Raw genomic sequence first — 234,448 nt, 5'->3', positions numbered from 1 at the left:
AGAAGTTAAAACATCAAACATAAGGATTTTTTAGGCTAGAGAACCTGCAGTTGGCAATGCTTTCTGGGAAAAATGTGATATAACATTCGTGGAACTATTTTAAAATTTAATCAAGGATTTCAGATCCCAAATTTTGGGGGAACTGACTCAATCTTGGAAGCGTTCTCTGCACTGATAGGAATTGAACTGGAGATCTGAGGACACTGGGGTCCAGTCCAACCCCAGGAAGAGTGCTGTGCAGAACCAAGAGGGGCGCATGGAAGTCAAAGTGAAGTTGCTCAGTCGTGTCTGACTCTTTGGGACCCCATGGGGGCTACCAGGCTCCTCTGTCTGTGGGACTTTCCAGGCAAGAGTACTGGAGTGGGTTGCCATTTCCTTCTCCAGGGGGTCTTCCTGACCCAGGGATTGAATCCTGGTCTCTTGCATTGCAGGCACATGGCCTCTGCCAAATACGACAGCCTTGACCCTGGAGCGCTGTCTGAAGGCAGGGGCCTGCCCTGTTAGGTGTGATCAGAACTGGGGAGAGGGGCTCTACGCAGAAAAGTTAACCTTTTGGGTGGAGGAGCAGCCAACACAGGGCTGGGGAGTGAGGAGCAGCAGGTGTGCTGGTACACGTTTAACAACTGCTCTCTAGAAAAATACATGTCTCTGTTTTGTCAATTTTACTGATAAAATGGATGTGTAGCACCCAGTTTACAAATAATACTAACATACACAATACTCGATTATATATTTCATATAGTCATCTGAGTCTCACAAAAGTTTTTGTTGTTTTTTGCCAAGTCCTTATATTCAGTCACCTGCAGTTGTAAGCCAACCATTTTTTGGTAAGTGGAGTTACATTCCAATCCACTATTTTTTCGATAAATTTATCGTCCTTAATTCTGACATGGGGTGTACCGTCAAACTCGCTCTGGTACAAGTTATATGCATGAAACAGAAGTCTCTTTCAGCTTCAGCACAAGATTACTTTGCCAGTTTGGCATTCGAGGGATCGGAATCTGAAAAATAATATAATGTTATACTAGTAAAATTCACGATAGAGGTTAATAGAAAAATCTTTGTAAGTAATTTCTTTATGTAATTTTAGAAATGAAATTAATTTTAAACTAAAACACTCGCCTTATTTTTCAGTTTATACCTCTGAATCAGCATGACTTGCTGTTTCTTCAAAGCCCACCATCAGTTTTAGAATTCTATCATCAACAACCATGTCACAAAGTCAGACTATGGCTAAATGCTTGGTTACTACTCAATTCAGCGAACGAGTTGCTCACATCACTGATGGATGAGTGTAATTCTAACATGAATGTTGGTTAATATTTTCATGTGCTTTGACATAAGATGAAAGTGAAACAATCAACACAGATACTAGAATTTCATTCATTTATCATGACATGAGTGACTTCCCTGCTGAATCAACTATTTCTGTTCCTGGGGAGGCTTCTGATAAACAGTAGGCTATTAGCAGTTAATTTTGAGGGAATCAAAAGTTACATGTGGGTTTTCCACTGCCCAGGAGTGGGCACCACTAACTCCTATGCTTTTCAAGGGTCAACTGTAGTTTGATTGGGGTAATTTCACAGTGTTCACTTTTTTTTTTAATGCGGACCATTTAAAAAGTCTTTTATTGAATCTGTTACAGTGTTGCTTCTGTTTTATGTTTTGATTTTTTGGCCATGAAGCAAGTAGGATCTCAGCTTCCCGATCAGGGATAGAAGCCATACCCCCTGCATTAGAAGGTGAAGTCTTAACCACTGGACCACTGAGGATATCCTTCACAATGTATACTTTCCTTTTCATAATTTTTGCAACTTTTTACTATTCTTTTAAATAATTTCCTATGTTTTTCAACCCTTCTACAATTACATGGATCATTTTAAAAATCATAAAAAATTTAAATGCCAATTTTCTTAACTTCTTTTTAAAATATTTTTATTGATATATAGTTGATTTACAATGTTATATTTCAAATGCTCATTTTGGCTTATCATTCTGAACAGAGAGTTTGTTAATTTAAGTATTGAAAGCATTTCTTCAAGGGAATGGTCCTCCAATTTTATAAAAAGAAGTAATAAAAGGAAAGATTCGGTTTATCAAAATTGACTTTACAGTCAAATTTGTAATGTGAACAAAAATAGTTATGCACAGAACTTTGCATTAGATACAGTAAAAATAGAGACTAATAGGAAACAGTTAAAATTACAAGTTTATAACTGGAATCCCATGAAAATTTTCTACAGGAGCCTTTTAAAATGTAAAAGAAGCTGATGCACCACGGAGGAAAGTTTACTCCTTTTGGTGGTGCCTTTGAAACAGGATAATCATCCGTTAGATCCATTCCTCCCGTAACCTGCTTTCACAGACCAAGCTTGTTTTCTGTAACTGTTGTGACAAAAACTTGCCTGCCCTCCAAGCAGCACAGAGCCTAAACAAGACGTTTGCCCAACAGGCACTTAAGACAGGTTAGGACCACTGACTCTCCACCTGGTCATGCACAAGTGTACCCTTGGTGACCGCTTGATGACACAGGACCAAAACCTCCTCACTCAAACCATCCCAGTGCCACCATTTTCTGAACCTGCATCCTGTGAAGAAGCCTGTAGTTTAGCCAAACTGCACAGAATGATTACCTCACTTTTTTCTTATTTCCAATCACCTTTCCCCACGCTCCCCATGCCTCAGACCACCCTGCTTCCTTGTCCCATAAAACCTCCAAGCCCCTGCCCTTCTGGGAAGTATTTCTGAGATTTCTTCTCCTGTCTCCTTGCTTGGCTGACTCATAAAACTTTTCTCTGCTGCAAACCTCCTTATCTCAGTGTTTGGCTTGCTGTGGGCTTCCCTAGTGGCTCAGTAGTAAAGAATCTGCCTGCAATGAAGGAGAAGCAGGAGACATGTTTGATCCCTGAGTTGGGAAGATCCCCTGGAAGAGGAAATGGCAACCCACTCCAGTATCCTTGCTGGGAAAGTCCCATAGACAGAGGAGCCTGGCGGGCTATGGTACATGGGATTGCAGAGTCACACACGACCGAGCACGCAGGAGCGCACATGCAGGGCAAGCGGGGCAGGCGAGCCTGCTCAGTAACAGCACCTTTCAAAGTACCAGCTGTCTAGATGGTGTTGAGGAATTCACTCTGTCACAGCGATTTTCCAGGTGATACTAGGAAGTGAGGTTCAGTATCTTAAGAGTAATGGCATCTTTGTTCTTTATTACATTTTCTGCCATTACAATCAATATTGATTGAGTCGTCTAAAAATAAGTGACATACTGCTAAGAACTGTGAGAATATTCAAAGAAAGATGTTTAGGAAAACAAACCAAGCCTGTCACGTGGCTTTCATAATTCATTACTTTCTTCTCATTTGGCTGGTTTTTGTTGCTCTGCCTTCACTCTCTCAAATCCTGATTTCATCCCAGTTCATTCTTTTCCGACCACCTTTGGTGCTCAGATTTTTTTCCCCACCCTATTTCAAGCTTGATTATGACCTGTCTCCAAGTATTCTCTAGAAAATGTTTTTTTTTTTTTTTTTTTTTTACCGTAATTTATATTTCAGCACCTCAAAAAAGTGCTGTATCACTGTTTACTTATAACACCTGCTCTTCACCCACCTCCATCTACCCCCGCCCCCAGGCACATGAACCAGAGTTGAGCAAAGAATTCACACTGGAAATATTTTTGGACTTGAACTTATTTGACTCTGCTTTTGCAGACTGATTTAGGATTATAAATTTCTCTCTAGCCTTAGGCAAGATAGGTAATATTCTGGGCTCAGAGGACCTGCCCAAAGTACCAGACCCTTCTACTATAACCCATGTCCTTTTCTCATCAAATTCAGACTGTTTACGACTCACAAGCCACATCTCAGGTAACTGACTCTTAGGCTTTATTTTTTCCCATTCAAAAAACCCCCTCTTAGCCCCTAAAAGGAATGTAAAGGAGGACCGCACCATGAATGATTCACCCATGTTGCTGCACACATTAGTAGCGCCTGTTTTCCTGTTGACAGACCCTTGGGTTGTTTCCAATTTTGAGCTATAACAAATTTAATTGCTGTGAATATTCTGGTACGTGGCATTGTGTGAGCCTGGGTTTTCATGTCTCTTGGGTACCTATGAGTGGAATAGTTGGGTCATAGGGTAGATATATGTTTAATTTTATAAGAGTGTAGCTAGTTTCCACAATGGTTGTACCATTTTTTGACTCTACCAGCAATGGACTCTTAATCTTCTGATAGTTATCACCAAATTCCTCCCCAGGATAACTTTACTAACACTCTCCAAAAGTGAATGAAGGTCTATTTCCCACACTCTCACCAACACTGTCGGTTATCAATCCTTTTTATCTTTGCCAATCTGATAATTAAAACAATGACTCATTGTTTGGATACGCACTCCTTTTCTGAAAGAGCACTCATAAAATGTCTACATTTGGCTGGTAATAAACTCATAAGCACTTGGCCTCAGGGGACTCTGGTCCACGCCAAGTAGGTCAGACCTGGGACCTGGCTTGGAGGTGGGGGACAGTTAGTAGGAGGAAATTGGTACAGAGAAATCACCAACAGCTGGAAAGAACAGAAATTCTATGGTCAGCATCCCAGGGTCCAGGCAGCAGAATTAGGAAACACGCGCCAGGGTTCTCAGCTAAGGAAGTGAGCGCAGAGGGGTCACAAAGCCTAAGATAGGAAGGTAGATTTTTGTGTGTGTGAAGAATAAATCTCAAAATGAGCTCGGTGTAAAAGACACTAAGGCAACAGTAACAGAATGGAACTTTGTACTTATAAAGGGCATTAAAACGGAGAACTTCCAGTTCATGAATAGGCTGTGTTGATGATGGCTTCAGTTCAGTTCAGTTCAGTCGCTCAGTCATGTCCAACTCTTTGCGACCCCATGAACTGCAGCACACCAGGCCTCCCTGTCCATCACCAACTCCCAGAGTTCACCCAGACTCATGTCCATTGAGTCAGTGATGCCATCCAGCCATCTCATCCTCTGTTGTCCCCTTCTCCTCCTGCCCCCAATCCCTCCCAGCATCAGAGTCTTTTCCAATGAGTCAAGTCTTCACATGAAGTAGCCAAAGTACTGGAGTTTCAGCTTTAACATCATCGTTCAAAAAATGCTGTGGATCTCATTTCCCCATTACACAGTGTTTTAACAAGAAATGAGGGTCCTGATCAATGCCTGATGCATGACAAAAAAACTAAATTATACTGCTGCTGCTGCTAAATTGCTTCAGTCTTGTCCGACTCTGTGCGACCCCAGAGACAGCAGCCCACCAGACCATAATTGACAAGTGGGACAGTCTGAGTTTCGTGGTGACAACAAGAATAAATCACCTCTGGCAAACTTAAGAAGGAAAAACAGTGCATTGACAGGATAACGAGTAACCCAGAGAATTGACGGGAACGTTGAGAAGCAAGGCTTGGGAAATGGGTTGGAACAAAAAAGAGCACTGGCAGCTGGGAACACCGCCAGACTCTGCTGCGAGGGACGGCCAGCCAGGAACCTGCCACTGCCATATGGCCCAGCACGCGGGACATTCACCACGGGCTGCTGGCCGCCCTGCGGCCTCACCTGGCGGTCATCTTCCACTGCATCTCTGCTTTACTGCTTGAGGGTGAGCATCCCAGGCCCCAGAACACAACTGGCTAAGCCTGGGCTCCATGCCCACACCCTTGTCACCAGCAGCAACAGGAGGGGCCGGCTGTCACTCTCCGTCTCCCATGGTGGGGAGCCAGCAACTCCTTTCCTGGGCTTCCCAGGTGGCGCCGGTGGTAAAGAATCCGCCTGCCAATGCAGGAGACATAAGGGATGTGGGTTCAATCCCTGGGTCGGGAAGATTCCCCTGGAGGAGGGCATGGCAGCCCACTCCAGTCTTCTTGCCTGAAGAATCCCATGGACAGAGGAGCCTGGTGGGCTATAGTCTCTGGCATCTCAAAGAGTCAGACACAACTGAAGCAACTTAGCATGCATGCATGTAACATTACTGCCAACCAGGAAGGGTATTCAGAGGCAACATAAAAAACAAATGAAGACAAAACAAAAAGGTCTTCTCCAAAGAAAACAAATCTGTTATCCTTGGTGTAGTAGCAAGCTTAAGGCAGAACAGTCCCCAAACACTGACATTATGCTTGGTATAAGGCATTTTTCAACTGCGCTGAGCAAATCGTATTCTGAAGCGATTCAACCGAGTCACATGTCCTGCTGCTGGCTGCTGCTGCTAAGTCGCTTCAGTCGTGTCCGACTCTGTGGGACCCCACAGACGGCAGCCCACCAGGCTCCCCCGTCCCTGGGATTCTCCAGGCAAGAACACTGGAGTGGGTCGCCATTTCCTTCTCCAATGCATGAAAGTGAAAAGTCAAAGTGAAGTCGCTCAGTCGTGTCCAACTCTTAGCGATCCCATGGACTGCAGCCTACCAGGCTCCTCTGTCCATGGGATTTTCCAGGCAAGAGTACTGGAGTGGGGTGCCATTGCCTTCTCCCACATGTCCTGCAGGTCTCCTTAAAAGCTGAGGATGATCACTGTCAACATGATGCTTTCTCCTTTTATCAATCATCTCGCAGTATTAACTACAGATGTGGCAGGAGAGTAATAAGATGGATTTTTTTTAAACACACACGTCAAATTGTTTACATCTAAATGTCTGTGATCTCCCTTTCCAGCTGCCATCTTGTGGATTGCATGCTTGTTCCAACAAGTTGGGCATTTGCTCAACACACTGCTCATAGACATGTGGTCCAGCAGTCACCATAAAATTGACTCCAATTTTTTTTTTAAATGTTGAATACCAGTTTTATAAAGACAAGGTAGGTTGCTGACTTGCATGAAACAGCAATGAATCACATCATAGAGCTGCAAGTATTGCATAACTGGACCTCAAAAATACAATGTTGGACTTTCCTGGTGGTGCAGTGGTTAAGACTCAGCACTTCCGCTCCAGAGGGCATGTGTTCGATCCCTGGTCGGTGAAGTTCCATATGCCATGTGGTATAGAAAGAAAAAAATTTTATGTTGATGAAAAGAATCAAGCTATAAAAGAAAATAAAAACAGAAGTTACAACTCCAGTCATGAAGAGGACAAATTCATGTACATTTAGACAATATATAGTTTAGTCAGATGTATATAAGTGGTCAAATTATGAAGAAAACTAAAGGAAGATTCACAAAAATATTTTTCTTTAATTGGGGGATGTCATCAGAGAGGCACAAAAGAGGGGGTTTAAATGATACAAGCATTATCACTCTACGATTTAATCTGAGATGTAAGACTGTAGACATTCATTACCATTCTTTAAACATATATATACATACAGTTACACGATCTTGATGTGCAGAGTACATCAAGAGAAACGCTGGACTGGAAGAGGCACAAGCTGGAATCAAGATTGAGGGGAGAAATATCAATAACCTCAGATATGCAGATGACACCACCCTTATGGCAGAAAGTGAAGAGGAACTAAAAAGCCTCTTGATGAAAGTGAAAGTGGAGAGTGAAAAAGTTGGCTTAAAGCTCAACATTCAGAAAACCAAGATCATGGCATCCGGGCCCATCACTTCATGGGAAATAGATGGGGAAACAGTGGAAATAGTGTCAGACTTTCTTTTTTGGGGCTCCAAAATCACTGCAGATGGTGATTACAGCCATGAAATTAAAAGACGCTTACTCCTTGGAAGGAAAGTTATGACCAACCTAGATAGCATATTCAAAAGCAGAGACATTACTTTGCCAACAAAGGTCCGTCTAGTCAAGGCTATGGTTTTTCCAGTGGTCATGTATGGTTGTGAGAGTTGGACTGTGAAGAAGGCTGAGCACCAAAGAATTGATGCTTTTGAACTGTGGTGTTGGAGAAGACTCTTGAGAGTCCCTTGGACTGCAAGGAGATCCAACCAGTCCATTCTGAAGGAGATCAGCCCTGGGAGTTCTTCGGAAGGAATGACGCTAAAGCTGAAACTCCAGTACTTTGGCCACCTCATGTGAAGAGTTGACTCATTGGAAAAGACTCTGATGCTGGGAGGGATTGTGGGCAGGAGGAGAAGGGGATGACAGAGGATGAGATGGCTGGATGGCATCACTGACTTGATGGACATGAGTCTGAGTGAACTCTGGGAGTTGATGATGGACAGGGAGGCCAAGGCGTGCTGCGATTCATGGGGTCACAAAGAGTTGGACACGACTGAGCGACTGAACTGAACTGAATTGACACGATCTTTTGATAGACTGATGACAAAGATTAAAAAAATTTATCTAAAGATAGCCTTCTTCCACAAAAAAAGAAAAAGAAAAAGATAAGGTGCGGGACTGTCTTATATTGTGCTGGGAATGCAAGGACCCTCATCACAATATTGTTAATAAATTGAAAAAAGTAGAAACAAATCTCCATATGTATGAGTATAGGAGATAAATTATTATGTGCTGGATAATAATATGCTGCTATTCAGGAAAGTCTTCTGAAAATCTTTAATTATGCAGGAAAATACTAATGCAGCAATACTAATTCATTGTTAAATGAAAAAGGCTGTACATAATCTTAGTTTTTACAGCAATAGATGTGATAGAGCATACGGTCAATAAAAGACTTGAAGGAAGTGGCATAATATTTACAATGACTGCAGCTGGATAGTGTTAGATTTATTTTCTTTGTTATGCTCTACAAATATTTTGGAAAACACAGATGAACATGAGTTCATTCTACAATGAGGGGAAACATCATTTTTACAGTGAAAAAAAAATCAGATCATTTTTAATTTTTCTTAAAGGTCCATGGTGTTGCTTTATGGTCCCAGGGCACTCCCCCCTCGCTCCTCCCTGCTTTAACTCTGTGTACCCAGGGTACCTCTAGTCCTGTCCTCCTGTGTGACTTCCAGAGCCAAGAGCAGAACGCTATCAGACCATGAAGAGCAGGCTGGGGTCTGGGGGTAGGGCCCAGACGGAAGCAGCACAGGGCATCCTGACCATCCGGACCATCAGCTGCTGCTCACGGTCTCTCCTGCCCAGCCCCACTGACTGGGTCCTGGGATTGGAGATGGTACCTGAGCTCTGTGAGCAGGCATCTGGCTGAATGTCGATGTCTTTCTTTGGAATGTGGATACATGGGACTTCCCTGGTGGTCCAGTGGCTGAGACTCCAAGTTCCCAATGCAGGGGGTCTGGGGTTCAATCTCTGATCAGGGAACTAGATCCCATGAGCTGCAACTAAGAGTTTGCATGCTGCAACTAAAAAAAAAACCCTCAGACTGCAACGAAGATTGAAATTTCTTTGTGCTGCAACTAAGATCCAAAGCAGCCAAATAAATAAATAAAATATTTGTTTAATGTGGATATGTTAGCTTCCTATGGCTGCTGTAACTAATTACCCAGCTCAAAGGCTTAATAGTCATGTATGGATGACTATTTTCCAGTCGTCATGTATGGATATGACAGTTGGACTATAAAGAAGGCCGAGTGCTGAAGAATTGATGCTTTTGAACTGTGGTGTTGGAGAAGACTCTTGAGAGTCCCTTGGACAGCAAGGAGATTCAGCCAGTCCATCCTAAAGGAGATCAGTCCTGAATATTCATTGGAAGGACTGATGCTGAAGCTGAAACTCCAATACTTTGGCCACCTGATGCAAAGAACTGACTCACTGGAAAAGACCCTGATGCTGGGAAAGATTGAAGGAGGGAGGAGAAGGGGATGACAGAGGATGAGACGGTTGGATGGCATCACCGACTCAATGGACATGAGTTTGGGTAAATTCCAGGAGTTGGTGATGGACAGGGAGGCCTGATATGCTGCAGTCCATGGGGTTGCAGAGTCGGACACGACTGAGTGACTGAGCTGAACTGAACTGAATGGCTTAATATAACAGAAATTCATTCTTTTGTTAGAGCAGGGCTCAGTTCTTTTTGGAGTCTCTAGGAGAGACTTTCTTGTCTTTTCCAGCTTCGTGAGGCTGCCCCCAGGCCAGCTGCACGGACCTTCAAAGCCAGCAATGCCATGTCTCTTTGGCTTTCCTCATGGTTACACCTACCTGACTGACCTCAACGAGAGAAGGTTCCCTTAAAGACTCAGATGAACCCAGCTGGATAATCAAGGAAAATCTCCACATGTCCAGGTCTCTACCTTTAATTCTATTTTCAAAGTCCTTTTTCCATGTTAGGTAAACACTTACAGGTTCTGAAGATTAGAATGTGGACACTGGAGCTTCCCTGGTGGTCCAACAGTTAAGAACCCACCTGCCAAAGCAGGGGACGTGGGTTAGATCTCTGATCAGGGAACCAGATCCAACGTGCCGTGGGGCAACTCAGCCTGCGCACTGCAACTACCAAAGCCCGCACACCCTACAGCCTGTGCTCCACAAGAGAAGCCACCTCAACGAGAAGCCCGCACACCACAGCTAGAGCCTCGCGCTGCTCACCACAACCAGAGAAAGCCCATGTGCAGCAACAAAGACCTCTCACAACCAAAAATTGATTAATTTTTAAAAATACATTATTTAAAAAGAGAATGTGGACACCTTCAGGGCACCGTTATTCTGCCTACCGTAGCAGGCTGTGGTGCCTTGCTTGCCTTAGGGTTGGTTATTTTTGTCACTTTCAACTTTACTCGTGATCCCAGGACCACAGGACAAGTCCCACTCAGCATCTCATCAAATGTTGCTCCTCCAGTAGAAGAGATTTTCCAATAAATGACATCAATTCCTTGGAGCTGTGATAGGAACACATGGCACTGTGCAAGCTAAAGGGCTCAGCACAAGGGCCTGGCACACAGGAAGGGCTCAACAAGTGTGCCAGCGTCGCCAGCAGGGTTTTTACATAGAAAGGCCGCCAGGGCCAGCTTCTTGGGTATATATAACCTGAGCATCCAACCAGTCCATCCTAAAGAAAATCAGTCCTAAATATTCACTGGAAGGACTGATGCTGAAGCTGAAACTCCAGTACTGTGGCCACCTGATGTGAAGAACTGACTCATTGGAAAAGACCCTGATGCTGGGAAAGATTGAAGCTGGGAGAAGGGGACGAGAGAGGATGAGATGGTTGGATGGCATCACTGAATCAATGGACATGAGTTTGAGTGAACTCCGGGAGTTGGTGATGGACAAGGAGGCCTGGTGTGCTGCAGTGTATGGGGTCGCAAAGAGTCAGACACAACTGAGCGACTGAACCAAAACCTGAACAGTCACAAAGGCCTCCTCTTAGAAGCCTCTACTGTTGGATTAATGCTCTGCTGCTTTTATCTTGAAATTCTTAGTAATATTTCAACAAAGGACCCCACATTTTCATTCTGCACTGAGCTCCATAAATTATAAAGATGTTCCTGAAGATCACTCCACATGGGAAATTCATTCATAGCCAATTTCCTAAATTTACAGCTCCTGCTGAACACGTTGTAAAGCTCTTTTCTTGTAGAGCATGGTCTTAGTTTGATTTCCCCAGAAAGAAGATCCTGAAATAAGGACTTGGGTGCAAAGTGTTTATTTGAGAAGCACCATGAGGGTGTAGGGCAGTGAGACAGGGTAAGAAGATAAAGAGTCCTTTCACAAGAGGGTCACTGGTGTGGGCTCAAGCCTGCTGGGGAGTCTCTGAGACACCAGGTCACAAAGACCTCAGAATTGTCCCTTCTGCCTGTTTCCATTCCTCACTGGTTAAGTGTTGCTCCTGAGATGTGAATCTACCATTTCTTCTGGCCTGTGCCAGGCATGGTCTGAAGCCCTGTGGCAAGAAGACCCAAGGCCTTGAGATAGAAGTCAGTGATGTGTGTCAAAATGGACCCCAACACATGTGGCCCTGGGTTTATGCTCACTTCAGAACACATCGATAAGACTTCCCTGGCAGTCCAGTCGTTAAGACTCTGTGCTTCCTCTGCAGGGAGGGCATGTTTGATCCCTGGTCGGGGAACAAAGATCCCGCAAGCTGTATGGTGTGGCTAAAAAAGAGAAAGAACCAAAGTGTCGGTTAAAAAAACAACTGGTAGTCCAGCGGTTAAGACTCCGTGCTTCTCCTGCACGGGGTTTGGATCCCACATGCCATGTGGTCCTGACAAAGAAAACAAACCGAAAGCACACACTGATTGTTGACATACTGTGGTCAGACAGCAGAGCCTCCAACCAGCAGGCCAGACGGCGGGTCTTAGATCCGATTTTGCCGTGTGCGCAGGCCAGGCCTCCCGGGGTCCGGGGCCTCTGGTGCCATCTGCGAAAGGAAGAGTTGGATAATATCAAAATTCCTTCTAGTCTCAACGTTCTATTCTAATTTGTCGCTGTAACCAAGAATTTTGAGCTTGCGGGAGAAAAAATGCCAATCTACCAAACAAGGAACTCATTAAAATAGAAGAGTCTCATTAATTTTTTTTTTTCTGGAGAACTGAATTCTTAAAAATAGTGAGGCATACTGAATAAAGAGCAGGAGCAGCTGTTCTGTTTTTCTCTGAGGATAGAATGAAAGGGCCTGGGCTTGAGCTGTGCCAAAAGGGATTTATTTAAATCAGACCTTAAAGAAGTTGTGAGACAATGCCACGTGTCGCCCGGGGAGATTTTTTGGAAGCTGCTATCTAGAGAAATGCTTCAAAGAAGGTGTTTTATTTTTGTCCCTTAACGTGTACATATATGTTTCCGTCTGGGCTTTTGTACTATATGTGTCTCATCATAAAATGAGAAAGGGTAGCCAAGTCTTTCTAAGAGGAAACAGCAAATAGAAGGCAGACTTTCCCCACAACCACGCCCCGCCCCATGGCAATGGCAGACATCACTAATCAATCACTGATCTCTTCCTGTCCCAGCCCACAGGAGACCTGGTAACTCATCTCAGCGGCAGGACCCAGGCAGCCACTACCAACCTCACAGCTGATCAGTGACTAGAAATCTATCTGCCTTTTCAGGTCTTCCATGATTCTGGGGTCTCCACCCATGAGGATGGTTACGATTATTACATTGACACTCACAGGTGACTAAAAAGAATTTGTGACAAACCTTTGAAAATACAGTGTTCCTGAGCTTCTTCAAATAGGCCAGTCATAGTCCTCCTGCCTGGGAACTTTTCAGCACTTAAGAGTTATTTCTTCTTATTAAGGACCAGATTCCAGGACCTTCCCCTCTACGCCCCACTGCTACCACCACCCCGCCCCCGCCCCAAAATTCTGATTATTACAAGAAGAGATTCAGATCTTTCATTTTCCCAAGTTGTTACCAACTTGGGTCTTTGGATTGTTTACTCAATAAAATTGATAAGAGGCCAGAGAAGAAATGCAAGCAAGGCTTTACTGGGACTCCTGCTTTAGCCCGGGGGAGTGAAAACAATTTAGCAGGTATCCCTGCTTACTCTCTGAGGGGGCAGGCTCATTCATTAAATGAGGTGAGGGTGGGGCAGACTGTAGACTGGGCTGGTGGGGTGGCTCAGGTGGTTCTGTGTGCAGGGATCAGGCTTGGTGCCCTGTTTTAGCTCCTAGCATCTCAGAAGCGGTGCTTGGCTTTCCATCTTTTTGTATTTTATTATTTGTAATTTGCCCCAGCTGCTTCACAGTGCAGTTATTTTTAGCGCCTTTTAGTTTCTTTGTATTCTGTTGCTCAAGGACTCAAAAAGACTACTTTGTTGAGAGTTTGTTTTAATTTTTATAAATGGAGGTTCAGTTTTGCCGCATGTCCATGAATGTTCACAGACGCGTTATTTATAAAAGCCCCAAAGCGAAAGTAACCTAAATGTCCATCAGTGGAGGAAGGGATAAGCAAATTATGATGTATCTCTACAGTGGAAAATTATTTAGTCATAAAAGGAAATGATACATTTTCAAGCTGAAATTATCATGCTAACTGAAATAAGAAAGTCACAAAAGGCCACATATCACATGATTCCATTTATATGCAATGTCCAGGATAAGTAAATCTGTAGATAAGGAAAGCAGGTTACTGGTTGGCAAGGGCATGGGGAAGAACTGCTGATGCTTGTGGTCTAGCGGGGAGAAATGATTAAAATCTCCTGTAATTACTCCCAACGGTTACACAATTGTTTGCTAAAACCCCACCAAACTGCACACCTTAAAAGAAGAAATTTTGTGGTATATGAAGTACATCTCAATGTAAGTACCATTTTTTTTTTAAAGAGAAAGAAATTATATTTACAGAATATACAGAATTACACTTTCAGATTTACAGAACCCTGTTTAGGGTGAAATAGCGAGGAACAGTTGCAGAAACTGCTGCAGAATTGGTCTACCAAAGTCATCCTGCCTTGGCCCCATGTGCTGGGGACCGCATGGCCCATGTGCTGGGGACCGCATGGCCCATGTGCTTGGACCGCATGGCCCATGTGCTTGGACCGCATGGCCCCATGTGCTTGGACCGCATGGCCCATGTGCTTGGACCGCATGGCCCCATGTGCTGGGGACCGCATGGCCCCATGTGCTGGGGGCCGCATGCCCCCATGTGCTGGGGGCCGCATGGCCCATGTGCTTGGACCGCATGGCCCCATGTGCTGGGGACCGCATGGCCCATGTGCTGGGGACCGCATGGCCCATGTGCTGGGGACCGCATGGCCCATGTGCTGGGGACCGCATGGCCCATGTGCTTGGACCGCATGGCCCCATGTGCTGGGGACCGCATGGCGCATGTGCTTGGACCGCATGGCCCCATGTGCTGGGGACCACATGGCCCATGTGCTGGGGACCGCATGGCCCCATGTGCTTGGACCGCATGGCCCCATGTGCTGGGGACCGCATGGCCCATGTGCTGGGGACCGCATGGCCCCATGTGCTGCGGACCGCATGGCCCATGTGCTTGGACCGCATGGCCCCATGTGCTTGGACCGCATGGCCCATGTGCTTGGACCGCATGGCCCCATGTGCTGGGGACCGCATGGCCCATGTGCTTGGACCGCATGGCCCCATGTGCTGGGGACCGCATGCCCCATGTGCTGGGGACCGCATGCCCCATGTGCTTGGACTGCATGGCCCCATGTGCTGGGGACCGCATGCCCCATGTGCTGGGGACCGCATGCCCCATGTGCTTGGACCGCATGGTACTGTGCCTTGAATGCACTGCCACCCTTGACCCAGAGAGTCCAACTTGCTGCCTTGAGTGTTCCCGATTCAAAGTCTTGGGTAGAATGTCTGATCAGAAAGTTCTAGGGCACGTGCAAGGAAGAACTATCGTTCCTTGATATGCAAGAGTGACTCAGTCTCTTCCGTGGTGGAAGCAAGACCACCAAACTCATGAGTGAGGACCCCCAAAGACAACAACATGGGCCAGTTGCTAAACTGCCGGAAGAGAATGCCAGTGGCGTCTACAGCGTTGCATTTATTTTGTGACTTTTCCTGAGCTTCTGCAGATGAGAACAAAACAATCTAAATCTAAATCACAGTTTCTGTCCTCTCCCAATTATGACTTCCTTGCCCCTCAGCTGTTCCCTGAGAATTGCCTATACTAAATCTCCATTTGCTGACAAGCTGTATTTCTATTGGCATAACCAAGACATTAGCTCTTAGGGTTTCATACTGTTCCAGGGTTATTTAATTGTAATAGGAAACTATTGAGAACAAAAAAGCTTTCAGGATAGGAAGTCTGAGCAGTATAGTGGAAACAGCAGGCCTGGGACAAGGACAGTCTTGAATATGAATTTCAACTCTGACCTCCGGTAAATTTCTTACATTCTGAGTCTCATCTTCTGTGTCTAACCATGAGGTTAATGTTTACCTTCCAGGGTCAGCCTGAGTACCAAAGGGGGTCATATTTGTAAAGTCCACAGTGCTTGGGCCGGCATCTAGTAGATACTCAGTAATGGATCTGGTGCAGGAGTGACAGCAAGATACTGTGAGGTAACAGCAGCTGCGGCCAGGATGTGCTTGGTCACTGCCCAGAGCAGGCACCTGGGGAAGAGTTAGACTAGACACCCCTGACAGAGCTTGGAGGCCAAGAGAGACCTAAAGGACACCCAGCGTGAGGCTGAGTCCATGTCTGAAGATGGTTATGCTGAGTGTGAACTCTCTTGCACAGTCTGCTGTTTTAGACTCAGATCAAGCCTCTGTTCTTACGTCTTCAGCTGGTAGTAAGACCCACCCCTCTATTTTCAGGACCCTACAGTTTCCACTTCAGTTAACTTCATTAAAAAAATAAAAAATCAACACCAGATTCTGTGAAGGAAGTTAAAGAATGTGCATTTCATGATGGCTCAGAGGGCAGAGTCGACAGATTCTGTCCCAAGAAATAGAAGATTAAGAATATTAAGAACCAGGTAGCTATAAAGATGGCCTTGGGAAGAAGGACCATCTGTACTAAAGGCTTCTCAATTATTCATTCATTCATTCTAACACATACATGAGGACTACTATGTACAACCGTGCTAAGTCCCCTCAGTCTGTCTGGCTTTTTTGCGACCCCACGGACTGTAGCCAGCCAGGCTCCTCTGTCCATGGGGCTTCCCAGGCAAGAATACTGGAGTGGGTTGCCATTTCCTCTTCCAGGGCCCAGGGATCGAATCTGCGTCTCTTGAGTCTCCAGCATCTGCAGGTGGGTTGTTTACCAACAGTCCCACCTGGGAAGCCCTGAAGACTACTTATAATACACGGGGCCAAAACGACTTCCCCTTTCACCTCACGTTTCTACCACATGGAAGGCAATGGGGTTCAGAAAACACCACCCCCAATATTACAAGCGGAAGGAATTTGAGGAATGACAGGTGCATTTCTGATCTTCCCTTTAAGCGGGCCATACATTTCTCTTGTGGAGGAAAGGAAGGAACAGTCTTATCTCAGAGACAAAGGGACACCAAGAAGAATCCAAACAGACCTTGCCAAATGTCCCCAGTTCACCGCACCTCCCTCCGACACTTTGTTCTGCCAAATTCCTCCAAGACTGTCCCCTCTCATCAAACCCAGCATAAAACCGTCAGGTTTAACCAGTTCTTCGGGTCTTCATTTGCTTAGGAAGGCTCCCACGTCGTATAAAACTTATGTTAAGTAAATCTATATGCTCTTCTCTCAATCTGTCTTTGACTGTTAAATTCTCAGACCCCATCTGAAAAGGTCAAGGAAAACTCCTCCTGTGCAAAGACAACCGTTGGTGTAACACCTGTGACTTTTCACTTAGACACACACCCGGACGCATACGCAGACACTCATGCATGACTGAGAGGGAGCCTCAGGCTGGGGGATGGAAGCTTTCCCCTTGTGTATCTGGGGTATTGATCTCTCCAGCTGCGGCCGTGAACTTGGCCTCAGCAGCTGAGTTTAATGGAAGACAGAAAATGCATGCGTGCCCAATGCCCGCCACCAGCATCTTGGGCCACGTCCCCAGGCGCCCTGGCCTGACGCTCACTTTCCACCCACGAGCCTCTTCGTGCTGGGGCTGCATACTGCTCTTTCCCGAATGGCCTGGGACTTCCTCTCTGGACTAGAGCCACTTCCTGCCTCCCTGGCCACATTTCCACTCTGAGAGCAGGAGGCTTCCTGCGTCTTGCCAGCTTGCAGAGTCTGTCTGGCCTGTGGACCATCCTTCTGGCCTGAACCCGCCTTCCCATGGGATCGAGGCACCTGATTCCCACCAATGCCCCCCACCCCTGGCTGGGGCAGCCCCTTCCCGGGTTACTGCCCCTCCCTGGGCTCTGCCCAGGAAACCCTGGAGCTACCCCCTCCTCCTCCTCTCCAGAGTCCTGGCAGATGAAACCGGGGCAAAGGGACTAAGCGGAAGGGTTAAGAACTGCAGGAGACAAAAGGAGCCTTTGCTGTCATTTGCCATCTCCTGCGGGCTCTGGCCTCTGACACCATCCTGTTAATGCTCACTCACTGATCCAGAGCACACGGTCTCCCCTTCCCACCATCTGCGCAGCGACTTAGCTGCCTGGCTGTGCATACCGCAGACTGTAAATAAACCAGGAGTCTCAACTTCTGAGGGAAAACCAAAGCGCAGAAATGATGGCAATTCCATTCCTAACCCATCGACATGCAGGCATTGATATGAATTGCGTTCCTGCTCCAGCTGTTTCATTGTCACAAATCATCCTGGGTGATAAAACCATCAGAATACATAACCAAACAACCCCCTTCCAGCTCCCACGCCTCCCCAGCTGCCAACACAGTCTCGTTTAAATACAGTAGAAAATCTGGTGAAGCGATGGGGGATTGAAGGTCTCCTCCCTCCGCCAGTGATTCACTGTCTAAAATGGATATGAACTGTGATGTTCCAAAGAAAATGTCAGAAATGATAAGCTATTGTGGCTGGATGGAGCTGGGGATTATTTCAGAACAACTTGGATCCCAGGCACTCAAGTTCTCCTGCTCACTAAGATCAATGCACGTCAGCTTCTAAGTGTTGGATCTTATACAATCGTTGAGCAGATGGGCTACAGCCATGATTTCGTGCAAATGTAAATTATCTCCTAAATGAAATGTGCTTGAAAGACATACAACAGGCTCAAATTTCCAAACACAGAGGGGGAAAAAGCAGCTCACCCAAGTCCCATTATTTACTCAGCTGGTTTTCCATGAGAGTTTCCGAGCCAATGTTTTGAAGAATCTACCCCACGGTCTGAGGAACAGGGAGCGGCAGGGTGCTCGGTGTGGGATTCTTTCTCTTTCCCAGACTTCAGCAGCAAGCCCACGCCAGAGACGGAGGAACCTGGCTATTCCCTGGGCAGAGTTCAGGAAGGTTCACATTCTAATTCTTTTTTTTTTTCCTTTAACATACTTTAAATTGAGGTTTAATTAATGTGCAATGAATGGGGACAGCCCTTAGATGTCCACAGGGATGAATTTTGACAATTGTCAAATACACATGGAACCAACAGCCAACACAAGATGAAGAACATACCCACCACACCAGAAAGGTTCCCTCCCTGTCCCCAGCCAGGCGACCACTGATTCGCTTTCTGTCTCTATAGAATTCGTTTTGTCTTGTCCAGAATGTCGTACAAGTAGAAGCGTGCAGTAAGAACTGTTTCATGCTTTTTAGATTCTTTCATTCAACACACTGTTTTTGAGTAATTCACTGAGGTTGTTGCATGTATTCACAGTTTTCACTTTAAAAAAAATTGCTGAGTTGTGTTCCATTAGAAGAATATATTATCAATTTATTATCATATATATTATCATTTACCCAGTTATCTCTCCGTGGACATTTGGATTGTTTCCAACTGTTGGCTCTAATTCAATGGAGAAAGGAAAATCTTTTTAACATTATCACTGGAACAACTGAATTCATGGGTAGGAAAAAAACTCAGTCATTCCAAATACGAAAACTAATTCATAATGGATCACAGACCATAACACCCACAGACGCAAAGCTGCTAGAATAAAGCATAATAACTTCATGACCTTGGGATGGGCAAAGAGGTCCTTAGCATATAAAAGGCACTAATCATTAAGACATAAGTTGGATGTCATCAAAATTTTTAATTACATTTAATTAAAATACACAAAAGGAATAGACAAATCACAGATGGTCTAAATATAACACATGTATCTGATAAAGGACTTATAACCAAACTATATAAAGAATGCTTACAAATCAACAGTGAAAAGACAACCCAATTAAAAATGGCAAAAGACTTCGATACTTCACAAGAGATGTGCAAAAGACAAACCAATTCACCAGAAAAGCGCTTAACACCTTGTCAACCAATTTTTAAAATTCTATGTGAAATTCTTCTGGTAGGCCCCCATTCCCCCTTTAACACTGGAAAACTGGATATAAAATGCTAAATGGAAATGAATCTTGCCTTCAAAGATTTAGTCTCTTAACCCTCCCAGACTCTCTGCTTAGTAATTACAAAGCACTTTTCAGAATTGCTGAGGTGAACAGGCCTGCAGCTGCCAGAGGCCTCTTTGTGTGGTTTGCTGTTGCAAAAGGAAAACATTCAGAGAGCTGGCAGCCTTGGGCCACACAGGGGAAAGGAAGCGGGTGGCTTGTGGGCTTTGGGAAGAGCAGGTGGGAGGGGCGGGAGGAGAGGTGTACAGGGGCTTCTACAGCAAAGGGCTGGGAGGTGGGGTGGGGTGGGCTCTGTTCAAGTTCAATGTCAAGTTCCGGCTTGGTGTCACTTTTGAAAGTAGAATAAGATAAAAATCTCCAAAAGGCTAAGTCATCGCCAAGCATTTAAAAGTGAATCCCCTATAGGCTCCAGGTTTCTTCCATGTGACTGGCCTTGGGCCAGTCATCCTAAAGAAGAACAGCGTTTATAATTCATCCAGTGCAACTTCTTCTTGCGCACCTACCACGTTTCAGCGTCTAAAACAAGCACGGTAAATGTATAGCTGCACAGCACATGTCATCAGGAAGCGCAACAGACTCTCAACAGGCAGTTTTTTCATCTCGTTAGTCAACTCTGCACTCGAGGTAGCCGAGGAAAGTGAACGTGATGGAAGTGCCCCTAGCTCGGGGCATTCAAAGCACTGGAACCCTCGGCTTGTTAGCTTGTTAGGTGTCTGTGTCACTCTCTGAGTCTGGGAAACTGCAAGGCAAAAGGCCAAGCATTTTATTTGGATCTTGACTAGAATCCAATTGAGATTAGATTAGATTTCAGGTGAAAACAGTCTGCTTTCTAAACACATTTTAAGGACTGTGGCAAAGTGGAGGGAAAAGGTACTAAGTGTGCTAAGAGGGAGGGAAGCGCTTGAGAACGGCGTTGACTCGAGGGTGTGGGACTTAACAGGGGCACAGTGACATCCAATCATGCATGGTTCACGTATGAGGGCTCCCACATAAATTCAGCAGACAACTGATTCTCATCTATTTCAAAAAGCAAGTGAATAAAATATAGCAGTATATTTTCTGTAACTCAAAAGACCCCAAATATCATTCCAATATATAAAGTGAAAGTGAAGTCACTCAGTTGTGTCCAACTTTGCGACCCCATGGACTGTAGCCTACCAGGCTCCTCCGTCCGTGGGATTCTCCAGGCAAGAATACTGGAGCGTGTTGCCATTTCCTTCTCCAGGGGATCTTCCCAACCCAGGGATCGAACCCGGGTCTCCCGAATTGCAGGCACACGCTTTACCATCTGAGCCACTATAACCAGCATGAAATTTACTACTGAGGCATTTTATGTCCTTTTTTTTCTTTTAATACTGGTCTTTTGCAATCAGATGTGTATTTTACACATAGGGCACTTCTCCATTTGGACTGCACCTCAAGTGCCCAAGAGCCACACACAGCTCATGGCCGCTGCCGTCCTGGACAGAACGGATGTTGGGTCTCACTGCTCAAGCTTGGTCTGGCGCTGCTTTTGCACACGCGCATTTTCTTCTCAAGAATGCAGCTCCTTAGGGACTAGCCTAGTGGTCCAGTGGAGAAGACTCCACACTCTCAATGCAGGGGGTCCAGGTTCCATCTGGACTGGGAGAACTAGATCCCCCAGGCTGCAACCAAGAGTCTTCATGCTGCAACTTAAGATCACACACGCGGCCACTAAGACCTGGCACAGTCAAATTAATAAATAGGTACTTTTTCAGGAAAGACTGCAGTTCCTTAAAGGCAGATGCTTAACCTTGTAACTTCCACAGTGCCCTGCCTAAAAGGGCTGTTTATCAAATACTGGTGAGCTAAACTTAATTGAATAAAAACATTGATGAATCAACTGTCTAATTTAGCCTCCTGAATTTTTACTCAAAATGTTACTATTCTTCATATTGTCATTTTGTGACTTAAAAATGTATGTTGCTCTCTGCTTAATTATCTTGGGTACATACCGATCTGTTTTCCTGCAGTGTATTTATCTGCTTTCTTTCCAGGCATCTTCTGTCTTTCCTGTAAATCAGGAATGAGGATGCGGTTCTACTCCACCTCCCTGTTCCTCCACATTCTGCCTCCCAGGAATGATCCCAGAGTGGGAGGGGACAGCGGGACACAACCAAAGACAGACGTGACTTGCGTTTCCCACACCTGCTGGGTAGAACCCCTGAAGTGCTTGTTAGAGACACAGATTATCAGTAAAGGAAAAAAAAAAAAAAACCACCGCCACCAACACAAAACCTTAATAATATTTATCATTTTACTTGGAAAAATTTCAGAGGTGAAATAACACATACCGTTTACAAAATATCTTTGAGCTTGACTTATTTTTGATCCTTAACACAACCCTAAGAAATCCAGAGGGTAAATGTTAGGTATGCCTCTTGACATGTAAAGAAACCTGACTGGCTGGCTTGGGTGGATTGCCTCAAGTCACACAGCTAGTAAGTGGTGGATATATTTTTGGACACAGGCATTCTGATTCCAAATGTCTTTCGAAAGTTTAAGCCCAACAGTGTTATGTCTTAGCATGTGTGCTAAGTCAATTCAGTTGTGTCTGACTCTGTTCGACCGTATGGACTACAGCCTGGCAGTCTCCTCTGTCCGTAGGATTCTCCAGGCAAGGATACTGGAGTGGATTGCCATGCCCTCCTTCAGAGGATCTTTCTGACCCAAGGATCAAACCCACATCTCTTATGTCTTCTGCATTGGCAGGCGGGTTCTTTACCACTAGCGCCACCTGGGAAACCCAATTAGACGTCATTTCCACCAAATAAATTATAGTGACTCCACTCCTGTCTTGCTAATTATTAGGAGTGAGCCCCCTTCCATGTGCCCTCCAGAGAGTTCTCTGAGCATCCCAATGCTACTTCCTACTTGCCCGGGAGCAGGTCCCCCCAACTTCTGCCTTGCCTGCCTTGGGATGTGACTCCACCCTGTGCTTCCAACCACCGTGGAGAGCTCGCTGCTCCCTCAGGCGCCTCTGCCCTCTGCTGGTGGTCGTGACTCATAGCACCTCTCTGGCCACCTTTGGGGCATTTTTCCAACGTGGAATCTGCCCTCCCTATTTTACCCAAAGCATGGCAGGGACCAAATGGCCACTCTCAACCAAACTCTACCAAAGTGCTGCTCATGGGACAGACGGAAAAGATTAAACAAAGAACATCCGAGAACTTCAAAAGTATACGTGGTTATGTCCTGAGCTTCCAGCCTGGGCCCATCCTCAGTTTTAAACACATTTGGTAGGTTCTCAACCTATGGCACCCCACTCCAGTACCCTTGCCTGGAAAATCCCATGGATGGAGGAGCCCGATGGGCTGCCGTCTATGGGGTCACACAGAGTCAGACACGACTGAAGTGACTTAGCAGCAGCAGCAACCTACCTCCAAATGTACGTGTCAGCTCCCAGACTGCTATATATGGAGGCCTAGAAAAAAATGACATGCAAGTGCAGAGAAAAAAGGGGCTTCCCGCTCCCTCTGTCTTGGACTTCACCTTTCAGGTTCTCATTTCCTGACCCAATGTGGAATAAGGGAATTGATGATGGGAATGACTACTCATCTCAGAAATTCCTCCTCCTCTGAGGTGTGGAGAAAAGGGAGCCCTCCTTCACTGTTGGTGGGAATGTAAATTGGTGCAGCCACTATGGAGAACCGTACGGACAGAGCTACCGTATGATCCAGCTGGAGAAGGAAATGGCAACCCTCTCCAGTATTCTTGCCTGGAAAATTCCATGGACAGAGGAGACTGGTGGGCTACGGTCCATGGGGCGCAAAGGGTCGGCCACGACTGAGCACATCAGCATCAGCACATGACCTGGCAACCCCACTCCTGAACACATATCCAGAAAAGTCATGGTTCAAAAGGACACTGCAGCCAGGACCGTCTATAACAGCCAAGACATGGAGGCGACCTCTCAGTCCACCAACGGATGGACAAAGATGTGACACATAGATACAGTGGAATGCTACTCAGCCATTGAAAAAAAATGAAATAATGCCATTTATGGCAACACGGATGGACCTAGAGATGATCATACCAAGTAAGTCAGACAAAGACAAATACCTCACGACACTGCTTTATGTGGGGATCTTGAAAAATGGCAGAAATAAACTTACAAACAGAGTCGCAGAATTACGGCTACCAAAGGGTGGAGGTGAAGGGGAGGGTAAGTTGGGAGCTTGGGATTGACATACACACACTGCTGAATTTAAAACAGACAACCAAAGAGACCTACTGTATCGCACAGGGAACCCTGCTCAGGACCTGTAATAACCTAAATGGGAAAAGAGTTTGAAAAAGAATAGATACATGTATGCGTATAACTGAGTCACTTTAATGTACACCGGACCCTGACACGACTTTGCTAATAAACTATACTCCAATATAAAAGTAAAACTTAAAAAGAGTAAGGACCTTCTCCTTCACAAGAATGTGCGCAGCCTTGGGCAGGACAAATACTACCCTGGAAAGTGGAAACCCAACATCCCTTCATTCTGGGGTCACATCACATCATCTAGTCACTCTGTCATGTCTGACTCTGCGACCCCACGGACTGTAGCCCGCCAGGCTCCCCTGCCCATGGGATTCTCCAGGCAAGAAGGCTGGAGTGGGCTGCCAGTTCCATTCTGGGGTGTCCAGATTCAAATGAGTCTATTCCCCCCACCCGCTTTCTGCAGGGTCAACCTTAAGTCTTCGAAGCCCTCCTATTGCCACAGACACTCAGACCTAGATCTCCTCCTTTTCCAGAATATACACAACTCTCAAGAACAGGCAATATCTTACAGACACAGAGCTATCTAACTCCCTGCTGAGAAAAAGGAAATCTCCCCTAAGCAAATAACAAATCTCTGCTTAAAAAAGACACTTGGTTTGTAAAATCAAGAAAAAGCTGACCTTTCTCAGTCTGAGAAATCTGTATCTGGACCACTAATCCAAGTCCAGATTTTCTCCCCAAAGAAGTCTCTGCACTATTAGTCTGAACTTTGGTTTACCCGAAACAAAGGGGCTTTCTCTGACCAAGGGACAGCCTGCCCCACTGAGACACTTAATATCCACCTCTTAGGAAGCAGCACCTCCTTCTAGCTTTAAAGTGATGCTTTTCCCAGCTACTAAACTCATTAAGATTTTCAAAAACAGATCATGCTTCTACTCAGGGGATGACGCAAGCCCAGCACTTTGCCTTGTATCCCTCTGGCCCCTGAAACTGTGTAGACAGAACAGAACTTCACCTTTGCAGAATGACTCAGCCAGCATTGTGAACATCAATTACTGCGCTGTTCTAATACCACAATGACTTCAGGGAAACTCCGCTGGGTGGGTCAGTTTGCCCCAGTATTATAAGGCCCCAGACAGCTCTCCTTGGAGTTCTGTCTCCTGCTTTTGCTGTCTCCTGTACTTTGCTTTCAAGCTGTCATATTTCTTATTCTTGCTGCTGTCGCTGAATCTGTTTCCGAGGCATGATCTTCCTTTCTCAGCCTCATTGTGCACTGACAATCCTGACATCTGAGCTCAGTGGGAACTGTTTCTAAATTAAGAGTGTTTATCTTCTAAGTGAGGATCTCAGGTCCTTCCATCTAAAAGCATGTTTAGCTCCTTAATGTGTTTCTTCTTTTTTTCATTTCAGTTCTGTTGCTGATACTTATTCATCCACCTATTCATTCAATACATATTTATGAAGTGGTTATGGAGAGGGCAATGGCAATCCAGTCCAATACTCTTGCCTGGAAAATCCCATGGACGGAGGAGCCTGGTAGGCTGCAGTCCCTGGGGTCGCGAAGAGTCAGACATGACTGAGCAACTTCACTTTCACTTCACTTCACTATGTGCTCAGCATTGGTTCAATGGCACTCAAGCTTGGCCACTGATGCAGTGGTATTTAACCTTGGCGGCACACTGGATTCATTGGAGAGATTGAAAACTCTCACAGCTGGGCTTCCATCTCCAGAAGATTCTGATGTGCTGATCGTGGGGTTGCCTCGGACACTAGAACTTTGAGAAACTTCCCAGGTGACTGCAATATTCAGACTGACATAAGAGCCCCAAAGACAACTCTGAAAACCAAGTGACCTCTCCAGAGGTCTGATGTGCCAAGCCCTGGGCAAAACCATCACCTTCCTCTCCTCTAGCACCTGACAGCCATTTCCACCTCCAGGAGGAGTTTTCAAAGCTTTACTTTAACCTGTTTTTGGCTACTTGGAATATTGGAGCCTTTAAGTATACTCTTTGGATATCTCTCTTTTGCATAATGTATCGAATATATGTTTAGAAAGATTAAACCCTTGGACCCGAGTCTGTTGTTATTGCAGAAAAAAAAAAATTCAGTGGTCACAGACTTGCAATCAGATCTTGATATCAAAGAAATTTGAGCCTCTTCCTGGAACAGAATTTCATCTTGAGCTATGGAGGACACGGCCTGTTCCAAACACTGCTTCTAGACTTGAAACTCGAGGTTCCTCTTCAGCTTGGGGATCTGATCTAGAAGCCCAAAGACTTGTAGTTCTAGTGTTTACTATTCCTTGCTGCGTGGCCTTGGGTAAGTCAGTTAACCACGCTGAGCTCATTTTAAGTTTTCAGCAATATGTGTCATAAACTTAATTTTATACTCAAAGGGATTTGTGCTCATTAGCTGAGGCTTGTTAGTGCATGTTTTTATAGCATTATCACAGGTAGAATGCTTATTGTAAACTGGTGTCGGACCTTTGCTTCTCTTTTGCACAAGTTGAACTCTAGTTTAAAACCAGATACACAGACTGACAAAACTTATTCTGAGTCTCTTAGAAGGAATGAACAGTATAATATTTAATATTGGTATAGAATTTCTTTTGTATTAAATATTTTGGCTTAGGACTGGGAAAGTGTGAGAAGGCACAATGTTTTAGGGGAGCAAGTCCAGCCTTCTGAATGGGAGGTAAAGATTTTCGGGAGCTGTGAGGGTCTAGACAGTCCTCTTTCTCTACCTGCTATACACAAGAGAAGAATCCCCGGCAGTGGGCGTGGTATTTCCCAAAGTTAAATGGCCGCAACAGAGTTTGTAATGCAACTCAGGTTGGTGATGCTGCCGCCTTTTAGAAAACGCGTGGTCCCAAAGTTCTATCTGTAGGAAAGACATAGCTCTTACAGGCCTGGGGAGGGCAAGGGGCAGAGGTTAACCCTTGTGGTGCCAGAGGAGCTGTTCATTTGCGTGTACCCAGGGCTGACAAAGGAAAATCAGGAAGAGAAAAGTGAACTGCCACTTTGAGGCAGGACTCCTTCCGAACTCTCAGCCTCAAGGCAACCCTCTCTCCCTCCACACAGCGTCTATGCCTCCCGGACACCTGGGTGGGGCCCAAAGATTCCCAGGCACAAGTGGGGGACGGGGCAATGGGAGAGGGGGATGGCCTGGGAGAGGGCCCCTAAGAAGAAGAGCGTCTAAGTGACCCACGCAGCGTGAGGAGGGGGAGATGGAAGTGGTGGGACCAAAGACACATACCTGGGAGAAGACACTGGCAGCTACACGTGTGCCTTGCTCTGAGCTCCCTGCATGGGCATCTTCTGATACCCCGCGCCCTCATACTGGCCCCCTCCCTCCTACCCCCCCAGCCAGCGACCGCACCGGCTGGGAGCGCCTGGCCATTCAGTGCCTGGCATGGGGCTCCCTGCATGCCTGGCTGCACCCCCTCGGCCCAGGAGCCCTCCCTTCCCTCTCTCCTCTCACACAGGTCAGACCAGATCCTCACCTACTCCTGGGTCCTTCCCTCTTGCTCTTTCATAGATGTGTCACCAGTAAATCTCTTGCCTGGTTCATTTCATTCTGGGGTCTGCTTCTCAAAGGACCCAGACTGACACAGCGCCTCTGGGAGGTCAATGTTAAGGCAGTGTCAGCAGCAGCTGTCCCCATGGCTGTCCCTCCCTTCTGCCCGTTTACAGTCGCCACGCTCCTATTCTGTGAAATAAAGTGACACCTCACCTGCATCCAGCATCTTACTGGGATCATGGCCCCAGAGGGTGTTAAAAATGTCCCAGATGCCAAGACAAAAGGATCATTTGAAATATCAGCATTTGGTTCATTTAATCAAGACACTCTTGTGGGGGGTGGGGAGAAAAGGGTCTCTGGTGGGTCTGATATTTAACAGATTAACAGGAAAAAAGCATAAGAAATTTAATATATGCTTTATGTGAGATGGGAACCTCCCTAAGGGAAAGAGGGCCCAAAGAAATGGTTAAACCTGAGTGTCTTTATGGTAGACCTGATGAAGAGCGGACAGTTGTGGAAGGACAGGCTGGGATGGAGAATGAGATAAGGGGCAGAAACTGTAGGAAACTTAGCAAGACCTGTCAGACTCTTCTCAGCAACCCTCTGTCTTAAAGAGAAAGATGCTTCTTCAGGCATAATAACCAAGGTGCCTCACACAGAGGGCCTTAAGACCTACTTCAGAGGAGACGAGGAAAATCAGAGTATTGTCTGCACCTGTTCTTCCTCAAATTCCTTCTGTTTAAAATATTCAGTATGCCAAGGTGTCATATTTTGGGGTGGTGCATCCTGAAACCCATCACTGCAAACCAGTTCATCCTTTCTGTTTGTTTTTTGCCACATGGTGCAGCTTGAGGGATCTTAGTTCTCTGACTAGGGAGCAAACCCTTGCCCCCTTGCAGTGGAAACGCAGAGACCTAATCACTGGACCACCAGAGAAGTCCCTGGTCCATTCTTAAATACATTTCTGTTAAGGCTCAAACCACGGCATTAGAAATGGAGTGTTTTCGCTCCGGTCATCATGTTCTTGTTTCACATCTATGAAGATGGGGACAGCAGAAGTGTTGACAATTTCCATTTAAGTATTTCAGAGGGTGGTCATGTGAATGCCCCTCCCAGACCTCCGAGGACGGGGAGCTCATCTGACTGAGGCCTCACTTACTGCTCTCAAGTCCATCGCCATGCTCCCACCGCTGTGCTCAGCCAACCACCGACGTGGCCAGGGTACCACATCAGTCCTGAGTTTCAGGGCTCCCCTGGTGGCCAGCGCTGGCCCCAGAGCCTCCGATGGCCTTGCTCTGATGGCCTACGAGGACTACTTGCATGGTCCTTCCTCAGTACCCCCGGGAGCCTTGGACACTTTCACCCTCCCCGTCCATGTGGTCTCAGACTCGCGTTGCAGCCCAAGAAGTCTCCCTGCAACTCTGCCAGCCTCTATTTTCTCCCATCCTTGTTTCCTCTAATAAAGTCTTAGCGTTTTAAGCCCATCTTGACATCTGTTTCTTAGAGAACCCAGACAGGCACAGCTCACTTCTTCCACCATGACTCATCCCTAACTTGACGGTCAAAGGCTCTCCTCCTGGATGGAGCCCTGTGATGACCTTGTTCACCCTCTGAGCCTTGTTCACTCAGGCTCCACATTCATGACGGGCTCTGTGCCTTAGGTCTGCATCCCTCCTACACTGAAGAGTTAGAAATACCATGGATGGCACACGTTAACAGGGTGATCTGAATTAAAAAATAAAGTTGGCCTTTTTCTAACATAAAGTAAGTCTAATTTGGCTGGTAGACTTGATGCTGAGCACATTTAGATTCCATGGTAGACATTTTCTGTATACTGAATGAGCTAAATTCACAGCTCCAAAATCTTGAAGAAAACTCTGCATGTTTAAGCGTGCAGTTTAAAAATTCCGTATTTTTAATCACATTGATAGGCAAGAATCGAGATTAATGATATTTCAGTTTTCCAAACCCTTCCTGAGTATATCAGGAATGAAAATAAGCTTCCAAAACAAGAGTAACTGGTAGCAGCATTATTTAAAATAACCAGCATACAAAAGCGTCCTAAGCTCCATCAACAGATGAATGGATAAAGATGTGTATATACACAGTGGAACATTGCTCAGCCACAAGAAAAAGTACGAAATCTTTGACTTCATGATTATGTGAGTCAAATCATCATGCTTTATGTTTTATACCGTGCTATAAGTCAATTGTATCTCAAATGAATAAAAAGCAAACTAAACCAAGTCATAGTAACTGGTATAATTGAGAGTCACTGGGTAAGTGACTTTTGGTGTACTTTTTGGTGCACTTCCTAAAGAGTATGAAAAATGAGCAACTCTAATATTGGATAACAAACCCTCTTGCATGTCAAATAGTTTCTAATTCTTTGTCTTGAGCAAAACTGAAGGAGTTCTTAATTGAGCAGTCCTCTGATAGGTGAAAAATATGATTTTTGGCACATGCCTTAGACGGAGCTCAAAGAACTGAGTGCTGCTCTAAGAGAATTCCTCTGTTTCTACCTACTTTCAATGTAAGCCAAGGTTTGCCAGCACTTGAATCTATGAAAACAAAGAATGAGAATACAATTGTTGCCAAACATGTCTCATGCATCCCCAAATATGTGAGTTCATTGGAAAAAACACAAAAGCACACACCTTCATCTACCTCACTGACATTTTCATTTCAAATGCAATTTTACTTTGCCTTTTCATTCCATCTCTGGTTTCCATCTTCATATTGCCTTCTCCTTGGTGGGCGTGTCAAATCTCCCTCTCTCTCCCTCCTTAAGGATAAAAGTGATTGCCTTTAGGGCACAGATAATGCAGGATAATATCCCTATCTCAAGATCCTTAGTATAATCATGGCTGCAAAGACCCTTTTTCCAAACTATGTGATACTGACAGGTTTCTGGGGTTAGGACCCGATATCTTCCAGAACCATAATTTGGCTAAACCTGATGAGGTGATGGTAGCCTGGTTGTAACAAGCAGCTCCTCAGTAACTGGGATGTATCCACCATGTGGGCGCTGGTCATGACATCATTTAGGGTTCCTTCCCAGTTGTGCAGGGTTACTTCCAGCTGCCAACAGCCCTCACTGCCCAGCAAACTCCAGGTGTCTGCCTGAGATAGAAATCTGGAGGAAAACACTTCAGAGCCTTGTTATGGGTGGGCGTGTGGATGGAAATAGGTCAGTGGGCTCCAGAACCTCGTTTGGGAGGGAATGGTATGAGTCCACAGAGGGAGAAAGGGAAGCCCACTCATCAAATACTGCTCTAAGCCAGGAATGTCACTTTACAATGGCCAGGGATTCCTGGACGCCTAGGTGGCCTCAGGGAGCTTCTGGCTGGAGGAAGGACAATTTTCTAGGCCAGTTGAGGTGGTCAGTCTGTAACCCTGTCTCCTAAACACACCCCCTGAATGGAGGTGAGAAAAGAGAGGAGAAGGGAACCCACAAGCAGAAGAGCATGAGAGTTCACGCCCTGCCTTGGATGCTGTTGTAGAAGAAAGCTGGACACTGAGGAGACAGGAGGCGAAGTCTCAGTGGAGACCCTCCATCTCTGTGGCGCTTCCAGTGGACAAATGAACTGGAGGTGCCACTATCCGATGTCTTCCAGGACAGCCACACAAATGGGCTGCTATTTTTGGAAACTCGTCTGTGAGGACCCAGCATGCGGTAAGTCCCCATTAAACATTTGTTGATGCCTTGGTGCTTCCATTCTGGAAAGAAGGGCCTTAGCCATGCAAAGCACTTTTTTTTTCACTTTGGGTAGATGATGAATCCTTTTTATTCTGTCCTGACATTTACCACGCTAAGAGCTCTGGGATTCTAATTCAGGCAGCCTCGCATTGTGTTTGGATCAGCACAGAGCTCTTCTTTTGAGCCAACACAGATGGTGGATAAAGGGTTTTCTTGGGGGTTTAAAAACATCATCTCTATCCATTTGTGGTGTTTAGTCCATTCTGAGTCGATGGGTTCAAATAAGTGACTCAACACTTTCCTCCTTTACTAATCTTTTTAGTTGTTTATCTTCTCAATGCTTCTATTTTGCTTTCCTAAATTATCAGCTCTTTCACACACACACACACACACAGCACGTGGTGTCCCTCGTAACTTGATCCCAGCTGCAATGTGACTAGTAGGCAATTACAGTTTCCTCTTGAGAATCAAGCGAATATTAAATATTAAGAGTCCTCTGATTAGGTTTGAGTGTTTGGGTAATGATCTTTTTTGTTGGCCAAGCCATAGGGCATGTGGGATTCTAGTCCCCCTTCCCCCACCAGGGACCATATCCACGCCCCCTGAAATGGAAGCACAGTCTTAACCACTGGACCACCAGGGAATTCCCTGGTAATGGTTTTAATCACTTTGAGGCTGAAAAGACAGCAACCTACTACAATCCTTCCAGAACAGAACCAACCCTGGGGCTCGTGACTATCCCAGGAGGCAAGGAGTCGAATTCCAGGTCTGGCTCTGTTGTTAATTTGCTACCTGGCTCCTCTGCCCTTGGGAGTTCTCTGCCTGGAGCTTTGTGCCCTGCCTTCTACCTGACTCTTCACCACAGAGTCTGAGATTCCTGCCTCCAAGCCATCCTTCAGGGCTGTCTTTCCTGCCCCAGAGTCTAGTGTAGATTCCTCTGCTATGTTCCCCACCCCCCCACCGCCCCCCCCCCCACCGCTCCCCGCCCCCGGCCCTGCAGACCCTAGGCACCCAGCACCCATTCACTTATCCATTCATTTGAATACCACGTCCCATTCAACTATGCCAGATGTTGGGCTCAAAGCATGACAAGGAGAAAGTGGCCCCTATGGAGTGAGGGGCCCTGGAGAAGGAAATGGCAACCCACTCCAGTATCCTTGCCTGGAGAATCCCACGGACAGAGGAGCCTGGCTGCTATAGTCCATGGGGTCCCAAAGAGTCAGATGCAACTTAGCCACTAAACAACAACATACAATTAAGATTAGGTTTTCATCATTTGGGAAATGATGTTTTAACAATCGATTATCCACTGTCCAAAAAAAAAAAAAGCATACCTAGACCTTACAAAGAAATATGAGACAATTGTACTTAGAAGCTCTAATTATGAAATAAACGGCAACCCACGCCAGTATTCTTGCCTGGAGAACCCCATGGACAGAGGAGCCTGGCAGGCTACAGTCCATGGGGTCGCAAGGGTCGGACACGACTTAGCAACTAAACCACCACCACCACGGAGTGCAGGGCACTGAAATGGGCGTCAGACACACAACTCTGCCCTTAATGGAGCCCAACCCTGGCAGGAGCACCAAAGGCAAAGAGCAGGGTACGTGGAAAAAATTCACCTAGGACGTAGAGGCGCAGCCCTCAGACCCCGGGTCCACCAGAAGCGGGGGCAGTCTGTGGCCCTTCCCCCCAGGGGCCTGCCCCACCCACGGCTGTCGCTCTCACCCTCCACAAAACGCGAGGCACAAGGCCTACTGAGCATCAGCACCTAACGCAACTCTGCTCCCAGCCCCGAGCATCGCCAATCCAAGGTGCTGTGCAGCCTGCAGTGGGCACAGGCTGCCCACTGTATTAAGATCGGGGGCTTCTAGGCGCTTTGATTACTTGACGGGGATCAACAGAAGGCACAATGACATTCATCACTGAGGAGGCAGTGGTGGGGAATCCAGGAATCCACCACGAAGCAGGAAGCCGCAGGAAGCACGGACCAGGTCTGTGTGCGGACGTCAACTCTGGCGGGTCGCTGGTTTCTCTTTGAATGAACGCTAGACAGACGGCGGCCAGTGGCGGTGGCCGTGCCATGCCACGCGGTCCACAGATGATGCAACTCCAGTGGAAGGGGACAAACACCCGACGGAGCTGGGCTAGAGTCTCAGTCTTGCAGCCGCAGCTGACGTGGCCAGAAGCGCGCCCATCCCACAGCAGAGTGCTGGGAAGGTTCCGGAAGGTTCCTCTCCAAAGTGGAGCCAGGGGGAGGGGCCAACAGTCAGGTGCCCAGAAGGGAGCTCCTCCAGAGGCAGGAGCGGAAAGGAGGAGAAAAGGGAGGCTGTGAAGAACAAGAAGCGCGGGAAAGAGAGAAAGGATGGGAGTCGGCGAGGTGGGAACAGAAGGAGAGAGGCAGGGAGAGAGACAGAGAGGCCATCCGGGGACCCGGAAACACATAAGCCAGGTAGTTTGGCCACGGTCAGGCACAGCGTGACAGAGACAAGTCTGGCTCCAGAGCCTACCGTCTAAGCCTCCAGCCCACCATATTGCCGCTGAACGTGGTGCCAACCACCTTGGTGCAGGTCCTTTACAGTCAGGGAGGAGGACGATCCTGGGTGCCCTGTTATGACTCCATTCCGCCACCAATTTTCTCCCCGGCAACTACTGAGAAACATTCGTTTCTCCATCAAAGCTTTAAGTCATTTGACCTCCACTGGCCTAGCATAGATGAAAAATGCAATTGCACACGCTGGCACTAAAATCATGTAAACCAGGGGTCAACAAACCATGACTCGTGGGCCGAAGCCCGCCTGCTGCCCGATTTTGTAACTAAAGTTTGATTGTGAGCACAGCACTGCTACTGCACTTGTGTCATCAGTGTGTCTGTGTCTGCTTTTGCACTCCGGTGCTGAGTTGGGCAGTAGAAACCACATGGCCCCCAAAGCCTCAAATGTTTACTGTCTGGCCCTTTATACAAAGAGTTAGATGATGCTCTATCTAGATGAAATACATTGTATTCATATTATCTTTATAGACTGTCATCAAAATGAGAACATATAATTTCTCATAAAACTCAGGGGATGTGGACATCAGCTAGAGAAATAGTTTAGAACTTAGTTAAGGGAGATGCAGGCTCTCGAGTATTTTAGGGACACTGAAAGGAGAGTAAAGCAAAGCATTCTTTCTTTCTTTCTTTTGTGAGGAATTCGTAAACTGAATGTGTTCATTACTCACTCTGAGGGTCCTCAGTTCAGTCAGTTCAGTTGCTCGGTCGTGTCCGACTCTTTGCGACCCCATGGACCACACACAGCATGCCAGGCTTCACTGTCCATCATCAACTCCCGGAGCTTACGCAAACTCATGTCCACTGAGTCGGTGATGCCATCCAGCCATCTTATCCTCTGTCGTCCCCTTCTCCTCCCACCTTCAATCTTTCCCAGCATCAGGGTCTCTTCAAATGAGTCAGTTCTTCGAATCAGGTGGCCACAGTATTGGAGTTTCAGCTTCAGAATCAGTCCTTCCAATGAACACCCAGGACTGATTTCCTTTAGGATGCACTGGTTTGATCTCCTTGCTGTCCAAGGGACTCTCAAGAGTCTTCTCCAACACCACAGTTCAAAAGCATCAATTCTTCGGTGCTTAGCTTTCTTTACAGTGCAGCTCTCACATCCATACATGACGACAGGAAAAACCATAGCTTTGACTAGCTGGACCTTTGTTGGCAAAGTAGCGTCCCTGCTTTTTAATACGCTATCTAGGTTGGTCATAACTTTTCTTCCAAGGAGCAAGTGTCTTTTAATTTCATGGCAGCAGTCACCATCTGTAGTGATTTTGGAACCCAAAATACTGAGTGTCCTCAGTAGGACCCTTACGGGAGGCACACTTCTGCATTTGGACTAGAACCTGTAATGCCACGTCCCCAGCACACCCAGGACTGTACTTCTCAACTCCCTTTGTTGGTTGCATGGGGCCATGTGACTCTTCCAGTCAAGGAGTCCTGAGCAGAAGTGATGTGTGCCTTTTTGAGCAGGTACATTTAATGATCAGTGCCAGACCCTCCTGAACTCTTTCTTTCCAACCCAGCAATTGGTGACATTCAAGATGGTGGCTGCTCTATGAGCCAGGGTTCCTAAGTGACCATCCTTAGCACAGCCTTCTTACCCCTGGGTGCTTAGCGTAGGTAGGGTGAGATTGCTAGGGCTGACATAACAAAGCAGCAGGTTGGCTGGCATCAAGCACAGGTGCTTGCTCACGGTGCTGCAGGTTAGAAGCGCCAGCACACAGCGCCGGCGCGGTGGCTCCTTCTGAGGCCGTGAGGGGGGAATCTGTCCCGAGTCTCCCGCCTTGGCTTCTAGATGATCATCTTCCCTTTTTACCTGCGTATCCTCTTCTCTCTGTGTGTTTGTGTGTCCAAATGTTCTCTTATAAAAAGCCCCATCCTACTGGATTAGAACCCATTTGAATGACCTTACTTTAAATTAATTACCTCTTGAAGACCCTCTCTCTGAACATGGTCACATTCTGAGAGATTGAGACCTGGGACTTCCACATATAAATTTCGGTGGGGGAGGGGAGGGACACAACCCATTACAACCTTTATTGTTTTACACTACTGAGATTTGGAGGTTGTCAGCCACCTCAGCACAACCCAGACTATCCTGACTAACAAAGGAACAATCACCCAGAGACTCAGAATGACAGCTTCTTTGAGTTGTCTGTGCATATTTACGGCCCTGGCTTCCCTGGTGGCTCAGTGGTAAAGAATGCGCCTGCCCATCCAGGAGATTCCTGCCAATGCAGGAGACTCGGGTTCCATCCCTGGGTTGGGAAGATTCCCTGGAGAAGTCTTCCTGCCTGGGAAATCCCATGCACAGGGGAGCCTGATGAGCTACAGTCCATGGGGTGGCAAAGAGTTACACATGACTGAACGACCAACAAAAATTTATGGCCCTATTAAAAATGGGCCTCTACTTGGGGGAGTTTACTTTTTAAAAAACTCACAGGCGTCACAGGCATGAACATAACCTTCAGCAGTAACTGAGCTGCAACTTTCTTTTTTTTCCCGTTTCAGGAATGGAAGCGAACTCTGGCAGACAGGGAAGTCCCTGCCCCAGGATGACTCCCAGTCACATGCAGATGCCCGCAGCGCAGCCTCCTTCCCGCCTGCCAGGAGCTGATGACCCCGCCAGTCACCCAGGCAGCAATCTCTCCCCTCAGGCCAGACCTGTCAGCGACTCCTCAGAGCCTGTCAGGCCTCCGTGGTGGTTCTGAACTCAGGATGCCGCTTGCTCACCGAGATGTTATCATCTGACTTCTGACAGAGTCATTCCTTAATCACCTGTTTGAGTTTTTCCAATTAACATTAAGCCTCACGTGCTACTTCCTCGTGGTTTTGAGGTGTTGAGAGCTTAGACGTGGTTCACTCCTCCTCCAGGAAGTGAGGTGGTCCTCCAGACTCTGAGAGGGACTCCTCAGGGAAGGAAAATACCCTCTGTGTTCCTTACCTGTAGCTGCTGTAGCAGTTATCACAAGCTTGGTGACTAGAAGCAAAGCAGACAGAAACGTGCTCTCTCACAGTTCTGGAGGCCGGAAGTCCGAGCTCAGGGTGTCCTCTGAAAGTTCCAGAGGAGCGTCCTTCCTGGCCTCTTCCAGCTGCTGGTGGCCCTGACGTTGCTCGGCTGTGTCACTCCGACCTTTGCTCTGTCTTCACAGGACCTCCTCCTCCCACGTCTCAAATCTCTCTCTGCTCGTCTCCTGTAAGGATGCGTGTCATTGGATTTAGGGCCCACCTGGATAATCCGGGAGGAGCTCCTCTCAGGACCCTTGGCCTATTTACATCTGCGAAGAACTTTTTTCCCGAGTAAGGTCGCAACTACAACTTGATCAGGACACGACAATGTCCTTTGCAGGGGGCGCCGTTTAACCCACTGTACTCTGTGTGAGATTTGTGGAAACGTCTTTCCAGGACAAATGTGGGATGTGAACGAAGTCTCTGGTCTGCCTGGCTGTCCCTTTCTTGACTGGTTTGTCTCCTCTTAGCCCCCTGGTTCTGCCTTTTCTGCACAGCCTCGGATACTCCTGTTCACTGCATTTTAAGGGATTCATATGTGGTTCCTCCACAGATATTTGCAGTTTAAACTTATATAATAGACAGGGTAATGCTAATGCCGGTGGGGAAATGTTCTTTAAAATTTTGGATGTTGAAGAGAAATATATTTCTGGAATAGAAGAGGAAAGTTAGTGGCAAAGTTCCTTCGAGTGAGCGAACACTCCGTGTACCAGGGTCTATCAGATTCTGTCACTATGTTAACTTCTGGGATAGACTCAGAAAGAACACTGGTTAAAAATGTGTCTAGGACTTCCCCTTTCAATGCAGGGGACATGGATTCAGTCGTTGGTCAGGGAAAATCCCACATGCTACACGCGTCCAGCTTGAGGCTGGAAAGCTCTGTGTGTGTGTAGCAGATGTGACAGACAGCTCAACCTCAACAGGCTAAATTGCTGAAATCTGGAAAATTAAACCTAACAAGGCTAATACGATATTATTGGTAATATTTAGTAACAATATTAATTAACAATATTGTCTTCTACTAATATTACTAAAAAATGGAATCATTTATTTAGTGCTGACAGCTGGCTAGGCACTATGCTAGTTTCTTAAAAATTTCCCCCTTTGACCTTCAAAATCAGTAATTCGTGTTCAGGACAAGGAAAACTTGCTTAAAAGTGGTTCCTTTGAAAAAAATTTAAAGGTGTCAGTTGACCACAAGCTTAGTCACTGAGTAGCATCCTCAGCATGTGTGGGTGCAAAAGAGGGGCACAAATTTAAGCCATTTTCATGACCCTGTGGTGCCCAAATTGAGGGTGATAAATAGAACATAGCAAGAGGACCCTTCTTGCGCCTCATTTTTGGTCTTTTTAAAAATATATGGTTGATTTACGATGTTGTGTTAGTTTCAGGGGCACAGCAAAGGGATTCAGTTAAATCCATTTTTTTCCAGATTATATTCCATTACAGGCTGTTATAAGACACCGAGTATACTTCCTTGTGCTATGTAGTAATCCTTGTGGCCTGTCTATGTTAGGTATACTAGTTCGTATCTGTTAATCCCATCCTACCCGTTTATCCCTCCTCCTTGCCTTTTGGTAACCATCAGTTTGCTTTCTGTGTCTGTTTTGTATATACACTTATTTGTAGTATTGTTCAGATTCCACAGATAAGTGATATCAAGATATTTGTCTTTGTGTGACTTTCAGTTCAGTCGCTCAGTTGTGTCCGACTCTTTGCGACCCCATGGATCCCAGCACGCCAGGCCTCCCTGTCCATCACCAACTCCCGGAGTTCACTCAGACTCACGTCCATCACATCAGTGATGCCATCCAGCCATCTCATCCTCTGTCATCCCCTTCTCCTCCTGCCCCCAATCCCTCCCAGCATCAGAGTCTTTTCCAATGAGTCAACTCTTCGCATGAGGTGGCCAAAGTACTGGAGTTTCAGCTTCAGCATCATTCCTTCCGAAGAAATCCCAGGGCTGATCTCCTTCACAATGGACTGGTTGGATCTCCTTGCAGTCCAAGGGACTCTCAAGAGTCTTCTCCAACACCACAGTTCAAAAGCATCAATTCTTCGGCACTCAGCCTTCACAGTCCAACTCTCACATCCATACATGACCACAGGAAAAACCATAGCCTTGACTAGATGGACCTGTGTTGGCAAAGTAATGTCTCTGCTTTTGAATATGCTATCTAGGTTGGTCATAACTTTCCTTCTAAGGAGTAAGCATCTTTTAATTTCATGGCTGCAATCACCATCTGCAGTGATTTTGGAGCCCAGAAAAACAAAGTCTGACACCGTTTCCACTGTTTCCCCATCTATTTCCCATGAAGTGATGGGACCAGATGCCATGATCTTCGTTTTCTGAATGTTGAGCTTTAAGCCAACATTTTCACTCTCCTCTTTCACTTTCATCAAGAGGCTTTTTAGTTCTTCTTCTATGAAGACCTACAAGACCTTTTAGAACTAACACCCAAAAAAGATGTCCTTTTCATTATAAGGGACTGGAATGCAAAAGTAGGAAGTCAAGAAACACCTGGGGTAACAGGCAAATTTGGCCTTGGAATATGGAATGAAGCAGGGCAAAGACTGATAGAGTTTTGCCAAGAAAATGCACTGGTCATAACAAACACCCTCTTCCAACAACACGAGAAGACTCTATACATGGACATCACCAGATGGTCAACACCGAAATCAGATTGATTATATGCTTTGCAGCCAAAGATGGAGAAGCTCTATACAGTCAACAAAAACAAGACCAGGAGCTGACTGTGGCTCAGACCATGAACTCCTTATTGCCAAATTCAGATTGAAATTGAAGAAAGTAGGGAAAACCACTAGACCATTCAGGTATGACCTAAATCAAATCCCTTATGATTATACAGTGGAAGTGAGAAATAGGTTTAAGGGCCTAGATCTGATAGATAGAGTGCCTGATGAACTATGGAATGAGGTTTGTGACATTGTACAGGAGACAGGGATCAAGACCATTCCCATAGAAAAGAAATGCAAAAAAGCAAAATGGCTGTCTGGGGAGGCCTTACAAATAGCTGTGCAAAGAAGAGAAGCAAAAAGCAAAGGAGAAAAGGAAAGATATAAACATCTGAATGCAGAGTTCCAAAGAATAGCAAGAAGAGATTAGAAAGCCTTCTTTCAGCCATCAATGCAAAGAAATAGAGGAAAACAACAGAATGGGGAAGACTAGGGATCTCTTCAAGAAAATCAGAGATACCAAAGGAACATTTCATGCAAAGATGGGCTCGATAAAGGACAGAAATGGTATGGGCCTAACAGAAGCAGAAGATATTAAGAAGAGATGGCAAGAATACACAGAAGAACTGTACAAAAAAGATCTTCATGACCCAGATAATCACGATGGTGTGATCACTGACCTAGAGCCAGACATCCTGGAATGTGAAGTCAAGTGAGCCTTAGAAAGCATCACTACGAACAAAGCTAGTGGAGGTGATGGAATTCCAGTTGAGCTATTCCAAATCCTGAAAGATGATGCTGTGAAAGTGCTGCACTCAATATGCCAGCAAATTTGGAAAACTCAGCAGTGGCCACGGGACTGGAAAAGGTCAGTTTTCATTCCAATCCCAAAGAAAGGCAATGCCAAAGAATACTCAAACTACTGCACAATTGCACTCATCTCACACGCTAGTAAAGTAATGCTCAAAATTCTCCAAGCCAGGCTTCAGCAATATGTGAACCGTGAACGTCCTGATATTCAAGCTGGTTTTAGAAAAGGCAGAGGAACCAGAGATCAAATTGCCAACATCCGCTGGATCATGGAAAAAGCAAGAGAGTTCCAGAAAAGCATCTATTTCTGCTTTATTGACTATGCCAAAGCCTTTGACTGTGTGGATCACAATAAACTGTGGAAAATTCTTCAAGAGATGGGAATACCAGACCACCTGACCTGCCTCTTGAGAAACCTATATGCAGGTCAGGAAGCAACAGTTAGAACTGGACACGGAACAACAGACTGGTTCCAAATAGGAAAAGGAGTATGTCAAGGCTGTATATTGTCACCCTGCTTATTTAACTTCTATGCAGAGTCCATCATGAGAAATGCTGGGCTGGAAGAAACAGAAGCGGGAATCAAGATCACCGGGAGAAATATCAATAACCTCAGATATGCAGATGACACCACCCTTATTGCAGAAAATGAAGAGGAACTAAAAAGCCTCTTGATGAAAATGAAAGTGGAGAGTGAAAAAGTTGGCTTAAAGCTCAACATTCAGAAAATGAAGATCATGGCATCTGGTCCCATCACTTCACAGGAAATAGATGGGGAAACAGTGGAAACAGTGTCAGACTTTGTTTTTTTGGGGCTCCAAAATCACTGCGCATGGTGACTGCAGCCATGAAATTAAAAGACGCTTACTCCTTGGAAGGAAAGTTATGACCAACCTAGATAGCATATTCAAAAGCAGAGACATTACTTTGCCAACAAAGGTCCATCTAGTCAAGGCTATGGTTTTTCCTGTGGTCATGTATGGATATGAGAGTTGGACTGTGAAGAAGGCTGAGCGCCGAAGAATTGATGCTTTTGAACTGTGGTGTTGGAGAAGACTCTTGAGAGTCCCTTGGATTGCAAGGAGATCCAAACCAGTCCATTCTGAAGGAGATCAGCCCTGGGATTTCTTTGGAAGGACTGATGCTAAAGCTGAAACTCCAGTACTTTGGCCACCTCATGCGAAGAGTTGACTCATTGGAAAAGACTCTGATGCTGGGAGGGATTGGGGGCAGGAGGAGAAGGGGATGACAGAGGATGAGATGGCTGGATGGCATCACTGATGTGATGGACGTGAGTCTGAGTGAACTCCGGGAGTTGGTGATGGACAGGGAGGCCTGGCGTGCTGGGATCCATGGGGTCGCAAAGAGTCGGACACGACTGAGCGACTGAACTGAACTGAACTGAATCAGAATATCTCCGTGGAATCCTAGCTGGCTTCCTTTTCCTTGGAGAAAGCTTGAAAGCTCTGGGAGAAAAGCTTGAATCTCCCACTTTAGCTTTCTCTCCCTCCATACACTACAGGCCTGGAGTAGCCACCTCTGAGCTCCAGGTCTTGACCCTGACTTTCTCCAGGGTCCTTCCACCCCAAAGACCTCCTCCCACCAAGAATGGCCCAGCTGCCCCAGGTTACAAATAACCCTTTGACTCCTACTCCAGGAGCCCACTGCAGCTCTTCTTCCTTGAGTCTCTCTGCATTGCAGTTCTCTCCAGGATGAAGACCAATGTGGGAAGGAGACATGAATCCTGATGATAAGCCTTGAAAGAGAAGCAAACAGAATGGGGTGGGAGCTGACCACCACGTCAGGTGGGAGCTGCTGGAGGAAATGGAGATTATTCAACTTAGAGAAGACTTTGGGGTCCCAAGAGCTGAACCCAAATAACAATCATTCTAATTGCCATCTCTTGGATAAATACTTGGGTCCAGGCTCTGTCTTCCATATTTTATGGACATCATGCTTATTTCCTTTATCTTTCACATGAACCTTCTGAAAATTCAAGGCCCCTCTTTTAAAGATAAATAAGTCAAGACAATGAGAGCTTAATCAACTGATCTGAGATCCAACAGCTAAGTTAATGTCAAAGCCAGCATTCTTCCCCGGAAAGGTCTAATTCCACTCCATCACCATCAAGAGGGAGAGAGCAAAGACGTGTATTATGTTTCAGCAGAAGATGAATGCAGAAACAATGGACCAGCATTCTGGGAAGCAGATTGTTGGCTTTGCTCAGGGGAGAATTCTGTAGCAGTTAAAGCTGCCTGGTAACCAGTGGGCGGCCTGTGGCTCCCTGAGGCCCCTGTCACGGAGCGTCCAAGCAGAAGTCGGCAACCATCTGCTGCGGATATATTAAGGAATTCCTCCCTGGCATGAAGGTTGGGCCAGGAAAACTTGATGAGAGGCTGTGTGTGCTTTGTTCAATGAAACACTAACTGATTCAAGGCAATTCTATAAAAACCTGGCATTCTCTGATTTCTAGAGCCCGATAAATTCCTTTGCAGCATACAACCCATAACAGTCAATGTCTCCTGAATCTTACCATTCAAACCAGAGAAAAGCAGCGTTTGACCATGGTCACTTCCTGGCTGCTTCTCTCTCCTGTAGGATTAACTCTACATTTGCTATATTTTCTTTTCTTTCATGCACCAGGGAACACTCGTGTACTTACACGCTCGTTAGAGCGTTCCTGAGACATGAATAAGGCCTGAATGCGCCATTCCTCTTGAATGAGTCCATGTGTACCAAGCATCAATTCATACACTTGATTCTACAATGAGGTTTTGGTTTCTCGGGCTGTGCGTTCTGAGCATCTGGTCTAAGAACTTCCTGGCATCCTCTGCTTCTTTCCGATTCCCCATTTTCCATGGTGTTGAATGTCTTCATTCTGAAGGCCGAAGAATGCCGACACAGGAAAGGGCTCTGCATCAGTGTACTTAAATCCACTTCAGTAGGTAAACTCATTTCATCTTCGCAACAGCCCCATCGTGGGTACTGTTCTAATTTTCCCATTTTAAAGATGAGGAAACAGACGCATAAGAACCTTAAGTAATTTGCACGGATTCAAATCCAGGTTGTTGTTGTTTAGTTGCTAAGTGGTATCCAAATCCTTACGACCCCAAGGACTATAGCCCACCAGGCATCTCTGTCCATGGGATTTCCCAGGCAAGAATACTGGAGTGGGTCGCCATTTCCTTCCCCGGGGGATCTTCTTGACCCAGGGGATCTTCTTGATCAAAGCTGTGTCTCCTGTATTGGCAGGCAGATTCTTTACCACCTAGCCATCTGGGAAGCCCAGATCCAGGTAACTGGTTCTCTTATTCCCACTCTGAATCCACTTTTTCCTGCCTTGAGCTGTGGGTTTGCTGATGATGGAGGGTTCCTGGGTGAGTTACCCACTTCCCTGGGCTGCGGCTTCCTCATCTGTCAAGACCTGCCTAGGTTCTCAGCCACCTCCAGCTCTGAGGTTCCAGGAAGCAGCAAGTTCCAGGCTATGACTCCGTGTCTTCACAAGGCTCTGCAGTATACCTGAGAGCCAGCCAAGGAGCCTCCAGTCAACCTAATAGGAAGGGCTCCCTAGTCTGTTTTTGGTGCTCTCCAGGCATGAAGCTGATCTCATTTGACTCAGAAATCCACTCCACGGTACGGCTCCCTTTTCCTGTGTCAACTTCAATTCATTTCCTGCTTGTACTTCCATGTGGAGCTGGAGAACCCGGGCTCAACAAGGTGATTAAAACACCTCTGGCTGCCGTGTGCTTCGTCACTCAGTTGTGTCTGACTCTTCGCGACCGCATGGACTGTAGCCCACCAGGCTCCTCTGTCCATGGGGATTCTCCAGGCAAGAATACTGGAGTGGGTTTCCATGCCCTTCTCCAAAAGATCTTCCCAACCTAGGGATCGAACCCAGGTCTCCCGCATTGCAGGCAAATTCTTTATCATCTGAGCCACCAGGGAAGTCCATGAATACTGGAGTGGGTAGTCTATCCCTTCTTGAGGCGATCTTCCCGACACAGGAATTGAACTGGGGTCTCCTGAATCGCAGGCAGATTCTTTACCAGCTGAGTTACCAGGGAATTAAAACACCTTTGACATCCTGAGCTATTTATGAGCACTTCCTAACCTCCTTTTGACAAAGTACATATGAAATTTTATATTTTAGATTCATTTCTGCCTTTGCCCAATGCATATTTCTTGACAGCCTCTCATGTGCCAGGTACTGGGATAAATTCTGTGTTTATATATTTACATTTTGCTGCAATCCAATTTGAGCAGCTGTATAAGGGTTTGCTAGTTGCAATAACCAAAAAAGAAGAAAAGAAAAAAATCTCCACATTTTAATGGCTTAACAGATAAAAGTTTATTTCTCATTCAGGTAACTGTAAAACTGGTTCTGCCCCAGGTTCTTTCCCTCTTGTGACTCCACCCTCCCCTGGGACATGGGAATCATTTACACTCAGCTGCCTGATGGGAAGTGAGCCAGAGCAGAGAAGCTGCACCTTTTCCATAATCACCTTTTCCCAGAGGTACACATCCCCTCCACTCATGTTGGTGATGATCTGGGGTCTGGGGTGAGTGGATGGAGGTGGGGTGCTGAGGAATGTCACCCCAGCTTGGCAGCCTCTTCTCAGAGGGCAGCTTCCCTCTTGGGTGGTGGCTAGCATGGCTGGTTTGTGGCCTGTGTACCAGAAGGTGCCCATCAGGGACTGCTGGACCCTCCTGTGGAGTTTCCCCAGGCAGGTGTGCCCTACTTCATTGATGCTGACATTGCTCAGCAGATCTTTGGCAACCCTTCTTTGGAAATTTTAAAGCAATTGGGGAACAAAAGATCTTTCTTGACAAACCCCGCAAAGGTGGAAATATGCATTCTTTGTGCACTGATTTAATTCTTGCAAATTAAGTGTGAGTCATTCAGAGCTGAGTCTGGAGTATCAAGCAGAGACTCAGTCATGCAGTTTTGAATCAAAGTCAAAATTATCAATAAAGTGAAGAGACTGATTCACTTGTGTGCCCTCTGAATCAGCTCTGAAAGTGGTTCTGTGAAAGGTGCTGAGCTTCCAGTGTTTCGAGTCAGGGAAGGACCGTTTGATGAGGGCAGAGGGAGGGAGAAAGCTGTTCTTCTTGGTGTCAGAGCATCCAAATATAAACATATAAGCAGGACACACCCGGGAACCTCCATGGGCCTCAGTTTCCTTTTCTGTAATTGAGGAGGGAGGGGGTAGATTACATCACTGCCTGCCTTCCTGGAAGCTCTGACATTTGCGATGCTAAGGACAGTTTCAAATACCATCTCTCGCCTGCACAGGTCGGTGCCAAGCATTTATTTTCAATATGGCCTCATAATAGCTAAACTCAGCCTTGTATTCCTGGCTATTTACACACTGGATGTTCCAGTTGAGAAGCTCATGTTGGAAGATCATCCATCAGGGTGCTTGTGGGTCATATGCAGCACTGGCCCAGCCTTGGAGCCTCCACTTCTTCAAATATAAACTGGACAAGTACTATTTCCTCCCTTTGGGCATAGTATAATAAGGGAAGGCAGTGTCTTAGCCCAATGAGTGGAACCAGAAAGCACCAATAGATCCTCAGTGTGGGGGCTGGGTTCTTTGGACCCTTGCCATCACCCAACTTCCTCCAGATCTCCCCTGTAACATCCCTGCTAGTGGTCTGTGGATGGGACCCCACGGCATGTCCCTTGGAAGAGGACTCTCTGCTTCACTCTTTGGATAGTGCTGTTTTTAAGACATATTTTATAAACGACGATGAAACCATGAAAGTGAAAGTGCTAGTCACTCAGGCCTGTCCGACTCTTTGCAACTCCGTGGACTGTAGCCACCAGGCTCCTCTGTCCATAGAATTATACAGTCAAGAACACTGGAGTGGGCTCCATCTCCTTCTCCAGGAGATCTTCCTGACCCAGGAATCGAACCCAGGTCTCCCACATTGCAGGCAAATTCTTTACCGTCTGAGCCACCAGGGAAGCCCTTATCATAAAAGAGGATAATAATAGCTAATACCTGCTGTTCCCTGTTTCAAGCACCTCTTCTTGGGACCCACCATAAATAGAAGGCTCTTCCAAGAGACGGTCTTACACCCTGATCTCCAGGTACAGACACCACAGTGTTTATCCAAAGTCTTCACATTTTTGCTTTCTCAATTATTTCTCTTAATAAAAATAAGTTATTGTTCTTCCACAATTCTGACTCCTCTGTGAACAGTAACCAGCTTGTCTTTACTTCCCTTAAACTGGACACATGGAGTGAAGTCATAGGTGTCATTGGGCCAGAAAGTGAAACTCGCTCAGTTGTGTCCAACTCTTTGGGGCCCCATGGACTAATTCTCCAGACCAGAACTGGAGTGGATAGCCTTTCCCTTCTCCAGGGGATCTTCCCAACCAAGGGATCGAACCCAGGTCTCCCACATTGCAGGCAGATTCTTTACCAGCGGAGCCACAAGGGAAGCCCAAGAATACTGGAGTGGGTAGCCTATCCCTTCTCCAGGGGACCTTCCCAACCCAGGAATCGAACTGGGGTCCCCTGGATTGCAGGTGGATTCTTTACCAGCTGATCTATCAGGGAAGCCTCACTGGGCCTGAACCCAACAGAGTAGCAACAGCTCAGGGTCTCACGTTGGGCGGTACATTGGGATCGCATGAGACTTTAAACATCCTGATGCTCAGGCTGCATCCCAGACCATTTTCACTGACTTTCTCGAGAATCTGACACCAGTGTTTTTATATCTTCCAGGCGGTTCCTGTGTGCTGCCAAGACTGCTAGGTGCCTGCTCCCTGTTAACATGGTCTGACGGTACAATCAGCATTTGCCGCTTCATTCATCATCATGTCATATTTAGAAAGACCACTACTTTTTTTTTTTTAACTAAGCTGTGGATCTCCAGTTCTTTATGGTGTACTTGATTTTCTGCACATCTAAATCATGGATAAAACTGTGAACAAAATTAGTCTAAATCGGAGCCTGTCAAGACCACAGTGAGAGACCACCTCACACCCATTAGGATGGCTCTCATCAAAAAACAGAAAGCAAGTGTTGGCAAGGATGTGGAGGAAACCGGCGTCCTTATGCACTGTTGGGGGAAGTGTAAAATGATGCACCTTCTGCAGAGAACACTATGGCAGGTCCTCAAAAATTTAAACACAGAATTACTATATGATCCAGCAACTTCACTCCTCAAAGAAATTTAAAGCAAGCACTCAAACAGGCATCTGTACACCCGTGTTCACAGAAGCATTATTCACAATTGCTGTATGGGAACAACCCGTGTCCATCAGTGGGTGAATGGCCGAGCAAAACGCTGTACATGCATGTAGTGGAATTATTATTCACCTTAAAAAGGAATGGAATTCTGACAAGGACAAGTCTTGAGGACGTTACGCTAAGTGACATAAGCCAGACATAAGAGTGGAAATGATTCCACTTCTACGGGGAAACTAGAGTAGGCAAATTCAAACAGACATTAGAGGTTACCAAAGCCTGAGGGGAAAGGGAGAATGCAGACATGGAATTTCAATTTGGGAAAATGCAGAAGTTCTAGAGGTGGATGGTGGGGACAGTTGCACAGCAACAGAAACGTGCTTACAGCTCCGTAAGTGCCGGTAGGAATCCGCCTGCCAAAGAGATGTGAGATGAGGGTTCAGTCCCTGCGTGGGGAAGATCTGCTGGAGGAGGAAATGGCAACCCATGCCAATACTGGCTGAAAACTCCTGTGGACAGAGGAGGGTCCTGGGGGTCAACAGTCCATGGGGTCACAAAGAGTTGGACAAGGCTGAGCATCTGAGCACACACATTAAAAATGGTTAAAATGGAGGAAGTCTCTGGGTGCCTAGTGGTTAGAATTCTCGGCTTTTATTGCCTCGGCCCACGTTCAGTCCCTGGTTGGGGAACTGAGATCCTGTAAGCTGGGCGGTGCGGCCAAAAAAGAAGGTTAAATTGGCAAATTTTATGTTGTTTATTGTTTGCTGCAATTAACAAAACAACAACAAAACGGCCTGAAGGCTGCCTCTAAAGACCTCCCTCCTGTTATCAAAGCCTGAGCCCGTACACTTGGAATGTAACCGTTGTAGCACAGACTGAGTGATAGATAACTGTGAATAAAAATAAATAAATGAACCTGATGTCAATTTCCCATCTACATCATTTTCTTCTCATCGTAAAAATGTCAGCGTGTTCACTAACCTATGTCTATTAATTTACCAGCTTAGTCACTTGTCAAGGACAGGAAGTGAGGTTGGCTTTTCATTCTGAAAAAGAACAGTTGGTGGAGGACTTCAACATCAGGACTTGCTCAGACCTGAGACGCTCCCTCTGGGGTCCGTGACTGCCTCCCAACGGGAACAGACACCAGGAGCGGTCTGCTAGGCCTCTCCCGACAAGTATACAAACGGGAGGAGGTACTCCTTCTCCGTGTTTTTGCTGATCTCTTGTATATAACTCAACGTATGCAGTTGTGATCCACACAGTCAAAGGCTTTGGCATAGTTAATAAAGCAGAGGAAAACATCTATTTCTGCTTTATTGACTGTGCCAAAGCCTTTGACTGTATGGATCACAATAAACTGTGGAAAATTCTTCAAGAGATGGGAATACCAGACCACCTGACCTGCCTCTTGAGAAACCTGTATGCAGGTCAGGAAGCAACAGTTAGAACTGGACATGGAACAACAGACTGGTTCCAAATAAGAAAAGGACTACATCAAGGCTATATATTGTCGCCCTGCGTATTTAACTTATATGGAGAGTACATTATGAGAAACGCTGAGCTGGAAGAAGCACAAGCTGGAATCCAGATTGCCAGGAGAAATATCAATGACCTCAGATATGCAGATGACACCACCGTTATGGCAGAAAGTGAAGAGGAACTGAAAAGCCTCTTGATGAAAGTGAAAGTGGAGAGTGAAAAAGTTGGCTTAAAGCTCAACATTCAGAAAACAAAGATCATGTCATCTGGTCCCATTGCTTCATGGGAAATAGATGGGGAAACAGTGGAAACAGTGTCAGACTTTATTTTGGGGGGCTCCAAAATCACTGCAGATGGTGATTGCAGCCATGAAATTAAAAGACACTTACTCCTTAGAAGGAAAGTTATGACCAACCTAGATAGCATATTCAAAAGCAGAGCCATTACTTTGCCAACAAAGGTCCATCTAGTCAAGGCTATGGTTTTTCCAGTGGTCATGTATGGATGTGAGAGTTAGACTGTGAAGAAAGCTGAGCAAAGGAGAATTGATGCTTTTGAACTGTGGTTGGTGTTGGAGAAGACTCTTGAGAGTCCCTTGGACTGCAAGGAGATTCAACCAATCCATTCTAAAGGAGATCAACCCTGGGTGTTCATTGGAAGGACTGATGCTGACGCTGAAACTCCAGTACTTTGGCCACCTCATGCGAAGAGTTGACTCACTGGAAAAGACTCTGATGCTGGGAGGGATTGGGGGCAGGAGGAGAAGGGGACGACAGAGGATGAGATGGCTGGATGGCATCACCGACTCGATGGACGTGAGTCTGAGTGAACTCCAGGAGTTGGTGATGGACAGGGAGGCCTGGCGTGCTGCGATTCATGGGGTCGCAAAGAGTCGGACACGACTGAGTGACTGAACTGAACTGAACTGAACTGATGCACAGTTGAGCCGCTGCTGCCAACAGCGGATTCCATGAAGTGCAGAGAACCGCAGCGTCCCTGTGGTGTGTTGCGCCCTCTGGTGTTTACTGGCAAGAACAGACCAGAAAAACAGGCATTGCAGACTTTCCTCCTGTATTCGAACTTTTTTGCCACACAATTAGGCTTGTCCTGCGATTTCCAACAGCTGTCTGTTGTACCTATAACGTTCTGATGAAAACTTTCACGTATTATTATGAAAACACCTAAGACTATTTAAGTGTCCACAAAGAAAGAAAGGAAAGAAAAACTATGATGCTTTTTTAATTTTTCATTCTCAATTTCCCAGGGCAGTGTTCCAGAGGTAAAAGTCCTCTTATGACATAGGATTTTTAAGGAGCAAAATTAATTCCTATTTATTGCATAAACCATCCCCCTTTCATTATTTTCCCGCAAAGTTCCAGCATATCTCTGTACGACCACAAAGTTAAAGCGACTTTTCTTTTAAACTAAAGCTGGAGAACTATCAATACTACAACGAATCTCCTTTAAGGGCAGAGTTTTCACATCCTTAGCTTCTAAGGTCTTGTTTGAATAGTTTTCTCTCAAAAAGAAGTGGCTTACTGTTAATATTTCTAAGGTCACGAACTTTTGCGAAATAATGAAAGCTGTGGACCCAAACCCTTTCTATGCTCCTCAAATGCATAATAACACACACACACACACACACACACATAACACAAATGCACACACAACTCCAGGAGATTCAGTCTCTCTGAAATCCAGTTCTGGGTTAAGAATCCAAAGGGGGAAAGAGAGGGTGGGACTAATTGAGAGAGTAGCATTGAAACATATACATTACCATACGTAAAATAGATAGCCAGTGGGAATTTGCTGTATGACGCAGGGATCCCAAAGCTGGTGCTCTGTGACAACCTAGAGGGGTGGGGAGGGGAAGGGAGGCTCAAGAGGGAGGAGACATATGTGTGCCTACAGCTGATTCATGTTGATGTATGGCAGAAACCATCACAATATTGTAAAGAAATTATCCTTCAATTAAAAATAAATAAATTTTTTAAAAATCCAAAGGGGATGATGGCCTTTCAGCGTGGAGGTTGAAGCCTGCTTAGAGTGGAGCTCCGTCCTTTCCTTGGGTGTGTGGCCAAAGTGGGTCCAGCTGTAAGAGCACATGCAGGACAGAGAAGCTCCCCGATTTCAGGGTGGCTCATGCAGTTGTCTCGTGACCCCACGACCACCTAGTGGGATGCGCAGGGGCAGTGCACGTGGCACCCACGAGGGAGCTATCAGAGAAACGCAGACGGAAAGCAGGGGCTGTCATTACCAATACCACCTAGTTAGGAAACACTTGCCTCTCTTCCCCAGTTCCGTGAAGCCACAGGAACGGGAATTGCCTTATGATGCCCTGGGGAGTGACGTCCGAGGAGGCTGTGCTCATTCAAAGGAGTAACTGAGATACCCCTAGCCAGGTGTTTGTGGGGACGCCCAAGAGACTAACAACTGAACGCCAAGCCTGGCACTAAACTAATGTGTTTTTCTTGACAGCACTGTTTCTTGCAGGGTCTGAGTTCCCCCTCCAGGGATTGAACTCTGCCCTCTGCAATGGAAGTGCCGAGTCCTAATCAGTGGACTCCCAGGGAATTTCCTAATGGGCCTGTCTTCAGCAGGTGGGATATCCACCTCCCCAAAGTGTCACCATCTTCCTTACCCCCTGTGAATGCCCAAATAACATCCAGGGCTGCTGGGCAGTCCCTATTATAGCCCTTCCTGTGCCATCCTGCAATCAGAGGTTATTTTTCTCTTTTATTGGTTCTCCTGCAGGGTAGGGACCATGTTAGTTATTTCTCAGGCTCCACACATAGCACAGTGCCTGACCCATAATCTCGGTTTCACACTCTACTCAAGAACCATCACCTTCCGTGTTAGTCTAGGTCCTCTGAGAAGCAGCTGCCAAGATGGAATTACCCGAGCAAGGATTTTAACAGGGGCAGTGTCATGGTGAGAAACGATAAGGAGAGAGTTGGATGATGCTGAATGCAGGAGGATGGGCGAGAAGGCTGGGGAGATGCTTGGATTGTCCTGCCGTCTAAGGAAGATTCATCAAAATCATGAGCTAAAGTCATGATCAGCAGCTAAAGTCAGCCACGTCAAGAACGTGTGCCCCTGAGCCTGCAGGCCTTACTACCTTTGCCACCCCCGCCTGCTGGCTGGAAGCAGCCCGTGGTCAGCGTGATCTTGGTGTAAACAGAGCGCCCTTGGTCACTTACACTTCTGCAGCTGGAGGTCTGGGAGTCCATTCCCGTGGCTGTCACCGCCGGCTCACTCTAATTCTGCAGCCTTATTGAGCTCCTGGTCCACTAGCCCCACTTTCCACCAACCATCATTCCTTGGAATCTTCATTTCCCTTCCCTGTTTAGGCTTCAGGGCCCATCCCTGGAACCGTTCCCTGGTAAGCACACTTAGCTCTGCCGACTGCCTCTCACTGAGATGCTCCCTGGCCTGTTACCCACACTCTCCTTCCTAACAGAATCCTCATGTCATCCATGCTGTGGGCCATGCTCTCCTAAGCCAGGGGTTCTCAAACTTTACTGTGAGTCATTATCAACCTGAAGGGCTTCTAAAGCTTGCTGGACCCCATACCCAGAATTTCCGATTTAATAGGTCTCCCCAGAGATCCAGGAATTTACCTTTTAGACAAATGATCGGGAGATGCTAATGCTGCTGGTCCCCAAATCCCACCTCGAGAACCACTGTTCTAAATCCATCCTAGTGACCCCATGGTCCTCCTTAAGGAGCCCTGACTGAAGCCAGCAAGCCCGTGGCATTCCCAACGGTCATTGCTCGCGTCTGGAGGAAAAGCCCTGTGTTCCCTGGCTAAAGAAGGTTTTCTTGGGGCTTCCCTAGTGGCTCAGTGGTAAAGAAATCTGCCTGCCAATGCAGGAGATGCGGGTTCGATCCCTGGTCCAGGGAGATCCCACAATGAAGGAGCAACTCAGCCCATGTGCCGCAACTATTGAGACTGTGCTCTAGAGCCTGTGCGCCGCAACAAGAGAAGCCACCGCAACGAGAAGCCTGCTCACTGCAACTCCGGAGTAGCCCCCGCTCGCCACAGCTAGAGCAAAGCCCCTGCAGCAACGAAGATCCAGCATGGCCAAAAATAAACAAATAAGCTTTTCTTTCTCCCCTGCTCTACGGGAATGAGGAAGCAAGCAGGCCTAATTGCCACCCTTGGATGTGTCACGAGCAAGACATAACTATAAGAAGCCCATCTGTGGGCAACAAAGTAGATTAGAAACCTGAAGGAAAAAAAGAACCTGTGTCCTTGATGAAATCCGTGTGCCATGGAATCAACCAACCTTGGAGCCTGACCCACCTCTGAACTCTGCTTTAAGTTAAATAATTCATTTTCTTATTGTGTAAGCTAGTTCCAGAGAGGGTTTCTGTTACTTGCAATCAAAAGGCACCTTAGCTGAGGCACCTAGGAAAAACCAAACCCTGGTCTGCTGCTACTGCTCCCCGACTGCGCCTACACCGAAACAGCCGAATGCGTCTTTATTTAACTGCACAAACCCAGCTGACTCAGTTTACATCAAAATCATGACCACCTTTAGGATCTCAGCCGGCACCGAGGAATGCCTGTCGGGCCTCCTCCAATTCCCTTTGCTATATCCCCTTCCTTGCTGTCTGCGGAGGTGGCGGTTTGTTGCTCATTCCCCAGAGGCTAAAACTCAACGCTCCATCAGCTAGAAGAGTCCAGGCGGGCAAGTGGAGGTTTGTGTCTGTGACAATGGTGGTCAGACCCCAGCGAGGGCGCGCCCCTCTGGTCTCCCGCCCGGCCCCCAGTGGTCCTGTGAGCACCCCGTGGGAGCCCCAGGAGAGGAACTGGGAGTGAGGGCCGGGCTTCCTTGTGTCTGGGTTTCCTCTGGCCGCTGTACTGTCCTGCCTGCCGAGACTCAGCCTCTAGCCAGCGGTTACAATTTTAGCTGATTTTTTTTTCTTTTTTTGAGCTGATTTCTTCTTACCTGCTTATATGCTGGCTGGTGTCTCCTCCTCCTGTGCTGGGCCACAGGTATAGCAGTCCACATACCCCACTTCAGGGTGGGTCCTGTCCCTCCTTGGAGTTCCAACAGCTTAGCTACCTCGCGGCATCTACTGTGTGAAATGCCCAGGGAAAGGTGTGACGCTGTATTGTACCCAGTTTTCCCGTATTTTAAAAGTGAAAGTCGCTAAGTCACGTCCAACTCTGCGACCCCATGGACTGTAGCCTGTCAGGCTCCTCTGTCCATGGGATTCTCCAGGCAAGAATACTGGAGTGGGAAGCCATTCCCTTCTCCAGGGGATCTTTGCAACCCAGGAATTGAACCCAGGTCTCCTGCATTGCAGGCAGATTCTTTACTGTCTGAGCCACCAGGGAAGCCCTCCCTCATTTTAGGGTAGGAGCAAATTCTTTCCAGCTTTCAGTAGAAGAATCATCACAGAGGTATTCTGAAATTCAAATGAAGAAATATAAGTGCAGTCATTGGAAAGATTCTATAGTCTTCATAGAAATGAAAGTGATTCCATTTACATGAAGGCAGCAGGTAAGATCTGTAGGAACACATTATGATTTGTTGGGGCTTTATTTATTTATTTATGTTTGCCATTCTGCAAGGCTTGCAGGATTCTAGTTCCCCGACTAGGGATTGAACCCAGGCCCCAGTAGTAAAAGCATCCTAACCACTGGGCCACCAGAGAATTCCCTAGAATGCACCATGATTTGCAATAGCAATCAGACAAACAAAAACAGAAACAATCAAAATTTCTGTTGACAGCAGAGTAGATATTAATAAATAGTGATACAGGCATGGAATGGAATAAACACCTCACTGCATGGAACCACGCTAACGAATCTGAAAACGATGTCAAGCTAAAGAAGCCAGGCACGAAAGAGCACATACTGTATGCTTCCACTTATGGAAAGTTTGAAAACATGCAGAAAACTAAATCTATTTTAGGGGGTAGCATATAAAGTCAAGCTATAAGAAAAGCTAGAGAATGATTAGCACAAAATCCAGAATAGTGGTTACTATTTTTTAAAGTAATAACTTGATAAAAAGCCAGTGACATTTAGGATTTCTATTTCCCTGGGACAGCTGTCCTCATTATAGCACTTTGGGGAAGATCAGGTGTAATAACCGATGATGCATTGGTCTCATTAGACATTAATATTCTAGCCCCAGGGGTGGAGCTTGGATCAGATGCTTTCTTCCATGGATACGAAGGCTTCACTCAGGGACACTGACTCACAAACTATGTGGGCTTCATCGCCACCTCTTGTCATCCTGGGACCCCAGGGCTCTCTGGTAAAGCAGGGTGTGAAGGAGTCAAGTTCTCACAAGTCTAGCAGGATTTGCTACATACTCGCTGCAGAAAAGAATGAGTGCGATCTAATGTAACAGCCTGATCGAATGTAACAGCCTGATCGAATGTAACAGCCTGATCGAATGTAACAGCCTGATCTAATGTAACAGCCTGATCTAATGTAACAGCCTGCACATGTGCTCAGTCCCATCCGACCCTTTGCAACCCCATGGACTGTAGCCCACCAGGCTCCTGTGTCCATGGAATTTCCCAGGCAAAAACACTGGAGTGGGTGGCCGTTTCCTTCTCCAGGGGATCTTTCCATCCTAGGGATCAAACCCACGTCTCTTGCATCTCCTGCATTGGCAAATGTATTCTTTAGTGCCTCCTGGAAAGTTCAATACAGCAGCCTGCTGCTGCTGCTAAGTCACTTCAGTCGTGTCTGACTCTGTGCAACCCCATAGATGGCAGCCCACCAGGCTCCGCCGTCCCTGGGATTCTCCAGGCAAGAACACTGGAGAGGGTTGCCATTTCCTTCTCCAATGCATGAAAGTGAAAAGTGAAAGTGAAGTCGCTCAGTCATGTCTGACTCCTAGTGACCCCATGGACTGCAGCCTACAGGCTCATCTCTCCATGGGATTTTCCAGGAAAGAGTATTGGAGTGGATTGCTATTGCCTTCTCCAATACAACAGCCTAGGTATCTTCAAAGAAAATTGGATTCCAGCTTGTCTCACTGGAAGAAGACTAACCGTTTGGTCAGGAGGTCTCAGTAGATGGGAGAGCAGTAGACAGTCCAGTAACCCAATGAAGGAAGTTACATTTCAAAGCACACACACACATATATAGGCTGCATCATGCCGCTTGCAGGATCTCAGTTCCCCAACCAGGGATTGAGTGCGGACCTTTGGCAGTGAAAGCTCATAGTCCTAACTACTGGACACCAGAGAATTCCCTGCAGCAAGTATTTTGGCATGGTCGAATCCCCCATTCCTTGAAGAGGCACCAGGGACCTCTGATCCAGACAAATGGAAAGTGCTTTGAGAAACATTTAACAGAGCACTGACCAGCATTTACCTAGGACTTACGAAATGCCAGCCCCCGTTCTGGGCCCATTATAAATATTAGCCCACTTAATCCTCATAATAACCCTAAGAAGCAGGTAATATTATTATCCCCGGTTTATGGCAGAGACAGTAAGTGTGGGCTGGAACGTGGGCCGCGCCCCCTGGCCCCGGAGCCCAGGCTCTCAACCTCTACCCTGGGCTGCCTCTGTGTCAACAGCAGCTTTCACCTGTGCCTAATCCATGGCGCCAGAGTGCTAAAGTCACCTGTTTGAATAGGCAGAGGGAGGGGTCTTGCCCAGCTTCCTCTGCCAGGGTGTAGATGTGAGCTCGTTTTCATAGAATTTACCTACTGGCCTGGAGCCAGTCGCTGGATTTGCATAGCCCAGAGTCCAGCCCTGCAGAATACCACCCAAGCCTGTCCTTGGTCCAGACTCTCAACGGCCCTGGGCCCCAAATCACAAGAATGTACAATAGACAGGGTAAAAATGGGCACTGAAATGAGAAATTGCATGAGTGATCTAGTGAGGGTAGAAGACCAGAATCAACAGGAAAGCACCTTGATCGTCTGCAGACAACTCCTTCCTGGTCTCCACCTGTGACATAAGAAGCTGGATCAGGAGTTTCCAGACATCCTCTAAATCCCCTGAAAAGCTATGGAAAAAATAGAGGCTTCTCCTCTTGACCCCCAAGTTCTGACTCAACATAGAAAACTAGGCACCATTGTGTACCAGCTCATTCATCCATGAGTCAAGACGATCAAGTTTTTAGCATATACAAGGCTAAGAGGCTTCCCTAGTGGCTCAGTGGTAGAGAATCCTCCTGTTGCCCAGGAGATGCAGGTTTGATCCCTGGGTTGGGAAGATCCCCTGGAGGAGGGCATGGTAACCCACTCCAGTATTCTTGCCTGGAGAATCCCATGAACAGAGGAGCCTGGCGGGCTACAGTCCATGGGGCTGCAAAGAGTCGGACATGACTGAAGTGACTGAGCACACACAGAGGCTAGTAAGGGAGAGTTCTGATTTACTGTGAGTTTGCATTAATTACAGAATTAAAAAGAATTCCTAGCAAAATGTCAGCAACTCTGATGTATTTAGAAGTTGATAATCCCCCCTCTCTCATAAAAATAGTTTTAGATTTTGAATGGGAAGGAGAGAGCACTTTTTTAGGCTTTAGAATCAGAGCTCACATGTCACACTCTATATCAGGCCTGCATAGTTTGTGCACCATTTTAAAGCTCTTTATTGGATTTGTTACAGTGCTTCTTTCCTTCTTCTGTTGTTTATGTTCTGATCTGGGGGCCATGAGGCGTGTGAGATGCCTCAGCTCCCCAACCAGGGATCGAACCCTCGCCCTCTACCTTGGAAAGCAAAGTCGTAACCACTGGACTGCCAGCAGAGTCCCAGGCACCGTATGGTCTTATTGAACAGCCGTCTGTGTTGTGTTCCATCATCTCCATTTTACAAGTGAAAAGTGGGATTATGGAAAAATGAGTATTTTTGCCACAAAACTCATAAAGGTCTGTCAGACGCTGAATAAATACATTCCATAAACGCTTGCCATGCATTCCCATAGATTCCTTCATGTCTATTCACAGGCCCATTCCATATATCCATTCACTCATTCAACAAGTATTTCCTGAGCCATTTGCTCTCCTTAATGCCGAGAACACAAAAACGTACCAATTCCTGCTTGATTACAAGTCCATTTCAAAACACCTGAAGAGAACAGAAAAGATCTAAACCCTTTCTAAATGAACCAGTATAAATCCTTGGCTCTCAAACACAAAAGTCTTAATTCTGTGTTTTAAGAGCATCTGCATTCATCCTACAGTCAATACAAAATTGGCAGTTTTTTAAGAGTATTAACAGGAATGTTAATATCAAAAGAAATCCTGGAAAAGGAACCCCAGTAAAAGCAAAATTCAAGTCCAAAAAACATGAGAGAAAATTATAAAAGACATTCATGTCTCAGAAAACTATTTTTCTTAAACCACACTGTCGATAGTGGGCTCCAGTCATAGTTAATGAGCACCAGAGATGCACACAGCTCCTCCTCTGCCCTCAAACACGGCACATCTGGGAAAGGACTCCTGGCTCAGTGTGGGCCATTTTAACCATCACTTTAACTTGTTTAAACAGTTATCATTAAGACCACTTTCAGAACAAGTTGAGTAATTTAGTTTTACCCTCACTTTTTAACATTTTATTTATTTACTTTTGGCTGAACTGGGTCTTTGTTGCTGCACGCAGTCTCTCTCTAACTGTGGGGAGTGGGGTCTCCTCTCTAGGTGCGGAGTACAGACTCTAGGCTTCAGTAGTTAACAGCTCTCGGGCTCAGCAGTTGTGGCTCGTGGGCCTTAGGGTACAACAGTTTTGTTTTTGATAGCAGCATGATACTACCAGACACCATCATTAAAAGCTAAAGTGAAAAACTGACCCATGCAGTTAGGCTCTAGAAGTTTTCTTAGAGAGCCTTTGGGCCAAATGTCCTCTTACATGCTTGAGGAGGCTGATGATCAGAGCTTGCTCGCTCCTCACCTGGGGCTCCTTCTCTTAGGTCTTTGACGCTCCTTGAGAGAACAGCCCTACTCTGACGTCCTTAACTGGAGAGTGAAACCAGGGAAAGGGAGATGGGGCTTGGATAGTGAGTGCTGAGCAGTCTGGGGCCATACATGGTGAGCCACTTAGCGATGGTGGGCGTCTCATAGACAGGGGTGGGGGTGGGGGAAAGAAGCCACCAGCACACACACATAAATAGGCGCTCAAACGTGCTCACTGCTGCAAGATCCCAGTTTATTTAGTCAAGAGAATAAGGGTTTAGGAGAGGTGAGATGTTTACAGAACGACAGACTCTACAACAGAGGCAGCATATAATTTTCCTGAGTTCCTTCAGGGCATGCAGCATTTCACATGCTGTTTACTCTTTGCTGTCGTGCCTGACTCTTTGTGACCCCATGGACGCCAGCACACCAGGCTTCCCTGTCTTTCACTATCTCCTGGAGTTTGCCCAAGCTCATGTCCATTGAGTCGGTGATGCCATCCAACCATCTCATCCTCTGTCGTCCCCTTCTCTTCCTGACTTCAATCTTTCCCAGCATCAGGGTCTTTTCCAGTGAGTCAGCTATATCTGATAGACCCTCATGTCATGGAATGACAGTTGGGAGCAAGCAATGGTAGAATCGTGGTTGGAAGGGCATATAGCTCCATGGTTTGCAAGAGTTACATGCAGGATCTATGTAGTCAGAGTCCAGATCTGAACTTTTTACAATTTGTCTTTCCTTATTTTGGCCTTGCTGTGTGGCATGTAGCATCTTAGTCCTGAACCAGGGATCAAACCCTTGCCTCCTGCATTTGAAGGCTGGAGTCTTAACCACTGGGCCATCAGGGAAGTCCCCTAGAGTCTAAATTTTAAAAGCCCTTTAGATGGTTCTGGTGGACAAGTTGGTTTGGGAAACACTGCTGTGGATCAACTTCTACCTAGGGTCAGAGTCATTTCTCATGCAATCAGGAGCAGTCAAAGAAGGCTTAAATATTTCCAATGATGGGGAGCTTGAGAGCATCTGAAAATGATCCCCCATTGAAAAAAATATTTCTCTTTCATTCTGGTTTAGCCTTTGCCAATGATTGTTTGGAATCCTTCTACACCTTTTCAAATAAGTCACTAATAGTCCTCTTATAAGTACTGAAATTTAGTCCTTCTACTCCTTCAACTAAATAGTTAGGCCAAATGCCTTAGAAACGTCTGTACACATTGACACAATAATTCCATTTGTGGGGTCCTGTCCTAAGGAAATAATCTGAAATATTTTAGACACAGCCCAGAAGCTTATCACTCCCAGTTGGCCTTGTACATAAAGCATCTGTATTCCTTTCTATAGCATAGTGATAGGAATAGCAATGGCTACAGTTTCCTTTTCCTGATTAAGGAGCCTCATGATGACAATCAAGCCTCTACTGGCTCATCAGCATTTTTCTCAGAATTGTTTCCTATGTGTCAGCTCTACTGGGCATCTTAAAGGAAGTAGAATATAACTACTGAAAAAAATATTATGCAATTTTTTTGAAAGTCAGATATTGGTTAAAACGTTGAGGGAACTCTATCCTCTTACCCTCCTATACACATTCATTCACTCAACTAATATTCATGAAAACCTCCCATGGCGCAGAATTTGTGTTAGAAATGGGAATCTGATGAACAGACAAGGCGTCTGCCCTTTTTGATTCTTAGACTATGTGGAAGAGGTAGACCACCGCCTGAACGTGACAAGTTCTATGACAAAGCAGAGACTGGTAGTGGGGGTAGGTTTGGGGGCAGTGGGAGAGGAGAGAGTATAAATTATTTCCAAATACAGTCCCATTGAGGGTTAGAGAGTCAACATATGAATTTGACGGGTGGGGGACACAATTCAATCCATAACAGAAGGGAAAACTGAAGTCCTGATGGGGAGAAAATTAAACCCAAAACAAGTACGTGGAAGGGGACTGAGTGCAGAAATAATGTTCCAGGCAGAGGGAACAGTAAGTGCAATGTCTCCCAAGCAAATGACACGCCTGTGAAGCGAAGATCAGGACAAAGCCAAGGTGAAAGGAACGGGAAGAAGGGGCAGGTGGTGAGTTGGTCAGTACACAGCTCGAGTTTGGCAAGGGCCAGAACTTGCAGAGACTTAGAGACCATGATAGAGCATTCTAGGCTTTATTTTATATGTGATAAAAAATGAATCAGAAGGGGTTTTTTTTCCCCACAGGAAATCAACATGACCCAAATTACAATTCCAGATCACCATGGCTGTTGTCAGAAAAATAAAACATTGAGGGAAATATAAGCAGGGAGATAAATAAGGAGGCTCTTGCAGAAGCTGAGGAGAATCATCATGACTGTCAACTTCGAGAAGAAGGCAGTGATCAACTGGTAGAAACACTCCCAATTTGTTATTCAGGTGGGATAAGCATTGCCTCATGGATCTGATGAGAGGAATTGGAGGGAGTACTGGGATCAAATAGCAGGTTGGCGTGAATGCAGGGGAGCATGGACATAGGGAGTCAAGCCAGAAACCATGACAAGTCTTTGGAGAGATTTTGAATGTAAAGGAGAACAGAAAAGTGAAACATAACTGGGGTAGAATGTAGGTGAAAGGGAAATGTCTAAAGACAGGATCCAAAGAATCCAGTAACAGGGAGGGCTCTGGGGGAAAAAAGAGGAAAATTGCAGAGAAAGCCTGGGTCAAGAATATCCCCTGGAGGAAGAAATGGCAACTCATTCCAGTGTTCTTGCCTGGAGAATCCCGCCTGACAGAAGAGCCTGGAGGGTTACAGTCCGTGGGCTCACACAGAGTCAGACCCGACTGAGCGCCTGAGCACCCACACACACCTAGGTCTCAGCTCCTTTGTCCAGAGAGGATCTAATAGTTGTTTCTAGCCCAATAATGTTCCCATGATACTTTGATTTCCCCTTTCCAGTTATTCCCTTTTTAAGAATTCCTTTTGATAGAGGGTTTAATCAATTCATGTCATTAAATTGGTTTTGGGTAACATCATGAGTCAGAAGTACCCATAAGACCCAAGTGCAAAAAGGGTGATTTTTAATGAATCTTCCCTGGAAGATCAGTGGATTTTGTTAAATTTACCCAAGATTTTTGGTTGTGGTTGGTGTATCTGATTCTGCTCTCAAAATACCATTTAAGCAACAAGCAATCAGAAAGCTCCTTCCCAGGCTAATGCAGAGACAGCTAGACAATTTTCTGATCCTATTTTCACAGCTCCCATCTTGCCTCTGATCCAAGGATTTAATTTTCCCAGCTTCCAGCCAGCTCTTTGTGAAAGCCATTATGTTTTGTCACCTTCCCTGGTCTCTCAGTAGGAAAATCCCCACTTGTCCAATATGCTGGCCATTAGCAATTTGAAATTTTACCTCTGAGAGTGCTGCTTATGGAGAAAGGAGCAATTTGCAGTCCATTTATTGTACCCTTTGTTGTTTTTAAAATTTTAGGTCATTTGCTTTGATCCTTATTGCCGAAAGCGAATTGACCATTAGCAGGAGAATATGAGCTGCTAAGTGGAATCTATTGTAGATGAATCTAGAAGACCATTAGCTTTTCATTGAGGGGAACAATTAGTGTTTACTGCTTATTGTATAGTGCAATCACATGCATTTTCCCCCTAGAGGTTGTAAACCTTTAAAAGCACGGAGAATAGGTTTTTAAAGCCACTTGAAAATGTACAAGCAAGATGGAGATAGAGTCAGCGAGCAGGAGGAAGAGTCGAAAGCCGGGGCTTTATTTTACTCGTGATCAGGCTGATTTACCTGCCTTCTAACTCAGTATATTATCCCCCTTCCCCTTGAGCTTCTGAGTTAATCATAAATAATGTGCATCAATTCATTTCACCCTAAATGCAAACATCAGTCCTGGAACAAATATTTAAATAGTCCCAATCAGAGCCTTTTATGTTCTTTTATCAACCCCCAGTGTAAACAGCAGCTTCTGAAAAGGCTTTCTTTTTGATGAATGCTATTCTGAAATCTGGCTTACAGGCTACAGGGTTTGAACTTAGGCTTTGGCTTCACCAGGGAGGAGAATGAGGCAAAGTGATACAGCTGGGACCTGCTCTAGGACCCGGGCACTAGGGATTAAAACCCAGGTTTGGGATGGACTTGTACACGCGGCTGTAATTCAAATGGATGACCACCAAGGTCCTCCTGTAGAGCACAGGAACTCTGCTCAATGTCATGTGGCAGCCTGGATGGGAGGGGAGTTTGGGGGAGAATGGATACATGTGTATGTGTGGCTGAGTCCCTTTGCTGTCCACCTAAAAGTATCATAACATTGTTAATTGGCTATACTCCAATACAAAAAAAAAAAACCTGCGTCTCTCAGCTGCCAGCCTGGGGCTCCCCCATCCCTCCTTTCCACAGGCACTCATTTGTTTCAGGAGTGGGGAGGCCTCTTCTGGCTTGATGCTCTTGCAGGGGAAGGAGTCTTCTCTCATCGCCAGAACGAGGGAGAGAGGAGTCTGTCTGTCCCTGGCTCAGGAGGGAGGCACAAAGTCTTGCTTCTCAGGACTGGGGCAGAGTGGGAGCCTCTTTCACTTACATGCATGAGGGAGGAGGAGGGAGAATCCCTTCTTAGACCAGAGTGGGATGGGGGCGATCACTCTCTACTAGAGCCTGAACATCTGCCCTGTCCCTCCCCATCCCTGCAGCACATCCACCAGCCTAGTCCCGACCACCACCCCTTCTCACTGGCTTGGGCAAGTCTTTCAACTGGACTCAGCCCCTCTACTCCTCCAATCCAGCACCCATGCAGCCCAAGTGGACTTTCTGAAATGGAGATCTGACCACTCCGTGCAGGGGATCTGCCGTTTGGCAGGATAAAACCAACACCGTGATATGACTTACCAGGTGCTTGGTAATCTGGGTCCTACTGCTTCTTCAGCCCCATCTCTCCACATCCAGAGTCTTCAGAACAAACAAACAAAAGAGCCTTCCAAAAAGGGAACCCACCTACACTGTTGCTGGGAATGCAAATCGGTGCAGCCACTATGGAGAGCAGTCTGAGTTTCCTTAAAAAACTAAAAATAGAGTTACCATGTGATCCAGCAAGGGTTTCCCAGGTGGCCCTAGAGGTGAAGAACCCGGCTGCCAATGCCGGAGACATAAGAGACATGGTTCAATCCCCGGGTTGTGAAGAATTCCTAAAGGGGGGAGGGCATGCAACCCACTCCAGTATCCTTGCCTGGAGAACCCCATGGACAGAGGAGCCTGTGGGCTACAGTCCCCGGGTCGTGAAGAACTGGACACGACTGAGCGCTCACACGTGCTGGTGTAATTGAGTCACTTTGTTGTACACCAGATGCGAGTACAACACTGTAAATCAACTATACTTCCATTAAAACAAAAAATAAAAGAGAGAGCCTCCTGCAGACTCTGTCCCTCAGCCCTGGGCCTCTGCTGTGCTGTTGACTGGAGTCTCTCCCTCTCCCACCCACTCCTGGTGTAATTATTCATTAATGTTTGCCTCCTCTAATACATCGCAAGTCCTCCGGGGACAGAGTTATGCCTTTGTTGGTGGTGGTTGTGTTCTGGTGCATGCTGAGTCGTGTCCGATACTTTGAGACTCCATAGACTGTAGTCCACCAGGCTCCTCTGTCCTTGGGATTTCTCAGGCAAGAATACTGCAATGGCTTGCCATTTCCTTTCTCCAGGGGATCTTCCCAACCCAGGGAGCAAACCTGCGTCTCCTGCGTACCCTGCCTTGCAGGCGGGTTCTGTACCACTGAGCCACGGAGAAAGTCCCAGTGTCTATCCAGCTATTGCTTTCTTTCTCTGTTTGCCTGAATTCTTGCCTTTCCTGGTTTGTGAATCTTTCTCTTTCTCCGGTTTGTGGATCTTCTCCATCAATCAACCAGTCTCTCTCTCTCTTTCGCTCATATTTTTCTCTGCTTCTTTTTGTAAAGTTAACATTCAAGCTGGATGACTTCGGGTAAATTATTCAACTTCTCTGTGTTTCCCTTACATAACTATAAATTGGAGATACTAATAATATTTCACAGGGTTTAGTGTTAAAATCAAAGAAAACCATACGTATAAAAAATGGAATGGTTCTTACCACGTATGAACTTATGCTGCCACTGCTGCTGTTGAGATATAAACCTCCAGGCAGGCCTGCCCCAACCCGGGTCTGCAGCCCTCCCAGAGAAGCAATCAGCAGAGTTAGCGAACACCTCTGCACGATTCCAAACTCTCCAGAGACCTGGTGCGGGTCAGAGGTTTAATCTGGTGGGGGCCCGAGGCGTAGAGATAAAGTACAGGACTGTATTACCTGCTATAGGCTGGATTGTGTCTCCACCCAAATTCTCACGTAGAAGCCCTAACCCCCAGATTCGACTGCATTTGGAGGTGGGGCCTTTGAGGTAATTAAGGTTAAATGAGGTTCCCGGACATTCTGGGTGAAGTTGGACTCCAGCAGAATTGCTGCTCTTATAGAAACAGGTGGGCGTCGGGGGCGGACAGGCCGGGTGAGGACGCCCAAAGTGGGTGCTGCCTGAAAGCTAGAGGCCTCGGGGGAGACAAACCTGTGGACGCCTTCCTGTCAGATGTGTAGCCTTCAGAACGGTGAGAGAGAAATCTCTGTTGTTTAAGCCCTCTAGTAGGTGGTATCTTGTGTGGTGTGTGTGCGCTAGTCACTCAGTCGCATCTAACTCTCTGCGACCCCATGGACCATACAGTCCCTGGAATTCCTCAGGCCAGAATACTGGAGTGGGTAGCCATTCCCTTCTCCAGGGGCTCTTCCTGACCCAGGGATCGAACCCCAGTCTCCCGGTCTCCCGCACTGCAGGCGGATTCTTTACAGTCTGAGCCACCAGGGAAGCCCATCTAGTAGAGTAACTCTAGCAAAGTAACTCATTACTCAGAGACAGTTGATAGCCTTTGTTTTTGCTTTGAGAGAGTGAATCTTATGACTTAGGCAGAAAAAGAAGCACCTTTTCTTTTAAATTTAGTGCCTGGAACAGGGTAAGTGAGCTCTAAGTGGTCATAATTGTTTATTTCTTTTTTTTTTTAATGTGGACCATTCTTAAAGTCTTTATTGAATTTGTTACAAGATTGCCTCTGTTGTTTATGCTCTGGTTTTTTGGTTGGTGAGATCTTGGCTCAGAAGTAAAGAATCCACCTGCCAATGAGGGAGATGCAGGTTTAATCCCTGGGTCAGGAAGATCCCCTGGAGGAGGGTGTGGCAACCCACTCCAGTATTTTTGTCTGGAGAATCCCATGGACAGAGGAGCCTGGTGGGCTGCAGTCCATGGGGTCGCAGAGAGTCTGAGCTGACTGAACAACTGAGCACAGGCATGTGTGAGATCTTAGGGCCACGGCCAGGGGTTGACCCCACACCCTTGGCGCTGAAGTCGACCCCCAGGCCGCCTGGGAGGGCTCACAGCTGTTTCTCATCTGTCAGCACTGTCGCTGCTGTTTCTGTTGCTGGTGGTCATGTTTCTGAAACACTCATTGATGAGAAGAGGAACCCAGACCACATTACAGCCCCCCAGAAGGTACAGAGACTGTCCCCCTCCCACAAGGGGCAAAAATAACTTTCGTGTTTTTTATATACAAGATTTTTTTAGGCACGGTTGAGAAACAACAGTATTAGTTTCACGTGTAAAACCATGATTTGACATTTGTGTATTTTGTGAAATGACGACCACAATGCAGTGCAGCGCTCAGGTCGCTTCAGTGTCTGACTTCGTGACCCCATGGACTGTAGCCCGCCAGGCTCCTCTGTCCATGGGATTTCCCAGGCAAGAATATGGAGTGGGTTGCCATGCCCTCTTCCAGGGGATCTTCCTGACCCAGGGATCAAACCCACGTCTCCTGCGTCTCCTACATTGCAGGGGGATTCTTTGCTGCTGAGCCACTGAGGCTCAGACGAAAATACGTCTTAGTGCCACTCATCACACAGAGCTAGAATTGTTTTCCTGGGATGAGGATTTTCAGAATTTACTCTTGGCAACTTTCAAATATGCAGCACAGTGTTAGTAACTGTGGTCACCAGGCTGTCCCTTATACTCATGACATTAGTATCTGAAAGTTTCTGCCTTTCGACCTGCACAGGTCTTGCCTGTTTCCCCGGCTCCCTGTCTCTGGCACCCACCAATCTGTTCTCTGCTTCTGTGAGCTTTGTTGTTGTCGTCATTTTCCTAAAGATTTCGCGCGTAAGTGAGCCCATACGGCGTTTCTCTTTTCTCTGTCGTATTTCGCTTGGCATAATGCCCTTGAGGTCCATCCATGTCGCTTCAAATGGGCACTAGTTTGTTCTTTTTCACGGCTGAAAAGTGTCCATTGTAGATATGTTCACATTTTCTTTATCTAGTCATCTGTTGGTGGACACTTAGGTAGCTTCCATATCTTGACTATTGTAAGTAATGCTGCAATAATATGAAGGCGCCTGTATCTTCTCATATGAATGTTTTCGCTTTCTTTGGGAAAATACCCAGATGTGGAATTTCCGGATCATATGGTAGTTTAATCGTTAGTATCACATCTTATGTGAAAAAATTATCTTATCACAACAGAATTGAAATTCATTCCCTGCCTTGTAAATATGTTCCTGTTATAAAAGGTTAACTTCAGCCTTGTAAAATTCTGACTTAGTGAACTTTCCTCTTTAATGTTTATGAATTTCCTAAGTTTCTACAACAAAGCATTTCATCGTCTTTTTACCATTAGAAAAAGAGTATACCAAAAGTATTTTTTTAAAGGAAAAAGACTGCAATTTTCTTTCATGTGATTTTTGAAAAATCAGAGTTGAAAAAATTCCATTTGGCATTGAGAAGAGTTCATATGATGCTGCTTCTCTTGAACAAAGCCGCAAACTTCATTTTCAATGTATTGTTTACCTTTGGACAGAAGATTGCCAAAGAACAGTGGGGAGGGCAGATGTACTTTACATGCAGTTAGCCTCATAAAAGCCAACTTATTCTTTGCCATCTGTTACCGACAACACCTGCTTGATGGGTGTAACAAAAGAAGTAGTCAGGGGCAGAGAACTACAATTACACAGTTGAAAGTCAAGGTTGCTTCTTGGAGCTCATCAGATAGCAGTGGATTTTTTTCTTCTCAATAATAAATACACACGGTTCATGAATTTGAAATACTTTACAGCAAAAACTTTTTCAGAAAAAAAATTTAAAAATAAAATTAAAGCCATTTGAGAAAAGAAACCAACTTTTGTGGACTCCAGTTTTCATCTCCAAGCCCTTGCAGGTCACTGATTTGTTTGATCAGTTTCAAGTGTATTCTCACAGAATTTCTTCAGGCAAATATAAGTGCATATGACCTCATGCATATTTTAAGCTGTGGATCCCCTAAAGAACATGATATCTAGTGGGAATGATTTCTTTCAGAGTTTTTTTCCCTTTTGGGAATAAGGAAAAAAACCCATTGTGGTTAATGTTTATATGGCTCTACTGTTCTAACAATAGAAGAGATTGCCCAGCCTAGTAAAGAGAGCTGGGCTAGGCATCAGGAAATGTGCCATCAGTTTAAACTATAACTCTGACTGCAGTTCTCTCCTTCAGCTGAGAAGGAGACTGTGAATCTGCATGCAGGGAAAATGGAAACATGGATAACGTGGATGTATCATTGCCTTGAAATGTACAAGCTCCTGGGCAAAAAGAAGGTATTAATGATTGCCTTCATAAGGACCATAACATCTTCTAACTTTCCTTTGATGGATGAAGAGCCTTACATTGTACCTCAAAACTATAAACTAGATTTGCAAAGCAGAATACTGCTAGCAAGACACTGCTATCAAATATAATCTTTTTTTTTTTTTTTTAAGTATTTTTGGCTGTGCTGGGTCTTTACTGCTATGAGGGCTTTTCTCTAGTTGTGGTGAGTAGGGGCTACTCCTCCACGGCATGTAGGATCCCCCTGAATCAAGGATCAAACCTGTGTCTCCTGCATTGGCAGGAGGATTCTTTGCCACTGAGCCACCAGGGAAGCCTCAGATATAATCTTGACAATGAATCCATCAACCCAAACTTCTTTATTATTTGCAAATATCACTACCACTCAGTTCAGTTCAGTCACTCAGTCATGTCCGACTCTTTGCAACACCTGGACTGCAGCACGCCAGGCTTCCCTGTCTATCACCAACTCCCTGAGCTTACTCAAACTCATGTCCATCGAGTTGGTGATGCCATCCAACCATCTCATCCTCTGTCATCCCCTTCTCCTCCCACCTTCAATCTTGCCCACCATCAAGGTCTTTTCAAATGAGTCAGTTCTTTGCATCAGGTGGCCAAACTATTGGAGCTACAGCATCAGTCCTTCCAACGAACATTCAGGACTGATTTCCTTTAGGATAGAAAGGCTAATCACTATCATTAGCCAAAGTGTATTGAACTTCAGTGCTTTCTACCACACACAGCTGGACATCTTACTGGGAGACCTCTCTGGACATATAGAATGTCTGAAAAGGCAGCCAGTAGCCAGCCATAGAAGAGCTCTGTGGGCAATTGCTAAGGAAGTGATGAAGATGTCTTCTTTCTTTCAGTACAGCTAAGGAGTAAGTCAAGGGTGTATATTGTCACCCTGCTTATTTAACTTCTATGCAGAGTACATCATGAGAAACGCTGGGCTGGAAGAAGCACAAGCTGGAATCAAGATTGCTGGGAGAAATATCAATAACCTCAGATATGCAGATGACACCACCCTTATGGCAGAAAGTGAAGAGGAACTAAAGAGCCTCTTGATGAGAGTGAAAGTGGAGAGTGAAAAAGTTGGCTTAAAGCTCAACATTCAGAAAACAAAGATTATGGCATCTGGTCCCATTACTTCATGGGAAATAGATGGGGAAACAGTGGAAACAGTGGCTGACTTTATTTTTGGGGGCTCCAAAATCACTGCAGATGGTGACTGCAGCCATGAAATTAAAAGACGCTTTCTCCTTGGAAGGAAAGTTATGACCAACCTAGATAGCATATTCAAAAGGAGAGACATTACTTTGCCAACAAAGATCCGTCTAGTCAAGGCTAGCTATGGTTTTTCAAGTAGTCATGTATGGATGTGAAAGTTGGACTGTGAAGAAAGCTGAGTGCTGGAGAATTGATGCTTTTGAACTGTGGTGTTGGAGAAGACTCTTGAGAGTCCCTTGGACTGCAAGGAGATCCAACCAGTCCATTGTGAAGGAGATCAGTCCTGGGTGTTCTTTGGAAGGAATGATGCTAAAGCTGAAACTCCAGTACTTTGGCCACCTCATGCGAAGAGTTGACTCATCGGAAAAGACTCTGATGCTGGGAGGGATTGGGGGCAGGAGGAGAAGGGGACGACAGAGGATGAGATGGCTGGATGGCATCACTGACTCGATGGACGTGAGTCTGAGTGAACTCCGGGAGTTGGTGATGGACAGGGAGGCCTGGCGTGGTGCGATTCATGGGGTCGCAAAGAGTTGGACACGACTGAGGGACTGAACTGAACTGAAGGTCGCTAGTTTAACTGAGCAGGATTTCACAGCATGGTTCTACATAAATCAGTATTCTATAGGCTGCATTTTAAAAACCCTGTCCGGTATCTTTAGTCAGTCTAATCTATGGAAAGCATTTGCCTCATTTGTTTTATCTATATTTTACATAACATATATGCTACATGTTATACATATTTTTCTGAACATTTAAAACAAAGCTGTAGACATCACAGCCTTTAATCCTGAAAGATTAAATGTGTTTACTTCCTAAGAATGTACATTATCATAGTACAATTACCAAAATCAGAATTTTAACATTGGCACAATGCAGTTGTCGTTTGCGAATCTCATCCTAATCGCACCAGTCGTATTGGAAATGTGCTCGACAGCAGTTTTAGTTTTTTCTTTAGCGTGGAGTCCAGTGCAGGGTCATTAAATGCATTTGGTTTCCTTCAGAATGCAATAGTTCCTCTGCTTTTGTCTCTCCCAGGATTGGCATCTTTGAAGAACACAGTCGTTTTGTATGAAAAGGGCAGGATGAATGAGAAGGATGAAATCACTGGTAGCGAGGGGGTGGAGGAAGAGAAAGAAAGGCAAACAGTGGCAAAGGCGCTGAAGAAAAGCCTTTGAATGAGATTGATTTGCAAATGAGCATGTGATAATATGCATATCTAAATAATTGTTTACATCAAAATAGTAGTCCTGGAAGGTCTGCATTCATGATGCATGTGCTCAAAATCTGAACGTATTGAACTCTTACTGCAGGATGTGTGCTGGGCCCTTTACACATGCAAATTAGAAGTCAGTTAAAATGCCTTGCACTTTGAGATGCAAATAATATTCGCTGGAACTCTGTAACACTCGCTGCAGGGAAGGGGTGGCGCAGTTTCCCCAACCACCTCTAGCGGCACCTCGGCCGCAGGGCTCAATTTCTTCCGGTGATCACCCCACCGTGACTCCCTTGGTGAGAAGATACCTTAACACTGCAGGGAGTTCCCTGGTGGCCTCGAGGTTAGGATTCTCTGCCCTCACCTCCAGGCTTCCCTGGTGGCTCGAAGTAAAGATTCCTCCTGTCAATGCAGGAGATGCCGGTTCATTCCCCGGTTGGGAAAATCCCCTGGAGGAGAAAATGGCAAACCACTCTCTAGATTTTCTTGCTTGGGAAATCCCTTGGACAGAGGAGCTTGGCAGGCTGCAGTCGGAGACGACGCATGCTCTCACCCTCTAGGGCCCAGGTTTGATCTCTGGTTGGGGAGCTGGAATTCTGCAAGCCATGCAGTGCGGTCCAGAAGAGTACCACTCCAGTAACTGGGGGTTGGAACACGTTCTGTCGACAATGGACTGGGTTTTGTTTCCCTCTATTCCATATTAACTGCAATGAACATCCCTTTGGATAAACTGTAAAATATATCATGTGCACGCGTGCTAAGTTGCTTCAGTCCTGTCTGACTCTTTGCGACCTTATGAACTGTAGCCCACCAGACTCCTCTGTCCATGGGATTCTCCAGGCAAGAATCCTGGAGTAGGTCGCTATGCCCTCCTCCAGGGGATCTTCCCGACCCAGGGATGAAATCTGTGTCTCTTGCGTGTCCTGTATTGTCCAGCCGTTTTTATCACTACCCCCACCTGGGAAGCATAATTGCCCGGAAGTGAAATCCCTCATGAAAAGCAGTGAGCCGTTTTCAAAGCTGTGGACATAGACACTGCCAAACTGATTTCCAAAATATTGTAGCAAAACACACCCCAGCAAGCAGAGATTTCCTTTTCCTCAGCATCAGTACTGATACCAGAGATAAATTTTTCTAACCTGGTAAGTGAAAAAATAACATCTCGATGTTTTACTTTGTGCTGAATTGCTTTTGATGAAAGATAAATATGGATGGATAGGTAGGTAGATAACTAAATTTTAAACTAAAAAGATGAACAATGTCCACAATTGAGATCGATTAAAAAAAGAATATGCCACAGAGTCAAAATATAAATAAAAATAAAGCCCCAAAGGAGAGTTTCAACAGTGCTGTGAGCAGTAACAGAATTACTGGAATGCTCTTCAAGAATGGTTTAAGATAAATAGCTTTTCATGTCTACATCTTAAGGAAAAATAGAAAACATGTGTTTTCTCTGGATTAGTTTCAGTTGTAAATAATACACGCAATACAGCTGGCACCTAACAGGAGATCAGCATGGGATTACGTACTTTTAAAAAGTTACATTATTTTAAAGACACACCTCAAGGGTATCTGATGTATTAGCAAACATGGAGAGTACATAAAGGTTGAATTCAGGAAGCGAGAGTCTTGAAACATACTCATAATCCTCTGACTCCCACAAGGCTGAGCAAGCTTACTCCTCCTGTGTGGAATCACAGAATCTATTTATGCTGCGACAAGATTTCCCATGAGATGTTTACCAAAGTAGCCACAGTGTTCAACCCAGTTGATCCAGTTGACTGCACACATATCACATCTAGATCCACCTAGGAAAAATCTGGAAAATCATACAACAGTCCACAAGGATCATACCAACTGTCGGAGGCTACATTTGGCAGAACAGATCACAGGGAAAGATAAGGCAGGACGGATTTACAAGGAGACACACTTAGCGAAAATGCTTCCCAGGTGGCTCAGAGACACAGAACCTATCTGCCAGTGCAGGAGACGGGGGTTCAACCCCTGGATTGGGAAGACCCCCCTGGAGAAGGAAATGGCAATCCACTCCAGTATTCTTGCCTGGAGAATCCCTTGGACAGAGGAGCCTGGTGGACTGCAGTCCATGAGGCCCGCAAAAGAATCGGACACCACTTAGTGACTAAATAACAACAACAATACTTACTGAAGCAAATTAGTACGTATGTAAAATGTTAGTTCTATAAATGTGTCTCAGTTCAGTTCAGTTCAGTTAAGTCGTTCAGTCGTGTCCGACTCTTTGCGACCCCATGAATCGCACCACGCCAGGCCTCCCTGTCCATCACCAACTCCTGGAGTTCACCCAGACTCACGTCCATCAAGTCAGTGATGCCATCCAGCCATCTCATCCTCTGTCATCCGCTTCTCCTCCTGCCCCCAATCCCTCCCAGCATCAGAGTCTTTTCCAATGAGTCAACTCTTCGCATGAGGTGGCCAAAGTACTGGAGTTTCAGCTTTAGCATCATTCCTTCCAAAGAAATCCCAGGGCTGATCTCCTTCAGAATGGACTGGTTGGATCTCCTTGCAGTCCAAGGGACTCTCAAGAGTCTTCTCCAACACCACAGTTCAAAAGCATCAATTCTTCTGCGCTCAGCCTTCTTCACAGTCCAACTCTCACATCCATACATGACCACAGGAAAAACCATAGCCTTGACTAGACAAACCTTTGTTGGCAAAGTAATGTCTCTGCTTTTGAATATGCTATCTAGGTTGGTCATAACTTTCCTTCCAAGGAGTAAGTGTCTTTTAATTTCATGGCTGCAGTCACCATCTGCAGTGATTTTGGAGCCCAGAAAAAGAAAGTCTGACACTGTTTCCACTGTTTCCCCATCTACTTCCCATGAAGTGATGGGACCAGATGCCATGACCTTCGTTTTCTGAATGTTGAGCTTTAAGCCAACTTTTTCACTCTCCTCTTTCACTTTCATCAAGAGGCTTTAGAGTTCCTCTTCACTTTCTGCCATAAGGGTGGTGTCATCTGCATCTCTGAGGTCATTGATATTTCTCCCGGCAATCTTGATTCCAGCTTGTGTTTCTTCTAGTCCAGCGTTTCTCATGATGTACTCTGCATACAAGTTAAATAAGCAGGGTGACAATATACAGCCTTGACGAACTCCTTTTCCTATTTGGAACCAGTCTGTTGTTCCATGTCCAGTTCTAAGTGTTGCTTCCTGACCTGCATACAAATTTCTCAAGAGGCAGATCAGGTGGTCTGGTATTCCCATCTCTTGAAGAATTTTCCACAGTTTATTGTGATCCACACAGTCAAAGGCTTTGGCATAGTCAATAAAGCAGAAATAGATGCTTTTCTGGAACGCTCTTGCTTTTTTGATGATCCAGCGGATGTTGGCAATTTGATCTCTGGTTCCTCTGCCTTTTCTAAAACCAGCTTGAACATCAGGAAGTTCACAGTTCACATATTGCTGAAGCCTGGCTTGGAGAATTTTGAGCATTACTTTACTAGTGTGTGAGATGAGTGCAATTGTGCGGTAGTTTGAGCATTCTTTGGCATTGCCTTTCTTTGGGATTGGAATGAAAACTGACCTTTTCCTGAGGCGATTTTAAATTTAAGAAATTGTTTTACACCCAACTGCAGTTTTGACTTTTCATTTTGAAATAATGATAGGATCACAAGAAGTTGCAGGAGGAAAAAAAATGCAGGGAAAGTCAGCTGTATCCGGTGCCCAGCCTTCTCTGTGGTAAAATCTATGGTACAGCATCAGGTCTTCCCCGACGGTCCAGTGGTTCAGACTCTGAGCTTCCACTGTGGGTGACGTGGATTTGATCCTGGTGGGGAAACTAAGATTCCCCATGGCTCACAGAGCAGCTTAGCAAAAAAAAAAAAAAAAAAAAGAAGAAGAAGAAGAAGAAGGAATGTTGTAGGATAGTATCAAAGCCAGGAAACTGATGCTGAGAGGATCCAAGGAGCTTATTCAGATTTCACTAATTTTACGAGCACTCATGTGTCTGGGTTAGTGGTATAGAACCCGCCTGCCAATGCAGGAGATGTAAGAGATGAGGGTTCGATCCCTGGGTCAGGAAGATCCCTGGAGAAGAAGATGGCAACCTACTCCAGTATTCTTGCCTGGAGAATCCCTATGGACAGAGGAGCCTGGCGGGCTACAGTCCATGGGGTCGCACATAGTGGGGCACGACTGAAGCGACTGAGCACGCACACACATGTATGTTGTGTATGTGTGTGTGTGGGAGGCATCTGATGCAGTTTTATCACGTGTGCCATCACATAACCAGCAGCATAATTAAGATACTGAGCTGTTTCATCACCCCAGGCGACCTTGTGTTGCCTTTTCCTATCTCCCCAACTCCCACCCTCGGCCCTGGCAATCGCTAGTCGGTTTTCCCTACCTGTAAGTTTGTTATTTCAGGAATGTTACATAACTGAAACCATTCAATATGGAACCTTTGTGATTGGCTTCTTTCTGCTTGAGGTCCATCCAGGTTGCGGTGAGTCAGGAGTTCATTCCCTGTTATTGCTGGAGAGTGTTCCATGACACGGATGTACTACAGGTTGTTTAACCAGTCATCTATTGAACATCTGAGTTTTTTCCAGTTTGAGGTTATTGTCAATAAAGCTGCTGTGAACATTTGCTTACAGGTTTTGCATGAACGTAAGGTTTTGTTTCTCGGAGTAAATGCCAAAGAGTGCAGTTGCTGAATCATATGGTAAATGCTTGTTTCATTTTTTAAGAAACTGAAAAACTGTTTTCTAGACAGGCTGCAGCATTTATATTCCCACTAGCAATGTACGAGAGGCCCAGTGATTCATATCCTTGCCAGCATTTTGTGTTATCACAAATGTTTTACTCATTCTGGTAGGTGTGTTCGGGTATCTCGTGATGGCTTTCATTTGCATTTCCATCATGGCTAAAGATGCTGAACATTTCTTTGCGTGCTTTGTCATTTGCATATGCTTTGCAATGAAATGTCTGTTAATCTTTCTTTTTCTAAATTGAAGTATAGTTGATTTACAGTATCAGTTTCAGGTAGGCAACAGTGATTCAGTATTTTTATAGCGTGTACTCCCTTTAAAATTGTTATAAAATATTGGCGATATCCCCTGCTCTGTACACTATATCCTTTTACCTTATTTTATGCAGAGTAGTTTATACCTCTCTGTCTCTCTTTTTTAACCTGCAGACTAGCCAGTTGCTTGGTTTGATTTTATATATACTTACATATTTGACCATGCGGCGTGCAGAAGTCTTAGTTTCTAAGAGGGAACTAAGACGCCCTTCTGTGGGAGCAGGGACTGCCGGGGGAATCCGGAGGGAGCCTCCTGATCGCCTGCACCGGCTTTGCCCCTCTTCTCTTCCCTCCGCCCACCAGATTGTTCTTTATACCTATGAGTCTCTTTCTGTTCTGTTTGTTTATTGACTCTGTTTTTTAGTTCCGCTTGTATCATAACTTACAGAATTTATCTTTCTCTGTCTGACATTTCTCCAAGCATAATATCCTGAAGGTCCATTGATGTTGTTACCAATGGCAAAATTTCATTCTTTTTAGGGCTAAGTAATATTCCACTGGCTATATGTACCACATCTTCCTTATCTATTTATTTGCTGATGGACACCTATGTTGAATACATATAGTGGCTATTATTAGTAATGGATAAAAAACAACAACGAGGCTGCTGTGAGCATTGCGGGGCCTGCATCTTTTTGAACTAGTGTTTTTGTTGTCTTTGGCCGCACGCCCGAGAGTGGGACTGCTGGATCCTGTGGCCGTTCTAGTTTTAGTTTTTTGTGGAATCTCCATTTCGTATTCCATAGTGGCTGCACCAACTTACATTCCTGCCAACAGAGTGCTAGGGTCCCCTTTTTCCAACATCCTCTCCAACATTCGTTATTTCTAGACTTTTCAGTGACAGCTGTTCTGACAGGTGTGAGGTGATGTCTCATTGTGGTTTTCGTTTGCGTTTCTCTGATTAGCAACATTGACCGTCTTTGCATGTGCGCTTAGCCATCTGCACACCTTCTTTAGAAAAATGTCGAATTCAGGTCTCCTGCCCATTTTTTTAAGTCAAGTTGTTTGCCTTTATTAAAACCGAGTTGTATAAGCTGCTTGTATATCAACGCTTTATCAGTCGTATAATTTGCAAGTATTTTCTCCCATTCAATAGGCTTCCCTTTTGTTTTGTCAAAGATGAGCCTGAGCTTATTTCATGCAAAATGGAATTTTTGTGGCATCTCAGTGACTATTGGTGGCTTCCTAGATCATAGTGTTTGACCAGGATTCAGAGGTTAGCTCTGGGCTCAGAACAGAGTGCTGTTTGCCCACGCTCAGAAGGGGGACTGGCAACATTAGACAAGCAACCGCCTGTCCCTCAGCTGGGGTGATCCTCTCATTACACCAACGAGGAACCAGGGGCCCCTGGAGTGTGACAGAGTGAGCGGCTGGGCAGTGCACACTCTTGGCTTGCAGGATCTCAGTTCCCCAACCAGGGACTGAACCCAGGCCTCAGGCAGTAAAAGTGCCAAGTCCTAAGCACTGGACTGCCAGGGAATTGGCTGAATTTTTTAAATGATCGTCAACATGAAACATTTTATGCCTTCACTATTTTCATGATTAAGTTCACTGAAGTAAAAGAAATGGAGTAATACACTGTCAGTCGCCCCGAGAAGTGTCCCAGCCTTTCAACTTGTGTTTTTTTTTTCCTCAGGGAGACCTTTTTTCCCTAGATTTGGGCCAGGCCTCCGATACTGTGGTTCCCTCTTCTTCCTTGTGGGTTCAGGGAGGAGAGAAAGGCTTATCTGCTTCCTTTCCTACCCCACACCCACAAAGATGCTCCTTGTTCTTTTATCTAAGTCCACAAGTCAACCTTTTTCTTTATCACTTACCCTGGTAGAAGAAGCTGCCCACACCACTCACCCTGGGCCAAACAGGGACAGAGCCTCCACCCCAATCCTACGTAGTCAAAGGTCCCTGAAGAAACCTGAAGCAACTTCTAAAGTAGTGCAATTGTGTTTAAAATGCCCAAGGAGCATGCACTCTTTAAATAGTGCATAGAGTCATATATAACTTTTTTTTTAATTTCTTCATTTGTTTGGTAACTTTTGGTTTTTCATCTGCTGGGTTTCTCTAAAGAACACAACAGTGTTTAGGCACAGGCCACTTTCGTGGTTATCTTGGTGTCTACATTACTCTCCATGTTTTCAAGTGCTTATAACTTCAATCATTCCACCGTGGCTCAGGAACCCCTGAAACACTGGATCAGGGCAATACATTGGAATTATGCAAGGGCAGCAGAAAGAACTGATCTTCTTGCCAATAGCTGAGCCAAGTAAAGAATATGAGTCGAGGGTAGGTGACAGGAAGATTATTATTTTTGACTGAGATGTTGTCAAGAACGAAAATGAGGATGTCAGACTCCAGGGGATGGATGGTCCTCTCTGGTTTACACACACACACACACACACACACACAGAGCTGGGCTCAGTGACACCATATAACAGTAATAGACTTGAGCACAGGCACAGTTGCACTGGGCTGCCATGGCTGGTGGGCCTCCCCAGGAACAACAGTCAACCTCCACCCACCTGAGTGTGGGGAGGGGCTTGTGTCCACCTGTGGTCAACCTAGGTGTTGACGGACAAAATGAGGTTCAGGTGTGATTCCTAAAAATTCCATTTGCAAACTTCTTGAGGGTGAAGGGTTGAACTAAGTGGAATTATGGAAGCAATTGTCTGCATTTAATCGTCTTCAGTAATCGTCTCCTGTGGTCACGCATCAGTTCATTCATCTATTCAGCAGGTGTATCCCATGCACGTCTTTGTACCATTGCTGTTGTGAGCACTGGCTTTATAAGGATGAATGGGACAAACTGGGCCCCAGGCCACCAAAAGCTTACAGTCTAGAGAGTGGCTGACCGATAGAAATGCCATGAAATCCACATGCAAGGCAAATACGTAATTTTGAATGTTCTAGTAAGTACAGTTTTAAAAAGCGAAAAGAAAAAGGAAAAATTGATAATAATATTTTGTTGAGATTAATAAGGAGATATTTTCTTTTCCTTCTCTTACACAATGTCTTCGGTATCTTACACTATGTCTTAGGCATCTTACACTATGTCTTCGGTATCTTTCTTACACTATGTCTTAGGCATCTTACACTATGTCTTAGGTATCTTTCTAACACTATGTCTTAGGCATCTTACACTATGTCTTAGGCATCTTTCTTACACTATGTCTTAGGCATCTTTCTTACACTATGTCTTAGGCATCTTACACTATGTCTTCGGTATCTGTGGCACATATTCCAGCTGTGGCATGACTCAGTTTGGACCTGGCAGGTTTCTAGTTTTCAGTAGCTACGCACAGCTCGTGGCTACTATCTGAGATAGTGCGGCTCCAGGAAACACAGTTCTAGGTGCCACACTTTACACAGTGTTCAGAGACTCATTTATTTTTTAAAAGATGTTTTATATACATATCTGCAGGAGAATGGATAAACAAATTGTAGTATATATGTCATATATATTACATATGTTTAGTTGCTAAGTCGTGTCCAACTCTTGGTGACCCCATGGACTATATCCTGTCAAGCTTCTCTGTTTATGGGATTTTCCAGGCAAGAATACTGAAGTGGGTTGCCTTTTCCTTCTCAAGGCAGTGAAAATGAATGAAACAGAGCTACACCTATCAAGCCAATGGATGACTCAATGTTGAACAGGAAGTTGCAGTAGAATACAGGGATGATGCTGTGAAAGTGCTGCACTCAACATGCCAGCAAATCTGGAAAACTCAGCAGTGGCCACAGGATGGAAAAGGGCAGCTTTCATTCCAATCCCAAAGAAAGGCAATGCCAAAGAATGCTCAAACTACCGCACAATTGCACTCATCTCACACACTAGTAAAGTAATGCTCAAAATTCTCCAAGCCAGGCTTCAGCAATATGTGAACCGTGAACGTCCTGATATTCAAGCTGGTTTTAGAAAAGGCAGAGGAACCAGAGATCAAATTGCCAACATCCGCTGGATCATCAAAAAAGCAAGAGCGTTCCAGAAAAGCATCTATTTCTGCTTTATTGACTATGCTAAAGCCTTTGACTGTGTGGATCACAATAAACTGTGGAAAAATCTTCAAGAGATGGGAATACCAGACCACCTGATCTGCCTCTTGAGAAATTTGTGTGCAGGTCAGGAAGCAACACTTAGAACTGGACATGGAACAACAGACTGGTTCCAAATAGGAAAAGGAGTACGTCAAGGTTGTATATTGTCACCCTGCTTATTTAACTTCTATGCAGAGTACATCATGAGAAATGCTGGACTGGAAGAAACACAAGCTGGAATCAAGATTGCCGGGAGAAATATCAATAACCTCAGATATGCAGATGACACCACCCTTATGGCAGAAAGTGAAGAGGAACTAAAGAGCCTCTTGATGAAAATGAAAGTGGAGAGTGAAAAAGTTGGCTTAAAGCTCAACATTCAGAAAACGAAGATCATGGCATCCGGTCCCATCACTTCATGGGAAATAGATGGGGAAACAGTGGAAACAGTGTCAGACTTTCTTTTTCTGGGCTCCAAAATCACTGCAGATGTTGACTGCAGCCATGAAATTAAAACACTCTTACTCCTTGGAAGGAAAGTTATGACCAACCTAGATAGCATATTGAAAAGCAGAGACATTACTTTGGCAACAAGTTTCGTCTAGTCAAGGCTATGGTTTTTCCTATGGTCATGTATGGATGTGAGAGTTGGACTGTGAAGAAGGCTGAGCAAAGGAGAATTGATGCTTTTGAACTGTGGTGTTGGAGAAGACTCTTGAGAGTCCCTTGGACTGCAAGGAGATCCAACCAGTCCATTCTAAAGGAGATCAGCCCTGGGATTTCTTTGGAAGGAATGATGCTAAAGCTGAAACTCCAGTACTTTGGCCACCTCATGTGAAGAGTTGACTCACTGGAAAAGACTCTGATGCTGGGAGGGATTGGGGGCAGGAGGAGAAGGGGATGACAGAGGATGAGATGGCTGGATGGCATCACTGACTCGATGGACCTGAGTCTCAGTGGACTCCAGGAGTTGGTGATGGATAGGGAGGCCTGGCGTGGTGCGATTCATGGGGTCGCAAAGAGTCGGACACGACTGAGTGACTGATCTGATCTGATCTGATCTGATTACTCTATTTATAAAATGATTCAAATGTACAATATTAAGTAACATACTGTTTAGAAGTATATGTATATGTATTAAAATATAAAGAAATGCCTGGGAATGGTTAGTTCCAAATTAAGGATAAGCCAAATTCAAAAAGAAAGAAAGGAATACATAGAAGGCTCCTATAGTGGTTCAGTCACTCAGTCGAGTCCAGCTCTTTGTGACCCCATGGACTGCAGCATGCCAGGCCTCCCTGTCCATCACCAACTCCCAGAGTTTATTCAAACTCATATGCATTGAGTTGGTGATGCTATCCAACCATCTCATCCTCTGTCATCCCCTTCTCCTCCTGCCTTCAATCTTTCCCAGTTCAGGGTCTTTTCCAATGAGTCAGCTCTTTGCATCAGGTGGTCAAAGTATTGGAGTTTCAGCTTCAGCATCAGTCCTTCCAATAAACATTCAGGACTGATCTCCTTTAGGATGGACTGGTTGGATCTCCTTGCAGTCCAAGGGACTCTCAAAAGTGTTCTCCAACTCCACAGTTCAAAAGCATCAGTTCTCCTGAGCTCAGCTTTCTTTATAGTCCAACTCTCACATCCATACATGACTACTGGAAAAATCATAGCCCTGACTAGATGGACCTTTGTTAGTAACGTTTTATTCCTTCCACTGGGTAGTGAGTGCAAGGATATTTGTTATGCCTCTCATCCTTTGCAATTGTCTTAACTATTTCATAGCTAAAATGTCCAAGGAATTAAAAATGACAACACCATGGGAATTCCTTAGAGGTCCAGCGGTTAAGACTTTGCCTTCCAACACAGGGAGTGTGGGTTCGATCCCCAGTTGGAGAGCTAAGATCCCACATGCCTTGCAGCCAAAAAACCAAAACATAAAGCAGGAGCAATATTGTAACACATTTAATAAAGACTATAAATAAGGTCCACATCAAAAAAACTTAAAAAAAAAAAAAAAGCCAGACTTGAGCCTGCAGCTCTTTCTACCTATCAGCTAAGAAAGGAATGACACTTTCAAGAATCCTTCACTTAAGAGAGCTGGAGTAGACAGTGTTGGAAATGGATAGCTGGCATTTTCTCCAACCCTGGCCACAGGCAGCAAAGAGAGGGAGGCTAGATGGTGCTCTGAGATACAAGACAGGTCATCAAACCACCTTGTGAAGAGCCAGGTCTGATTACTCAGCCTCCGTTGTTCCCTTTCCTGCCACATGGAACATAAACTCCAACCTGATGAGGTCTTGGGCATGACACTGACCTTCAGCTGAGCCCTGATGTGAACACTGAGGGATCCCTTATGGAAAAGTCTACTGTAACCACAAGGCTTACCTGCTTTGGAACATGGTCAAATGTCACAGACTTAGACCATTCATTCTGAGATGAGAACTCAGTACCTGTGGCCATCAGCTGTGAAACATACTGGCCGAGTCTATCCTCAGATAGAGACAGATAGGATTGCCATGGTCCACCCTGATGGTTGAGGTCACTGACATGAGCTGGGTATCTGTATGTGGATCTGCATTTTATTCTATCAGTTCACGTGAGAGGAAATGAGGGCAAAAGCATTTGTCACTTAAGAAATGTTTTTATTTCTTTGGATGAATTACAGTTATTTGTTTCATTTTTCCAAAACATTTGAGATTACTTTCCAGCTGAACTATGAAGTGAGTAAAGTCTGATTTTTGTTTCTTCATTCATGGTTCCCTCCCCTTGCCTTATTACCTTCTTTTGATGGTGAAATCAGTTAGGATACCAGGCCATCTGCCATAAAAGAGAGGATCCAAAATAATACTGCCCTGGGTAAGACACTCATAGGTAAGAGGTTTATTTCTCTGACACAGAAAAGTCTAAGCTAGTAGGGCCTCAAATGCTTACCTAGTTACTTTGCAGTCTTCAACATGTGTTTTTTTTTGTATTTGGCTACACCCCCTGGACCGAACCCACACACCCTGCATGGAAGGGAGAGTCTTAATCACTGGACCACCAGGGAAACCCCCAACTTGCAGTTTTTTTAATCTCATGATCCAACCTAGCTACTGCTGGTCCTGCTAACTCGCCCAGTCAAAAGCATGACTTGAAAATTACACACATCACTTCTGCTCAAGCCCCATTGGCCAGAATTTAGTCCTATGCACACACTAAGAGGCAAAGGGTAAGGGGACGGTTAGTTTAAAGCACAGGACAGTCATTTGGGTTCAAAATGAAGACCCAAGTGATTTAGAAAAGGTTACATTTGTTCACTATGTGGTAAGTTGGTGATTAATTTGAGACTGTGCTCTGGAGGAGAGCTGGAAGACCTGAGTGCACTAAGAAGGTGCTGACAGATTCAGTGATGACAGGAAGTGATCCTCTGGCTGGGAAGAAGAAGCCATAAGTAAAGGAGAGAAACTGGGGAGCTTACGAAAAGGGGGCTTGTGGCATTCCCTTTCTCCTTTCAACTCAGACCTTCCTGACCACTGGTAAGACTACCATGTGCAGGGGGATCCTGGGAGTCCCTGTGAAATTTACATCAGGAGTGAATTAATTATGTTGTTCAGTCAAAACATGATACTCCTCAGTTCAAATTGTACACTCTAAGCAAAGTCAAAAGTTCTTACCTTGGCCACAAAGCCCATTGTTCATCTGGCCCCCACCTGGATCCTCCATCTCCCATCACCTCATCCCGTCTTTACTGTGGCTCTCTTGGCTGTTTCCTCAGGACATAGAGCATGTTTCTGCCTCAGGGACTTTGCACTTCCTGTTCTTCAGTCTAGATGGCTCTTCCCCCAATTATGTACTAGGCTGGCTCTCCCTGACTCCTTTCAAGTCTCTGCTCAAATGTCACCTCTTTCAAAAGGCAATCTCTGACCACTCTCTTTAAAATGATGCTGCTCAAAGTGGGGTAACACTCTGGAACTGGTTTTTTTTTTTTGCTTTGTTTTGTTTTTACTGCACAGAAGTTTTGGGGGTCTTCCTCCAGAATGTTGACACTCTTACAACATCCAAGACTATGATCAGAGGATTTGTCTCACTATTCAGGGTTTAGAGGAGGAGTTCAGGTGTGGCTGAATTCACGTGCTGAGTCACTTATGGTTGTACCAAATGCTAGTACAACTTCATGATATCATGTGATACTTAAAGGTTAGCTTGTCAAGTGTAGGACTTCCCTGGTGGCTCAGATGGTAAAGAATACACCTGCAATGAAGGAGACCTGGGTTCGATCTCTGGGTCGGGAAGATCCCCTGGAGGAGGGAATGGCAACCCACTGCAGTGTTCTTGCCTGGAGAATCCCACGGATGGAGGAGCCTGGTGGGCTACAGTCCGTGGGGTCACACAGAGTCAGACACCGCTGGGTGACTAACACGTTCATTTTCACTGTCAACTGTAACTCAAAATACTAAAAAAAATTGTAGAAAATGTAAGCATGCACTTATCTTTTATATTACATAATCACTTTAAATTCTTAGTCAAGCCTCTTTTAGAGTTTAATATTTTTGGTTATACTAGGGAAGAAAGCTTTGTATTAATTTTCTCATGCTTGGACATTCTCACTCTCTAAAAATAATCTCAGTGATTTGTTACTAAATGACAAATTAAAAAGAACCTTGACAGGATATTCTGTAAATAGTTCTCTTCTAACTGGAAGTGTGATTAATTCTTGTTCTAAATAGATGAAAAATCAAGTTTGGTATATTTTTACATTTTTATTAATAGCATTCTAACAATTATTAAAACATCTTGATGTACTACATTCTATTTTTTTTAGTTAATTATTTTATAATTGACCTTGGCATGTGACATGTGGGATTCCACTTCACCAGGGACTGACCCCAAGCCCCCTAATGTGAGCATGGAGTCTTCACCACTGATCACCAGGGAAGTTTTGATGTACTACAGAAAGAAAGTTTTCATAAGATATAGGCAAATCTGGTAAAGACCATTTTGAGTTAGATTTGCAAAACTTGCATCGTTTCCTGCCTTGGGAACATGCTACGTATCAACATCAACATGTGATAGAGGCATTTGGAAGAAACTCTCATTGTTGGAGGTCTCTGGTACCCGAAACTCAGTCATTTCCAATTGCTTCAACTCCAGGTCAGAAGTGAGGGAACATTTTGTTGATGTGTGCTGATGGTTGTATATGGAATGATAATGTAGAGACTGGCTAGTAATCATAGTTACACTGTAGTAGAGAGAATCATGGTCTCCCAAAGATGTCCACGTGTCCTAACCTTAGAACCTGTGAAGTGGACTTTGCAAATATGATGAAGTCATGGATATTGGTGTGGGCGTTACTCCAGTCTATTTCCATATTGGTAGATCCCAACCTTGGCTGCAAGATAGAATTACCTGGTGAGTGGTTGCGACTCCTGACGCATGGCCACACCCAACAATTAAATCAGTATTTTTAAAACTCGTCAGGTGATTCCAACGTGTAGTCAAGCTTGCATGACACTGGTCTGGAGCACGGCTTCTCAAACATTAACTTTCACACCATCACCTGGGGGTCTTATTAGATGCAAATTCCAATTCAGTAGGTCTGTGGCAAGCCTGAGATTCTCTGATTCTAACAAGCTCCCCGGTAAAGCTGATGCTGCTGGCCCAGGGACCACACTTTGAGTAGCAAGGTTCAAGATAATAAGTGGCACCTACATAAAGGTGCAACTCAGTTCAGTTCAGTCACTCAGTCGTGTCCGACTCTTCGCGACCCCATGAATCGCAGCATGCCAGGCCTCTCTGTCCATCTAGTGAACAATTATAAGGAAAACTGGTAAGACTTTAGAGAAAGCTCTTCAGACACATTGTTATTACATTGTGATAAAATATATAGAAATTAAAATGTATCATTTTAACCATATTTAATGTTCAGTGCAGGGCTTTCCTGGTGGCTGAATGGTAAAGAATCCACCTATCAATGCAGGAGATGTGGGTTCAATCCCTGGGTTGGGAAGATCCCCTGGAGAAGGAAATGGCAAGCCACTCCAGTATTCTTGGCTGGGAAATTCCAAAGACAGAGCAACCTGGTGGGCTTCAGTCCCCAGGTTTGCAAAAGAGTCGATACAACTGAGCAACCAAGAAGCAAAACACTGAGTGCCATCAAGCACATTGGTTTTGCAACTATCACGACCATCCATCTTCATGTCGTTTCATCTTCCCGAGCTGAAACTCTGTACCCATTAAACACTAGTTTTCCATTCCTTCCCTCCCCTCAGCCCCTGGCAACCACCATGATGCTTTCTGTCTCTGTGGATTTGACTCTGGGAATCTCTGTAAGTGGAATCTTTTGATATTTGTCTCCTTGCCACTGATTTATCTTACTTGATACATTGTCCTCAAGGCTAATCCATGTTGTGGAATGTGTCAGAATTTTGGTCCTGAAATTCCATTGTCTGTATCAATTTCAGTTCGGTCACTCAGTCGTATCCGACTCTTTGCAACCCCATGTACCGCAGCTCGCCAGGCCTCCCTGCCCATCACCAATTCCCGGAGTTTACTCAAACTCATGTCCATTGAATCGGTGATGCCATCCAAGCGTCTCATCCTCTGTCGTCCCCTTCTCCTCCTGCCTTCAATCTTTCCCAGCATCAGGGTCTTTTCTAAGGAGTCAGTTCGCATCAGGTGGCCGAAGTATTGGAGTTTCAGCTTCAGCAGACATCATTTTTTTTTAGTAAATCTATTTCTGTAGGAATGAATGGGATTACCGGTTCTGACTACAGAAGAGCACACCCAGAGTGCTTCAGTAAAAAGGAATCCATTAGGTCGGGCAAAGGTCATCGTCCAATATGGGCTTCCCTTTGAATATGAAAACCACCCATGGTCGGGGACCCTGGCTGACCATTCTTTTCCCAGTTAATATTAATCGGGAAATCCCTAGTTTGAAAAGGAATTATTAATGACCTAGCTATGGTAGCGGGCATGCACGGCAGCTCAGTGGTAAAGAATCTGCCTACCAATGCAGTTCAATCCCTAATCCAGGAAGATGCCCTGGAGAAGGAAATGGCAAACCACTCCAGTATTCCTGCTTGGGAAATCCCAAGGATGGAGGAGGCTGGTGGGCTACAGTCCATGGGATCTCAAAGAGTCGGACACGACTTAGTGACTAAACTAAAAGAAGAAGCATGGCAGAAAGAAGGCAACCATCCGCCCACGATGACGAGACTTCCGGTTCAGGAGCGGCTTCTGGACCAGATCCAGAAGGCTGATGTCACCCCCGAGCATCAGCTCCCAGGCTCTGCGGCTGTCTCAAAGTGACAGAGGCGCTTTAGGGGGAAACGCCCAGTGACAACTGCACAGAAGCAGCTGACCTCTAGGGCCCTGGTAACCATTTTTTCCTGGTAGAAGTACTGCCTTTCTAAAAAAGGATTTAAAAAAAAAGAAAAACCCAAAGGAAATGAACAGTGACTACTTTGCTGGACTGAAATGGAAAGGTTGACACCCAAGAAGAAAACAATGTAAAAGATATTCCAAAGGAAACACTCTGTCTCCGTTTAGAAATGTGAAGATTTTACTTCGAGAAAACCAATAAGAACCAAACTGACCAAGTGGGGAGGTTCTTTTCATGAGTCTCAAATACCAGGAAGCTCTGCTTGAAGGCCTGTTCCTCACATAAATCTGACTGTGATCTCTGTTATCCTTGTTTTATGCCTTCCTTGGAGCATAAACTTTTGACCTGTTGCTCATTTCTCTGTTTAATTCTCATTTGTGAACAAGGGCTTCTCTAATGACTGGAGTGGAAGGAATTTGTGGTTTTGATTCCAGAAACAGCCTGGTATTAGTGGAAAGATCTTAGTGGCCTTAGAATTCAAGAATCCTCCCCTACCACTTACCAGCTTTGGGCAAGTTATTTATTTATACTGTCTCAGCTTCACTGATCTCGTTCGTAAAATGAAGCTATGGCTACCTGCCACATCAGATTATTATGAGGATTACATGAGATAGTGTTTGTAAAAGTGTCTGATTATAGGAGGTACTCTGAATATCGGTCCCCACATCCTCTCTGTATTTGTACTCCAGCCACAGTTAAATAGGAGGATCTAGGACTTCCGTCGAGGTCCAGTGATTAAGAATCCACCTGCCAATGCAGGGGACACGGGTTCGATCCCTGGTCCAGGAAGATCCCACATGCCGCAAGGCAGCTAAGCTCCTGGATCACACTCCTGAGCTTGCGTGCCTAGAGCCTGTGCTCCACAATAAGAGCAGTCACCACAGTGAGAATCCCACACACCCCAACCAGGGAGTAGTCACTGCTCTCCGCAGCTAGAGAAAGCCCATGTAGCAGCAAAGAGCCAGTGCAACAGTATTAAATAAGCAATAAATTAAAAAAAAAAAATAGGATCCAGTGGTGGCAAAACTAGATAACCACCTCCCCTTAAAGAGCTTACCGTCTAGAGGGGCGGCAGATCTTAATCAAACAGTCACGAATGTCCAGTTGATTCTGGGTCAAGCTCTGTAACAAGGAAAGGTACAGAATGCTATGAGGGTCATGAGAGGTGTGGACGGGACTCTCAGGAAGGACTTCTCTTGGAAGGGACAACTGGCCTGGGATCTGAAGAATAAACCGACGTTGGCCAGAGGAAGAGATGGAACAGTGTTCCAGGCAGAGGCTTCCAGATGGGGAGAAGGGTGGACCACAGCGAGTGAGAGGACTTGAGAGAACCCTAGGAGAGCCAGAAGCCAGGGACACCCTGGGACGGGCGTGGGGGAGGCGCCGCACCAGGAGGAGGGCTGTGGGCCACACCCAGGGGTTTGTCTTTATTCTGAGGCCAAAGGAAGTCGTGAGTGTGGGCAGGTCACTGCTGAAGGCTGCCGTTTCATTTTTATAAAGCTCCCTCCCTGGTCCAGGAGACAGATGATGGTAGACTGGGATGGTGGTGATGGGGACGGCAACATGGAGATGAAATGGAAAGTTGGGGGTAGGGGGATGTAAAACCCTAGGCATAACATTTTCTACGTGTTTATAGAACAAATCAATGAGTCAGTGGCCTTTTTAATGTACAGGACTGATGGCTAGCCCAGATGACCATCTGAAACACACGCAAAGTGATATGTGTGTATAACTTGGCGGTGAAAAAGAACAGAGCTCACGTTCTAACACAGATGTACCTTGAAAACATTATGCCCAGTCACAAAGACCGCATAGTGTATGATCCCACTTACATGAAATGCTAAGAATAGGCAGAAGTCAGAGAGACAAAGTAAAGTGGTGACTGCAGGGGCTGAAGGAAATGGGAAAATTAGGGGGTGACAGCTAAAAGGTGTGGGGCTTACTGATTTTTAATATTTATTTGTCTATCTGGCTGTGTCAGGTCTTAGCTTCGGCAGGCACATGGGATCTTCAGCTGCAGCGTTTGGACTCCTGGTTTCGGCATGTGGGATCTAGTTTCCCCACCAGAGACTGACTGGGAGCCCCTGCATTGGGGCAGCTTCCCTGGTGGCTCAGCTGGTAAAGAATCCGCCTGCAATGCGGGAGACCTGGGTTCGATCTCTGAGTTGGGAAGATCCCCTGGAGAAGGGAACAGCTACCCACTCCAGTGTTCTGGCCTGGAGAATTCCATAGACAGTGTAGTCTGTGGGGTCGCAAAGAGTCGGACAGGACTGAGCGACTTTCACTCACTTGACCTGCATGAGGAGCACAGAGTCTTAGCCACTGGACTGCCAGGGAAGCCCCAGGGGCTTATATTTGAAGTGATGAAAATGCTCCAGAACCGAATGTGGAGATGATTGAACAGTTCCATGAATGTGCTAAAAATCATTAAGCTGCACACTGTTTTACTGTTTATTTATGTGGCTGGGTTGGGTCTTAGCTGGGGCATGTGGGATCTCTGTTGAGGCACACAGACTCTCTAGCTGTGTCTCGAGGGCTCAGTAGTGGGGGCACACGGGCTTAGATGCTCCATGCCATGTGGGGGCCTCAGTTCCCTGACCAGGGCTGGAACCCATTGTTCCCGCATTGCAAGGTGGATTCTTAACCACTGGAGCACCAGGGGAGTCCCAAGATGTACACTTCAAATGAGTGAATTATATAAAATTATATTTAATGATTTTTAAATTATATCTCAACAAATCTGTTTGAAAAACATATATACATGTGTATTTTAAACTTTTATTTATTTATGTATTTTGGCTGTGCTGGGTCTTTGCTGCTGCCCCAGTTTTTCTCTATTGCAGCAAGTGGGGGCTACTCTCTAGCTGTCATGTGGTGGGTCTCTCACTGCCGTGGCTCCTCTTGTTGCAAAGCATGGACTCCAGGGCGCTCAGGCTTCAACAGATGCAGCATGAGGGCTCAGGAGTTGTGGTTCCCGGGCTCCAGAGCACAGGCCCAGTAGTTGCGGGATTAGTTGCTCTGCAGCACGTGGGATCTTCCCAGATCAGGGATCAAACCCACGTCTCCTTCATTGGCAGGTGGATTCTTTACCAGTGAGCCGCCAGGGGAAGCCCCAAACATACTTATATTTATGTTTATATATTTTGTATTTACGGCTTTCCAGGTGGCACAGTGGTAAAGAAGCTGCTTGCAACGCAGGAGACCCAGGCTCGATCCCTGGGTTGGGAAGATCCTCTGGAGAAGGAAATGGCAACTCACTCCAGGATGCTGGCTTGAAAAATCCCATGGACAGAGGAAACTGGCGGGCTACAGTCCATGGGGTCACAAACAGTCAGACATGACTGAGTGCACGTGCGAAGCACACTCACACGCACATTTTTATTTTTACAGGGGTGAGAAGTGCACGGTTGTAAGCACTGCACCCACGGCCAGAAGAATCCCATGGGCATGACCTCCCAGGTGTCCACACTGGCATTTTTGGATCCTTGGCCCCACTCTTGACCCTGGCTTCTGACTCCTTTCAGAACAAAGGAGATAGTACTGTCTGCAGACTTCAAGGGAAGGAAGAGAGAGGGCGTTTGTTTTTTAGCTACGTCATCACTATATATTTCACTCTGTGGATCTGGAGTGACGAACCATCACATGACATCAGCTGCCACTGAAGAGTCAGTGACTCAGGGAGGACAGAAACTCCTATTCATCCTCCAGGTCTCTATTTAGATGTCCCCTCCTCTAAGAAGCCTTCTGTGGTTTCTCAATGTGAGTCAGGGACCCCTCCTGCCTTCCTACCTGCCTTTTTTTCTTACAGGCACTAACACTCCTGGGCCAGCGTTGTTTGTTTCCTTACCTAAGTTCCCACTTTGTCCCATCCTTCAGGGCAAGCCTGGGGGCTGGGTCACTAGCTGTACTCCCCAGTTCTGCAGGCTTCTGCATACGACGAGTCTCTACTGCGTGAAGGAAACAAACACAGCCCTGGATCTGTTCACAAGGGAGACAAAATCCCTCCTTTCCAAAAATGGCTCATGAAATCTTAGATAATAAAAGATTTTGCCGCTGCTGTGGCCAAAACAGAGATTGGTCTCAGGGAGGTGCTGGGGAGCCAGACCCTTCACAGAGCGGAGAGAACAGGACTCAGCACGTGCAGATGACATCACGCTTCCCCAAAGCAACAATCGCTTTTGAATTGCTCATGCTTTGGGAATTCCCTTCCCAAACAACTCCAGGTGGTAACAGCCGTGACACTTGACCTATCTCCCTCTCCCTGTGGGGGAGAAGCACTAATCCACCAATGCTGATACCAAGCTGGCTCCCATTTTTTTTTTTTTTTCCTTTCTTTTTCTATCCTATACCTCTGGATTTCTGGGACTTTGGGTTTAAATGAATGTCTCCTTGTGTGTGTGTGTGTGTGTGTGTGTGTGTGCTCATTGGCTCAGTTGTGTCTGACTCTTGACAATCCCATGGACTGTAGCCTGCCAGGCTCCTCTGTCTATGAAATTTTCCTGGCAAGAATACCAGAGTGGGTTGCCATTTCCTTCTCCAGGGGAGCTTCCTGACCCAGGGATTGAACACACATCACCTGCGTTGCAGTCAAATTCTTTACCGATGAGCCACCAGGGAAGCTGTCTTCTTGAGTGGGTCCCCACAAAACCTTACCTAGGAAAATGAACACATACGAACCTATTTTCATTTTTTTAAAGCTGCAAGAGTTCCAGGCTCCCACCATCTGCAACACAGTGTCATTTGACATTTTTGTTTTGTTTTTTCCTGCTTACAAGAACACATTTTATTTTAACTGAAGCATAATTGATGTCATCATTTGGCATTATTAATAGCTAAAAACATATTTGCAAGTAATTGAAGCACCTTTTACTCACCACCTCTTTAAAAGGGCAAAGTGACTACACTGGGGCCTTTGAAACGGTTGTCTGGTTGTCTGTCTGGCTTGGCTGTGTTATACCCTCCCCTGGGGCTACTCTATTCCTCTGTGGACAGTTGGGGGGGTGTTGTTTGAGTGTTTTAAGGTGGCTTCTGTTTCTCCAAGGCTGCATTCTATTTTTGCTTGCTGACTCCTTTCTTAAAAAGGTGAAAATCTTAGTTGTACCGTTTAGTCTCCCTTTCCAGGGTGAGGACGGAATTGTACCTGAAGTGCCCACCATCCTAGTGTTTAACCCTAACAACTGTTAGTGTGAATGGCTTTCCAAGTGAGATAAAGCTCCTTTTGTGCCCAGGTTGACAAGCCCTTCAGTCCAGGCTGGTCTCTCGCTTCTGGAACAAAGGGCAGTGGCACCAGGTGACATGAGGGCCTCTGAGGAATGCTTGTTCCTGGAAGTTCTCCTAGGCTTGACTGTAGCTGCTCCCTAAAACTCCCCCGCTGAAGGGTTATTCCATTGAGACAAAACACTGACTTCTTTTTAGAATGAAGGTACCATTGAAAGGGCTACCATATGGGACTACAACGGTCATTTCTCTCTCCCCGCTGACATCTAGGGGGAGAGGGTGCAGTGAATCGTGGGGCAGAGACCTATCTCGTCACTGTCACTGAGGTCCTTTCTAAAGCCGGCGGGTCTCAGAACAGGGCCTGAGGTTTCCCAGCACCTCAGGGAGGAAGAACAAGCCTGGGAGTGGGAGTCGCTGGGAGGGAGTTTAAGAAGTAGCCCCCGTGAATTTTGGATCAAAGATTTTGAGGGTTTTTTTTTTAAGTTGCTTTTGCTTTTTTTTGGCTACAGTGTGTGACCTGTAGGATCTTAGTTCCCTGACCAGGGTTTGAACCTACGCCCCCAGCAGTGGAGACATGCAGTCTTAACCACTGGACCGCCAGGGAAGTCCCAAGATTCTGAGTTTTGAAAGGGACCTCAGGGATCATCTTGTCACACATACCCAGTTGACAGATGAGGAAACCGTTGAGGCAGTCTGAGCGCGGGTTGGAAGAGAATTTCCAGACACAGTTCAGAAGGGAGTAACACAGTTCAGAAGGGAGTAAGTTTATTAAGAGCAAAGAGCAGAGATAATGTGGGCCTTGCAAGCGCAGTGGGCTGGCCTCCTTACAGACCAGGGCGAGCTGATGCTTTTTGTGGGTTAGCAGCCAATCTGGGGGAGAAGGAAATGGCAACCCATTCCAGGATTTTTGCCTGGAGAATTCCGTGGACAGAGGAGCCTGGTGGGCTGCCGTCTATGGGGTCGCACAGAGCCGGACACGACTGAAGCGACTTAGCAGCAGCAGCCGCCAATTTTTATAGCCTCAAGACAAAATTCCTGCTGGAAGGCTGGCATTACGTGATTGGTTAGGGCGCTATAGGGTGACTACTGGGGTGGGCATTTTTGCCTAATTTGGGTCAGGAAGCCTGCTGGTGATGATCAGAGGGGCTTTTGGCAATGGTTACAAAGGGGCTCTGGAGGCCTGGCGTGCTGCAATTCATGGGGTCGCAAAGAGTCGGACACGACGGAGCGACTGAACTGAACTGAACAAAGGGGCTCAGTCAACTTTGGAGGTGACCTTGGTTCTGGGCTCCGCTTCTGTGGCCTCGGTGCACGGCCTCACACCTGAAGCCTTGGGGGCAGGACTCGACAGAAACCAAGTCCAAAAGAGGGCCCATGACCTGATGGAGGCTCACACAAGGCTAGGAGCAGGCACAGGCCTCCTCAGCCCCTTGTCTTCTGATTCCTAGTCTGAGGATGGTTCCACCTTACATGCTGTTCACCTTGTTCCACAGCGGATTAGGATTTGCTGGAGAAGGACTGAAGGGAAGAGGGGAAGGGGTGAGGCTCTGAGTAGAACCAGGTTTTATGGAGCCTGAAGTTTATACAACTGGTGGAGGGGAAAGCTCCTTAAAGAAAAAAAATTAAAAATTAAAAATACAGAATCAGGCAGAAGGCCTTGGAAGGACCCTGAAGTTTCACTACCATTAGCTTCTTGGTAAACCTGCCACTGGGGGTCCCACCATGGATTCAAACAGGTCAGTTCCTCCCACTTCTGTTTTACACGACACTCCTGCTTTAAGGTGTGACCGTTAATGGCAGCAACAAAAAACACCTGTGTAAAAAAGTTTGCCAATCACTGTGCTGTCACTCAGCGTTGCTCAGGACAGCCACGGTAGCAGGAACAGTCACCCGCCAGCATTTCATTGTCAGCATTTTTGAGGAATTAAATTGAGTGAGTCATGGGCATATGTTTGTATTGGACATGCGTGCTGGGACTCAGGGAAGCACAGCGACCTTTGACTTATAAGATGGAATTTGAATAACTCTTGATCAGGGGCCCCATAATCAGAGGTCTTGCTTGTTTAGATTTTAAAACTTGTGGATTTAAAAATTACTTTCAAATGAAGTGTCCCTTCAAAAACCACTTTTTTTTAATGTATTTATTTGGCTGTGTTGGGTCATAGCTGCAGGAAGCGTGATCTTCATCGTGTTGCGTGAGACCTTTTGTTAAGGCACACAGACTCTCTAGTTGTGGCCCACGGGCCCCAGAGTACACAGGTACTTGTGGCACTCAGGCTGAGCTGCTCAGCAGCATGTGGGATCTTGGTTCCCTGACCAGGGACCGAACCCACGTCCCCTGCATTGCAAGACAGGTTCCTAACCACTGGACCAGCAGGGACGTCCCATGGTGGGTGTTTCAAATACTGGCGTTTATTTCTACTAGTGGGTGAGTGAAGGCGTGTCAGCTCGAATTCTCGGTGCATTCTCTGACAAGGTGAGGAACATCTTGGGACTGTCCTCATCCTAATGAAAAAGAGGGAGATTAGAGCAACGAGCTTTATGCACCTTCACATCCTTGGTAATCTAGAGGAAAGAGCTGTCCCAAGAACAGTGTGGAGCTTCTGGCTTAGTTCCATCCCTAGTCTACGGACTGCTGTTGGATTCTAAAAGTGCTGTAAGATATCAGGGTCCACCCTGGACCTAACTGAGAGCTTACTGGAACCTGCTGAGAGGGCGACAAGAAAAAGGCGGAAAAGGCATTGCCTCTGTGATGAGGTTTCTCCCCTCTCTCCCGCAGACCCAGGGACAGGTCTTCTTTGCTTGGAAGCTCCCGGGGCCTGCAGACAGCAGTGGCTGACGGAAGATGCTGGGTGTCAGTGAAAGTGAAAGAGAAGTGAAGGTGTTAGTCGCTCAGTCATGTCCGACTCTGCAACCCCATGGACTGTAGCCCCCCAGGCGCCTCTGTCCATGGGATTCTCCAGGGAAGAATACGGCAGTGGGTTGCCATTCCCTTCTCCAGGGGATCTTCCCAACCCAGGGATCAAACCCAGGTCTCCTGCAATGCAGGCAGATTCCTTACTGTCTGAGCCACCAGGGAAGCCTTTATAGGGGCAGGAGCCACAGGAAGAGGGACTTGTATCCAGGGCACAACCAGCTGTGTCAGTGCGTTCTTACAAGCTGATCTCCAGGGACTGCATAACTCATTTGAGGAATTTATGGAACTCTGTACTGGCAGGTGAGGGTCAGCCCTGGAAACATAGGAGAGGGGATTTTTCTGTCATCTCAGATTCAAATTCTACAGTTCTGGTCAAATTTTGTTCCAAAGGGAAATAGGTAACATAGGAAAACAAACAAACAAACACATAAAACCAAGAAACAGAAAACAAAGGGACAAAACTCCCAAAACACACTCTCCACCAGCATCTGTCTTATTCTAATCGCACTTCCTGGGAGGCCCAGGTGTAAAGAATCTGCCTGCAGTGCAGGAGATGCAGGTTCCATCCCTGGCTCAGGAAGATCCCCTGGAGGAAGAAATGGCAACCCACTCGAGAATTCTTGCCTGGAAAATCCCATGGACAGAGGAGCCTGGCTGACTATAATCCATGAAGTTGTAAAAGAGTCAGACATGACTTAGTGACTGAAAAACAAGACAAATCCACATGCCGGGGTGCAATAAAGCCAATCTACTGACAACCAATTACGGTGAAGGCAAGTGCAGCATTCACCGCAGGGCTCCAAGCAAGGAGTCCAGGGCAGCTGGTCCTGAAAACACCTCAACTCCATGCTGAATTTCAGGAAAGCATTTTTAAAGGCCCGGCGAAAAGGGTTGTAGCGTGTGTGACCAGCTCATGCACAATTCTCTGATTGGCTGATGGTGGGGTAACAGGGTGGAGTCACAGGGTTTAACATTATCAGTCCTTAGGCTTCGGTAGGCCTGGGGGCCACCAGTTCATGGTCATTAAGTAGTTTACAGCCTTCCATTTGGTGGAGGTTTTAGCCTGTATATAACATCTCAGGAAATGTACATCCAATAGTGTTATCTAGATACTTCAGGCAATGGCATCCCACTCCAGTACTCTTGCCTGGAAAATCCCATGGACAGAGGAGCCTGGTGGGCTACAGTCCACGGGGTCGCTAGGAGTCGGACACGACTGAGCGACTTCACTTTCACTTTTCATTTTCATGCATTGGAGAAGGAAATGGCAACCCACTCCAGTGTTCTTGCCTGGAGAATCCCAGGGACAGAGAAGCCTGGTAGGCTGCCGTCTATGGGGTCGCACAGAGTCGGACACGACTGAAGCGATTTAGCAGCAGCAGCAGCAGCAGATACTTCAGGGAGACGCTAAAACAGAGAGTGTGGGGGAGGACTCTGTCCTGGCAAGGACTCATAGGGTCCTACTTGCTTACAGGACGAACGGGAGGTACCATGGAACAAACACATGTTGAACATACAGCAAAGACGCCCTGCCAACCCCCTGTACAGTAGGAAAAAGATGCGTTCTGTATTACTCCCATTTGTGGTGTCTTTGAATAAAGGTATGTAATATGTTTCAGTGTTTTGTATACCCACCTTTTAAAAAGAAGAGGGGAAGGGTGGATTAACTAACTTTATTGTGGTAAACATTTCACAATATATATGTGCATCAAATCATAAAATTGTACACCCAAAGCTTACACCACATTATGTGTGTAATGAGCTTATTTTCTGTTTTTGTCTCCACATATAAGAGAAATCATGTGGGGAATTCCCTGGTGTTCCAGTGGCTGGCACTGAGCCCATTCACTGCTGAAGCCTGGATCTGATCCCTGGTCAGAGGACTAAGACTATGCAAGCTGTGTGGCATGGCCAAAAAAAAAAAAGAGAGAGAGCAATTTTGTATTTGTCTTTTTCTGTCTAGCTTATTTCACATAGCACAATGGTCCATCCATGCAGTCTTGCAAAGAGCAAGATTTCATTCTTTATGGTTGAAATAAACATTCCTATGTATATTAGTATATACCTCAGAATTTCTTTATCCGCTCATCCATCAATGGGCACAGACTGTTTCCACATCTCAGCTATTGTAAATAATGCTGCAGTGAACGCGGAGGTGCACATAGCTTTTCAAATTCGTGTTTCTGCTTTCTTTGGACAAATACTCGGAAGCTGGATCATAGGGTAGTTCTGCTTTCATTTTTGAGGAACCTCCATAGTGTTTTCCACAGTGGCTGCACCAATATACGTTCCCACCAAAAATGTGCAAGTTTCCCAGTTCTCCGCATTCTACCCAGGATTTGTTATTTCTTGTTTTTTTGATCACAGTCATTCTGACGGATGTGAAGTGATATCTCATTGTGGTTTTGACTGGAATTTTCCTGCTGATGAATAATATTGAACATCTTTTTCTATACCTGTTGACCACCTGTGTGTCTTCTTTAGAAAAATGTCTATTCAGATCTTCTGCCAATTAAAAAAAAATCAGATAGTTTTGCTACTGAATTGTGTAAGTTCTTTATGTATTTTGGATTTAGTCCCTTATCAGATATATGACTTGCAATTATCTTCTCCTATCCAGGAGGTTAGATTTTCATTTTGTTGACGTTCTCCTTTGCTGTGAAGATTCGTTTTAGTTTGACGTTGTCCCACCTTATTTTTGCTTTTGTTTCTTTTGTTTTTGTTGTCAGATTAAAAAAGTCATCACCAAGGCCCGTGTTAAGCAGTTTACGGCCTATGTTTTTGTCTAGAAGTTTCATGGTTTCAGGTCTTACATTCGAGCCTTTAATCCATTTTGAGTTAATTTTTGTGTATGGTGTAAGACAGTGTTCCAGTTTCATTCTCCTGCATGTGGCTGTCCAATTTTTCCAGTACCATTTACAGAAGAGACTGTCCTTTCTCTCATTGAATACTCTTGGCTCCTTTGTGGTAAGTTAATTGGCCAAATATGCGTGGGTTTATTTCTGGGCTCTCTATTCTGTTTTGTTGGTCTATGTGTCTGTTTTTATGCCAATATTACATTGTTTTAATACTCTAGCTTTGGTAATACAGTTTGAAACCAAGGAGCACACATAGATGTGATTTACAGGGACACACTCTTTTTTACTTTGCCTTTTCATGTGACTGCACCTTGGAGATGTTCCTAACAGCCCAACAAGATCTCCTTGATTATTATACATTGTATGGATGTAACCTCTGTTAATGGACACTGAGGTCACCTCCTGTCTTTTGCAGTGAAAATCCTGCTGCAGTGAATATCTATGCACATTTACTTTTGTGTAAATGCTCAAATACAACTCTAAGATAAATTCCTAGACATGAGTTCTTATGGTACAAGGTATGTTTAAAATATTGATATGTGTTTCTGAAGTCCCTTCCAAAGAAGTTGTATAATCTGCACCCCACGAACTGTGTATGAAAGCCCATTTCCTTATAAAACTGCCAATGCAGTGCAATACCAGACTATTTTTTTTTTATCTTTGCCAGTGTGATATGTGAAAAATTTTTTCTCACTATTTGAGGTGTTTTTTTTGCATTTAATCTGCTTTTTTTTTTAATTGGGAGGAATAATAATCACTCGTGTTGGCTGCCAAAAAGGCAGTACTCATACAAAGCATAGGCTGCTCTGACTTAATGGAAAACTTGAATACCATTCTTCTTACTGTTCCAATAACAGCATCAAAGACTTACTCATAACTCCTCTTGTGCAGGAGGCACACTGTTTCTAGAATGAAGTAAAGGACAAATCACAACCCACTGAATAATAGGAGCCAGAGAAAAATAAGATGTTTAGAAGTCCTTAAAATAGTTGGTGGGTTGTGACTGATCAGATACTTCTGGAAGTTGATCTGATAAAGGCATAAATATTCAATGATAGCAAATGCTTAGATGAGAAGCTGCAGAAGAAAATACTATACAACTATTTGAGAATAGAACTCTGCAGACCATTCATTGGAATAGACACTTGGGATACCGTGGAATATTCTGGATCAAGAGATACCAAAAGAATAAGATCAGTATGGGGGTCTTGAAGGGCTCACAGTGCAGCAGGGGATGAGGAAGATGACCAAATAAAATATAACGGGAAGAGGTTTCTCTAGACTTTAGGTGCAAAGTGTTTTGGATACTACTCTCTGGGGGAGACTAGGGCATGGCTTTCCCAGAAGAAGTTGCTTTGGAATTGGAGACCCAGCAGATGAGGGCATTTCAAGCAAGGGAACATGTGCTATTCAGAATTCAGTGAATCAGAAGCAGCGTGGAATGGGTGGCGCTTAGGTCTCCGAGGATGGGGCACGAAGGTGAAAAGGGAGCTGTGTTTTCACGTCACAGTGGTCAATGATGAAAACAGAGCATCAGGCAATACGTTCAAACGTCTGCTGCTGCTAAGTCGCTTCAGTCGTGTCCAACTCTGTGCAACCCCATAGACGGCAGCCCACTAGGCCCTACCGTCCCTGGGATTCTCCAGGCAAGAACACTGGAGTGGGTTGCCATTTCCTCCTCCAATGCATGAAAGTGAAAAGTGAAAGTGAAGTTGCTCAGTCATCTCCGACTCTAGCGACCCCATTGACTGCAGCCTATCAGGCTCCTCCGTCCATGGGATTTTCCAGGCAAAAGTAAAACTTCTTACAATTACATAAAAACATGGCTATGTATACTAACAATGACGCTAAGGTACTTTCAAAAATTATCGATTAAATGTCTACATTAACTATATTAAGTTTAATTAGTGTTCTACCATTTATATATCATATTAAATATTGATATATCATATAATTACTATATTTCCACAGAGATAATAGGTTAGTGGTGAGCCTGGATCAGAACCCAGGTCTGCTGACTTTATAGCCCAAGCTTTTCTAACCATTATAAAGGAGTAAATCTGCATCTGGGTTTATAGACCAGTCCCTGGAGAATGTATTAAATATGGATTGCTGTTTGGGTACATTGACCAAATCAAGTTTCTGGTCCCACAACACTCAGGACCTGATACTGAGCTGAGGAAACTATTCAAAGGTCCTTGACCCAATGAGGTCTTAGCAGGGCTGCTGGCTGGCCACTGATCTCTACTCCTTTTTTACTTTTTTTCTTTAAGGTAAAAAGTCATTTATTTTATTACTTAATTGACACATAGTTGATTTACAAGAATGCTCAAGCTACCGCACAGTTGCACTCATCTCACATGCTAGTAAAGTCATGCTCAAAATTCTCCAAGCCAGGCTTCAGCAATATGTGAACCGTGAACTTCCTGATGTTCAAGCTGGTTTTAGAAAAGGCAGAGGAACCAGAGATCAAATTGCCAACATCCTCTGGATCATAGAAAAAGCAAGAGAGTTCCAGAAAAACATCTATTTCTGCTTTATTGACTATGCCAAAGCCTTTGGCTGTGTGGATCACAATAAACTGTGGAAAATTCTTCAAGAGATGGGAATACCAGACCACCTGATCTGCCTCTTGAGAAATCTGTATGCAGGTCAGGAAGCAACAGTTAGAACTGGACATGGAACAACAGACTGGTTCCAAATAGGAAAAGGAGTACGTCAAGGCTGTATATTGTCACCCTGTTTATTTAACTTCTATGCAGAGTCTATCATGAGAAACACTGGACTGGAAGAAACAGAAGCTGAAATCAAGATTGCCAGGAGAAATATCAATGACCTCAGATATGCAGATGACACCACCCTTGTGGCAGAAAGTGCAGAGGAACTCAAAAGCCTCTTGATGAAGGTGAAACTGTAGAGTGAAAAAGTTGGCTTAAAGCTCAACATTCAGAAAATGAAGATCATGGCATCTGGTCCCATCACTTCATGGCAAATAGATGGGGAAACAGTGTGAGACTTCCTTTTTCTGGGCTCCAAAATCACTGCAGATGGTGACTGCAGCCATGAAATTAAAAGACGCTTACTCCTTGGAAGGAAAGTTATGACCAACCTAGATAGCATATTCAAAAGCAGAGACATTACTTTGCCAACAAAGGTCAGTCTAGTCAAGGCTATGGTTTTTCCTGTGGTCATGTATGGATGTGAGAGTTGGACTGTGAAGAAGGCTGAGCACCAAAGAATTGATGCTTTTGAACTGTGGTGTTGGAGAAGACTCTTGAGAGTCCCTTGGACTGCAGGGAGATCCAACCAGTCCATTGTGAAGGAGATCAGCCCTGGGATTTCTTTGGAAGGAATGATGCTAAAGCTGAAACTCCAGTACTTCGGCCACCTCATGCGAAGAGTTGACTCCTTGGAAAAGACTCTGATGCTGGGAGGGATTGGGGGCAGGAGGAGAAGGGGACGACAGAGGATGAGACGGCTGGATGGCATCACTGACTCGATGGATGTGAGTCTGAGTGAACTCCGGGAGTTGGTGATGGACAGGGAGGCCTGGTGTGCTGTGATTCATGGGGTCGCAAAGAGTCAGACACGACTGAGCGACTGATCTGATCTGATCTGATCTGATTAGTTTCAGGTGTGCAGCATGACGATTCAGTATTTTTGCAGATTAAATTCCATTATAAGCTATTATAAAATAATGGGTACAATGCCTTGTGCTATACAGTAAGTCCTTATTGCTTATCTATTTTACATATAGTATTTTTTAATCTGTTAATACTGTACCCTTAATTTGTCCCTAACATCCCTATTTCTGAATTTTAACTTCAACATTTACGACCTGATAACATCACAAAATAATCTGTCAGAGGGAACAGTTAACATGTTTCCATTTTTTCCTGGAGGCTCAGTGGAAAGAATCTGCCTGCCAGTGCAGGAGATGCAGGCTCGATCCCTGGGTTGGGAAGATCCCTGGAAGAAGGCAACCCACTCCATTATTCTTGCTGGGAAAAATCTCATAGACAGAGGAGCCTGGCGGGCTATGGTCCCTGTGGTTACAAAGAGTCTGATACTAAACAACAGCAATAAGAGAGTACTAAAATCTCCTCCTTGAAGAAAGCATGTAGCCTAGTCCCATACATTTACAAACTCATAAATATGAGAAAAAAAAGACCAGTGAATTTTTATAATAGACCCAGGAATAACACCTGCCCTACAATCTCTTGCATGTTAAGCACTATTCAGAGAAGGCAATGGCATCCCACTCCAGTACTCTTGCCTGGAAAATCACATGGACGGAGGAGCCTGGCAGGCTACAGTCCGTGGGGTTGCTAGGAGTCAGACACGACTGAGCGACTTCACTTTCACTTTTCACTTTCATGCTTTGGAGAAGGAAATGGCAACCCACTCCAATGTTCTTGCCTGGAGAATCCCAGGGACAATAGGGCCTGATGGGCTGCCCTCTATGGGGTTGCACAGAGTCGGACGTGGCTGAAGCGACTTAGCAGCAGCAGCAGCAGCAGTAACAAATTAACTGAGATACATTGTTAACTGAGGCTTAACATTGCTTTTGCAAACCCAATAAAAAATGTTGGTCAGAAAAAAAAATAAGTCACTTAGTAGTAAAAGAGGCGGAAAGCATACAAGTCCCAAGGAATCTGGAAAATTAGTTGTGCAGGAACAGCAGAATGTATCATCTGTAGCTGTTGTTTAAAACAGACTATTTGAAGCTTCTAATTTCACTTATTGCAAAGACAGGCTCCCCATAAAAGGTACCTTCTTTTCATGTTTAAAATTCTGGAGCCAGTCTAGACTGAGTGTGAAGAATTCTCCTTCCAAGAAATTCATCTTAACTGCCAAGCACGGGTTACAATAACACCTGGTGTGGCATGTAATGCCACCTTTCCATTGGCATTAAATGCTTTAGCTTAAATGACCACAGAGCTTAGCAAAGAACTGAATACAGGCAGTATCACCTCTCTTTAAGCATATCTTTTATCCTTTAGCTCTTATAGGAAAAAATCCTAGGAAATGAACTTTTAGTAAAATTGGGTATGTTCTTTTGGCAACCTCCCCAGCCTTCCTACCTACATTGTGGAAATGCACAGGAATATTGCCAAGAAAAGGAAAAAAGAAAGGGAGTGAAAGAAACAAGAGGGAATTGTGAGCTACAAAAGATGAAAAGCATTGTCATCCTCTTTTAGAAATGATTGTTTAATAATTTCCCCCAGCAGTTCACAGGTAAAGGTATTGGTTACTGATTGGGAGCTGCATCCTATTCAGTCCCATCTTGGGATGCCGAGCAAGTGTGGGCTGAAGCCAGTGGCCCCCATCCTGGACAAAGAAGCCATCACTCAAAGGACTCATGGAAGGCACATTTCAACATCAACCTCTGCTGCATTCATGAGACACTTTTGATCATTGCCCTGACAAGGCACCCTGAAATTTGGCACAGTTCTTTCAGAGAGGTCAAGGGAAGGCGCTTACAGGTGAATGACCGCCTTTATCAGGAACATCAACAGACACACGCTGAGTCTCATTCCTTGCAACCAGGAAGATGCAGAAGACTTACATGGGGGAAATGCAATAGGACAAGGTTTGACCACGTCCCTTCTGGTGGATTCCAGGTGAGATGAGAGTTTTCTAAGAATTTCTCTCAATTGGGATGAAACTCCTTTACCTCCCGGCAAGCCAAATGTAGGTTTTCATGAAGTCTACCCCGACCACATTATTTAAAATTGCATCTCATTCTCCTACCTCTAATTCTTAAGCCTGTTCTTTTTTCCCCTAGGTGATGCTCTTTTTTTTTTTTAATTGAAGCACAGTTGATTTACGGTACTATATTAGTTTCAGGTGTACAACATAGGGATTCAAAATTTTTATAGATTAAACTTCACTTAAAGTTATTACAAAATGTTTGACTACATCCCTTGTGCTGTGCAATATATCCTTGTAGTTTATTTTATTTTATACGGATTAGTTTGTACCTCTTAATCACCTTCTCTTAGCTTGCCCTTCCCTCTTCCTTCGCCACTAGTCTGTTTTTTATATCTGTGAATCTGTTTCTGTTTTGTTGTATTCATGCCTTTGTTTGTTTGTTTTTGTTTTTGATTCTACATGTAAGTGATAATGTACCGTATTTGTCTTTGTCTGACATTTCATTTTAGCATAAGACCCTCTGGGTCTATCCATGTTGTTGCAAATAGTAGGATTTCATGCTTTCTCAATCGCTGAGTTGTAGTCCATTGTGTGTGTGTGTGTGTGTGTGTGTGTGTATACACATACCGCTTTTCCTTTATCTAGTAATCTGTTGATGGACACTTAGGGTGCTTCCATGTCTTGGCTATTATAAATAATGCTGCTTTGAACATTGGGGTGCATGTATTTTTTTTAAATTAGTGTTGTTTTTCAGGTAAATACCCAGGACTGTAATTGCTGGATCATATGGTGACTCAGATGATAAGGACTCTACCTGCAAGGCAGGAGACCCGGGTTCAATCCCTGGTTTGGGAAAATCCCCTGGAGAAGGGAATGGCAACCCACTCCAGTATTCTTGCCTGGAGAATTCCATGGACAGAGGAGCCTGGAAGACTACAGTCCATGGGGTCGTAAAGAGTCGGACATGGCTGAGCAGCACTAACATGGTAATTCTATTTTTAGCTTTTTTTTTTCAGGACTCTCCATACTGTTTTCCATAGGAGCTGTACCAATTTATATTTGCACCGATATATACAGGGGCTCCCTTTTCTTCACATCCTTGCCGACATTTCTTACGTGTGGTCTTTTGTTGATAGCCATTCCGACAGTGTGAGGTGACACTTCACTGTGGTTTTAACTTGCATCTCCCTGATGACTAGTGATGCTGACGATCTTTTCATGTGCCTGTTGGCCATCTTATGTCTTCTTTGGAAAAATGTCTCTTCAGGTATTCGTCCATTTTTAATCAGGTTGTTTGTTTTATTGATATTGAGTTATATGAGCTCTTTATATATTAACCCCTTTTGGTCACATCATATGCAAACATTTTCTCCCATTCAGTACACTATCTTCATCTTGTCAATGGCTTCCTTTGCTGTGCAAAAGCTTTTACATTTAATTAGGTTCCATTTGTTTATTTTTGCTTTTGTTTCCTGCCTTAGACCAAATAATATATTGCCACAATTTATGTCAAAGAGTGTTCTGTTAATGTTTTTCCCAAGGAGTTTTAAGTGTCTGATTTTGGTCTTTTTTATTATTTAATTTTTTAGTATACAAATCTTAAGTACACAGTTCAATAAACTTCTCTCTCTATATATATATATGTATACACACACACACACACACACACACACACACCATTAATAGAATAACTACCACCTGATCAAGATATAGAACTTGCACAGCACCCTAGAAGGCGTCCTCAGTGGCCCCCCCCAGCCACTCCTGCTCTATTTTTTCAAAGCATTTGTCACCTTTTATGGTACAATTTGCCTGATTGGTTCATTGATGTACCCAAGCCACTAGAACCATGCCTAGCACATAGTAGGCAGTCAGTAAACATTTGTTAAGTGAATAAATCTTTGAAACAACACCCATCATGTTGCATTGTCCACACTTTCCCATCCCCACCTCCTACCCCCTCCCTGGGGCCTGTAAGAGAAGCAACCTAGCTTGAAATCTTCAGGGTCTACTTGTCGTTTAGACGCTGTTGTGCTCAACTCTTTTTTCGACCCCATGGACCCCTCAGGGAACTGGGCAGAGATACTGTGAGGACACTTGCCATCCACAGGTCACCTGCCGTGTGTGTGCATGCGTGTTCAGTTGTATCCGACTCTTTGTGACCCAAGGGAGTGAAGCCCACCAGGCTCCTCTGTCCATGGGATTCTCCAGGCGAGAATACTGGTGTGGGTTGCTATTTCCTTCTCCAGGGGATCTTCCTGACCCAGGGATCAAACTTGCATCATCTGCACTGCGGGTGGATTCTTTACTGCTGAGCCACCTGGGAAGCCCCGACACAGGGAAGTTAAATGCAGCTGTGGGAATGGTGTTTATCAGATCTGGGCACGGGACTGGAGCGATGTGTCTTAGTATAGTTTATCTCTTATGCACTGTTTTCCTGGACAGATTGAGCTCCTGCTGGGATGTCTGCCAGGAGGAAGGGATCCAATCATCTCTTGATTCCTAGGTTTACTGGCGTTTGCCTTTCTCAGCAGCCTCTCTCTCCTCCAACTCTCTTGTTCTTACTAATACCGTCACCCGGTCTGGAGAACTTGGCTCATCTTCCGTGCTGCAGGTTCTGGCCCCTCTGCACCCTGGCCATTTCTCCTCCCTCCTGTCCCGGGAGGCTCCTCCTCCTTTTCACCCCCACTGGCGGCTCCTTCAGGCCCGCTTTATGATACGAGGTACCAAGTCACACCCTAATCCTCAGTCTTATTTTTCCAAACTATCCCCGTTGCTTCCCATAAAACACACCCTGATCGTGTCACTGCTGTGGCCATAAACTTTCAATCACTTGCAGGTGCTGCCAAAAGCAAGCCCCCAACTCAGCCCCTAAGTTGTGTCCAACTCTTTGCGACCCCACGAACTAGGCTTCCCTGTCCTTCACCATCTCCCGGAGTTTGCTCAAACTCATGTCCATTGAGTCGATGAGGCCAGCCAACCATCTCATCCTCTGCCGTCCCCTTCTCCTCCCACCTTCAATCTTTCCCAGCATCAGGGTCTTTTTCAATGAGTCAGCTCTTCACATCAGGTGGCCAAAGTATTGGAGCTTCAGCTTCAGCATCAGTCCTTCCAATCAATATTCAGGGTTGATTTCCTTTAGGATTGACTGGTTTGATCTCCTTGCTGTTTCCAAGAAACTCTCAAGAGTCTTTTTCAGCACCATAGTTCAAAGGCATCAATTCTTCGGTGCTCAGCCTTTTTTTTACTGTTCAACTCTCACATCTGTACATGACTACTGGAAAAACCATAGCTTTGACTATATGGACATTTGTCAGCAAAGTGATGTTTCTGCTTTTTAATATGCTGTCTAGGATTGTCATAGCTTCTCTTCCAAGGAGCAGGCGTCTTTTAATTTCATGGCTGCAGTCACCATCCTCAGTGATTTTGGAGCCCAAGAAAATACAGTTTGTTACTGTTTCCATTGTTTCCCCATCTAATTGCCATGAAGTGATGGGACCGGATGCCATGATCTTAGTTTTTTGAATGTTGAGTTTTAAGCCAGGTTTTTTTTTTTTCCATTGTCCTCTTTTACCTTCATCAAGAAGTTTTTTAGTTCCTCTTTGCTTTCTGCCATTAGAATGGTATTATCTGCATAACTGAGGTTATTGATATTTTTCCTGGCAATCTTGATTCCAGCTTGTGATTCATCCAGCGCAGTATTTCGTATGATGTACCCAGTTCTTTAGCCTGCGTTCAATCTTGGCCTGCTTCCAGGCTCCAGCCTCCTGCCTAGTGCTGTTTTACCCCCACACTGCCAGTCTGGTCTACCCCATTGTCACTAAACAGTCACTGTGTTTTCTGGCTTCTGGACCTTTGCTCTATTGTTGGAGTCAGAAAATCAGCACTGAAATTCTAGGGATGAGAAAACTGAGCAGGAAAGATTAGATGACTGACCAGCACCACTGAGTCAAAGATCAAATGTAGTTAATGAAAAAGAAACTAAAGGCAGTCTAGTGTTTAACAAGATCAGTAGAGTCTTTCATCTGCTGAAGATCAAGTTGGTGGCCCACTTTTGGAACACCCTCCCCATGCAGCCCTGATTCCTGAATGTGTGGATCTTTGAGTCCCCACTCAAGCCTGCCACTTCAATGACATCTTCCTTAAGCTCCCAGTTGGGAGTCTGAACTCTGCCTCTCTGATCTGCAGATAACTAGTTACTGGTGTCTGAGTCCTATCTCCTCTACTATACTTTCAGCAGACTCTTTGATTCAGCTTTGGATTTCCTCCCTGCTTATCCCAGAGACTTGCCATAGCAGGTGAGCAGTAACATCCTGCGGAACCGAGTTTCTGATGTAAGGGAGGGGTGATTCAAGCGCCCAGACACCAGCCAGCAATCATGCACGAGAGTCCAAAAGTTCAAGTTGACACCAAACCATTTGCACGCTGCACTCCGGCTCGTTTTGACTCCAAACCAGTCAAGTCTTTTGGCGCCGTCTCTTCCCCCACCCTCCGCGCGGCGAGCCGCGACGCGCATTCGGTCACCGGTCCTGGAACGTGACTTGGCATCGAGAGGGTACAGCTCTCCTTACCGAGGGAGCTCAGGTCCGGGTCGAGCTGCGGCCTCGCCAGCTTTCCAGGCTGGCGCAGTCACCGACCCCAGGCGGCGGCCGGGCTAGCCGAGGGCAGCGGGAAAGTGACGCGGGGCGGACGGGGCGGGGTGGCAAGCGCGTCCCCAGGGAGGCGGGGGCGTCCGGGGAGGCGAGAGCGGCCCCGACGAGGCGCGGGACGCGCTCGGACCGCGGCCAGGGTGCCCACCTGCCGCCGGAGCGCGCAGGGCGGGGGACTGAACCCGGGCCGCGTCGGCCGGTCTCGGGGCTCGGCGTCCGGCTCCTCTCCGCCCCCGGGAGGGACCGAGGGAGGGCCGACGGCCGGGCCCGCCCCCGAACCAGCTGAGGCTGCTAAAAGGAGACCAGAGGCACCACCCCGGAGCGGAGAAACCAGTTTGGCCGGTCCAGCCGAGCGGAGGGAAAAGGGCGGCCGCAGAGGAAGGGGGCGCGGACGCGGGGCGGGGGAAGGCGGGGAGCCATTGGAGAGCTGCGAGAGCCAGAGGAGCCGCCGCCAACTGGACACGCTTCCCGGGGCCCCGGCCAGCCCCGTGCGCCATGAAGCGCTAGCGCGGCGGCCAGCGCTGGGGCCGGCGGGCGGCGGCGGGCAGGTGCGCACCGAGCGCGCGGGGAGGCGCACACCCGGCGGATGCCCCAGCCGGGGCCCAGCGAGCGCCAGGTGAGGAGGGGCGCGGCGGCCGGACCCTCGATGTGCCCCACAGGTCCCCTGCCGTCCCGCGGGGCGACGAGCCCCGGGGAACCGGGAGACGGGGGCAGCAGCTGTCTGCGCCCGCGGGCTCCGGAGCCCACACGGGTGGGATCTGGGTGGAGGTGCCGGGAGCCTTCGCGGCCTCGGGGATGGGAAGACACAGCTGGCGGGGTAGGCGGCACCGCGGGGGCGGCCCTGGGCTCTTCACCGGGTGCGCCAGGCGTTCGGGTTCTGCGCTCGTTTGCTGCGCTCAGGTCCCGGCTTAAGCGCCGAAGATCCAACCTGGCTGGGCTTGTGGCTCCTTGAGGGGCGCCGCTGGCTTCCCCTCGGGTAGCCCCCGTTGACAGGGTTCTGCTGGGGGCCCCGTTGGGAGCCGATGCCCACGCATCCGGCAAAGACCTCCAGGGCTGAACATACCGGCCGCGCCTTCGAGGAAGGATGGGGAGTGAGCTCGCCGCCACCGCGCCTACTGCGGGACCCGCGCCCTCCAGACGGCTTCCGAGAGCCTTAATGCTGTTTGGGAAGTGATGGGGAGGAGGGATCCTGTTTTCTGCCGGGGACTGTAGGGGCTTATCCACCAGCTCCCATGGCACCTCCAACAGCCCAGCTCCTTCCCTCTCCAGCTCGGTGCTCGGCGCTGTCACCTCGCTGTCTGACTGCGGAGTGCCACTTGCGGGGAAGGGCTGTTGCAGAGAAGGGCTAGAGTTTTACCCGCCCCTCTTGCCCACCCCTCCCCACGTTGGGGAAGAGTTGTCATTGTCCCCTCAGCTTCTCCGAGGGAGTGTGCGCGCCTGGGCCCCGCCGGAGTGGGGTGAGGAGGCTTGGGACGCTGATCGGTGACAGCTGTGGGGGAGCACGAGGTGCCCGGGGGATGCCGAACGCAGGAGGCGGGTTGACAGGTTCGGAGAAGGGGAACCTGAGCTCCATTTCCGCTGAGCGAGCCCGGCTCAACCCCACCCGGCTCCCTCGGCCCGCCGCTCTCCAAGTCCTTCTTGGGTAGCTCCGGACGCCGCCAGTTTCCCCTCCCGGAAACTGCCCGCCCTGTGGGCCTAATAAAAGATTTCCCCGGTCTTCCTGGTCGCAGTGCCTGCAAGTCTCTTGCTTCCATTCCTCGAGAATGAAATGAGACAACGCAGGCGACGCACTGAAAGACCACCCGGCGCGCCGCAGGTTAGAGGAGGGTTAACCGCGTTTAGAAACGAGCTTAAAAGGGTGTGTGATCAAGTCTCCAGTGATGGTAAACACGAGGCAGATAAAGAGAGAAAACAGCGCAAAGTAGGAAGGAGAAGTTCTAATTTTCATGTCTGGGGAGTACTTTTATGTTAGACCTTAAAATACCATTCATTAATTCCGGGCCTATTGTTGAAGGCTTTATTAAAACCTGTTATAAATGCATGTACTGTGCAAAAGTTGATGAACGGTTATTAGCTGATGCTTATTACTTCTGGGGGAGACGTCTGCCTGCCTGCAATTACTCCTCTAAATCCTCTTGATAATATTCATTAGTTAGTGGAGGCTTCCTTGTTCTAATTTTAGGAAAGAAATCTTAACCTTTGTTCACTTGCCATTTTCTAGTGATCACTTGGATAATTTTTAGGGATTCTTTGGTCTGTTATAGGGCGCCAAACAAGACTCAGACAGCTTAGTACTAGTGAACAGGAACACCATGTGTGAAAGCAGCCTTGGCCACTTTGGAGTTTTCCTTCTGGCTTGTTTTTTTTTTTTTAAGGAAAATGCATATCAGTGTGCACTTACTGTGGTTCAGTGGTGAAGAATCCCCCTACAATGAGGGAGATTTGATTCCTGGTGGGTGGGAAGATCCCCTGGAAAGGGAAATGGCAACCCATTCCAGTATTCTTGCCTGGGAAATCCCACGGATAGAGGAGCGTGATGGGCTGCAGTCCATGGGGTCACAAGAGAGTCAGACAGGACATGAGCCACTAAACAATAATGCTCTTGTTAGTGATAGTCGTTAGGGATAGAGCTCGGAGGGGTCTTTTTATTTTTGTAATAATTGAGGCTTTAAGACAGTTTGGTAAAAAGTTGCAGGTGTAAGTAGTCTGCAGGCATAACGCAAGTTCAGGACTGGTTCTGTTTTGCCGGGTGTCTCTCCGGTCTTGGCACTAACAGCTCCGACCACATCCAGCTGTGGAATGTTTCTTCCCATCCCTGGCTTCTCCCTTATTGCCTCCTTCCTTTTCCCCCTTCTTACCTCCCTCGTCTTCCCCTTTTTCCTGGAGCAAGGAGTTGTGGAAAACATATGGATTTAGATTCCCACAGATTTCAATTCTTTTACTTTAAATTGTATTTAATCTTTACAGTTTATTCTTATCTTTATTTTTGAAATTGTGTCACTTTAGATGAATTCCTGAATTTTCTGAAAAAAATGTTTTTCAACCTCCCTGGGTTGCGGAAGATTAAATAAGAAAACAAGTAAACCTTGCTTATACATAGTAGGTGTTTGTTCTTTTCTTAGTTTTCTTTATTAAATGGATTTTTTAAAAAAAATAGTATGATGCCCAGGTATTTAGCGTGTTTTTTGTATTTTATTGCCTTACTGAAGCTTGAATCCAGTGTTGGTGTTCAGTAGACTCCTGGACTCCAGGTGATTCTTACAGCTCACCTGAGATTGCAATCTCCTAGTTACCTTTGCTCTTTAGTTTCAATCATTGTGTCAAAAAAAAAAAAAAAAAGCCTGTTCGCTTATGAATGCAGAGGAACTTGCTTTTTAGATACCAGAACAAGTGTTATGGGGTCTGTTCATGTTTTGTGTCTCTAAAGAGGTGCCTTTAAAGTTTCTCAGGCAGTTAATTTTAGAGTTTACTTCTAGACCTCCCTCTAGGTTAGTCTCCTGGTAAGTTTTTTTGTGTGTGTATAGGTGGTATCTTTAGGTGTCTTGTGAGTTTTCAGGCCTGTTTGTTGGCATTGTTCAATTAGATTAATTGTATTCATGCCTGTAGGTGTTGTTTTGTTACCTACTAAGATAAGTAAAAATTAATTTGCTACCAGAGGAGTTTTAAGCCCCTGGTGGCTCAGCAGTAAAGAATCTACCTGCCAAGGTTCGATCCCTGGGTCAGGAAAATCCCCTGGAGAAGATTTCCCATTCCAGCCTGGCGTGCTGCAGCCCATGGGGTCGCAAAGACTCGAACACAGCTGAGCGACTGAACATCAGTTCTTGCCCGGGAAATCCTGTGGACAGAGGAGCCTGGCAGGCTACAGTCCACGGGGTCACAAAAGAGTCGGACACCACTTAGTGACTGAACAGCAACAGTGAAAATTAATTTGCTACCAGAAGAGTTTTTATAACATGAAAAGAAGATAGGTCCTCCCAAATCCCCATCCTTGTGCCCAGCTAAAAATCATATCCAGTATGAGACCTTCAGAGGTCCCATATTGCTGAAGAGCTGGCATTATGGAAGAAGAGTCTAGAAAGCACACACACACACACATAATTAATAGTATATATATATATAAAACAGTCTTGTATCTCATCTTTATTAGAAAACGAAGGATTTTTTTTTTCTCATCTGATCGTTAAGGAACACGTTAATACTTTTCCTAATTGTTAAAAATTTGTTTAGTCGTATCTGACTCTTTTGCAACCCCATGGATAATTGCACTTTAAATTGTCACCAAAACCACGCACAGTGGGAACTAACTATGTTTGTTAGATGGTCCCGTGGACATTGAGCCCAGAGGCAGCAGTTAAGGACTGGTGCACGTGTGCTGGGGTACTGTGGTCTGGCTTGGGGTCCTGGCCTCACGGCTCCCGAGTTGTATAACCCACGGCCAGTTGTTACCTTGATTGCTCTAGCTTCAGTGTACTCATCTGTAAGATGGAAGCGGAATAGTACTACCTCAGAGTGTCACGTGATGAGTGCCAACTGAGGGGATTTAAAAGGGCTTAGCACAGACCTCAGTCAAGCGTAGTCAGTGTTACTACCGTTGTGCTGTTGATGGCTGCCTAGTCACTCAGTCATGTCCGACTCTTTTCGACCCCACGGCCTGTAGCCCCACCAGGCTCCTCTATCCATGGGATTCTCCAGCCAAGAATACTGGCGTGGGTTGCCATGCCCTCTTCCAGGGATCTTCCCAACTCAGGGACCAACCCCAGGTCTCCCGCATTGCAGGTGAATTCTTTACTGTCTGAGCCACCAGGGAAGCCTGGTGTGCTGTTGATACCAGTCAGATCAGTAAATACTCATGGCTCAGGCCACCTTTGCCTTTCTCCTAGACAGATCAGGAAATGGGCATCACTCCGTATGTTAGTATTCACTTGGCAAACATAGGTGTGTATTTGCACCAGGCAGTGGCAAGAAAAAGTCCTCTAGAGCCGGGGTGCGGTTCTGAACTTCTAGACCCAGGGCTTGGGTTCCAGAGTCCAGGTGTCTAAGGACCAGGGGGTGCGGTGACCTAGGGGTATGCGTTCCCAGTCACAGCCGCGAGGGATGGCCGCCCCCACCTGGGTGCGCCCTCCTCCTGCAGAGTTGAGGGGCGGCCCTTGGGACACAGCTCGTCTCCTTCGCCCCCACTTCCTGACTGCTTTCATCTCCCTCACCTCTGTACTCTTATTCTTTATTTAAATTTTTTGGTCACACCCCATGACATGTGAGACTTTAGTTTCCTATCTGGGGATCGAACCTGCACCCCTTGCATTGGAAGGTCAAGTCCTAAGTGCTGAATTATGGAGAAAGCCCTGTATTCTTGCTTAAAAAAAAAACGAAAACTCTTCTCTGTTCCAAACTTGGGTTCTTTTTAAAGGATCAGTGCTTTCTGTTGGTTTCTGAGTTGTGGCCCCTGGTGAGCATCACTAATGACAGAGACCACTGGTACAATCCCATTTACCTATCTATCCACCACCTACCCGTCCATCCCATCCATTCATTTAAAAAATGGCTTGAGCATACTCTCCCAGCACTGGACTGGCAATGTGGAAGCCTGCGAAGTTCCTGGAGGGCCTGACTTCTGTTTTTGTCTTTTCCTCTTTGGTAAGGCAATGGCAACCCACTCCAGTACTCTTGCCTGGAAAACCCCATGGATGGAGGAGCCTGGTAGGCTGCAGTCCATGGGGTCGCTAAGAGTCAGACACGACTGAGTGACTTGACTTTCACTTTCATGCATTGGAGAAAGAAAAGGCAACCCACTCCAGTGTTCTTGCTTGGAGAATCCCAGGGACAGTGGAGCCTGGTGGGCTGCCGTCTCTAGGGTCGCACAGAGTCGGACACGACTGAAGTGACTTAACAGCAGCAGCAGCAGTAAGACAGTAGAGTGGATGTTTTCTCTCTTCCTGCTCTGGACTTTGCCCCTCTGTACATGGGGAGGTGGTTGCCTTAGACCATGGAGGGTGGCCTGGGCCTCTCCCAGCTCTGAAGCTCTGTGTTCATTATCAGTCTTCAAGTCTTATACTTTATAAGGGAGAGCTGGGCCTGGAGGCTCTGGCGGATCAGCAGTAGGAAGCTGGCTGTCAGTCTGGGGAGAGGACTCCTGGGTTTGGGGGCCCCGGGTGTCAGAGGTCACCCTTGCTCCAGGGCCACCCTTCTTCCCTAGTGTGACTGAGAAGCCTGGTGCTTCTCATCGAGTATGTGTGTAGCCTGACCTTTGGCTAGCAGCTATGGCCCTTATTTACAGGACTGTCATTTATGGCTTTGTCTCTCTGCTGAGTAGCTTTTGTTCACCAGCGTTGAAGTTTGTTTGATTTAGAGCAAGGAAGCATTGGAAACCAGTTTTCTAACCTTTACTCAGATGAGGCCCAGTTGGAATATCCTCATCGGAACGACTCGGGCGCTGAGCATGATTGGCTCACAGCCCCTGACCACCCGTTCCTGCCGTTTGGGGAGGCTCCTGTGGTGGGTGCGTTACTTATTTTATGGTGTGATATGAAACTGTCAGTCGCTCAGTTGTGTCCAACTCTTTGTGACCCCATGGACTGTAGCCCACCAGGCTCCTCTGTCCGTGGAATTCTCCAGGCCAGTATACTGGAGTGGGTTGCCATGCCCTCCCCCAGGGGATCTTCCTGACCCAGGGATCGAACCCTGGTCTCCTGCATTGCAGGCAGACTCTTTACCATCTGAGCCACCAGGGAAGCCCATGGTGTGCTGTGATTCATGTACAAACCTTTACCCTATCTTCTTGTGATGCAGTGAACTACTGAGACCACTCTCTGAGATTGGTATATGATCTGTGGATCCAGAAGAAACATTTAATATTCTCTCTAAGGAAACAGATAACCGTTGAACGTGGGTGGTTGAAACATGCACTCATGTGGGGGGGTGGGTCGGGGTGTGTGTATTTCACCCTGGAACAGATCAGCCCAGCCACCATGGTGGAAATCATACGTGTGGGCCCCTAAACCAGGCACTAGCAGATGCTCTATAAGCCTTCAGAACTCTTGATAAAACAGTGAAATTAAGTGTGTGTGGGGTCATCAGCTGCTGAGACGGTGAGAATGAAGTGAAAATCTACCCTGTTTTTGGTACCAGAACAACACTGGGAGGAGAGGAGGTTCCTCATGATGTCATCCTAGAGCAGTAGTTCATTTCATGGGAGTTTTGTTTCAATCACTGTAAAATATTTATAAAATTTGTCATTTCAGCCATTTTAAAGTGTGAATTCAGTGGCATTAAGCATATTCACAATATCTTGTGGCTCTCACCACTGTCCATATCCAGAAGTTTTCTACCATCCCATTTGGAAACTCTGTACCTATTAAACAGTCACTCCCCATTTCGCCCTCACTGTATCCCCTAATAACCTCTGGCCTGCATGGTCTCCATGAAGTTGGCTGTTCTAAGGTCCCTCAGCTACATCACACAGCACGAGTCCTTTTATGACGCTGATTCCACTCAGCACAATGTCCTAAAGGTTCGTCCACGTTGCAGCATGAGTCAGAATTGCCTTTCGCTTCCTTTTCAAGGCTGAATGATATTCCCCTGTGTGTGTATACCACATTTGGTTTATCCAGTTGTCTGATGAAGGGCCTTTGGCTGTTGTGAACATGGGCATGTGAACATCTGTTTCTTCCTGGGAGCTGCTGCGATGTGATTCAGTTTTGTGAGATTTGTCATTCATAGAACATAGAACCTGGCTAAGATGACCAGGGACATGGAGAATTTAGAATCACATTTTCCTCCAAAGCATCTTGGAGATGAGGATGTGGGACACTGCGCGGAGGCTGGTGGCATGGAAGACACGTGGCAGCAGCCACGTTTCTCCTTTGCACCTGAGGCTGCTCTCACACAGCTGGCACACCTCCTCTCCTCCCAGTGTTGTTCTGGTACCAAAAACAGGTCATTCATCACCCGCTGACCTGCGGTGTGGGTGACACCGTGCTCTATACCAGGGTGGGCTTAAAAGCTCAGAAGGCCTGGCTCCACCATCTGAAGATTTCTGCAGGCCACAGCTGCCCTCCAGGGAGGCTATTTCCTAGTAGAGGTGAAAATCCGTAACTTTCCTCCAGAATTGACTTGAATTAAAGAAAAAAAAAATTTTTTTTTTTTTGGTGGATACAGGGAGCGTGAGAATGAGAGAAAAACTTATATGTAATGTTTGAAAATGGGATACTTAAAAATCAGATTGTTTTCTACCTTAGGGTAGAACCCATGGTTTTCAAAATAGGTTTCAAGGCAAGAGATCAGTCACAGGGTGGCAGAATTGTCAGATGTTGCGTCTGTGTACTAATGTGCTTATTCATGGAGCAGGATCAAAACCAGAACCCTTTCGATCATGATTAGATGTCTGTTAGGCTAAAAACATCTTAATTGGAACAATAGACTCTTACGTGACCTTTTGCTCATAGGGTGTCTTGAAAATTAGCCTAGATAAGGATTTGCATATTTTAAAAGCAAGACTTTTTTTTTTTTTTAAGTAAAACATACACACATTTCCCACTGACTCCAATGTCACTATCCCTGGATATCATTCCATCTTCCTATCCTGTGCCAGTCCCAACCACAGAAAGGATATTAATCTGTCGGAGCTTTGCTACTTTATCTAGTTCAACTCGGTTGAGATTTAGAATATTTTTTTAAAATCAGTTTTAGCCTTCCCCTCTTGCATAGAGAAATATGGTGAAAATTCTCAAAGGTCACATAAGTAGCATCCAGTGTGACCTGGATCCTTGAGATCATTCAGAGCAACACTTGAAAAAAAAAAACCTGAAGAAAGTTTGCTCAGGCCCTGTGCTCTTAGTCACTACTGGTCTCATTTCTTGAGTTCTAGCAGGTGGCTCAGTGGTAAAGAACCCGCCTGCCAATGCAGGAGACAAGGGTTTGGATCCCTGGGTTGGAAAGATCCCTTGGGAAAGGAAATGACAACCCACTCCAGTATTCTTGCCTGAGAAATCCCATGGACAGAGGAGCCTGGCGGGCTACAGTCCATGGGCTTGCCAGAGGCAGACATGACTGAGCAAGCTTCTTGAATGGCTTCTCTTAGGGAATTTCCTGTCTCCTCAGTCATTCCACAGCATGGACACTCCTCCTTAGCCTTACAAAGTCTAAGACAGCTGGCCAACAGCTACTTACAAACCACATCCTTCGTGCCAGGCACTCAGCGTCGGTCAATTAATCAAGGAGGTGAAGAGCCTGCCCTTAAGGAGCTCACATTCTATCGAGATGAGGACAGTGGATAATAAAGATAGTGAATAGGTAAATTACAGGCTTCCCTGGTGGCTCAGATGGTAAAGAATCTGCCTGCAATGCAGGAGACCTGGGTTCCATCCCTGGGTTGGGAAGATCCCCTGGAGGAGGAAATGGAAACCCATTCCAATATTCTTGCCTGAAGAATCCCATGGACAGAAGAGCCTGGCGGGCTACAGTCCAAGGGGTTGCAAAGAGTCGGACACTACTGAGCGACTAAGCACAGCGCACAGGTAAATTACATGGTGTGTGTGAAGATCAGTGCTACAGGGGACGAAAAAGAGGAAGCTGAGAAGGGAAAAAGAATCTGGGCGGGGGGTGGGGGGGAAGGCAAGGGAGCAGGATGCAGTTGGACAGTGGACAGGGTGGCATCTGGGTGAAGACTCAGCAGGGAGAGAGTGAATTAGGAAGATCTTGGCAGAGCAGGGGTGGGGAGAGTGTCCCGGGCACAGATGACTTGGTGCTTGGCTGGTGTGGTGAAGGCAAACAGGTCATTGGCTGTTCCTCAAACCTGGAGTGCGGAGGGGCAGGGCCGGGAAGACAGAGCAAGGGGGTATGGCGCCCCTGGTGCAGGGCTTCCTATGAGTGTGAGGACTTTGGCTCTGACTTTGTGCAAGCTGGATGAGGGTGTCGGTGGAGGACGTTGCCCCCTGAGGGTCGTGATCTAGCCTCTGACTTCTGTTTTAGTCCCTCCGGTTGCTGTGTGGAGACCACGCCAGGGGAAGGCTCTTAGACTGGGAGGGTAGTTAGGAAGCGGAACCAGGTGAACTATATTGGAGTCTGGGACCAAGGTGAGACGTCTGAGAGAAAGAAGGCTGTGGATATTTTTTCAAGGTAGAGCCAACAGGATTTCCAGATGGATTGAACTTGGGATGTAAGAGAAAGAGGAGCCAAAGATAACTTTCTTGGCAGACTCTGGGTTGCAGATGGAAATCTGAATTTTCAAAATGTGGTAAATTCAACGGGCTGTGTTCAGATCACTCATAATAGGTTATAAAAAGGCTCTTCAGAAGACACATTTGTATAAGATTTTCATTCACAGAACTTCAGCAGAGAACTTTATCGTCAGAGCATGCCTTTCTTTGCTGGGGAGAGGGGAGGTGCTGGAAAAGATGATTTCCATGAAGCAGAGGCTTTTGCTTGTACTGGAAGGAAAGTGACCGTGTTAGGTGCTCAGTTATGTCTGACTCTGTGACCCTGTGGACTGTAGCCCACCAGGCTCCTCTGTCCACGGGATTTTCCAGGCAAGAATACTGGAGTGGGTTGCCATGCCCTCCTCCAGGGGATCTTCCTGATCCAGGGATTGAGCAGAGTTTTTACCCCTAGCTCCACCTGGGAAGGAAGATGGTCTGTATTCCATGGGGGGCGTAGGGTATGGAGACCTCTCCTGCAAGAGGAAACAGGTGAAATTGCTGGTAAGGCCCTGATCCCTGCTCCCACCGCTCCCAACCTTACCACGCATTGTCTAGTGGGGAAGCTGCTTCTCGCCCACAAACACAGGCTGGCCACCCCTGTCTCCACACACATGGGTTATCTTTTTTCAAACAGTTTTATTGATATAATTCCTGCACTGTACAATCCACCCTTTCACAGTGTACAGTTCTATGGTTTTAGTCTATTTACAGAGTTGCACCACCATCACTACGGTCTTTTTTTTTTTAATATCTGAATACTTTTTTGGCCCCACTGGTCTTAGGTGTGGCATTCAGGATCTTTGATCTTCATCGCAGCTTGCAGACTCTTCGTCGTGGTGTTGGGCTCTAGTTCCTTGACCAGGGATCAAACCTGGGCCCCCTGCGTTGGGAGCACAGAATGTTAGCCACTAGACCACCAGGGAAGTCCCATCGCAGTCTATTCTGGAAGCTTTTTATAACCTCAAAAAAGGAGTCTGGTCCCCTTTAGCTGTCACTCGTAATCTTGCTCCCGTTAGCTCCTGGCAACCTCTGCTTTCTGAACCTGTGTATTTGCCAATCTGGACCTTTTCTCTAAATGGAAGACACAACATATGTTCTTTTGTGAGCTGCCTTATTTCACTTAGCATGATGTTTCTGTGGTGTTTTGTTTAGCGTAATCATCCACGTTGTAGCATTTAGCCGTGTTTAAGTCCTTAATTGCTGAGTACACAAGTTACTTTTGCATGTGACGCATTCTTGAAAGGGTCACAGGGAATGGAAATGTGTGTTAGTCACAAATAGATCGATTAACATTGTTCGAAAAGGAATTGTTTGTGCCCAGAGAGCTAAATATTTCTCTGTGAAGGTGTATGTGTGTGTATATGTGTGTGTGTGCATTAATTTGTTCTTTCATAGCTAACTACAAAGTACATGGAATTTGTGGCTGACTCTACAAACTGGTGGCTTTTGAGCGGCCTTATCATTTTTCTTTCATTTTAAAAAGTCAACATTTACTTATTAAACGCTGACTACATTCCAGACCACATGGCAGGTGCTGGTGGCTGATGCCAGGGTGAACAAAACAGGGACCTTCCCCTGCGGTGCTCACAGGGTTGCTGGAGGAGGGTTGGTAGGAGTCAGTATTGAACCAAAGAGATATGAGATGCACTGATATTAGGATCTGTGATAAGCACTTACAGGAAAATAAGACATGACTAAGAATAATGAGGGCTGACTTTAAGATGGCCCCGGAGGAACCCAAATGGTCATGGAAGGATGGATGGATAAATACACAGTGATCATCCATATGATGGAATACTATTCAGTCTTGAAACAGAAGGAAATTCTGACACACACCACAACATGAATGAACCTTGAAGAATTATGCTGAATGAAATAAGTCAGACACAAAAGGAGAACTACTGTATGATTCCACTTCTGTGAGGTACACAGAATAGTCAAATCCATAGAGGCAGAAAGGAGAACAGGGGTTACCAGAGGTGGAGGGAGGGGGCATGGGAATTACTGTTTAAGAGGCCAGAGTTTCGGTTGGGGAGGATGAGAAAGTTCCCAAGGTGGGTGGCGGTGATGGTTGTACAATGGGAATGTACTGCACATCACTGAAGCATGCTCTTGGAAATGGCTAAAATGGTCAATTTTAGGTTGTATATATTTTACCACAACAAACGAGTTAGCCCAGGAAGATGTCTTGAAGGAGATTATTCTTGAGACCTGAAGGATGAGAAGGCATCAGGTAAGGCCTTTCCTGGTCCAGCTCATGGCAAGAGCATGTGCGAAGACCCTATGGGGAGAGCTTCCTGCTGTGTCCTGGGACCTGTGAGAAGGCCAGGATAGCTGGGGCTGGGATGGTTGGGACCGAGAAGCATGGGGCGAGGTGGGCACGGACCAAGCTGGTTGGAAGACATCGACGTATTTGTAAGCTGTGCAGTGACATGATTTGATTTTGAGTTTCAGTTGAAAACTCAGACTATGATGTGGAGAATGGGCGGGGTAGGGAGCCAAGAGCAGAAGCAAGGAGACCAGTGAGGAGGCTGCTGCCAGGGTCTGAGAGAGAGAGATGAGAGGTGGGGCTTGGGCCAGGATGACGGTGGAGATGTGGAGCAGGGGGCGGAAGCTGCGGTTTGGTTGTGGAGTCTCCACCTGGGCGATGGATCAGATTCCAGGATCTCGTGAATGGGAGGGAGCAGTTGATTCTCAGGTTTCTGACATAAGGGATGGGAGGCGAGGATGTCAGAGATAGAGGAGCAGGACGGAAGATTACGAATTTAGCGTTGGTTGTGTTCACTTCCACCCAGGAGTGGCCAGAGGTCAAGCTCTGATAAATTCAGGAATTTTGCCTGGAGATATGCAACCATGGGAACCGGTTGCGTGGAGATTGGTTTAAAGAATTCCATAGGGACATTGGAAACCTTAGGAAACTGAGCACTTCCATGATGGTTCAGTGGTAAAGAATCCACCTGCAGTGCAGGAGACAAAGGAGATGTGGGTTTGATTCCTGGGCTGGGATGTTGATTCCTGGAAGATCCCCTGGAGGAGGAAATGGCAACCCACTCCAATATTCTTGCCTGGAAAAATCCCACGGACAGGGGAGCCTGGTGGGCTGCAGCCCCAAGGGTTGCAAAGAGTCAGACATGGCCGAGCACAAGCATGGATGGGCAGGGGTGCTGGAAACCTTAGGAAACCAATGCTTTCCAACCTTAGGGCCATCCTTTTAATTTTTATTGTTTTTTTGTGGAATAGTACATTCAACTATTTTTTTAAGCAATAAAGCATTTAAATTTGAGCAAAGAAAGCACTTGTGGAAGTGCTCTAGTGTTGCCTTATGGAGAGAATGACAGAGGATCGCTGGTACAGGGTTATCTAGTTGGCAGGACCACCATACACAGGTCAAATGTTTGTATTAGGCATAGGAAAGGGGCAGCTGGTATATTTAATGGGAACTCACTAAAGTTTCGGAGGAGGCAATGGCACCCCACTCCAGTACTCTTGCCTGGAAAATCCCGTGGATGGAGGAGCCTGGTAGGCTGCAGTCCACTGGGTCTCGAAGAGTCAGACACGACTGAGTGACTTCACTTTCACTTTTCACTTTCCTGCATTGGAGAAGGAAATGGCAACCTGCTCCAGTGTTCTTGCCTGGAGAATCCCAGGGATGGGGGAGCCTGGTGGCTGCCGTCTATGGGGTCACACAGAGTCGGACACGACTGAAGTGACTTAGCAGCAGTAGCAGCACTAAAGTTTGGGAATTTCTCATGGACAGTGCGGTATTTTTTTTTTTTTAATTATAGAAATTTATTGCAGTTTAGTTGATGTACAATATTGTGTTAATTTCAACAGTAGGGTATTTAAATTGGCTTATGTGGCCTTGTCTAAAAACCAAATTGTGCTTTTAAATATGCGTATGAGGTGTGTGGGGCTTCCCTGGTAGCTTAGCTGGTAAAGAATCCACCTGCAGGAGACCCCAGTTCGAGTCCTGGGTCAGGAAGATCCCCTGGAGAAGGGATAGGCTACCCACTCCACTATTCTTGGGCTTCCCTGGTAGCTCAGACAGTAAAGAATCAGCTTGTAGTGCAGAGACCTGGGTTCAATCCCCGGGTTGGGAAGAACCCCTGCAGGAGGGAACAGCAACCCACTCCAGTATTCTTGCCTAGAGAATCCCCATGGACAGAGGAGCCTGGTGGGCTACAGTCCATGGGATCACAAAAAGTTGGACACAGCTGAGGGACTAAGCACAGCCCAGCACACAGGGTGTATGACAAAGTGGTGTTGCCTGTGTTGACAGAGTTCTATGCTTGCACAAGTAGCATTTACCCACTCGGTCCTGTGCTGTCTCTACTTGTTGTTCAGTTGCTAAGTCGTGTCCTACTCTTGTGACCCCATGGACTGTAGCCCACCAGGCTCCTCTGTCCATGGGATTTCCCAGTGCAAGAATACTTAAGTGGGTTGCCATTTCCTTCTCCAGGGGAGGTTCCCAACCCAGGATCAAACCTGCATCTCCTGCATTGGCAGACAGATTTTCTACCACTGAGCCACCTGGGAAGCCCTGACTGTATTTACTGGCCTCTTTTTTTCCAAGTGAAGGAACTGTAGGTGGCTTGAAGTCTCAGAACGAGTCATTGACAAAAGCAGAAATTGAGCTGATTGAGGATTTCAAGACACCCAAGGTGAGGGTTCCCTTCAGGACCTTGCAGTTAATGGTTGGAAAAGCAGTACAAACAATTTTGAAATACAGAAGCAAATAAAAACACACAAGGCACACAATTAACTTTGAATCTTAACTAGACAACAAATACACTTTTAACATAAGTATGTCCTTCCCATGCAATATTTGAGACATACTGAGACTAAAAGATGATTTATCTAAAATTCAAATTTGACTGTGCATCCTGTGTGTTTTATTTGGCAACACTACTCAGAATAAAAATTTAGGAACACAAAGATGTTTGGAATTTAAAGACTATGTATATATTCAAGCTCCCTTTGACAACTCCTGGATCTTCTGTGCATTTTAAAAAAATCTGGAGTTGGGCATGAGAAGAGAATTGATTTTTTTCCCCTTAGTCTCTTGAAATGTCTGTGTTGTGTTATTCCTGAATTTTAGTGAATATTCCTTATTTGTGATTAGCAGCAGCCTGGTATTGGGGACAAGCTCTGAGTTCAGGAACTGGCAGATCTGACTGAGTCCCTGACCAGTTAGTTCTTTGACCTTGTCTGGAAATAACAGTGTTTTGCAGTTTTAGATCACTTCATAGTTTTAAAACCTTCTCAGTTGGGAGTTACTAGGACAGGTATTGCTTCCATAGCACAGAAGAGAAACTCAAGGGAAAGTAAGGTTTGGGTGGCTGGCCAAAACTGGGCTAAGACACTCTTTTCAACTTTTGGTTCAGTGATCAGCCCATTGTTTTGTTAAGATCCCATTTCTTTGTGATTCAAATCATGGCTCTGATGTTTTATGGGCTTCCCAGTGGCACTAGTGGTGAAGAAACCCCTGCCAATGCAGGAGACTTAAGAGATGTGGGTTCAATTCCTGGGTTGGCAAGATCCCCTGGAGGAGGGCATGGCAACCCACGCCATTATTCTTGCCTTCAGAATCCCAAGGACAGAGGAGTCTGACAGGCTGTGGTCCATAGGGTCACAAAGAGTCGGACAAGGATATCATCTTGATGTGATTCCATGACTCTGCATGATCTCATCTGTCATAAGATTCCAGTTTTGAAAATTTACTTGGTGGAAACAATGTCAAGCATGGTAGGTTAAGAACACGATGAAACATATGCTTCATTGGCAGCCATGGAATTTGGCAGCCAGATTTCCAGGAATTATGATATTGTGGGTAGTACTGGGGAAGAATTAGGGTCCAATATTCTGAAAGGGCAAGCTCAGTTTCTTCCAGGATGAAGCATTGTCTTAATAACGATACTCATTCAGATATTTGAAATCCTGGTCCTTAAAGTGTAGCAGTCCCAGTGGATACCGCTAATACCGAGATCTGGATGGATCATACTCTATTTTGAAGGGAGTTTGCCCTTTGTTTTTCTTGGAATTTTCTGTGTGCAGTCTGTGCTAACCACAGTTCCTTCTACATGGAAGGAGCTCAACAAATGTGTGGTGACTGGATGAAGAGAACACCCTATCCTTGATGACCAGCTTGGATGGTCATTAATTTCACTTTTCATACTGACTTTAGGGAGCCATGACTGTGTTAGCAATAGTCCTTGCCCTTCAGATATTTAATATTTAATAGGGGAATCAGACAAAACCACATCTAACTAAAGCACAAGGCAGTATGGCCTTCACACAAAGAAAAGAAATATGCTTTTCATCTCTTTTTAAGAAACATGTTTTTCTGGTGGCAGAGATGCCTGGTGGGTTCTGTTTTGTTCATTACATATTTGCTTTTATCAGCTTTTTTTTTTGTTTTTTTTTGTCTACATAGTGAATACTACATGTTCCTTCAGAAAGTTTATAAAATTCCAGATAAGGTCTTTTTATCTTAAATGCTTTTTCCTTCTATTTTGAGACATTTTAAATCTTCAGAAAAATTAAATAATACCAACATTTGTATACTTCACCACTGAGGCTAGACCATTTTTAAATGAAGAGACGCCTTTTTAAAAGTTGAAAATCAGTAAAGTTGTTAAATCAGCAAGTCACTAAAAACCAGTTTGGGAGAAGAAGCTCAGGGCAAAGACTGAGCTGGAATAAGAAGATGACATGCCGCCCAGTCTCAATTCTAGCTGGGACTTCATGCCCACTTCTCATCAGATGAAGTTACATCTTCTTATATATGGGCTCCTTAGCGTGTGTCATAAGGAAATAAGTAAGCATAATGTGTCTTTTATTGCACTTGGCACAGAACTCAGGGAATGTAAAGGCTGGCGACCACTGCAAGAACTATAGTACATTTTATTTGCTAGTAAAATTTAGTTTGCCACATTGTCGTAGGTGTTGTGCAAGGATTTCCAGTCCAGAGCACTCCTAGAATTTAATGTTAATGTCTTAATTTATTGTCTTCAAACTTGTATCCTTGAATACTTCAGATCTTTTAAATATTCTAACATCCTGTTGGGCAGTCCTTGTATACTTTAGAATTTGTCTGACAAGCTCTGAGTTGTTGGAAAACATTTTTCTGCCTGAGCATTTTCAAAGTCAATGTTCCCTATCTGGCTTTATTTTAACCCCACTTGATAGTATCTTTCCTTTGCATTCAAGCAAATCTTGATTTTTAAAAAAGTTAAACATTTTTTGGGGAGTTCCTAGTTTTCTTGAACTTTAGACACATTTCTGAAATGAGGATCTTAGATTAGAAGATATCCGGGGCTTCACTGGGGGTCCAATGGTTAAGAATCTGCCTGCCAACGCAGGGGTCATGGGTTCGATCCCTGGTCCCAGAAGATCCCACACGCCTCCGGGCAGCTAAGCACATGCGTCACAGCTGTTGAAGCCCGTGTGCCCTAGAGCCCTGCTCTGCCCCGTGAGGAGCCCCTCCCATGATCAGCCCACACACCGCAGCTAGAGAGTAACCCTTGCTCACCGCAACTAGAGAGAGCCCGTGTGCAGCAACAGAGACCCAGCACAGCCAAAAGTAAATAGATAAATAAATAATATGAGTAAAAGTATCCCGCAGAATTCCCAGCTCTAACATTCCTATATTAAATTTACTAGATCCTTCCCTTTGCCTCTGCCCAACCGCTGCTTAAAAGGTGTTCCTGAGATGTTTCTGTCTTTGTTTCAGGTCCGTTGCAGGCGCCATCTTTACACTAACTCGGGGCATGCTGTATTTGCCCATGTCCTTAGTGATGTTAAAATGGCAGGGTTATTCGTATTTAATAATCCTGGTGTTGTGATCCACTTTTTAAAAGCATGGCCTGGTATTTAAGGAGGAAAGCATTCGTTGCAAAAGGAAAAAGGATGATAGTGAAATATTTGATCATTAAAACACTTCGCATAGAAAGGGAACGTTTTCATTCCTGATGTTAATTGTGTAGTTGCTTCTCCTAACCACCTGATAACAAACGGCACTCCCCTTTTACCTACAATTCTGTAGGGACGGAGCGCCCTCCCTGTGTCTCGGGGTCTTTGCCATACCGTGTCCTTCACCTGTGACATTTTTTCCCACCCTGCCTCCCCCTGCTGACCAGGTGTCCCCTCCTCCTGGATGACTTCCTGCTTCTTCACGCTCCCCGGTCAAAGTGAGCGGCCTCTCCTTTGCTCCGGTCCCTCTCTGTATATTCTGGTCGGAGCTTGGATCACGCCATCTCAGAGAGAGGCCAGCTGTTTATTTCACACGCCAACGGGGTTTTATGTGTAGTAGCTGTCTGGATACTGCTTTTCAGAGTATGGTCCCGGAGGCAGCAGCATCAGCACAAGTGAGGGCCCCCTCCAGATTTACTGAGTCAGAAACTCAGGAACTGGGACCCAGCGTTCTGTGGCTGAACAAAACTTCCAGATGGTTCTGATGCCTTCCACAGTTACTTCTTCAGTGTATTAAGTTGGTTGTTTTTGCAGTGATCCAGGAGGTACTGGAGGACAGGGAAGCCTGGCGCGCTGCAGTCTGTGGGGTCACAAAGAGTCTGACATGACCTGGGACTGAACCACGACAACAGCTGGGGTGGAAAGAACCCCCTGTGGACTGAGAGAACCAACTGCACGGCTTTCCTTCTTTTAGAAAGATGCCAGATGAGACGATCCAAGTTCTTAGGCCTTATTACTTAGCACAACAGTCACAAACAAAAATAGATATTTTAAGATTTTGGTACCAGCTTTTGTTTCTCATTGCCATCCTTTGCAAATGCCACATAATACTAGGGGTTAATTTTAGTTAACTCCTGTTTGGGAAAAATGGACTCTTGTGACATCTTGGTTTGGGTTAGAGATCTTTTTACTAATGGTACTTGGGAACGCCTAGATCTTTCTGCAACTCTGAGCTAGAAGATATTTGCGTCCAAGGGAAGATAACTAATGCCTATATTCACTCACTATTCTGGTTTGGGTTTATGTTATTGTCAAAAGATGATAATGAGTTTCCAGGATCTTGAAAGTATCTTTACTTAGTATAGTGTAACTACATTTGTTTCCTAGTAGGTGGAGCAAAGTGAAGTTTAATACTTGGCCCAGTTGTGTTCAATTTTATGTGCTTGTCCACAAAGTCAGAACGTGAGAAAGTTGATGTTGTTTTTAGAGCCCTTATCCTGAGTTGGCTGTGAACTTGTTGAAACAGAAATGAGCACCAGGTTTCTTAAAACATTCTGCAGAAATTTCCCCAACCTAATCAACCACAGGTGATTTGGGTCACAGGGGGACATTTTTGGTTCTCACAACTTAGGGGTTGCCACTGACATTTAGTAATTGAGGCTGGGAGTGTTGCTAAACCTCTGACAGCCCCCACCACGAAGGTCTCTCCCACCCAAAACATCAGTAATACTAAGGCTGAGAAATCCTGCTCTGAACGATGGACAGGAATGGCATAAAACCCTGGGATTCCTCTGGACTCAGTCCCAGCCTTGTTTTCCCCTCCGTGGGGTAATCGCCTCTGTTTCTGTGGCTTTGTTAGTTAGTGTTAGTCACTCAGTCGTGTCTGAATCTTGGTGACCCCGTGTAGCCCACCAGGCTCCTCTGTCCATGGAATTCACCAGGCAAAAATCCTGGAATGGGTTGCCGCTCCCTTCTCCAATAACTAACTACATACTATTAGTTCAATGTGCCGATTTCGGCTGACCTTCCATTACAGCCACCTTTTCTCTCTGCCAGCCTGTTCTCTCCACTTGAGCATCTTCAGAGCGCCCCGTCCCCCGCCCGCAACCCTAGCACATCCAGCCCTGAACCCCAATCAGTTTAGACGACGCTTCTCTGCCTGCCTGTGGAATCGACCTGTGACGCTTTCTCTCCCGCACTCCACCATCTTGACCCCCACTTCCAGTCCATCTCCAGATCTGCTGCTTCTCCTCCCAGAAGGTCTTGAATCTGCCTGCTTCTCTCCATTGCCGTCCCCTTAGTTCCAGCCCCCACCCTCCTTTTCCTGGACCGCCTCAGGGGTCTCCTGACTGGTGTCTCGTCTCCACTCTGCCCCTTCCGACCCAGAGCAGCCATTCATCCTGAAGCATGTCCACACCCAGCTGCAAAACCTGTCTGCAGCTCAGCATTGCAGTTTCAAGAACATTTCCCTTCTTAAAGGGCTCACCAGGCCCGGCCCCCCACCAGGTCCGTTCTTGTCCTCTTTCAGTTCCTGGAGCACGACGAAGCCCTTCCTGTCTCCACACCTGCGCATTTGTTGCTTTCTCACCGGGAAAGCTCTCCCTGCGAATGACTCCTCCTTATGTTACTGAAAGCGAGGTCTGGCTGCCTGCCACTCAGAGCCATTAACGAGGCCAGGTTGGTGGAAAGGAAAGTTTGCTTTATTTTGAATGCTGGCAACTAAGGTGGTGGGGGATCTTCCCTGGTGGCTCAGAGGGTAAAGAATCTGCCTGCTGTACAAGAGACCCATATTTGATCCTTGGATCAGGAAGATCCCTTGGAGAGGGAAATGGCAACCCACTCTAGTATTCTTGCCTGGAGAATTCCATGGACAGAGGAGCCTGGTGGGCTACAGTCCATGTGGTCGCAAAGAATTGGACATGACTGAGCAACTAACACACACACAGCCAGCAAGGGAGGGTGGTTGTCCATCCAAAGGCCTACTCTACCCCATCTCCCCTCCGCCTGAAAATCAGTGGGCAAGAGCTTTTATAGACAGAGAGAGGGGTCTACATGCAGAAACAGCACAGTCAGTTCTGACCGTTGTCTTGAGATTGGTCATCGATGGTCTGACCAGCATCATCTTGATTGCTCTAGGTACAGTTAACCTGAAGTTCCAGCATCGGTTTGTTTCCATTTTTTTGAGGCCAATTCTCGGAATGATGGCAGTTTATGTACGGCTACAGTCTAGTCATCATAGTTAACTTCTCCACTTGGCATTTCAGTATCTACAAGACAGCTCACAGGATATGGCTCGGAATATTATCTGTAACCCTTGAGGAGGAACTAAAGGTCCCTGACTGTGTTTAATGGGTACATTATCATTATTTGGCCTGCTTTGACCGTTTTCCTTTGTTTATGCATTTTTTCACGTCTCTGATGAAGCTTGTTCTTGGGCTAGCATTTTTCCACAGACAGAAGGCGAGCTGAAAACGTGGGGGGTGGGCAACGGCCATGGCGTCCTGCTCCGTTTCACTTAACTCTTGCTTTTTGGCTGAGTGTCGTTTCTTCAGAGTGTCCTCTGACCACCCGAAGGAAATAGGCTCTCCTGAGGGATGCCCTCTGCTCTTTCTCTTGAGAGGGAGACCCCTTGTTTGCGTGTGCAGTGATTGGTGTGCTGCCCTGTGAGCCTGGAATCTTCTGTCCCGCTCGCTACAGCTCAGTGGCGGGCAGAATGGCCGAAGCTTGTGGTTTGATGACTCTCGGTGGAAAGTTAGTGGGAGCAGGTGTTGCCTGAGTGGGGAATGAATGGAGACCAGTCTGCAGGGGTGAGGGGAGGGGGCCTGAAACTCAAGGCTGTGGGGGCACAGAGAAGGGAGTTATCAAACAGTAACTCAGTTTAGAAGGGTTCAGGAAGGTTCCCAAGAAGAGGTTACTTTGGAGGGCCTCTTGAAGAATGATTGGTGTTCCTCAGAAGAATGACTTGGGAAATATTAATAGTGAAATTCTGATTGGGGTGGGGGTGATGCTGGGAATTAAATGGATTTTAAAGACAATCTGCTGCCTGATTGCGCCCACCCATGGCTGAGAAGGACCTTCCAGAAAGTGACTGCTTCTACAATGTATACCAATGGCTTCTCAAACATAGATGTGCATGTGAATCTCCAGGGGGTTCCTGTTCATAAGTGGCTTCTGGGTTTGATTGGTGGCAAAGTTCCATAATTCTCATGAGCCCTTGATCAGACATATTGATGAGAGAACAACAGCTCTGGCATCAGAGCCCTTTGATAAACAGTAGAAAAGATGACTTTTGTATTTTCTCCAATACTTAATTTTCTTTTAGCCTTTCCTGTGAATTGTGTCAAGAAGTATTTTAAGATTCATTTTCAGCAGCATCTACCAGGTGTATCTGATATTTTTAAAGTTCTTATTTTACATGGGCCTGCCTATACAATAAAAGAAATGGAAACATAAAATTGTTTTGAGACAGATGCCTCCGTCCTGTTTTATGACTGTCATCCTTTTCAAAGGACCCCAATAAATACAGTAGTAATTCTGTTAGATAGGAATTCACTTTGATATTGTTTTCTCCATGATTGCATTCCTCCAGGAGCATTTTTTCCCCACTCCCCACTCTAATCTGACCATTATCTATTTTATGACTGCTCTGTAGGGCATTTTTAGCCCAGACAGTCTGTTCTCTGCCACTTGTCATGCTTCTGGGCAATTCCCCCCTCCTCCCCTATCAACCCATGTATCTTCAGAAAAGACAGACTAGTATTAATCTAAGCCAGTTATCCTTCAGGGGGTAAACTGCTTTCCTTACCACGTTGTAGTCCAGACTGAAATGGATTTCATGTTCTCTATAACCTTCGTTAAGATGCATAAACCAGAGGTGACTGTGGACTGTCTGTGGGAGGGAGGGTACAGTCCATTCTTGGTTTTGCAATGCATGAGACCGTCAAACTTGGCTACAAACTAGAATCACTTGAGGAGCATCGAATATATTGATGCTGGAGATTCTGATCACCCAACGTAGGTTCCCCTGGGGTCATTCTAATGCGAAGTCAAGGCAAAGAACTGTTCAGAAGGTAGATGCTGTAAGAGTCTGCTGTTTACAGGATGTCTTTTTAGCTTATCAAAATTTACTCAGGCTTACAGAAATGTCTAGATATAAAGACAGAGGGAAGTGATTGAAATAAATGAGGGGCGTAACTCAAGGACGTCAGACTGGATTCTGTAAAGCATCAGCTATGAATGGCCTTGATTAAATCCCTTAACCTCAGAGCTCACATCTGTGTAGTGATTTGCTGATTACCAAGCCCCTTCACGTGCTGGACACTAGATTCCCAATAATTCTAAAGGGAGGGCAGAGCCCCTTTGCCTTCTTCACCCTTTCTTTGAGGGAGCACAATGCTTTATTGTTTTCAGGTTCAGGTTCAGTGTTCTGGTCTGGAGCCCCTCCCAGGTACGTACCGGGCTGGGTCAGGTACCAGGCTGCGTCAGGTACCAGGCTGCATCAGGTATGACTTCTTCCAAGAGTGCAGTCCACCCTCTGGGGCATGCCACCTTCTCCTGCACTTTGCATATTGAACTATGATAATCTCTGTGATGGTTTCTCTCCTCTTGGGGAGATGGTCATCATATCTTATTCATCCCATGTTGTCCATAGCCTAGTAGACATACAGTAACTATTGGAAATTTAGTTCATCCATTAATCACCACTTTACTGATGGAGACACTGGAGTTGAGGGAGACTCAATATGGGTCCGGCACTGTCCCTTCCCCTAACCTTTCTGAGCTCCAGATTCTTCTTGTAAAATGAAGAGTTTGGACATTTTCTATAACAATCCTTGTGACTCTAAAACAGGTGTTTCTATTTTAAGATCTTAACTGCTTGATAGTGGTGTAAAAACTCAACAAAGCTCTCCAGATGCGTATGAAAGTCTGAAGGATGAAGAGTAAAGAATATGATCAAGGTACCTCATCTATTGGCAAGAACGGAAATTCTTTTAACATTTCAGTCTAGGCCAGGAACGCAGTCCTAATTCTTGTTCGTCAACACAATCCACTTTCTCTGGAGGCTGAGAAAGTTGACTGTCCTGGGTCCTTGTCCATTTCTTTTTCTGAAGTTCCCCACGTGATTTCAAAATCGATTGAAATCAAGGCCTGCCTCTTGCTGTTTGGGAGATTGCTCACATCTGCCAGCAGTGGTTATGTGACTAGTCTGTAAGTCTGTCTTCTGAATTTTAGCCACCTGGTTGGCCCCAGAGCAGCCTGTTTGCACAGCCAGCGTTGGCCAGGCCACATAAATCGTGCTCGTAATCCTGAGACAAGGAAGTTGTTTGTCCGAATCATGATGTAATCAGGAACGCGCCTGCAGAAACTGGAGTCTTGGCCACTGAGAGATCATCATCTCCTAATCGGTTAGGGCGAAGGAGGAGGGGCGGGTGTGCTGGAAAAGGAAACGTGAAACCACGTCTTTCTCTTAGGATAAAAGTGTTCACCGGAAAAATAAGTTGTTCACATTTTGTGTGCAATATCACTTCTGTCAAGCAACCCCTTTGGCTAAAACCAGTGAACAGATGTGGAGGGTTACAAAATGTGAAGCCTGGGCAAGCATTTCTGAAAGCTTAAATGAAATAATTTCTCACACCAATGTAGAGGTAAATGGCCAATATAACGGTGACGCCTGCTCCCACCCATACACAGCTTCTGAGAAGTTTTCTTGCTTCACCCAGCGCTGCCCTGAATTGGAAGCCAGCCTACCGTATTTCTGCAGGATGATAAGATCTGACTCTCCTAATTGTTATATTCCCGAAGCTGTTAATATATGTCAACATACAACAGGATGTTCGTGGCAGCTGCGCATGATGACCTGGGAGCTGGGCCAGAGGGAGCCATTTCCAGAGTGAATCTTGTAAAACCCTCAGCTTTGTTTCGAGTTAAGGCAAATTTAGACATTTTCATTTTAAAAGGACTTTTGAAAGAAACTGACAAGTTGAATATTTAGTAACCCTTTCAAGGATTTACTCAAGTGAGTAAAAGAAAACAATCTTGTTTGCTTTCTGTTTTAACCTGTTTTACATAGACTGATAAACTTGTGATTTTGAGATTCATTGTAATCAAACATGGCGATCAGAAATGTGGATTTCAGGATCACTTGATTTTTTTCAGCATTTGAACTCTAGCCTTTAAATTCCACAGTGATTTACAATGGGCTTCCCAGAAAGATAATGTTTGGCATTATTTCTAAGAATTTTCTTTCTCTTTCATTGCATAAGGTAAGTTAAGAATTGGTAGTTAATCATCCCCAAAAGAGTAAGATATAAACATCATGTCTGGTGCTGTGAACATAAATTGAACATTGGACCATAGTTGATATCAACTTTGATGTGAAAAATTAATTGTAAGTTTTATTTTTGCCTCTTCTGGGATAACCCCCAGCTCCATCCTCTAGTGCGTCTGTGTCTCTCATCTCCCAAAGCTGGTCTGAGTGAAGTTGTGTCTCCCTGGTCTGGTCTCATTTCAGTTCGAGACCTCACACTTATTCCATGAGAGCTGTCTTGACCAAGTTTTGACTAAATTTGGGACCTGGCTAACACATCTCAGGATTCTCATTAAGTGTAATTTGTGGCTTACATTTCTGGGCATCCTCTCTCCTCGTGTGTGGGCTGGACCTGGTGATGTGCTTCTAATGCATAGAATGTGGTAAAAGGGGTGGGATGTCATGTCCAAGGTCAGGGTGCAAAAAGACCCCCCTTGGATTTGCCCTGAGCAAAGCCAGCTGCCGGATTGTGAGCGGCCCTCGGGAGAGACACATGGCAGAGAACTTCGGGTAGCCTCCGTTCAGTAGCCGTGAGGAACCAAATCCTACCAACAGCCATTTGAGTGAGCTCAGAGCCCTCCCGGGTGGGCCCAGAGGACCGCATCCCGGCTGACACCTGGACAGTAGCCTGTGAGAGGCCGTGAGCCGTTACGGAGTTGCTGGGCTACAGACACTGAGCTAAAACTTGTGCTTTTCACCGCTTCATTTAGGGGACTGTTGTGGCAACCGAACTGAATGTAGCAATTGATAATTAGTACAAGGACAAAGATTTCAGGTGCAATTTAAGCGTCCCCTGCCTGCAGGGAGTTAGTTCACCATTTATCTAGTAAGCTCTTCAGTTGCCAAACTGCAGGTAAACCAAGATGCCAAGTCGTCATCTTTGTCGTTTTCTGATGAAGGGCTCCAATGAGAATGGTTTCCAGCCTTCAGTTTTTGTCCCACGAATTTGTTTGCTTTCCAATTTAATTAACCTTCAAAAGGTATGAGAGAATGTGAAGTGTAAAAATAATTATCCTGCTCCCTTCCACCCCAGTCCCCTGTTCCCCGCCTCCAAGGTGACAGGTGTTATGAGTTGATTGGCATACCTTCTAGAGCCGGTCTTGGTCTTTGCATTTACAGATGTGAACACCCATATTTCTTTTTTCCCCCAACACAAATGGCAGTGAGATTTGACTTTCAACTTCTTGAGATGGGAGTACGGTTGATACACAGCAGATTGAAAACTTACATAATTTCTGCCAATGGTTTCTGCTTTTAATAGATAAGAAGTTAACTTGAGGAAATAGTTGAGGACCTTTGAGAGAAAGGAAGATAACGTATTGCATAATGATGGGAGAGAGTGATAGGGGGACCTAGAGAAGCCCTCTGGTTTGTCTTCTTGCCTGTGGGTAGCATGTGTGCTTAGGTGCTGGGTCATACCCGACTCTTTGTGACCCCCCCGGACGGTAGCTTGCCAGGCTCCTCTGTTCAAGGGATTTTCCAGGCAAGAATACTGGAGTGGGTTACCATTTCCTCCTCCAGGGCATGTTCCCGACCCAGGGATCGAACCCACACCTCTTGTGTCTCCTGCATTGCAGGTGGATTCTTTCTTTTGCTGCTGAGCTACTGGGGAAGCCCTGTGGTTAGCATAGTAAATATTTAACACAGCCAGGTAAGCTGCTTTTGAGAGACTTCCACAGGGAGGCATCTTGTTGATCTGTGGGAAGAGGAGCAGTGAAAATAACTCTCCATATCAGAAAATAAAAAAATACAAACAAAAACAGAAAATATGTATCAGAAAAAAATCAGTTGTTCCAGCCTTTTCTCCCCTTATCTTCCAGTCATTTTCTTCCCAAGAGCCCTTTATGTTATGAAAAGTTAGATTGTGTATATGTGTGTGTGATTTGCTTCTGGTCACCTTTAGGCAACTAAGATGACCCTGGGTTAGATGTGTAGTGAGTCTTTTTTTTTTTTTAATTGGAGGCTAATTACTTTACAATACTATGGTGGTTTTTGCCATACATTGACATGAATCAGCCACAGGTGTACATGTGTTCCCCATCCTGAATCCCCCTCCCACCTCCCTTCCCATCCCATCCCTCAGGGTCATCCCAGTGCACCAGCCCTGAGCACCCTGTCTCATGCATCAAACCTGGACTGGCGATCTGTTTCACATATGATAATATACATGTAATGAGTCTTGAGAACAGTTAATGAAGAAGAAAGTGGTGGGGTTGCTCCTGCTGTGTTATGCCTCCTTCTTGCTGTCAGCCCCGTGGTGGTTGTCATGGTCCTGATGGTCGTGGTGGCTGGTGGAGGAGGAGGAGCCTTGGTAACTGTGTTGGTGGTGCTCCAGGCTGCCAGGACAGGAGATAGCGCCTTCCTGGCTGGCCCTGAGCCATTGACCACACACCTTAACCCGATCACATCTCCGTTTCTGTTCTGCAAGGGGAAGGTGATTACACCGTAACTTTCAAGAATGGCAGAAACCTAATTAACTTGGTATTGGAAGACTAACCGATGCCTTAGAAGAATTATGAATTGGAGGTAGCAGCATCATCCCAGTCTTTCCCTTTAAAATTCTAGACAGCCTGTCAAGTTGCAATGGAGGCAAAAGAACAGTTGAGCAGGAGTTCAGTTGAACACAGATGTGTTCCCCTAATGTGTAGCATTGACTTTAAATGGAATTGAATCATCAGATATGCTCACCTGGTATGTTATGCTGACTCATAAGATTGGCCAATTTTTTGCATTAATTGTTCAGAGCACCATAGAAGAATGTGGCCTATTTGGTGATGCATGATTCCTTTGACTGGGATCCAGTGTGTTGTCTATTTTTGTCTTGACATTGTTACTAGATACTCATTTTCAATGAATGCTTAATTATCTCACTGCTCCCTGACAGAAGCTGTTTTTCTAGGTAGAAGGACCAGTTAAGGTTTGTTCCAGGCCTCTCACCTGGACCCTGATGATAGATATGGAGTGAGAATCCCTCCCTCCCTCCTTCTCTCCATCCACCTCCACCTCTTTTTTCTCCCTTTCTTCCTTCTCTTCTTTCTTTTTCCCTCTCTTTCTTTCTTTTTCCCTTCCCTTCTTTCATTCCGTCTCACCAAATGCTATGTAGGAGCCCCTAGCTAGAAGTTCTGGATGCCACGGGGAGAACAGGAGATACAGTCCCTGGCCACACGGAGCTTCCTTTCTCGTGTAGAGAGACAAAGTGGAATGTCAGCTGTCAGTGATAAATGCAAAGAAAACAATAAATTGGCATGAGGGCAATAAAGACTTAGGATGGGAGAGGCAAGGGCTGCCTGTTTCATACAGGTGACTGGGTGCCTCATTCCCCAGGTGACCTTGCATCCACTCAGCAAATATCCAAACCGCTCTGATCAGCAAGGCCTTCACAGCCTTACCTGGGTCGCCCTCTCCAGCCCCTTCCAACTGTCTTCTTCGTACACCTGCCCTCACGTCTGTAACTAAACTAATCCTGAGTCCTCTGGGCTGCAGAGCCTTCTTGCCCGCGGTTTCCTCTCCTGAAACGTCTGGCTTCTCCTAGCCCAATCACAGACCAACTTGACCTTCAAGGCCCAACTCAGTCCTCTTCTCTCCTCTCTGTCCTCCCCAGAAGCCCCTGCTCTCCAGGTGGAACTAATTGACCGCTCTCTCCCATGGATTCCCCTCCTCGCATCTGTCACAGTGGATTACCTTCTGGTAAAGTGTGTTTTTGCCCCTCTTACTGCATGGGCTGTAAGCTTGTGAGGGCAAGGCCTGTATTTTATATCTCTGTATACTCTTCGTACTTAGATATGCTTTACACGCTATATGTACTTTACGTCATAATATAGCTCTATCTTTATATACTTTATATATAACTAATAACTTGTTTATTGCATTAATTTGGGGGCTAATAGAGGAAACGATCATCCCATGGACATAGGAACTTGGCAGGCTAAAGTCCATGGGGTTGCAAAGAGTCAGCACCACTGAGCACACACTCACACACACACACAGAGGAAATGGTGCAATTTTGTATTTCAGGAGGCATGTTGCTTATGATTAATCTTTATGGTTTTCGTAAAGCACTGACATAAAGAACAAAATTTTAAGTGTGACATCAGAGAGCCCAGGAAGGTTCTTTCTGATCTCGGGGCTCTAGGATCTGGCTTATTTATCTCAAAGCCAGAGGTCTCCCCTCCCAGCTATTTATCATGAATTTCTGGGCCTCAGGCTGTGTTCCCTTTCGAATGTGGTTTTTCTGGTTGTTCCAAGCGAAATACTCAGTGTGCCTCTTAACATTACCAGAAAACTAATTTATCTTATTTGATGACACTCAGATCTTCTGAAACTGGGTATGTTCTGATCAGCTCATTGGTTTCCATCATCGAAGATTGCAGTAAGATTTAGTCTTGAGGCCAGTACTCCAGGGCACACAGCTCTGCGTGTGGCCCGAGTGACTCATGAGGCCCTGACAGCTCACCACTTATTAAAAAGGAAACTGTACAATGGACTTTTAAATTGCGCATGCCTAAAAAGGACTCCTCAGCTTGATTCTTGGAAGTTTAAGTAATGGAAAACTGGTTATCTCAGATCTCTTGGGAACTGTAAAGAGGCAAATTGGAGAGTCAGAATATGCCACAGAAGGAATGATCTCACAATATGAGATGAAGAGTCAGAATATGCCACAGAAGGAATGATCTCACAATATCAGATGAAGAGTCAGAATATGCCACAGAAGGAATGAACTCACAATATGAGATGATCAAAGTCCACTGCCGAGGGTGAACTGTGTCATGCTCGGCGAAACCACCTTCTGAGTGTGTGAAGGATGACTGACTTATCCTTTAAAGGAGGGAATTGACTCCAGTAGAAATAGTTCTATTTTGATTCCATGAGGTAGTTGTGAAAAAAGATTTACCATCTTAATACTCCCATCAGTTGTATCAGCACTGAATCCACATTTCCTGCTGATAAAAATGAAAATTCATAATCTTAGTGGAGGGGAGACACTGAATAACCCACATCTGCCTGTCCCTTTTCTCTAACATGTCCAGATGTTGTCACCTGTAGGTATGTTGCAGGGAGGGGAACCCCTTCCAGGGCCTGAGAGTGGGCTCTTGCTGAACTCAGAAATGAATTGTCCGAGGAGACACACACGCTGACAAAGCAAGAGGCTGTATTGGGAAGGGGTGCGCGGGCGGAGAGCAGCAGTACAGGGGAACCTAGGCAAGCTGCTCTGCCACGCGGCTCACCGGCCTGGGTTTTGTGGTGATGGGGTTAGTTTCCGGGTTGTCTCTGGCCAATCACTGTGACTCAGGGGCCGTCCTGATGGTGTGTGCATCACTCAGCCAAGATGGATTCCGGCGAGGATTCTGGGAGGTTGGCATGGCAGGACATGTGGACTGAAGTCTCTTTTTGACCTTTCCCCAGTTTTTCTGGTTGGTGGTAGCTTGTTAGTTCTGCGTTCCTTACCGGGACCTCCTATTTTAAGATAACTCGTGCGAGTGGTTACTATGCTGCCTGGCCAGGGCAGGTGGTTTCAGTCAGTGGTTCCCCCAGTAGGTATATTGCCATGCACTTGAAGTGTGCTACGGGAGGCAGACTGCCCCTCACACCTGGCTTCCCCTGCTGGTGGTGGTTGAGTTGCTGAGTCGTGTCCAACTCTTGTGACCATAGAGGAGCCCAGCAGGCTCCTCTGTCCATGGGATTCTCCAGGCAAAGATACTGGAGTGGGTTGACATTTCCTTCTCCAGGGGATCTTTCTGTCCTTAGGGATTGAACCTGCATCTCTGGTGTCTCCTGCATTGCAGGCATCGTCTTTACCACTGAGTCATTGCGGAATGCCATCCTGTCTTATTTCCAGACGACAATCTTAGAATGTAATTCCTGTAGGCAGTATGGGTGTGTAGTGTACTGGGGAGGATCGCTGGGCTAAGGTGCTTCTGCCTGAGAACAAAGACAGCAATGCTGATTTCCAGCATTCTGGAACCAGACTGACTCCATGCGCATCTAGGTTCTACCACATAAGGGCTGTGAGATCCTGGCTGAATTCTTGACCTCAGTGTCTCCATCTGTAAAATGGGAATGACAGGACCAACCTCACTGGGCCTTTGTGAGCTCTGTATGCATTTATACATGTGACTGTTTGGACCAGTACCTGGCCCCAAGAGTTAGTTCAATAAAAAGCGACTTAGCAGCAGCAGCAGTGTTATCATTAATACATTACTAAATCAGAATTACAAATAATCTATTCTGGGAGAGAACTTGCCACTTGCTGCGCATCTGGAACGCTGTAGGCATCAGGCTGTGAGTCAGCTTCCTTCTTTGACTCCCATCTTGACTGTCTCTTCCAAGATCCTGTCTGCCTTTTCCCACTTGAGACAGTCCATGTAATGACTGCCTCTTGCTTTACCCCGCACCTCCAAGGAGCCTTACGCCATTTCTTGCTGGTTGTTTCTGGTTTTAACTAAGCCAGGAATTGGTAAATAAGTGGCCTTCCACTCATGGTGGCTTGTTGTAGGAAGTCTCCTGGGCAGCTCTGGAAAGGCTTTAGAGCTGGGGTCCCCAGCCTCCTGGATCTCATGACTGATGGTCTGTGGTGGAGCTGATGCGATAACGAGAGGGGTAGAGTGCACAGTGAATGTGACGTGCTCGAATTATCCCGAAACCATCCCCCTCTGCTCGTCCGGTCCATGGAAAGACCGTCTTCCATGAAACTGGACCCCGGTGCCCACAAGGTTGGGCACCTCTGCCCTAGATAACTGGTCTTAACGTGAGGGAGGATTCTAGTCACAGAGTGTGAAGGAGGAAACTGATTAGATCTCAGTCTCCGTATCCCCGCAGGACAGATCCCGACAGAGACGGAGCGCTGAGGAGGACGGGGTTGGATGTTGTTGTTGAGTTGCTCAGTCATGTCCGACTCTTTTGCAACCCTATGGACTGTAGCCCGCCAGGCTCCTCTGTCCATGGGATTTCCCAGATAAGAATACTGGAGTGGGTTGCCATTTCCTTCTCCAGGGGATCTTTCGAAGCCACGTCTGCTACACTGGCAGGCAGATTCTTTACTGCTCAGCCACCAGGGAAGCCTGGAATTGCACATAGGCTGGAGAAAGCAGGGCTGGGGATGTGGGTTTGGCTGCCGTCTCCTGGGCTGGTTGGTGCTTTTGAGCAATGAATTAATTGATACCAGCTCCTGTTTGTTTGTGACATGCCTGGGTCTAGAGAATGGGGAGCAAAGAGGCCACATATGGGCTGCCTGGTATGCTTTCCAAAGCCCCCCTCCCTTGGCATCAGGACCAGAACGCTCGGTGACCTGGGAGGACCCAGTTCTTCACTGAGAATTCACCCACCAGATTCTCCAGCAGGTTTGCAGGGTGGGCTCCTGGTCATTGCCTCTCTACTCAGGCTGGTCAGTTACATCCTGGTCAGTTTCCCAGTGGAGAAAATAACAACATCTTTGCATTTTTGTTTGCAGAAATTATCACCGACTTCTGGCTTCTTGGGCTTTTTAAGTGGCAAACAATGATGGCTGTTATGATTAATGCAAGGGTTAAAACTTTCTGCTGGGCGTGTGTTTCATTTTACAACCTAACTCATTCTCTCCATGCATCAATTTCCAATTCTGTCCTTGGCTTGGGATTTTTTACCAACTTGGCAGGCAATGCCTCTTGCCTTTTATTTTTAGAACTTAGAGTAAGGATTAGCAATGTAATATTAAGAATCGGGTGAATTGAATTAGGTAAAATACACAATAGAGAAAAAGCTGTAAAAGCTTGACTTTTTTGACACATAAGCAGTAAAAACAGCCTTTTAGAATTTTAATCTAGGGCATGTTATCAGCCCTTCAGTTCCCTTGGCCAATGACTCTGAGGCTTTCAAAACGGATTTGGGGAATATGTGTGATTCTAGGATTCTTCTTAGTGACTCAGGAAAAAAGTTTCCTTGTCTCTTCTTATGGAAGTGATATGGGTATTTATAGCTTGAATATATATTACTAAGAACTGCCGATTGTCTAAGTTTTTACTCTGTGATTTAAAAAAAAAATCAATTTAGAGCTGTATGTGTGTGTGTTTTCATGAATGAAGGCTCAAACCAGTTGTGTACTGGTTTCTTACAATAAATCCAAGTTTCTGGCAAGCTCTGGATCCCGTCCTGCCTAATCTCCCAGACTAGTGTGTCTCATCGAGCTTCCTGTGGTGATGAAAATGTCCTTTATCTAGTCACTAGACACACATAGCTACTGGGCATTGAAATGTGGCTCGTGCAACTGACTGAGGAACTGGCTTTTAATTCGGTTTGAGTTAATAGCGTGTAAATACCCTCACATGTCCATGTGGGATCTCGCCCTGGGCTTGGACAGTTCCTATCAGAAACGGCCTGTAACTCAGGCAGCAGCCGGCTTTCTGAGGAACTCGAGTTCCCTTAGGGGTGGGATGAACCAAAAATCAGAGGCAACCCCTCGGGCAGTGTCTCTGCTGGAAGTAAGCCTCCTTGGGAAGTGCTTTTCTACCCTTAGTCCTCTGAGCTTTAATACTGAAAGCCCTCCTAAGGCTCTGCACTGCTCTGAGGATAAGCTCTAGGCTCCTAATGACTTTTATTATCTGCTCACCTCTCACTTTCTTGCTCATCACTTTCCCCGTCATCTGGTGATTTCTCATCACATGGATAGACTTCTGTTCCACCATCGGGCTGTGTGCATCCTTACCGCTAGAGCTTTGCAGACACTGTGCCCTCTGCCTGGAATGCGCTTTCCCTCCCCTTCACCTGATTCACTCCCCCCTGTCCTGTGGGTTTCAGATTGGATGTCAGTTCCCATAGCATCTCCTCTGGGAAAAGCTTTCTGGAGCCCTCCTCGGACAGGTAGGTGTCCCTCCTGGTATGCATGCTAAGTGGATCCCCGTCATACCACCTAGCACCCTTGATTGAAGTCACTGATTTTCCTGTACGTCTCTCCCTTTATACTGTGTGTGCGTGCTAAGTCCCTTCAGTCGTGTCCGATGCTTTGCGACCCCATGGACTGTAGCCCACCAGACTCCTCTGTCCATGGGGATTCTCCAGGCAACAATACTGGAGTGGGTTGCCATGCCTTCCTCCAGCGAATCCTCCTGACCCAGGGATCGAACACAAGTCTCTCACGTTTCCTGCATTGGTATGTGGGTTCTTTACCACTACCACCTCCTGGGAAGCCCCCACTTACACTAAAGCTTTGCAAAGTGAGGTCCCTGGACCAACCATATGAGCATCACCCAGGCATTGGCTAGAAGTGCATGTTCTCAGCTCCCAGCCTAGATCTCCTAAATCAAAAACTCCAAACACTGGGCCTAGTAAGCCCTCCAGGGGAGCCCGATGCCACTTCAAGTTACCGAACCACTGAGCTAAACCATACACTTCATGAAGGTTCATGACTTCCTATTCGACACTGTGTCCCTTAGCACACTACATGGCTTGGAGGAGTAGATGTTCAAGAAACACCTCCAAACACGGTACTTTGGTTATGCTTTGGGCTGCTTATCCTGTAAGGAGATTTTTACCTGAAACCAATTTAAATTTCTTCTCCTTTTGCCAGAGGATATGAAGAACTGAGTACTTTTTATAAAAAAAAGTACATTCTATATATGCATTCTAATATATTCAATGTATATTGAATATACGTTCTAATATATTCAATGTATATTGAATATACGTTCTAATATATTCAATATATATGTATATTATTTTTCATATTCTTTTCCATTATGACTTCTCACAGGATATTGAATATAGTTCCCTGTGCTATATGGTGGGATCTTGTTTATCCATTCTATATATAATAGTTTGCATCCGCTAATCCCAAACTTTCAATCCATCTCTCCCTCATACCAACACTTGTTATTTTTTGTTTTTGATACTTGAGTACTTGAAAGAGAAAGTTAACTAGGATAGCGTCAGAGAAAGAGCCTTTAAATTCTTTAAATGTATTTCTTAGATCAATTAAAAGTTATACATTGAGTACCTATTATATAATAAATTGCTAAATTGAAAGAAATAAAATCAATAGAGTTTATTCCAGTTGCTCCTTGAAAATGTTTGTCTAAATTTGATTAAAAAAGAAAAAAAAACAGGCATGTGTGTTTGTGCTCAGTCACTCAGTAGAGTCTGACTCTTTGCAGCCCTATGGACTATAGCTCACCAGGTTCCTCTCTGCATGGGATTTTTCAGGCAAGAATACTGGAGTGGGTTGCCATTTTCCTTCTCCAGGGACTCTTCCTGACCCAGGGATTGAGCCTGCATCTCCTGCGTCTCCTGCATTGGCAGGCGGGTTCTTTACCATTGTGCCGCCTGGAAAGCCCCCATACCACACTTGATCTTAGCCAAAATGTCGAGAAATGGAAAAAGTATATGAAAATGTAAATGCTGACATGTTACTACTAGTTCCTGATACAAGCAGTGGCAACAGAACTCCATCTTTAGAGATTTTCTGGACAACTATTCCGGTCTTAGAATTTATCCTAAGGAAATAACTGGATAAGTGTGCTGTGACTCTGTAGAGGATGTAAGAGAATATAGAAAAATTCTCTGCTTTAAGGCCTGAAAATGATTAGGGTATTTATGATGTTGACCACTTCTGCCCACTCTTCAAACAGTTAAAAGACAGTCCCTCTGGGAGCTTGCCTGTGTAAACAGGTGAGTCCATGCGGCTGACCAGGGAGGGAGCCCAGCCTGGGATCCATAGATAGTGAAGAAATCAATCATTAAACATGCAAATAATCAAGGATTAACTTGATGAAGCGGTTGATGTGAAATTGCCAAAACCGTAGGAAATTTTGCCAAGGATTTTTATCTTGGTAGGAAAAATAAAAATGAGAGGAGTCAGCCTGTGTTCTAATCTTTCCCTTTAAAGAAGGTATGATTATATAATTCGTGAGTTTTACTACTGAAGTAGGGTGCTATCATGGGAGCAGTCTAATCAAGCAGTTCCGGCGCGAGTGTAATAAGTGAATATAAGAATACACTCAGCTTGGGGAATCTCCAATGTACGGTTACACATTGTTGATAAACAACCCGAGACTATTTTGGGCTGATGGGTATAGCCTGTCTCTGGCTGGCAAGATACACACCGTATATGGTGGCAGAGGTGTCAGATGTCAAGACAGCTTCTATTTCTGAAAATAACACTTTCTCATTCTGAGAAATCCCACTTTTATCCATTATGCAGAGATCCAGGCCGGAGGAAGTATTGCTGAGATTATTTTGAGTTCCAGAGTCTGGTTTCTGTGACATCTTTTTCCTTTCCTTGGGAGAGTTGAAAAAGCAGGTAATGGATACGCCCTAGGCTGCTTTGTTGTGAGCGGCTGGGAGAGTGAAATATTTAATGTCTCCCTCACTACTAGGGTGACATTTTCCTGCGGCCCGAGCACGGCAGGTTACGAGCTAGGCATTCCCCTCCCCATTAATGATTCAACAAATGAAGGTGAATTTGAGCCTCAGCCTGGGCTGTAGTAACTGCTCAGCTGTTCCTGAACTGTTGCTTTCATCACACGTTTCTTCTAGTGTTTACTCCTCTTGCATAAAAATTAGGACAGCTAATGTTTATTGCACCCTCCCTGTGGGTCTGTTCCTGGAATTCCTATTCCAGGAATTTCTAAATATTCTCTCATTTCAGCCTCATGGCAACCCCCAGAGGCAGACACTATTATCTGGCCCATTTGACAGATGAGAAAACAGGAACAGCAGTACTACTTGATGAACTCTTCTGAGGTCTGGCGGCTGCAGGAGGTGTGTCTCCAGAGCCCACGCCCTTTGCCATGCATGTGGTGGGGACGCTGGGTCATGGCACCGGGACATGACCTTGGCAACTAAAGAAATGGGACTTGGTTCCAGTGTCAGCCCTGCGGCAACCAACTGTGGACCTTCAGTGCCGCCTGTCACCTTTCTCAGCCTCTTTGTGCATCCTGGAAGTGGGGGGTGGTACTGATATTCTACTCAGTTATGGGGGAGAAAAAAAACTAACAAAGGGGGGGACAGTGGTCAAGAGTCTGCCTGCCAGTGCAGGAGACCCAAGAAATGTGGGTTCCATCCTTGGGTGGGGAAGATCCCCTGGAGAAGGAAACAGCAACCCGCTCCAGTACTCTTGCCTGGAAAATTCCATGGACAGAGGAGCCTGGTGGGCTACAGTCCACAGGGTCTCAGGGAGTCGGACATGACTGAGCAACTGAGCACACAGTATTTGAGCTAAAAGTAATTCTTAAAAAAAAGTTGTTGGGGAGGGAGGAGGGAGGAGGGTTCAGGATGGGGAACACATGTATACCTGTGGCAGATTCATTTCGATATTTGGCAAAACCAATACAATATTGTAAAGTTTAAAAATAAAATTAAAAAAAAAAGTTGTGCGGGAGGGAAGGGGTAAATTGGGAGACTGTGATCGATAAATACACACTACTAAATATAAAATAGATAACTAATAAGGATCTATTGTATCGCACAGGGAGCTCTCTTCATTACTCTGTAATGACCTATGTGGAAAAAAAAATCCAAAAAAGAGTGGATATATGTACATGTATAACTGACACACTTTGCTATAGAGCAGAAACTAACACAATATTGTAAATCAACCATTCTCTAATAAAAATTTTTTTAAGTTATAATGCACTAAAGCAAAGTAAATGCTAAATGTTCTTAGTGATCCAAAGAGCACACGCGCCTCTGCAGGTCCCATACAAATAGGGCAGCCCCAATCTAGAAAGAGTTCTCCGTGACATTTCACTTTATGCAATATTCAGTGAAATTCACTTTTCACTTTAGGAAATGTGAAATATTCATCTTGGCTTAAAAATACTCTCCTTTTGACCATAAAAAGGTTTCTTTCATGAGTTATTTAATATCTATCTGAGTTCTCATGACTGCACTAAGCATGTGGTCCCTTCAGAGCCTATGTTATGAATTAGGACACAGTGCACTGCGTATGATGGTGACTTAATGGTAATACATTAATTTTAAGGCTTTTTGTTTTGTTTTGTTTCTTTACTTTTAATTGAGGAAGATTGTAAACATGTAGAAAAATAGAGTCGTATAATCAACCCTCTTTCTTCATGGCCATGGTCGGTGGTCTTTCATCTATTCCTCTGTTTCCTCCCTTCCCGATGTTATTTCAGAATAAACTTAGTCAATGTATCTTTCCATCAAACCTGTTTTGAAATTTGTTTGTTTCACTTTTTCCTATCATGGTTGTTTGCCACTCAGACTTTGAGAAAAGCAAACATCTGCATTAAAGGTAAGTAGTTAGATTACTAGCTGTAACTCTTCCCTAGATGGTGCCAGAGTGATAGTTCTGTTTGTTTCAATGCGGTCCACTTTTAGGGGGTCTTGGAGTTATTACCCTCTAGAAAGTACTTAGTGCCTTAAAGGATCGTAGTTTTCTGAAGCCTTACCCCAGTGCCCAGACGAGGTGATGAGGGAAAGGATACAGGATTTGGATTCAGATAAGATCTGGTTCTGGTCCCCTGCTTGCTACAAGCTCTGAGAGTGTGGATGTAACTGTGAACTCTTAGCTTGATTCTTTATGTGTAAAGTTCATTCATTTGGTAGTTCTTCTATTCAAAGGTCCACTGTATGTCAGACCCTGTTCTGGATCATGGCAGTATCACAGAGAATAAAACAAAAATAATTTACTTTTCAGTGACGTTGTATAGCTCAAGGGCATTAGTGGTACGTGAAAACTTGCTGCACACTCTCAAGTAAAATATGGTTATTATTATCTTTATTTTCTTGGATTGCTTTTCACTTGAAAACTTCAGTTCACAAGTATTCTAGGCTTATAGTAGTTTTTAATAAACAAGTTTTATTGAGGAGAAAAATATTACTCATTCTGTCATAGCTGGAATGTCTTCCTTAGTTTGTTACAAATGGTTACTTGAGTCTGTGTACTCCGCTAAGGGTTTTACATGAGATCAAGATTGAGCTTCACAGGGACCTGTAAGGTAGGCCTTGCCTTTACTGTACAAATGAGGAGACTTAGACCATTTTCCCCAAGGTCTCAGGAGCATAAGAGGTGGAGCCGGGATGTTAGCCGTGTCTGTCTCTTGGTCTTCAGACAGAAGCCCTCAACCATCCCTTGATCCTGCCTCACTTGGGAAATAAGAGAAAGAGGGCTTGGTCCTGAGCCTTTGGAATTTGCTTCTCCACGTGAGACAAAAGCAACCACAGTACAGGGTGGAATACAAGGGAAGGGTTGGGCAGACAGCAAATTCTTCCTAAATGAAAAAGCCCCTGCCTCGGGATTTGAGGATCTGCAAAAGGGATGGAAGGGCTCTGTTGCCTTTGTGGATGCTGGGAGGAGGAGGCCGCCGTGGCGTTGAGGGTGGGTGGGCCCGATGGGTGAGGCCAGAACAGACAGCCACACAGCCTTTCTCATTTCTGGTCTGATATGAAACTGATCATTTCCGGAACGAAGTGCGACAGAAACCATCGGTCCACAGCTTTTGAAGACAACCTGAACGGTGGCCCAGATTCCCCCACTGGACCTAGGACAGCTGTTTCTTGAGAGTCACTGATGCAGATTTCAGAATGTATTTTTGTATTTGGTCTCAATACCAAAATTTTAATCTCTAGAAATGATTCCTCTTACTGATAGCCTAAGTGTTTAAACTGTGGCAAGCATTCATAAAGGTAGATCCTCATTGGTATGTGCAGACATACGCAGAATTAGCCGCATCAGGGCCGGGCAACATTGTTTTCTGTGTGTGGTGTGTAGACTTTGGAAATCTAACACACAAAGTCACCATCGCCAGATATCTGAGGTTGGAAAAAGCAGAGGAGGAGAGGGCGTGGCCTCTGAGTCTGACTGTAGCCAGCCCGGAGCCCATGGGCTGACCTGCTAGGCAGGTCCAGCTGAGGATTGTTTGGGGGTGGCCTGTTTTGTGGCCAACAACCAACTTTGGGTCTTGAGCGTAGCTTGGCTTTTTGTTGACTGTAGGATGACAGAGCATGCGTGTCACAACTCAAATATTAAGGACTGGCTGATTGTAAATCCAGAGCACAGGCTTTTAGAGTGCTTTAAAACATGCTTTGAAGAGATCTTAAGTTGTTCCAGATACCTAAAGTTCAAATCCATGTAGTATTGAAAGGCTTTTGTGTAGGTTTTTCTTGGAGTGTGTGTTTTCATGCACATATTCATTCCTGACTTGGCTATGGAGGGTGATGGATTATTTAAGCCTCTCATTTACGGATTGATTGGTGCTCTTCTCTTCATTCTTACACTGTTTTTTCCTTTTCTTTTAAAGAGCTCTGGGCAGTCAGGAGGATTATTGGGTTGAAATGTTGAGTTCAGGACAGTGAGGTTTGCCACTTGTTGGGTGTTTGTCCCCGGCATTGGTTGATGATGGACAGTTGAGGATCTACTCTGGAGAGTGGAGGTGGGGGTGGGAGGTGATGGGGACATCCCTGGACATCTCAGTCAGAGCCTGCTTGCTCCCTAGACCCAGAGGCGACACTGGCCATGAGCCTTGTTTCCTAAATAGAGGAACGATCCTCCGGCCTCAACTCAGGATTCCAGAGCAGGCCTGCACCTAAAGCAGGGGAAGTCACACATTAACTATTACAAAACTTTATAGCATTTGTAGCCGTTATGATAAAAGTTGTGAATAGTATGTCGATAACAATAGGGCTGAGGAAGTCAATTTTCTGTTCGTTAGGGCAAGTCCTTGAACTCTGGGCCCTCAGAGCAGGCGGCATGGGAAAGAGCAAAAACTACTCAAATGTATTTACTTTTTATTTCACTTCAGCGTTTTAAAAAGGAAATGTCATCTCTGTATTACAATGCCTTTCTGTTGGGGGTGAGGCTGGAGTGGGGTCAGTCAGTTCAGTCTCTCAGTAGTGCCGACTCTTTATGACCCGTTGAACTGCAGCACACCAGGCCTCCCTGTCCATCACCAACTCCCGGAGTTTACTCAGACTCACGTCCATTGAGTCGGTGATGCCAACCATCTCGTCCTCTGTCGTTGCCCCTTCTCCTCCCGCCTTCAATCTTTCCCAGCATCAGGGTCTTTTCCAGTAAGTCGGTTCTCCGCGTCAGGTGGCCAGAGCGTGAAAAGGCAGAAAGGGAGGGGCAGGTATTGCTCAATCCAGCACCAGCCTGGCCACTGAGTGCTCACGCTCCCGGAAGGCACATAGGAACTTTAAAGAGAAGCAAGTATTGATCGAGAGGGGAAAGAAAGCTCCAGAATGAATTGGCATTTTTCCTGGGGCCATGTTTTTTAGGAGATGGAGTGGAGACCTTATTTAATTGGTACTTTTTAAAACCTTGGAGCATTTTGAGGCTGTTTTAAGAAATGTTGGACGTCTCTATGGGTTGGTGTTTTCTCTTACAATGCAAATCAGAATAGCTGTTTGTGCAAGGCCTGCGTTAGTCATTTCTGTTTGCGCAGGCTGCCCTTATTTACATTAAATACCAGTTGTGGCACGTGGACATAGGTGCTCTGCGGCATGAAGAGTCTTCCCAGATCAGGGATGGAACCCATGTCCCCTGCACTGGCATGCAGATTCTTTACCACGGAGCCATGAGGGAAGCCCCCAGAATCCCACATTTACTGAAGAAAAACTATTTTTTTTAAGTTTACTTCTATATTATTGGGGGCTTCCCTGGTAGCTCAGCTGGCAAAGAATCCTCCTGCAATTCAGGAGACCCAGGTTCAATTCCTGGGTCAGGAAGATCCGCTGGAGAAGGGAACGGCTTCTTTACCACCAAACCACCAGGGAAGCCCCCAGAATCCCACATTTATTGTAGAAAAAGTATTTTTTAAAAGTTTACTTCTATATTATTAAAATTGAGCAGGAACTACAATAGAAAGATCTTTGAGGAGTATTTTATCACTGACATCCATTCATGGCAATAATAAAGTAATAAAAATTATGACTTTTTAGTTGGCTTTGCTACTGTTTTCGAATCTTCTACAGGGAATACACTCCTTATTACCTGAAAGCTGGGCCAACCAACCCATCCCCTTTGTAGGTCTCTGCGGTTGCAGCCTGCCCCTGACTAGCTGTGGGAACTTGGATGAGTCATATTAAATGATTCTACACCCAATTCTAGTGTGTGTGTGCTTTCTCACACCACCAAGCAATTTTCTGACCCCAGGTGACTGTCCTAAGTTTGGCATAATTCTGACACTATCTGCCTGGAGAGAGCCTCAGATCCTGTGGGTTACGAGCTCAGCCCTACAAGGCGGCTCTCTCTCCAGTTCAGACGCCAGAGGCAAGTGCAGGTTGCCACCTGTGCTTCTGACCTTCCAGCTGTAGATGGGGGGTTCCAACGACCTCCTTGTGGGCTTCAATTACCTTGCTAACACAGCTCACAGGACTGGAATGATTTACTTATTCTAGATTACTGGTTTATTACAAAAGGCTGTAGCTCAGGAACAGCCAGATGGAAGAGACGCACAGGGCAAGCCATCCTCCCCATGTGTCCACCTGTTCCCCAACCCAGAAGCTCTCCAGACCATCTCCTTTAGGACTTTACAGGACTGCATCTTACGGCGTGATTGGTTAAATCGCTGCTGGACAGGGAGGCCTGGTGTGCTGTGATTCATGGGGTTGCGAAGAGTCGAACACGACTGAGTGACTGAACTGAACTGATTGGCAGTTGATTCGATCAATAGCCCCTTCCCCAATCCGTGGATGCTTTCTGAAAGTCACTCCATTAAATAGCAAAAGGTACTTTTATAACTCTCACCACTTAGGAAATTCCAAGTTTTTAGGAGATCTATGGAAAATCCCATGGACAGAGGAGCCTGGTGGGCTGCAGTCCATAGGGTCGCTACGAGTCAGACACGACTGAGCCACTTCACTTTCACTTTTCACTTTCATGCATTGGAGAAGGAAATGGCAACCCACTCCAGTGTTCTTTCGTGGAGAATCCCGGGGATGGCAGAGCCTGGTGGGCTGCCGTCTATGGGGTCGCACAGAGTCGGACATGACTGAAGCAACTTAGCAGCAGCATACCAGGAATAGGACAAGGACCAAAGAGCTACTTCTTATTATTTAAGTCACGATATCACACACATCTCTCATTCTTAGTTTCTGGGAGAATGGGTCAGGGCAGTGGTCATTATATCTTTTTTTTTTGAAAGCCACAGTTCTTCAAATAAAAATTCTATTGTGCACCATAGATTTAAAAGAGAAGGCGGCCGAACTGCTGGCTCCTGCTGCCCCAAGGGCTCTGCTAAGGACGCTGCCAGTGGGCACCCTGGGGAAACCAGTGTGAGAGGCTGGGCAGGAGAGAGGGCGGGAACCAGGCAGCTCCAAGACCGGCTTCCCTCCAGGTGAACGGGGGGCAAAAGGCAGCTCATGTAAAGGCAGAGACCTGGGTTCTAGGTGACACTGAGGAATTCCCTGGCAAGGGAGGACCCTGCTTGCTCATAATGACCTCCGTTTTATGCTCCTCCCGTTGCTCAGTGTCCACAGAAGTTGAACCCTGAGTGGAGATATTGGAGGATGTCAAGGGCATCCAGACTGGACACGCTCCCATCCTAGCTCCCGCACAAAGTTAACTGTGTGTCTCTTAGTTATGTGTCTCCTCAGCTATAAATTGGATTAATTATCTCTTCTCCAGCTTAACCCCATGGTAATGTTATTAGGTACAATTAAGGCATTGAGTGTTGTGACTAAGAGCATAGGCTTTCAACAAGGATTCTGATCCCATGTACTGCCTGTATGCCCTTGGGCAGGGAACTTAACATCTCTGTCAGTTTTCTCATCTGTAAAATGGGGCTAACAATTGGACCCTGAGCAAATGAAATAAAATAGTACTTGCCAGGCATTCAGCTCATTGCCTGATACATAGGATATGTTTGTTTTGTTTTTGGTCACTCAGTCGTGTCTGACTCTTTTGTGACCCCGTGGACTGAAGCCCACCTGGCTTCTCTGTCCGTGGGATTTTCCAGGCAAGATTACTGGAGTGGGTTGCCATTTCCTCCTCCAAGGGGTCTTCCTAACTCAGGCATCAGACCCACATTTCCTGCATTGCAGGTGGATTTTTTTTTTTTTTTTTTTTTTTACCCACTGAGCCACTGGGGAAGCCCTTATAGAAAGTGTCGTGAGCTCTTTTTAAACACTCACCACCCTCATCTCAGAAAAACAGAAGCTCTATCTTATAAGACCCTGATGCTGGGAAAGACTGAGGGCAGGAGGAGAAGGGGGCAACAGAGGATGAGATGATTGGATGGCATCACTGACTCAGTGGACACGAGTTTGAGGAAATTTTGGGAGACGGTAAAAGACAGGGAAGCCTATCCATGCTGCAGTTAATGGGGTCATAAAGAGTCGGACATGACTTAGTGACTGAACAACAATATTATAAATATTCTCATAAATCCTTAAACCTATTGAATATGTAGAAACTTAGATACTTCTGTTAGTTGACCTGTCCAAAAATCTGAAAGCCAGAACAGATAGTATAGCTGGCTGCCTGTAGGAAACTCTGGAGATTGTTCAGACCAAATGAGTGTCCAGGGGACATATGAAATATTAACCACATATTTGCAGGACAATCCTGGTCCCAAGCTTTGGGTGTGAATTCAGCTGTCTGGGTAGAGTTTGTAATCTAAGCTGAGTCTTCTAAGCTGACTTTAAATATAGTAGAGGAGACATTGATTAAATATCAGGTGTGGCCTTCATCCCTTAAACCTCTGGGACCCAGAATTTGTGAAGATGTTAACATTCAAATGGACCAAGAAGTAAGACTCTGTGACAGAGTGTAGACATTCATAAAACCTTGACAGTGTCTACAAAAGATACCAAATATGTGCACTGATCATCCTTGATGTGTCAGTCATACATACTGTCTACTTAAACCTTGAAACATCTTTACATATGAATATTTGGAAAATTTATGACATCTTTATATTAGAAAAAAGTACCAGGAGGGGGTTTGTATTTTCAGTTGAAGCTCCTTGGAAGAAAAGCTATGACAAACCTAAACCGTGTATTAAAAAGCAGAGACAAAAAAATAAATAAAAAGCAGAGACATCACTTTGCCAGCAAAAGTCTGTATAATCGAAGCTATGGTTCCAGTAGTCATGTATGGATGTGGGAGTTGGAACATAAAGAAGGCTGAGGACTGAAGAATTGATGCTTTTGAACTGTGGTGTTGGAGAAGGCTCTTGAGAGTCCCTTGGACTGCAAGGAGATCCAACCAGTCCATCCTAAAGGAGATCAGTCCTGCGTGTTCATTGGAAGGACTGATGCTGAAGCTCCACTACTTTGGCCACCTAATGGGAAGAGCCGACTCATTGGAAAAGACCCTGATACTGGAAAAGATTGAAGGCAGGAGGAGAAGGGGACCACAGAGGATGAGATGGTTAGATGGCATCACTGACTCAATGGACATGAGTTTGGGCAAACTGTGGGAGACAGCGAAGGCCAGGGAAGCCTAGTGTGCTGCAATCCATGGGGTCTCAAAAAGTCGGACACGACTGAACAACAACAGACTTTTCAGATGCAGATTATAGTGGGATGAGGAACAACTAACATTTTAAATCATCTTGTCACTGGACCTCTGCCCAGGGCTCTTGAGGTCTATTGTGTTTATTGCAGGCAGCCTGGAAGTTTAGTGAAGGCTGGTGGTTTGGGGTCTCCAGCCACACAGAGTACAGGTCAGCCAGGGCTCTAAGGAAAAGAAGGACCTACACTAGATGTCATGGCATCCCATAATCCTTCAGTCCATGGGGTCGCAAAGAGTCAGACAGGACTGAGTGACTAGCACACGCAGCCACACGATCCTTAGGAGGGAATCGGGATTTTACGTTGACTAATGCACTGGGAAGGTGATGACGATTATGATATGAAAGATAAAAAGGTAGGTCTCATCTCTCCTGCCCTGACACGCCAAGCATCCCTTTTTTGGTCTCAGACCGCCTCTGGATGAAAGCTGGCACTTTGCAATCATTTGCAAAGAAGCAGGATTGATAGTAAGGAAAAAAGGTATGGCTGGGCGCTCTGACACGTCTTTTCTCTGCCTTTGACCAGCTCTGAGACAGATCGTAAGAGATTTGAGGGCAAAAACATCTGATTGAAATCTCATTTATGACCCTGGAGCAGTTACCTAACCTCTAGAAAGCCTGCAAAATGAGGATAACACCTGCTTTTTAGTTACATGGTGAGGCTTTCAGGAATTGAGCCCAGCACCTAAGTGACTGCTGAATGGTCTTCAGCTGTAAGCGGGGGCGGGGTGAGGGGTGGAGGGACCATCAGTTGTTGAGTTATCACTTACTTGGCTGTGCTGGGTCTTCACCACTGCTCGGGTTTTTCTCTAGTTGCGGCGAGCGGGGGCCACTCTGTCCGTGGGTGCGTGGGCTTCTCACTGCGGCGGCCTCTCTCGTTGTGGAGCGGGGGCTCCAGGGCGCGTGGGCTTCAGTAGGCGCGGCTCCTGGGCTCTAGACGCAGGCTCAGTAGTTGTGGCACACGCTTAGTTGTCCCCGGGCATGTGGGATCTTCCCGGAACAGGGATGGGACCTGTGTATCCTGCACTGGCAGGCAGACTCTTAACCACTGAGCCACCAGGGAAGTCCTTGATTGTTGATTATTCCAGAAAAATAAACACACACATTGGGTTTCTTTCTCCAGCAAAAATTCTTTTCCAAAATATACATGTATGTATTATTTATAGAGATACTGTAATAGGACACAATTCTGATTTCAGTCTTTCCTCCAATTTAATATCGTATTTAAGGCATTTCCTGTGTTTCTAGGGCTGTCATTTTTTTGCTACTCTAAAATCATAACTTATAAAACTATTATACTGGTGGACATTCAGGTGGTTTCCATTCCAGCTTTATATAGCTGACAACAATCTAAAATTTTTCTGTGAATACTTATTTTACTTGTTGAATTGTTTTTGTTGGAAATTTCTATGAATGAGCTTACTGGGTCACATATTACAAGTATCTTTAGTGTATTGGTACAGGAAAGTAAAAGTGTTAGTTGCTCAGTCGTGTCTGACTCTTTGCGACCCCATGGACTGCAGCATGCCAGGCCTCCCTGTCTATTGCCGACTCCCGGAGTTCACTCAAACTCATGTCCATTGAGTCGGTGATGCCATCCAGCCATCTCATCCTCTGTCATCCCCTTTTCCTCCTGTTTTCCATTGGCATGTATCGATTTCATTGCGAGCAGCAGTGGTTGTGCGTGTGTGTGTGTGTGTGTGTGTGTGTATGTAGGTGTGTGAGAGAGAGAGCTTTACAACTGCCCAGCATTAGATATAGTCATTGAATATCGTTAACTTAATAGGCATAAAATGGTGTCTTACTGTTTCATCAGTATGCCCTGTGATTACTTGCAAGAGTAATCTTTTCCTGTGTGCTTATTCCCATTTACTTATCATATCTGCCCTTTTCCTACCCTTTTATTCAAACAAGCAGTTCCTCTTGAATCTGAATGGGGAATACAAATCTCTTTCCAAATTTTTTAAGATTTATGTTCAGTTTTGCAAAATGATGTGGATTCTTATATCCTTTTGTAGTGTAATCTTTTTGTGAATTGCATCCATCCATCAATAGGCTAGTGATTCTTCAAATATTAAAATGAATTCAACTCAACAGATTAACTTTTTGTTTTACCTTGGAGGTTTGGCTTCCAGGCAACTGTCAGTTGTAAAGCCCCAATGATTTTATATCATTCAAACACGAACATAATTGAAAAACCTAATCATAGAAGCAACAGTAATGAAGTAAAATGGGACCATTGTCTCTAATAAGCAAGGATGAAGCTTGAATGTAAAAATAACCATGCTTTTCTCCTGGTAACTTTCAGTATGTGTTATAAAAACACGTTGTGGATTGAAGCTGAATCTCCAAAGTAAACATATGGGGAATTCTGGCATTGTTTTCCTATGAGAATATTAGTCTTTATTTTACTTTTTTCTTAGTTTTCCAGACAAAAGAATGGCAGCCCCACCCGATCTTAATTTGAAACACATTTTTCTAGTCGCCACCACCCTAAGTTAGGCCTGTGTTCCTTCTTGCTGCAGCTACATCCGCTCACCGAGTGTTACTGCTAAACGTGTCTGCAGAGGTCATTGGACCGAACTGCTTGGGTTTGCAGGTGACAGAACTGTGCCTGGGAGATGCTCAGTGTCCGGTGTGACCTCGGGAGGGTCTCCCTGCCCGGCTGTCACCTTTCTGGCCACCCACACCCCTCTGCTATCAGATTCATCTTCTTGAGGCGCTGGGCAGATCGGCTGTCTCTCCTTGTAAATACGCTCAGTGCTCCCTTCCAGTCGCTGGAATGAAGTCCATGTCAGGCCCTCTTAGGCTGGGGGAGTGGACTCCAGTCAGCCGCTCACGAGCCCGGTGCCCTAAATCTTTCAGCCGGGTGGGTATCTTATACTTCCCTGTGACTGGGTCTTCACTCCAGCTGTTCCTCGTTTCTGAAAATCTCTCTTCCACCCTGAGTACCTGATCCGCTCTGTGACTCCCACGCACCCTGCCCAGCTCAAGACAGCTTAGAAATGATTACTGATTTCAGTATACTTGAGCATGATATAAAGGGAGAAGCTTTTAAATTTTTGCAACTCTTTGGTGTAGGAGAAACCTGTCTGTAGGCGTCAAAGTTGGCTTTGTTTGGTCAAGTTCTCCCTATCCTTTGCTTACGTGTTTCCTGTGACTTAGGAGGCGCTCAGATGGTTTGTAGACAAGGAGAGCAGTTACCACCTGCAGTTGGGAAGTGGGCTCTGATGCTTCCTGCTGTGCACGCGTGCTCAGTCATGTCTGATTCTTTGTGACCCCACGGACTATAGGCTGCCAGGCTCCTCGGTCCATGGGATTCTCCAGGCAAGAATACTGCGGTGGGTTGCCGTGCCCTCTGGGGAAGCTCGATGCTTCCTGGATGGATCTTTGATTCCAGCCTGAAGCCTCGATGCGTGTTCTGCATCACACCTAGCACAGAGCTGGGGATGTGCTGAGGGGGTGAATCCAGTCGGAGCTAAATAACCTCAGGAAGACTCCTTAAGCACCTTAGTTTTCTCTTTGGTAAAAGGACAATGGTAGCGCCCGACCACCCATCTCAGAATAATTCCATGTTGACTGTGCGCGACGACGTGCACGCAGATACTTGCGAGTGAAGGCAAGGGGCAGCCTCATAGTAACAGGAAGTGGCCGCTGTTACTAGGCTATGTTAGGGAGCCCGAGACAGAGCTGGGGTGGCAGTGTCACCAAGAAATCCTTTTAAGTTTTATCAGGAAACTGACAAAACTGCCCTCTCTGAGAGGCAAAATTTCTAGATTCCTCTGCGCCTTTTTTAACGTAGTCATCCCGGTTGTGTGATATGAAGTGGGAGTCAGTCTTCTCTTGTGACAAAGGGCCCTGGGGTGGTCTTTCCGAGGAACAGAGGACGAAGCTGTGGACCTGGAGAAGCCTTTTGTATCATGAGTAAAGGCCTGACTGAGCTGTCCCCACAACGGTGGTATTAATGGGCCCTTAGTTTGATGCTGGCGCTTTTCAGGTGGCGCTAGCGGTAAAGACCCCGCCTGCCAGTGCAGGAGACACAACAGACGAGGTTCAGTCCCTGAGTTGGGAAGATGCCCTGGAGTAGGAAATGGCAACCCTCTCCAGTATTCTTGCCTGGAAAATTCCATAGGCAGAGGAGCCTGGCGGGCTATGGCATGGTCCACAGAGTCGGATGCGACTGAGCACAATTTCATGTTAGTTGTCCCAGACGTCTAGGTTTTCGAGGCTTCAGTTTAGAAGAAAATAAAACAATATAACCTTGTTTATCCTAGGAACGATAATTGTGTTGCTTCTAGAACAGTGTAAAGTTTGAATTTAATCTAGATCTTAGATAGGTTTTTATTACTCTTGGTTCGTGAGATTATTCTTGTCTAATTACAACGGTCATCAAGCTTGTCAGATTTTGCTCTCAAGAGAATTGAGTAGATTCCAGATAGGGTATGTGGCCTGTGTCTGGACTGACTCGGGTGATAAAGATTGCTGCTGCCTCTTTAATGGGGCTCCTCTTGGAATAAATGGAAACAATAGCAGCCATATTAGGTATCTTACCATAGAGTTCTCGTTATTTGTGATTAATGGTATGTGTATTAGTTTTCTATTACTACATAACAAATGACTCCAAAACAGCAGCTGAAACTCATCTCACGATTTTTGTGGATCAGGAATATGAGCTCTGCTTAACTGTGTCCTCTGCTTTAGGGTCTCTCTGTTGTTTACTCACTAAGTCGTGTCTGATCTTTGCATCCTCATGGACTGTGGCCTGACAGGCTCCTCTGTTCGTGAGATTTTCCAAGAATACTGGAGTAGGTCCCCTTCTTCAGGGGATCTTCCTGACCCAAGGATCGAACCCTCAGCTCCTACATTGTAGGTGGATTCTTTACTGCTGAACCACCGGGGAATCTGCATATCATGATAATATCTCATGTTAAATATTTTGTAATATTTTTCTGTAATAAAAAATATCTGTATCTAATAATAATCTGCTTTATCTGTAAGAATAATAATAATGAATAGGCAAATGAAATAAGAAATCCATGTCAGAAATACCCTTTCTTGCTGAGGACTTTACGGAGCCATAAAAAGATGAAGAAGAACAAACATGACTGCTGTGAGTCTCCCTTCCTGGTTTAGGCTGGGCCACTGCGGACACAAATCCGTTTGTACCACAAAGACATCATTGATCAGGGACTCTTGGCCTCCCCAGCCTCTGAGTGTGTCTGTGTACAGGTCAGACCCTGGCCGTGTCAGGACACTCCTTGTTCCTCCTTTCCCTTCATTTGAATCTAGGAACCTTATGATCGCAGCGAAAGTTTGTACTTTCGTTACTTCTGACCTCAGAGTTCTATTGCAAGGGCAGAAAGGTATTTCTTTGCGCCTGAGTCTCCTTTTTCTCTCTCCTTTAGCACCCCATCCACTACAAAAGGAACAGAGAATTTCAGGCATTCAGTCACTTGACAAGTATTTCATAGCCAAGTATTCAAAGATGACAGATGATAGATGTTAGGGGTTCGAGTTTGGAAATCCTGCCATTTACTCCTCCTATCTTCTGGGGTTTATGACCAAGAGGATTGAATACTGCAGAAGGCAGGACGGAGAATGAAGCATCTTCTCCTCTTCCCTTCCAAAATGTTAAACAACCCATCCAAGTGGTAAACTGGTGAATGGCAGAGCCAGGATTTGAATCCAGACCTGTGTTCTTTTCAATGAAATTATGCTGCTTCTCAGCCTGAGCAGGAGCTAAAGATTCTGTTTTCCTAAGATCATGTGACCAGAAAAATCCTTGAATGCTGTATTACGTTGACAAGTTTTCAAAAGTCCTGATAAAATTTTTGCTGCCTTGCTCCAACATTTACTCACCTTTCCATCTGCTGCCATGATTGTAAGCACATGGATTAATGATGAAATGCCGAATTGGACTGGGTATGAGAAGACGCATAACCACAGCTTCCTCACATGAAGCCAGAGATGACGGTGTGTTGTTCCCTCAGTATTTGGAATTGTGCGTCCTCTCCAGTCACACAACTGTGCTGCAGCTGAAAGAGTACCGTTAACAATCAGTAGGGCGAATGTATGGTTTAGGGATGTTTTCCCACCACTGGCCCCGGTGGTTTATTTCACACCTTCAGAAAGCACCCATGATGTGTGCAGGTCGGTTGTAGTTGTGTCTGGCTGTGGGCGTTAGTTGTTGCCCGCTTGTTTTGTTGTTCCCTTATTATCTTTTGTTTTAGTTTGGGGGTCAGCAGACTTTTTGTGTGTAAAGGGCCAGATAGTGAATATTTTTACCATTCATTGTCCGTCACAACTATTCAACTCTGTTATTGTGTAAAATTGGCCATAAGCAGTACATGAAGGAATGAGCAAGGATGTGTTCTAATAAAACTTTATTTACAAAAACAGACGATTGGCCAAATCTGGCCCTCAGGCTGTCACATGCTGACTCTTGTCTAGACTGTAAGCTCTCAACGGCAGAGACAGAAGGGCCTCCTGTGTGGTTTTTGGAGAGGATGCTCTCCTTGACCGCCATTTTGCAGTGTCCCCACGGGGCCTTTCTTCTGTGCATACACAGAAAGACAGAGCTCTTAGGTGGTTTTTCCTCTTCTTATATGGACAGGAGAACTGTCTGATTGGGGCCCCACACATATAATGTTGTTTAACCTCCGTCACTTCTTTAAAGGGCTTCCCAGGTAGCTCAGTGGGTTATGAATCCACCTGCAATGCAGAAGTTAAAGAAGACATGGGTTCGATCCCTGGGCAGGAAGATCCCCTGGAGGAGGGCATGGCAACCCACTCCAGTATTCTTGTCTGGAGAATCCCATGGACAGAGGAGCCTGGCGGGCTGCAGTCCATGGGGTCGCAAAGAGTGGGACACGACTGAAGCGCCTAAGCAGCAGCACCTCTAAAGGCCCTGTCTTCAAGTGCAGTTACATTAAGAGTTAGGGCTAATCTTTCAGTTTGGTGGAGGCAGTTCAGTCTATAATCCACAAGAAGGGTCTAAGCAGGAGAAAGGCATGACTCTGAGGGACATGCTAGCTCATGGTGGTTAAGTCCTGTTAGATTGCACCTGCGGCATTTAAGGAGCAAGACTGTGGTGTCCTGCATTATGGTGGTGGCTGCGGGGATGAAGAGGAGGGAGTGGGTTGGAGGTGTGTGTTTGGGGAGAAATGTCTCAGGACCCACACATAATTTACATATCTGTATCCCTCGGTAGGAGACATAAGGGACGCGGGTTTTCGAACCCTGGGTCGGGAAGATCCCCTGGAGGAGGGCATGGCAACCCACTCCAGTGTTCTTGCCTGGAGAATCCTGTGGACAAGAGCCTGGTGGGCTACAGTCCATAGGGTCGCAAAGGTCGGACATGACTGAGTGCCTTACACTTTCACTTTCATCCCTCAGTAACCTGGGTGGCAGTTCAGTTCCTAGTGCCTAAGGTCGCAGCGTGTGCCTAGTAGATGCTCAGTGAAGGTTGAATAAATTCACAGGTGTCTGTGACGGGCTGGAGTGGTGGGGACAGACATAAAGTTTCCAAATCTGTATTTTATGTAGTGCCTGCCTGACAGGATTATGACTAGACCTGGAAAGCTGCTCCATATCCCCAAGAGCTTCAAGGGAATGATTTCCTACAAATTTTTCTTTGGTAGTCTAAGACGACAGAGTGTCTGCATATCACAAACACTCACACACACATGTCTGCATATCACACACACTCACACACACGCACAGCAGAGAGCTTCCTGCTCAGCTCAGAACTCCCCGCCCAGCCTTCCAAGGCAGCCACACAGATCTGGCCTGGAGTGGGTGTTTGGGTGGTGAGTGGGCGGGTTGTGCAGTGGCTATTTTCTTTGGGTCACGTGGCTTGTGGTTAAGAAGTCTATTCCTTTTTGTTTGTCTCCTTCAAACTCAAAGGACTGGATCCAATCTTAACACGGGAAATAAACACACAGGCACTCGGCAGTAATGATGACAAAACGATCACTTACGAAGTGTTTCTATAGAAGGCATTTATGCCACTAACCTGGATACTTACACATGCTTAGAATGGCAAATGCATGCTGTGTGTGTTTACTATTAATAATATGGGCTTCCCTGGTGGCTCAGATGGTAAAGAATCCGCCTGCAATGCAGGAGACCTGGGTTCGATCCCCGGGTCAGGAAGATCCTCTGGAGAAGGGAATAGCTACCCACTCCAGTATTCTTGCCTGGAGAATTCCATGGACAGAGGAGCCTGGTGGGCTACAGTCCATGAGTCACGAAGAGTCTGACATGACTGAATGACTCACATACTTTCACACGCTTTCTATTAATACAATAAGGAAACTTTCTCCGTGGTGCTTTCAGGCCTTTGCATGCTGTGTGTGCCCTTGCGATGGAGAGATGAGATCCTGATTCTGTCACTTACCAGCTGAGCCCCAGCCTCCTTATCCGAAAGATGGGTAGATAATATCTACCTCACGGGGTTGTCCTGCTTGATATAAAATAGGTGTCCAGTACATGGTCACCACTTTTATTATTTTTGTTCTGAAAGATTTCTGATGAAAGTCTGCCCTTAAGAGTTTGAGAATTTTTAAAAGTGTGTATGTGTGTTAGGCGTTCAGTTGTGTCCAACTCTTTGTGACCCCATGGCCTGTAGCCCACTAGGCTCCTCTGTCCATGGAATTCTCCAGGCAAGAATACTATTCCCTTCTCAAGAGAGATCCCCGACCCAGGGATTGAACCCAGGTCTCCTGCATTGTAGGCAGATTCTTTACCGTCTCAGCCACTAGGGAAGCCCTAAGGAGTGTATTAAATTTAAATACTAGTTAAACCATAAAACTGCAAGTAAGGCCAATTAAGCAAGTGTAAAATCCCAAGAAACTGCCATTTACTAACCCATAAAAAATTAGGAAAGAGGGAAAATGTTTTACTTGGCAGTTAAAGGTTTTAACCCTGAGTCTGCCTGCCCTTAAGTCTACTCGTGTTTTGCAGTAGTCCAGTATTTTACTTGGCTTCCCTGGTGGCTCAGTGGTAAAGAACCTGCCTGCAAATGAAGGAGTTGTGGGTTCAGCCCCCTATGTCAGGAAGATCCCCTGGAGAAGGGAGTGGTAACCCACTCCAGTATTCTTGCCTGGAGAATACTGGAGGAGCCAGATGGGCTATAGTCCATGGGATCGCAAAAGAGTCAGACACAACTTAGCAGCTAAACAATAGCAATACTCATTGGATATCCATGTTGCTTCTGGGTTTTATTTTAAATAATGTTGGACAAAATCCTCACTTAAATATTTGAACATTTCTTAGATGTACACTTATTATAAAAATTTAGATGTTTAAGATGCTAGATTTGGTAAAAAGTGTGCAGCCAGCTAAATAGTTCCACTCAAGGCAACTAACCCTGATTAAAATATCTAAAAACTAAAACATGAAAGTGGAATATAAACGATGAATCCTTGGAAAGCAATTATTCTTACCTCCAAATTTCAGTAAATATTTTACAAGTTGTCCAGTGTTGTAAAGGTTTGGTTTCCCCCTCTGTAGACTACAAATAGCAATAATACCTTCACTATGTTGATGTGGAAAGTTTCAAGGAGCCAGTGTTGATAAAGCATTTCATTCAGAGTCCCTCATGCAGTTAGCACTAAATAAATGTGAGCTGCCACTATTAATGATACCGAGTACATGGAGGTATGATGCTTATGTATCAGTAAATAATGCCAGGAAGTATTAGTGTAAATATATTCCTAATGTAAATAGAACTGAGGTTGCACTTGGCACTTGTGTGGTGTCATTTTATGCAGTGGTGTATACACAAACACAAATTCTAAATATAAGGAGTGGGTGGTCACAGGAAAATAGGCTAGAATGTGTTTTCAAGAAGCCATTAGGAAAATTTGAGGACTAAGCTGGTATTTAAAATACATCACACAGTAAAAGCTCAGAATATTAATGTTAATTGCAACTAGATATTGTAGGACAGTGGTTTTCAAACTTTGAAAGCAGGGCACACTTCCCAAGAGAAATTCAATTCCATTAAGACCCACAATGCAAATAAACATATGTATGTGTCAGCTTTGTAAAAGTGTTTAACCAAACAGTACTCTTTCTATGCCTGCTGTACTCTGATATTTTTAAATCTGTTTCATTTTATTTTAATGTTGGTTGTGAACCGATTAATTTTGCTGGGTAGAGACACACAATTTGAAATAAAACCTTAAAGCTTGTATACCCTTAAAAAAAGTTGGCAGCTACATTATTGTTGTAAATTCTCACCCAGGCATTTAATCAATAATGAATGGTTTTGTTCTTATTTGCATAATAAGTTGAACTTTGGGGGTCCTTCATCAGTCATGTCCATGTGGGTAAATAACGTTCTGTCAAAAGCGTCATAAGCGAATATAGGAAGAATTCAACCAAAAACTAGGCACGGGTCCTATCTCACTCTGGTTTCCCTTTCTTTTAAACCAGGTAGTTCCAGTTTGCCAGCAGAATGAGTACAGAAAGAGACTCAGAAACGACGTTTGACGAGGATTCTCAGCCTAATGATGAAGTGGTCCCGTACAGCGATGATGAAACAGAAGATGAGCTTGACTACCACGAACCTGCGGTGGAACCACAGCAGAATCGGGTTAACAAAGAAGCGGAGGAAACCCGGGAGCCGTTCAAAAAAGGTAACGTGCTGGAGTCAGGAGACCAGGCACCTGTCTGTCCTCACGTGGGCAGTAGCAACAGGTGCAAAGGACGGGTGCTCCGGGAGGCGTCTTCTTTCTCTTGGCTTCGGATGAAACTTGATGGGCTGGGAAGGTACACAGTGTCCTCAGAGTGGTGGGGCTGGTGGACCATAGCTGTCAAGTTCTGCAGAGAAAACAGAAGGTTCTTGCTGCCTGTCTCTATTTTTAGAAAGGAGCTGAGTGGGGAAGAATTTGCTTGTCACCACACCCAGGAACCTTGGAGTCACCATAACGTTTGTTCAGTCCTTTGTGAATATAAAATGGTTTTGACTTTTTAGTAACGGGGGGAGAATGTGTAGGTCTCTGTCACGAGGGGCTGTGATGCAGCAAAGAGTGCTCCCTGCCCCGAATCAGGGCTGCTTCAAGGCCGGCTCTGGACCACGGACTGGCAGACGTTTTCCGCCAAGGGACAGGTAGTAGCTATTTCAGGCTTTGTGACTCATACGGTCTCTGTCCCACTTACTCAGCACCACTGATGTTTCTTGAAAATGGCCATAGACAACCTGTCATTTGGGGTTATAGAACGTAGTTGACTTTTATGGTTGTGCTTTTTTTCTCCCATGACTTTTCTATTTCATTTCCTACAAACACATGCGGTCTTTTCTTCTAGCTCTTCCACTCCAGGAGGAAGCCGATCCTTTGGTCTTTACAGCCCAGATTTGCTCCATAGTTCAAGCTGAAAATGTTTTTCCTCCCCAGTCCCTTCAATTCCAGCAACATAACTGGTTTCCCACTCACAGAAATCACCAGGAGGTTGTTCTCTTTCTGCCTCTCCCGCTGCACCTCGTTCCAGCCTCAGTTAGAATAACCTCTGGTTTTGTCTGGTTTCCCCGTCATTGCCGACCCGCCTTCCAGGCCTACCAGAAGCCAGCTTCCCTTGTGTTTCCCTGCCCCCAGGCTCTCCCTCCAGGATTCTGTGGCCTGTTAAGCTGATTTGTTTGTTTGTTTGTTTTCCAAAGAGATTTCACCTGTAGAAAAACAGGTAAAGCATGAAATCCCCCTGATGTAATGATTCCTCCTGCTCTGCTCAGATGGTGCCCGTCTTCTGCTCTTCTGTGTGGGGAGGTCCTGATGGGGAGGTGATGTGTGCGTGTGCCCACGAGGGCCGCCTCCCATCACAGGCTCCGAGACCTAGGGAGGGCGTCTGCTCAACGACATCGTTTTCCCCTCCTCAGCTTTCTGTATCAAACCCTGAGCAGGATCAGGTCTTCCTGTGGATGTCTGGCTGTAATTTTAAGCTATTGAGTATCAGCGCCTCCTGAAAAGGCATTGAAATCACTATAATTGGGCTTCGTTGAAATGGAATCACTGTCAGTCTGATGAGGAATGTGGCCTCTGTCATAACAGGTCCAGACTGGATAGTGTTTGAATGGGGATAAGGCTGGAGTCCCCGGACGAGTTAGCAAGGGGAGTTCTAGTTGGTTGCCCAAATAGTAAATAATGTATTTCTTCCTCGTTCCTTCTTCCGCTGTACTTTTCAAGTTTTATGTAGCCATCATGGATTCGACCCTATGTAGGTATCTGATGAGCTGGCTGAGAATGGGCTTGGTGCGTGTACGGGTGAACTTTGCTTTGGGCTTGCTGCCGTGTTATCAGATGTGTGGTCCAGGACAAGGAAACAGACAGGGTTGGGTGCCTGTGGAATTGTCAGAGGGGCACGTAGTGGGTGGAAACGCTCACCTCTGTTTTTTTCCAGCTCTGCCTTCACATTCTACTGCCCAGGGTTCTCTGCTGATCATGCGGCTCCCAGGTCATATTTCTCGTAGATTGCTTCCCTCAGAACACAGGCATTGCAGGGAGCTCAGACTTGATCTTGGCTCTTCAGAGTCTTTTCCAAGGATAGGGGAATTTGGTGATTCTCAAAACCGCTTTCAAATGACTTTAAAAATATCATTATTATTATTATTATGTGACCGAGAGACCACTAGTTCTCCACCAGGGATGGGACCCAGGCCCCAGTGATGCCAAGTCCCAACCACTGGCTGGCCAGTGGAATCCCCCCAAGTATTATTATTCTGACCCCTCTGTGTGCCCTTCCCAGACACAGAGGACACTCAGCGTGCGCTTGACCCCTTTCCTTTCATTCCTGCTTCTACCCTGCACCCCAGAAACCAGTCTTCATCCTCTCCTGCACCCCCACTTCTCTCCCTTCTTCCTCTGCGTCCTTCTTTCCCCCTCTTAATTCCCCCCCACCCCCATATCCCTACGTGGGCATTTTCCCAGTCATTCTGACTTCCTTTTTAACTGTCATCTGTCTATCTTGACATTTTACATGAAGGACAGTTTTCTCCAACAAACTCACTTCTTTAGAACTCAGAGCGTGAGTCACTCTGTGAAGTACCCTCCAGCTGAGTGATACCAGGGACCTGGGCCTCTTCCAGCAGAGCAGTGTCTAAGAGTGCCAGAACCACATTCATTTTTCTTAACCATAGTTTAGTGCAGAAAGTTGGTTCTCTTTTTTAAAAAGATGCTTAGCCCCACTTTAGTAAGCAAGGGTTTTGAGAGACCCATTGCAAGTACTTTTCAGCGGAAGGACATTTTTTGTGTGCTGCTAGAATCAAGAACAGATGTAAGCCTGTTGTCAGAATGTGCCTTGAGGGAAGAAAAACCCGCAGATTTTCCTACCTTGGTTTCCTCTGTGCAGCTGTTGACAAAACTAAGGGGCATGTTTCCATGCGATGGGATGGACATTCTCTTGTGAGCACACAAGAATGGTATGTCCCAAGTATGTCCAGATATTTCTGGACACAGAGATTCTTTGGTCCCTGAGACTGGAAACGCAGAATTCTTTGTCCTCTTGAAGTTTAAGGTTATCCATTAGCATATAAGAATCCCAGAAAGCTTTGACTCTAAAGAAACCAGTTTAATTTTATTCAGTCACAGGTTCCTGAAATTCCTTGACTCCAGGTGGTTTGTGGGTTGGTTTGTGAATGTAGCTTACCCCTCCACCCTCCTGGTAGCTCCAGGTCAACTCCTTGGGTAGTTCTGTGCCAGTCAGGAACCAGCGTAAAGATGGAAGTCCTTGGGAATGAACACGTGCCCTGCCTTAGCACACTGGCTTACTTTTCTGAGCCTGGGGATGGGACGAGAAAGCCATCTCCTGCCTCCTCAGCCACGTTGCTTGGTGAGTTAACCCTCCCCGCTTCTCGCAATGGCTGGCTTACAAACGCACATAACCGCGTTCCTTTCCTGCAGCAAACTCTCACCTGGATCCTGCTTTCTGCCTCGGGCAGCTATCCTGTCTCCTGTTCTCCTGACTGAACTTCTGGAAACCCATTTCTCTACCATCACAGCCCTCTGTTCCCCCGGTCCTTCCCCTCTGGGGCCCGCCCCAGCTCCCCAAGGATGACGCTTTTGGCAAGAACACCAGGAACCCCAGTGCCCAGTCCAGTGGGCTTTTTTCACCCACCCTCTCCCCACGTCAGAGCAAACATCCTGCCTTGGACGGGAATCAGGGAGCGCTTCCTAGTGGAAAGGCATGCCCGAGCTGCCAAGAGAAAGATGAGGAGGAGTTAACTAGGGGCGGGGAGAGGAAGGAGGCTGCCCAGTGGGGGGCCACGTCCAGATGCCCGCCGTGGAAGGAGGTAGGGTGGCACACCTGTGGCACGTGGAGGAGCTGGAATTCAGCCTGGGGGAGCGAGGACCTTATGGGGAGAGGACCGTTGTAACCTCACGCCCCTCCTTTTCAGCATGCATCACAGTGTGACTTGGAAACCACTGGTTTTTACTTTACACTGCTTGTACAGTGCCCTTCTTCCAGCTAATCTGCAAGTGCTCCAAGGACCCAAGGTCCAAGCTGTCTTGTTTGTTCTGAGCTGGTGTCGGGGCAGCAGGCTTGGGGGGCATGTGTGACTGACAGCAGGAGCAGCTTCAGCAGAGGTATGAGGGAACCAGGCGAGGCCTCCCCTGGTCAAGGAAGGCTTCCTGGAGGTGAGGACACCTGTGCTGAGTCCTGAGTAAAGGCGAGCGGCAAGTTGACCCCCGTGGTCTCAGGGGCAGGGTGTGCCAGGGTGAGGCAGCGGGAAGCAGGGCTCCCAGGGGCTGAGAGTCCAGGAAGCCTCGAGCCCTTTTGGAGCTTGATGATGGGTGGGGCGGTGCCCGTGCTGAAGAGTTTGGACACTTTGCTGAGGGCCAGCAATTTAGGCTGAAAACAGCCGGCTCCTCACGCGGCTGCTGCTCTGCTGCTGTTTCCTCCTCTCAGTCCCAGCTCCATCCCTGCGGAAGACTGCCCTGCCCTGGGATCTGATTCCACCTGCTTCCCCTGGCAGCTCAGGCCTGTGTAACGGGGCCCTATCTTCCTCTCCGACCGAGACGGCTGTGTGCAGCTTGCAGCCTTGTCACGTGTTTGATTTGGAATGGAATGCAACATGTGTTTGTGGGTGTATGTGGACTTCTTCAAAGATACTTTTAAGATTTACTCATTGTTGAATGTAGGTGTGTTTCTTCCCCATGACTACACAGGTTTCCATCTTTTCCTGTCTTCTCCTCTCTTGATTTATTCCCATTCACCATCCCATTGCCTTTCGGGATAATATTTTTTTTTATTGACTTTTTTTTGGTTTTGGGAGCACCACATGGCTTACGGGATCTAATTTCCCCAACCAGGGATTGAACCTGGGCCCTTGACAGCAAAAACTTGGAGCCCTAACCACTGAACTGCCAGGGAATTCCCTTGAGTAATATTTTCAAAAAATTAAACATAATGGCATCCTGACCATAAGAAAATCAAGCAACTTACGTATATTGATTTAAATCTATTTATTATTTAATTAACCTATTATAAACATATTTATTGTCATCCAGTAAAGGGAATTACAAATGATTTCTCCCCCAAAGATAATAGTATTGATAAAGGGCTGCACTATTGCACATAGTATTGATAAAAGGGTGCAGAGTGAAGATGAACTCCCACCTGCCTCTTCTGTCTCTGCTCTTGCCCATTTCTCCTGTGTCCTTCTGGAGATACACAGACACCACTTTTTGCAAAGAATACTTACAAACAGGAGACCTTACATACCCATAGATACATATACACGTAGTCACACGTGTGCAAGTGTGTGTGCACGCCTGGATCCCTACTGTGCTCTCATTCTGTGCACTCATGCCTGCACAGTCAGGGTAATTTGACGATCTCCCCTGTCATGATGTACGTGTAAAGCTGCCTCATTCTTGTTTGTGGACCACACGGACTTTCATTGTGTGGATATTTAACCAGCTGCTCATAGTGGTATTTAGGCTGTTTCTAATCTCCCTGATTAACAGGGCTGCATTGAATAGCCCTGAGATATGTTATTTCTTTATCCAAGAGTGTACACACTCTCAGTGAGCATGTCTGTGTTGAAGTTTGATAGATGTAGCCAACTTGTTCTCTGCAGAGACCACCTAAGAGGGCCTGTTTATTTTGCCTTTGTGGGATAAAAATGGGTACCTCACTGAAGAATTGTCCTTGTTTTTTGATGAACTCGGGTATCTTCATATTTTTAAGAGCCATTCAGTTTCTCTTTGTATGCATGATCTATTTGTCCTTTACCCATTTCCCTCTTGGGTTGCTTTTTGTTTGTTTTCTGATGCTAAACTTTTGATCATTTAACTCTGCTGGTTTGCTGTAGTCTGTACCAACCAAAACAGCTTTTTGGTTGCAGAGTTGTCCATAATCAAGAGTTCAGAATGAGGGGTCGGGTAAAACTGACTTTCTCTGCCACATGGTGATGATCAAAGGACTTGGTGACCATGAGAACACCCAACATCATGTAGCCATACTTACGTGTATTAAATACATGTTTTCCAGGTGATTTTGAGCCGGTGGCTGATGGTAATTGCATTGATGGTTTTATTAGGTACAACCCTTGTGAATTAATTTCCTTCTTGCTTTTAACCAAAGGGTCATCAGGTGAAGGTGAAATTTTTTTTGTTGGTTAGTATATTACTTCTCTTTTCTTGGTCAATATTTCCATTCTAGAAAATGGTACAAGATTTCTACTTTTTCTATAAATTAGCCTTGGGGTCCAAGTGTCCAGTAAGGTTCTCTGTTTTAACTGAGTACTTAGTAAATGTTTGATCCAAAACGTAAATATTTCCAAGTGCTATTTTGCCTCCTTTCTTAAAGGCATGTGCTTAACACAACACTTCTCAAACGATATTAATAGGTGTTCTGTGATATTTTTTAAAAATGTGCCCTGGTCACATTAATTTTGAAAAGATTGGATTAAATAAAATTAAATAAGTTCTTTACTATAGGACTTCCCAGAGACTTTAATACACCAGTGGGTCCATTGAATGTCCAAGAGGAGGCTGTTGGATACTGTGTTTCACAAATGTGTTTGACCACAGAAACCGTTTTCACTTTCTTTATGGTCTCTCATTGAACTACTCCTCAAGCAATTAGCATGAAACTCAGGAACGTATCAGGAAAAGGAATCGGTTACTTTGCCAACTGAAATTAGGCCAAATTTGTCTGAATTGGGCCAAATGAGGAACCCTGTTAGAAATAGTTATTTTGATTACTTGACTGCAATCCAATTTCTGAAATTAACTATAGATGCTGCTGTAGTTAAGCTCAGGGTGCAGCAGACAAAGACACCAGTTACTTTCTCCAAGCTTTCCAAGGTATTATTCACAGTGTAAAATGAAGAGACCAAGGTCATTTCTGATGGACCTCCACTGCTCTACCTGAGGTCAGATACCACCTTCAATCTGAAGCATCCCAATCAAACCGGGCTGGAGGTGAGGGGGTTGTGTGGAGACAGGAACCGTTGGCTGGAGGACTTAATTATGAAGCAAATATAAGAAGCCACAAGCGGGGTAAAGAATCCAGCGCATGAACAGGGTGGCTTATTCTTTCCTCTTGAGCATTTCTGGCTTTGGTTTTTATCCCTTCTCATTGGTGATTTCTCCCTTTTTAAGGAATCTTTAGTATTTTTCTTTTCAACCTTCCTGAATTTTCAAACAGCAGTTCTCAGAGGTGTTCTAGAACACTGGTGACCAGGGATATGTCATGAGTCATCTGAGAGCCAAATGAAACTGTTAACAATTTGCAGATTACCATAAAATAGAATGAGGAGGGCATGGCAACCGACTCCAGTCTTTTTGCCTGGAGAGTCTCATGGACAGAGGAGCGTGGTGGGCTACAGTCCATGGGGTCGCAAAGCATCGGACACAACTGAAGCGACAGCACACACACACAATTTATAAACCAAGTAAATGAGTTTGAAGAAATAATTTAACTTAATTTAGCTGTGACCTTGTGGGGCTCTGGGGTTGTTGTTCAGGCCATGTTTAAATGAGGATTTTTCTTTTAGAATCAAATATTCTATGAACAGTGGTCAGTTTATAACATGGTCATTGGTTTGCTGAGGCTGCCCTAACAAATTACCATGAACTGGGTGACTTGAATGCAGAAGTGTGTTATGTCACAGTCCTGGAGGCTAGAAGTCTGAGATTGGTGTGTTGTGGTGTGTTGATTCCTTCTGAGGGCTGTGAGGGAAGGGTCTGTTCCAGGCCTCTCTCCTTGGCTTGACTGTCTTCCCTCCATGGGCATCTCTGAGTCCTGGTTTCCTTCTATTCTAAGGATGACAGTCATATTGGATTAGGGTCCTCTCTAATGACCCCACTTTAACTTGCATCTGAGTGAATCTTGTTCCCAAATAAGGTCATACTCTGAGGTACGGGATGGGGTCAGAGCTTTAATGTGTGAATCTAGGAAAGACATAATTCAACCCATAGCAACAGGCTAATTTTCTCTTTCTTTTTTAAAGACTGTACATGGCAAGTCAAAGCCAATGATCGACGCTTCCACGAACAACCTCAGTTTATGAACACAGTATTCTTTTGCATTAAGGAGAGCAAATATGCGGTAAGTTGATTTTAATTAGTTAGCTTTATTAAAAGCCAGTTTTTTTCCCCCAATAGCCATGATGCTTACTCGCTTGTGTGACACCTGCCTTCCAGGTAACCCCTGGCCTGGGGCCATTGACAGTCATTGTTAGTTCTCTAGAATGTCATTTTTTAAATTGAAGTATAGTTGATTTACAATGTTGTATCAATGTCTGCTGTACAGCAAAGTGATTCAGTTTATACATATATATATATATTTCTTTAAAAAATTCTTTTCCATTCTGGTTTATCCCAGGACATTGAATAAGACTTTGTTGTTTATCCATCCTGTATGTAACAGTTTCCATCTGCTAGCTGCACACTCCCAGTCCGTTCTCCCTGGTGGTCCCAAGTCTGCTCTCTATGTCTGTGAGTCTGCTTCCGGGTCACACATAGGCCCATTGGTGTCTTATTTTAGATTTCCTAGAATGTCCTTTTTTCTCATTGTGTTAAGATGACCTCCCTAAGGGTGTATGGGGCAGTGTGAAACAAAACAAAGTTGATTGAAATTTTCCTTCTGAATATGCAGAGCTCTTTTAAAAAAATTTTATAAAAGAGCATACAGTAATATCACAGATGCCTCGCTTTTTGACAGCAATAAGAATTCGAAAGGAATCTTGGTAACTTATCTCTCCATCCTTGGCCTGTGATGGATTCAGAGACTTTGAAGATATTTTCGCCCCCAAAATGCTTATTATCATTGAAATATAAAGAACATGAGCTAAGTCTGGGCTGAAATGTTGTCTGTTAGATTCCTGGGACTACTCCACAGAATACCACCCACTGGGTGGTGTAAGACAACAGAAATTTATTCTCTTACAATTTGAAAAGGCCCAAAGTCTAAAATCAAGGTGTCAGTGGGCTGATTCCTTCTGGGGGATCCGCGGGAGGGACTGCTGCAGATTTCTCCTTGGTTTCTGGCTAACAGACCTTGGTGATCCTTAGCCACACACCACTCCAGTCTCTGTCTCCCTGTATGTTTCTCTGTGCCCAATTTTCCTCTACAAAGGCCAGCAGGCCTAATCACTGGATTAGGCCCTAATCCACCTTAATCCAGCATGACCTCACTGTAACTTGATCACCTTGGCAAAGACCATATTTCTAATATTTGGTTGTCCAAAAAGTTTGTTCGGATTTTTCTGTCCCATCTGATGGGGAAACCCAAACGAACTTATTGGCCAAGCCAGTAAGCTGACCATCGCAGGTCACAGGGTCAGAATTTGACTGTATCTTTGGGGGGCACACAGTTCAACCAACACCTGTGTCTTTTACTCTTACACACCCTCCATTGCTCTTACAAGAATGTTCCTTTCCCACCCATGTTGACACGTCTCATTTTCTCCTCATCTTTGCCCTGTTTTCTAAGAGGCTCTAAGGATCAAGGAACCCAACAGCAGGATCTGTTTGGTCACAGTGAGAGTTGCCACAGAGACCTTTGAGGTGAAATCTCTGTGTCTTGTGACTCTGACATAAGCCTCCAAGGCGTCATTTTGAGGCCCAGTTAGAAGTAAAAACTTAAAGAAAATCTCAGTATCTTTCAAACAAATTATAGCCTTGTGTGCCTGTAGGCCACAGGGCTGATTTTTGTCTGGGCTTCGCTGGTAGCTCAGCTGGTAAAGAATCCGCCTGCAGTGCAGGAGACCCCGGTTAGATTCCTGGGTCGGAAAGATCCCCTGGAGAAGGGATAAGCTACCCACTCCAGTATTCTTGGACTTCCCTGGTGGCTCAACTGGTAAAGAATCCGCCTGCAATGCGGGAGACCTGGGTTCGATCCCTGGGTTGCTAAGATCCCCTGGGAGAGAGTGTGGCAACCCACTCCAGTATTCTGGCCTGGAGAATTCCATAGACTGTATAGTCCATGGGGTCACAAAGAGTCAGACACGACTGGGCGCCTTTCACTTTCACTTCATACATCGTGTATTGTGGTAAATCTGGGACCGTTTAGAATGATTTTCTCATTTTTTCCAACAGAATAACGCAATTAAAACATACAAGTACAATGCGTTGACCTTTCTACCAATGAATTTGTTTGAGCAGTTTAAGAGAGCGGCCAATTTCTATTTCCTGGTCCTTCTCATCTTACAGGTAATAATACCCTTTGATATCTTAAATCTGTTTTGAGTTACAATGACTCAGTAACATTCAGGTTGTTAGTGTTTGAATTGTACATAAAATACAAATAATCTTGAAAGTTTTCTGTACGGTCATCTGGGTTCTGGATGTAAGACAGTGTGACTAATACCCAGAATCAGTTCATGAACAGTGTTATGAACCTGAGCAAATGCGGATGTTATTTTAATTCTGTATTTTAAAAAGTTCAGTTTCATACTGATGTCAGTTAAAACATATTGATGTCATTGTTAAAACTGGTTTTCCTAAAGTGAGTCAGGTTCAAATGTTCACTTTGTGAAACAGTTGTACCTTAAAATTAAATCTATTTTTTATGCTTGGCTTTTATTTTTTATTTAGTTGCCAAAAGGTTATTGATTTTTATTAGGATTTTGCTCACAATTCTCATAATTATTTTTCTGATCTGGTTTTACACTGGAAAGGCCTTTTTTTCCTCCTACTTGGGGCAAGAAGTCCACTTAATCTAGAGAGCATTACTTTTATCTGTCTAGGAACTGTTTTACGATCAAAGAAACTATATAGCCTCTAGTTGCCACTCAGAGTTTCCACCTTTAGCACTTGAAGTGCTGGTTACAAAGGATGGCATCTCCACTTGGTTTCATCAGATTCTTTATGTCAAGCGTTTGATTTGGAGAATAGTCTCACCTGCTGGGATTCGCCCAGTATAGTTTTGGGAAACTGTAACCTGTGTGTCTGAGTGGAGATGGCAGACGCATGGGTGGAGGGAAGACTCAGGAGGGAGAGCTAGACCCTCAACAGGTTTAGAGGAATCTGAGACCTGCTGACTTGATCATAAGGCGTGGTCTTATCGAGCAGGGCCTTAGAGACAGGCTCGTGTAGAGAGAAACACTGCCAAGTTTACAGTGCTGCTGCATGACGAGTGGGCCACTTTGCCTTCCTTCCTTCCAGAAGGAAAAGGGGCGTTCTGCCTTATAGTCACAGTAACGTGGGACATGAACTTCCTCCCCCCATCTCCCCACACCTTGATTATCTTTCCTGAAGGCACAGCGATCCAGGTGCGGGTACTGGTAACAGCCTTAGCCCTTTCCTTGCACTGTTCCTTCACGTAATTCTCGTAGTCTGCGAGATTAGTATTGGGTTGGCCGAAAAGTTCGTGTGGGTTTTTCTGTAACGTGTCTCTGTCTCTAGGCTCTGTTCCAGGAAGCCAGAAGCTAGAGAGAGAGGCAGGAGAAGGGTTAGCTGGGTGCTTTGGCACCTTTCCATGCCTGCTACACAGGATGCCAGCTGGATGATGGTGGCGATTAGACTTAACCTTAGCGGTTGCCTGTAGCTCTGCCGTGTCCTCCTGGGCACACATGTCTGCCATTTTTCAATCTCTTTCAGGCAATCCCCCAAATCTCGACCCTGGCATGGTACACCACGCTGGTGCCCTTACTTGTGGTGCTGGGCGTCACGGCCGTCAAAGACCTTGTGGATGATGTGGTAAGGATTGCTCATGCAACCGCCTCCTCAGCGCTGCAAGCGTTATTTTCTAGTGGCATTTATACTGGCCGTTTTGAGATGATTAAAATAACCTTTCCCCATCCCTCCTCTCAAGGCGCGCCATAAAATGGACAAGGAAGTCAACAATAGGACGTGTGAAGTCATTAAGGATGGCAGGTACCGTGCCTTTCTGAACGTGTGACTTTTCATCCAAGGATGTAATATACAAATACATCTAGAAGCAACCTTAGAGATAACTAGTTGAACTTGGAAGTCTAACAGCGCGTGAACCTCTTCCTTATAAAGGCCTTCTCCACTTACCGAGACGAGGCTGTCCCCAGGTTGGAGTCCAGGCAGTTGCCTGCTGGAGGTCTGAGTCCTCAATCCTCCTGGGTTTCCTTCAGCCTGGAGTGTGCGACCCCATCTCCGCTCTCCCCCAGCGATTTGCCCAAATGTCCTGAAACCCTTCAGGAATCCCCAGCTACAGTGGTCTCTCCCTTTGCTGGGCTTTCAGAACATTTTGTTTTCATCTTTCTTGTTATGAGCTGAGTTTTATTAGAATTAGTTATGTTGAAATCTCATCATCTGCAGTATCTCTGAGGTCTGCCATACTATATTTTAAATTTCTTAAAATGTTCGTATGTTAGACAGTCAAATGGGTGTTTCCAGGAGAATTTAATACCAAAGGAAGCAATCTTTTTATTTTATCAATATTCTTATGAGGTTTGTTAGAAAAGTGATACACTCATTAAAAAGATAAGTTTAAACACTAGAGAGGAGACAAGTTAAGAACTAGAGTTGGGGACTTCCCTGGTGGTCCCATGGCTGAGACTCTGGGCTCCTAATGCAGGGGACCCAGGTTTGATCCCTGGTTGGGGAAACAGATCCCAGATGCTACAACTGAGAGTCTGCATGCCACAGCTAAATATCCCGCATGCTGCAACGAAGATCAAAGATCCCGAGTGCTGCAACTAAGACCCAATGCAGCCAAATGTGTATAAAAACCAAAGTATCATGAGCATTCCAGATGGCCATGTGGGGTCCATAATGCTTCCCTCTCCTGGGATCAGCAGGCGATGGATAACTGAGTGGAAGGAAGCCGAGGGGCTGGGAACACAGGACATGAGCAAAAACAGAGGGGTGGCACGTGTCTCCTTACTGCACATTTAAGGTGCCCCCACTGACCCCCGATCATACAACGCAGGATGGAAAGGAACGCATCAAAGTTAGCACCGCCTTTGTTTCTTCCTCCAGAGGAGAAGATGATTCTCATGACCCCTTAATCATCAGCTGGCTGACCTTCCCCTGGGATGTACATGTTTTCCCGGAATTTTTGGCTCCCAGGCAGCATAATCCAAATCCCCTGCCAGTAACTTGAAGAGTGCCACTGAACTATCATTCTTTTCTACATTCAGGTTCAAAGTTGCCAAGTGGAAAGACATTCAAGTCGGAGATGTCATTCGCCTGAAAAAAAATGACTTCATCCCAGTAAGTGGGCTCAAGCACTGCTGTCCCATTCCTTATCCTTCCATCTGACCTGGCATTCTATTCAGCCTCGGGCGTGGGGGTCTCTGTGTTACTGGTGTGTTTTGTTTCAAACAGGCTGACATCCTGCTGCTGTCGAGCTCCGAACCTAACAGCCTCTGCTACGTGGAAACGGCCGAACTGGATGGGTGAGTGCGTCTTAGGCGGGCAGGTTGGGAAGCTCACCTTTGGAAGGCTGACCATTGTTACATGAAACTTGTGCACTTGGACAGGAAGCCCTGAGGTCTGGCCTTACCTCTACCTGCTGGATGCCCAGCAACCTCTCCTTATAGGAGACCAGCCTCTCGTTGTCTTTGCCTTTTTCCCTAGTCAGAACTGGTAGGACGAGCAAGAAGACGGCAGTGGTCCGACTCCCTAGTAGACCAGCTTCTCTTTACCTTATTCTGTATTTGCGCGCCTATCTTTCAGGGAAAGTAAAGCTCTGATTACAGAATGTGTGCCTGAGCCCTTTACCAGCTGCTGAGCAGTGTCAGACTGACAAACGGCTGCTAGTAACTATTTTGGGGGGGAAAAAAATAGATTTTTAAAGTCTGCCAGTAGACAGTTTTCTCCCTTTGCTGGTTTTTGTTACTATGCTACCACTTGAAAGGATTTTTTGGACCATTTTGACCAGTTTTCAGTACATTTATGGAATACCGGCTGGGTTGCATTAATTTTACATGGTAGGTCATTTAATCTTTTTTTTTTTTTAATTAAAAAAATCAGTATTCTTTCTTATTATTGGGCTGCACTGGGTCCTAGCTGCAGCATGTAAGATCCAGTTCCCCAACCAGGGACAAAACCCAGGCCCCCTGCATGTAAGACGTGGAGTCCTAGCCACAGGACCACCAGGGAAGTTCCTCATTTAATCTTTGCAGCAACCCTATGAGATGTGTGTTATCGCCTTGACATAACCCGTGAGGAAACTGAGGCCCTGGAGGTGAGGTAGCCCGCCCAAGATCACACACCGGGTGGCAGAGTTGGGGCGCTGCTCCCCTCTGCTCACCCCCAGGGCTGCTGCCTGTGTTCCTCTCTTGGCATCAACCCCTTTCTCACACCCACAATGAGCATAAGCTTCTATGGAGACTGAGATCATCCAAGTAAAAACAAGGTCTATAAGTCAGTCGGTTGATCATTCAACCTAAACTGTAAAACAGCTCTTATTCCCACAAGTGAGAGATCCTGAAGTTTTGCAAAGATAGAAACTCCTAGCGTGCCCTGTCGGAGCACACAGAATGGAAAGTTGAGAACTGCTGGTCCACTTCTTAGTAGATGGGAATCCCCAGTCGGACTTTGTGGGGCTTGAAATAAGTGACTCACTGCAGGAAGCTTGGCTTGCTCCCCAGAGTGCACGCGCCCAGCCTGCCCCTGGGGGTCCTCTTGCCTGTCTTTTGCCTTCCACTGTGTGTGTGGTGGGGGGCGGGGAATGTGCTCAGTACTGGGGGTAAGGTGACCACCTCTTTCCTTAGATAGAATTCATCTTTCAAAGGATCCGGTTATTCACTCTGGGCAATATTAAGTTGATAGAGTCTTGACCCTTTCTGTAACAAATACGTATCCTAGAATTATCTTAGTGTGATTAAATGTTAGAAAGAAAGTTTTAAGTAGCAGTTTGGTAGTCTTGGCGGGTGGTAAGGCTTAAGTTAGTAAGGGGAGAGACAGGAAGCTTCTGGGTGCCTCAGGCCTACCCAGGTTGCCTCATGGTAACTGACAGTAAAAGGGGGCCAACGTTTCCTGGGTCAGGAGTTTTTTTCTAGTTCAGGGGATAACTTCATCCAAAGCTGAAGTTCCAAGGAGAACAGAGAGTTTGAAAACAGAAAAGGCTGATTATGTAGCTTTCACTTCCTGGTATACCTAATGTTACTTCGTACAGTGTTCTTTATATTCCTTTTCCAACTCTGAAATTTGTTCATGCAATTCTTTTTTGCTTTCCCTTTAGAGAAACCAACTTAAAGTTCAAAATGGCACTTGAAATCACACACCAATATCTCCAAGAAGAAAATTCATTGGCAACATTTGATGGTTTGTGCAAATATGTCTTTTTGTTGTTGTTTAGTCACTAAGCTGTGTCCGACCCTTTGCAACTCTGTGGACTGTAGCCTACCAGGCTCCCCTGTCCATGCGATTCTCCAGGCAACAATATGGGCGTGGGTTGCCATTTCCTTCTCCAGGGGATTTTCCCGACCCAGGGTCAAGCCTGCGTCTCCTTCATTGGCGGGGGGGTTCTTTACCACTAAGCCCCCAGGAAAGCCCTAACATGTCTTACTTTGTATTAAATTTTCATTGCTTGATTCAGTCTGCATTTTAATTAAAACCAGAAAATCTTTCATAAGTGAGTACTTATGTGAATCATATCTCTTTTAAAAGGTTTTATTGAATGTGAGGAACCGAATAACCGACTAGATAAGTTTACAGGAACACTATTTTGGAAAAACACAAGTTTTCCTTTGGATGCTGATAAAATTTTATTACGTGGTTGCGTCATCAGGAACACCGATTTCTGCCATGGACTGGTCATTTTTGCAGGTACTTTTGAAGTCTCTTGGGAAATTGATCTGTAGGCTCATTAAAGATGTAAATGAGGAAATTGATTGTCCTTTCTCTGTTGAAACCCAAGAGAGTTATTTTATTGACGGGCTAGTGAACTGATTTTCCCAATTGTTGATCAGATTAAATTTTTTCTTTCTAGGTGCTGACTCTAAAATAATGAAGAACAGTGGGAAAACCAGATTTAAAAGAACTAAAATCGATTACCTGATGAACTACATGGTTTATACGGTATTTATTTGCTGTTTTGGTAGAGTGCTATCTTTTGCTCTAGTTTCTTGTACGTTTTTCTAATGCAAAGAAATTTTACCTCTGGGGGCCAAGTAGAAAAATTCACAAGGTGGGGGAGGAGAGTCCCGCACCTCTTCTCAGAAATGCCGCATTTCTAATAGGAGACTCTCTGGGAATGTGAACCCCAGTGGTAGGGTGCCCTGAGTTGATACCTGAGTTGATCACCCTATAGAGTCATCAGCTGGGAAACTAGGGAGTCTTAGATAAGCCCTTGAAGTCAATGTAGGATTGATTTTACTGCTGTTAATTTCCCACAGGGATAGATCTCTTAAAAGCAAACTTTTATCCCCCAAAATATACTGTGTAAGTCCAAATATAAGGCAAGTTTAGGTGTAAGATGAGTCAAAGATCTATCTCCAAGACCACTCCCAGTATTGATGATTCATGAGGAAGACTTGAATTCAGTCTATAATTGTTCTCATAGTTAGGACTTATTATGATAAGTATCGCTTGTTACAAAGCAAGATAGCAAAGGAAGGAGGTTCATGGGGCAAAGGGCAGAGAAAACCAGGGATGAGCTTCCAAGAGTCCTCTCCCAGTGGGGTCACTCACAACAGACCCACTGAATCCTCCCAGTGACAATCTGTGTCAGCCCATGTGAAATGTTGGCTCTCTAGGAAAGTTCATTAGAGACTCATTACCTGGGTTTTATTGGGGTCTGGCCATGTAGGCACTGTCTGCCTGGCGTGTACCAAAATCCCAGACTCCTTAAAGGAATCTGGGTAGTCAGTATAAACCATATTGTTTTATACAAACAGCTGGGCACAATGAGTCATTCTTATCAGAGAATAAGAAATAAGGAACCAGGAAGCCCTTCCAAAATCTGTTTCCTGTTGCCAGCCAACAGCCCGCTGTGTAAACAGGCTTCCAAGGCTGGAAGTCTTAAACCTGCTGTGTCCACTCTTCTGCACATAGAGGGGCCCTAAACATTAGACAGTCCTCCAACTTGCCAGTAAGGGTTTTTTTTTTTCAAGTATTTAGTTTTGATGTGTTCACGAGAAAGGTAACGTCCCTGTCCCTCTACTCCAGCATCTTATCTGATCCAGTTTAATTTGAACACAAAACATTTTAGGGACTCATAATACTTCCAATACTTTATATGGTCAAAAGCATATAATAGTAATGTGTTAATTTAAGAAAAAATTCTTTTTTCCCTGCTCTCACATTTCATGAAATCTTCATTTGAACTTTTCTGGTGCATCCTCCATGTCACTGTCTTGCTTGTGGCTGGAGCCCTCACAAGGAGTTTGTCATCTCTCCTCTGTGCCCAGTTCTTTTGAAATACAGCACTTTTAGAATCTGTGTCCAGAGATTTAAATTTGCCTTGGAAATTTTCTTCCTCCTCACAGATACCCAGTGTTCGCAGTTACCTTAAATACCCCAATAGCCCTAGGGCTGTTGACTTTTTAATTCATTCCTTAGGTATACACTCCGTTTTCACAATAGAATACTTACTGTATTGCTTCTTAAAGGATCTTAAATGTTAAGTAATCATTAAACCTTCAGGAATAATTACCCAAATTTGCATAAAATTTCCTTGCCTTCTTTTTTTTTTAACCATTTCCATCGAACATTTTCTATAAGAATCCCAATTTTGCCTTCTTTGAAATTGTTCATGCTAAAGTAAGGTTATCTTCCCCAAACATTATGTTATTGCTCAAAGGAAAAGTTGTTGAGATAATGTCCCATATTATGAGAATGTTTAAGGATTTGAATATAAAACACCACCTTCTCTTCTGAAAGATAATTTTAGGAATAAAACCTTACCCTGCACATGGTAGGTAGGATAAATTAATCAACCACAGAAATAAATAGGCTTTGAAAGCATTCTTTCTGTTTGTTTATTTACCTTTTGGCCTTGCCACATGGGGCATATGGGAGCTTAGTTCCCTGAGCAGGGGTTGAACCTGCGCCCCCTGCAGTGGAAGCACGGAGTCTTCCTCAAGGAGCTGTTATGGCAGTGTCTCTATTTTAAGTGTTTGTTGTTGCTGTTCCGTTGCTAAGTTGTGTCCAACTCTTTGCAACCCCATGGACTCTGTCCTCCCCTGTCTCCCAGAGTTTGCTCATATTTGTATCCATTGAGTCAGTGATACTATCTAACCATTTCATCCTCTGCCGTCCCCTTCTCCTCTTGCTTTCAATCTTGCCAGCATCAGCATCTTTTGTGTTGCTTTTACAGCATACTAAATTATCATACACATGTAAAGTATTAGGGTAAATTAGAATCTATACAATGCATGGGATCAGGAATGTGTCCTTAGAGTTAAACCTAACCATTGTGTGTCTTTCAGATCTTTGTTGTTCTCATCTTGCTTTCTGCGGGTCTTGCCATCGGCCATGCTTACTGGGAAGCTCAAGTTGGCAATTTTTCCTGGTACCTCTATGATGGAGAAGACTCTACGCCCTCCTACCGTGGATTCCTGAATTTCTGGGGCTACATCATTGTTCTCAACACCCTGGTGCCCATCTCTCTCTATGTCAGGTAAGGCTGTCTTCTCTTTGGCCTTCTGCTTTAAGGAAGAACTTGGTACACCTTGCCAATTCAGCACCTTCAATTTTAGCGATACTTGTTTTAAAGGTCATAAGGAACAAATAAGAAAAGAGCTTTCACTTCAGAATTGAGGGTGATCTGGGCAAAGGAAATTAACACTGCATGTCTGCCCTGTGCTAGGCACAGCATCTTGTATCTTGACCTCTTGACAGATAAAGCTACTGGAGTTCAGAGGTCAAACTCCACTTCTGCAGTCACTTTCTTGGCAGGATTCTTCTGACTGGGTTCCAAAGCTCAAGCTCAAGCATCAGAAAGAGCTGGATGAAGATTTAGAATGTCATGGAATAACTTAGTTGTTCTCCATTTCCGGAGGCATCCTAACCTCTTTTCTGTATCTTCTATATTACTACCTGGTATATCTCCAGCTTGTAAAACTCCCTGGGCTTCCTGAATGCTGCCTCCCACATTTCGCCTCTCAAAATGTTTTCTTTCTCATCTCAACCCCAACTGTGATAAAAGAGTAATAGAAGAGGGTCATATGTCTGATAGATGGTCATCACCTTGTTTTCTGCTACTTTTTCCTTTTTTAATATCAAGTTTCACTGTCTCTGGTCAGTTGAACTTTAAACCACTGGGAGAAAAATTGTGCCTTGAAATATACCCAGCAGCCAGAGTCTGCTCTTGGTTCCAATAAGTAATAGCCCAGAGGCACATAAGACTACATGCACACCTGTAATTAGAAGCGTTTGCTTTATTTTAATTTTATTACACGTGCATTTGTTTTAGTTTTAATTTTATTAGCTGTAGTTACTGTCACTCTTTTCATGTAAAGTAAAGCCCTGGGGACCTGTGTGTTTGCGGTTACTTAAAAAAAAAACTATGATGACTTTTACCTTTGTTAGGGGAACTATCATACAGACTATTTTCTCTGTATTTGTACATATGTATTAGGGCTTCTGTGGTGGCTCAGATGGTGAAGAATCTGCCTGCAGTGCAGGAGACCTGATTTCGATCCCTGGGTCGAGAAGATCCCCTGGAGAAGGGAAAGGCAACCTACTCCAGTGTTCTTAAATGTAAAAGTGTTAGTTGCTCAGTCCTGTCTGACTCTGTGACCCAATGGACTGTATCCCACCAGCTACTCTGTCCATGGAATTCTCTAGACAAGAATACTGGAGTGAATTGCCATTCCTTTCTCCAGGGGATCTTCCCAACCCAGGGATCGAACCTGGGTCTCCCGCATTGCAGGCATATTCTTTACCATCTGAGCCACATGGGAAGCCCCCAGTATTGTTGCCTGGAGAATTCCATGATCAGAGGAGCCTGGCAGGCTACAGTCCATGGGGTCACAAAAAGCTGGACATGACTGAGCGACTGACACTTTGACACATGTATTTTATACATAAACTGTATATGGAGTTTTAGGTTTTAAAAAGTCATGTCATGTGATTAATATGATTTTTTTGTTGGTTTGTTTCTCTTGGAAGCGAAGGTCCTTTTGAAGCATCCGTCAGTCTGGTCATTTCAGATAGTATCTCTGTTCTGCTTTTAGCCCCAGAGTAGCTTTCTATCTCATTCAGAATAGACCCACTGTAGTCACACTGCGCCCACAGGCCCATGGGACCCACTGCACTGCCCTGCATACCCATTCGTGACCTCCTGCACCTCCACCACTCCCCAGGATCCCTCACCTTGAGCCTCTTTGAACGTCTCAGCGGTATCAGCACCTGCCCCGGGGCCTTTGCACTTGCTCTGACCTCTCCTGGAATATCCTTTCCCCTCCATATCTACATGGTTGCTCTTTGATTTCCTTGAGATCTCTGCTCAAAGTTCACCTTATACCCCTGGCTATTCCTGACCCTCTCTGTCTTAAACATCACTTCTTCTGCCTGTCGGTCTCTGTCTGTCTTTATGGTGCTTTGATTTTCTACAGACGATTCTCACCATCTAATATAGTATATGTTTACTTAAGGGCAGGGATTTTTGTCTCTTTTGTTTATTGACGTATCCCCCGTACCTAGGATGATGTCTGGTAATTCTAGGCACTCACGAAGCATATAAGGGAGCAGAGAAGAAGGGAGTTATTTTTCCATCTGTTTAGTTCCATTCTTTACAGACATCCTTTGCCCACTGAACAGTGGCTAGATGTGTAAGCACCTTCCTTAAAACTGAGATAAATTTAGTCAGTTATAGTTTTCAAGTAGGAATGATCCTTTTAGAGTATTGCATTTTGGACATTCTATAATCTTATAAGAATTTAGGACTATATACAAAATAAACTTCTCTGGTGGCTCAAATGGTAAAGAATCTGCCTGTAATTCAGGAGACTGAGGTTTGATCCCTGGGTTGGGAATATCCCCTGGAGACAGACATGGCAACCCACTCCAGTATTCTTGCCTAGAGAATTAAATGAGCCTGGTGGGCTTCAGTCCACGGGGTCCCAAAGAGTCGGACACAACTGAGTGACTAACACTTTCACTCACAAAATGGGTAAATGACAAGGACCTACTGTTTAGCACAGGAAACTATATTCCATATCTTGTAATAACCTCTAATGGAAAAGAATCTGAAAAAGAATATATATATATATGTACATGTTCCTCAAAAAATGTATATTGCTGAATCACTTTGCTATATACCAGAAACTAACACAGCACTGTAAATTAACTGTACTTCAATTAAAAAATGTTTAAAAAAAAGAATTTACTTTTTAACAGTGTGCAGTTACAACTTGTGGGTTATCTGCCAAAAGTCCTGTGTGCTACTTGAGAGCACACGGGGTGTATAACCTAATGAACTCTCGCTCCTTTTGCCTCCGATTGAGGGCAGAGTTGAACACACCTTTCCATCGTCCCTGGGTGTGATGGGACTGAGAGAAGAGAGTAGAAATTGTCCCATGGGGGGTACCCCCTGCAGTGTTAGCTATCATGTCACCCGCATGGACTGTGTGTTCTGAACAGAGGCTTCCATGGCTGGATGTGCTCAGGAGTTTGTAGGAAATCATCTCGAGAGTACACTTTGACCTTGAAGCTGGAGAAAGATGTGTTTGGTCACGAGAACCCAGAGGCTGGGCACAGAGGTCACTGCAGGGCTGGTCTCCCTGTAGATGAGTAGCTTGCTCCTATCGCAAAGCGAGGACAAAATCCACTGCCTGCCACTCGTATCTGAGGGCTCGATCGAAAGTAATCTTTTATCTTTCTAGTGTGGAGGTGATTCGTCTTGGCCAAAGTTACTTCATCAACTGGGACCTACAGATGTACTATCCTGAGAAGGACACGCCTGCAAAGGCGAGAACCACCACGCTGAATGAGCAGCTCGGGCAGATCCATTACATCTTCTCCGACAAGACGGGGACCCTCACGCAGAACGTCATGACCTTTAAGAAGTGCTGCATCAATGGGCAAATTTACGGTGAGCAGAGGCTGTTACTCCATCTCTGGATGTGTGCGACCAGCGGCTGCCTCCCTGGAGTGGTTCCCCCCAGTGCAAAGCTCTGGTGGTTATTCTGGTGAAGTTTCTCAAGCAGCATCACTGGTGCGTTGAGACCACACATGTGGGAAGGTGAGGAGTCAGAATTAGGTATATATTCCTCAAAAAGTTAGCTTGCCACATGATCCAGCAAGTTTGCTCCTGGTTACACACCCAGAAGAACCAAAAGCAGGGACTCGAACAGGTGTTTGTACATCCGTGTCCGTAGTAGCATTATTCGTAATAGGGAAGGTGCAGTAGTAAGTTAAAGTGTCCATCAGTGGACGAATGGGTAAGGAAAATGTGATGTGTACACACAGGGGAATATTATACAGTCTTGAAAAGGAAGGAGACTGTGACACATCACGACATGGATGAACTTCGAGGATATTATGCTACGTGAGATAAGCCAGACACAAAAGGAAACATACTGCATGATTCCATTTCTTTGAGGCACTTGGAGAAGTCAAATTCAGAGAGCTAGAGAGTAGAATGGTGATTGCCAGGGTTTAGGGGAAAAAGGGAATGAGGAATTAGTGTTTAATGAAAACGGCATTTCCGCTTTCACGGATGAAGGAGCCATCGAGATGGATGGTGGTGAAGGCTGCACAGCAGAGTGATTGTACTTAGTGCCACTGAACTGTCCATTTAAAAATAGTTGAGATGAAAGTCCCTGGTGGTCCAGTGATTAGGACTCCTTACTTCCACTGCTGAGGGCCTGGATTTGATCCCTTATCAGGGAACTAAGATCCCACAAGCCTCGAGCCACGGCCAGAAAACAAACAACGAAGTAGTTGAGATGGTAAGCTTCGTTTTTCATCACAATTATATTTTAAAAATTGATTTCCATTCTAATATTCTGAAATGTGCTATATACTTATAAAAATAACAAGGCTAGTGCTGCATTCAAAGTGGATGCCCCTAACATTTAAATATTTAAAAACATATAATTATTTTAAAAGCTATGAAAACATCATAAATTTCCTCTCGGAGGAAACGTTTTGCTGTGAGCTGCAGATTCACAGAATGTCAGTGAGGAAGGTGAGATGCTGAGGGCTTGAGGAAGGGGCTCTGCTGACAGGCTCCCAGACGGGCTATGAGACCCATTGATTCAATTTGTTTTGTCCTGTTTATTCCCAGGAGACCATCGAGATGCTTCTCAGAATAGTCATAGCAAAATAGAGGTGAGTCCTTTCACAGACGAAGCCACTGGGGTGTGTATGACTTTCCTGGGCTGTAACAAGCTTCCATAGAATAGGTGTCTTACAGCAATAGGAACGTATTCCCGCACAGCTCTGGAGGCCAGAAGTTTGAATGGAGGAGTCAGCAGGCGCACGCTCCCTCTGGAATCTCTGGGGCAGAATCCGTCGTTGCCTCTTCCTGGGCTCTGGTGGTTGGTTGCCTGCAGTCCTGGGCGCTTGGCTGGCAGACACATTACTCAGATCTGCCTCTGTCATCACATGGCCTCCTTCTCCCTGTGTGTCTGTGTCCAGATCTCCTTCCTTTTATAAAGATACCAGTCACTGGATTGTGTGCGTGTGTGCTGTGTGTGTGCTCAGTCGCTCAGTCATGTCTGACTCTTTGCAACCCTATGGACTGTAGCTCACCAGTCTCCTCTATCCATGGGATTCTCCAAACAAGAAGACTGTAGTGGGTTGCCATGCCCTCCTCCAGGAGATCTTCCTGACCCAGAGGTCAAACCCACATTTCCTGCATTTCCTGCATTGCAGGTGGACTCGTTACCACTGAACCACCATACTCATTAGGGTCTCTCTAATCCGTTTAACCTCATCTTTGTTTTTTTGTTTTTTATATTAGGGCATAGTTGATTAATAATGTGTTAGTTTCAGGTGTACAGCAAAGTCATTCAGTTATTTAATATATACATGTATCTATTCTTTTTCAAAATCTTTTCCCATTTAGGTTATTACAGAGTATTGAGTATAGTTCCTTGTGCTCAGTATAAACTTCCTCTTGATTACATCTACCAAGACCTTATTTCCAAAGAAGGTCCTATTACCAGATACTAGGGGTTAGGACTGCAACCCATCTTTTTTGGTGGGGACACAATTCGACTCACACCAGGCTATGTTAAAACAGATATGAGCCTCTTGACACTTCAGAACATATTAAAATCCTAAGGTGATGTTTGGATGAAGACACAGCTTCCAAGAAAAGTTCCTATCATCTGTGAAGCCCGAGTCATCTGTTTTAAATGACCATTTTTCCTTCTCCGTTTCTTTCAGCCAGTGGATTTTAGCTGGAATGCGTTCGCCGATGGGAAGCTTGAATTTTACGACCATTACCTCATTGAGCAGATCCAGTCGGGGAAGCAGCCGGAGGTGCAGCAGTTCTTCTTCCTGCTGGCCATGTGCCACACGGTCATGGCGGACAGGCTCAACGGTGAGTGTGGCTGTCGCATCTCGGACACCGGAGACCAGTTTTTGTTTTGTTTGTTTTTAGTTGACCGTGAACTCGTGCTTGGGACCTGAATGCATATGAAGAGTTGCGTGAACTAGAGGCGTTTCAGTTAGGTTTCACATCTTCATCTTATACCCCAGAGAAGTACACGGCTTACTTGGCATCCTCCAGGGAGACTTGCCTTCTAGATCCTGGGTTCTATTTCCCATAGGTAGGTCTTTGCCATAGATATCCTGCAGAAGGCTTTTCGGATGTAAGGCTTCTTCTTCCTAGCAAGTGTCATTGGTCTGTTTACCCAGAAGGCCAGCAGACAAAACAACTAGACCCGATCCCCACCTCCTTCCTCCCTGCACCTGGAGAAAAGGACAGAATGGATAGCAGTCCAACCGTCGTCAAGTCCTCCACGGAACCCAGATACCTCCAAATTAAGTGACTTATGAAAATTAAGTGAATTCTGAAAAGCAGAATTCTTTTTTTTGTTGTTGTTAATTTTTAAAGAAAATTATAGTTGGTTTATACTGTTGTGTTAATTTCTGCTGTATAGCAAAGTGATTCAGTTACACAGGTATATACATTTTTATGTTTCATAGTGTTTTCCATTATGGTTTATCATAGCATATTGAATATAGTTCCCGGTGCTATGCAATCAGACCTTGCTGTATATCCATCCTATAGAATAGTTTGTACCTGCTGACCCCAAACTCCGAATCCATCCTCCGCCACACTCCCTCTCCCTTGGCACCCGCAAGTCCGTTCTCTCTCTGAGTCTGCCCCTGCTTCCTGGATAAGTCCGTGTTGTACTTTAGATCCCGCACGTGAGTGACACCACAGGGTATTTGTCTTTCTCTTTCCGACTTACGTCACTTGGTATGATAACCTCCGGGTTCACCCGTGCTGCTGCAAATGGCATTGTTTCATTCTTTTTTGTGGCCGAGCAGTATTCCAGTGCCTGTGCACACACACACCACATCTTCTTTATCCATTCATCTGTCGGCGGACATTTATGTTGATGCCTGTCTGCAAAATTCTTAAGTGCAGCTTGTGCCAGCGCTGTCACAGCAAGATGGTCCGGCATCAGTGCCAGCTAGGCATCTTATCGCCTAGTCACACGGTGATGCCTCACATAAATACATACGTGCATTCTGGAAAGAGCCAAAAGTGCCCCTTTGTCATGTGCATTCTCCACTTTGGGCTGCCCTGGTGGCTCAGGTGGTGAAAAGGCTGCCTGCAAGGCAGGAGATCAGGATTCGACCCTTGAGTCAGGAAGATCTCCTGGTGAGAGAATAGCAGCCCACTCTAGTATTCTTCCCTGGAGAATTCCACAGACAGAGGAGCCTGTAGGCTACAGTCTGTGGGGTCACAAAGAGTCAAATCCAACTGAGTGACTATCACTTACTTATTCCCCACTTCAATCAACCCAGCATAGGAACGGATGTCCCTTCTTGTTTTCTGATTCTGAGGTTTCATATGTACAGGATGAACTCTTCAGAGGAGACATAAGAAACTAAATCTATAGAAGCTATGTGTATCTTGCAGCAAGTTTCAAAGACACTCATTCTCCAAGGATGAATCTAATTGTGCAATAAAGCTGAGATAACAGCAGAATTCAGGTTGGGTAGATACATGGAAGGGGCTATTAACAGGCCAAAGCAGGGAGATAGAAAAGGGTAAGATCAGGTCACAGATAACTGAAGCAGAGGTCAAAATCTGTTTGACTAGCTAAGCACATTTTACTCATGATAAAAATCAAGTATGATATTTTTAAGCAACTGGGTTCTCTTAGTTTTTGGCTCATTGGTAAGTTTATTCTACTTTTTTTTTTTTGGCATGTGTGATGGTATTATTTTGAAAGTTAACCTGCCAACTTAAGCAAGTGTGTATACATCTGCGGTCTCCATTTCCTTCTTTCTCTGCTGGGATTTCATGGGAAGAGTCCTGGGCTCTGTGCTGGAGGTGGGCCGTCCCCGTCTGGGTTCTTGCCATAACACACAATGCAGACCAGCGTTTTCTGCTGGGCAGTGGTTTCCTCATGTCACGGGAGGAGGGCTGGAGTTCAAAGGCCTTTCCAGCCTGAGAGTGTGCAGCTCTTTGTCCCACTGTCCACCGAGGCAGAATTGTACCCCTGAGGCATCTTGCCCCATGCAGCACATCACAGGCAAATTGCTCTGGACGCTGAAAGTGGAGGGCAGTTGGATTTCTAAGCACAGGAAGTAAAGGAGAGACTGATTTTTGTCTTTGACCAATAAAAGCACCTTGAAAGGGTCCGTGGGAAGGGACCTTGGGGATAACAACTCCCAATGTTACAGCTGAGAAATTCAGCCCCAGAAAGCACCTGATACCTCCTTGAGCTTGGACGACAGGTTAAAACTCATTTTAGCCGAGTCCTCTCGCTCTGCCGTGCTGGTGCGTCTTTGCTCTTTCCCTCTCATTTTCCCGCTTTTACAGGAGTGGAGATTGGCTCTTCGGTCGTTATGCATAATATGAGCAATGAGGGGACTGAATTCTTTCAGGCACGCTCGGCAGACAGTGGATGTGGCCCACGTGTTGAGTATGTGTAGGAGGCCAAGTAGCGGCTGAGTGTGGAGCAGCTGTGTTGGTTCTCTATGGCTCTACACTAGATGCCCACAGCGCAGTGGCTTGGATCATCCATTCCTTCACCCACAGCTCTTTAGATGAGATGTCTGCGCAGGGCATGATGGGGTTCTCTGCCAAGGACCTCCCTAAAATCCAGGTCCGGCCACTCTGTTGTCCGGAGATCAGCATCCTCTTCCAAGCTGAGAGCAGGATCCATTGCTCTGGGGTCGCAGGACTGAGGTCTCCATTTCCTCGTTGGCTGTCAGCTGGGGCTCCTCTCTGCTCCCACAGGCCTCTCTCTCTTTCCTTGCCTCATGGTTCCCCTTGTTTTCAAAACTAGCAACCGCAAATCTCCCTCCCATCCACCCCTTTCATGCTTCAATCTCTCTCCCTGGGAAGAAGCCAGTCCCTTTGGAGAACTAGGGCTTCCCTGGTGGCTCAGCTGCTAAAGAATCCACTTGCAATGTGGGAGACCTAGGTTCGATCCCTGGGTTGGGAAGATGCCCTGGAGAAGGGAAAGGCTACCCATTCTAGTATTCTGGCCTGGAGAATGGGGTCTCTGTGGACTATAGTCCATGGGGTCTCAAAGAGTCAGACATGACTGAGCAACTTTCACTTCACTTTGAAATTAAAAGACACTTGCTCCTTGGAAGAAAACCTATGACCAACCTAGACAGCATATTAAAAACCAGAGCCATTACTTTGCCAACAAAGGTCCCTCTAGTCAAAGCTACGATTTTTCCATTAATCATGTATGGATGTGAGAGTTGGACTATAAAGAAAGCTGAGCACAGAAGAATTGATGCTTTTGAACTGTGGTGTTGGAGAAGACTCTTGAGAGTCCCTTGGACTGCAAGGAGATGTAACCAGTCCATCCTAAAGGAGATCAGTCCTGGGTGTTCATTGGAAGGACTGATGCTGAAGCTGAAACTCCAATACTTTGGCCACCTGATGCGAAGAGCTGACTCACTGGAAAAGACCCTGATGCTGGGAAAGATTGAAGGGGGGAGGAGAAGGGGACGACAGAGGATGAGATGGCTGGATGGCATCACTGACTCGATGGACATGAGTTTGAGCAAGCTCCAGGAGTTGGTGATGGACAGGGAAGCCTAGTGTGCTGCAGTCCATGGGTTCACAAAGAGTCAGACACGACTGAGCACTGAAAGGAACTGAACTGACTGAACTTGAGACTAACCCAATTAGTTAAGGAGCACTCAGATAATCTCCTTATCTTACAGTCAACAGATTTGGACCTTAATTATATCTGTAAAATCCCTTCCCAGCAGTACTGTGATTAGAGTTTGCTTGAATAACTGGGAGAAAGTGTGTGTACACAGGAGCGGGGTAGGGGCCATCATCGACTCCTGCCCTTGCAGAGGCTGAGAACAGAGTTTGAAAAGAAAGAAGAAAGAAAGTGAAGTCGCTCAGTTGTGTCTGACTCTTTGCAACCCCATTGACTGTAGCCTGCCAGGCTCCTCCATCCATGGGATTTTCCAGGCAAGAGTACTGGAGTGGGGTGCCCTCTCCAGAGTTTGAAAGGCTTGGAGATATTGTCTCCACCTGAAGGCCTGAAGTGCGGATGCACCGTGAGATTGTGGTCAGAGAGATAAGTTTTAGAAGTTTGGAGCCAGGACACAACAAATCAGTAAGGAAACTTAGGACCTGGATTAGTGGGAGTCTTTAGGAAGGACGAGCAAGTTACAAACAAGGAGGATATTCAGTCTGAGGGGTAACTTTTTTTAAGACTGGTGACTAGAATTATCAGCCAGAGAAAGCTATGGAATCAGGATAATAAGAGGTGAGATTTGTTGTTTGAGCATCTTTTTTATTTGAATCAGTTCTGTGATCCACAAATTAGCTTGTACAAGAAAAGAAAGTCTCTTTGGTTGTGCCTTGGTGTGGGGTAAATAAAGAATTTTCTTACAGGAAAGGTTTCTGGGGTTAATTTTTAGTCTGGATTTCCTCCTGCAAACATCAAGTTGGAGTTTGGACCAGATCTCTGAAGTTCCTCCCATCTCTGTTAGTTGGCAATCCTGTGATTCCATTACTAGAAGAAAATGGAAGGGTTTTCTTTTAATGATAAAAATATCAGTGTTTGCTCCAGATAGGATTGTCTTTACTCATGGGAACTTTACCATCTTTTATCATTCTGTTCCTTTTTTTTTTGGAGTAAGTTTGCCTTCAGTATGATGTAATATATCCCCGCCAGAGAAACCTGCCGATGGGAGGGGACTGATCTCACTGCTGCTTGTTTAGCTCTGGTTAAATATTTTACTGTCTGGCATGTGTGTGTGTTTGTACAATGACTGGATTTAGCAAGTACATTTGTAACTTCTGGTGTGTGTCTTTCTGGGTGAACAAACAGATACCAGCCTCATCTTTAATTAGTATTTGGGAGTGATGAATATTGGCTTAGAGTGAACCATCTGAGTATGTCTGTCAAGGGAGGAGAATGTGAGGATGGGGCATTTAGCTCTACTGATAGCCTGCTTCCCTGGTGGCTCAGACGGTAAAGAATCCGCCTGCAATGAAGGAGACCTGGGTTCGATCCCTGGGTTGGGAAGATCCTCTGGAGAAGGAAATGGCAGCCCACTCCAGTGGAGAATGCCTGGAGGATCCCCATGGACAGAGGAGCCTGTTGGGCTACAGTGCAGGGGGTCGCCAAGAGTCAGACACGACTGAGCGATTAAGCACACAGCCCTTCACCCTGGAGCATCCGCCCTCCCCTGTGGACAGACGGTGTAAAGAGATGCCCGTCTGCGGGCTGCAGCCTGGTCAAACCATGGTGGGAAATGAAATGCCTTTTCCTGTGAAAATTCATCTGACCATAGACATACTTTTCATTCTACTTGGAGGTGGAAGAATGAAGAGTTGAAAAACACAAACTCTTGGATAGGGAGAGCTTTTTTAAAATAATTTTTTTTTTTTTTTTACTGACGTACAAAGATAAGCATATAGCTCGGTGAATTTTCACCAGCCCAATACTCCTGTGTCATGAACACCCAGATTTTTACAAACACAACATCATACCTCCCTTAGACGCCCTTCCCTGTTCCCTCTCTGTCATTGCCCCTCCAGAGGTGACTACTGTCCTGACTTTGAATGGTTCGGGTTAGCTTTATCTGCGGCGGGTTCATGTAGATGGAGTTAGGTGGTTATGTACTTGTGCTGTCTGGCTTCTTCACGCAGCATTGAGAGGTTCGCTTCTGTTGTGAAGCAGGTTTGCAAGTTGTGAAATAAATGTGGTTTCCCATTATTTAACTTTCAAAATCAAGATATTGAACAGATTGATACATTTTGAGATTTTTTTAAATTAGGAGACTATAGCTAAGGTGAAGAAGGTTCTAGAGAGAAGATAACCTGGTACAATCCTTTTAGAGAACAAGTGAGTAATGCGTGTGACAGCAGGCTTAAAAATTCTCAGTGTTGTTTACCTCAGTGTTTTCATTACTAGGAAGCTCTCCTTGGAAAACACGAAAACCCTTATACACGTATAGAATCCTTATTACGGTGTTATTTTGGGGAGTAAAAATATTATAGAAAGGCGGTCACACATTACATTCACAGGTTACATTTCTTTAAAATAATGCATAGAAAGAATTTTTAAAGCTGTGATAACATGCTCAAAATACAGTGTTAAAATCACCAGGATGTAAATGTATATTTAGCATGCCAGAAACTATTAGAGAAGCAGGCATTTCCAGAAGGACAGAAAGAAATTGTAAAAAGCTATCAACAGTGCCATTCTTCCTCTGGATGGTGGGGTTATGAGATTTTCTTTTTTCCCCTATTCTTGGCCAGATTTTTTTTTTTCCACTTCTAGTTTATATTACTGTTTATAATCAGAAATAAAAGCTTAAAAACTGTGAATGTTGGCACACTCCTTAAGAATCAGCGATGTGTTTTCTTGGGGATGTTTTGGGCTTTGCAACAGAGTTGGCCCTCTGTGTCCATGATGCAGGGTGCCAACTGTATCTACTGTAGTCTGCCGCTTTCTAGAAGGGACCAGAGCATCCATGGCGTTTGTTATCTGCGGACACTCCTGGAACCAATCCCCCATTGGTCTCAAGGGATCACTGGACATCCTCACCCCCACATGAACCGCACTGGTGAACACTCGCTGGCCAACTCAGCTTTTCTGGTTTTCTCTCTTGCCTCTTCTGTTAGGTCAACTCAACTACCAGGCAGCCTCTCCTGACGAGGGCGCTCTCGTAAGCGCCGCCAGGAACTTCGGCTTTGTCTTCCTCGGCAGGACCCAGAACACGATCACCATCAGTGAGCTGGGCACAGAGAGGACCTACCATGTTCTTGCCCTTTTAGACTTCAACAGTGACCGGAAGCGGATGTCTATAATTGGTAGGTCTCCCTCAGAGTATGTCTGTCAGTCATTCACTGAGATGCTGCCTCTTGCACATTTTACTTAGCAACACCAGGATAAAACAGGCAATGAACGAGCCCCTTGGCTCCTGGAGGACTTCTGCAGACTTGTTGAAACTAGTGTTTCCTCGCTTCATTCTACACGATGTCCATCACTCAAAGGGACAAACGCAGTAGATCTGAACCTTGCATCACGTCTTCAACGATGTGGGCTGTCAGCTGTGAAATCTGGGTAGCAGTTCCATGGCTGGTAGACCCACAGCACGAGCTTTTCTATCGTGAGTTGCCCCATGCATTTCTGCTGGGGCCTTTCGGGATGTCAGGTTCAGGAGAACAGCGAGGCTGTGCTTATGAATGAAGATTCTCCCTCCAGCTCAGGCACAACATAACAGGAACCCAGGAAGAAGCAATGATCACTTCCTGATAGTGCAATGTTTTCAGTTCATAGTGTGAAATCATTGCAAACTCACAGAAAACTTGCAAGAACGCTTTAAAGAATCCTGTAGTTTCTTCCATGTCCAGTTGTCAGCATGGGTCAAAAGTTCTTTGTCATTGTTATTTATAGGTTCTTGTTTTCTGAACCATTTGAGAGTCGATTAAGGGCATTGAGGTCTAATGTCCCTTTCCCCCAAATACTTAAGTAGGTTTTTCTTAAGATCAAGAAACTTCACTTACTGTTATGTCCAGTATGGTGATCAGAATCAGAAAACTCAACAGTGCAGTGTTATTATCTAATCTACAGAGTGCTTTCAAGTTTCACCAGGGATTTTCTTTCTGATTCAGGACTCTACCCAAGATGCCACACTGCATTCAGTGATCATTACACTGGTCTCCTTTATTCTGTGAGAGTTCCACAACCTGATTTTGATCTTCTGCACATTGACATTTTTGAAAAGCACAGGGCTGTCACGTTGCGGAGAGTCCCTCAGTTTGGGTCTGTCTGATGTTCCCTCATGACTAGATGTAGATGGTGCCCTGTTGGCAGGAAGGGTACCTAGATCGGTGCCGTGTCCTTCCCAGCACAGCATATCAGAAGGTACATGATTGCAGGTCACATCAGCTTGGATCACTTGGTTAAGTGACGTCTGTAAGATTTTCCACCATGAGACTGACTTTTTAATTTTTATTTTTTAATTGGAGTATAAGCGGTTTACAATGTTGTGCTAGTTTCTGCTGTACAACAGTGTGACTCAGCCGTAAGTGTATGTATATCCCTCCTCTGGGCCTGCTTCCCATCCTGCCGTCCCGCCCAATGAGGGCTGCGCAGAGCTGAGCTTCCTGTGCTGTGCAGCAGGTTCCCCCGAACTGCTCGTTGCACACGCGGCTGTGTGTGTGCGCCCCTGCTGCCCCCGCTTCCTCCCACCCTCCCCGCCCCGCCCCGCCCCTCCCCTCCTGTCCTCCACCACGCCCACAAGCCTGTTCCCTTTGCAGGGCAGGAATAGAGATTCACTTTTTAACCAATATAAAAGTTTAGCTGCTTCCTGATTTAGTCTCATCTTACTGATACTATTACTGAATTAAATGATTAGTCTCATTTTTACTGAGTGCTTCCTGTGGGCCTAACACTGATCTGGGCTGATGATCATGCCTGGCGAATACCTTAAGAGAACTTAAAATCTAGTTAGTGGTGAGACACGTAATGCAATTAAAGTACTTCAGAGATCAAAAAAGACGAGAAAATGGTCATGAGGAGTCATGTTAATGGTCTGAGAATTAAAGGCAGTGAGTGGATTTATAGATAAGAAGGGTTTCTACTGGCTGGCATGGACCAAGACGTCTACATGGAAAAACCCAACACACAGGAGGGAGCCAATAAGTATTTGCTCAAAGAATAAGCAAGCGTATGAAAACGGAGCTGGCTAAAGGAATCTTTTCATATTTATTTCACTATTACATTCTATGTAGGCTTACCAGTTGTTGAGAGCAACATTTTTCTAGGTCCATTGCTTATTTTAAACTAATTAGGAATGATTAGCACTGTAACCGTTCAGAAGATTAACTGTATAGTTTTCTTAAGGAATCAAACATTAACTTGGTTATTGGCTTTTCCTTCTCTCTCTTACTTTTTACTAGTAAGAACCCCAGAAGGCAATATCAGGCTTTACTGTAAGGGCGCCGACACTGTGATTTACGAACGGTTACATCAAACGAGCCCTATGAAACAAGAAACGCAGGACGCCCTGGATGTAAGTCTCACTTCCACTCTTTATGCCACGGATTGCAAACTTCCTTTCTGGTACTATCTCTGAAGCTGGAGTGAAAGCTTTGTGCTACCTGTTGACCCTTCTGCTGTCTTGGCGTAGTTGAGTGGAAAGAGCACCCAAGTAGGAATATGGCAGGCTGGTTCTGATTCTGCCACAGAGGCTGACTTCCTAGGAAACGAGCTCAGTGCATCTAGGTTGGCAGGACCTGCAGGACTGACCCAGGAGAAAGGCTGGTCTTTCTTCCGGGGAGCTTAAGCAAGTTACATAACCATCCTGTGCTCTCGTCTCAGTATCTGTGTGGCCTCCAAGAATTCCAGTGTCCTGTGTACAGTGAAGTCGAGAGAACATTCCTATAGGATGGGACATGAGAAAGCAGTCCACTGGATAATCAATGTCTTTGTTAGAGAATCAGTTTGGTCTTTGTTACTTCAAACTCGCTATTTTAGGGGATGGTGTGGGCGCAAGAGAGTCGGACACGGGTGAGGAACTAAGCACGCACACGTGCTTGGTTCAGGGATACTGCCGTTTTTCAGAACGCTTCTGGAAATCTGAGAATTGTATGCCCACCCTCATATTGTTTTGTTTTTATATAATGATGGCAGTGAAGCCTGGAGGGTGAATCATTAATTGCCAGTATGAACTATCCCCGGTCCCATCACTTCATGGCAAATAGATGGGGAAACAGTGGAAACAGTGGCTGACTTTATTTTTCTGGGCTCCAAAATCACTGCAGATGGTGATTGCAGCCATGAAATTAAAAGACACTTACTCCTTGGAAGGAAAGTTATGACCAACCTAGACAGCATATTAAAAAGCAGAGACATTACTTTGTCAACAAAGGTCTGTGTAGTCAAGGCTATGGTTTTTCCAGTGGTCATGTATGGATGTGAGAGTTGGACTATAAAGAAAGCTGAGCGCCAAAGAATTGATGCTTTTGAAGTGTGGTGTTGGAGAAGACTCTTGAGAGTCCCTCGGACTGCAAGGAGATCCAACCAGTCCATCCTAAAGGAGATCAGTCCTGGGTGTTCATTGGAAGGACTGATGTTGAAGCTGAAACTCCAATACTTTGGCCACCTCATGCAGAGAGCTGAGTCATTTGAAAAGACCCTGATGCTGAGAAAGATTGAGGGCAGGAAGAGAAGGAGACGACAGAGGATGAGATGGCTGGATGGCATCACCGACTCAATGGACATGGGTTTGGGTGGACTCCAGGAGTTGGTGATGGACAGGGAGGCCTGGATTGCTGCGGTTTGTGGGGTTGCAAAGAGTCGGACACGACTGAGTGACTGAACTGAACTGAACTGAACTATCCCCGCATGGGGATAGTTCATACATGGAGCAACTTGCACAGTCCCCAGCACTTAGTCAGTGCTCAATAAAGGGGTCTTTTCCCCCTCCACTTGAAGGGTCTGAGTTTGGGGGCCAAAGATCCTTCAGAAAAAGTCTGCTGAATATGTTGTTTCCTAGGTGGGGTTACATTTTAAGGTTATATGTGTGTTGCTGAAGCAGTTACAGTGGGTAGTTCCTCATGAGAATTTGAATGAGGGTGGTCTAATCAAATACATGCAGAACTTGCCAGTCTTTGAAAGCAAACCCTTACTTGGGCGAACCTGTTCTGCTATTTTGACCGACAAGATGTGACTGTGAAATAATGAAACATTTTTACTGGTTCACATTTTAGCTATTTTAAAATGGCTTAAATCTGTTCGCCATGATTAAACTTTACATACTCTTTTTCATGAAAATGTTTTATCTCAGCTTTAACCATGGCACGTGTCTTTGAGAATTGGTTTGAGGGACTAAGGCTTGGTTGAGAGTTCGTAGTCTTTGAACTTGTAACTGTTTGTGGGAACAGACTGTAAAGTTGTCAGGTCTGGTTTACAAAACCTTTTACCACAAGGCAGCGTCCTTGATCTCTTATTTTCTTAGTTGTCAAGGGTTTTTTGTTCATTCTCATGACTTGATTTACAAGAGAGTTATACTATTCCCTTTAATTAGAGAACTATAAATAAACAGTCCTAAGATTTTGAGAATTCTTAGGAAAACAAAGTATTAATATTTGTTTACTCTCCTCTATAGAAGGTATGTGTACAGAATCATTTCACAGTCTCTTTTTAAATTATCTTATTATATTACTGCAAAATGAGATTTCAAACTTACATAAAAATAACTGTTCTTTGGGTGGTTGGATTGTCTTTTAAATTAAACAGATCTTTGCCAATGAGACTCTTAGAACACTGTGCCTTTGCTATAAGGAAATTGAAGAAAAAGAGTTTGAAGAATGGAATAAAAAGTTTATGGCTGCCAGTATAGCCTCAACCAACCGGGATGAAGCTCTGGATAAAGTATATGAGGAGATTGAAAAAGATTTAATTGTGAGTTTTAACCTTTGTAACTTTCCCCTTGATATTCTGAACAGAATTGGAGATCTTATTAAGTTTTATTCATTTTTAATCTCACTCTTGAAATATAATTCAAACTGCAGTATTTGAAACTGGTACAGTGGAACTCAGTCATTTGAATTTTTTTCAGCAAGCAAAATAGCAGTTGCCATTATGAGAAAACAAAAGACAAAACACTATGAGATTCTGATTCTATTATTTTTATATCACTTATTAAAATTCATTTTATACAATAATAAGCCAGCATATACTTATTACACTATGAGAATTACTGAGATGATTTATGTTGTGCAAAATCTTGAAATAAGAAAAATAGGCCATTTGTAGAGACTTTCCAAAGTTTACTACTTATTGCTTGTAGAGTTTTGATGAAAAGGAAATGTTCAACAGATAGTAAGCACTGACCTTTAGCAAAAGAAATTGGTTTGTATCCATGTAAAGTAGTATACACACAACAATATTATATATTTTTAATGTCCTTGATTGGTACTTACATTTTTGTCTTGGTGAATTACTGTAAGAAAAAAGACTTTGGCTGCTTGGTTTTTGGTGAATGTGGAACACGGCAGCCTTCCCAGTTAATGCCAGCCGCTGGCCCCTGTAGCACAGCAGCTGGGGTGTATTTAGCCCATCTGCTTTTTACAGGTTGGCCGACTGCAAATACAGAACATTTTTGGCTTATGTGCTAATTCCTTTCTGTGAATGTACATTCCAGCTATTAGGAGCAACAGCTATTGAAGACAAGCTGCAAGATGGAGTCCCAGAAACCATTTCAAAACTTTCAAAAGCTGACATTAAGATCTGGGTGCTCACTGGAGACAAAAAGGGTGAGTCAGTTTGCAGGGAAGCCTATCTGTTAATTCACAAATATCCATAGCTCCTGTCTCCCCTGCTCAAGGGGACCTTCTCAGACTTCGCATCCTGCACAAGCACCATCTGTTTCCCTTGGGCAGAGATGCTTTCCGTAAGAAATCCTTCTGTGTTGCTCCAGCCCGCCCCGGCCGCCTCCTTCCTGAAACTCCCTCGTTGGCAGAGTCTCTTCCTCGTAACTGAGCTCCTGCTCGTGTCCTGCTGGCTGTCTTCGGTCTTCTATCTCTGCCCGACACGGGCTCCCGTCCTCCAAGGGTCAGCTCTCCGGGCCCGTCTGTCCTCCCAGCCCTGTACCGTCTGTCGGGCAGAGAGCAGAAGAGCGTAACATGCTCAACAGAGCTTTGGTTTTCTTCCCTCTTTTATTGCTTGAAAATTGTAATTTTATCCCCACGGGAAGATTCTAATTTTTAAATTCAGAGCTCAACAAGGAGTTGATTGTTGTGTTATCGTTTCTGTCGATTTTTCCATTCCAGAAGCCTTCCATGGGAAACTAGATCATTTGTCTTATCCTGACATTGTTGGTGGATTACACATTCTGATAAGCTAAGGAATTAAGTCCCGACCTCAAACAAGTGGGGGTGGGGGTGGAAAAGGGGGGAAAATGTCCAGTAGGAGCCACATGTGAGGGTTGTGGAAATGGCTACCCTTCCCACCTTGTGTGTGTGTGTGAGTCACTCAGTTCTGCCCGACTCTGCGACCCCCTGGACTGTAGCCCACCAGACTCCTCTCCATGGAATTCTCCAGGCGAGAATACTGGAGTGGGTTGCCATTCCTTTCTCCAGGGGATCTTTCCGACCCAGATTAAACCACATGAACTAGATGTGTTCAGTATTTCAATGAACATTGATTTTATTAAATAACCAGCTTACACATTTGATATTACATTTCATTATTAAAAACATCTTGACCAGACGTTGGCTTATTAGACTTATTACAGAGAAAAGGATTTGTTTCCTTTAGTGATGTCTAGACATTGCTATAAAAAAAAAAAAATCAAAAAGTGTATTTGATTGAATCTGGTTGTTTTATTAATTGAAAAAGTTGGTACTAGATGAAGCCCATTATTAAATTCATCAGTAGGAGTGACATTTGGCTTCATTTTTTTCTATTGTAGAAACTGCTGAAAATATAGGATTTGCCTGTGAACTTCTTACTGAAGATACCACTATCTGCTATGGGGAAGATATCAGGTGAGTAAGGGCCTGCAGTGAGAATATGTAACGTCTCATTTTTATAAAAACAAGACTGGACAGTAGACACAGATTCAGAGAGATGGAGCTAGAACGTGTCCCTTGCGACAGTTTCCTCAAGTTTAAGTGAAACAGGAGACAATAGGCAGCTCCAAGACACCACACTTCAACCTTCTGTTGTAGCGAAACTTGAGGCCTTCTTTGCCTTTTCAGGGGCTGTTTTTCTGTATTTCTTGCAAGCCCTCAGCGCTTGCCTGCTGAAAAAGGAAGTGGGCTTGAGATATCACTAATTATGAATTAGATTTCATATTTTTTCTCTTCCAGCCTTTAGTGATTTGTCTTGATCACTCCTTATTTTCAACTTGAAAATGAGAAGTTAATGTGGAAAAAGAACAATAGCTACCAGATCTCCTAGTGCAGTGGTTCTCAAGTTGGGTGGGGGAGGTAGGGACTCTGCCCTTGGGAACATCTGGTGATGTCTGAAGACATCTTTGGTTGTTGCAGGGGGAAGGAGGGGTGCTCCTGGCTTCTAGTGGGGTAGTGGCCAGGGGTGCTGCGAAGCATCCTACAATATCTGTAACAGCCACATATAACAAAGAATCAGGAGTGCCAAGGCTGAGAAACCCGTTCTTGAAGGTGAAGACTAAAGGCTCTATGCATGTAAGACGGAAAATCCTGGCTGAGAGTTAGGAGACCTGAGTCCTCGTTGCATTCTTCCCATCAACTTGTTGCAGGCAAATCACAATATCTCTCAGACTTAATTTCCCTGTTTGTTAACATGAAGAGATTGGGTACTTACAGTCCCTTTTACTCCAGGATTCCATGCCTCACTTTCATATGAGCTGTATGTGGTCTTCTCAATAACTTGTTGATAGAAAGCACGAGAATAACTCAAAGGCAGACGTAACTTTATGTGGAAATAAGGTATTTTTCCTGCCCAACAGTGGTCACTGTTGATAGCACACTAGGGTTCACCCCATATTATAATTCTGATCAGGGTTGCCTTCCTTCTGTTGCTTGTGAACACATTTTCAACTGTATCTTCTTTTAGCCACCTTTGGCAAATTAATAAAGTACCCAGAACATGGTGCCTCTGTGGTAGAGGAATCAAGACTTAGTAACATTATATGTCACTTGATTTAAAAAAATGGGCAAAAGGCTTGAATAGCTATTTCTCCAAAGAGACATATAAATGGCCGATAAGCATATGAAATAATGCTCAACATCACTAATCACTAAAGAAATGCAAATTAAAACCACAGTTTCACTTAACATTGATTTAGGATGACTACTATTTTAAAAACACAGAAAAAAGTGTTTGTACAAGTATATGGGAAATTGGAAACTTTGTGCACTGCTGGTGAATATAAAATGGTGCAGTCACTGTGGAAAACAGTATGATGATTCCTCAAAGCATTTTAAAATAGAATTATCATGATCCAGCAGTCCCACTTCTATATACATATCCCAGCGAATGAAGAGCAGGGACATGAAGAGAGATCTGCAAACCCACGTTCACAGTGGCATTGATCACAATAGCCAAGAGGTGGGAGCACCTAAGGGCTCACTGACGGATGAATGGACAAACGAAACGTGGTATATCCACACGGTGGAATGGTGGGCTTTCCTAGTGGCTCCGACGGAAAGGGTGTTATTCAGCTTTAAAAAGGAAGACCGTTTTGACAAGTGCTACAACATGAATGAACCTTGAGAACAGTGAAATGAGCCACTAATTAACTGAAATAAACCAATTACAAAAAGGCATGTACTGTATGATTCCATTATGTGAGTTACCTGGGGTGGTCATATTCACAGAAATGGAAAGTCAAGTGCTGGTTACCAGGGGCTGGGGGAAGGGGAAACAGGGAGTGGTGATTTAATGAGTATTGAAAGATGAGAAAGTTCTGGAGATTAGCAAGGTGAATATACATACTACTACTGAACTGTATACTCGTATAGGTAAAGATGATAACTTTTATGCTAATGTGTTTTTATTGTTATTTTTAAAAGATTATATGTCAAAATTATCTCCCAATCAAGGGTGTGTTCGTGGTCTTATACACACTTAAATTTTTCCCCAGTGCTCTTCTTCATACAAGGATGGAAAACCAGAGGAACAGAGGGGGAGTCTATGCAAAATTCGTACCCCAAGTGTATGAACCTTTTTTCCCATCTGGTGGAAACCGTGCCTTAATAATCACTGGTTCTTGGTTGGTATGTATCATTAGCATCTCTCCCTTTGGCTCAAACTAAAGCACGTCATCCTGAACAAATTTTAGACGGTTTCATATTAATTACCAATGTTAAAATCTGTTAGCCTATAAATGAAAGGGCAATTTCCTAAGCCTGAGAGTTAATATTATATAATACATAAAATAAGTGATACATACAATAATATATGATATATATAATATTATGATATGTATATGCTACATATGATCATATATTATATGTAATATTATTATTATATGATATAAACTGGTAGCAGTGGTTACTACTAGTTTGTCAACTAACAGAAAATTTTAATTTTCTCCACTGTACATTTTAAATTTTTCTGTAATTTTATAGTAAATATTTTATAATCAGAACAGTATCATCAGTAACGTAGGCCCAGAAATATCCCTCAGATGATTAAAATCTTGGGAATGGCACTCTTGATATAAAATCCCAAACAGACTGTGATCTTTTCCCCTCCTTAATTTCACAGAATGAAATCCTTCTCGAGAAAAAGTCCAAGAGAAGTAAGATTCCGAAGCTGAAGTTCCCCAGGACAGAAGAAGAGCAGCGACTGCGGACGCAGAGCATGAGGAAGCTGGAGGTGAGGAAGGAGCAGCAGCAGCAGAATTTTGTGGACCTGGCCTGCGAGTGCAGCGCGGTCATCTGCTGCCGCGTCACCCCCAAGCAGAAGGCCATGGTGGTGGACCTGGTGAAGCGCTACAAGAAGGCCATCACGCTGGCCATCGGGGACGGCGCCAACGACGTCAACATGATCAAAAGTGAGTCTCGCCCACGGGCCAGCTTGGCCAAACGGGCCAGAAAGCTTGACCAGATTCTCCCACAGCGTCTAATGGAAAAACCCACACAGACTTTTTAGCTAGCCCAGTAGTAGATGAGTTTCATGTGGGCGACCTTATCCTTGTTTCCTTCTACTGCATATGTTTGGATTTGGTTTTTCATTTTCTCTTGCTGCTTCCCCTCCTGTATTTCTTTAGGGTTTATTGAAAACCCTACTATAGAATAAGTTTTGCAAAAATCTCTGCTGAGGTTGGCATAAATTGTTGAATTCTGTTATTTGTTTGGGGAATGTTACTCTCCCACACCTAAGCATTGTTTTCTGGGGCTTTCTTCTTGCTGTTGGTAAATTGTTGAACTTCACCATTGGGTGACCTCGTGTGAGCTCAGAGTAACACACCTGGCATTGAAGCAAAGTTCCAATGTGGCCACAGCATTCTCCTGACCTCCCAAGGTCTTTTTACCTTTTGGAGGACCCTCAGTTCAGTTCAGTCGCTCAGTCGTGTCCGACTCTTTGCGACCCCATGAATTGTAGCACGCCAGGCCTCCCTGTCCATCACCGACTCCCGGAGTTCACTCAAATGAAAGGATTGACTCCTATCTTGTGGAAACAGTTTTGCTGGTATTAAAGCATTCGGAACCAAATCCATAGCAATATGTCTGAATCCTGGTCCTTTTGTTTCCCTGTAGAACTTGTAAGGGGTATCTTATAGTGAAAATGCCTGAATGAGATCTGAATACTTGCCTTCATCCTAATACCAACATGCTGTGTCACCCTGGGTTCATGCTCAGGCGTCAGCTTTCTCATTTGAGAACAAGAAAATTGTCTCTGATGTCACCTCTAGGTTTGTGATATTATTTAGATGAATAATCCATGGCATGTATGCACATGTCCTGCAGTGCTGGGTAGCTTAAAAGGATTATGTATATAACTGGACTTTGAATTCAGCCTATTTTGTAACTCATGCGTCTCTTTCTTTCCTTAGAGTCTCTTCCTCCTCCTCCTTGATATATACTAAGAATATTCCAACTTTACCTTCCTCAACAGAAGTCGGCTCTATGATGTACGTCTTCTTGCTTCTTTACCACGTGTATGTCTGTGGTCTCTACCAGTTTAATTTCTCTGCACTGTTTTGCTCATGCTCATCCTGCTGTGCGAATGGCATTCCTTGCTCTGAATCAGATGTTTCTTTCCTCTGCAGCTAGTTCTAGTTTGTTTTCCATTATGTACCTTAACATAAATGCCTCTGCCAAAAAAGTAAGTAACTCAAACAGTTACTTACTTCAGTTCTTCAGTTATAACGAAGACTTATAGATACTGGGGAAAGGGGATCCCCTTACAGACCTACCATCTGATTATGTGAGAGACTTGAAAACTCTTTTGTCCCTCTGGGTTCACTAGTTGATAGCAAAAGGGATCACAGAGAATTGGCATAGATGAATCTCCTAGAGACTGTTTTTTCTTAAGTGGTTTTAAGCATTTTATTAATCTGTGTTATATAGTAGATGCTTTTGTATATAGTGTAGGAGGCATCCTTTGGGGATGAGTCAGAAAATCTCAGGTCTCCTTGGAAGTCCATAGCTTAATCCAAGTATTGTTAAGTACCTCTTTGAACTTTGTGAAGACTCTTATCTGTTTTACCTGCATCAGGAACAAGGTACAGAAAGAAATCATTGTTTATAAAGAAGTACAGTGGAATTTAAGTATCTAAAACAATCTGACCATTTCCTAATGTTTCAGGGTTAGTGGTGTAGTCCAGTAGAAGTGGAGGGAATTGCACTCTACCAGTGTGCCCCTAGCAAGGGCCCAGGGACCCTCAGGGGCTGCCCTCTCCCCTCTTTGTGCCTGAAGACGGCTGGTAGGTGGTGTTTTACTTGGCTGAAACCCTGAGAATGAACAAGAGGCATTAAAGAGGCAGGAAGAAACTATCAGTTTGTTAGGGAATTATGAAGCAATTTACTTGGAAGGCATTTAAAACCACATCTGAAACTTCAGGAAAATCTAGATGTCTATATTTAGTTTTCAGGAAAACACAAGCAGTGTGGCCTTATAAAGTCCATCTGCCTAGTTGCCTTGAGCCACCCTGTGAACTGTGGCAATGTTCACTTCACACACTGTCCTTGGTCTGCACCACAGAGGCTGGCCGGGATGTCATAGCCTAGCACAGGGGCGCCTCGTCCTTGGCTCTGAAAGAATCACAACATTTCCCTGTTACTTGTTCAGGAAAGAAGGCCATGGTTTGGTAGGAAAGAGCAGTCTGGCAACCATGACTGGTCATTAAGAACTATTTATGTGTTTAGAAAGAGGTCATAAATATTGATTGAGATGCAGTTTATTCTATTTTTTTTTTTTAGAATTGCAGAGTGTTATTAAAAAATGGAGGTTTTGGACAAGTCACTGTGTTGTCTCAAACTTGTCAGACCTTGTATTCTGCAACTGGGGCAGGGGTTTTGGAGCTTCTTTTAGCTGGAAACGCTGCTGAACTGGCAGACACTTCTCAGGGTCTTAGCAACAGTAGACTGTGTTCTCCAACACATGTTCTCAAAATGATCTCACTATTTGTCTTCCATGACTTTTAAGACCTAGATCAAACTCATAATTCTCTAAGTGGAACATATAATTTAATGACTATTGGAAAGATGGATAAAACTGGGACTATTATTTTTATCCATTCTGGAAACCTTCCTCCCCTTAAAACGACTGTCCGTCCTAAGGTCTCAGTGGGCCATGAATAAGCTTTTGAAAGTTTAAGAGTATCTAAGTTAAAACACTTTTGATTGCAAGTCTTGGAGAACAATTAGTTAGCATATGAGAAAAACAAACCTAATTTGAAAGCTACAAATATGTGCTGCTCAAGGACCCAGGCCTCTGGATAATACTAGAACCAAGAAGCAGTACCAAGAACCCAGGTCTGTCTCTCTCATCCTTTCTCTCAGTTCAGTTCAGTTGCTCAGTTGTGTCCAACTCTTTGCGACCCCACAAACCGCAGCACACCAGGCCTCCCTGTCCATCCCCAACTCCTGGAGTCCATCCAAACCCATGTCCATCAAGTTGATGATGCCATCCAACCATCTCATCCTCTGTCATCCCCTTCTCCTCCTGCCCTCAATCTTTTCCAGCAGCAGCATCCTTTTTCTAGATTACTTTCTCAGTGCCTCAGAAAGAAGTATATCCATCCCACAACTCAAGAATTTACATGCTAACATTCCAGACAAACACACCCAAATCCTAATTCCAAAACACCAAGAGAGACTGAGGGAAACAAATCCCTATAGGTACTCAAAGTAGGAAGTGATTAATACAGGGGACTAGGTGCTCAAAGAAATTCTGAATGGACTGAGGAAGGTTGGTTCCAGGTGGTGTCTCCAAGTCTGGGTCACTTGCCAGAGGAGTTTTGAGGAGTTGAGGCTCCTCTGAAGAGCTGTCCAGTTGAGAAGCCCTTGCAGTTGTTTATCAGCATCCAGGAAGCTGGAGAATGGATATATGGAGTCTGTTGCAGGAATTGCAAACAGGGACGGGATGCTGGGCTCCCATCTACTTCTGCTTCTAGGTCACAAGTCGGGCCAAACAAGTGGAACCTAATTCACAGAGGACCTAGCTGCAAGGGAGTCTGAGCAATGTAGGGGTTTTATTTGCTTTCCCACCTCTCTAATTAAAGTAAAATTTTAGAATGAAGAATGAGAGCCAATTCATAGTAACTACTACAGATTACATATCTGCCCAAGGCTGACGCAGCTGTGGCCAAGGAGGCAGGGAGACATGGTGTGTACATGGGTGCCTGGGGCTTGCCCTGTGGTTGGGAAGGATGGCTTATGAGCTGGGCAGATAATCCAAATGGAATTCCTCACCCATTGAGATCCTTACACAAATATTTATGGAGGCCCAACCATGTGCTCTGTGTAGCAACCTGTACCTGTGACTTTGAGTTCAGAAGTTGGGTATAGAGGATTGTGAGCAATAGCTTTCACATTTATTGTTTCATAAATGTCAGATTTTTTTTTTTTTTTTTTGTATTGCCATAGAAACAGTTTTATCATCTCAATGTTTTGTTTTAAAATAAGCTTATGACTCACAGTATCTGCTTCCTCACCCCATAGCTGCCCACATCGGTGTTGGAATAAGTGGACAAGAAGGCATGCAAGCGGTCATGTCCAGTGACTATTCCTTTGCACAGTTCAGATACCTGCAGAGACTGCTGTTGGTGCATGGCCGGTGGTCTTACATAAGGATGTGCAAGTTCCTGCGATACTTCTTCTATAAAAACTTTGCATTTACTTTGGTTCATTTCTGGTACTCCTTCTTCAACGGGTACTCTGCACAGGTAATATACCACCATCATCATTATTATTAAATGAGTAACGCTCTTCTCTTACATGGATAAAACTACTTTTGAAAAAAAATTTATATTTTTTCCTCCCATGTTCACAGTTTTGATGCTGTGTCTCTTAACAATTGAGACATAGATCAATTAAGTTTATGAATTTTCTAAAATGTGTCTGGTGCTTTGAACTTACTTTGCCTTTAAAAAAGGCAGGATTTGTTCCTGGCCTGTTGACTTTTGTGTGTCTTTGCGTTCACCTTAGTTTTTTTTTTTTTTCCCAAGTCATCTTACCTTTAAGAATAGTGATAATAAATTGTTCAGCTTTGAACAAACTCTTCAGATTCAAGTATAAAATTATATTGTGACTAAAGGGATTATATAAATTTCAGGTGATCATAGACCCATTATGTCTCCATTGCTGCTAGTTTTTAAATTTTTACCTTTTGCTGAAATAGGAGTGGGAACATATCTAACATGTTAAATTGGTGATATGGCAGAAAAATACCATTAGTAAAATATGAGCCTAAGCCAGTGCCTGTGGTTGTCCAAACCTCTTTGATGCTATGCCACAGACAACTGGCATAAGAGGAGGGCCGATGTAGAAACTGGGCCAGGAGGTCTTGAGCAAGACTGGAACCTTCTTCCTGCTTCTGTGCAGGACTATGCATCAATGCTGGTGCTGAGTCAGCCTGTTTCCTCTACCCATCCTGATCCTCCCCCGGCCCCCCGAGGGCTGGTGTGTACACAGTCTTGCTTATCCCTTTCAGAAGCCTCTTTCTTATATTCAAAATGTTTTAGATAATGTTTAACTGGAAATGCTGAACCAGCAAGATAAAAGCAAATTTGAATGGTACATATGTACTTTTGAACCAGTTGGATGTAACCTAATTCATTAGTAAAAGAGGATGAACATGGATTTGTTTTCCAGCATTTTTCAAATAGACCAGATTCTTTTCCCCACTTATTTGAGAAGGGAGATGACTATGAGAAGCCCTTTGATTCTGCCCACTCCATCCAAACAATCTCATGCCTACTGTGGGTATAGCTGGTGGAGGGGGGCGGGGCTCTCCCTGGGGATGTCCCTGCTTTGAGACGGCAGGTGCATATGCACGGACTAGCCTGGCAATGTTTCTTGGTCGGTGACACACAGACCCTGTCATCCCCTCACAGACCGCGTATGAAGACTGGTTCATCACCCTCTACAACGTGCTCTACTCCAGCCTGCCCGTGCTCCTCATGGGGCTGCTCAACCAGGTAGGATCCCGGTGCAGACAGGGATGCTCTGCACAGACTGAGCACCTGTATCAAAGCACACATCTCAATGTCTTCTCTTGGTTTTCACTTCTTTCTGAGTGAGCCCTATTATATTTCTGCTGTCAGGTGCTTCTAGTTTTATAGTAAGAAAAGATTTCTGTGCCTGGGTTGAATCCATTAACAAATTTGTTATCCTCATTTTGGATGCTGAGGTTTTCTTGTTAGATACCTAACAATATAGAATGTCTCTATGATAATGACTTATATATTTTTAAAGTAAATTATTTTAATACCTCCCCAAACTTCTTGGTTCAATTAAATCTACATTCTATCGTTACAATTTTTATAGAAGCTGCTTTAAAGAATAAAAAGAATAATCTGGAATTAGCTCATCATGAATGTGAAAATGCTTTCTCAAAGAATGAGAAACAATAATCTCTCAGGAGGTAAAAATAGGCTTCCTATGCTTTTTTTTTTAAACATTACTAATTTGCTTTCTGTAAGTAGAAACCAGTAGTGTACCTAGTCTCTCAAAATTAAATATCAAATAGCGGTGGGCTACTTCCCTGGTGGCTCAGACGGTAAAGAATCTGCCTGCAATGTGGGAGACCTGGATTCAATCCCTGGGTCAGGCAGATGCCCTGGAGAAGGGAATGGCTACCCACCCCAGTATTCTTGCCTGGAGAACGCCACAGACAGAGGAGCCTGGCGGCCTACAGTCCATGGCGTTGCAAAGAGTGGGACACAACTGAAGCGACCTAGCACAGCAATGAAGCTGCTGTCTGCACAATGAAATTATTCAGGATTTATCTTTAGTTTCTGCCTTCCTAAAACTTAACAAGTCGCAATTCTTTGTGAGATAGAAGTTGTAACGAATGTATCTGAGTTCTTCGATCCTGACAGGCAGTACACTCAACTCCGTGTTTTCCCCTTAAGGACGTGAGCGACAAACTGAGCCTCCGCTTCCCCAGCTTATACATAGTGGGACAGAGAGACTTGCTATTCAACTACAGGAAATTCTTCGTCAGCTTGCTGCATGGGGCTTTAACCTCGCTGGTCCTCTTCTTCATACCTTATGGAGCCTATATGCAGACCATGGGGCAGGATGGAGAGGCGCCCTCGGACTACCAGTCTTTCGCCGTCACGATTGCCTCTGCTCTCGTAATAACAGTCAACTTCCAGGTATGTGGCTTTAGCTGACCGTGTCCAGGACCTACTGGTACTGCATCCACCTCTGTGTGTAGACCAGCAGACACATCTGCCTGGCTCCCACTCTCCCTCCAACCGAGCCTCTGCCGCTCTGCAAGTATGAATGAATGCTATTTTCATCCCTTATAACAAACGTATTTCCTATTTCTTGCCTGAACCAAGAGCAGCTTCTGATTGTTCAGAAGCCAAATCACGCCTAAATTGCTGAATTCTATTTTCAGAATCCTTAGATCCTTTATTTCTTGCTAACTCCCCAAAATGAATGCTCTGTTTTTCTCTGGTTTCCCAACAGATTGGCTTGGATACTTCTTATTGGACTTTTGTGAATGCTTTTTCAATTTTTGGAAGCATTGCACTTTATTTTGGCATCATGTTTGACTTTCATAGTGCTGGGATACATGTTCTCTTTCCATCTGCATTTCAATTCACAGGTTGGTATTTTCTAAATTCCAAAAATAAATAAATAGAAAAATGTCATTAATTTAGATTCTGACATAATTTCAGGTTAAGTAAAAACACGAAGTGTGAATTACTGCAAATAAAAATTAATGTCCTGAGTAGAGACTGAACGGTGGTTAGTGGGTTGGAAGCAGGGTAACATGATGGGAGGAAAGCAAATTAAAATAACTTTAAGCTATAACTGTGCTTTTTATTTCTTCCATAAAATCTAATATTGGAAGGTTACTGCGAAACTAGGGATACATGTTTCCCAATATAGTACATGCTGATAGTATGATGGTTTAATTTTTCTAAACACTACCTAGAAATACATAATAAATTTGGGGGTACATTTTGATTTAGTATTTCCACATGAGGAATATACCCTAAGATGAAACACACCAAATTTTGGAAAGGTAATCTATACAAAGATTGTATCACTGCAACACTATTTTTAAAAACTGGAAATAACCCAAAGACCTAAGAATATTAAATTAGCAAAAGAAATTATGATGGAATTCTAGAACTTAAAAGTGGATTGTATCATCAGAAATATGTGCACAGAGCAGTAAGTAAACTTATGAAAAACAATAGTTTACAGCTGTATAAAGTATGACAAATGTTAGAATGAACTAATATCATAAAATTTATAAATAGCATAAATTAGAATTTATGAACTTACTATGGATAGTGTAGCTTGGATTCAAAATGGAAAAAAAAAATGCCCATAAACTTATTTGCCTGTAAAAGAATTTTTTTTAAATGACCAGTTGTTTGGTTATAAAACGCAGTAGCTGTGGTAAGAATCCACCTGCAATGCAGGAGATGCAGGAAATGTGGGTTCGATCCTTGGGTCCGCAAGTTCCCCTGGAGGAGGGCATGGCAATTCACTCTAGTATTTTTGCCTGGAATATTCCAGGGACAGAGCAGCCTGGCAGGCTACAGTACATGAGGTCACAAAGAGTTGGACACAACTGAGCACGTACGTGGTAATAACCCTTTTCTTATTGGAACTGAGCTCATTTTTGGGTCTGTGTTCTTCCTTACTGTGACTGTGTTCTAAACTTTTAGTACCTAGTTACTTAGGCTATTCCCATAGGGAGTGTTTCTTAAACCCATACACATTTATCAGTGTTAAAACCACATTTAAAAAATAAACACTATTATTTTTATAAACTCACAGTATTAAGTACAGAAAATATTGTGACAAATTTGGCTCAGTTGTAAAATTAAGTAGTATATATGATTACCTGGTTGTATTAACAGAATTGAATTGTTACTTCCTCTGACATAAAAAACTAGAAGCCGAATTCAGTAGAAAAAGCCAAGCTCTAGCTGGATGGATATGGATTTTAATTCAGGAGTTGCATAGCTAGTTCTGTTACCTTGGACCAATTTTTTATTAATACTTCTCCACTGCTTGGTTTCTTCATGTAGTAAAGACAGCAATACTCACCTCTCAGAAATGAGTAAATGGCATGATCTGTATAAAACACCTGCATAAGGCTTACCCACAAACAGTAGTGCCCGCTGTTAACATGTGGTTTCAAACCAAAGGTATAAATTGGAAAGTGCTTTTAAAATAAATTTGTTTTTAATCGAAGGATAATTGCTTTACAATATTGTGTTGGTTTCTGCCATACATCAACATGAATCAGCCATAGGTATATATAGGAAAGTGCTTTTTTAGGTTCCTGAAAAAAAAAAAAAATCCAAAGGTATAAATTGCCTACTTTTGCATTTCTAATTAATTCAGTGCCAACAAATGTACCTTTTTCCCTTATTTATTCACTTATATACATTTGCCTTGTTCCAAAGAATTTATGTTCCTAATTCTGCTTTGCTTAGCCTGGTTTTAAAATGTTCATTCCTTGAGTGGTGATGGGATGTTCTGGGGAGGGCAATCTGGTTGTAAAAGTTTACCGGAGAGAATCCATTTGTGGACTGTGGAATATTAGCCATGGCCTCCCCGCCCTGGGATGAAAGGACCATTGTGAGTCATCCTCTGCTTTTTCCAGGCACAGCTTCAAATGCTCTGAGACAGCCGTACATTTGGTTGACCATCATCCTGACTGTTGCTGTGTGCCTGCTGCCCGTTGTTGCCATTCGCTTCTTGTCAATGACCATCTGGCCATCGGAAAGCGATAAGGTATAGAAAAAAATAGACTTCCCCTAACTTGGAGTGCCTCCCCCAGAAATCAGAGCGTTTCTCCAAAGCAGCTTTCCTGAAAATCCTCAGCTCTTAGGAAGCTTGGTCTGTTTTTAGGACTACTTCTCTTTAACTCCACCTGCAAATAAGTCCTTTGGGGTTGGTATTTTTGTTTGCTTGTAGGAAGAACAGTATGTACATCTACCCTCTCGATTTAGCAATTATACTATTAGTATTTTGCCCTGCATACAGGTTGGGATTTTTTTTCCCATTTAAAGACAAATGTCACCTCTTATAGCAGGATCCTTTGAGCTGCAAGTATCAGGAAGATAGGGCTCAAAAGGACTCAGTGATAACGTACCACCTCCACTCACAGAACAGGCTTCAGGCTCAGGCGATGAGCAGCCGGCTGGGTTTCTTTCTCTCTCTCCCCTCTGCTGTCTCCACTGTTTGCTTCATCTTTCTGAAAGATGGCTACAGCAGTTCCTGGCACGGCATCCTGCCATGTCAGTACCCAGGGGAAGATCAGAGACTGATTCTCCTGGAGCTTTCCTTAGGAGCCTGGTGACTTTGGGGAGGGCTCAGCACACTCCCTTCATGTCTCCTGAGCCAGAATTATGGCACATGCCCATTCCTGGACTAGTCGAGAACAAGGGAAATCAATCGGTCCCACCCTGCGGGTGGAGTCCACATCCCAGGAGGAGCTTAGCTGTGAGGAAGAGGAGGGCACCTGGATAAGCTCCATCTCCATCAGAAAGGAGGGGAGAGAAGCTGCCAGGCAGGCAAGGAACCTTCATGTCCTCTGCATCTCCCTCCACCACTGACCAGAGTGTGCATTAAACACCCAGAGACACTAAAGGTCTTTTCTAAAACTGTGCCAGTCCGCTCTATGAACTGGAAAGAGCACCAGCTGAGTGGGAGTCCTGGCTGCCCTGTTTCTAGCTCTGACAGATTGCAAGCCTCATGGAACCTCTGCCTCCGCTTCCTCCTCTCTAAAGCCAAGCTGGAGATGCCCACCCCTCAGGGAGGCGGGTGTGGGGAAGCCTGCTCCAGGGTCCCGGTCAGTCCGAGGGGCTCCCCCTGCGGGAACAGACCCGTGTTTCCATTCGGCCTCCCGGCTCTCCCTCATCTGGTCCCGCCTCTCCCGCTTCTGCAGATTCAGAAGCACCGGAAGCAGCTAAAAGCCGAGGAGCAGTGGCAGCGGCGCCAGCACGTGTTCCGCCGGGACGTGTCCACGCGGCGCTCGGCCTACGCCTTCTCGCACCAGCGCGGCTACGCCGACCTCATCTCCTCCGGCCGCAGCATCCGCAAGAAGCGCTCGCCCCTGGACGGGGTCATCGCCGACGCGTCGGCGGCGTACAGGCGCACCGCGGAGAGCTGAGGCGCCGGCTCCCGGGTGACCTGTAGAACAGTCACACGGAGGAAACGTCTATGGCTTTTTTTAATGAGAGACTGGGAACTTTTTGTAAAAAACTGAACTTGTCACGGGGATGCTGAAGACAAGAACCTTCTCAGCAAACGACTTGGTTTTGCTGTGGCAATCGTTCAACCTAAGAAGACCTTTCGAAAAGTCAGATTATTCAGATGCTGATATTTCATTATGATTCAAAGTGAACATTTTAAACTCCGTCTCAATCTAGGACAAGAGAATTTGAAAACGTCTTCAATTTCAGTTCAAATGGTATCGTTTTATAAAATTAGTAAGCTCTTCCTGTCTGGGATCTTTGTCAGGAATTTCCCAGAGGCTCCTTTTTCTTCCTGGAGTCTACCTTACATAACAAAGACCTTATAATAGCAGTGACAGAAGACTCATGAATGTTCATCTCCTAAAAGCTAAGTGGTCTTTTTCAGAGTTGATAACGGGACTGCATGATTTCATGTTCTCATGTGGATCTAATTCAGCTCAATCAACAAAAATGATTCACATTTCATAAACACAAGCTCTGAGTCTGTTTCGGTTTACTACCAGGTTAAAAAAGGACATTACCTTCGTTTACTCTCACTATTGTATATTGTTTCAGCCACTTCCTGTAGAACAAGTGAGTTTATTGTCTATTATCGATTTAAAAAAACATGCATTTATTTATGTTTTTTGTTTTTAAAGCGCTTTTAAAAACTGAGGGTATCAGTGATAAATGGCAGAATATTCTGCAAAGCTTTCTTTTGAAAAGCAAACTTTTGTGCCTGCCTATGTGTAAAGTGTTTTATAAGGGACATAAAACAGAGACCTCATTCTTTTCTACTTAAGAGAAATGGCTTTTGGTAGCCATATTCCTAATAGTGTATCCTTCTAAAATTGAAGATGACTTTGGCAATTATGGAAACTGGCCTCCAAGAGGTAAGAGTGATTTATCCAAGGGCTTTTCTCATCCTCTGTGTTTCACACTTTCATTTTCGCATTCCAGTGAAGATACAGAAGTGTCTTCAATAATTCTGTTCCTTACCATTAGGTTGTGAATGTTCACAATATTCATTCGAGTTCTTTGTGAGGAAATCACAGTGTGTAAATAGTTCATTGTCCAGGTATAAGCAAAGAATGTTTAGCTCTTTATGGAAGTAAATTTCTGGAAGTTTACAACTTTTATCTTGTAAATAAACAAAAAATTGTAAGGTTATTTTTTTTTTGTAAAGAAAAGTTAGCTTGTGTAATTCTGTCAGTTTCCAATTTCTCTCCTGTTTTGCAAATTGTGGGAAAGGTCGACAATGCAAATGTGTCAAAGACTTCCATGGTTGGGTGCAATATTAATTTTAAAATGCAAATTGTTTTGGATAAATTATTTCTATATTCTGTAAATCTGAGATTAATGTATATTTTTGTTTAAAAAATAAACTCTTTGGTAAAATTTTGGGAAGTATAATCTGTTGAAGTATTGTTTAAGTTCTTTATTTTAGAGTGGGGCAGATGATAGAGAATCTAGGCCAACCTGGTTTCCAAAGGAACACAGGGGTCCTTTGTGGTGAGAAGTAAGCTGCAGACGGGATACTAAGTGTAGGGGCGAAGTGGCTGAGACAAGAGGCTCCGACAACAAAGTCAGAGTATGGATTAACCGTTGGTAAGAACAACTGTATCCAGGGAGAGTGCATCTTAGGATATGAGAAGGGGGACAATTCATCCAAGTGACCTCAGCTCTCTGGAGGTAGAATAAAAGCAACAGTAACCCCTGACCAAAAGCAGGGGCTGGGAAGTGGGGAGACAGTTCAGAAATACAGGGTGAAGGACTGGCAGAAAAATAAGCAAAGGGATACTATCAGGATGTTGAAGGGCAGGACAGCAGGTAGGGACCGGGAGGGCCAAGTCTGACACACGGCTGCGGAACAGGTGGTCAGCTCCTGGGCAGGAAGGCAGGCTGGGACCCCATTAAGGAAATGGCCCATCTCCCTTGCAGAGGAGGAGGTTCTCTGAAGGATAGCAATGGAAGACTTTGGCGGGGGGTATCAGTAGTAGTAGCAGGTGATGAGAGAGTTCTAGTTTTAGGGGTGTTTTGTAAGGTAGGAAATCAGGACCCCGCTCTCTGCTCTTCTACACCAGGTAGCCTGCTTCTGGAGCAGAATTTCATGTCCGCATCAGGGCAACCCACTGAAGTGGGGCGGGGGGGAGGAGACAAGACAAATTATTAGCCTCTGTAATAGGAATGGTATGAGAAAACCTCAGCAGACCTGGGGGATGGCCCCTTTAAAAAAAAAAGGCCACTTTTCCTTAGGATATGCTACTGTATTTAAACTGGTGAGGAACAAGTGTTTCTAACAAGAGAGCACCATCTAAAGGTTCCTGCTGACGCTCAGGACCAGAAACTGTTGAGTAAAGACAACTGGTGGAGAGAAAATGGTTCTTAAGAGACTCTGACGTGATAGCAAAATGTACCCTGATGGCATCTAAATGTTTTAACAGTTGCTGCCTCATATGATGTGAACGAAGCTTAGGAAAATTTTAAGACAGCTTCTAAAAGTCTTGTCAGAATCTGCTAGTAAGTTAGAGCTGCAATAAAACTTGTGGTGCCTTTATAAATACAAAAAGGCCTGACAAGACACTGAGAGGAAAACCAAGCACTTCCAGGAAGAAGTAGAGATTGGGCTGGGCCCTTAAAAATAAACACTGTAAAAATAATTTTCTTGACCTGAATAGTCATTTTTCCAAAGATTATAAATGTCTTATAAGCATATGAAAACATCCTCAAATATCATTAGTCAATAGAGAAGAACAAATCGAAACCATAATGAGATTCCACTTCACATCCACTAGAATGACTATTAAAACAAAATAACATGTGTTGACAAAAATATGGAGAAATTGTAACCCCCCCCCATTTTTTGCAGATGGAAATGTAAGACACTGAACCCACTCTGGAACAGTTTGGCAGTTCCTCACAAGTTAAACAGAATTACCATATGACCCAGCAGTTCTCCTAGCTGTGTGCAGTGTGTATACACATATATCCCCAAACACTGAAAGCAGGTACTCAAATACTTACACCTGAATGTCTACAGAAGCGCTATTTACAATAGCCAAAAAGGTAGAAACAGGGACTTCTCTGGTGGTTCAGTGGTTAAGAATCTGCCTGCTAATGCAGAGGACACAGGTTCAAACCCTGGTCCGGGATGATTCCACATGCCATGGGGCAGCAAAGCCCGTGTGTCACGGCTGAGCCCACACGCCCTAGAGTCCCTGCTCTGCAACAAGACGAGCCACCGCAATGAGAAGCTCGATCACCCCGACTGGAGAAAGCCAGCACACGGCAGGGAAGACCCAGCGCAACCAAAAGTGAGTAATATCTTTATCTTTTTTTAAAGGTAGAAACAATCTGGGGCTCCCCTGATGGCTCAGTGGTAAAGAATCCGCCTGCCAACGCAGGAGGCACTGGTTCCATCCTTGGGTTGGAAAGATCCCCTGGAGGAGGAAATGGCAACCCACTCCCGGATTCTTGTCTGGGAAATCCCACGGACAGGGGAACCTGGTGGGCTAGTCTGTGGGGTTGCAAAAGCGTTGGACACGACTTAGTGACTAAACAACAGCAAGAACAACCTAAATATCCACCAACAGGTAAACAAATGGGGTATATCCATATAATGGAATACTACTTTGCCATAAAACGAGGCCAGTTTAAGATAGTGACATAGGAAGACCCTGAATTCACTTCCGTCTGCAAACACACCAAATCTGTAGTTACGTACGGAACAACTTCCTCTGAAAACAAACCGAAAACAACAACGTGCTAAGGGACTCAAGGAAAAACACAAGAGGTGGGAAAAGCTGAGACATAATTTTACTGAAGAAGCCCGCCCCTGGTACCCTAAACTCAGAGCTGCTCCACGAGGAACACAGGGTGTAACTCACATCGGGCATCCCAACATTTAAGACCTGCGCCTGAGACAAGGCCCGGACACATCCAGCTTTGAGAGCCAACGGGACTCACATCTAAGACCCACAGGTCACAGCAAAGAGAAATCGCTATTAAAGAGCTCATACCTTCAGACTCACCCGCACCAGGGCCGAGCAGAGAAGGAGCCGACCGAGATGCACCCGGACTTTATGTAAGAGGCTTACCGCTTACGTTCAAGCGTCGGCCTGAGGGGCAGGCGTCTGGTTTAGCGCCCGTGTGGGGCCTGCTGGGCACCCTCCCACGCAGAGGCTGGCGGACACCATCTTTGTTGGCTCCCTTTGTCTCACTCCTGCTGGCAGGACACCATCCTTTTTATTTTTTTTAATCTAGGTCTCCTTTTCTCCCTGCAGTTGGCACCATCTTTATGCCCTCCCTATGCTGCAGTCTAGAGCACCAGTGTGTCCCAGGAGGGAGCTTTCACATGTATCTGGTATCGTGCTTTCCATCAGGTACCCTGGTTTTTGTGACTACAGCTTAGGGGACATAAGGGACACCCTTGATTAATCATCTGGCTATGGTGCCAAGTGGGGCTTATGCTCAGTAGGTCCCACAGGACTGTAACCAACAGAGAAAGCTTTTCACCGGCTCGCACCTCCAGGGCACAGCAAGAGGCAACAGTCCGTGAAGTCGTACTATGAGAGTCCCACTACCCTATCTCACTGTCTCTTAGTAGGTGACTTCAATACCGCAGTTTCATGGATAGATCACCCAGACAGGACACCAATAAGGAGACATTTGTTTTAAACAATACGTTAAAGGAAAGGGATCTAACAGATACACACCATTTCATCCAAAAGTAACAGATGTTTTTCTTAAGTGCACACGAAACTTTCTAAAGGGTAGATCATTTGTTCAGCCACAAAACAAGTCTTCTTAATTTAAGATGACAAATCATACCAAGCATCTTTCTGTCCATGGTGGTATGCAACTAGAAATCAATCACAAGAAGAAAACTGGGAAAAAATCACAAATATGTGAACTTCAAATAAACTACTACGGAACAACCAATGAGTCGATGCCAATGATGTGATATACATACAGAAAACTTCAAAGGCTCCACCCAAAAAACTGTAAAAACTAATAAACAAAAAATAGTAAAGCTGCAGGATACAGTATCAATACAGTTGACTCTTGAACAGCAAAGGTTTGCACTGAATGAATCACTTATATGTGACTTTTTTTCCAATAAATACACTATAGTACGATACAGAGAAGGCAATGGCACCCCACTCCAGTACTCTTGCCTGGCAAATCCTATGGACAGAAGAGCTTGGAAGGCTGCAGTCCATGGGGTCGCTGAGGGTTGGACACGACTGAGCGACTTCATTTTCACTTTTCACTTTCATGCATTGGAGAAGGAAATGGCAATCCACTCCAGTGTTCTTGCCTGGAGAATCCCAGGGACGGGGGAGCCTGGTGGGCTGCTGTCTATGGGGCTGCACAGAGTTGGACACGACTGAAGCGACTTAGCAGCAGCAGCAGCAGCAGCAGTACCATACGGTCTTGACAGCTGAATCTGTAGATGCAGAGGGCCAGCTGTAAAGTTATACAGATTTTTGACGGTGTGGGTGTGTGTGTCGGGGCCGGGGCGGTACTGGGGGTGTCGGTGCCCAACCCCCATGGTATTCAAGAGTGTGCTGCTGCTGCTCGGCCATGCCTGGCTCTTTATGACGCCACGCACTGCAGCCTGCCAGCGTTCACCTTCTCCACATCCTTGCCAACATCTGTTATTTGTTGTCTTTTTGACAATGGCCATTCCAACAAGTGTGAGGTGGTATCTCATTATGGCTGTGATTTACATTTTCCTGATAATGAATGATGTGGAGAGTATCTTTTCATGTACCTGTTGGCTATGTGTGTCTCTTTTGGAAAAATGTCTATTTTTTAATTGTTTTTGGGTTTTTTTTTCCTGTTGAATTGTTTATACATTTTGTATATTAACGCCATACAGAAAATGACTGGCAAGTATTTCCTCCCATTCAGTGATGTCTTTTGCTGTTCAGGAGCTTTTGAATTTGACACAGTCCCACTTGTTTGCTTTTGCTTTTATTGCCTTTGTTTTTGGTGTCAAATCCAAAAAAAAAAAAAAAAATTATCACCAAGACTGACATCAAAGAACTTAGCACTTACGTGTTCTTCTAGGAGTTTTATGGTTTCAGGTCTTATATGCAAATAATTTGGTCCACTTTGAGTTAATTTCTCGGTATGATGTTAGACAGTGGCCACAGCAGCCTACCCTAACCAACATAAAATTAACCAGCACACTGGGAATGAGCAGTGAGCTAGCCCATCGGCAGCGTCCATTAGAGGCATCATTACTTCTTCATATTTATATGCAGAGAAGACATTTAAGCTGATCCCCAAATGAGCACGTATAACCCGGAAATCTACGGTAGTTTTACCATTGTTTTTGTTTTGTATAAAAAGAAAATCTGTTTTTCTAGTATTTTTTCAGTTGATGTGAAATCCATGTAATTTAAAAGTAAGCATTTTAAAGTGTGCAGCTCAGGCATTTAGTACAGGAGTTCACAGTGCTGTGTAACCACCACACAGATCAAGTTCCAAAACATTTTCATTACAACAGAAGAAAACCCCACACCTACTGTGATGGTTAACGTTATGCGTCAACTTGGGTTGACAGATGGCAGAGGGAAGATTAGATTACTGACAAGGCTGAACTGCTGACTGACTGCTAACCGACCTCCAGACTACTTCCGTATGAGAACAATACATCCTTCCTTGTTTAAGCCGTGTTAGGGTTTCTGCTACTTGTGGCTGAAAGCAATTCTAAATAACACAATGCAAAAAATCAAAGCAAATACACAAAAAGGAAGAAGTTTAAAGGAGGGAAAATGGTCTCAATACAATTAGATTTAAAAAATTAATTAGATGCATAATAACTGTGGGAAAGGAAAGAAATCTACGATCGTTGAAGGTGATAATGGTTTTATTTTTGGAAAACACAGGAAGGTCAACTAAAGAAACTATGACAGTAAGAATTCAACACGATAGTGGGAACAAAACAAACGTAAGGATAACTTTCATTTATCAGCAACAACAAACAGAAGATATAATGGGGAAAAGATAGTACTGCTGACCTTTGAACAAGGCAGGGGTTAGAGAGGCTGGCCCCTGCACAGCTGAAAATCCGAATAAAACTTGACAGTTGGGTCTCCATATCTGTAGTTCCATATCCATGGATTTAACCAACCATGGACCATGCAGTACTGACTGCAATATTAACGGAAAAAAAAATCTTATCTAAAAAGTGGGCCCATGCAGTTAAAATCTGTGTTGTTCAAGGTCGAATGTTTGCTGTTACTGTTGTTTAGTCAGTCATGTCCAACTCTTTGCAACCCCATGACTGTAGCCTACCAAGCTTCTCCGTCCATGGGATTTCCGAGGCAATACTAGGGTGGGTCCCCATTTCCTCCTCCACAACTATGTTTACAACTTCAAAAAAAAAAAAAAAGGATAAAATACTGAGGAATAAAGTTGACAATTAAGACCTATATGAACAAAGCTTTAGAACAGTAGTGAATTCACAAGAATAGTTAAGCAACTGAAAGCCATGCTGTGTTCTTAGATCAGTTATAACACCATAAAGAGTAGTTTTCCTAGTATATAAAAGGCATATGATCTCTATAAAAATGCCAGTTATTTTCTTTAATAGACAGACTCAAGTTCACATGAAAATTACTACAATAAAAGCCAGGAAACTAAAAGAGAAAGCAATGTGGAGAGACTACCCCTACCATATATTAAATCATATAATTTTAAAAGTAATTTAAACAATGTGATTCTGATGCATGATTATACATTCTATGGAACAGTTTAGAAGGTCCAGAAATACCTTCAAACATACGTGGAAATTTACTACACATAAAGGTGAGCTCAAAGGTCAATGGGAGACAGACAGGCCTGGAAAATCCCATGGACGGAGGAGCCTGGTAGGCTGCAGTCCATGGGGTCGCGAAGAATCGGACTCGACTGAGCGACTTCACCTTCACTGCACTGGCACAACAGGAAAACAAATTGAATGCCTTACACTACAGTAGAATAAATTTCAAGTAAATAAAAGATTTAAATGTAAAAATACTCATAAAACCACTAGAAGAAAAACATGAGAAAATTCAAATACAGACTGAGTAGAGAAAGGCTTTCTAATTAAGACTAGGGAATTCCCTGGTGGCCCAGTGGGTAGGACTCTGCACATTCACTGAGAACCCAGTTTCAATCCCAGGTCGGGGAACTAAGATCCCACAAGCCCCGCGCACATCCAAAAAAAAAAAGACTAAAAGTCCAAAGCCTCCAAAGAAGACTCAGACTAGTAAGTTCAAATGTAAAAATGTAAAAGCCTTCCTTATTTTAAAAAAGTACAAGAAGAAGATAAATGGTAAAGTAGATAAAAATATATTTGCAACTCACGTCAAAAAGCTAATTATCCTAATAAACAAAGACTTCCTTGGATCTGAAAGACTCCAACAATGCAACAGAAAAAAAAGAAAATATGGGCAAAGCACACAAATAAATCACAGCAAAAGAAATACAAATGGCTCTTACACACACACACAAAAGATGTTTAATCTTATCTGTAATAAGAGAAATCCAGATCAAAATGATTTTAGTAGACCACGTTCACCTATCAACTTGGCAAAAAAGAAAAAGGTCGGCAATGCAATACTGATACTATGGCAAACAAACCCCCTATTTTATTATTGGTAGGAATATAAATTGATAAAACTCTTAGCAACTTATCTATTAACATTTCACATGTATATACATTGTGACCTAGCAATCACATTTCTCAAATTTATCCTGCAGCTAAATGTTTCCCACAGGGGAAATGACATGTACAATGACTGTACTGCAGCACTGTTTGTAGAAAACACTGGCAGTGAACTAGGAATCCATCACAGGAGACTGGTTAAACGAAGCAAAGTACGTGCTGACGGCAGAACGCCATGAAACCACAGCAGAGACTACCAGGGAAAAAGATCTGCATGATTCACTGTTTTGTGAGAAGCACGGGTACAGAACTGTGTGTGGCGGCTACCTTTCATATACAAAACAACAGAGGAGGCGGCAATGAAACTGATCTACAGATTCACACACTCCCAATCAAAACTGCATAGGTTTTTTTACGGTAAGAACTGACAAACTGATTCTAAAATTCAAGTGGAAATGCCAAGGACCTATGATAGCCAAAACGAGAAAGAAAAATAAAGTCAGAGAAGCTAGTACCACTTGATTTCAAGAATTATTATAAAGCTATATTCATGCAAAGGTGGGCACGGTAAAGGACATAAATGGCAAGGACCTAATAGAAGCAGGAGACTAAGTGGCGGGAAGAATACACAGAAGAGGTACACTAAACAAGTCTCAGTGACACAGCTCAGTGTGCTCACCCACCTAGGGCCAGACATCCCGCAGTGTGAGGTGGGCCTCAGGCAGCATCACAACGAACAAAGCCAGTGTGTGTGGGGCTGTGGGGGTAGGTGGGGTGGGGGGGGATGGCATTCCACCTGAGCTATTTAAAACCCTAAAAGATGATGCTGTTAAAGTGTGCACTCACAGTCAAAGTCTTAGTTCTTAGTTGTGTCTGACTCCTTGTGATCCCCATGGACCGCAGCCCACCAGGCTTCTCTGACCACGGGGTTCTCCAGGCCAGAATACTGGAGTGGGCTGCATTTCCTTCTACAGGGATCTTCCCAACAGAGGGATCAAAACCAGGTTTCCTGCACTGCAGGTGGATTCTTTACCATCTGAGCCACCTGGGAAGCCCCAGCAAATTTGTAAACCTCAGCAGTGACCACAGGACTTTGCCGACAAAGGTCTGTCTAGTCAGAGCTATGGCTTTTCCAGTAGTCGTGTATGGATGTGAGAGTTGGACTATAAAGAAGGCTCAGCACCAAAGAATTAATGCTTTCAAATTGTGAAGCTGAAGAAGACTCTTGAGAGTCTCTTGAACAGCATAGAGATCAAGCCAGTCCATCCTAAAGGAAATCAACCCTGAATATTCATTGGAAGGACTGATGCTAAAGTTCCAATACTTTGGTCACCTGACTTGAAGAGGCGACTCATTGGAAAAGACCCTGCTGCTGGGAAAGACTGAGGGCAGGAGGAGATGGGGGTGACAGAGAAAGAGATGGTTGGGTGGCATCATCAACTCTATGAACAGAGTTTGAGCAAGCTCCAGGAGATGGTGAAGGGCAGGGAAGCCTAGTGTGCTGCAGTCCGTGGGGTGGCAAAGAATCAGACATGACTGAGTGAGTGAACAACAACTCCAAAAGTTAAATAACAACCACAACAGAAGAAATTATATTTAAACCAAAAAAGGATAGTTTGAGTTGGTATTTCTTCCTACTTAAGTCACAAATCCTCTCAGAAGATTTCCCTAGCCCACATATTCCTCCCTAGACCAGCAGCCCTCCGAGGTTTACTGTGCCCCCTTGGGTGCCTGGGAATCCCAAGCCACGGTGGTTTCCCGTTCATAGTTACTGACTGAGAGCCATGTTCTATCAGGCCATTTACACACACGTTGTTCTTTGACCTCTGAAGAGTCTAACATCTTAAGAAAAAGGAAAGTGAAAGTGAAATTGCTCAGTTGTGTCCGACTCTCTGCGACCCCATGGACTGTAGCCCACCAGGCTCCTCCATCCATAGAATTTTCCAGGCAAGAGTACTGGAGTGGGTTGCCCTTTCCTTCTCTAGGGGATCTTCCCAACCCAGGGATGGAACCCAGGTCTCCTGCATTGCAGGCAGACGCTTTACCATCTGAGCCACCAAGGAAGCCCCCAAGGTCATGTTAAATAAATGGTAGCATCAATAAAAGTTGAGAGGATGTTCCGTATTCAAAGACCAGTACAGATTTACCATCCAATCAATTATCGGCTAAGATAAGCTCATTTGTAGGATGCATAGGAAGAAATAACTCTCAAAGTTCTTAAAGTATCAGAAATTTGGCTTTGGGAATTCCCTGGCAGTCCAGTGGTTGCTCTTTGCTCTCCCTGCTGAAGGGCCTGGGTTCAATCCCTGGTTGGGGAACTAACTTTCTACAAGCTGAATAGTGGGGCATAAAAAAGAGAAAGAAGAGAAAGAAAACAAATGGTCTCAAAACTTTTTTGGGAGCCATATGGCTTGCGGGATCTTAACTCCCCAACCAGAGATTAAACTTACGTCCCTTGAAATGGAAGCAAGGAGTTCTAATCACTGGACTGCCAGGGAATTCCCCAGCCTCAAAAATTGAATCAAATTATAATGAAAGTGTTTACAATAAATATAAGAGGAAGGGGACTGCAGCCATGAAATTAAAAGATGCTTACTCCTTGGAAGGAAAGTTATGACCAACCTAGATAGCATATTCAAAAGCAGAGACGTTATTTGCCAAAAAAAAGTCCGTCTAGTCAAGGCTATGGTTTTTCCTGTGGTCATGTATGGATGTGAGAGTTGGACTGTGAAGAAGGCTGAGAATTGATGCTTTTGAACTGTGGTGTTGGAGAAGACTCTTGAGAGTCCCTTGGACTGCAAGGAGATCCAACCAGTCCATTCTGAAGGAGATCAGCCCTGGGATTTCTTTGGAAGGAATGATGCTAAAGCTGAAACTCCAGTACTTTGGCCACCTCATGGAAGAGCTGACTCAGTGGAAAAGACCCTGATGCTGGGAGGGATCCGGGGCAGGAGGAGAAGGGGACAACAGAGGATGAGACGGCTAGATGACATCACTGACTCGATGGACATGAGTCTGAGTGAACTCTGGGAGTTGGTGATGGACAGGGAGGCCTGGCGTGCTGCGATTCATTGGGTCGCAAAGAGTTGGACACAACTGAGAGACTGAACTGAACTGAAGAGGAAGGGAAATTCTAACACAGAAGAGAAATCTACACTTCCCAACCAGTATGGTGGTGAAAAGGCCAGGGTGCTCTTGCCAAATTCAGGATCTATGTCACTCACTCCAGAATAACCTATGATCTCCACTTGGAGCAATGATCAATGTTCTTCATTCTCAAGGTGCTGTCACAAGCCCTGGAATGCTTCTGTTTCTTCCCACCAGGGATTAAAGATACTAGATCTGGACTGTGAAGCCAAGGAGGGAGGGCTCCACTAGCTTTTGGCATCAGGAATCAATTCTTCCAAGTGATAAGAATCAACCTTTAGGCTAGAGGTCAATTTGCCAAATAGGACTCATCTTGCAGGTTCATTACAAAACGAGTGTGGAGCCAAGCTGCTTAATGAGTAAGCTAGTCTATGGAAATCCTATAGGAGGCTTCTAGTCTATGGAAATCCTACAGGAGGCTTCTAGTCTATGGAAATCCTACAGGAGGCTTGTAGTTTATGGAAATCCTACAGGAGGCTTCTAAGTCTATGGAAATCCTACAGGAGGCTTCTAGTCTATGGAAATCCTATAGGAGGCTTCTTGAAGAGTTTAATAGAGGTAACACTAAGGACTATTTCTAAAAATAGAGCTATGGTTCAAGTTTTTTGAATACTTGCATCAGGATTTCATCATTGTAAACATCTTGAGTAAATATTGGGGGCTTCCTCCAAAGTTCAGCAGGTCAAGAATCAGCCTGCAACACAGAAGACTGGGGTTCAATCCCTGGATTGGGAAGATCCCCTGGAGGAGGGCATGGCAACTCCCTCCAGCATTCCGGACAGGAAAATCCCATGGACAGAGGAGCCTGACGGGCTATAGTCCGTGGGGGCGCAAAGAGTTGGACGCGACTGAAGCGGCTGAGGTAAACACGGACTCGGAAGAGCTCTTTTCCATTCACTGGGTTTGTCCGAGACTGGGATATTTCTTAAGATTTTCTGACTTGGGGTGAAAATACCTTCACTTGGATCTGCTGCAACAGCAACAACAATCCTCATCAACCAAGAAATTACCAGCTGGGCCTCTGGGACTCCCAGAGACCCCCAGGAGCCTCAGCTCCTGCTAAACTGGTACCATGACTGCTTTTCCAAATTACCTGGAGGAGGTCCACCTCACTGCTTTCAGAGACACAATTCACTGCCTTGAAAGCTTCTCTTGCTCTTCTTCCATCTGATTCTGTCTTCACCTTTCTTCAAGGCTACCCCAAATCCCATGTTATACCCAGGACAACTCAAAGAAACAGGGGTTGAGGGGTCACGGCACTAATCCCCACTTGGCAGAAAATCCAAATATAGCTTTATAATCAACCATCTGCAAATTCAACCACCCCCAGAGTGTAGTACTGTAGTATGCTATTGCTATTATTGGTTAGTCCACAAGTCATGTCTGACTCTTTTGCAATTCCATGAACTGCAGCCCATCAGGCTCCCCTGTCCATGGGATTTCCCAGGCAAGAATACTTGAGCGGGTTGCCATTTCCTTCTCCAGGGGATCTTCCCGACACAGGGATGGAACCCGAGTCTCCTGCATTGGTAGGCGGGTTCTTTGCCACTGAGCCACCAGGGAAGCCAGCACTTTTGGGGGAGGACAACTCATACTGGTTCAAACTCATGTTGTTCAAGAGTCAACTGTTGTACTTCTTACATTGAACTATAAGGTAAGGAAAGGTGTTGAAGCTGAAAAGTTGTGGAGTTTTGAGACTCAGAAAGCTCCTATTTAATGGCCTGAAGCTGCAAAGAGGGCATTTCCTGCGAGTTGGGCATTGGAAAGGATCTGCAAAGTCTGAGATACTTGGAATACTGGCCAGAATTCACTGGGGGTGAAGGAGGGTGGGACGGGATGGGGAGGGCCCACCAGCAGCCCTCAGCAGTTTGAAGGCTTGAAGGTTTGATTTTGCAGGATCGTGAAACAAAAGAACAATGACTAACTATCAATACCACTTACGTCCTAATTCAGAAGGCTCTCTATAGGGGCCGAGCACACACTTTCTGTGTAACCTGACCTCATGTTAACCTCACAAAGGGAACCTTTCCAGGGGGTTATTAGCATTTTACAGACGAAAACCCTGAGGCTCGGAGAAGTTAAGGAATGCAACCAGGGTCACCGAGGCACAAAGTAAGAGCCCCGCTTCGTGGGGTATCTGGCTTTAGAGCCCCGTTATTCACCCTCCTTAAAGGACAGCAGGATTTCCAAATAATGTCATTCACTTTTAGGGAGACATGATAAGATAAAGGTAGCAGCTGACAACCATGAAGGCGTTCTGGGAATCACAGAAATAACGAAGTGAAGTGCTTAAATTTAACTTTACAAGGAAAAGGAAAGTTATGTTTTCAGGTCCTTAAATCAATAGCTTCACCGTAATCATAACCCTACTTTTATGTCTGCAATTTCAAACCAGTTTTAAATATTAAGCTTTTTTTTTTTTTTTTTGGACTGCTTGACCGATTTGTTAATTAGCAAACAATTAACCTCCCCTCCCCGTCCCACCCCTCCACCCCGTTCCCGGCCTAGGGACGGGGAAACGTGCCCGAGAGACGCTCACAGGGATTTTCGCCTCTTCTCTCTCCAAAACTGTTTCGAGGAGCAAATAACCGAGCGCATGAGGCAGCTCTAATGAGCCCTGTGATTCGGTTAGGAGACTGCGCGCTGAGAGCGTCGCCCGGAGGACAATGTGACGCCCCGCCTTCCCGCCGCACTTGGGAGGTGCGCGCGCACCCGGGAAAGCGCGCCCAGGGGTGGGACCGCGGATGTGCCCGAAGACAGCATGGCGGCTCCGGCGTCAGGAACCCGGAGCGCAAGCCGGAGGCCCGCTACGGTGGCCCGCGGGGGCCCTTAAAGTGTTAGAACGCTGACTCCCCTTCGGCTCCTGGTGGAGCAAAGGGAATTTCCACCCAGGGATCAGAAGAACCCTGGGCGATCGCGGGGCCGAACAGCCAGGACCACCAGAAGAGGACACCCCCAGCTGGCCAGAGTCGGAGGAAGAAAGAAGAGCAAGGCCATTCATTGAATTCCTTCATTCCCTCGTGAGCACCGACAAACTTCGGTTTGTTCTTGAAAGTGACTCTTTTCCGTGATCTGTAAAGGGAAGTTCTGTTTCCGGAGAGATAGGCTGGACTAAATCAGTCCGTCCAACAGCTAGTTATCAAGCGCTTACGGAGTGTAAGGCCCTGTGCTAAGTGCCCCCAGAACGTATGAGCCCCTTGTCACTCGTCATTGAGTGTTCTCCCTGGTTAGAGAAGATGCTATGTACTGTGGAGATGGACAGGGCATATCCTAAGTCCACAGATGCTGGCCCTGTAGGCAGGGAGGGTACATCCTGTCTGGACGGTGACTCACTCTATAGTTGACGGGCATGTTGCTGCCTCCTTCAGGGGTTAAAGGGCTTCCCTGGTGGCTCAGATGGTAAAGTGTCTGCCTGCAACGCGGGAGACCTGGGTTTGATCCCTGGGTGCGGAAGATCCTCTGGAGATGGAAATGGCAACCCGCTCGTTTTTTTGCCTAGAAAATCCATGGACGGCGGTCACAAAGAGTCGGACACGACTGAGCGACTTCACTCACCCCGGGGGTTAAATACAATTCACCAGCTACCAGTGGGACACAGGGTCGCCTCAAAGATTAGTGTCCCATCAAGTCCTCAAATGATGCTTTTGAACTGTGGTGTTGGAGAAGACTCTTGAGAGTCCCTTGGACCGCAAGATCAAACAAGTCAATCCCAAAGAAAACCAGTCCTGAATATTCATTGGAAGGACTGATGCTAAAGCTGAAGCTCCAATACTTTGGCCACCTGATGTGAAGAACTGACTCATTTGAAAAGACCCTGATGCTGGGAAAGATTGAAGATGGGAGGAGAAGGGGCCAACAGAGGATGAGATGGTTGGATGGCATCACTGACTTGATGGACATGAATTTGAGTAAGCTCCAGGAGTTGGTGATGGACAGGGAAGCCTGGCATGCTGCAGTCCATGGGGTCGCAGAGTCATACACAACCGAGTGACTGAACTGAAGTCTTCAAAGTTAGTTTCCATTGTTGTCAGCTGGGTCCTCTGTAGTGGTAATCAGCCAGCCAGTTCAGCTTTGATGAAAGCCCATGTAGTTGAACTCATTCATAGCCTCCAGCCTGTTACTGTAGCCACAGTGTATGGTTTCTTTGAACAAGCACTGGGGGACTTGGAGGGTCGGGGAGGGAAAGCCAACTTCCACAGTTTACAAAGACCTCCACTCCACCGAATGCCTTCTAAGGGGTGTTTACATGGGGCAAGATATCTTCACATTATGTGCCCATTCAGAAAAATTCATCCACATAACTCCCCACCAGACCACCATACCTAACCTCTAATCTTGTTCCTTCTAAGCCCCTGATTAACTGGTCAGCCCTTTAGCCAGTGTCCATCAGTCCCTCGTGCTACCTCTACGCACCTACGTGGTAAGCCAGTCATCCACTGAGAGTTCTAGCATCTGAGACGATTCCCCTTTGAAACTGTCTTCTTTAAAACTATATCTTTTTTTAGTTTATCTATTTATTGGCTGCACTGCACAGCATGTGGCATGTCCCTGACCAGGGATCAAATTTGTGCCCCATGCGTTGGAAGCACAGAGTCTTAACCATTGGATGGCCAGGGACATCCCACCACTGTCTTTTGAGAGCCGCACCCAAGCAAGGCTGTAATACTGGCTTGTGCCAGCCGATTATGCAGGTGTCAGAGACTGGGTGTGGGGCAATCCTGAGTGTGTGGGTGTGGCTTGGGAAGAGGCAAGAGGTGCCATCAAAGCAGGTGCTCTGGGACCTTCAGGCCCAGCCCTGTAGACGCGCTTTCTTTCCTCTTTCCAGTGGGATATCTCTGTTCAAAGCAGGTGCTCTGGGAATCTTCAGGCCCAGCCCTGTAGACGCACTTTCTTTCCTCTTTCCAGTGGGATACCTCTGTGTGCATCCAATTTTATGGATCAGATGACACTCAATGCATGAAAGACAATTCAGATGACAGTCTGTGGCCTTCAGGGGAAGGTGCAGCCAGCCTGCCATGAGGGAGCTGGAGCAGGAAGAACCCGAGCTCACCCCATCCCTGCCAGTGCTCCCTACTGGCTACATCCGCCCAAAAGACAGAGAGCCCATTGATGTGTCTACATGAGCCAGCCTCTGGGGTCTCTGTGCAGGATGAAGAGGAGAAATTCACTGGTTGGGCTGTGATGGCAGCCTCTAAGATGGCCCCCACTTACCTCCACCCCCTGGAATTCACCCCCTGTGTAGTCTTCTCCCATATTGTAGTAGGGCTGGTCTGTGTGACCAGTTAAAATACAGCAGAAATGATAAATGTCATTCGTTGGTTGGGTTATGAAAAGGCACTACAGTCTGGGTTTTAGTTGGTGTGGCATGTAGCTTCCTGAGATGGCCCTGGGATCCCTGCCACCTCCTGGGATTCATGCCCTGGTGTACAACTCCTTTCCTGGAGTGTAGGCTGGACCAAGTGACTCGAATCTAAGGAACAGGATACGGCAAAAGGGGGGAAACCAAGGACCGTGGCTTCCGTCTTGCCTGCACACTCTTTTGCCTTCTTGTTCGCTTGCTCTGGTTAAGGACACTGCCCACCGGAAAAGCCCTCATGGCAAGGAGCTGAGGGAGACCTCGGGCCAAGAGCCAGCGAAGAACTGAGGCCTTGAGTCCAACAGCCTGAGGAAGTGAGTCCTCCTGACACCCACAGGAGCCTTTGGGAAGAGCATCACCCAGGTGAGACTTAAGAATCTCAGACTCTGCTCACTTCGGCAGCACATCTCCTAAAACTGGAATGGTAACAGAGATTAGCATGGCCCCCGTACGAAGCCGGCACACAAATCTGTGAGGTGTTCTGTATATTTGTGTTATCTCACAACTTTCATCACAAACTGCTAAAAAACAATCTTAAATGAGCTCCAGATGACACCTCGATGGCAGCCTTTTTAGAGACCTGGTCCACAGGCAGTGTGAGAAAACAACTGCCGCTTGCAGTTTGGGGGTAATTTATTCTACAATATAGAATATAGGTACCCAATACAGTCTCGCTGCCTCTCTCCCTCCCTCCTCTTACTTCTGGGGAAAGTCAGCTGTCCTGTCATTGAGGAGCCCACCTGACAT

General features: G+C 45.2%; 1 protein-coding gene and 1 non-coding gene across 5 annotated transcripts; both read left to right on the top strand.

Annotated features, from left to right (window-relative positions):
* Window positions 1-108,451: 108,451 nt before the first annotated feature.
* ATP8B1 (ATPase phospholipid transporting 8B1) lies at window positions 108,452-217,949 on the top strand. Of its 4 annotated transcripts, none has more exons than XM_070779112.1 (28): window positions 108,452-108,474; window positions 164,644-164,846; window positions 172,661-172,758; window positions 174,750-174,863; window positions 176,253-176,351; window positions 176,467-176,528; window positions 177,767-177,839; window positions 177,954-178,024; window positions 179,815-179,897; window positions 180,243-180,401; window positions 180,565-180,653; window positions 183,005-183,195; window positions 186,404-186,612; window positions 187,810-187,853; window positions 188,916-189,072; window positions 195,832-196,020; window positions 198,115-198,227; window positions 200,456-200,620; window positions 201,363-201,474; window positions 202,632-202,707; window positions 204,789-204,921; window positions 205,415-205,703; window positions 209,818-210,041; window positions 211,212-211,295; window positions 212,232-212,477; window positions 212,797-212,935; window positions 214,961-215,091; window positions 216,248-217,949. In XM_070779112.1, the coding sequence occupies exons 2-28, from the start codon at window positions 164,666-164,668 to the stop codon at window positions 216,470-216,472; spliced, it is 3,756 nt and encodes a 1,251-aa protein (XP_070635213.1). In that variant the 5' UTR covers window positions 108,452-108,474; window positions 164,644-164,665; the 3' UTR covers window positions 216,473-217,949. The 4 variants fall into 4 exon arrangements, with proteins under 4 accessions (XP_070635213.1, XP_019842437.2, XP_070635215.1 ...); XM_019986878.2 differs by lacking the exon at window positions 108,452-108,474 and adding an exon at window positions 108,979-109,184; XM_070779113.1 differs by lacking the exons at window positions 108,452-108,474; window positions 164,644-164,846 and adding an exon at window positions 164,945-165,319.
* Window positions 217,950-234,087: 16,138 nt separating this feature from the next.
* Window positions 234,088-234,192, top strand: LOC139179546 (U6 spliceosomal RNA). Its single transcript, XR_011563913.1, has one exon. It is a non-coding gene; the product is annotated as a U6 spliceosomal RNA (small nuclear RNA).
* The last annotated feature ends 256 nt before the right edge of the window (window positions 234,193-234,448 follow it).

Source organism: Bos indicus, chromosome 24 (genome assembly GCF_029378745.1).
Source record: "Bos indicus isolate NIAB-ARS_2022 breed Sahiwal x Tharparkar chromosome 24, NIAB-ARS_B.indTharparkar_mat_pri_1.0, whole genome shotgun sequence".
NCBI classification, from domain to species: Eukaryota; Metazoa; Chordata; class Mammalia; order Artiodactyla; family Bovidae; genus Bos; species Bos indicus.
The sequence above is the reverse complement of the archived record's forward strand: the minus strand, read 5'-3'. Positions and strand labels throughout refer to the sequence as shown.

Coding starts and splice junctions, on each gene's coding strand:
- ATP8B1 (XM_070779112.1), top strand. CDS start 164,666: ATGAGTACAGAAAGAGACTCAGAAACGACGTTTGACGAGGATTCTCAG. Junction 176,529..177,766: donor GAAGTCATTAAGGATGGCAG/GTACCGTGCCTT, acceptor TTCTACATTCAG/GTTCAAAGTTGCCAAGTGGA. Junction 212,478..212,796: donor TAATAACAGTCAACTTCCAG/GTATGTGGCTTT, acceptor GTTTCCCAACAG/ATTGGCTTGGATACTTCTTA.